Source organism: Ptychodera flava, chromosome 13, assembly GCF_041260155.1.
Source record: "Ptychodera flava strain L36383 chromosome 13, AS_Pfla_20210202, whole genome shotgun sequence".
Classification (NCBI taxonomy): Eukaryota; Metazoa; Hemichordata; class Enteropneusta; family Ptychoderidae; genus Ptychodera; species Ptychodera flava.
This window is the reverse complement of record NC_091940.1, coordinates 14,919,177-15,187,984: the sequence shown is the minus strand read 5'-3', so window position 1 is coordinate 15,187,984 and position 268,808 is coordinate 14,919,177. Positions and strand designations below refer to the sequence as shown.

Sequence of the window (268,808 nt, the reverse complement as noted above, 5' to 3'; positions counted from 1 at the left end):
AATTGCTACATCTCCAGGGCTAGGGGCTCACTCAACTGTATTTAGAGACCTAGTTGATGTTTTTGTTGAATTTGGCCCACATCATCATAAGTATATTGCAGCAGACCTCCTAGCCCAGACATTTTCTTCTCGAATTTGGATTTCTTTGTCAGGGGTGACCAATCAGCTGATTTTTAGAAATTGCAACCATACGGAGTTTTACATGTAAATACGATATTTTTACAGGTATGTTGAACATGATTAAAATTTGGAGTGGAAAATAAAAGCTTTTCACACCCCCTCCCCTAACTATCGTTACGATTTATAAAAAAGGGGGGGGCTGCTCGTTCCACTGTCCACGAAAAAAAGGTTAGGTTAATTTTTCCGGAAACCCAGCCTATGAAAGGATTAGCATACCTATAAGATACTCCAAACACACAATTGTCAGATCTGCAATAACGGGGGGGGGGGGGGGGGTTCAAAATGCAGGCGAATTGGAGTGCTATCCTGGGATACAACCCCTTTGCTGTCATCACTCAAGAGCCTGTTAAAGTTATGCAAGGTAAAGAAACTAATCGGAAAAGTAGTAATTGATGAACAATAATATATAAAGGACGTTTTGCCTTTGAAACCTGAGATACACATATTGTTTTAAATAAATGACATCATAATGTACAATTTTTCCAAACTTCATCAATTTGCTTCAGTACTAGTGTTCTTGAGGTACGTTCTAACACCAATGAAATGCTACACTGATGTGTTAATCTCGTTTATCTATTCAGCATTTGCGTGACTGTGACTGTATTATGATATTATCTCTCCTTCTCCACGATTTTCTTTTTAATTAAGGGGTATTTTACGGTCTATTTTATTCCTATATATTTCAAAAAGGTGTGTTTTTGTTGCAAAGTGCTATAAAAGGGAAATCTTGAAATTTACAGGATGATCATCATGGATACGAAGCCCTCCTGGGAGCAACTTCACCAGCTGTCATGCGTTTCGTTTTATATATACATTGACTGTCCACTGACTTTATTTGAATGTCTCCCAGTAATTCCATAGACAGTAGAAGCGAGACTACTGTCATACATATATACAAATCTATAGCTTCAGGCACAGTTAAAGCATTGACATTGACATCGACCAATAGTGGTTCGTGTCAATCTAATCAAAATCCGATGTAGAGATGGGTCTCTTTTACCGTGTTGTGGTATATTTCGGGCATACATTGAAAGAACTGCTGCGGGGAGTGCCAATGGAAGGGGTCATATTTTACAAATGAATTTGAGAGGGTCACATTTTACAATTGATGGATCGGGAAGGGGGTTACATGTCATGTAGGTTTCACCAACCTCTCCTTCCAGTAAAAAAGGTTCCCATAGGCTTCGCAGGCAGCCGTAAGTCTACTGAACGCTAACCGGTACCAGCCCACCAGTAGCGCCCCCACAAGCCTGCAGCCCTGGAAACTGTCGTTTTCGGATATGCCGAGACTGGCTGGTATGTCGTATCAAACTTGCCCATTATTTTTCTTCAATTAATGTTTCCAGCGTGCTTCAGAGTATAATATCAAAACTGTACCTAGATACATTTTCTGGGTGACAATCCGTTCTGATCTCCCATTCTCAACCATGAAGGAATTGTCGAATATACATCTCTCTTGACTCAGCGTCCCTCAAGTGTAAGCTCCTGGATGATTATATACACTCAAAGCATCCAAACAGAACTGGCAAATGCAATCTAAATTACCCACAGTGAGGATAATGAAACGTGAAAGGGGACGAAAACTTGTCATCATTTGTACCTTTCAACCCTCAATAGTCTGCAAGATGATTGCCTCACTCGACGCAATCAATCTGCAGCGTGTTCATTTTTAGCCGGATGCCGGCCAAATTGACCGGCTACTTTCGTATTTTGGCCGGCTACTTTTCAGCACTGTTTCGCTCTCTGGCCCGGAAATTCTGGTTTTGATAACAATAATTAGATTTTTTTGGTGGTCTTGCAAGCCGCAGATAATATTTCAGAAGTGCCGATGTGGCTATATGTAGTCTAGCAATTTACGCGGTGAACTTGTTGCTATCACTGTAGTACCGCGATCAGCGAACGTGTTGTACTGTACACCGTGACTGGGAATCGCTCTCGAGGTGAACCTCGCTCGCCCGATCACAGCCCGAATTATTCCGACGTTCACATCGGGTATAGCCGAAAATTGGACTAACATACAATTACGTTATGCCCGCGAATAGCCGACCATTTCCGAATGAAGCCGACTTTTGTTTCGCTCAAACGCGGAAGAGAAAGTCGACGCTTGAGAGCTTTGGTTTTCTGCGTAAGAGTAGGGCCTAGCCTGATGGGTTTGGTAGGTTTTTTGATCAAATCTAAAGCGACCACAAGTTACTGAGTCTCATTTTTCATACTTTCGAAACGCCACGTCAATCTATCCATGGTCGATCACGATGTCAAGTCAAGTCGATCGACATCGCGTTTTGTGGAGGGCCGTGTGGTTGTGTGCATCGCGGAAGAGAAAGTCGACGCTTGAAAACTTTGATTTTCTGACTTTGTCTGTTGGTTTTGGGAGGTTTAGATCAAATCTTAATAAACAAAATATTACTTGGTCTCACTTTTCGTACTTTTGAAACGCTAGTCGATCACAGTGTCAAATTTCAGGTCGACCGATATCGCGTCGTGGTGTACTGTGTTACAATTGACTACCGGTGCTTTGTACACACACGGAGTACAGGCTGGCGTTCAGTGTCGTTAGTTTGAGGTTTTATCAAACATGAACACTGAAATTTAGCTCTCTTTTTCAATTATATTCAACATCAACAAAAAAATCAATAATCAGCTCGCGGATTCGTTTTATTGTGAAATTAGTACAGTGAATTAAAATCACTGAAAATTGTGTTCCTATAATTCATTGAATTGAATAAACTCTTTGATTTTACTGTATCTTCAATCAAGTTTATTTAAATCAGTAAAACACTCTGTACAGCCAGGCAGGTCAGGATTCTAGCGGATCGTTATCTGGGTTATGAAAACCCTAGGCCCCATTCTATGATGTATTTCAAAATGTTTGTTCAAGTCATGAGCTAAACATAATTCTACACAACAGTCTGGTGAAATTTTGCTATTATCCTTGTTAACTGAATGCAGTTGACAGGCCCGAGTGATATCAAATTAATTTTTCTGACTTTTTAAAACTTTATCCCTTGAAAACATGTTGTAATTGGCAATGATAATGATTATTCTGTATTCTGAAATGGTCTTTAATACTGTACAAGAATGCATAAAATTACTCCAAAATGTCTTCAAAATTTAAAAATTTCTTGCCATTGCTCAGAAATGTCTTCAAATTTAAAAATAATCCTTAACACTCTCATGCTGAAATGGTCTTTCATACAGTACAATAATGCATGAAATTACTCCAAAATGTCTTCAAATTTTAAAAATTTCTTGCACACAGGGAGGGGACCCCTCCCTTATACCCTCCCCCCTGTGTGTATGTTGGAATAGCCTTTTATACACTGTATAAGAATGCATGAAATTGCTCAGAACTGTCTCCCCCCCCCCCCCCCGCCCGCCCAGGGAACCTGGTTGCACACAGAAGCTAACCGCCTACTTTTCTGAATTTTCCGCCTACTTCAAAAATTTTTGAGAACCCTGTAATCTTGTGAAACCTATCAGGGACATTGACATAAATTTCTGTATGTGTCACGGCTGTTGTGCTGTTTTCTTCGCTGAGAGAGGAGATCCATTCACACTTTTGAATGACCTCAACACTGTTAGAGTACAACTTCAACACTTGGGAAACAAGATGTCGTCTCCATCCACGGCCTCGATGGATACTATTGATGTAAATGTCTGGCGTACAACCCTATTGAGAAAAAACGTTTACACGTATGGTTTTGGGATTGACTTACGCTCTCTTGGGCGACATTTGGCATTGGCTACCGTTTCTGCCGTGTATTTAAAAAAAACTCTCCTTATATCGAGACTTCCTTCGATAACATATCAGGAACAAAACAAACTTGAAATTCTGAAATACCAATCATTCTGAATAGCTGCTTTTATTCTAATGTAGTGCCCTTGACATCAAAGTTTTGTTGCCTTGAAACCTCTGGACGTTTGTTGACATAAAACCTATCATGTGGATTTAGGTACCGTTTAACTTCAGATGGAATGTGCTTTTGGGACAGATATTCAGAGCCCCAAACTTTTATACTATTCTTTTGGTATACCACTTGTACCACTTGTGGGGGCTCAATTTGAAGCTTATGAAGTAAATAAAGTATATACCGGCCCAAATTTGTAAAAATCGGGAATTTTATTCCCCCCCCCCATACTATCATAGGAATGGCAGCCATTTTGAATTTCTCTAGTACAAAAATTTGCAGTGACCCCTCGATTTCTAGTCTTGATTTTGAAAGAGAGTGGTTTCCGCAAAAGGTTAAGTCTTTCATTTTCGAGGCGCGAAGTTAGTACCTTAATTCACCTTTAACCTTTTAGGGGTCTGTCTACGCCAGGACAGAAGGAGCTCCAGTTTTGATCGCGATTTGCCGATGTGAAGGGTGAAAGACCCAATAGCTGCGAATGTGTAATAACCCGATCTCAAAATATCCCCAGTTTTCCAGAGTTTTCTTTGAATAAGACCCATTAAAGATTGAAAAAGCGTATAACACTGTCGTAAGTGTCGAAAGTGGCATGTAAATTCAAACGTCTTAGATTTCCCGCCATTTTCAAAAACTGATCATGCGACGGAGAAAATAAACATTACAACAACAAAATGTTGGCCATGTTGTGTTGTGCATTCAAGTAAGCGGCATCACGCGTGTTTCTTTTATGATCACGATGTGTATGTAAAGGAAATACTGCATTTTTTGCATTTTTTGTACTTTTCCGAGGGGGCGCCATTTAATGAGTGCGACACTCGTTTATTACATTTATTTAACCTGTTATGCCTGTTAGGTAAAACGCATAGGTATGGTCCAAATCAACGAGCAGTGATACTTCTATACATATCCTTCAGTTAGCACATTTGTACGAACCAACTTTGGTTGAAAATAAAATCATGATAATAACGCATAAAATTCACAGCTATTTGGGCTTTAATTATATCCCACCTACTGAATACGGTTATCAATAGGTTCTGTAAGATAGCGGACTTCATAAAATGACTTCTGTAAGCTTCGTTGTTCCGTCATCAGAGTGAATTGCGCGTCAGAATATGCATACGATGATACAGCAGTTTTGCTCAAACCAAATGACAAAAGCCAAACGCTGCAGAGCAACGCATACATGTCCCCTGAGCTGATAAAAATGTTAGCAGGACTGACAAAAGTACTTCGTATAACGCGCTTCCGAGCGATTTCACACATCATGCTCGCATCAATATCAATGGTACTTTGTGTAAAATGTGTCGCCCCTCTCTCGGAGTTGACATCTGAATCTACGCAAACAAAGTGCACTGAAAACAACGTCTTAACAGACCTGAATCGGAATCCATGTTTTGAAAACTGAATGTGCCCCATGGGAATGTATTGTCGCTCGGAAAAAATGGATGTGAAGACATTCCGTATCACAGTAGCATAAAAGCTACCCTCGAAAATCACTGATGATACCCATGCTCATGAGTAAGGAACTTTTAAATAAATTGACTGTCTATGGTTAAGTCACAGTTAGCCTATTCTCACAGCCAAATAGAGAGCGTGCACGTGTTCAGTTGTTCGAATATCGTCCTGTAAATAAATTAGATTACTGAAATATGCAGTACTGCTTCGAGATCGAAAAGTTGAAGCACGCACGTTCTTATCTTAATCCAAACTGATTTTTGAAGCATATCTCGAAGTCAGAATAAATTATCGCGACTTTAAGAAACAGCTGAAGAAACCGATCAGTCCGGTGAATGACTGAAAATTACAATTCATGCAGGTCGTTTTTCATCACTGTTTTACTTAATTGGCAAAGAATCCTGAGTTGCCCCGACAACTACTATGTTACTTCCATTTATCAAATCAAATGCAAACAACAGTCTTGTATACGGTAGGTAGGTAGGCGTATTCATGTTCTCGCAAAAAGCCTCTAGACTGGCATTTTAAATTGAAAATCAGTATTTTTTTTTGATATACTGAATATCTCGTACACTTTGCTTTTCAGAAAAGTATTTTTTTTTGTATATACGTCATGTTACATTGAACCAATTTAATCACGTGACTATAATTACGATTACACATCGGTGTGAGGAGATGAACGAATGTTTGTCTGTTTAGTATTAGATATGGCCAATCCAATGGGACAGATGAATAGCTTTGGCTGCTGTGACGTTTCGTAGTAAAATGATTAACTTCTTCTAACGATAAGTTGTTTTATTTTCTCTATCAACTTCATTGAGCAGACCCATCGAACGCATTTCTCTAATCTTGACTAAAAATTTACAGTTTTTTTCAGGAAGCAATGGCTGGGCAATTCTTAAAGGCATGGTTCAGGCGTCAGATTGACTTGCCAGGAAATTTACTTACCAGAGTACAATTTCAATGGAAAACAAAAGGCTATGACACCTTCATAATCCTCGTACAGACTAGAACAAACTTGATCCCGGGGATCGAATCCCCTACCTTTACGAACTCAGTTTTTTCTTCGAAATATTGCCATGTTTGGAATTCTTAGTGCAACTGTGGCCAGAAGCTTACACAGTTCGGCGTGTAAACTCTTATATTACTTTGTCACATACAGTCTTATTTATTGACATTTCACATACACCACAACATGTACGAAAACTTAACGCCAGTACAGTTCGAGTAAATTATAATGCCTCTGGAGCTTACTAAAGGTACATTTGTGACCAGAAATTTCTCTACAAAGCGAATTTTAATGCCTGAAAGCCAGATTACTTAAATAGACAACCGTTATCGTTATATATAAAGTGCTAATTGACACTATGGAGCGGTCACGTAATCTGGTAACCCTGCATCAAACACTGATTGTCTGCAGGGTGAAACAAAAGACGAGTACGTTATTGGAAAGACAGGTTCATCAAGTTGATCTGACTCCGAGAAAAGTTTGTGGAGGCCGATGGCTATGTCCACTTTGCCGCACACCTTGTATTGATGTTCCCGGTAGTCTCCTCCCGCACAAGTCTAAATAAATCGTGGCGAAGTTTTTTGAACGTCGCTGTTATGTCCATTACTTTTCAGAGAATAAGTTACCGATTTGCAAGCTCAGAGCACCATACCTTTGGCGAAAATGATTAAGACTCGCGAGGCTATTTTAGTGGCAATACGTATGTCTACCTATCATCTCAGGTAACCGGTAAATGTTTTCTTCCGGCCTGAAGATCTGTTGGCATCGCTTCATGGAAAAACAGAATTACATTTAGACATGATAAGTATAAACGCAAACAAATACAGGTGAATATCGATTGTGAATTTTAAAGGTTCGCATTCAGTTTGAAGTGGGTCGAGGCGTTTTTGAACAATCATGTTTGTATAATGATATTATTTTGCCAACGTTGTCATTTATTTTAGTGTGAACAAGCACGGACCATTTTGTCTCATAAGTAATGTACCCCACTAATGTTCGCCAAATGCCGGGTGCCACTTGGATATAGTGTTTGTGAAATCATCGTTCTCTCCTCCAGTTTTGATTTATCACATTTTCTGAATGCAAGTTTTTACTTACTGGAACTTCAGTGCAGCTTTACGTTACAGAAAAAAACCCAGCAGATCACCGCAGGCATTATGGGTATACTGATTAAAAAGACGAATTATGACGACTGAAATGCAATAGCCGATTGTCCGCCGAGAGGGTCTGATTATTAATGGAAACCTGCGAAGCCGTAGTTGTTGCTAGCTAATCCCTGACTGATCTGTATATGGGTTCCCACATCAACCGTGTTACATCCGGGAAGCCTGCGCATTGCTGTCGATATTACAGAGACACACAAACCGAGCCTATACACCACTGTGTATACCCTATGGATGTGCAGTTTTGCTAATTAGCCGATGCAACTGAAAATGGTACTGCCCGGTTGATATACAATGGCAGGTGCGCGACATTTCGCTGTCGCATAAAGCTATCTAATCACTCACATACAGAAGAACTCTGCACTACACCATAAATATCATTACCAGGTTTTTTTCCCCAGAAATGTCATCACATAATACACGCCAGCGAGATTGAAATGAAAAACCCTGACATTTTGTGAAGAACCTACATTTTGTGAAGAATCTGTATCACATTTCCCGGAATATAGACAGTCAATGCCCAAGGCCAGTTTTAGAAGCAAAATGATCTATTTCTCCGACATATTACTGTCTGTGCGTCGGTAAATCCGTTAAAAAGAGATTTGTTTTAAGTATCCAGGCGCCTGTGCAGACAGAAGTAACTGAAAGTGCTCTGCACTATTCCCTCTCCAAAAACCCCCCCCCCCCCTCCTCCAATTAATTAATATCGCCTTCCATGATGAATTAGAAGCTATGGCGATATCTAAAAGCAGGACGGTTGTCTTTGTCGGACCGGAATTTGACCGATGAGAAACCCAGCATCAAAATGAATAATGAACAGTACACCCGAAGGTTATTGATTTATAATAGAACACGTTGGATATGATATACGTCGTACTATCCTATAGACATATATTATTTATCACTAACACTTAATAACATCTGATATTACAAAAAATGCATGATATATGCCTGTTTTGTGAAGACCCTAGCTCTAACAAAGGAAACGTGTTATGTTTTTAAGAACGTGATCATCGCATTGAATGTTGTTTTTGTGTGAGAAGGAAAGTAGCGCCCTCTGGGTAGTTTTTTTCTCTTATCAGTAAAGGCCTAAACATCCGACTTTAAAATATAGTATATATATAAGTGCGGCGAGGCGCATCTCGTTACTTCCGTAAGAAAGAGTGGCTTTCAAGTGCTGAATTAACCACGGTGCATTTGACAAACCACATTGCTGTAAGTATGTTTGTGTAATAAAAAAACGAAAGCTAGTAAACCCAATCCAGCAGTTATAAACTTGCGTATTTGGAACTGTATTAAGGCGATATTGTGTTATTTGATGACTGTTCTGGCGGCTCAAGAGTCGTTCTTCGTGGACCCATTGTACTATACGGGGAGAATTAATCGGAAAGATTTCCGGTGTATCAGCGATCGTTTCTTTTGAAAATTGTCATCAGTGTAAAGGTTCGCCCACGGGTAAGAAGAATTTGGTCGGCGCAAAAGTAGCGAAGGAACAGTAAAATACTCGATGGCCACATTTATGTCATATTGTTTGGAGGCAAGACCGCCTTGTGTGGGAAGTAGTACCGAATTGTTCAACTCAATCCCTGCAGGACCGTCCGTGAACAAAGTTCGCGTTCACCTGTTACTTCTACAGTCACTTCTAGTCAGAAGTGATACCCCTGCCAGTTTTCTTAACATTAAAGACCACCAAGCGTTACTTAGTTTACGTCGGGGGCTTTATACAACACTACCCTTTCTCGTTCTGGACTTCTGGGTTGGATTGTTTCTGTGCAATGGTAGCTGTGAAAATTAGCGTTCAGTATGATCCACAGGGATTCGATTGACAATTGAAACCCTTCCAAAGTTGATTTAGTATAATTATAATGTTAAAAGTTGCAAGCTAATGTCTCCAGAGATTTTGTTATGTGTTTGATCCTTCATTTTTCCACGGCCCTGTCAGATGACACACTCACATGATTAAAAAATCAAACAATACAGCCTCCCCAAGAAGCCGATCCTGTACAAAGTCACACCTTGTCTTTAGTAGTTGCCGTACACATTATAAGTACAGGTACTGTGGACATGTGCTACTACACATTTCAAACAAGAGTTAAGCAGAACTGTGAAAAAGAATTTGTAAGAATTTAATTAGTAAACAGATGCCGCACGATTACTTCGTCAATGGCGGCACTGCATCCTCACCATCATTCATATATGCAAGTTTCAAGGTGAGGTATCCAAGGGCATAACACAATGCTAGAGTCTCGACCTCATCTTCGGTTTCTCTGGACTTTGCCGGCATTCGAACTCACTGTCCTCCCGTGGTGAGAGCCCTGTACCGTACCTACCGCATCGCGGTGCCTCAGCCAACCTGAGAGCATGAACTTCAAGCAAAAGAGTGCTTCCGAGCACCAGTGTTACTGACTTGAATTTATTAAAGGGGAAGACATAGTTTACAGAGTTTATTCATGGTCTCGATTAGTTCTTCTGAACACTCAACCACGATTCGGCAAAAGAAATTATTTGTAAGAAAATGTGTCCTCATGAGAAAATGGTTTCCCTTCTTGTCGATGACATATCTATTAGTCGGAGAACCAAATTAAGTCATGGAATAATCCGCTTTTCTGGAGAAATCGATGTAACAGAATCAGTTGGCCGATTTTATGTTATAATGCAATGCTGCCAAATTTTACGATTTGAACCACTGTACCTTGCATACAGTGTTTACATTGATCTTATGGGTCCCATACGACCTTTGAGCGCAGTTCATACGACCTCCTCCCTTTAAAGTGTGGTTCGTGCAGCTGTGTTGGGTCGTCCTATGTTCGATCTGAGTGACACAGGGGCGAGAGTGTCCATTGCTATTTTAAAATGATAATTTACACAGTAACAAATCTGTCAGTGCCACGGGGAAAATAGCCCGATTTGTTCACCCATTATAGTGTTATTACGTAGACTGTGACACGCCATATCCAGGTACGTCTACTCATTGAGATCTTGTTATAGATATATTTAACATTACTTTCACGTGTTCAACGGTAATATGGATAAAATATCAACGTCGAACCTGTACACAATGGTGGAAAATTCCAATAAGCATTCCCTAACACAAATTTTCGTTGAGGGGTAGAGGGAGATTTTGTTACTTGGTAAAATGCAAGTACTCGATTCTACAATGTCGCTGAGCCTGACTATCAGGTTTTCTGGACTAGCGCCAGCAGTCTCAACAGGGGATCTCGTGTTCCGTGTACTCTTACAAGCGATGCAATCTTAGGGCAACACTAACCAGGCACCAAGTCTGTTAAAATTATGGAAATTGCAATTTTCCTCAAATAGGAAACGTATTCTATGCCAGTCGATTTGGCTGTTTTTGAAACAAGTTGCTAAATATCCTGAGTTTCTCTATGTCCAGACAAAACTAGGATCAAAGCTCATTTGTATCACAAAATGATATTGTATACTCCAAAAATAATGAAGCAGATAATAGCAAAGAATTAGTATAGATGTGGCTATTTGTAGACAGTCTTTCGCTTTAATATGTTGACCGCCAATAGCAAAACCCTATACTTTTGATGGGAGAACAGTTTTTCTCGATGTGATTATGTCCAGAGGAAGATTGGGGTAATCAAAGAACGCTTTACGGCGCATTGATACGGTGTTAAAAGTGAAAAGTAAAAACGAGACTTCCTTTAATTAATCTCGTTGGGATTTATTGAGAATTGACACATTCAGCTAACTCAGCCAGAAGGTAGGCATTTCGAAACCAGTAAAAATACACACTTGCCTTACAGGTAAGCACAGTCAGAGCTTATCAGATCCATCTACAAATGGCTGACAGCATAGGCGTATGCAAAGTGGGTAGCGAGTTAAGTGTGGATCGCTCCTGTACATGCTCATTAACGTAAGAACGTGTATTGCGGTATAGCTCCGTGCCTATCAGCTGTCGGTAACATCAAAGCAAATCAAACGGACAATGATGAAATAAAATTCCCGGGCAACAATCGCCAAGTGTGCCGATGATTATTATCATTGTCGACTCTCGGCAAGGCTAGGTTTTACCGTGCCATGGTTAAAATCAATGGCACTAATTAACATACACACTGCAGGGTTTTAGGAAAAACATCTCGAACAGAAGTTGTTGATTGAGGGGCTTCTGTGGTTGTAATGGACTGAATTCAAATTTTCGCACTGCAGTCTTGTGGACACTTGTGAAGTCTATGTTGCATGTTTTAAAATACTCCCATGCCTTTCCGCGAGCTGATTTGCATTGCAAACTCTGATTTTGTTTATAATAATATCGGTAATATCGAGAGAGAGAGAGAGAGAGAGAGAGAGAGAGAGAGAGAGAGAGAGAGAGAGAGAGATTTCCCATTGGGAGCAAAGGCTTGTCTCTTTGTATATTTCATCAGCTGTCAAGGTGGAATGATACAGTAGTTTGTGTTTGTTGGGACGGCCTGATAACTATATCAACCGGTCCTACACACAGAGAAGGTAAAATCTTGAAGTTACAACCAAGTGACCAAAGGGTACCACTGAGTCCTTGAGAAAAGTGAACATGATTTGAAAAGGACGCTGCACCATAAACGCGAATCAAAATATCGTGAGCTGATTGAATAGGCTCAACTCGAGGTACAGGTATAGATATCACAGTCTCTCCAGACCATGGGTCGCCCGATTTATCAGTGCAATGTATCCGAAAAAAAATAAGAAAAAGGGAAGAAACACGGATTCGACCACATCGTCTGTCTGGTCGTCAAAATGACAGTTTTTCATCAACTAATTTGATGACAAAATTATAAAACTGTTCCAAAAAACAGGCATACCGGTATTAGTGGCATTTTGAAGTACTTTTTACGGGCAACATCACTGAACTGAGTGTAGGGAGTGTTGTGTGTGTTTAGGCAATCTTTCAGCACTGAGGCTGGGGCCCTGACAGTTTTCGTAGTCCAAGGAATGTTTGCGCAAGGTTAGGTTAGTCAGCTGCGTAAAGTCGAACTTGCAAGCCAATAAAATGTAAGCAATGCACTACAAAGCGACATCTAGAACACCAACCGCACACCAGAGGGATCTAACTTTCTTTTGAGGGAGATGACCTTTGACTATGATAGTGAACAAGATTTTCTGTGATCCAAGGGGCAGGACAGTACAACAATACATAGGGTTGGTGTACTATCACTTGCGATGACTTCAAAAGCCATTGGATAGTAATGTGGACATTAAAAGGCCTCTCTCTGGCTATATTATTTGGTGTGTTTTTCACTATTTTTTGTTTTGTAGTCAATCTCAAGTTCTCCCTGGCCAATACACGTCCGACTATTATTAAGCCTGTCGTAGGAAATTGCAAGTTCTTATTCAACTTCTAATACACGTCGGAACACCTTTTATTAAGCTTGGAATGAAGAGTCTAAAATTAACAACCGGTATTGATTTTTTTTACATTCCAATCATAGTTTTGACTAAAATTTACTTTATAACAATTTCAATGAAGTTTATAGAATGCATTTCAACATGCTTTTGGGAGTGGGACGATTAACTGTGGTTGACATACAAAAATATAATGAAACAATCATCAAAAAGTGTTTATAAAAAGTGTTTAAAGACGAGTTTTCTTTGTATCGATATAATTACGGATGCTGGGGTGGAATGACCGATTGAGAATCTAGCAATACTCAAACTACGATTTAGAGCTGTCCATGAGCGATGGTCGTTTCATCGCAAATTGCATTACTACTCAAGTTTCTCCTTCGAGCAGGATTGGAAACTACTTCGAGCGTTATCGACCAGATTTTCAACACTACTTCGAGCGTTATCGACCAGATTTTCAACACGAGGCACGGTAAATGTGAAATGCTGAAGAACCTTGCGCGAGGCATTGCAGTGCGCGTCTTTTCATTGAATCTGTCAACAGCAGCTGATGAGCGCGTTCATGTTACGGGTGACGCAGCGTCTCTTGCGAGGATTTCGCTGTCTTCTGCCAAATCCGTGCAAGCATTACGTCACTTCCTATTCGGCGTGGACACAAAATTAGGACCACGATATTACTGATATTAAAGCTCTAACTGTCGAGGAGTGAATGAACAATGTTGAATTGCGAACATCTGATATGTTTGTCTGGTTTTTCAGCTATTTATGAATAATAGCCGGGGAATATTTTTATAGTATCTCGTATTTGGTCGGATATATGACGTCAAGTACCGCCTTCCTGGTCGACTGAATTCGACGAAGCATAAATGTCAAACGCGAAATCCGTCGTTGGGATGACGGTATAGAAGTCAACCTCCATCTACTTTTGCGATTTTGGAACTCCATTTCCTACGTAAGACGTCCCTCCCTTGTAGAAGGCCCCTGTCATTCATCGAATCTGTATACGTTGTCAACAAAGGCCGAAATCTCATACACTATGCTGTATATCGGATTACTATTCATCATAAATCATGTTTTGCGCTGGCTAGGATGCTAACTTTACGTGGAATATGAGATGATGACAGTTTGTGTGTACATTTGAAATTGAATCCTCGAGTGTCTATCGTTTTCCAATTTAGATTCGTAGTTGTAGGAGCTATTAGAAGCTCTGAGAACACAAACTTTAAGGCATCTTTATATGCGACTTATTGTTGCTGTCTTTGTAATACGACGCGTGGGATAACAATATTCTGGCTACAAATAAGATGCTTTTCTGTCAGTCAACTAGACATTTTCCTGCTTGTGACGGCTAACTCCTGCATAACGCCCTCTGTCGAGTACATCAGGCAATGAAAAGATTCATGCGTATGATTTTGATCTGAACTTATGCTACAAGTTGTCCATAAAGGCAACTGTAGATTCAGCATAGTTGTCAAGGGCAATTATAAAGTTTTCGGGATTGCGAGAATATATACGTTTCATCATTGATTGGTGAAGTGTTTTTAAACTACCTCTACGTAGTGGAAACGAAGACATACACACTCAAAAAGAGGCAATGTTTTAACCGAAAATGGCACTCGATTTTTCGTAGTTGCTATCTCCGATTGTTGCCCATGGGGCATCTCGACAACGTTTGCAACAACTTCAACGGCACGAATGCAAACGAGAACGCGATAGCGACATCTGCACTCGCTGTAATGATGACCGCAGGGAGACTCACAAAATGGCTTTGAGGTGAGAAACGAAAAATGATGTTATCGCCATTGAAATTGAGACGACGTGAGCGCGAAAATCAAAAATTTCATCTCCTTTATATTCATTTCGTATGAAAGGCCTATGAATACCATTTGCGCCCTAGCGTAATACACTCTTCTGACACTTGTCGGGGTTGTGTATTCGTGCACCTGTAGGCCTCCTTGCAAACATACTTTCAGGCGTCGAGGGAGTCGCCACTGTAGCATCGTTTAAGTAAATAAACAAACAAACAAATGCAGATTATGTCGCCAGAAATGGATCTGTTAGCATCCCCATGACATACGTGTCTTTCAAGGAAAATGCCATCCTACGCCTGGCGATTCAGCGATTTTTTTCCATCAAATTAGGAACTTTTAATGTGACAGACGATGGGATCGATAAAGACATTCAGACAGCGAATTTGTCACTGAGATGGCGACGAGCCCATCATGGCCAATTTGTCACAGTTAGAAACCTAATCGCCGCGAACCGAGGCATTATCTACGTGTTTCTACAACTTGCTGGTTCATTTTCTCAACGGCATCCTTTCCTATCCAGCAATTTAAACCCGTTTCGTTGAGTGCTGTCAAATGCCTTGCTTGTCTGACCGCGTTTAGACATGCATGTACCATTGAACTGAAGACAAACAGCGGAAACCGTGCGATTAAGGAACACTAGCCAGGAAACACACACATTTTATACCGAATAAGTGCCGTAATGAGAAACCAAAAGGTTTTCAGCTCAGCTGCATTGTGTGGTGACCGTTACTGAAACAACAGATTAGAAACGCCAGCTGCAGTTTCTGATAAGAAGTCAGGAAATGAAAATTTCGGGTTTTCCTTGAAGTGTGAACATGTAACCAAAAATTTGACACGGCCAGAAAGAAGAAAATCCCTAATGGTGAACTAAGCACAGCTGATGAAAAGCTGACAATATTATACCTTGTCATATGCATATGCATTTTGGATTTCTTCGGTTCGCTATTCAGCCCGTGTTTCCCTGGTCAGCTCACATAGTAATATGAGTGTAGCGGCAGTGTCTGCGCCGAGTAAGCTTATTTTTCAGATCATTTAATCATAAACACGCGAAGAACGATTCTGAGAGGCAGTCAGCAGGAATCCCAGGTTTAATAGCTTACTGCCCATTTCAAAGCCGATCTACGCCTCGGGAATTTATAATGATAATTCGTAATTAAATCTATAATTTGATTTTTTTTTGCGTTATAGACTTCCACTAATATATGACGCTGATTCGCCGTGAGAGCGTGTCAAAACGACGCAAATTTGATAAATACTGTTTTCAATGGAATTGCACATAATACACGCCGTGGGCAGCTTTGTTAAATCAGCAAGATGAATTTTAAAATCATTTTCAGAGATTGCATTGTGACTGTCAATTACATCGCTGTTCAGTGCTGGTTGCCGTAACGATAGGCAGTGGCTATACCCGGCAGTAAGTGACGTTTCTGCGTCACCACAATCCCACGGGTGACTTCTTGATTAAGTTCGGGAAACATCGGCAGGATTGATTCACGCGAGATCCTGAGAGATACGCACAAAAAAGCCTTGTGTCCCGCGTCAGATTTTATTGAACATTCAAAACGTCATCGACACCCGCTCTCAACGATCGTCAGAAACTTCGATGCGGCACGGAACGATCACACAAATCGGAAATAGAACACCTCCGTCAGCCGAAGAAAATGACGCCCCTTCGTGAACGCTTTATCCCAATTGGGAATGCAGAAAACGCCATGAAAACTCGTATTGATCTTATACAGAAAATGTCACGCCCATCCAAGCAACAGCTTGGTTTGATTTTGAATTCCCAGTTTCGTTGCATCAAGCATTGCAATGACGCAGGACCGTATTACCAATCAACTGTATTGTGAAAAAAGAACCAAGCTTTGGAACAGCGATCGATATGAAGTACATCAGTGAGCCAAACGATAGAAACAAACGAATAAGTGACCGATAATGAAACGTAAAATTACCGGAAGTAAAAGAATATACCCCAGAGAAACAAATAAAATCATGTTCAAAGTACGATGCCATTTTGAATAAATACTTTAAAGGGATATAGTCGTCGGAACTGCGCCTGTGCGTTTTTCTTGTTTACAGACAATCTATTTCGTGCACGATATCTAGATGCACCTCATCATCATAGCTGCAACATTTAAATTATATGATGTAAATTATGACAGACATGTTTTAACTTTCATCAATCGCCTTCGTACCTTGGATACATTGGTCGTATGGATCCCACCACACGACCTTCGAGCGCAGTTCCGACGACTGTATCCCTTTAAACTGCTGTCATTCCTTTCTTCAACCCAGCTTAATAGATGGGAGTGAAAATTTGTCGGAGTTAAAAACCTCTAGCGATGAAAACTTTGGATTTCCTTGATATTGCAACCCTTAAAAATGAGCTGGAGTTTGTCCTGTCTCTGGCCGGCAGCGTGCGTTCATCCTATATCGTTTGTGAATGGCGCTTTCCAACTCTTGGCCAGTGATTGCGATCGAAACCGTTTACTGGCCTTGAAAGAGGGTAGCAATTAGTACACAACAACAGCCCACCAACCGTTACATCAACAGATAGTGTAACATATGTCGCTCCTCATAATTCATAATCAATTTATGTTTGTCTTTTTGGAAGGAAAGCGTATTGATATTTCACATACAAGCACGACATCCTGTATGATATCCATGAAATTGTTCGCAGCTGCCTGCCCGCTGTCTTTCGCATAATGCAAAAGTTCTCGCAGGAACTTGCGATCGATAATTCTGCCAAATTATTGTTTCATTCTTGATTGGTATTCCAAGGTGTCGGTTCAATTTAATTATAACCGTCTAACCAATAACTCATTTTGAGCTAGCCCGAGGTCAATTAAAGTACAAATGACGAAAGGTAAGTATCTGGTGACACTATATGATATGATGATGGTAGTTTGAAAATATGTTAAGATATTTTCAGACTACTACCAGAATTTGTATGTGGACCAGTATATGGTCTGATATTTTGTTCTCATCGTTTGTGTTAACCGCGGCGGAGGGGGGCGTAGGTTAACGGTGGTGTCTGATTTATATTCTCATACTGAATCGTCGTCGAGAGTACGTTATGAATCCGTCAGGGCACATTTAGTTGGGTACCAAGGCATGTACGACGCTGGCGTCGCTGTGTCGCATTCGCTTATATTTGTACGACCCTCTACGGCAACTTTGGTACACACATGGTCGGTCCCTCGTTTTCTTTTTTTGCCGGATCCGAGAGGCTGGCAATGACACCTGATTCGCGAGATTGCACAAGTGGTTTCACCAACCTTGTCTATGAATGAATATAGATTTAAGGTCGACAACCTCGTATTTCAGGATTTTCGGCTTTCACCAACCTTGTCGTCTATGACTGAATGTGAAGTGTAGGTCAACAACCCAATATTTCAGGATTTTCGACTTTCACCAATTGTCGTCTATGACTGAATGTTAAGTGTAGGTCAATAACCCTATATTTCAGGATTTTCGACTTTCACCAATTGTCGTCTATGACTGAATGTGAAGTATAGGTCAATAGCCCTTTCAGTTGTCGACCGCAGTTCGTAAGAAGCCCTCTGAACGCTTACACAGAGAAAACGTCGACTACTGCATTACCACCCCCAAAAAATAACGACACATCGCTTATTCTCGGGAGTGAAAATCCGAGACGAAAGGAAGCAAAGCCGATCAAACCTATCAAAGGATTGTAATAAAAATAAATCAACAAATAAACAAACTAAACAACTCAGAAATAAAAATGGACAAACTCTAACGACATACACTACAGCAATCGCTGCAGTACAAAGGGTTCAATTTAATCTCCAGATTTCTGTAATATAATGCTGTCAGTTCGAGTTGCCAGAAAAAAACATTGTCAATCATTCCGTAATATATTCAATAATGTAACTAAATTGACTTTGCAATATGATAAATTAAATCGAGGGAAAAAACATCATTTAGGCTAACTGAGTCCGTCGCCAATTAGTTGCGCCTGGCCGTTGCTAATGCAAATACGCCACTGTGTTATATCGAAGTAATTTAGGCGGGAATATTGGCACGACATCCAGGCGTTCTAGAAGGCGAGAGTTTACACAGCCAAAAGCGCATTAGCGTTTCCACTTTGATTCCTTAAATCACCCATCATAGTAAGCATTAAAGCACGCAGCGTGAATGGGATTTAAAGTTTCAGCTAAGCGCGATTTTCAACACCGATGAACGCGGCGGTGAACAGGGTCTCATATACTGGAGATAGTACCGCGCAGTTTTCCCCCTTCGTTTAACTTCAACTGACGACGACCTCTTGTAGTGAAGGAGAACAGTCTGACATAAAAATATTACAGACACTGGCTGTACATTATATACGCAAACACTTGAATTTACAACAGCTCCTCAAGACTTCCTGCTGCTTTCCAAAACCACATTTATGAATACACGACTTTTGTTGACCGCAAGTAGTTGTAACTGTTGATGATTTTTTCGCTATGTTTGCTATTGATGTCAACTACAGTTTCTTGTTTCATTCCCGAAACCATGTTGGCAGACCTATTTACCTTGTCAACATAGCGTCTATACATGTAAAAAGCACTGTCTGTGTTTACATTTTGAATTAATTCTAGTACGAACCACAATATATCCGTCAACAATAACAATATATGCTGTTAACACATGTACAGGCTGAGTTGATGAGCTGAATGCTCTGTATTGCAACATACTGTTGGAAGTAGAATAAGAACCTGTGGATAACATTAAAAGACCTGTGAAAAATCATCAAAGTTACCTTTATTAGGGTGAACATCGTATAGGCGAGCAACCTACAACAGACACCAGTCTAGTACTATGAAGCTATCGCCTTTTACTGTAAGTTAGGTGATAAAACCACATGGAATCGACTTTAAGAGTTATATTTGTGATTCAGGTTAACTCCTTAGTGTATTTCAGACTCATAATATCGATCATCGCTTGTAATTTGGCAGTGCCATAGGTTGCAATAATTGTGTTTGCATTACTACGAGATCCCCCCTCTTGTCGTTAAAACTAAAGCGCATGCTTCCAGTTTCTGTTCAGGACAAAATTTTTACATGAATTGTGCCACTCCGCGGCTTCGCAAGAAACGGTTTCGTTCAATATGTAGACACGACACAGATAAACAGCGCGCATCATTATTTCCGTTTCCATGCCTACCGAGTATTCGTCTGACGCTTACACTGCCCAATATAGTAACAATGTCAAAAAACAAGCGTGAACGTGCGCTGGATCAAAATATATTCGATGAAAGATCGCAAATCCGAGCTCCGTTTATTTATTTTGACCGAGTTTTCATTCTTTCTTCAAATATTGATAACTGTACATGTCAACATGATGGGACTTCACAGAGAGTTTACACGGAGTGGCGTTATCTTGCCCTATAACATTTAAACACGACGCGTGTTTATCACACCATAAAGTCCCCAGACTCGATAAAGTTATTACGATTCAATCAACGGACAGGTTGCCCTAGGAATATTTTTAACAACATTAGATTATAACCTAATTACGGTGATCTCATATTTGAAATGGGACTCGCACTTCTAACACGCACTTGAAGGACGCTGTATGTTGTAGTGTAGTACCAGACTTTGCGAGGTGACCCCTGATTTTTACTCTTGATTGTGAAAGCGAATGGTTTAAAGTTTCCATGATGAAAGTTTAAGCAAACGTTTTTAAACCTTTCAATTTTGAACTACCTTTAAAAAGTATCATGCCCCTCTCTACCACTCTCCTGCTTTACTGTCCGTCCACCTGTCTGTCTGTCTGTCTGTCTGTCTGTCTTTATCTGTGTCTGTCTGTCTGTCTGTCTGTCTGTCTGTCTGTCTGTCTGTCTGTCATAATATCATAAATATTAAACTAATATATAAGCTTGAAGCAAATTCTAGAGATGGGTTTGCCACTACATTAAAGGTTTAGAGTAATAGTAAAAATAAAACACAAGGTGCCTTCTCATAGCAAAGTGCGCGAGATAAAAGAGCACAGGAGTGTATCACGTAATAGTTCCAAGCAGAAACAATAACAGTTCGCAAATTTACCGCACGTCAAATCGTGCATTCACTCACTGTTGATCTATAAATGCCGTAACGAAATCAACAGCAATATACCGCTTAGAACCATATGAACACGACGAAGCACCTTTTAATACATCTTGGCGACGAGAACAGTTGAATTATTTTCCTTAAGATGTTATATAATAAGCTATATGATGGTTTACTGCATAACGATTTTAATACGCATGCGCGAAAGAGCAATACTCGGGTGACCAATTACAATTGGGCAATTGAATAGATTACGTCATCAGCAACACGTTAAACTCCAAGAGAGTCGACTAACGTATCGTCAAACCACGTGGATTCAATCAGAGATGACCATGGGAATGTGAAAATTTTCTGGCGAAAGTCCAAAAGAAGCTTTTCACCCGGTCACGCGTGTGTAAACATTTGGATTCTTATATAAAAAGCCACATGGTTCACCCAAATATCACAACTGAGGTTTCGTTACTTCAGATTGAAGACAGAAGCAAGAGCGATTTTAAATTGTGTGGCTCTTGAACCTTGTCGCAATAATAGGAACATTCTCGCAACAAACTTGGTCTCGCGTACAGTGCATGGCATGTACTTTCTGACAGGCTTCAAAGAAACACGATACCATGGGATAATACAGGGAAGAAACAGATTTGTTCTGCCCGGCACGGAAGATTACAGAGAGAGAGAGAGAGAGAGAGAGAGAGAGAGAGAGAGAGAGAGAGAGAGAGAGAGAGAGAGAGGCACCATATGCTGACCTTACGGTGGGATCCGACGAATGACGGATTTGATCAGTATTGTTGTGGTGCCAGCTGTCAAAACAGTGCATTACCGACATAAAAACAAATTGAATCAATAATTCAAGCGAAATTGATTCTTTCCACCAGTTCCTGGGATTGTTTTTCATTATCCTCATCGGCAATGCAAATAATTCATTTTTCTGTATAGGCAGGAAGTATCAACATACAGCAAGTGTAAATCATTCGGCTAAAAGATGCATTGCCTAGTATGTTTGGTTTAGGCGCAAATATATATATATATATATATATATATATATATATATATATATATATATATATATAATATATATATATATATATACATGTATATATATATATATATATATATATATATATATATATATATATATATATATATATATATATATATATATATATATATATATATATAACACAAAATGTATACAATGTGCCCTCCGGTTATCACCATATATATATATATATATATATATATATATATATATATATATATATATATATATATATATATATATATATATATATACAAAATGTATACAATGAGAAGTGACTTAAAACCTACGCTCGTTACTAAAAGTAAATGAGAGACAACATATGAAGAAATCGTATACAGCGCCGAACAGATGTTACAGACAAATTCAATAATATCGCTCGCTCCGATATGGTCTCTGAATAAGTTCCAAAAACAATTACATTTCATAATCACCGGCAGGGTTGTGGAGAAAATGCCTTAAAAACACTCAATGTCCTCTGCCTATGCAGCCAAACACTGATTCTCTCTTGACAGACTCAATATCAAACTGTATAACTTTGTCACAAACAAACCAGTGAGCAACATGTCACGAGAATTGCAAATTGTATGCTTAGGCTGAAAATGACAGAAAAACAAAGAACAAGCAAACAAACAAAGGTTTTCTTCGCCCTCGCTTATTTCCCAAAGTTCGTCTAAAACAAACGCGTAATTACGCACAACCTCAATGATTCAGAGTGCCGTTTCCATAGAATAAATACAAGACTGTACACGTGGAGCTGCCTTCCAAACCCCAAACATGTTAAAAAGCGAGAGATGCTGTCTTGCAGTCGGTTAAAATCGTGCTGCTGTAATACAAGAAAGGTGGAGAGGGGAGAAAATCGCATCACCTTACACTCATGCAAAAGTCGAAGGCCAAAAACAAACCCTTTCATTCTGCTTCTCATGTATTTCGTATACTTGATATGTTGGCGAGTACCCTAGACAAATTCGATAATAATCACTTAGTATTGTAAATTTAACGTGAAAACACTTTCATTGATAAATGTCTTTATATAACACACATTTATTGATCGATGTTACATGATCAAGGCCCTTTCCCACTGTGTAATCAATTTTTCAGGGGTGGATATGACAACGCACGTGTGTGTCAGCTTGAAATTAATGGAGGAAATCCGTGTTATATCGGGTAAATTTCTCGTTATTTCAACGGTTCAAACCAGGCACGCTTGATCAAAAGACAGCACCAGGTTATGTTTCATAGAGTTGTGACTAGAAGACCAAAAAAAATCAATATTGAAAACCTGCCTTATTCTGTTGGTTTACTTTGAGACGGAAGCCAGTCTTGTTTTATCAAAGTATTCTATTATTTTTACTGCTGACAGTACGATGCCTCGACGGTGTTTGGAGATCGGTTTCTTTACCATGCCGCATTTCGCAATATCAGTTCAGGAAATGGCGAGATACGGCTCAGCAAATCGAATTATCCAGACAAATGCACAGTCCATAAAATCATTCGTTGCAAATCATTGCGGGATAAAGCCCGACGAGCAAGAACTCAACTTTCACAAATATAACACTGTGTTGGACACGATCATGAACAAAATTTTGTCTAAAACCTTCGGCAAATTTTTTTATTTATTCATGAAGAGTATGTTGATTAGACTTACGAGTAGTCGGAGTATTTGATGTAATATCTAAGTCATCGTCCATGACACAGTCCCCGCCGAGAATCAGCAAGTGATGAGGAAGTGAGTAAAAACTGATTGTACCAGAACATGAAAAAAGGCAGGTTTTAAAACTATTAACTTTGAAACAAAAAGCATAATTCGTGTTTAGTTTAGGACATCAAATAACAAAAGTAAGATGCATCATTACAGGGCCAAGCATTTATTAACAAAATCATGAAAGAGAAGAACTCCATGTAATATGTGTACTCAGGTTATGCGTGTGCCATTTTGCAAGATATTTGAAAGTACGTCAAGGTGCAATCAAAAGTGAGATTGAGTGTGTGTGAAGGTTACTCTGCAAGGCCTGATAAGATAACTGAACACAAACGCTCTATTTGATTGGTCGCTGAGATATTGGAGCATAGGTCAAAGGTTTACCCAAAAGTTTGAATTTGTAATCCATACTAGTGTATCAAATATTAATCATGTAGTCATAATTGTAAAATATTAATCATGTAATAATTGTAAAGCGCCTTGATCACATGTACTTGTGGATATGTGCGCTATATAAGAACCCAATATTATTATTATTATTATTATTAGTCCTTCGAAGTTAAATAGCTGCAATGAGGTATGCACATCAAAACTGAGGGTCGTGTTTTAACATGATGGATAGAATGGCAGAAGTCAATATTATTGCTTATCATACCATATCAAGGGTGTACCCTTTTTAGCGGCCGAGATACTGGAGAGTATCAGTATTAAGTATTAAGGTCACCTTAATTTGCAGAGAAATTTTGACCCGATACAATATGTTATACCAGAGTTTACATGCTTGAAGCTAATTTTTTATTCAATTAAAAATCACAAAAAACATACATTTCAGGCAATACACAAAATAGATACCTGGCAACCTTTTCAATCGTAACATTACTTCACGTGCACATGTCATGAAACTGTGTTGTCATTGTGCCAAGTTTGAAATAAATCGGTTCAGGCATGTCCGAGTAATGGCTCTACGCATGAATAAATCTGGATAAAATGGCTGCCTGGCAGCCATGTTGGATTGTGTCATGAAATATATCTACATGCACATGTCACTTATAGTGTGTTATCCTTGTGCCAAGTTTGAAATAAATCGGTCAAAGTATGTCTGATTAATTCTATGGCAATTAATTCAGGATGTAGATAAAACCTAACAAAATGGACGCCAGGTGGGCATAGCCGAACGCCATATTGTACAAGTATAACACCCTTTTGCCATTATATATTATATTTTGCTATATATACTTTTGTGAAATACGGAAGTTTATGGACAGAGCCAAAACCATAAGTCGGACAAAAATGCAACGCCCTCTGTCCGATAAAGCCACATTAAATTGTTGATGGAAATGCCTGTCTCCAGAAATTATCTTTGAAAGTTTTGTTTGGAAATTCTAAGAACGTGTTTAAAGGCGACTGAAGAAGTACCCCGTTGCACATAGATTTGTAGTAATCATATGTGGGATGTAGACGGCCACGCTGACATAAATACTGAAGCAGCGTGTAATGCTAACAACGTCAAAATTACATGTTTAACGAGACAAGCAGTAACTGTATAAATCTTTGTCGCAAATGACCTTGACATATGCGATTGTCTCTTTCAGTCTGAGATGACAAGAGCAATGAATGTAATTTGCGTCACTAGCCAAATTATCTATGATCTAGTCATTACGTTAACTTGACGCTTCATAGGGAACCAGTCCGTCGTGACGCGTTCAGTCGACGACGGAGCTTTTTTAACTGGGGTCTTGCTAAAAGAGAGAGTAGGCGACTAATTCATTTTTTGAATAGACAAAACCCGATAAGAAAGACGGAGCGATAGTTGAACACGGCCCTTTCAATTCAGAACCAGCGTTATTGCTTTGCCTTGCACGGCAGATATTTCGTACAGTACAAGATGTTTTAATAACATTTGGGGAGACCCCAGAGGTATGTTGTTCTCTTGCTTTCTGATAGGGTGTGTTGAACCCTCGCTGCCCAGAAGTCGACCTTCAATAAACGATTGGCATCTTTTGACAGAATAAATTATAAAATTACATGATGTTTCTAACTACCAACGTCTGGAAACACACGCAGAAATCCAAAGTTGTTGATATAAGAATAATACTGATAAAATAACTAAAATTCATCGCCATGATTCCAACGTTAAAACTGTCAGTCAGCTCCTTGGAAAGGCGTGTGGGACGGACGTTTACAGAAGATGGGGTTGAACTCATTATGCATCTGGGTCGGGGTCTTTATCCAGAGGTCTGCAGTTTTTCCGCAGACCTGGATTGACGGCCTCGCATGGAAATAAGGCCTGGAAGAGTAAAGGAAACACGGGCCCGTATTCTCCATTCAGACTACACTGTCACGGATATGTCTCCATAAAAAACCCATTAATTTATTCTCCGCGGTATTGTGGAGGGAATACGGAATAATGACTTCTATAATTCAATCAAAGATATTTTATTTCCAAAAAAGCGGTCGAAGAGTTCTTCGTCTGAGCACCTTAGGATAAATACTATACGATAGAGTCTGTCCAACTCATGCCTAAATGAAGTAATAGTAAGGGATTTTGACAGAGGTCGAAGAACCATTATTTTGACAAAATATAGGCGATTCATGATTTACCTCTGTTGCGCAAAAAGCATTCTCTACGGTTCTTTTTTTCACGATGGGCTAAAACAGACGGATAAATAAAATCCATCAAACTTGCCGGATATTGTTTTGCGTTCTTTTTTTTCTGAACTAGATATGGGGAAGATAATATTTCATTTTAAACATGTTTGTTGGCTGACTCGTATCACATGATGCGGCACGATTCGCATGGGAGAGTGTGTTGCTTGAGGCTGAACTGCTCTGGCGTGATATGATTACCCACGCCTTTCAGATATTACCCATCTGAAAAAAACCGGACAGCTCCCAAGAGAGGCCCTGTTAAGTAAATACGCACACATGTTCAGTAGATTTACGATGGCTATTTGGAATGATGGAGATTATTCGCCGATCCTGTTCTCTTTTACCTGTTTATTTGAGAATATTTACAGCGAATCAACACATTAAAATTGCAACGCCACCGACGCGAATGAAATATTCACGTCAGTGGAAACTCTAGCTCACGTCACTCCCATGGCACGTGCGTATGCTTTGCGCATTTCGCTTTCGGAATTAACATCGTGTTGTAAGGGCTTGTTCTAATCAGGCTATCGGAGAAATGCTCTTCCCAGTTCGGTTGACGCAACGACTGAAATGAAAGATTATTTTAGAAAATCATTGCAGATTTTAAGTAGCGGCTTCCAGCTCAAACGGCGTCATGCATTGGCTTGTCACGAGACGAAATACACAGAAACATTTTAAAGAATTAATGGCGCAATATATATCAATACTTAGCTACTGTATAAATGTCGTTCGCAATGAAATAAGTTAAAACAAGGCAGTATTGCTGAAGGCAATGAGTACTTGGGCCGTGATAGAGTAATTTTGAGGACAATATATACTACTATTCAAATATGGTCTTGAATTTCCTCCTGTCAATTAGGCATTTGATTAACTGGTAATTAAACGTTCAGCAATGTAATGACAACGGCAAAATATGTCTAGCAACTTTTGTGGAGTTTGAGGCAGGGGTTCTTTATTTATAGTGCAAATTGCTTAAACTCCTTAAATATTCAAATTACAGCAAATTTCTTTTGTTCTCGATGGTAGATGTCAAATATTTAGATGGGCATATTTAGATTTCTACCCTATAGTTATCCCTATATACCAAAAATCGGACATCCAGCTCTATTGGCTTGCTCAGAATTAGATATGCGCATAATTAATGAGGTACAATATGTGGTGTCATAAGGTGTCCCATCATACCAAATATGAAGGGTGTAGCACTTGTGGTTACTGAGTTGTGGACAAATATATCTATTTGAGGTCAAAGGTCATTGAGGTCACGTGACATTTTGTCAAAATAATTGTATTGCTAAGTTATTCCTATATACCAAAAATCAGACCTCTAGCTCTATTGGCTCGCTCGCTTGAAAACAATCTCATAAACCTGGCCATATGGGCAACTGTGTATGGGCAGCTGGATACTTGACTTCCCGGAGAAGGCGAGCTGTCACGTTCAAGCTCAGGATTATTTGTCGATCAAATTTCAGTAAATTTACCTACCTAGATGAAATTTTGTCCATAGGCTGAAATTTCGCCGAATTTTGACGAAATTGCATCTATTTTTCAGGTTCATATCCGACATTTTTGAGTGCAGACAGAAATAAGCTTTGAGGCAACATGGCTGCGACCCCATGTTGACCCCGGTATCTGCTAAAGTGCGGGTTGCGGGCTGCGGGTTTTTAGAATTATGGCTAGATTTCTAATATATGTAATATGGCGTATAGTATATAAGAAATAAACCTTTAGAATGTGTCTATTATCAATAATGATGATCAGGTCTATCGTACAGTATCCCTTTTCCTGCGAAGTCCATATTTCACCATCAGGTCAAGAGTGTTAAAATTAATGAAACACTACTATATGGTGTATTTTAACGTAATACTGTATATTTGAAGGCTGTTGAAAACATCAATGCTGTAAACTTTATTTTTTGGACTAAGGGGTGGACCATTTGATATCCTGGGGGGGGGGGGCTTGGAAGATTGGTGGAGAGCCATTATTTTTTTCCCACCTGCTTCACCATGAATTATTTTTTTTTCTACAGGGCATATGCTGGCAACTTTTTTTTTCACTTTCCTTCTTCGAGATATATTTTTTTTTACCAAATTTCGGTGCAATGTTTGTTTGCTTGGTTTTTCACACCCAGTAACAAGATGCTGTTCTATCGCACACAGACTATATTCAAGAAACTAAATAAAGATATGTAAATACATGTACATTTTTGATTCACTTTACAAAATATCAGTTTATAGATCTTATTTATACCATGGGTAACACACTGAAAATACAAATCAAACAACCTGATTACTGAGTTCTACATTAAGCATTAACAAACTTACAGTGAAAACTTTTCTGAGAACATCACTGGTGTCATCAGAAGAGATGATGGTATCCTACATATATTTGTAAAATCATGTACATTTATGGCATTTACTTGTCAGTGTTGTCCTTACATTTAAAAGGAACGGGTAATTTAAGAAAGTAGACGGGTGGAGTGCGAGGGAGCGAAGCGAGCGAGCGGTGAGTGAGCGTAGCGAACGAGGGGGGGGGAGAGTGGCAAGGCATATGCAAGGCGAAAAATGAAATTTTGGAGTGGAAATGGTTTTCTCTGGTGGCATCTGAGGTGACATTTACAGACTGAAACAGTACTTTTGTTGTGTGTTGTAGACGTGGCTCACATACAACAAAACAAACAAACATGATTTTGTTTTGTTTGTATTATTTATGACACACTTATGGTTTTATTTGCAGTGAAGATGTAACATTTAATCTTAAATCACCCGCTGTCTGCTCATTTCATTGCTCATTTCCCATTCTTCATTACCACATAGTAGTTTCCACAAACCATCAAACTCATTCCATTCTAATCAAAACACATTCGCTTTTGTTAAGAAAAACATCGGTATAAGATAATTCACTGTAACAGTGTTCGCATTTACGAAAAAAAACGCGTATATAGAAAACTCATAACAATGAAAAAATGTGTAGAGAGTCGATCCAATGCGTAATAATATTACGCATTGGATTGAGTCTCTACGCATTTTTTCATTGTTATGAGTTTTCTATACGCAAACGATAATAGTAAAATGTTTGCAGGCTGTCTCTCTTCTTGTGGTATTTTGACAAAATCCATACATTCAGATTTACACATTTCTGGAAAACACTGGTGAGCAATTTCAATTTCAGCATAGGCCTACTTCCTCTAATCAGAAGGTCATGTATACTGTACAATTGTTCATATTCAGTTATTGTTCCTCAAGCTTGAAATGGTTTATGCTTTATAAAACTCCAGAGCTACTGCTTGATTTTTATTGATGCTGCAGTGTGCATCGAACAATTGCCAAGATTTTTTTTTCCGAGTCGCAATGGTCCATAATTGTTTTTCCATCAGCCACTTAAAGCCAGATTTTTTTTTCGAGCAACTCCACCTGGCATCTTTTTTCCGCCAAATCTTCCAAGCCCCCCCCCCAGGATATCAAATGGTCACCCCTAAAGATGCTATAACAGACCAAACCAAATGGGTGAAAATACGTCATGTTTCTGATAAAAATCAAAATCTGCTAAACTAAAAGCGGCGATTCCGAGGACCAATTTATTCCGAGCTGCCTGGCCATTACAAATAATTAGGGATCTGAATCACTTTTCTTTCTTGCCATGGATGTGAGTGAGAAATATACGTAATACCAGACTGACAAAAAAAAATCGCGCCTCGGAAATGTCGCCACTTATCGCGGAATGAAAATTGTTACATTTCTAGTATCAGGCCATAGGAAGTAAATTCTTTGTAATGCATCCATTCACAATTCGGTTCTAGGGCAACTCATACAGAAAATTAAACAATGCCTAGTTAAATGCAATGCATAAGGAAAGATTTGACTTAAAAAGCGTAGAAGTGATGTGTATTGTAAATGCCGTGTATTTTTCATGAAATCTTTAAAAAAAAAGACGTACAACAAAGGACTTAGTTACTTTGCCGTTTCGGTTCAAGCGAGGTCGCGACCTCAGAGAACGACATTCTGCTAACATTTTACGCGAGAATTTCAGTGGGAAAAACACGCCGGTGCGTTGCCTTATTTTCAGGAATCGATCTAATAGGAATATTTTTGGATGAGTTTGTGTTCTGCAGCTCTCAATAATTTATCTCCTGATATCATGAACGTATGACTTGCACCTGCAGTATGATAGTCGCTCCATGCCGGTATGCCCCCTTCAAGCATTTGATCCAGCGTGACTTTGAAAGTTTCCTAGGACTATATTAAATCGTGTTCACCACAATAAAATTATTTGAAACGGCGTTGAAAACGATTTTGAAAATTGTGCTTTTATCGGCGGTTGAACTAATCTGAAGTGTGAGAAGGGCGAAAATGATATCAAAAAACACACATTTTTTCATGCCCGCAACCCGCAGCCCGCAACCCGCAACCCGCAAAATAGCGCATCCGGTTGACCCCTAGCCCTGCGTACGATGCTATGTGCTACAGCTAACACACAGCATCGTACGCAGGGCTAGCGAGAGAGTTGCCGACATCGACGGTTATTTACGAGAAGTGAATAAAAGACTGTCATTTTTGGAGCGATCGAGTAGCTGAGGTAGGCTGGGATACGACTTGGGCCCAAGAACGCTGAATTTCGGCAGTAATTTGGCTCTTTACGTGAAGTCCCAAAATGGATTTGAAGTCACCGACCCTACGTACGGGTCTTTGCAGGGCTGTGGTGAGCGGGGCGATTAGCTGTAGCGGAACACAACAGCATCGTACGCAGGGCTAGTTGACCCCAAGTGAAAATGTGTTCGCGATCAAATCTTCCTATATTTTTTTCAGAATTTTCGACAAAATCATTGCTTCTTAAATCTTTTGTAAAATATAAAATACTAAAATAAAAATGCGATGTGCCATGTCTCCAGATTTCTAAAACATCGTTCGTTGACCGTTCGACGGAATACTCATTTTGCAAACTTGTGACGCAGTTGAAATTCAATACTGACCGCCAAATAATCTTAATGAGACGAGATCATTCTAGACTCCGGTTCTAGACATCCTCCAAATTATCCAACCATTCGCGTTAGAGTTCAGCTCGCTTAGAGTATCATAACATTCTTCGGCCTTCGTTTAGATCGACCCTAATCTCTCCCATTTAGGAAATAAATACGCAAGCTACCTCGACAAAACTTCGTGCACCATCCAGGACCAAACGCACTACAAATCTGTCTTGACGTCATCATCTCCTTACATGGTAATCGGCATACCGTATTTTTTAGCAAAGGAGACACAGAATAAGTCGGAGTATTCAGTTTCAAAACGTATTACATTGTGTGATGTTGTCAAAAAAAGGTAATGTTACTGCAGTGGTATAAATTACAAAACACAAAAGTTCAAATCAGTTTATTTTGGACTGGCTTTACCCAACATTTCATATTGTTTCTTATGCCAGATTTGACCACGACTGTACTTACTGGCGACCCCTTTTACATGCAAATTTTGTGGTCAATATGGTATGTTGTCTCTTCTCCTGGAAAAAACAAACGTACGATTTCTATATGAAGGAGGCGAAATTTGCCCTCAAAACTCGAAACCACCCCTTTATGGGGTGTACCTAGCTATTTTGAACGAGCTTCTCGAATCTGCAGCTCTATTTCGAAATGATGGTCTGGTTTTCTCAGCTCAAGGATAAGTGTTCTCCATCGCTGTGGGCATTACTATTCTCAACTGGGGTACAGTTTCCAGTCGTAATGTTTTTCATTGTGTCCGGGATATAAAACCTTTCCTTTTCAAACTTTCACTGTGATTAACACTAATCCACATCTTGTCAGTGATTAAACATGTTTCAAGTTTAAATGTTAAATTCTGGTCTCGAGCCCTCCTGTTCGACCAAACTGAAATTACCCCTCCCACTTTGGCTCGTCCAGTGGGTGTAGCAAGGGTCGTGCCATCGCTTAGGAAACGGAGGGTGCATTAATTGTTGCATTTCGATGCACATTTTGATTATATTCAGAAGATTTTGTGGCAAAAACTCAGATAGAGAAGCATTTATATTCACATCTCACTTATTCATGACTGGCTGAGAGCAGCACTTTTTTAAGTTAGCATCATTACGCCATTTATTATGCCAAGAAAGATGAAGCCAAGACATTTTGCCCTCCCTGGTCTCAGCCAGAAATGGTTATACCTTACAGAGTTTTTTCCCACGGAATGAAAACAAATGTACTTGGGCTGAGGCCCAAGTACAATAAATTGAACAGAGCGGAGAGTTCGGATGAGGAATGTCTCCAGAAAGTGTTGCTTGCTTGATTCTTAGAATCCTGAAAAACATTATCAGGTAAACATCACACTATGCAGCGACGCATACCAAAATGGCATGCTGAACATACATACATTTTTTATGTTACTGCCGTTTGAACAGAACGGGCATTTGACTAAGAGTTGGCCCAGTCTTGCCTACGGTTGTATTCTGGTTGTCTTAGGGAAACTTTCGCAATGAAAAAAGTAGGAAAACCCCTTAGGTTATGTTAATTTGCAATATGGCTTGTTCGATCCCAGTATTCTTTGGTTTCGTGAGAACGTACTGCAGTTGGACAGAGTTGGACAGACACAATGTAAACTCCATCAGCCAAAGCGTTCGAGGGACTATCTGGTATTTTTGTGCCGTTTGAAAAGGACAGGTGTGTTCTCCCGTCAAGAGTCATGTCGAAATGCCAGGTTTTAAATCTTGTCAATAAAGTCTGTAAATGTGCATTGTCCAGTACTATATTGTTGACGACTGACGACAGAGTATAATGCATTCGGTTTAAGGAACACAAATTTTCAAAATGTCATTTTAAAGTTAAAGATAAGATAACGGTGTTTGGAGACTGGGTCTTGAACAGAAATCTTTCCCAAAAGAGTAATGAAAACGATAAATTCTCGAAATAACGAGTATATATATACAGCGTCTTCTGTGTTTCCACAATACGTCGCTTTTTTTAGATATTTCCCAGATGCCCAAAACAACCTTTCGAGGTCAGCAATTTCGATTAAGCAGATTGATGAAAGATACACGGATGATACGCTTATTTGTAAAATTAATGAAGTTTTACGAGGGCCTGTATGCGGATTGTAACTACAAGGTCACCTTCTGAACATTAGAAATCAGATTTTGCATAATGGGCAATAATATGGAAATAACGGGCGACGCGCTGACCATTAAGGGACCGTTTAGTTTTTACGGCCGGGGGGGGGGGGCAAAATCTTGTCGCCGGTGTTCAAAAAAATATAAACCCCCTGCATTTTTAGTGAAAAAAGATGCCCCACCTTGTCAGAAAAAAAATTTTATGACGCCCCCCCCCCCCCCCCCCGTGAAAAATAACCAAACCCATATGTCAATTTACCCGCACGGTTTGGATTTGAACTCCGGTACGCGGCGCACTTTATTCGTGTAGCAGAGATGCCAGTGCACAAAATTCTCAGCCACATCCATGCAAAAGTCTGTTAATTAGGACGACTGTAAGGCAATTTTTAACTTCATTTCCATAGACAACTTATGTCCATGGACATTGTATAAAGTAAACTTTATTGGAGTGGTTCGCCAAAGGCAGCCCTCCGGTTAAGAGGGTCATGGGCCATTACGTAAAGTCAACTTTATTCTAGTGGGCCACCAAAGGTGGCCCGCCGGTAAAGAGGGTCGATCATGGCCATTGCATAAAGTAAACTGTACTGGACAGGGCCGCTGAAGGCGTCCGGCCGTTAAGATGGTCATGGGCTATTACATAAAGTCAATTTATTGTAGTGGGCCGCCGAAGGTGGCCTGCCGGTAAAGAGGGTCGATCATGGCCGTTGTACGAAGTAAACCTAATTGGAGTGGGCTGCCAAAGGCGTCTGCCCGTTAAGAGGGTCATGGGTAATACATAAAGTCAATTTATTGTAGTGGGCCGCCGAAGGCGGCCCGCCGGTAAAGAGGGTCGATCATGGCCATGGCATAAAGTGAACTTTATTGTAGGTATTATGTTTTTGAAAATGTGGTGACCCCCCCTTTCCTACCAGTGAAAAAGCGATGACCCCCCCCCCCCTTAGCGGATTCCAAAATTAGTGTGACCCCCCCCTCCTGGATTTTGCCGCCCCCCCGGCCGTAAAACGTAACGGTCCCCAACGTTTATTTGTTGGCAAGGGCGAGAGGAAAGCCAAAAATTAACGGGCGAGGCTTGCGAGCCCGTAATTTGGCTTTCCTCGAGCCCGCGCCCACAAATAAACGTTAATGGTCAGAGCAGAGTCTGTTATTTCCATTATATTATATTATCAGCGAACCCGAGAAAACCGTCAAAATTTGCGAAAATTTCCGGAGCAAACGACAACTGGGCCCCAGAAACTGAGCAATACGCGACGCACTGTCACGCGCGCTGCAAAAATTGGCAAATCCGGAGATGTTTTCAGAAAAAAGTATCTGAACTTGACCTACCATTTTATTTAGTGATTGATTATGATTTACGTTTGAGCTGTAAAGTTACGATACTTTGAGTTGTTAATCTTATTATTCATATTCACGGGCATGTAAACAAACCATTACTGTGTATTTGTGGTCAGTCACGTGGTTCAGCTAGACAAATCAAAATGCGACGGGCAGGTCATGGTAATAGGCATTACTTGGTATTCGTCCTTTAATATGGTTGTGGACAGATAGTAAACTATCTGACACGTATGAGTCCCGGCCACGCCAGGCGTGCTAGTAAGTGTTACACTGAATTGAAGGAATGATGATGAAAGAGTGACTTCTTGCTTTTTCTCGTTTGGCTCATCGAGAGGTACTCGGGATCTTGTTCAAGGTAACGACTGTGGGAAGACTTAAACTTCGTTTCAAGTATATTTAGTCTCTATTTCGAGATAGGCAAGCTTACATATGCCTTCGCCCATGATACGACTTTTCCCGTATCTATATAGAGCGAGATCATCGACCTCGTGTCCTATTGTCGATGACATTTTTAAACTATGCCTTAAATTATAAAAGGTTTGGTTTGGTTCGGTTTGAAGCATACGATAAATATGAATTAAAGATAAAAGAATTCATTGCATCAATATGGTTCTTGAAGTGATTACATAAGCTACAATTTAAAATGTCACAATCAGTTATTCTCAACTGACACATTAGAAAACTATGAGCGTGAAATTGCTGAGTTCTGTCACAAAGTGTAGACTACCTTCATTTTTCTTAATGTAATTCAAACATATTATTTCGATCAACATTCACTGAACAAGCTCGTTAAACGTTGCAATTAATAAAGCTACTTTCCAAAACAAGATCGTAAAAATAATTAGCGTCTTCGTGGATGTCGCCGCTAATTAGGCGTGCGTCTGCATTATATGCAAATTTACTTATAATTGAGATCCTGGCGTTTTTGTTCATTGATATCGGTTTAAACAACAGGTAGATTTATGAACCTGAAACTGAGAAGGTTTGGGGGAGATGTGTTACCTCTGTGACTTAAATCGTGTTTTCATTATTACGACCGAGTTACCAAAAGGGGTGAGAATTTTTCAGAGTTATAAACATAAATGAAATTGATCAAGTGACCTTGCAAGACAACATGTCGTATTGAGACTCAGGTATGTTAATAATGTTTCATAATGTTGGCCATATTCATCTAAACTGAAGGGATATAGTACAAAGAAGGTTCACTTTTTTCAACCTCTCTACCTTTTAATAAGAGTGTTCATTACATTCTTACAACAAGTAACACTGCGCACTGCATCTTCGGCTGTCTTCCTACACCCTTAATTGATAGGACCTACATGTTATGTAGTGAAAAGCATATCATGCTACCAGTATGTATTGTCTCAGTGTCCAGTAAGAACTCACGGCTGCCTCTGTCGATGGTCTAGACGAAATCTGCGCATTACTATGTTCACTTTTTCAAATATGTCAAACAATCTAGGTTGTCTCATCCTCTTTAAATTACAGCGTGTCCTCTTTGTCATTACCTAGTTTGGACAGTTCTACATAGTGTGATTGAAGTGTATGACATCAAATCCTTTAATTTCGAAGACAGCCACTTTTTACCAAAATATTCACCAGGATTTGAAATAGCAGAGCACGATATTGATGATAGTTCTGAGATCATAAACATCATGTGACAATTAAAGTAATTCACCGCTTTATACCCATGAAGTACAATTGTTGTTTTCGATAAAAAGGTAAGCGATATCCATAAATTTACATAGGCTGTTTTATTTTCTCGTCAATTCCCTTATATTTGTATAAATATGATAGTTGAAAACCAATAGTAGCCTTCACTAATGCACATACAATTCACGTATTATCCGACTGTGATTTTTCCCTCCTTCACTACTACTATCAACCACCTAAAATATATATATAAAACTCTCCAAGTCTCATATATATATATATATATATATATATATATATATATATATATATATATATATATATATATATATATATATATACTCCCATGGTATTTTTCTCTGTTTGACGTCATCGTATACGAGTGTTTTTCGTGGAGCCGTACAACTTCGAGCCGAAGGCGAGAAGTTGTGCGGCTCTGCGAAAAACACGAGTATACGATGACGTCAAACAGAGAAAAATTCCATGGGATTATATATTTATCACATGAACAGTCTTCTTATTTTTCTTTGATGTGGATGGATCAAAATTATTGTAACAAATTGCATGATTTTTATCGCGATTTTGTGTTTTATTTACGCGGATTACTTACATTTAATGAGTAAAGCGGTCCGTCACCCAGGAGATGTGCAAATGTTTACAGGTATACTTTCATTCATAAATCCCATTAAGCTAAAACTTTGATACATGGAATGGTATCTCCACCAATCAGACATACGGATTCGGTCACGTGCGCGTGTCAATCATTGTCTCGCGCTGGAGCGATGCCAAGGCAAGTCTGCCATCGGCGGGCATAGCTTTCACCGCGCTGGCGACTGATAACGATAGTATTTTGAGTTATTTAGAATATTTAGAATTATATTTATAAAGCGAATGCAACGGCACGATCGAAACAGTAGTTATCATTCTTAGAGATGCTGTGGCTTTTAAAATATCACAAGTTTACGGCCTTGGCGAGCCCGAAAGTTTCAGATCGATGTCACACACAGTGTACCGTCCCTTGTAGTGGGCACTGCCATCACCGGTTTCCGCCGGTGGCCATCTCAGTCGTCAATGTTTTCGTCATACGGACTTTGATATTTGCTGTAACACATATATCGCCCGTAGGTACTTCCCAATTTTGTTACTTGACGGGAACTTTGTTCTGTTGTGAGTGTTGTCCGAGTCAACTTTCGAATGCATATCGGATTCTACAGCGCTGCACTGCAGAGTTTACGCTACAGGTCGACAGCTTAGGTTTGAATTGATTCCGATCGAGAAACAACGGAATAATTTGTATGATGAAGGAAATTTATCGTTGTTCATCGATACTTTTGCCTTCTATGTCGCTTTCCCGAAGTGTATACGGTAAGTTCAACTTTCGTGAGGTGTATCTTTCGCGTTTATCGCCAACCGGGATCGCCAGGTACGACGTTGCTTGGCGATCGCCAGGTATAGTATGACGCGACGACGTCCACATTGAGCCTTGCGACTGGAGCCGTCACGATCGACGGTATCCTCATTAGATTCTTTGCAATAGCTCAAGCTTTAGCGACTCGAAATTTCGTTGGGCATGCCTTCTATGTTTTCGTATCTGGATTTATCGGGTCAACTTTTTGTCAAAATGCCATGAGAGCACGGATCGATCACGACAAATCGGTCTGTGTCGCGACGTGCATGATTTATGAACGGTACCATTGCAGGAAAAAAGTTCCGGTTGATGACGTACAACAGGGGTAATATGGATTTCTTATCCGTGCTGGTGTATGTCACACAGGTGGAGATACGGGCCAGTTCATGTATAATATATATATATATATATATATATATATATATATATATATATATATATATATTATATATATATATATATATATATATTTATATATAATCCCATGGTATTTTTCTCTGTTTGACGTCATCGTATACGAGTGTTTTTCGCGGAGCCGTACAACTTCGAGCCGAAGGCGAGAAGTTGTGCGGCTCCGCGAAAAACACGAGTGTACGATGACGTCAAACAGAGAAAAATACCATGGGATTATATATTTATCACATGAACAGTCTTCTTATTTTTCTTTTGACGTAGAGGAATCAAAATTATTGTAACAAATTGCATGAATTTCGTCGCGATTTGCCTTTTATTTACGCGGATCACTTTCATTTAACGGGTAAAGCGGCCCGTCACACAGCAGATACTTTCATTCATAAATCCCATTAAGTTCAAATTTTGATACATGGAACGGTATTTCTACCAATCAGACATACGGATTCGGTCACGTGAACGTGTCAATCATTGTCTCGCGCTGTCGATACCAGGCAAGTCGTCTATCGGCGGACATGGCTTTCACCGCGCTAGCGACGGATAGCCATAGTATTTAGAATATTTACGAATAGATTTATGAAGTAAAATGCAACGACACGATCGAAACAGTAATTCTCATTCTTAGAGATGCTGTGGCTTTTGAAAAAATCACACAAGTTTTCGACTTTGGCGAGCGCGAAAGATTCAATTCGATGACACAAATAGTAGGCCACATCGCATGTTTGTTTGTGTGTGGCCGCAACGCTGCCGTCAGCGGTCTCCACCGGTGTCAACTCGGATCCCGATCTCGGTCGTCAATGTTTTCGTCTGACGGACTTTGATGTTTGCGGTGACACATATCTCTCTCGCCCGTAGATACATCCTAATTTTATTACTTGACGGAAACTCCGTTCTGATGTGTGTGTTGTCTGAGTCAACTCTCGAAATACATCGGATTCCACGGCGCTGCACTGACTAGCTTATGTCTTCGCTACAGCCTTACGCTGAGGGTTTGATTCCGAGCTACATTACGGAATTTTTTGTGTGATGAAGGACATTTATCGTTGTTAGTCGAATGACTTTATGCTTTTGCCTCCTATGTCGCTTTCCCGAAGATTATACTGTACTCATTTATTCAGTTGAACCTACGTTGAGGTGTAGATTTCAGGTTTATCGCCAACCGGGATCGCCAGGTACTATATATATATGTACGACTTCCACATTGAGCCTTTACGACTCAACTGGAGCCACAGGCGACCCAATAAGTTGTGAGTTTTTCACACTGTTTTCTCTGTCATTTTCTCTTCTTTCTTCATGCTCTGAATGATCGGAATAAATAAAATAAATGGTTTATATAACCTAACCTAGCCTCTGTGACTCTTTATTTATTTTACACTCCATTACAAGGATATATATCTCTCATACACACATGCTGTAATTAATTAGTCAACACAACTAATTATGCTAATCCGTGGACTTATCAGGGATTTTACGGGTTGGTCAACATCGCGAAAGATAGGAATGGTTACTAAAACGGCCTTTTTCATTAACATCACTATCTTTCCGATGTTGACCAACCTCTGATAAGTCCACGGATTAGCATAATTAGTTGTGTTGACTAATTAATTACAGCATGTGTGTATGAGAGATATACGTCCTTGTAATGGAGTGTAAAATGAATAAAGAGTCAAGAGGCTATAGGTTAGGCTATATAGTCATTTACTACGATCAGTCAGAGCATGAAGAAAAGGAGCTAGAGGGGCTGACAGTGACAGAGAAAACTGAGAAAAACTCAATAATAAGCTTATCAATATGTATGGGCCGCCTATGCTGGAGCCTAGCCACGACGCGACGTTACTGAGCCATTAAAAACGATCAACGGTATCCCCATTCGATTCTCAGTAATAGCTATAGTTTTTGCGGCTCGAAAGTTCGTTGGACATGCCGTCTATGTTTCCATGTGCGGATTTGTCGGGTCACCTTTTTTGTAAAATTGTCATGAGAGCACGGCATCGATCGCGACAAATCGGTCTGTGTTCGTCGCGTCTCGACGTGCAGGTAGAAAGGTACCATGCAGGAAAAAAGTTCCGGTTGATGACGTACAACAGGGGTAATATGATGACGTACAACAGGGGTAATATGGATTTCTTATCTGTGCTGGTGTACGTCACACAGGTGGAGATACGGGCCAGTTCTGTGATAAATATATATATATATATATATATATATATATATATATATATATATATATATATATATATATATATATATATATTATATATATTATATATATTATATATATATATATATATTATATATATATATATATATATATATATATATATATATATATATATATATATATATATATATATATATATATATATATGCAAAGCAATAATCGTCTCCTGCATGAAGCGGGCGTATCGCTTTTGGCAGAGCGCCCTCAAAATCGCACGATTCCCTAATATCATTCCCAGTAAAGGTTGTCTGGAAATAAGCTTAGAGGAGCTGAGTGCACTCATACACCTTTCCCCGACTCATTCATGAGTGATTTCTCCGGGGTGCAAATGCTCGAAAATGTCGTCCGCTGCGTCATAATGGTGGTCGAAGCCAAAGGCATTGAAGTGCCACTATATACGCTGACAAAAGGAAAATCTCGTGGAAAGCGTAGAGTGTCTTGTCACCGGCGACGGTGGTTCGAAGTGGCCTTTTCGTAGAAAACTCTCCAAGTCTCGGTAAATTACTTAAGTATACGGGTGACTCGGGTTCAACGAAACTTTCATCTCGCGAAAGCCACTCAGGGTGGTTTTTCTAAAATAGGCGTCTCCGTCTCCCCTGTACATTGTGCATTGAATGTGGAGCAGAGTTATATGCCAAATTTGATTACCACTCTCCGCAGCGTAAACAAGCTGAAATTTCCCTTCTGTTCATCATTTTCAAGAGCTTAATGTACGATTGAGAGCTCCATGTCGATTCCTGGTGAACTTTAATCTGGCAGGTGAAACAAAGTCGTCGACACCCCTGGCGTAAAGCACTCAAACTCCAAGAAACTATCTCCATTGCAACTTTTCAATCAGACAGCAATAAATGTCGACATCACAGCAAAGAATGTTTCCAAACGTGTACAATACTATTTCAGAACGCATTTTCGTATTCAATGAGCCATATGACTAAAAATTGTTGTCTGGGCCGTTTATTTATTTGTTTTTTTCCCAGGACACCAGGAGTACATTATTGTAATAGTACCCAACTATATATGTGTCGTTTATTCTAGTGTCTTCGACCAAGAACTACTATAGAAGTCTAGTTTAATCAAAAATTGCCTGTAATGTATATGCAAGCTGCCAGTGTTATCCCCTTGACATGTAAGTGAACAGCTTGTCTAAGCGCAAACACTTGTACACTACAATTACAACTGTAAAATAAGCGAAATGACTACCGTCAAGTTTTGGCACATAAACGCGATCGCCAAAATGGAAAGCTATAGGCCTATACCAGTTTTACGACAGCGGTGCAGACATATTTAAGGCATCGACAAGTCTCTTTAATAGCTAAAGCATAATTACATCGGCAAGCATGAAATTACATCGAATTGTAAAAACATCGCCGACCCTTTCTAATTAGGTTTCCGCCCATAAAGAACCATGTTCATTCAATTAACCGCAAACTTTCCTGCTTTTCTCGTTTATTCAGGACATATGGAAATAATAGCTTTCATCATTAAAATCCCGACCGGAACGAAAAACTCTGCACCAGGCGAAGACCACAGTAGCAGTTGCCTGAAAATTCGATCGAATCCTTTGTCCTGTTTTCTTCTATCCTAACCTTTCCTCACTTCTCTTCTTATTTTACTTTTTTTGGGAGCAGCCGGGTTATAAAAATTGTTTTGATCAGGACTATATGAATATTAGTTCAATACTACGAAAGCATAGTTACGAGAAGAAGAAAAAACTATGCAAATGAGAATATGATGCAGTTAAGACGGGTTTAAAATGGCATTCAAAGGACTCTTCTTACTACAAAATCAGTTGGAAATGGAGAATTTAGTACCCATATTTTACAAGGAGAGGTCGTCCTGTCAGCGGCTACGCGTATCGAACCAATTGAATGGTTCTGTGACTATGAACAACATATTCCAAATTCCATTGTGCACATCGAAAACTGGTGTCCGCGGCCGAATCAACTTCATATAAACGAAGGGATGCAACCAAGTTAATTTGGCACAGTCTTGCAGTGATCGGATAGCTACAAAACTGGTGAACTATGAACATGCATCAAATGGTAAATTTGCTTCACATTTGCGCAACATTCAACGCCAATTTCTGGGAAAAGGCACTGTTTTATATCACCAAAAAAGTCGCGCAGCCGCAGACGGGACGACCCTTTCCTTTAATATGCATCACGTGTCATGTGAAAGTGAATTCCATACCTAAGTAGCGCACCATTAAGATTTACGGCCACAGTTACAAAGCGTGGAAAATGAATGGCGTAACTCGTGTTTTTCTGGTTTCATTTGGCACTCAGGTTATCATATATCGCAAATAAAAATTGCAGCTAACGTGATAAAACCGAAAGGAAAAAATAAAATTATTCTATGCTCAGTACATTGATTGAAATAAAGCTTCTACTTGAACATCATAATGGCAACCAACCAACAAGCGAAATAAAAAATATAATTAACGAGTTGGGCAGCGCGGTTATTAAAGTCAATTCTGATATGCAATTACGGGTCATGTGATGCAATGTACTAATAACTCGGAAGATATCAGTCGTCTTAACGATATAAATCATTATCAAGAGAAAGAAAACAAACTTTGTTGCAAAGCTGACTTGCTGGTAGACCGCTACACGAACTGTGTGTGACGTTCCCTCCGACTCAGTATTAAGAATTGCCTTTCCATTTTATTCAGAACTCGTTTTAAAGTTCGAGGATTGATATTTTCTCAATATGGGCGAAATTCAGACCCGAGTAGCTGACGTCACTTTTTTCTAAGTTATTTACCTCTCTTAATCTTACAAACAGGCCGAAAGATGTATACTCTTCATTGCCTAGTGCGCAGATAGACAGACAGAAAGACAGACAGACAGACAGACAGACAGACGAAAGGACGTGGACAAACAATAATCCCGGGCTGACAAAGATTTTTGTCTGCCGGGCAATATACGATTACGAGTATTTCAAGTACGTAAACTATTAATTATCTTATTAATGCTGAAAGATATTGATGTTACCGGAAAGCAATATGGGTTCAAGCTCCCTAATTTTGAGTGATAATAAATTATTTTGATGTATCGTCTTGTTTGTTTGTTCTATCAATATGCTAATTTCGGCGATTTTCAATTGAGATTAATTGTCGTACACGATACTTTTCCATGACATACTGTGCAGATTGTAATACAATCCTAAGAATTTGAATTTTCCATTACCTTATATTGAACAAGTTCAGCACAGTTAAAACTGTAACTTATTTTATCGTTTCGAAGTTGATACAAAATGCAACCAGCGGTCTGGAAGGCTGTGGTATGGAGAATGTAATAATTTTCTGGGACGGTAGATCGAGGTTCCAAAACAAGTATCGGCACCCTCCAGACAGTGAACTTACTGCCAAAATTGAGCTTATAGCCTCATTAAAGTATATTCATTATAATGTCAAATGTTGGTGCTAATTTCGACCGGAAACAAAACTTTAATTAGGTTACGCTCATTTTTCCCAGAGAGTAAAACAAGCAACCGTACGTTGCATTTAATTGAGCTTTAAACTCCTCTTTTACATCGCAGGCGCAATTGTCTGTTTCAAATACAGACCATGTTCGATCATTTTTCTCTCTACTGTGTAATGAGTAAGAGATAATTAATCTCTAAGTACAAGGTCGCGTGTGTGTTACACAAAAACGAGTTTAGTTGTGCATTAAACTATTTGACATTTTTAAACATTTGTATAATAATAAACTTTCAATTTCTCTTAGGAAGGAGGGTTCAACGCAGACAAAGTGTTATTGTTGAACTTATTGTGCTGTTAATGGACAAAGTTTATTTTTCAGGAACAAGGCTGATGTCAATGAAACAACAAGCTGTCATATATCTTTTCATGTAATGAATTTCATGGCATTGCAAGTGACCAATGCAAACTTAGATGTCTAGACGACATTGCTACATGACATAGCTATGTATGTATGTATGTATGTATGTATGTATGTATGTATGTATGTATGTATGTATGTATGTATGTATGTATGTATGTATGTATGTATGTATGTATGTATGTATGTATGTATGTATTTGTTTATTTATAAATCTATCCATCTATCTATCCATCTATCTTTCTATCTACCTATCTATCTTTCTATCTATCTATCTACTATCTATCTGTCTGTCTATATATCAATCTATCTATCTATCTATCTATCGAATGCGAACACGCCCTGCTTAGTAGAGTAGATTGGCATTTGCTTAGTACGACACGTAAGGCTGGATGCGTCAGGTAGTCAATAAATCGATCGATCAATCAAGCAATCGATCAAATTTGTTACTCTGCCTAGCAAATATTACGTCACGGTATAATTTATATTTATACATAGATAAAATTAATGGGAAATGGATTTCCAAACACCGGACGACCTCACTTTGTTTTTCTCACTAGTCTCCCCGCGCAACTTTCCCACAAGAGGTTAACTGTGCTGTATATCAAATATATTACCCTGTTCTTATCTGTTTATTGTCATTTATTACCTTTCCTTACCAACGGCACCTAGTATGTAACTTACGGTTTGCATTATGAATTTTTGTATCGGTGTGCACGCCGCGACGCAATGTACATAAAAATAAAACCATATTTGTTCATTGCGATGAAGAATAATTGGATACCAAAATGTCTTTGAAATAAATTACATTGTTGGGAAGGCTACATTGTCTGCTTGAGGGGAGGTCATAGTAGCGCCATAGCAAATGAAGATTAAAGAGATATCATATTAATGAGATGTTACACAGCTATACAATGTCCATCTGCGCCATTTTTATTTATTGCGTCTTGGACCGATGATTGATCTTGATTTCTGTTTTCAACAGGAATTAATGCGTCATAAAGTTGGATCACTTTCGCCGACGCGATTTGGTGCTTGCAACATTTTATGCGAAGAAAATAACCGGCGAGAATAATTTGTTTGCACGCAAAAATCAAGCCCGACCTTTCCACATAATTCACTTGCGAGTGATGGCTAATAAAGTAGTTTGCGATTACTTGTATGGAACAGAACGTTATTGGCTCATAATTTCAACTTATAAACTTTACTGACTGCCCTCACCTTGCACATTGCTGAGCCCACAAAAGATTGTTTTTACCTGTGAAAAGTCAATGTCATAAGTTTTTGTCATTGCAGTGATCATGCCATATTGCCATTTCTATTTGTGACATCAATGAGGGACATTGTGTTTTTCCGACTTAAGACGTAACAGTCACTATAGGTACCTAATAGCGTATCAATAAAATGACACGACAGATATAGCGAAGCTTCAAAAATTGACTTTTTATTGCATGCAACTTTTGGTATTTAGTTACCATATTCTATCTTCGAATTGAGTGGTATGGATTAAGCATAGACAGTAACCATCTCTACTCTCTATGATGGAAGGCAACTCAAAACAGTGATGTGTGATAGAAATAACTTGTTAACGTTGTTGAATAATAGTTAGTGAAGCCCCTACTGTCTATGGTTTAATCAATAGTGTTTCATCTCAGTCAGGTGTATTAAGCTGTCTGTTTAAAAGTTTTGATCAATGTTAATGCGCATATAAAAATCTCGGCATATGCCTAAGCCTGGAATTACGTATCGTTACAAAATAGTTCCCCCCCCCCATTGTTCGTGATCTGCCTGCATGTCTTCCTTGCGTGTGATTGTAGCTTTCCAGAAGATGTCCCGCAAGTTTTGCTCCTTTCAAATGCTATCATAGGACTGTCTTAAGATATCAAAAACCTTGGCTTATGTTTGATCGCACCTTTTTATAATGCCAAAACATATATTTGTGATCTCGCTTTTTTTGTATAGTTAGGCGACAAAATTGACTTATTTCATGCATTTCATACTGTCGCTACATGTGTGTAAGGACGACAATGTGCTTAGGAAGTGTTGTTTGTATGACACAACCATCTCGATATAAACGTTAACTAGAACATGTTGCTATTCTTCGTGTGGTTTCCATGTCGAGTTTTCCATTCAAAACATATATCTGACTTGATATAATTACATTCGACATGAAACCTTTTGTGTGTATAGAGAAAGAATTGTCAATCAAGGAAACATATGGAGATTTCTGAAAGAAGAGTTAACTTATATCAATATGATAAGGAAAAATAAGGATATTGAAGAACTTGTGGTTTTTTTCTTGTGAGATAATACAAGTAGTAGATGACAACAGAATCTTTAAATAAGTGAAATAATAATATGTAATATGGAGAAAATTGAGTTTGAAAGGTAATTCATGTTGATGACGTATTGATGACGAATAAAACTTTTTATTTTAAAGGAAATAAAATTATATTCGACAATGTTTTCTTATTCCTCTTAAATATGACTAAAGTATAAATCTATTCAATAATACAGACTCAAATAAAAAGTAGTTTTTCCGGTACAAAATGTATTCTTTGCGGACAATTTAACATTTGAAAATGGCATCCATTTAGCGAGCGGTACTATTGTGGTAAAGATAAATGACCATATATCTTGCCTTCAGGCAAAGCAATTCTTCTCGAGGAAGGCATCTTAGGGCATCACTCATCATTATATACTGAGCTGGCAAATCATGAAGAGAATGATGAGATATGAATTTTACTTAATCTCGATAATTGAATATAAGTCATCACCATTTATAGTTAGGGTTTTTCTTTAGCCGGTGGAATTTTATTACGATTCGACACTTTCAAAATTTTAAGTTTGCGTTGTAGAGAGTAACATTTTATGACTTATTGCTCGAAGCTAATCAGCAAAACGAGCTGAAAATGCTATTTGTTGTAGCAGAAAAGTAATACAGTTGCATATATGGACATTCTCTGAGTTAAATAAGAGTTCATTTGAGGGACAGAGGCTGTAATCTGACAAAAATTGTTGTTGTTCTTCTATTATGTATGGCTCGGGAAACACATAAATTTTCTTGTTTTTATTTGTTCGCTGAAGTATGCTGAAATATAAAGAATTTGCCTTCAAAACATGACGAATTGTGTACAATATGTTAGAGTTGACGGGTGAATTATGGTCAGGACTGAAATTCAACCAATATAACGTTGGATGTGGTACACAGATAGACTGTAGAACAGGGGGCATTCAGGCACGAATTTTGGAGTAGAAGACACTGAAGTCGACAGAATGAAGGAATTTCTTCCAAAGCTAGGTTATCTCTTATCTTTATTACACAACACACACCTGCAGAGAGTGTGATGTTGTGCAGCTAACTTGCTGCGCTTAGCTGGTCCTGCTGCAGAAGAAATCGGTTTAGTATCTTTGATATCACCGTCACTTATCATAGAGTCACTTTTGGAAACCTCTGTTTAGAGTTTTTGTCCTGCAAAATGCGATAGAGAAAATATGCTGTTTCTAGTAGGCTAATATTAAATGTACACATCATGAATGGCCGGTAGGTTGGGAATGGTTACGCATATAAAATTCACATCAGGTATTTAAGTTTTAAGTTGAAGATGTCTAGTTGACTTAGCAGGTAAATTTATCTGCTATGCAGAAGAATGGTACCAGTCTGGTAGACTTCTATTGTCAGTAGTTCCTTTTTTCTCCGTGTGTCATGTTATTTTATCAATCAACTTGATCTTCCATTCATCTCATTTAAGAATCAAATTTTCCATGAACACAACACGGAAGATTCTTAACTCGGCATTTGTTATGAAAACTCAAGAAAATTATACAAAATAAGTGTACAGATCCGACACTGCCGACAAGTTGAGATAAGCGCTGGAGCATGAACACGCTAAAGTTCTAGTTAAATTTGGAAATTTTATGATAAAAAAGCCAAAAATGTGAATTAAAAACAATCCAAAAATACAAAAGGAAAAACAACGAGGACAATAGAATTATTCGATAAAAAGGCAGATTATGTGATCTGGCAGGGGTACCTTCTGCACTAGTTTTACTACAGAGATCAGAAACAGACGGATAAGAAGAGCATATGTATGTAAGCTGGTCGTCGGAACTTCTAGAAGCACGACTTCCATCGCTCGTGTGTGAAGTAAATCAGATGCCGTGAACAGTATTGGCTGTAATCACATTCCGCGAGATGAATTCAATAACCAATGCAAACACACTCACACAATTAGTCACGCCTGGATGAGTATTTGCCGGTTTTTTTCCCCTAGCTTAATATTGATTGATTAGTTTGTAATGAGCCAAACCATGGGATTTGTTATTCATGGCTGCCTCCATGTTTACCTTTGGCTAATATGAGCCTTCTGTTAGAGTCCTCTCATTCGTGACTGTTTCGCAAATGCGTCAAACACGCATCGTCGATGAAGGACTATCGGGTCAACGAGCCCGCTTACTTCACCCCCACCGACAACTCACTTCACCCACACCGACAAAGTGAAGAGGGAAGCTCGCGAAACTTTTATTTGGCAGTCGTTTTCGTGTTTCTCGAGAACTCGATCAGATCGTACAAGTGCTAGCAATTCACAATTACCAAAGTCATATTCCCGCGGTAAATCTACTCTGCTGATTGTAATAAGTCCATTCTTATAAGATAGTTCTTACAAATTGCAAGATAACTGTAAAAGATACTGTAAGATAGTTATTTTATCACCACAGAATAATTATAAGTAAAAAGTATTCTGTGAGGCAGTTATGGAGCGTAATCCATGCCAAATTAACACCTCTATTTTCTGATACACCATCATTACTTGTTGATGCCTGACCGACATTTCCTCATGGATGACCATCTTTTTTACTGAAGTCAGACAAACTTATGCCAACTTTGTTACAACGCAATACATTTCTTTTGCCGGCACAGAACGCCCTTTCTCATTGGTTGGTGTTATGCCTCATAATGAGACCTACATCATGGCATGGAACTGTTCTCTGACGGGAATGAATTAGACAATGATCTCTACAATGAGGAATAATAAGGAGTATAGTGACAATAAGGAAAGGTTGAAGACTTAACAATTAGGTGCGAGTGTTTATGGGTATTATTACGTTTGGCGTTTGTGTGGCGATCGTGTTGCTGGACTCGTCTATACATAGCCCAGCGCGACCTGCAACAGCTATATACCAGGTGTTAAAGAGTCTTACCGACCGTTTGAAGTGACAAAGACAAGTTAGAGACAACTATATCTCTTTGTGTATGAAATTGATTTCCAAAAGACCAGTTAGAGACACACATTATTGTAAATGGATTAACATTGTACCAGCGATAAATGATAATTGTGAAATGTATAATATGTCACACCTTTCTGACGAACAATGTCGTCTTTACTGTTTTCTACAAAACACATGTACATTTAATATACAACTAGTACGAGAGAGAGGCAGTTGTTCTGTATATCTGTTTTACTGAGGTTTTTTAGTCAGGCACAAAGTGAAGTCCAGACTTAAACTTTAGCTCAAATTTTCCTCAATGAAAATTTCAACCATTCTCTCACTAAATCAAGATAAAAAAGTCAGTGGTCACAGTGCAAAGTTTGGTACCAGAGAAAAAAATTACCTAACATTTAACGACATTTGAAATTATTTGAAAATGGACGCAATCCCTTAAAACAAAGTTTTCGATCTTTAGAAAACTAAGACGGTGAAAATTTTCTTATTCAATGAGCTTAAGATGAACCCCACAAGTGTTAGATAAGAAAAGAATTGTAAAAATTTGAGAGTTTGAACATCTGTCTCCTGAGGACATTCTACCTTAAGTAAACGTCAACCGATAACCTCCCTTAAAAAAGCTAGTCACCAAGAATAGAGCGGTACGTCCAGGAGAACATGTAGAAAATCCGCCAGAAAGAATGTGGATATGCATATAAAAACACGGTTTTTGGGAATTAGAAAAATGTTAACCGTGCTGAAAAAGACGGTCACGTACCAGAAAATGAAAATGCTAATCTTGCCTAGATTACACGTCTTGAATCAATTCTATAGATTTTGTGTTTTAAAATATTTCGATAACATTTACTCTTATCAATTTTCTAATCCCGCAACTTTACATAATAGGCATGTATCATTTTAGGCTGAAACAATAGGTGTACACAATTTTGAAACGGTAAACGACTGCGCATGCGTTATAGCGATTAATTTGTATCGATAGTAGCGTTTCCACTCTGAGATTTTTCCTTAATGTATTGGATTAAGACCATGAGTAAATTAAAGCCGAAATATGTTTGGAATCCGGTCGTCTAAGGAATATTGGAATTTCGCACGCGACCATTTGTATATGCATTCAGCCGGTGAATTTACCGCTAAATATTGCTCACAACGGTTTATTATCTGATTATCTCAAACCAGATTTTATCACAAAGCTAAATATTTCTTTTAAAGGCGAAATTACCTTCAACATCAGCACTTGAAAAGCGGCGCGATATGATACATATTCCAAGCTGTGCGAGGGAATAATTAAAAAAAGATATGTAGATTACTCAGAGAAATGTAACAATTATGGGACTATTGTTGTGTCAATGACCTCGACGCCGTCACGTGAACTTCAACCTATTTCAGCCGTTTTCCCTTCCGCTTATCTTGCAGTACTTGTTCCGCGTGTTCTATTTTAGGAGAAGCAATTATTGGCTCAGGAGCGATTTAAACTTCCTGACCAGGGGCGTTTAGTTCACTTAAACAACTTTCTGGATAAGCCAGTACGCCAGGTTGAGTTAATGTTTGGTATTTGCTCGTGAGTTGTATGTTGGAACTTCAAAACCAAATTAACTTATTTAATGTGTATTAAATTTATTTATTCTGTCGAATAAGTAACTTATTTTTTAATGGAGGGGTGATTCCAGGAGACATAGTAGGTTAAAAATGGGCAGTATTTGTAAAAATGATGGTAAAAAACGAATGTCAACTGCAAGAAGAACGTGAAAGAAAGAGTGTTTATCTTAGCCTTGATATGAATAATGTTGTAACGCCATACCTATTGTACGCTTGGGTATGTGGGCAATTTGACCAAAATATCAGGCTGTCATACAGTCTTGTCTAGTCTTTTCCTCTATTTCAAGAAAAATCGCCGAGTGTGTATTACGTAAACGGACCTTTTCGAGTCAAGAAAGTCACGCGTTAATATCTCAAGCTGTGTCACACGGAGAGAATGCTTACACCTTGCATAAATCATTTGAAATTTTCATGCTTAATCCATCAATACAATGAAAAAAGACTTCCTTTATCGCCCTCAAAGTTCAAAATCCCTATTATGAAACAGTACGTGGTTTAGGTAAATATTGTTCTTAGTGTCTGCGTTTTCTGCGGTTGGTGTAAAAGGCAATTTGCATGATCTGCTCAGAAGCTAATCATGATGATAATTGTCGCCAATCTGATATCTGTTTCGGTGATTTAAATCCTATGAACTGTTTGACGGTCTGTCACTCGCCGTCACTCGCAATAAGTGGAAGTGAATTATTGATGCACAACTGAAAACATTTAAGGTAGAACGCGCCTCGGGGACAGCTATTCGGACTCTCAAACTTTTTAAATTCTTTTCTGATCTACCACTTGTGGGGGTTCGTTTTAAAGCTCTTGGCGTAAGAAAACTTTTCACCTGCTTAGTTTTTCGAAAATCGAAAATTTTATTTTTTCTCCAATAGAGTTAACACAGGGATGGCGGCCATTTTGAATTTCAAATATCGGTAAATCTCGACTAATTTGTTTCTTTAGTTCCAAAATTTGCACGGTGACCCCGATTTTCATTCTTGATTTTGAAAGAGAATGGTTGAAATATTCTTTGAGGAAAGTTTGAGCAAAAGTTTCAGTCTTTCACTTTCTAGGTGCATACTACCTTAAGTTTCAAAGAACATGATAGGACTATGTTTCCAGGTAATCGCGTCTAACCATCACTCCAGTCCATCATCTGGCAAAAGACCATTGCGACCCTTTACTATATAAGTTCTTTCAATCATAGACGGCGTCGTCGCAAGTTTCTATTGGAAATACCCGACACAATCGATTTTACCGTTACTCAAGTTTAAAGGCTTTCCATGTGTGGGGACTCAATTTACAGTATCTCTCGGCGAAAATCGATACATCCTTTTAAGTTGAAGAAAGTCTAGATTTCATGACCTGGTTTCACACTATCAAGTGCCTACTCGATCGCTTTACTTACTGTTACCATTCCAGGCGCTATTGGAGGGTGGTGAAATGATCTTAGTTTTTGCTAAAGATCGTCAGGTGCCACTCAATCTCGAAACCGATGAGACGAGCATTGAAAATCTGCAATAGGTTAGCTACTGACAAATCAATTTAATTACACGTTTCAGACAACGACAGTTTGAAATTTCTCATTTTGAAAATATACACGAAACTTTCACTCCTTATTCTATTCTGCAAAGACTACCTGTAGGATAGGTAACGGTATAGCGTTTTTAGAATTAGTCTAGTATATGAAAATGCTCTAGCATTTGCCAGCCCAGCTATTGCGTGGGATGAACGTGTTGAAGTGCAAGAGATGTCCATTTCGTGTTGCTAAGTGCATGACATTAACATCAAAGTTTACGTTATCCCTCAGAAAGTTTTGTTTCTTTGATAAGCAGACCCTTATTTATTCACCAACAAAGTTTTGTGGTAAAGTGCCGACTACACTCATGGTTTCTGCATGTATTTTATCACTAAAATGGCTTTACAACTGCATTAATGGTGCGATCTGAAGGATATAATAGATAATTGAAAGTTACTAATTACATAACAAAGATTAATAAAGACGCCACAATTTGTTTGCATTAATGAAAGTCTAACCAGGTTAATTATAAATTATATGACAAGTTTCTCCTATTCATCATCGTTTTCATTTTGATCAGAAAAACAAAGGCAGCAAACAACAAAGAAAAACAAAGGCGCTAACAAAGGCAGCAATGGCCTTCACAAGACAATTTATTATGTGTAGATAGGACAAACAAATTATCAGTCAAATGGTCTTCGGTACATTTAATCAATTACAACAGCACTATTGCTTCGCATCTAGATAAGTTTGTCATAGTCCTTCATGGGCAGTTAGATCACAGGGTAATATATCTCAAGGACATTTGGACCAAGACCCGCTGGCAAACCACTGTAACTGACCAGGAAATTTATCTTATAAGAATATCATGGGAGCGTCTGGCCTTGCGGTTCCTCTACGACATTTAAGTATCAATTAATCATCTTGGCTATCAGATAGAAGAATTTATGTAATGGCTACAAAGATAATTCGCTTTGAGATTATTTGTTGTATATCACATGAATAGAACAATTTTTTTCTCAAAAGGAGTAAACACTTCTTAACTGGAGTTTAAAGAATGTAAATTTGTCATAAATAGCTTTCAGTGTGGTTAAGACTGCGATAATATACAGATTAGAAATCATGCGTTCATCGTTGAATATGAGCCTCTCGCGGCTCCTATATATCTCTGAGCTTCTACATCAATACACTGCAAAAAGACAACTCCGCTCTTCCTCAGATTCTCGACTTTTCAGTATCCCAAGAGTTTTCACAAAGACTGCAGTTGGTGAGAGATCTTTCTCTTACATTGGCCTTACATTATGGAACAAACTTCCTTCTGACCTTCGCCACTCCAACTCCGCCCTTTCCTTCCGCCGTGCCCTCAAGACTTTTCTCTTTGAACATTAGTTTAACCTTTTTCGTTCGCCCAGTCTCCAGTCCCAGTGATTCAACATTTCCTCTTACATAGTGTACTTTGTCATTTTTGCGCCTCGAGCTCTGTTCTCAGAGATTAGGCACATTACAAGTATACTTTATTACAACTATTATTATTATTATTTTTATTATTTTTTTCTCCGGTTTAGGATAATGTTCGCCGAGAAAGAGAGAATTTTGAATTAATTTTTATCCTGGAGAAACGTAGGGCTGGACAATCTTTCTGCCTGTCAGTTTATGTGATCACCTGTTCCTCCATATCAACTACGACAAGGCCATTCACCCACCCACCCATCGATAAAGCCAGTGTATCTATGCATGTATTTACTCCTACAACCACGCCTAAACCGATTGTTGAATGCGCCTGTAAAGTTGGAAGTTGCGAAGAACCGACAAGTATTTCGATTGTGTAGATGTCAGTTTCCATGGAAACTTGGTCGTGGAGTTATAGCTATTATTCTGATTTAAAAACAAGCTAATCTGTTCACCTTGCATCGAATCAATTGCCCTAACGTAAATTGCCTATGAAATTGGAGGCTTTCCAATGTAAAACACCTCGATAATTTCTCTTTCAAGTGGTAAAATTGAATACATATTTGTTACCTGTTAATCGAAAGCGTAAATTGAGAATTACATTCAGTGATTGGAAAGTGATGAAATTTGGTATAGCTCTTGTATCGCCCATGTTGCTATGGTGATTTATAAATAGCATTACCTCAAATGGGAGGAGCTGAGGGGCTTAAATTTGAAATAAATTATTTAGATTGGTATATTTCCTATATGTGAGAAACAAGATTAAACTGTGGGTCCGTGGGTTTATTAAGTGTGTGATGTATTTTTTTCTGGTTCATAGACATTTCCGAAACATTACGAAATTACGTTTGCGCGATATGCGGAGTAGAATTCCTTCAAACATGTATTTAAAAGATATTGCTCGGCACTGGATTTCACAGTATAATACATTGTAATGTAATGTAATACCTTGAAAGTTTGGCACTCACCAAACGAAAAAAGGGCCATACATGACGAGGGTTTAAAAGTTGTTTCACATGTGTACTATCATTTCCTGGAAGATAACAATATAATGCTGAGCCATAATGCAGTTTTTGTTCACAACGAATTATGAGAATGGCAGGATTATGATTATGTTCTACTCCCACAATATTTAGTTTCGTCAGAAACAGTAGGCTGATAGTTCGGATACCAGGATAAAGTCTCCGACAAAGTTTTACAGTTTTAAAGATGATCGTCAGTAACCTTGTTTTTAGTAGTATGTTCTCGTCCGCGCGAGATCAAACGATATTTATCGGAGTGTGAAACGAACAAATAATCATTCGGCTCATAGTTCGGAGTGTATTACTGACGCCAACGATTTCCAAATTCAGTAATGATAAAGGAGATTCTCGAGGTTCTATGAGCCGTGAATTTTGATGCGTTTACTGTTGTTTTTTGTTCTGCTTGTGAAATACAATTCTACTTCCACAATTATGTCGAAATGTCGATAGTTTTGTTCTGTCGACACAACCTCTATGTGTGATGCCCACAGACATGTTAATGTTGATAAGGTAATGTTAGTTCGGACCAGCATTAACTTATAAACAGAGGCATTTCCTTTTGTAAACAATATGTATAGTCTTTGCTTTGTAACACTTTGTACTTTAGCTTGAAGAGGAAGAAGGAACATTTCATTATTCTTGTAAATTTCCGGAACAAAATTGCGAACGATTATCAACGTCACAGCTATTGTCCTTTAAAGCAACCAAAAGTTCTCTCTCCTCAACGGCTGATAAAAAGTAATCGACGCGAAGAAACGTGGATCCACTTCGATAGAGTGGCAACGGGTATTGTTTAAGGCGTGAAGCGGTTACGTAACCCATCCATGTTCGCCTCGCCTCAGGTTGCTCTCGCCTCTCTTTTCCGAAGAGTGCCGACCATGAATCCTTCGGTAATTTTCGGATTTTCGCCAATTGTTAAGCGAAAGTATGTTCGGCAAAGTTTATGTTGTTGTTGTCGTGTGGTGCTGAGCAGAATTGACGTGCTGGCGTAAACGGGAGTGTTTTGAGCTTCAGGAAAATGAGTTTTACCGTTTTAAAAATTCCTCTCATATTTTTATGAATATATAATGAGTGTGTTTTGACCAAATTTGAAAGTCTTTTATCGATACTGTCTGGTTTTACTCAATGGTTTACGATCAGTCATACCCTCTTTTACACGTGCGTCAAGGAAGGACATGTTTATGAAACTGCTGGCGTGTTATGTTTTGATTGGCGTGAAGCAGTGTTTCTGGCCTGAGAGCTCACAAAGTAACTATTGTTGCTACGCGACTGGCAGTACGATGCCATCTCGTCGTATTTTTCGCATAATCTCGTGTAATTATCAACCACAAACAAAGCCTCCAAAAAGTTTAACACCTTTGGAGCTCATTTTAATATGAAAAGCCAATAGTCTACCGAGACGACCATGGAACAAAAGGCATGCAAGCGTTGCGACTCTGGCTATGTTCCTCTGTGGTTGCATGGAGGAGAAAAAAGGTCGATATGAAGTAAGATTATATTACACATATACTGAAGTCCGCGGAATTGTTTAATGTAGAATAATCTAATAGAAAAAACTCCTGAAAGGTGCGGAGTTGATGTCTTTAGATTGTCTCGTTAATAGATAGAAGGCGTAGAATCTACGCCAGTTCTTGTCTAACAAGCAAAAAGGATTTGTCTCAGCGTTTTCACGGTGTACTCATTATATGGAGTGGATGGTGGCATTTAGAAGTATTACACCGGCGTAGCTTTAGTGGCATTAGGGAAACGACATTTAGGGACGATGCTAGTGTGTTTTATCAAGCTATTATGGATTCGCCGCCTGTATTGGGCAATTCTATTTTCCTCGTTAGCAGTTAATCAACAGTGAACCGCACGTAGTTGTCAACGTGGCGCACAGATATGGCGGCTTTGCTTGCAGCGTTCAGTGACTAAGGGAAGTTTCACTCATTATGTTTGGGGGTGGAACGAAGGCAATCAGGGGTGGTCAATCTCGTAGAATGAGACCCTTCCAAGATTCCCCCTCTTAAACGGAACTCTTCCTCGCCCACAATTATAAACAGTGACTAAAATTTGACTGTTTGAAATATTACTTTGATAAATGTGCCATTTTTGATACATACATTTACATATATTCGGACTGATTTAAGTAGACAGACACCCATTTATTTTATGGAATTCTTGTCAGCAAAAAAATTGAAACATACACAACTAAAACAGTCAAACTTGCAAAATATGTATGTGATTGATCTCTGTTTTGAGTATTGTAAAACTAAGTTATAACACAATTTAGCAGGATTTACTCTTCTAGCAATACTGTTTTCAAAATGAATATCGCAGTAATTGAGTGAATAAAACGTGTACATTTTGTTAGTCAAGCAGTTGCTTTATAAGATATTATAGAAAAGTGTTGAAAATACCTGCCAGGTATATTAAGCTAATCAGCATAACTTTAACTACTTTTGAAGCTCCCCAGCTTAACATAGCAAAGTAAAAAGTGCCAGTCGTACCTGTAACATTCACATGAGATCTTTATTCGGATGTGTTTGTATATTCGGATGTGTTTGTATACGTAGCTGCACACACAATAACAAATTTTTGGAATTTTGAACCACAATGTAATGGGTTTAGTGCGGGGTGACAATTTAGATTATAAAAGTGTGAAGGCCGGGTTTCTTTGCGAATAACTGTTAGGACATCATAGCTTGAAGCTACTGAAGTTTTAACATAGTTTCTGTGAAATATGTGAAGCAGTCACAGCATCATACAAGTGAAATATTTCTAACTCTGTCTTAAAGCCCCACTTTTCAATCCCAGGTTCTCGCATTAGTGGAGTTCTCCTCCAGTCAAACGCTTGGCCAGTACGATGTTTATTTCTATAACATTGATTACACAAACTGATCTCAACCTTTTGTCACATTTGCTAATCCTGCAAACAGAGTTTATGCAAGCTTTTGATTGACGGTCGGTTCAAATCGCCAACGGTCATTGATTCCCCACCACAAACGCTCGAATTTCCAAAAAAATTGTCTTCCAGTTGCGTTAGACTTTGACTATAACCACAGAGTTTGATTGGCAGCAACTTTGCGCTGACCGCTTGGCAGTCTGTCTGTGTTTTTGCGGTCGGGGAAAACTAAAAATTGGCATTTTCTGGAGCGTGTGCCCGCGTGTTGCCTGTTTGGTGTCCACTTACACGATGAACACCGCCATACCTTGGCGTCCTTTAAAGGAGGCTCCGCCTTTAAAATTGTCTTAATTGCACAAATAGGCTTTTCATTTGTTATTTGTCATCTCTTTTGCATATCGAACACATCATATGTATCGAACTAATAAGATGTACTGTATGTACTGAAGAATATACATTGTTTCTTCTTTCATTGATTTCAATTGCCGTAGGCATTTGTCAAGTATAAAGGGCGAGACATAGCGAAAAAGGGGAAATGAATAAATTCATATAACATAAAAATCACTACCAGTCTGTAAAGTATGTCACTCTCCTTCAGCTGTCGACGATTATGTAACGACGATTCTGGATTATGTAAATATGTTTAACAATACTGTAATCAACACATTGAGACTTTGTGTTCATTCCAAAATATTACAATACATAAAATATGACCTTCTTCCGAGACAAGTTTGCAGAACATGACCGTCCCTCAGGAGTAGGTTGTGAAACCGATCTTCCCCGAAGTCCTGTCCACTCCTTCGAAATATCGGGAATGTCCCTTAACTCAAAACTCAGTGCGGCTTAACCTTAACTAGGGCCCTTGTCAGACGCAGACTTCATGCACCAGACATTATCAGCATTATTGGGGGAGATTAGTTTTTGTATAAGCTCCGTTTCAAGCCTGTCTTTCCTCGGCTCCCCGCACACGAAAGCGGACACCGTTACGGATTAGGAGTCGAGAAAGTCCACTTCGATGGATTAGCAACCCCTCCTCTGCTAATCAAAGTAAGAAGCCGATGTCAGATTCTGACTCCCACACATTAAAGATAAAAACACACGCCCAAAAGAGATCGTCATTTTCTTCATTTTCTAAATGCGTTCTCACTTCAGCCTCCTTCTTTCAGAAGATACCTTTATATTCTCAGGCGCGTTTAAGAGTCTTATCCGGAGATGCGCCATTTCCATGATGAGTTAAGAATGTCATTCCTGAGTTAAAGGTATACAACGCAGATTCCACGACGCTCTCGAATTCTGCAAGCATTGTGAAGACTTGAAGACTTGAATGGAATTATCTGATTTTACAGAAGCAGCCCCGACGCTCAAACAGCAGAAACGCAGCTGTCAAAAATCCGTCAGGCATGTCAATCGTGGGTCAATTGCTTTCAATCACTAAAAGTAGCTACCGGCAACTCTGCCGAGTAGAGCGTATCTATCTCGCATGTTATTAAAAAAGGAGAGTTTTCTGACCGCGATAAGACAAAGTGCGGGGATAGGCTGTAGGTAATTTTTTTTATTTCAGAGTTGGAACGTTGCCCCTGTGGTGTTCTCATGGCTAAAGCTAGTCTCTTTGAAATATAAGCCCAAACGATTCATTTTAGAACAATCCAACCGAGACTCTGAAAATTGCTTTCAAGGTTGGCTTGACTACCACAGTTTGTCGCTGCATTATTGCTTAAGCAGTATCCTATCAACTGACTCTTTTTCCTTGAACGCTACAGGGCTTATTGGCTATTTGCTCGCTTTCCCTATGGGCACCGCGCGTAACCGGCCAAGGGCTACACCGTCACGTCTAAACTCACATTCGATTTCAAATCACAAGAAGCGGTTCGTTTCGAGTGCAACCTAAACGAAAGGTCACCGGTCGAACTCAACAAGAACTGAAAATGAAAGGACAACAGATGTTCCTGATAACCTCGTTGCCATTTTATTCAAGTGTCATTAGTTTTTGGTTGTAGTCCGTGAAAAGTATTTCAACTCACAATATCCCGTATTCCCATAGGCCAAGTGTGTGGATGACAAGCTTTGTCATCGATTATTAGTATATTGACTTCTTGACTTTTCTAAATTATATAAGTGGAAAATACCTCCTAATGACTTACGAGATCGTTCAACAAAAGGATACGCATTATGTTTAATCGAACAAGTATACCACAATTCGAGGAATTCCACAAACTATTGTTAAATGTATCGAAAATTCCCCTTTTGTGTAGGACATGTGAGTTTCGGCATGCTTTTAACCTTTTCTTCTTCTTTCGAGGCATTAAAAAGCTTAAAGACGTTGGCACCGAGCTAAATGCATTATTCTTCGCAAAACGTGACGAGTGTCTTTGGCGAATTTTGCAAATGCTATGTGAGAAGTTTTCATGATTGTGTTGTATTTATCCAAACCAAGATAATGACATTCGAAATATACTTGGTAGCTAAAACTTCTAATGCATGGGAAACCTGTTTTTCCTCGGAATTGTATGCATATAATGTCAAAATCTGCCAGGACCATTACTGTAAAGCAGGGAGGGGGTGAAAAACCTGCAAACAGTTGTTAGGTGAACGGCCTAATGATAAAATGCACTTCGTTTGAATGGCGGCTAAAATCCAAAACTCACTGGAAAACACCTGTGCCAGATAATCCACAGAAATCGCATTAAATACAGGTATTTTTTCTCGAAACAAAAATATGTTTGCTATATCTGAGGTGAAACGTCAAACACTCCAGCTGAACCGTATACCACTGGAATCACTCGCTACACAGAGAGAGAGAGAGAGAGAGAGAGAGAGAGAGAGAGAGAGAGAGAGAGAGAGAGAGAGAGAGAGAGAGAGAGAGAGAGAGAGAGAGAGAGAGAGCGTTCGCTTCTGTACAAGTCATTCCACAATAACACTGATCTTTGAATTACCATTTTGACAGAACGAACTCATTCTGTAGACAGGTACTGATGGGTAATTTAGTCTCTGCGTTGCTAGGTCTCGTTTTACCTAAAGTAATTAAATTCGATGTTGCACTCGTTTAAAAGTTGAGTAATTTCATTGAAAGTTTTTTTACTGTTACCTTGGTGTATACGTATTTGCGTAATATGGACAGCAAACATTAATGACGCAAAGAGAGTCTATAAAATGATAGAGGGCGGACAGCATTTATATCGTAATTAAATTTTAAGGAAAAATTGGAGGAAAAAAAGACGAACATTAGCCACATCAGTGATAAATAATAAGCTTTTAATTCCCTTTCCATGAACCTTGAGAAAATTTTTGTTAATACAATTATAATTAGCGGCAACTGCAGCTTTCAAATTCCAAAGGTCTGTCAGCAGTATCTTTAATTTCCGCATGTCTCATTATTTTGTTGTACTTATACAGTGCATTTTGTTGTTCTGCTTACCAAAGGTATGTCAAAAGGCTTGGCACTGGACTTGTCAACAGCCCTGGCAACTGAAGTTAAGTTTGAAGTAGAGAACTTTTTCTCAACTATACATTACATTAAATACTGATCATAATATGATGAATTGACAAAGTTGATAATTGGTATATTATACTGTTATTCACAAAATACGGCCCTGTATGGACGAGGGCTCAGTGAGTGACGTATTGGACGAGATGAAGGCGAGTCCAAGGCTACCATGTCGTGGACTTTGGTAGCCCCAGGGAAAAGTTGGTAGTCTGTGGACGCGGGACTACCGCTAATTTCGAGCCCTGGTTCAATTCGGTTCTGCGACGACATCACCAGTAACCAACAGAAATATAACCTTGGACACTCAATGTAAATTTATATTTGAACACCAGAATCATTAGAGTTTTTAATTGGGGCGTGTGGGGTCGTTTTTTTCGATGAGCAATCTTGCACATACTTAATCGTTATTTAGAAAGTGATGTTTAGCATTTAAATTGAATATTTGCCGGTCACTCGGCAGAAAGACTGCGTGTTGACAAATTAAAAGCCAAAGAGAAGAATCGAACAGTTGGAATAGCCAGTGGCTGCTCGGTGCAGTGTTTGATTGTGTTAATAAACATGTCAATGCATGAAAGTTAGATTCTAATGTGCCGATGGGTTTTGCTTAAAGCAGAACGGTTTCCCCCGTCTATTCAATATCCAAACCCGTCTGTTCGTAGAAACTGAGACGAAAATACCGACTCGCCTTCCCAACGGAGCCGCGAATTCAGAAAGGAATCATCAGTGTAAATTTGCATATTTCATTCAACACAACCTTAAATATATGTAAGCTTCAATGGACAGTGGCTACTATACGTCCAAGAATAAAAGCAAGCCCCGCCCTTTACCGACAATACATCTTACCACAGAGTGATTTTGAAATATACCATTCGAAGATAATCATCGTGCGCCATCAACTTGGTCGTCTGCCGAGCTGAGGGCTGAATATATCGTGTAGAAGAAAAAAAGTAAATTTAAACGCGAGTGACTCAGAAGCGAATCTCAGTAATTTTTTCTTAGAGTGCGAAAATGTTTCTGCATTAAAAAGAATATTGCTTGTCAAGTGTCATATGTACCCGACACTCGTACATGCTGCCAAAAATCAAAACAACACACTTGCTGATGTATTAATATTTTGCATTCAAAGATGCAACACGCTTCCCCGTAATTAGCGTTAGCTATGATGTGAATAAAATGACAGAATAGTGTAAATGGATAGCTTTATCTGACAGCATTATATAAGTACCTTATTCAAACCACTACCGTCATCCACAGTGAGCAGATTTTCGAAGTACAAAACACTTACAGGTAGAATATTAGTGTGTCAAGGAAGTCTTTGCTGTCCAACCTTAATCGGTTATACTCAAAACCTACATTGACGTGCGCTAATATGAAACTAATGAAACAGCAAGCCATACAGCGTTTGTGAGATTGAGAAACGTACAGAACCCAACAATGCAATTTGTTCAGAAAATAAAATTGCATAAAAAGAGACGTGTAAAAATTGATTACTGTAACGGGGTGTTGGTTTTTAGATTGTATCGCCATTTTATTGTACCACCAATCCTCGTCTTACAGAGCAAATCATGTAAGTTATAAAACTATTCATTAGCCGTATTTAAATAGACCTAGACAGTAACCAATCCTCGCTGTAAAGCATAAATGGAGATCTAGCCAGTAGTTATACCATGGTAGGCAATGGATGGAGTATTAGAGAATCTTTTTTTATTTATAATGTGAATTTTACTAAATGTCTCTTCCAACATTAGGCTACACATGCCCTATGATGGGTGATCAGTGGTACGTACTGACAAATTAACCTGTGAAAATAACACTTCGAAGCTGATGATTCGGCAGATTTCGAAACTCAAGAATTGATGACGGCACAGCCAATAGCATGCACGTGATCATGGTTGGCTAAATCAACCCAAAATGTATAGGTCTGTGCCAGTTTACTAATTAACATCACTCACACGTCATCAACGTAAGATCAACCAAGCCATCTTACTTCTATTCCACACTCATTACGGCGCTCATATTGCTCTCGCATCTGACAACAGCCACGCCAAGTTCACTTGATTTATTACTTAATATACTCAACAGATTTATTCCTTGTTTTCAACATTTTAATAACAGAATAAAAAATCGATAATCCAATTACGAAAATTCAATTAACCTTTCTTACCCCTTTGTCACAAGCTCTTAACTACTACATTTTATGATACATAACTTGATAACAGGATTAGAAGAATTCATATCCCACTTTACAAATTATGGCACAACCTTGAAAAAGGAAGATTACATTTCATTTCAATTTGACACTGCAACCACAATGCTAGCTAAATGATATTATTGTGGCTATATTGGGTGTTCAGTATCCTTGAATTTGAGAGAAAATTGCGATAAAACTATCAACGGTACAAAAATTAATTCAATACGTCAAGCATATCGAGAAATAAAAATCTTCGTTATTTGGCGCGTATATAAATTCAAACATACCTGGAAGCTTGTAGTTCATATTTACGAGAGGCCAGGTCGGATCTAAATGAGTAAACAGCTATCTTGAAAGTAAAGCTTAAAACACATATTTATTTTAATATGTATGGATTGCAATTTGTGGTTGTAATCAATTTAATATATTGCGCAATTTTCGAGGCATTCATTTTTCAAAAAAACGTCATCCTTTTAGAAGATTATTCGCCAGGGAAATAAAACATAGATTGAATATGCATTGAATTTCAGGGCTCGTACTTTACCTTTATTTAACTCTTCAGATTGACGACATAAAACTTGAAGGATACACAGGTTTTGATATTAAACGTATGCTGTCACCTGTTCCGATTTTGCCACAGTTACCATGGAAAGAGAAAATCTAACCAATCACAGATTTTAAGCGGATGGCCGCTTTTTAAAAACAGCGCCCTCACATGCGCATTTTGAATACCAAGGAACGCCCCTTTTACCATATATTGGCATATTTAGATTACAAGTGACTGTATACTTTTAAGTTTAGAATACTCGTAAGTAAACTGCTTGGCTTTTTGCAGCAGAAATATTGAACTCGAATGATTTGGCAATAAGTCAAGTACGTGCAGGTTGTGAGCTGCATCTACGTTTCTCATTCACTGGCCAATGCATTACAAATTTAGATTCTCGAAAAGTGTTCAGAGGCCGTCTAAACAGATTTGTATAGGATATCAACAATCGACCTAGTGACACGAACAACAGATTTCGTGTCCAGTCAACCACTTGTTAGTTTTACGGGGACAATAAGCCTGCACTGGTGGATAAGTTGAAAAATAATTTGACTCCTACGCTCAAATTCTTATGCCAATTATAACATAAATTGACTCCTATGCTAAACTAATTGTAGATATTATCAAGTGTGTACCACAATTCATTCTTCATGACTGTTTAGCAATATTCCTCAGAGCGACCGGGTATGGAACGCGCTTGTTTCAAAGAATGTTGTACTTGCATGTGTGCATATAGTATTTAACGATGCATTCACAATCATTTTGGCATATCAAGAGAACTTGTACCGTAACTGCTTTAATCATAAAGTGCTAATAATCTATCAATAATGATGAGAAAAAACCTTTATCAGTCCTACTCTCAACGCTTGAAGAGATATTGCAAAGTGTAATAATAATACGAGTTATCACAGTTCAATGTGGTTGTATACGCGACTGCATGACAAAAAGCGCCACCACCTTGTTATGGGAGAAATGGCAAATCGATCTCCTGCATTGTTAAAACTATATACAAACTAACCACGTAAATAACCAATGGAAGTAACAGTAACAGTAATTATCAATATATATATATATATATATATATATATATATATATATATATATATATATATATATATATATATATATATATATATATACACCTATATGTATATATACACACCTTAATTTTCAAAAATACCGAATATATATATATTATATATACACCTTAATTTTCAAAAATACCGAGAATTTATATATTATTTTGTTCTATCCTGCTATGAAGATCATAAGCACTTTCATTCATCCTGTCTATTACCTGTCAAACTCAATTTATCGGGAGATTACTCGAGAAAGTCGACTTGAAGGTGAGTTTTTCCGTCAGCTTAACATCTCAAGGAATATAAATTAAATGTAAACTCAAACCCAATAGGGACGCATCAAGTTGCCGTTTTCTTGTGAATCTATGAGACGGTAATGCGTTCTTACTTCAGACAAGGGACAGTAACGCGCTCTCCAGAGTTTGTCGAATCTTTGCACGCAAGCAGACGTGTCTAAGATACATAGATTTTACTCTCAACTAATGCTTCAAAACGCTAACTTTTCAAATGTACGGCATTGGTCATTTTTTCGAAGCCTTCAAGAAAGGAGGAGAATTAATTGCCTTTACAGTTTATTACAATGACCGTTTTCCCCTACCCGTCAGCTCAGCAGGTATTAAAATCATGACGTTTACAATCATGTATTTGTACAAACTGTTTCATCTGTCGCTAAAAGCAAAGGCGCATTGCATTGTCGACGTAGTTTTTATCTTACAAAAGAACAGACCAATCAAATAAGGATGGCTACCTCAATCAACTTCCTGTTTATTTTGTACAACATGATCAAATCATTCTTGCGTTGAATACGTTGTTGCAATGGCCCTAGGATTACTTTTCACAGAAAGGAAATTCTTCTATTTCTAAAGATGGTGACAAACTCATTGGACTCAGACAGAGGCGTAAAAACTAATAATAGGGGCATTGCAATTGTATATTAAACGCTAGAACATTAGTTATTACTTTATTGCCGTAGCTTCAATGAGTATTTGTAATTTTTTTTTGCAAATTAAAATAGAAGATTTTCAATGAAACTACCGATGGAATTAGAATGCAACGGAAGAATTTGGATTTTAAAGAAAGCGACAGACGAAGTATCCGCAGCCCCGTTACAACACGGAGTTCTCGATTAATATGGTTTTGTCGTGTTTTAATGTACAGAGTACCGCTTTTCTCTCAATTACAATGCTTGAAATAAGTATGATGCTGAAGCATAGCACTGAAATAATTTATGAATTAATTTTTTTTGCTTTATGACTTTCTTTGTTCCTCTAGCACGTATGTATTATCTGCATTTGTTTTGGCATAAAAAGATATCATGTTATGACAAAAAAGGTATTTGGCAACAACATGTCCGTTCTGCTCACAGGAAACAAACACAGAAACAACCTCTCACCAACCAATCAAACAATAAAACCAACCACCAATACTAACTGCACATACTAAAAGGTGAGGTACCGTGGGGTAGTAGTTAGGGTACCGGACTCACTATCGGAGGATGGTGAGTTCGAGACCCGTTAGGTCCAAAGTATCGGACTCACTGTCAGAGAATGGTAAATTCGTGACTCAAGCACGGTGTTTTACCCCTTAGCAAGGCACTTTACCCCTCATTGCTCCTTTATGTAGTGGGGTACCTCATCCTTAGTTGGGTTCGCCTTTTGGATGAGTAATACGTATACATCAATGAATACATTTATACATACACACATCTATACATACCATGCATCTATACATATATTCATAGATAGATGAGATAGATACACACAGATACATAGTTACATAGATAGACGGACCGACAGATTGATAGATAGATAGATAGATAGATAGATAGATAGATAGATAGATAGATAGATAGATAGATAGATACATACATACATACATACATACATACATACATACATACATACATACATACATACAAACATACAAACATACATACATGAAAGTCATGTGCCTTGTTTGCTGAAATAAATAATACGAAAACTCGACTCAACGTTGAGAACGGCGGTAACTTTAGAATGTTGTGATCAAATTTGCTTACGTGAGGGAATCAACTCATTACCGTCTAAAGTGTCGACTAATGGTCTCGCTCTCTCCTGCCTTATAAATCGTTCCCAGATCACTATTGTCATCAGCTCAGATTACAAACGTCGCAAGGCCAACACATTATTGTAATTGCTTTCCGATGAGACGGAGTCGAAAGCACACCATCGATTTTCATCTAGATTTCATCAGTGTCATTAAGATGAGTGCATTGATATCACCTGATCTCAAGATAAACTTGAGCGTAATCAATTTGGCCCTCGAAATTGACATTGCCTTTTGTCACACTGAAAATAGTATTGAATCATTACTTCTGCAAGGTACAGTATCTTCATATATACATTTATGCGTCAGTGCCTTCTAAATACCACATTTAAATTGAACATTTTATTTGCCATTGGTGGAGTAAACATAGCACCACATTGTCATTCACCTCGTATACTATTTTGATTTAACCATTCAATGTTTTCATTTAGCGAATTTTCGGGTCCATTTACACGGTTGACGAGTTTGCCAATATCCACCGAAGGGACATCTTCATTTAATAAGAGGCCGTCAGTAGCGCAGCCCGCGCTTTTCTTCAAAGATATCGATCGCAGCGACTCATTTAACCTCTTCCATTCTGAGAAAGTTGAAATTATGAATCGAAATCGACGCGGGGATACAGGTAAGTTGAACCGCATCAACCTCGTATTGCTGTCTCCAACACACTTGTGAGCTTTAGCCCTCGGGGTATTAGGACGTGTATCTCAGCCAAAGGGTGATGTAATACGCACACATGATGTCTTTATGAAGCATGATTGCGTACAAGTTTGCAAGGACATTTTAGTTGCATCAACGTCGACAAAAACACGAGTTAGTTGAATTACTGTCAGCTGATCGGGTACTATTAAACACTGCCTTACTTATTCAGTCTTTTGTACTATTAATCATCGAATGGAGTCAAACTCTGAAGGGTCATTTCAGATAATTGAAAATCGATGAATTAGTATATTATATATATATATATATATATATATATATATATATATATATATATATATATATTATATATTATATATATATATATATATATATATATATATATATATATATATATATATATATATATATATATATATATATATATATATATATATATATATACATCTGTCCTCTTGGGAAATTACAGTGCTCGATGGTAAAGTAGAGTGTCATAAATAATAACACAAATTACTTCAAGTACAAGGTAATAATATCTGTTTCTTAAGTTTCATGCATCATGCAATCTGTAGACATATGAAGTGAAAGGAGTTTTAGCCCCATACTCTCGTTTATATATATATATATATATATATATATATATATATATATATATATATATATATATATATATATATATATATATATATATATATATATATATATATATATATAGATGGACAGAGAAACAGAGACAGAGACAGAGAGGATGAGAAGAAAGGAGAAATGATAATACTATGGATACAAGCCATTGAAATTATGATTGTCTGTCTGGAACATTTTTTGGAACATTTAAGAGCGTCCGGACAGACATCAGGTTATTCATGCATTGCGCATTCATTCTAGTGAATCAATTCTCACCGGTAAAGGTAGAATTTATAAGTGAAAACTTCTGCTTTAACATCTGAATATAGAGAAGTTGTTATAGATGTTCGTCAATTGAGGTGCCTGTGGAAGCTTCAAGAGGAGAGACAAACTATTGAGTTCAGAAAGTCAAAACGGTCGCTAGACCATGTGTTAACTCAGCGGGAATACTATAAAATTTCGAGTTTTAAAGAAAAGGAGAGTGTTGATGTTTCTTTTACTCCATACATTTAAGTTTTATAATGGGTCAACTAAAATAGCATGACAGCAAGTATTGTGAAAATTCAGTGCCGAAAATTCTGTCTCCGAAATGCATTCTACCCGAAACTTTTGCGACCGACAACAAGCAAGGGACAATAAATGTTATTGCCGTTTCCTTAACAAATGTCGAAGCTGGGTGAGAATATAGCGATTAATATGACTCAGTCGATCTGGAAACTCAAAGCTGTTGATTACCGCCACAACAACTTAAAGAATATAGATTCTTGACGTGTGTGTAAGTCGCCCGACCTGAGCACTTGTTCGACACTTTATGGCGCTAGAAAGCATATTAATGGCATTATGGAGACAGCATGAGGTAGCTCATTGTGTTTGATGCTATGGACCGTTGAGAGGGATAAAATAGCCTGGATGTGACATGAATTTTTCATAGTGGTAATTATTAGCGGTAATCTCTAACATACAAATGTTGCATTACTTAGCAAAAGAGGGGTACTTTTCACGAAATTAATATTCCTTATAGTATTGATGGTAATGGATGACTATATCTAGCTCACTAAGTGACAAATATACTCACATTGACGATTACTATGGTATTAATTGATCAAATGTAATGTCTATTATACGGTCTATGATAACAAACTCATGTCTCTGCAAGATAGATTTCAATGACCGTGCGGGCTTCGCAGGAGGTAAGGTTATTTGAGGTGCTGTTGATGTCCGGCTCAACACATTCTACTGCACGCCGTAACGCCTGACGTATCCAGCCGACCGTTTATTAAATAAACAGTAACTGCGTTCATGGGAGCCATGTTAAACAGTTGGCTGGAGCCATAGAAAAATGCCCACCTTGTAAAGGTGAAGAAAATTCGTTTCGAATAAAGGATCACGTTGTTCACAGTGTGATTTAATTAGTTCATAATAAGACTATAATTAGATTTTCGTATTAAGATTATGGTCTTTCATGTTTGCAGGTGAAGATAAGGGTTCCAGAAACTGTATCATAATTTGAAATTTCACTAATAAGATATGTAATCAATCCTTGGTTTGCTAGCATACTTAAACATACAATATACATAAACCTAGTCAAAAACAGGTTAGGAAATTGTTTGCAGTGGTTTTTTTACTTTGCCGATACAAATAGGTTACAGCTAATATTAGGTAATTGTGTCAAAATTTTCATAGGCTTATCATAAAAACTCTAATTCTTTAAGTTTAACCGAACTAAGTGCGGTTCACAGGAAGCAGATTGATTTATGTTCGAATGCATTGTTGGTCGTTGTTTATATAAAGAATGCGCCAAACCGACATTCTATTAAATATGAATTGAGGCCATTTCTAGCTGGTTAGAAATCATACCGCAGAAATTTCACTGTCGGCATATACTTTCATTCAAATAGGATTTCTGGGCGAAACATTACTCATTTGAAGTGCCGACAACGCTCGAGAGCAATTTTATTGTTTGGTGTAAGATGTATCGATCAATTATTTTTCAATCGTGCTAGATTGATTTTGACAGCTGGAGTCTGAAGTATTTGCATTTTGATGTGGACACTCGCTAAAACAGTCTTCAGATCATGAGCTTAGCGGAGGCAATTTAGAAATATCGACGTCATTTGCGTGACAAAATATATCTATATATAGTAAAATGGACTTTGATTGCCTCTTTAAATGTCCATTGGTGATGGTGAAATTTTGCCAGACGTACACTGAAAGAAGTGATTCATGTTGAAACTGAAGAAAGCGTGAAACAACTTGAATAAAACCCGTGTGTAGATGCAGTTTTATACGTGTCCAGTGAATGTCCTTTTTGCGTTACTTTACACTGTGATTAAGGTGCAGTGAACTTGTAGAGGCAAAATAAAGTTTATCGTTTCGGTAAGAAAAATATCGACTTGATAGAAAATATTGCTGGTACGCCAACGCTGGCTTATCACGTGACCAGATTTGAAAAACACGTCAACACGGATAAAGTGCGCATGCTTTGCTATCTTTGCCTCGACAACACCGGAGATTTTATTTTGTTTGTCGTGGATTGGGTATTCAGCTCGCAAGATCCTCGACTGAAAACGTGCCAGTATAAATGAAGGCAACATGAGCTTTAAAAGTGCACTGTGCCAAGTCATTTTGTAGATTGATTTTGTCCGTCTACCTGTCTACTCAAGACACGAGCTGATGTCAATCAGTATCGAGCGCAAGCTGTCACAGTCTTTGCGTCGCACAGATTAAGTATGAGGCTGAATGGGTTCGTCAATCATTTGTGACAAGTGTAATAAGGGAGGAGGTAGTGCCTTTATTGTCTCCGACATTTAGATGACGTTTTATGTGACCAACAATCAATCAGTAGGCGAGGTTTGGCAAACACTATTGTTTAACTGTTAAGGCAGCATAACCCACACTGCGTCGTTCTTAGGAATTCCCTGAAATAAGCAAAATAAGTGTAGTAGTATATACATACGCACACAGTGACACAAACACACGTATATTGCTTTAGTTATCATATATATACAATATCATTGTATTTCATTATAATAATAACATACAATGACATATATAATGATATACATACATACATACATACATACATACATACATACATACATACATACATACATACATACATACATACATACATACAATCCAACAATATTTGATTCAAAGAGTAGCATTCGCTTCTGAGTAATGTTATCGGGCGAACATACACATAAACACGGTGGCGTCAACTTGGAACAGGAAGACCTTGTTCGTGAGTTTTAAAGCGACTTCCGGATTAAGAAAGCAAGGTTATAATTCGCTAATACTTTTTTCATCCGAGAAACTAAAGACTTGGGTATTTATTGATTCATGGAAAGCTGGAATCTGAAAATACGTCAGGAAGGCTTATCTGGCTTCCACTTCGTTAAGAAAACTTTCTTCTTACCCGTTCAGAAGAGGAATCGGCTTTACATGGCAGGCCCTGACAAATCCTGCTTATTTGGCAAATGTCAAACTATCAAGCTTATTGCTATGTGTAGAAGACGGTACTCCGCACGGAAATGACCCTTTTTCGATGTTCCTTCGATATACTAATCGAATATAAAGTAGAAGAACTCCCCTTTGAATGTTATATTTATCTCTTGCAGAAGAACCGTTTTCGTGATTTTCCTAAAAAGAACAACATGCGCAAGGGGAATAACAAGAAAATGATTTGCTTGTTAGAGTCATGAAGTCTTCTCTGTGTTTTTGGTACTTCCCATAGCTTGCAACGGCGCCTTTGACTCCTTAGGATAATACGTTGCCAGGAGATGGCTCCCGTTGTTATTGATGCGTAAAAAGCACGATTCCATTAGAATTCTTATCTTGTGATCTAACAAGTCACCCGCCTCTGCAATAATCTCCTTGGGTGCCGGGATATTAATCTTTTCCCGATCTCCAAGCACCTGTTAGGTGCCCTCAGCAGGTCTGCAAATCGAAATTAAATTGAGTTTTCCCGTGGCGTCGGTTAGAATCTTCGCTCTGTCCTCATGTTAAAAATACACACTTGTAAGAAATCGTGGAGTCAGAAACGCCTCCGGCAGACTTCCAAAGCCTCGAAAGTTGTCTGATCTGTATAAAAATTGAGTCGCAGGTCGCGCATGTCAAAAACTTGAGTGATAAAAAAATTAACATTACGGCGTTAAGGATTTTTCTGTTTACACGACAAAACACGCATCGGTGATTTCTTTGGCCATTGCTGAAGCGTGAAAGATAGTGTTCCGTTCGACAAGAGAGACAAATCAAAAGAAGATTTTCTTTTGAAATTCACGTCAACACTTTAAATTATGAAGAGGTCGAGAAAGCAAAAGGTCAACTGCTTAAAAAACGTTTTTACTACCAAGAACACACCATAAAAACCCATAAATTATGAAAATTATAATATCCTCGGCCGGTACGTACCCACTTAATGCGATGTGATCGTACAAATACTCTTTGTAGTTAAATGCAACAACTATCAATACATGGCCAGACAATGACAAGGCAAACGGATATTTTGAAATTCAAATGCTTTCGAAATTCAGCCGCTTATCTATCAAAAATCAGATCGATAGACAGGCAGATAGATAGATATATATATATAAGATAGATAGATAGATAGATAGATAGATAGATAGATAGATAGATAGGTATATATCAACGTATGACTACCCATTTTTTGTTATAAATGTAGTTTTCTAATATTCCTTTTTGAACATATTGATAGTGTTGGCAAAATAATGTATAAGTGCAAGATAATTTGACTACTCATTATTTCCCTTTGGGAGTTTAGATAGGCGTTGTTCGACCTAAATACAAAGTGAAGACTTTTATACAAGATTATATGCAGTTTGACCATAAAAAACCGTTCCTGCGGTTGATGGAAAACTTAGTATATACCCTATGGAATTAACAAAGTACCCTGAGCTCTCTACAGAAATAGCTGAGCGAATTACTTTCTGTTGGCTAAATGTTATGTATGTCTAGGTTGGGGCTAAGTTCTGCTGCACCTTGTTAACTTTCATAAAGCACGGTAAATATTAGAATGATACACACTATAGCCTCTGATGGTAACTCTTGTACTTAGTGTAAAATGAAATAATGGACGCATAATCCTCAGATAAATGAAACACAGGGCTTGCTTCATTATGAATAAAAACTTAAATGTAGGTTGACACTGTTTATGAATTCGAAAATTGTACTGAGAAATTATATCAAGAGATAACTCACCGATTATCTAGAAGATCTTTTTGAATTAGAATTAGAATTAGAATTAGAATAACTTTATTGTCCAAAAATTGGAAGATCGTCTTTCTATCACTCGCAGTAAAATACATACAATAAAATGAAATACAAAAAGTTAAATGGCACACATAGAAACACAATTACAAAGACACTGCTGATCAACAGCACATGAAAGTTATTTGAACAAAAAGTGGTTAAAACTACAAATAGAGTTCAACTCATTCTGTGTTGTTTAAAATAGATATTGCTGACAGTATGAAACAATGTCTGTAAAAAATTCTCCAAACTCTAGGCACTCGATATCTGCGCCAGACGGAAGTTTCTGAAACAATCTGTAAAGTGGATGTGTGCTATCATTAAGAATTGAACGTGTTTTTCTGTTCATGGAATCGTGATATTAAACTGATAAGGGAATTTGCTGTGTTCCAATAATTTTGCTTGCCGTATTGATTACACTACTAAGTTTAAGCTTATTTCTCATGGTGAGATTTCCATACCACGTTACGATGTTAAAGCTTATCACACTTTCTGTTAGACTTCTATAAACTCGTTCAAGTATACATTGACTGACATTGAGCTTTTCAGCTTCCTTTGAGAACTAGTCTTTGCTGTGATTTTTGTAAATAATATCGGTGTTTTCCGGTGGTTTTCCTGGTGTTTTCCTGGAATGCCGGTGCCAAGATATTTAAACAAACTCACCATCTCAACCTCCTCATCATCAATTACAATTTCTTTAGGTGTTTGTCTTTCTCGCCTATTATCACATACCAATTCTTTTGTTTTTCCAACATTGAGTTTGAGAAAGCTTTGTTTGAACCAGGCATTGAGTCGATCAATCTGAACAAAATATTGAGACAGGGTGAACTCGTCTTATAAGCAACCAACAAGAGCCATGTCATCTGCATATCTTATCAAAGTTTACTTTAAACACCTGTACACTATGAACATATTTTTTGAAAGGATTTTTTCGGAGTTTGGGTAGTTTAATAACGTAAAGTTATAGTAACCTTTTCAATCCTATACCAAGGGTGTGGTGCTCTGGTATTTGATTCTTCCAAAGTAACGATTGATCGTAAGAAGAGATGGAAAAACGTTCTTCAACGATAGTGCCAAGACGTTTAGACTCGAACTTTCCACCAATCATATCAATTGCTCCTGTATGGATATAGTAACTGGTACTGGAATAAGAACGTAGTTGTTGTTGTTGTTGTTGTTGTTGTTGTTGTTTCTTTATTACTCCTCAATAAAAGAAAAGTTACAACACAATTAAATCGATAAAGTTATATAACTAAAGACGACAGCTCTGGATAAATTAGCTGACTTTGCCCTACAGGTTAAGGTTGAACATTAGTCTTGGAGAATACTAAAGATATTGACCATGAATGTCAATATTTACTTGAAGCATCTAGCCTTTCCTGTGAAATCACCCAATAAAGAGTCTATCAGTAGGTTATCACTACCCTCCCAGTCTATATTGCTTATTTTGCTGGGATACTGAGATATGTATGGCTGCTGTAGAATCGTTACAGAGACACCTGGTGTTTTTTTGTGAGGTTAGGCACCAGATGTATTCATTTAAATCATAGGTCTTTTAGATTACTCATGCAAACATACAAAAGGGCCCAGTTAACCCCAGTCCAGTTGTCGCCGAGGCAGATACATGCCATTGAAACCTCGCTCAGTAATTATCGCTAGACTGATTATATTCCCTCCGGTCATGTAATTCTGGTTGAGGACATGGGCAAATGTCAAATGACTTCTTCTAAATGAAATCGTAATCTACGTGCAGATAATGCTTTATTGTCCACTCGCTGATTACATCTGATCAAATTAACTTATCAATCACTTGCTACACTCGACGCCAAACACAATGTACTTCGGCCAAGAATTTGCATTGAGAATAAGCCATTGCTTTGATTACTCGTAAACAGCGCACAATTTTAAATGTTACCGCTGATATTGGCACCCCTGTTGTTATTGAAACCATCATTCTTCTCTCCTCAGTCGACTGTAAAGAGAGGATATGAAAAGGTCTACACAACTACACGTGATTGCCAAGTGAAGTTAGAAAGACAGACTCTGCGGGATTAGCAGTGAACTGCATCTTAGGCGCCTTCGAAATTACTTTGTAGAAACTCGAGCTGATATGAAAAGCTAGAACTTGAATTGGAGGTAAACGTAAAGCTCCTCAAGTTCAAATAATAATGGCCGAAAAGTTTCTATTAGCTCTCAATCTACATTTCAATGACGTGTTCAGAAAGTACAATCTATGCACTGTCTTGTTATTTTAATAAACGGAAAGTGACTTTCCGAGGGCTCTAGGCGTAATTGTCGCTCTCTTTCATTACCCCGATCCACGCTGAAAGTTGCTTCGAAGTGATCTCAAATGATGTAAAAATGCTTAAAAATGAACCGTGAATTTACAGACAACTAGTTCAAACTAAATTCATATTGGACAGTTTTAAACCTATACATTTTATCTACTATAATTGCTGTACAATCACCCTTAATCATACTCAGGAGGTTCACTTTTTCCCCCGGCAGGCGACAACCATCCAATGTGACTTCAGATTTGTTTGCCTTTTTAAAGCTGCATTTTCCTGGCAGTCCGCAGAGATACGGGGGACGGGAAATAATCTATCAAAGTCTTCGGAGTATGTATATCTGAACAGTCGCTGTATAACATTTCAAAAACATCACACCTTGATTCATCATGTTATTTCTGAAATCGATGTTCACCTCGTCACAGTATAATCTGCCTCGTCTGTCTGCTTACAAAGTAAGCTTAATCCTTTACTTTAAGGATACCGTTTCATAAAATCCCTCTGTCTTGTTTCCCGTAGGCTTCACGCTGCTTTGCAGCTGGCTAGCCTGTCACGTGCAAAACTTTTCAAAGATCTAGATGTACTTCTCTTGTTCGCGTTAAAGGATCCAAAAAGTGCCAGATGAAAGAATGAGTGACTCATCTGAATTTCCATTGAGTCACCATGTGTACTTTCCAGAAGCTCAAGAAACATATTGTGAACATTCAAATGAAAAGACGAAATGATTCCTCCCTTTGATCGCGACGGATAAGAAGACGAATTCATCTGGATTGACGTTTTGGTGCTTAGATTTCTTCTATGGACAACAAAAGCTAGTTCCAAATCTAACATGGAAATGCCTTCAAAAGACACATTCAGCTTGAGGCAGTATCTGCCTTGCTGTTGTATTGTATTTGCAGCCATGTGCGGGGAGATTTAAAAATCCGGCTGTCCGACGTCACACAATCCCCTGCAAGCCTATACCGTTATACCAACATCGTTTTAAAACCCAGCTTTTTCATTTCGACTTTGGGATTTTCCTAAAAAAACTAAATGAATCCGATCTTATTCCAGACTTTAAAATGAACGTAAATATCATGTTCATGTAATGGAGCCAGATCTCTTTATTGGACAGTAATCGCATAAGTGGTTTTCAAAATTGCCCTAATTGTCGTCTGTATGGTAGGGATATTGCGTGTCATGTAAAGTTGATGACAGTGAGCTTTGCATGATTTCTTTACAAGAAAGATGGGGCATTCTTTGAACCGATAAAGAAGTACACAAGCATGGGCTTTCGCTATTGCGAGTCGCAGTCTGGACTTGGTGTCTGCATGGCATTCGTGTGTCATTCGCGAACATATCTGTGATGAGGCATAGATCGTAAAAGGTAACTTAATTCACGAAAAAACCCACCCTAGTGGTACCCTAATGGGCTTGTCTCATCTCACTTTAGCGTACACTGTTCCTCTCTCCTGCTGTCAAAGACTGGAATAATGCCAGGGTCAGGTGAAGCAAAAATGTCTTGATTTCATCACCAAAATGAGGTTAATTCAGGGTCAAGCGTTTATTAACCTTTGTGAGGTACATTATCTCTCACGGCGTAAGATTTAGGGTTTCATCCTTTTCTGTCAAGCAGACCTCAATCGCAAGGTGTTATCAGGCACGTTCATCACATGAATTCATCTCGATGAGGCAAGACATGTCCAACTCACCGGAGATGCGCACCTGTGTATTGAGACTGGCTTAAGCTATGTATCGTAAGGTAGAGTCGACACGGCCAGTACACATGCAGTTACATCCTTCGAGCCTTATGCACCTATCCGACTAGTTGGTTGCGGGGAAATGTTCAAAACCCATAGTTTTTCAATCCTAAAACCGAGTACAGTTAATTTTTTACTGATTCCGTAGGTTTGAAAATTGTTTACATTTTCAACTTAGCTTATATGAAGACAGTGTGCAAGACGTGTTCTAAACAAGGTTTGCCAAGATGACATGATATCTAATTATAGCCTGGTAGCTTGTTCTAGCCATCTGTCTGTAGTTCAAATATATCATGGACATTTCTGCGGTCTTTAGGTAGATTCATGTTTGACAGAACATCAGGTACATTAATAAATTCATTCCAGACCTCAAACATTAAAAGCTTTGAGCAGTTTAGACAGTCTGTCAGAGCTCTCGTGACGTGACTAATGTTTGTCATGTGCTCGAAGACACTCACCTACCATTACCTGAGTCGCGATTTCATTTGACGATTCGGGAACAACCCGACGAGTCTCAGGCGAACTGCGAGAAGCAATTCTGTCGTACACGTGCACCGAGCAAATGAAATCACCAACAACTTTATACCTTGTTCGTTATATTTGCAAAACTCATACGAACGATGCGAGTTATGGGTACGATACAGAAAATGCTTGCGCAACGCATGTTGACTATTAAACTTCCACATTTCATTGACGTTTCCCCACGATACTTACACTGTTCATTAGCTTGCGCATGCTGTTACTGTTGGACCGCGCCCACATCGTACAATCCTCTGAAGGCTGTATCCGCAGCATAGCGTTGTCGCCCGCATGTCTGTTCATATCCAAAGAATTATGGCTATTGAGCCATTGCCATAAATATGCAACAGTCGATTAATTTCACCGAAATACTTTAAATGGCACGTCATTATCTTTTGCAAGACCCGTAAGCTATAAAGTGAGATTTTCTGTATATTCGTCCGAAATAATCTTTAGGATCTCAACTTGATGAAATATTGCTGTGTTTCTAAGTCATTCACACAGGTTTATGACACTACATACCGGGGACGCAATGAATAATTTCCTGGGCATCGTTCCAAGCATTGCAGCCTACCCTAGGAAATAGATTTTCACCTCACGATCAAAGGCGCGATTGATTGGGTTGTCGAGGTGGGTAATCCTCGTTAAACGCTATACACTCGGGTATTCGGCTCAGTGATCTATAATTTACACTTCTGCCACACTAAGTGACAGCCTTTTGTCACCTGTCTAAACCGTCTTTTAACCGCCATCTCATTTCTCGCGGATTCAACAATGAAGGAGGTGCACTGTAAAGTAAATTGGCTGAGACTCAACCCTCGTTCACACTCAATCATCCACGCGCATTTTAGACAGACCACACAAAAGGAATACAGTAGGACATGGAGACAAGTCTGTAATATAAATGGCTTTCCGATTGGCTTTGCAATCGGAACAACATGCGAGAACAAAACCAGATGGCGAAGGAAATCGGCTGAAGTGTTAAACCTTCGGGCCGGCTGACAGAAAGTGGCATATTTAGAGCAAACCAATGATAAAATCGTACAGGTACGAGTTAATCTTGATTCAGTCAATGTTTTGTGTAGATTACAATCTCAAATGAAGAGTTTTGTTTCTGACAGTCAAGAAAACATTGCTTCTGATTATAGAAGTGTCAACCTTTCTCCCGAGCACTCAAAGCAATCACTTCGCAGACTTGTGATACCTGACCTGCCATCGACCACAAACAAACAAACAAACAATCAACCAAGCAAGAAAAACAAACAAACAAACAAGTAATAAATAAAGAAGGAAATAAATAAATAAACAAATAAATTAATTAATCAATATATAAATAAACATAAAGTGACAACTTGTTATCTCAAACCACGACAGAACTTTATTGACCAAACTTGAGCTACATATAACTACATCTACATCTTTCCTAGGTAATCATTACATTTGTGATTAATAATAAATGACCATATTTGATCGGCGTGTTTTCAAAAAATGCGCTGATACGTGTGAATGAAATACGAGGACTTCTATTAATCACAATGGGTAAAACACATCTGTGGTTATACGAGACTGTGTATCAATACAGCTTACTATCATTGGATGTTGTGTGTACATGGGCATGTTCAGCGATCAAAGTCAATGATTTGTCGTCACGCAGTATTGTCTTCGTCTGATAGTCAGAGCAGAGTAACTGTCTTCATTTCATGAACTTAGAGAAGCGTGAATTCCAAATGGAATGTTCGGAGTCTTTTTTCCGAAGAAAAAGGGTCCATTAATGTGCAAATACACTCTATCATTGAAGAGTGAATATTATTTATATGGATTTATATTCTGTTAAGTTAATTCCTATGCAATAATGTCTACCTGTGCACCATGCCATGGGAACTGATGGACAGGCATTGCAACGCGATAGGGTTTGCATTTTGTATGTAGTCAGTGTGATGAATATCTCCGAGAGAAATTTTGCGAACAGAGGTCGGCCGAAATATCATCCCTTTCGAATTTTTGAGCTTTTCACTTACTTTAAATGGGCAGGTTGCCTAGTAGATATACCACACAATGTCTGACAAATATATTTGAATGGTAGTACAATGCATATAGGGTATTTGTACAGCGTGTTCTCGATCTCTCGAAGTGAGAAATAATGGTTTGAAAGTTCTAATCTACAGATTCAACAGCTATATATATTATCACTACAGTAATATTTCAATAGGTAAGCTGCGTGTGCTTGTGATTCAACTAAACCTACGGTGATATTAAAAAGTTTCTTGTGAAATTCTCATTTTAAAAAGTTTTTTACTTTGAAATCGTAAAATTCGATAATGCATTTTTTGTTTAACTCTTGACTACATACGGAAAAAAACGAACGATTATCCACCGACGTTTCTGGAAATTGAGAAATTCAAGGAAATACCAGTTCAAAAAATCTGGAGAAAAACCGTTAGAGGAAAAAGTGTTTCTTATTTACAGAAGTTTATCCGACATTCAAAGAATTGACATAAAAGTGAGCAGTTCCTAATGTACTACTGGGTTCAATGTTTGGCGTATATAAACATGCATGATGAGTAGTTGTAGTAACGGAGTCTAGCCAAGCAAATACAAAGCAACTGAAGTTCATTTTCCGCGATTGCCACTAAAACGTGGTGACACATTGAGCAGTAAATATTTACACGGCCGCCAACGTTGCGTACACACTGTTAGTAGAGCTCCCTAAGATATTGTTTTCACATTGGGAACTTCATAAACTCAGCATTTCGAAGAAAAGTATTATAACGGAAGTCTTTTGTAGCAAATTTTGATTGTAACTCACAACTGCACTCCACCCGATTACAATGTGTCGGTTGGTTTATAGGTTACTCTGGATTAAGCTTTTCGCTACTGACGGAATACAATGACCAGATTCAATGCGCAAATTCTGTTTCCTTTACAGTAGCAAAATTGCTCTGGTGGAAATATTTACTTTTGAAGCATTTTCGAGATTTAGGTCGACAGACCACACCGCAGAGACGCACGGGGCCCCTTCTCCCGCTTTTCAATAATGTTACATGCTCCTACATCTGCGCTGTTAGAGTTCATCTCAGGGTCGCCTGGCACATCATACAACGGACGCATTTTGATATTTGAGAGTCAATTAAAATCACCATGGATACAGCAGGGACACACACATCAATGATAGACACTGATTACAATCTGTCGTTGTCAGCTGGTGACGATAAGCTTCCTGGTGATGTACCGTGTACCTATATTTCATGTATTCGCAGAAATTTCTCCGAACTGTTATGATGTAGACAGCTGTGTGCTAGGCTGTCTTGTTCGGCTGATACCTTAAACAGAGTCGTTAAAATATTCGCGGAAGGGAAGAATTAATAGTCACATTTCCGTCGCTGAAGTAGTGTTTCCACAAACCAATTATTTTCCTGTTTATCACGTCAAACCACAACTTTTTTGCCCGGTCTGCATCCACTATTCAAACCACACGTTCGAATCCGGCAGGTAGTAGGCAAAGTAAGCGATCACAAATAGCACAAACGTCACCGGGAACCCCCAGCGGGCAGTTCTATCGATATCCCGAGCCAAGCGTCGGCAGTAGGGTTCCTCTTGAGCCACCTCCTGCTCCGGTTGGACCTTGACTTCCACTCCGCGGATTCCGCGACTATAGTTGTCGCCATCGTGGTCGACGTGATGGGTCAAATCGTACATGCGGCTCTTCGATGAATCGCTGTTTCTTCTCTCTCGAAAGCTATCGAATGCAGTCCCTTGGTTCCGGGATCGAGATGGGCTCGACTTAGGCTTGCGTTCGCTGTCGACGCAGTGGCAACATATTTTAGATATTTTGATATCCTGGAATCAAATATAAAGGCATGATTGTTATATATCATAATCTTCCAAATTGGCGTAAAAGTCAATTTTTCATGCTCTCAATACATCGGCGTCCCCGTACTTGATAAATCTCGCCGCTCCTCCGAAGGGACCCGGATTCTACACCATGTCGTAATTCGCTTGGACACTATACATGAGTAATACTCTTGAACTGACGACAACTGATAATATAGAACTTGAACTTGTTTATTGAAGACGGGACCATGGCTACGCCTCATGGTCGAGCCACAGATACATCAGAGTATCCCTCAAATGGGAGAGTGGGTCCCTGAGTCAGTCTGTGAGTGTGACTGACTCTGGCTGACTCTGCCTGAGTGAGTGTGGCCGACTTTGCATGAGTTAGTCTGTCCTGTGGGTTAGTGTGTCCATTTATACAGTATTGTGGCTACGTCGGATGCCGACGCCATAAATCACACAATTAATATGACAATACTTTGATTTTCACCGACATCATCAGAAGAAATACAAAAGCACAACTTATCACTTGCCTGTGAGTGGTACGCTACAATTCTGTTGTTTCAAATCCACGCACGAAGAACTTAAAACGTTGCAACGATACAATACGAATATGGAGGTAGTGTGCAGAATACCTCTGTGAGAATGATACGTTACTGCAGCGGGTGAATTTTAATTGTGTAAACGAGATAGACCATGTTGTTGATTCAGTGCTGGTATTTTGTGGCGCCCGTATTGTTACAGTCCAAATCAAGTCAAAGGATGTGTATGTATCAAGAGCGTAAAATTTCGCTTTTTGCGCCAATTTGGAAGGTTATGATCAATATATTGTCACGTGTGACAAAACATTGCCTCGTGTTTATCAAAAGAACATTGCCGCCGTTAAAATTGAAATACTAAACAAAAATGATTCGAGAAAATTAGAGTAAAAAATGTACAATAATGAAGTAACGACGGAGTTGGCAATGGTTATTACATCTACCACCCCCCCCCCCAATTAGGCAAAATGACTTTACCCAGGACTAGCATTGATTTGTTATTCGAAACATTGTGTATTGTGTTTTATACTTCGTTTTTATACACTCTTTGGTAGAAGAAAGAATGTGCGCTTATTTCAAGAAGAAAGTGGAAGTTTAAAAATATCACAGGTATTGTTCTTTTCAGAAAGGGGACGTTTTTGCCAAAGCTGGTTGACTTCCAAACAAAATAGTCACCAGCTGTCTTCAAACACGAACGGTTAGAATAGCTACATTCATATACTGACTGACAGCAAACCTTACAAGGGATTGACCACAATGAACCACACTGCGATATTCGACATCAGCTCATAGGGTGCATGCATCGATTTATTGATATTGAAAAAGACCCCGATACAAGTCCAATGCGAACCACAACGGACATTTCTAGAAAAGCTGTCTGTTCTCCTTCCTGCGTCCGCAAATTACAAAACCGGAAAGCTCGTATCCCGATAAATGTTATTGCAAATAGAATATGTGAAACAACATAGTCTACTGTTTGAGATCAAACTCACGCTCACGAGTTGCCGAACTTTTATGAGAACATTCATTACACCGCAGCTATGACTGGGCCAATTTCAATGGCTGTAAAATCGACGAGCTAACTCCTAACACGTGCCTTCTCGGACATACGTATTTTATTCCCGTTGATGTGGCATCTGAAATTACATCAGATTGTAGTGCAGGTTTTAATCGAAATTGCTTTTCTCTCTTTAACCGGCTAGTCGTAAATTCCCGAATCCAAACCAATTTGGGGATTTGGGGCCTATTTTGCCGATGTTTGTGGACAGTGAAATGTTTTTATCGATCAGTTAAGGACCCATTTTAGGGAGGCGTGGTGTTACCGGCACATCATGGGCCAATGATTCTCAGATAGCCGAGAAATGCTTGTTTATCTTGCCGAGCAAAAGGGCAAGTGTGGAATCAATTAGTGGACACTGCAGTCGTACAAGAAATCTGATATTAGGAGGACATGAATCTCAAAGGCTGATACCAATTCCCATTAGGTGAAGACACCTTCTATCGCCATCTTGATATTTTGTCATTAAAACGGCAAGATCGGCTTTCGTTAAGAAATTTCCTCTGTCTAGGCAAGTGGCCATCGATTACTTTTTTTTCTCGATGGCCAGGTTAAAATCGAATATAAGACAAACTTTTTCAAGTTGACCAATAGAAATCGTTGTTTATCTCTATGCAATGTACAATCTCCTGCGGTGTAAACGAGAGCTTCTGAAAACTATGGATTGAAAGCTCATCTCAGATTGCACAGAAGTTTCCTAATCTTTGACGCCTATCTTTTTGTTCAGATTTATTCAGATATCTAGGATTTTTTCTGTATTTCGTACATGATTGTACCTTTCTCATTTGTGAACAATTTTGCACGAGATGCAATTCGTCGACACGTTGTCGAAACAATGTGGTAAAGTCTGAAATTAAAATATCACTCTGTAGCGATATTCTTAACAGTTTGTGACGTCTTCTGGTTATTTATGACAGACCAACTAAGGAGTTATCGGACACCCTACATGAATGTGCAGTATCCACAGTATTAAAGAACACACACCTGATTTGCTTATTATTTTGACTTAGGTTACAAGAGAAGAGGAAATATCCCTTCCGATTACTGTATCTGCAAGTGGGTCTCTTCTTCTTGTGATACACCCAACACTTTACCCTAACTTCTCAGGACATTTGTCTAACATCTTACCTTAAAAGTGGACAGCTTGTTTCTATTTTCCGGCAGGTCCTTGGACCAAAGGTAGTTGACGATAGCATACTCGAACGATATTCCCACTATGAAGGAAAGCGTCGCAGCAAACCATATGTCAATCGCCTACAGACAAAAAAAAAACATGAACAGATAGGGTTATTACGTATGTTTGACAAATAAATCGATTCCATTTTGGGCAGTACGTACGGAAAGTAAAAGTCGTTTGAATTTTGCTCTTATTCAACGTGGCGATACGCAATCGCGCTATTTGGCAATTTTCACTTATTTCGCAAATATTGTTGAGTCTTTCACAAAAGCCTAATCTGATCACAATGTGGCATGCGCCTGTTGATGACAACGTGACCTATCGTCAAAAACTGTAGTTTTTAAATGTGATTAGCTAGAAAGACGTGAGACAGTTATTGCTTTTTTGTTTCGTTTCTGAATTATCACACCGTCATGTTCATCGCGATTTACATCTTTAGTCACGATTGACTTGGTTTTAGCTAGATGAAGGCCAAAGGCAGAAGTCAAATAAAGATTACAATAGACATTTATACTGATAGATCATGGGGACGCATCATTATTTCCAACACTGCAGTCCATATGGACACCAAGAGACGCATACCAACTCAAACACCGAAGCGCGAGCGAGGAGCAAAGAAAACGAACTTAAGACCGTGGTCGGCAGGCGATGTCTTGCATGTGGTAAGCACTACCTCGTTGTGGAACGAATCACTGCGAACGGAGAATATGATACAAGAACCGTAGTCTGATGTGACTGGATAAGATGGCTCGCATGATTCCGTTGAAGCCGACTTATTAACTTACGATGGAGGTCCCCTGTCCTGAGAGAAAGGGAGAGTTTTGAGCCAAAAAATCATATTAAATGAAGGTATCAATGAACAAAAAATCTATTTGTTTTGTTGATATGTCTCTACCAGACGAGGTATTGAAGCTATGGCACAGAGAACTCAGTCTCCTATGTTTTCTAGCAGTTTTTTATTTGAAATAAAGCAATAAATGGAATGTAAAACGAAAGACAGACCATCAAGCACACTCTGCTCGAAGTAACACTCTGGCCGGACATTCAAATACAACTTCCTCAGACTCACTTGTAGATGGGTAAGTTCGGACACTGCATACGTCATACAATGTCAGACAGTCTCATGTTTAAATGATAAACTGTAAGATTCTGCACAGAGCACCAGGAGTGAACTGCCGTGCTCCCTATCATTGCCTCAGTAACATGACCAGTAATCTATTATATCTAAAGTAGGATCTTTTTTTTTTTCCTTTAGTTTTATCTTATCGTATAAACTCCTAGAGTTACCGTCATTGCGAAAACGAAAAATAATTAAGTGCATAAAAATAATGATCCTTTTTATCATAAAATAATTATTTAATTATTAATTGTAAGCAAAGTCTGTCGACTATAATTGGTCCTCGTGTTTTTCATTTCCAATATTTATGCTGTATTCCAAATTGAAGAGCAATTATCGTACGAAAGTAATTGGCGTTTATTGAGGACACCATCAATATTGACAAAGTTGTATATAATCAGGATAACATGCTATTTCAAATTCGGCAGTGAAACGTCAAATCATGCAATTTATGGCAAAAACAACTCCAGTTAAAGTATAACTATTGGTTTATATGATTCTACAACCTTACTACTATCAAAAATATATATTCAACTCAGGTTACTTGTCTAAAAACACCCTGTGTTGTAAGACATTCCGTCAAAAACTGACAAAACAACCTCAGCTGTGAGCAAAGTCAATGGCTTCATTCTTGCTTGCTGCCTGGCAAAGGTGACGACAGTAAGGGGAGGATAGAATTGTTGCAAGTGTTATTAGACCACCGCACAAAGTTATGTCGATAGTGAATCGTTCAGTGGACTAGCGGCCTATACGCAGGAAGCTTAGCCGTATTTTTTTAATGAAAACAACAATAATAGAATCGCTGCATAGCACTTCAAAGATTAACTCCAAGAAACCCGACTGGAAAGGAGAAAATTGGCAGTTTTCTCTGACACAGATTAGTCTGATGGTGTGTCATCCCCTGCAAAAGTGAGCTATTCCCATGTATGCAGTCCGATATGTAACGTATTGCAGACTACTGATTCACAGTATAATGAACTTTGCACTTAGAAAATGCACATATTTGTAATTTTCCCATTTCAAATGATACGGTAGTGAAATTATGGCAACATTAATGAGGGTTCCCTTCAGAGGTTAAAATAATGTTGAATGCCTAAGCTCTAAGACAAGTGATACCTGCGGAAGTTACGTTTTCACCAAAACTGAAAAATTAGTCTCCAAGCTATGCATGCACATGAAAATTTCATCACCATTTAAACAAACTGAATGAGCTTATCTCTGTAAACTTGCAAATTAAACTTGATAGAGATAAGAGAAACGGGTTTAGAGAAACACTTTTGAAGAAGCAAAAAGCGAGGGAAAAAGTCTGCCAAAAATTAAAATATCTCAATTTTTTCCAATTTATTCATAACTTAATAACATCTACAAAAAGCGAAACATTAAATTTCAAAACTGTTTTAAGCGAGAAGACAACTATATAATGAAACTATGTAAAAACTTGTCCCACTTTGTATTTCAAAATTCATAAACTTTTGAATAAAACTGAATGACGTCTTCCTAGGACTAACAAACAAAGATTGAATGTGAAAGGATAAACGTTTTCAGAGGGAAAAAGGACCCCCAAAAGACAAAGAAATCCTTCAAATGCAAAATTGCAGATATCAAATGTGCATACCATATATCAAAGCTGACTTGCCAAATTTTTTACAGAAATTAACAATATGGCCAGTTTAGAAATACACTATTGCGTATTCCATCACAATTTACACAAATAGGATTTTAGTCATATCTGGAAACATGTATACCAAATATGAAAGCAATTCGACTGTCCGTTTCAAAGAAGAAGCTTTGAATGCAAAGGTCGACGGACGAAGTAGGAGAACGATGTCTTGTGTTTTGAAAACAATTTATGAAACATCATGGCCCATTTCGCGCAAACGGTATAGGTAATAGACAGCTGATGTGATGGAATAGTCTTATAAAATGAAATTCAAGACAAAAAGTACGATATGAATCTTCATCTAGGCAAAGCTTGTCTGATGTTTTTGAAATAGTTGGAACCCTTGTGAACAACCAAACTTCGAACTTCCGTATTGTATAGTCTCACAACCGAACTTCCAGGGGAACACTACACACGCATATGTTCATACTTCAACATAGCCTATCTTTCACATCATGCATCTTTACTTTATTGGGCGAACTGAGCATTAGAAAAATCTTGAGGGTGTCCAGCTGTGTTTCAATTCAACGGAGAGCCCCTCTCTGACCTTTCAAACATCTACGAAGCGTTTCTGCTTTTCAATTACACCGATAGGTATCGGAGAAAACACAGCGTGTAATAGAAGCTATTGATTCCCAGTGGTCTATCACAGTGAGCGGTGGCCTGGCATGGGACCTCGTCAGACAGATACTGCCTTCGAATTTGGAAACGTTTTAAAAATCTTTAGAGATTTGGTGATACACGTATAGTCTCTTATCTGTAAAGGCTACGCATAAAATACATGTCAGTGGTGCACTGTCTCGTGGGAAAAGTCGCTCGGTTGTGGTTTTAAGAGGAGTTTCACGAAATCCAACCGAATGATGCAATCTCGAGACATGCAAAGGAAAACTTTAGTCGGAAAAGCTTTTACTACGATCACGGAATTGTCTTGTCGCCGATTAAAACAGTGGCACACTACAATCCCTTTCAGTGCTAACATCTTCAGGATAGGCTTACATGTTTAAAATGTCCAGCTATAGTCAGGTGGACTTTTCACTTAGTAAACAGATTTCTCTTCCACGTTGTTTCCCATGATTTCTCCAAAGAAGAATGGAGGCATTATGGTACATATACAATATGGCACAAATTTAACCCCGGACATCGCTATCTTGCACTGCCGTGTCGGTAAACAAGCTGTTCAAGTAAATTATTGACGATGCAATTAATATTGTAATGACAAATAGACAGCTTCGGAAATTTAGAAGTTCAGAAAATGCTATAGGAACCGATTTGGGAAAAATACTTTGTTCTAGTGATGTCCAATTATATATTGAAGCTACTACAGTTGAAATTTTTCTATTGTCGGACTGGCCTTCTATTATCCACCTTGCTGAAAGTAAACTATTTTATTGATTAATACTAAAGGTCGTTGGCTAGTATAACCTGGATTCATAAACGATACTGGGTCCTACAAGGTTATCACAGTTAAAGAAAAGTCACTGGCGAAGTCGTACAACTCTAGGTTTACTATATATAGAGGAAGATCGCTCTGGCGCTTTAGAATAGTCAGACATAGATACTAGCAACACTAGTCAGACATAGATAAATAGATAGACACTATAGCACCACTAGTCAGAGTTAGAATAAGAGAGACTTCACTACCTTTATATAAGCCACCTTTGGCAATCCATCGAAATTGCCCACGCTTGTAGTGGTCATAGTCAAGACGGTCGTGGTACACAAAGTCACCCTGGCCGGTGTCGAAGTGATATCGATCCAGAAACTCATCCAGGATAGGACCACGATCAGAATACTCGGTAGATAAGTCTGGAGTAAGTAGAATCCTAACCCTCTCGTCAATACAAAGGTCATACCTATGCACGACACATTCCCTGTAGAGAATAAATAAATAATAAATAAATAAATAATAAATAATATATATATATATATATATATATATATATATATATATATATATATATATATATATATATATATATATATATATATATATACACCTTAAATACTCGCTAACGCGATGATACTTGTTGCGGAAACAACAGCAATAGTTCAATTCATGTGCAAGAGCAAAAAAACGTTCAAACTTTTTGTAATGCTGCCGCTTAATACTTCAAATAAGAGCGCTGTGTTTACAAGAAATAATCCGTCTTGAAGAATTACCAGAACGTCGTAACCTGTGTAGCATTGGGCCTATTTTAGACTTGGAACACTAAATACTCTCTAATGAGTTAATTGGATTTGTAAATACTAAATAGCATTAGCGGTATAAAACCGGTCCCTTGGCTTTTCTTGATCCGTAGCCCACTCTGGTGTATAACCTTTTCGGCCAGATGAATCGACCAATGTTGACCAAGTACATTCTACCATCCGCTCTCGACAGTGGTTCAGTGACATGAACCACTAAGACATGATACTTTCCAGCTAACATTTATGTCTAACTTCGGCTGTATAAACTTTATAAAATTTTTAAATGTTTCCGAAGCCTTCAGGGTAATTCGACCCTAGAAATCACATTTTAGCTACCTCTGACGTTACTGCGCAGACACGGCTGATCGGATGCATCAGACGCATACGGCACCGTTGCCTCCGCGTAGACATTGATGACACGCAACCATTTTCCACTTAACGTTTTCCTTACCAATTGAACAGAAAATGTTTTCAGTTTCTCTCACTTACGGGAGAGGCGATATCATTGAAGAGTACGAACAACTGTACGCAGCTTACCCGTTTCATACATATCGTGAGTACAGTTGAGGGTTGATATTGGTGAGATGCCAAACAGGGGTAAACGTACACCTTGTTTTGTGATGACAGGTTTCGATTCCCGCCACTGTAACAGTAAGTTTTCACTACTGTAGGTATCTAAAGAAAAGGAAAAAAAAACTACACTTCATGTTGGCACAAAAAAGCAAAAGGGGAAGATTTTGTGTATGATGCAGTGCACGAAAGAAAATATACATTGAATTTAACCCTTTCTTAACACCGTGATATATTAAATTTTCGAAACTGAGAAACTTCGGCAAAAATAGAGTTGCTCAGTGGATAATTGGAAATTTATGTTCTATCATGAGACTTGAATGAAGTTGTCGATTTTGAACATGATAACAAATATATATGAAGAATAAAAAGTTGTAAATTTCTTACAGCTCTCAATATCGAGTCCACACTCTTGCTGATCCATGGGAAAGCGACGAAAGTCCATATAGCAGGATAAAATCAGCGTTAATCTGAAAAAAAAAGGAAATTCTCACCATTATGTTGATGGACAAACAACTATTACTTTTCAGCTGATTAACCTTTCAAGCATCCACACGCATTGACAGGACAATTGTACAGTTGTAATGTGTTTGTGTTTTCGCCAAATTATTTGGCGGAAGGAAACAATCGTGACTGGATATTTTACCTGTTGACAATGCAACGAGAAATATAATGCTACCGATACAATCTGTGCCGGGTTCTCAATACACTTATGTGGTGAACATAACGTTCCGTGCAATGCAAAAGTACGGCGCACCTAAGTGACTATATCACTGACAATGATTTAGGCCTAGATGATATTTCAAATCCGGCAATTAAGAGCAGATCAGTGTCCAACGAGACAAGTGACATTCTGATATTCAATATCGCAATATACAGCAAATCATGTCAGCTTTATCTCCATGCAGAAATTCGGCTTGTACTTTCAGAGATGTTGTTCTATATGCACGTGTTCTGCATGGAAGCGTATAGTATATACATTTGCCGGATCGGGAAAGTTAAGTCTCAGAGATTTGTCTTCCTTTCCAGATAAGAGATAACCGAACAATTTTTTAGTGAGAAATGCGCAAAAATGTTACTTATTTGGGTCCCCTCCTTTTTTCATCAAGTACAGCGGCCTCACTAGCGCGGACCTCTGGCAAATTTAAAGCTGTGTACACAACTAAACGGTTACTGGTAAATTATGCAAAAACGATTTTAATCGATTTTTTGTATATTATATTCCCCAAGCAAAGACTTTCAGCCGTTCCGTATGAATCTAATAATGCATGATGTTTTGCCTTCCGCAGGTGTGTTTGAACACGTTGTGGCGTTGTCGCAAAGAGATCATGACCGCAGAGGATGTCATCTCACATGATAAGTAGCTGTTCAAATAGTGCAGTCACCCTGCCGTCGCTAGGTTTCAAGAGTCATTAGGCCATATAATCCATATCAAAACAGTCACTCATACTTCTAATAACTATCTGTCAAGGTTTTATCCATACTGATGTAACGAACACACCCCAAGTTTTGCTGATTCCATAGATCACGAAGGTCTTTGCCAGTGACACTAGGCCCTATTCCCCTGCACAGATAAATTAATCGCTCAAAGTTTTTTTTTCGATAGAAAAATAACCAATATGATTTTGCTAAATACTCACACCTGTAATTTTTGCTTCGCAGTAAAACTGTGTCACCAGAAAGATTACTCTTCTTACTCTTTCCTCACCGCGCTTTATTTTTTATTTTTTCATTAATAATCTTTGTATATAACGGAATACACAAACTAGCATTAAACACTACTGCCACGATCTAGCATCGGTGTACGCTGATTACATCGTACAACACTTAAGATTATCTAGCACGGCAATTTTTTGTTGCCTAACGCTCTGCTTATGAGGTATGTAAATTCCATGTCATACACAGGCGTCCATTGACATTCCTCTGACGTTCGAACTGTCACCAACAGTTTCTTTTCATGATATCTAAAACCACAACTCACGAGCTGGCCATCTACATTGATTACTATTGTTCAGAACACATTCAAAGAACTATATGGGTTATTAGAGAAATTACCACATATTACAACGACGCCGCTACGCCAAAGCAAATATGAATAAATTATGCCGGTATCAAATCGGGAGAACTGTCTTCTTGTACTTGACAACTGTATGCTTCAGGGTCCGTATGATTGATCACCGAGTTCTGCTGAAGCAAAACTAATGCCATTTTTCGTGTTTACTGTTTGCCTTTATCCAACCACTGTCAACCAATTAAAGGTCATGTTCCCCCCTCGCTTTCCCTCTCCTCTTGACAATCTAACCTGAACAAAATCCCAGGGGTGGATAATTTTATTCATATGATCTTGAAGACAGTTGCGCGTGTACATTACAAGATGAGTTCTATCTTCATCTCTTCGAGTCCTTTGAGGCAGATGATTCTTAATCATTGGTCTAGGTGAAATTCTTCCAAATATGCGAAGGTGCATAATGTTTGAATGCGAAAATAGCCTCATACTGCCTCATCTGGTTCATAATGATTATTATAACACGCCACATGCTCATTCCGTGTCGCGATTGGCCAGAATACGTCACGTGACGACAAAATACATACGTCTTGTCCCCATCGGATCGACAAAAGTGACGTTAGAAGATATTTTTTGAAAAGCTATTTCCCTAAGGTCATAGTTTTGACCAAATCTTGAAAAGTGCCCGGTCACGTGACCGTAGTGTCGTCTGCAGCTTTGCAACAATGGCGGGTGACTAGAAGGTGATGTGCGTCCGGGATAGGTGACGACACATTCTCTAAAACAGATTTTCCAACATTTTCCAACATTCCAACAGTGTAGGAACTTAAACAGCTCATCGACGGAAAAGATTAAAGTGCAACTAAGGATGTCGCTAGGTATATGTTTAGAATATTTTTTGAAAGAAAGTGGTACCACGTACAACTGAAACCGCTTTGGAAACATCGCCCAGTAAACTTTTCACAATAGATTGTTGCGGTACAAAATATCGAAACACATTAAAAACTATATATAACTAATGCAATATATGTGTGTGGCACTGTGTGGGTATGTATATACTAGTATACTTGGTGGGTATGTATCTACTTGTATACTTGATATTGATATATATATATATATATATATATATATATATATATATATATATATATATATATATAAGAAGTTACAAAAGTAAGGAATTTTATCTCATGCAAACGTTCATACAGCGCCACCTGTGGCAGGGGTCAAGAGGTCATCGTGTAGGTTTGTCCCATCCTCTTTTGCCCTGAGACTGTCCTCAAGGCAAGACTGCCATTTCGGCAGCTGGACCTCATCTGAACTTTAACAACGGTAACGGTATTTATGTATTCATTTCTTCACAAGAAACCTGGCCCCTACCCTTGTTCTACTTTTGGGGCATTCTTTCATACGCCGTCAAGGAAAATATACGCGCCGGAACTCACTCGTTCTTTTTAGCACACGTGTGTAAACACGTGGGCTATTGTCATAGCGATGTCTTTCTGTCTGTCCGTGTGTGTGTGTTTGTGTTAGTGTGTGTGTGTGTGTGTGTGTGTGTGTCTGTCTGTCTGTCTGTTTACACGATAACTCAAAAACGCCTGAACGGATTCAAGTCAAATTTGGTACACAGGTACCGAGTGCTACTTGCAAGAACTGATTAGATTTTGGTTAGTGTGGCTTGCATATTAATGAAGTTATGCAATATCGTTTTTTTTCCACACAATGGTTTCCCTATGGAGACGGTAATGACAGTGTAGACATATATCAAGAAATACTGCACAAAATTTCATGAAACTTTTCACAGATGACAATCTAAGAACATTATGATGATACTGTGAGTGTCATGTCAATTATCTTCTCATTTGCATATTTAATGAACTTTTGTTATTAGTGAGATAACTCTGAAATTCCTGCACCAAACTTGATGATACTTGCAACAAATATTGATCTGATATATATCTAATTATACCTCGAAGCATTAGACAGTGTTAAGTTAATAAATAGCTCATTTGCATATTTTATGAAGGTTTGTAATTAGTCATATAACTCCTTTATAACTTCACCAAATGTGATGAAATCTGCTGCAGATACTGATCCGACTGATATCTAACTGTAGTGTAAAGCATTTAGTAGTGTTAAATTAATTAAGGGTTTATTTACATATTTAATGAACTTTGTAATTAGGTATATAACTCTGAAATTACGGCACCCAAGTCAGTGAAATTGGGTACAGATATTGTTTTGATAAATATCTAACTGTACTGAGAATCATTTGGCAGTGTCAAGTTAACAAATAGGTCATTTGCATATTTTATGATGTTTAGTAATTAGTGATATAACTCCAAAATAACTGCACCAAATGTGAGGAAATCTGCTGCAGATACTGATCCGACAGATATCTAATTGTGGTGTAGAGCATTTAGTTGTGTGAAGTTAATTAAGGGTTAATTTGCATATTTAATGAACTTTATAATTAGTGATATTACTCCAAAATTAAAGCATTAAATTTGATGAAACTTGCTACAGATGTTGATCTGATAAATATCCAATTGCACTGAAAGCATTGAGCAGTGTCAAGTTAATAATTAGCTCATTTGCATATTCCATGAAGTCTTATAATTAGTCATATAACTACGAAATAACTGCATCAAATGTGATGAAACTGCTGCACATACTGCTACGACAGATATCTAACTGTGTTGTAAAGCATTTAGTAGTATAAAGTTAATTAAGGGTTCATTTGCATATTTAATAAACTTTGTAATTAGGTATATAACTCTGAAATTTCGGCACTAAAATTCTAAAATTACAGCATTAAATTAAATAAAACACGCTACAAATGTTGATATGATGGATATCTAATTGGCCCATAAAGCATTGAGCAGTGTCAAGTTAATTGACAGGTCATTCGCATATTAAATAAAGTTTTGTAATTAGTGATTAAACTCTGAGAGTACTGTGCGAAGTTTTAAAAAAACCTGCTACATATAGTGATAACATATATCTCATTGTTCTGTGAAGCGTACTACTAGTAATGAACCTGTTGTAAAACACGTGAGCATATTCAGTTCATATCTGGTTTCTGTTTTGTCCGAAGCGTGTTTGTGAGGGGTTTCAGCGGAGGTAACTTTCTCTGAAGACATCGTATGTGAGAGAATTATCGCCAGATGTTGTATTTTCGTCATCGGTACAACGATCTCTGCAGTGTGCATGATTCACCCGAGGCTTTTGCTCAGAGGTTTATTTTATTCATCGGCATTTCAACGTTCGAGTATTACCATTAGTTGTAAGCTAAGTTTTGCATCGTGCCCGGTGTACAGAAAACATCCGGGACAAACTTGAGCGAGGCTTTGGCGGGAAATCCCTTTGTGTTTTTCTGGTCACATGTCGGGTTATGGCGGTCATCGCTACAAGTATTCGACAAGGACGGGGTACACTTTACTTTAGTATCATCTAAACACTTTACTTTAGTATCATCTCTAGTATACTTTATATATATATATATATATATATATATATATATATATATATATATTATATACTTATATTTGTCTCGTATATCGTTGTATGTATCTTTGTCTGCATGTCCCTACTAACATGTGCCTTTATTCGTATATTTAACGATTCGAATTTAAAGCTAACTTTGAAATGTCATGGGGAGGTAAGCAACCTAGTTTTGCCCACATTTAATGACTAGCCATTGAAAACCTCGCAGCCTACGAGGTAGATAACGTTACCATCGGAGTCATTAAGGTATTTTCTTCGGTGGGTGACCGATGCCTTCGTAATGAAAGGGGGGTAATTGCTGAATTAACGTCATATTCTTGGCTGAACATCGATTAGGACGACAAAATTGAGGGACGGCTGCTGCGAATTGCAGTCACACACAGAGCGTCCTCACGGATACCTTGAGGGGGAAAATTACGTGTTTGTGCACCGACTTCAAAGGAAATTGAATTTCCTGCCGGGCGACAGCATTTCATAAGTTTTGTTCTAAGTCAGGAGATGGTGACACAAATTTGGAGGTCATCGGCAGTCAGTCGTTACACCTTGCGACAAAGCTGTGACTGAGACTGCAACATCACGTAGTCGAACGTCATGAATGTCTGTCGTCCTTACACCTCATAGCGCCGAACTACAACAGGCTTTTTACGGCAGGATTTAAACTTTATAATGGCACTCGCTGTGACACTCCCTTGTAAAATAAGACGGCATACTTTCTTGGCTTGACGCAAAAGTCAAATTTTGCCTATAAAATGACGTTATGAAACTTAGCCTGGCTGGTTGAAAGAGGAGTTTTCAAGAAGTGCGTTCAACCTTCTGCGCATCATTGATAATCAAATCAAATACTATGAAACGTGTTACAAATTCACTTGAGTTGTAGAAGGGTTCGTCTATATTAGAGAGAGATAGCATTTATAGGTGTGACTTCCATAAATGCAGTTAACGGTCGAGCCTAGATTCGTGTTTGTTGTTCATATAGCTTGCATCCGTAATCTGTGCTAGCTGTTATGTTCACATAAACCTAGAATCACGGTATATCCCTTCCAGTAACTCATTACGAGGTTTTTATGTTTCCATATCCATGCTTTCATTTTATGCCTGTTCTTTTGCCGTTCCCCTGTGGCGTTTACTTCTAATAATTAAGCTTATCAACCTCAATAAATACAGCAAGAGAGAGAGAGAGAGGGGCGGTATACCTCGAACCCGTGGCGATTTTATGTGTTCGGTTACCGATCATTGGTATCAATATTGCCCTGAAAATGCATAATGATACCATGCAATGATGTCTCACGACTATACATGTCTGACCCTGGAGGAACGAGAATGAATTTAAAGAAAAGAAAATCAGACCAGAGGCGGGTTGGATTTGGTATGTAAAATTATAAAAACGAACGTGACAAACTTATGTCATCTTTACAGGGTGAACCTTTCCTGATTTCATTTGCTGCGTGCACGAGAGCACATTTGTTGAACGCGCAAGCTACTAGTCTGTAGAGGTAGGTTGTCTAAATTTTATCCAGTATCATCGTGACTGACATAAATGCGACGTATTTGAAAATAAAAACGCAATTTGAGTGCTGAAGCAACTGAATATTTGCGTGCTCATCGTTCTGTGCCTGTTGAAATATTAGAGAACCCCGTCACCGACTAACTTCAGCCAACACAAGGCTGATATCACGCCAGGGCTTACACTCGCGTACGGCTGTAGTTGGTCGATATCATTAATGTATGATGCTCAAAAGACACGGTGTATCATCGGGTATCACGAAAAGAACTAAACAAACATTTATCACTTGAGAGCAAATCGCAAATCTGTGCGGAATTATTAAATTGCAGCATTAAGCTCAAGCAGACATGCGTGTACAAGGCTACCGTAAGTGAAGCATAAGTTTGTAGAAACGAGAACAATACAGGGAAGGTTGACGTTTTCGTTACGTGCACCATGCCCAGTAAATATGATCATGGAAAGTGTTTGGGAAACTTTCTTCATTTTTTCATGAAACTTCATTTTAGTTTAGCCTAGGGCAGTACATTCCCTTGGGGGTATTTGTTCTGTATTTAGCTCTCAGAGTACATTGATAAAAATCACATTATATATAGCAGAAACAATCACAATGTATGTTTTGTGCTTGTATTTTCTTCTTCTTTGCATTTGGGGGATATAATATCGTTGTAAGTGAAGCATGGCAAACGGCTATGTCGGCACGACAATGAACCACTTACAAGCTAAAATTTCTCTGCGTAAACTATTTTCTTCCTCACTTATCCAGAGATAAGAGAAAACTCTATTTCGCGATTCTCCTTTCCTTTTGCATTTTTGAAAATTTGCTCTCGGCACTTTGACCTTTGCGTGTGTATCGCAGATTGCATTTTTTTCTCCGTATGTGAACTGAGTCATTGCCGCTGGCATGCATTCACTAAAAGCCCTAGGGCAATTTGTTCGCAGTAACAAACATAACTATTTCACTGTATGCGAGTAGAATGCACTATCATTGCCATAGGATATATATTCAAAGCACTCGTTAACAGTTCCACTTGTAAAACATCCGCCCTGTCTACCTCTAAAGACGCTTCAACAACGCCCTGACGTGATAGAAACTCAATCGAGACAGTCTTCTCGAGACAGTCTTTTCAGGCATATTAGTTGAAGGCTAAGCTCACCCACTGCCATCGTACGATTACGTTCAAACTCCTGATTTATACATTTTCAATTTAGCTCCCACATTCAGTGGTAACCGACTTACCACTTTCTAATTTTGATTGAAGGGATAAAGTCTTCGGAACTGGGCTGAAAGGTCGTATGGGACCCATACGACCAATGTGAATATTGTATCTAAGGTAAGACGGTGATTGATGAAAGTTAAAAAATGTCTGTCACAATCTACATAATATTATTTAAATGCTGTAGCTATGATGATGAGGTGCATCTAGATATTGTGCACAAAATACATTGTTGCAAACAAGAAACTTGCACAGGCGCAGTTCTGACGACTGTGCCCCTTTAAATGTTGTATGTTCAAAGTTATGTCTACTGAGGTATAATAAGTTGAACAAACTTAAAACTTTGAAAGGACTCCCCCACTGTGATATGAATAGTTCCCTCTCCTGCTCCGCCAGTTGTATTCCACATCACACTTCCCGTCAAAAATATTACACCCATCAGTCTCTCCCACTCCTCCTCTTTGGACTTTGTTTGCCTATGCGCTCGCGAAAGCTCCATGGAACTAACAGAATCCTACTTCCTGTCCACCTACTGTGCATTTCCCAAGTTTTCAACCTAACAAGGGCAAAACTTTCTTATCCAATAGCGTTAAAAAGTCACCCTCGACTGCTCCAACCAATTATACGGGAACAAAGGTGCGGCCCGCCCATCAAAAAACCACATGCGGACACTGTTTCGCGCCAAAAGCACAGTCGGCTAACCGTTTCCGTTCGTGTATTTCAGATAATCTACTGTTAGATACTTACTTCATACTGAGGGTGATCTCGCCATCTGGAGTAATATGAATGTATTTGTTTTCGACGGTGACATCATGGAAGTTGCCTTCTTTCACGTTCGTGAAGTACAAATCAGGAACCCAGATGTCGTTGACTATCGACCTATCACCAATGAAACCTACGGTACCGTCAAAAATGCTTTCGTTGTACATCATCCGGGGTTCTTTCCACTTTTCTGTAAATATCATCGTCATACCATATTCCTACAGAAGAAAGAGAGAAAAAAGGTCCTTTTTAATAAAATTTATTAACGTTTCGATCGCATTCAAACTTACACCCATCAGTTCACCCATCGAAGACATCACAGTCAGCACTCGGCTAAATCAGAGTATGATTCGATTAATTTTTCTGAATGTGACCCCTCTACTCACTGTACGGTTCGTGTAATTTCCAGTTTTTGAGTTGAAGGCTTTCATTTTTCCATTCACGTAATATTTGACTAAAATGAGACTGTTTCAACATGCTGATTACAGGTTAAGAATGAATATTGTTTTCCGTGTGTGTGTATACTTTCTTTATTGCTTTGTGCATAAACGTCGATGATTTTGCGCAGTGTTGCGGCACTACACATTATAAATACGCATATATATGGAGTCTATTCGCTGGATCTAATATAGGTATTTCATTGTACTGACATAGCTCTCCTACAGCCAGTATATGATGTGGCTCAAGTAATCTAATATCGACTTGAGCATGTCATCATAAAGAAGTTTTAGACTTAGCATGCATTCCATCCTTCATATAAGATCATTTCGTCGTTTTAGCAAGAAATCTTCACTCGTGCACACACTAGTCTGTGGCAAACAGCCCATTAAAATGTAAAACTCTGTATGATAAATTATAAATAAGCAAGCATGATACATCATAAATAAGCAATTATTATATCTTGTAACATATTGCGTAGTCATAAATCTAACCATGCCGATGAATATTTTAATAACACGATTGGAACTAATTTGGGATAATCGGATGGTGAAGTAATGTCGATTTCATATGTAAATGTGATATATATATATATATATATATATATATAATATATATATATAATATATATATATATATATATATATATATTCGTCTGATGATCGCTACAGAGAGCACATGTAGTGTGAAACTCTGAGTATTGCCTAAGTCCTGTGTTCTACTTATATATATATATATATATATATATATATATATATATATATATATATATATATATATATATATATATATCTCGAAGTATAATACATATATAAGACTGTCGAACTAAGAATCCTTTCACTTCTTCTGTCTGATGATTGCAGGATGCATGAAACTTAAATAACAGATATCATTACTCTGTACTTGAAGTATTTAAGTATTTTTGTGTTATTATATATGGAGAGAGAGAGAGAGAGAGAGAGAGAGAGAGAGAGAGAGAGAGAGAGAGAGAGATTGTTTCAGATGGCAAATGTCCAAATCGGTTTCGATGCACATCTTATTCTATCCTACATTTAATGTATAGTCATACAATCAGGATATTTAAAAGACTTGTACACAACTGTTTATCCTTAAGCGATTGTCATCTTGCGGTTGTAGAGAGAAGTCCTTAACCTTTTTGACAGGAAAGCGGACAGGATAAGTGACTCTATTAAGTTAAATCACATAGCTTTTTGACATTTGGCAGTCCATACAGCCGTCACCTGCTGTCATTTTGTTCATCTTGTCACTCAAGGCGTGGCATTTATTACAGTGGTTCGATTTGACGTCACTATGCGAAACAGCATCTCTGTTCCATATACAGCCGAATCAATTACAGAGATCGATACACGCTACATTGTTACCCGTTGGCGAAGCTTAAAATGTCTATGAAATTTGTATTAGTTAACATTTATAAAGCATGACCGAAATGTCATGTTAAGCAACATTGCGCATTAGATACCCTCAGGCAAAACAATGCATTGCCATAACCTGAGGAAGATTATCCTTCACGTGACTTTGGATGCAGTACTTATGACCTGGTTAAAATTTCTACCGTTATTTTTCATTTTCAAATTCTCATTTTACAAACCTGATGTTTGTTAACATTCAAATAATAGCTACAGAGTTAAAGATCTTATGAAACGTCCATAAATTGTACCAGTTGATAACTCGATTTCACTGACATCATCATTATAAATCAGGGACACCATGCTGTCCAGTATGTCTCTGCGGCGGCGATAATCGTGCTTAATTGTCTGATAAACATTGCGCGACTCGTATAAGGCAAAAATAACAAGGTTTTATTCTAACGAAAAATCCATGCACGTGCGTTGCTGCAAGGGAGGGCGGAGGACAGCCCGTTAACTATATAGTGTAAGCGAGTGTGTGCCGGTAGACTCTCTCTCCAAACATCATTGCGTAATGTTAAGGCAGGCAGCAGATTATACAGTTTGGAAAGGTTATAGTTAGTGTGCCTGTTCAACACGTTGGAGGCTGTACCTATCTTTTACTCCGTCCTTCTGTCTATGAAGTCCGGGTGTTCATACATGATCCTGAACTTATTCACAGGATTAAAACGATTTAGGTTGTATGCGCCTCGAGGGTGGAAGACTTAAACTTGTGCCAAAAATGTCCTCATTGAAATCTTTAATCACTGTCTTACCCAATCGAGAATAAAATCAGTGATTTCCGCGCAAAGTTTGGGACTACAGAAACAAATTACCTAACATTTATCGATAAATGGCCGCCATACCTTCACTAACTGTAAAGGGGAAAATTTGATTTTCGAAAAAACTTAATGATTTTTTCTTATGCCAACAGCTTTAAAATGATTCCCAACAAGTGATAGATCAGAAAAGAATTGTAAAATTTGTCCCCGAGGAGCCTTCTATATGTATCTTCAATGTGGATACATTCTCCGTTCGAATGAGTGCAATGTTTCCTGCACCTCCTTGCTTAGTTAGAACATCACCACCAATGAGCATTGTCTTCTACACAGTGTAGACGCAAACGAAAGCTAGCCGTGCTTGATAGTCACTCTTGTGAAATAACATTTTATGCTACCGTATGAGGCCTCTCGATGTAAGTTAGCTCGACAAACATCGACATTGGCAGATTTGACCAACCTTGATTCAATCTTGGACTTGCCTCAAAGGCGCGTTTCAATTATGCGAAAGTTGATTACAAGCTGATGGTCAAGTTATGAAGTTAATTTATATAGATGATCAAATTTAAGGAAGTTATTTTACAAAGAACAATTTCTGATTGAGCGTATCAGTCTGGAACGATTCATTATCCTTAGTTCAATATTGGAATGCGGTTTTTGTCTTTCCATGAGCACGATTGAAGTACTTCACAGCAAACATTTACAACCGCATTATCGAAACAGGACAGCATCCTTTGGTTTTCATTAAGAGCTAAACGAGAAAGGACGTGTGAAATCCCATTTGGGGATTACTGAGGGCAATGGACTCCAATTCACGAGTAATAACACATAACAAGAACGTCAAAAATAGCATCGTACTTACGAACGATTTCCGTCATGACTAAATCAGTTAGCGTAACGACATTATGTGAGAGACTATTAACGCTATTACCTACTAAATTAGAACCTGCACAATATTCAACCCGCTTCTTTCTCGACATGGTGTCAATTATGGTCTTACGTTAACTTTTAAAATTGGTTCTTAACAAACCACACATTATGGACAAGTTTTAAGACTTTGCTGTAATTTTTGAGATTTCGGTAAATTGTGCTGTCGCACGCGATAGGTAATTGATTAGTCTTGGGGTCAATCTATAGCCAACCACTCTCAGTTGTTGTTCTTGTTAAATAAAAATCAATGAATAAGGGTAGAAAACGCTATTAACCTTGTTTTTATTCGCGTACCGAATTTAGACCCTAGGTGTCGGTCGGAATTGCAATAATTCTGGTACTCATAGCAAGAGGAACGCTTTCCGAGACTTTACAAATCCACGCGGGGTTTCTTTCTGAAGTGTGCGAGACAGCACGAACACGGGCGTTCGCATAACAATTCGATTTAAATTAATTCAGTGTTCCATCAATGTTATCAAGCATGGAACGTGCAGCATGTTTACGCGCATGCGCCCGGAGGTTAACCCCAAGAGCTCTTCTTAAATGATACGATGTAAAATAGCACTGTCAGGCTATGTCCAAGCAGAATATGGCTATTAAAGGTGGCAGTTTCAGAACGTTGTTTCTGTTTTGGTATTGAAAGGAAAGTGAAAAACAGGTAATAACTTCCACCTTCTCCATTTCGTCCTCATTGGGAAGCAACACTTTTTGACAACACATTATTCATCTATACGAGATGCATAAATATTCAAGAATATATTGCGAGATGTGGGTGATCGAACAAAGTACGGCGAGCATTAATGATCATTACGTTCATGGTGGCAAATTTTTGCCGGACTCGCCCGGTACATCTTTATAGTCACTGAATCCAAAAGAACAAAGAAGACGAATCGATCACTGACTCAGGAGTAATTCTAGAAGGGAGGGCTTATGAAAACTCAGGCATGTGTTTCAATTATTCAAGACCGAGTGATTGGATTGAAACTTTACAGCCAAATCGTTTCGTATACTGTCTTAATTATTGATTCATTTTGAAAAAAATATAAACATGGATAATACGCAGGCTCAAGACTGCCGTCGTATAGAATTTCCGTGAGATTCTGCATACGTCTAATATACATTTCAACACAACAAAAGGAGACAGTTAAAATTGATTTAATTATTTACACCGGGGAAATTTTGATAGAAATCAATAAATTAGAACAGTATTCCTTATTTTTCTTTCGCTAAATTGAAATTTCAAGTAGGTTTAAGGCCCACTTCTAACTGGTTTTCGCTAGTGTGTTTCCAATGTTTTGCATATTGACATTTCTGCGAAAACCATTACTGCTCAACGGTAACCTATGTTGACACTTCACTTACTTCTAACAGGCTGAAGCGAGTATTGATCGTGATCAAATACGCATGCATAGTTTATTATATGAATCTAGTGTCGAGACACTGCAAATAGGCAAACACGCTGCAAAATCAACGTGGGCTTATATGATTTGGCACGACTATCGACTGGAAGGATAAACGAACAGCGTGTTTGCGAGGGGGGGGGGTGTAATTCTGATATTGTATCAGCGGGATCCCTCTCAAGTGCATGCTTGTGAACGTGGGTACAGAAACTTGATGTATGCGAAGTATCGTTAAATTGGACCTTTTTAACGCGCACCTTATTTAGCCAATATATTATGGGATGACAGACCTCATTTAGTTATCCTTCAACTGCACTCGAACATATGCTGTACTTGACTTCACTCCAGGGTAATGTATGGCTAGATCATGGCGTCCCATTTCAATTAGTCAGCGTCTTTTCAACCGCAGATTTAATGACCGAGAAAACGTTGATTTTATCGCCTACAGTTATCACACGTTCAAGTTAGACTAGGGTGATTGACCTGAGTAAGAGTTGCCGCTGTATTTTCTCCGAGATGATAATACAACCGATGATTTTGTGAATTAACTGTGAGGCAAGCCATGTTTATTTGTGTAGTCAATTTGATTACCTCACACGTCTGTAAAGATGACCCTTTCTCCATCAAAACTTCAGAGTCATTTGTTTGTAGTTTTGAGTTCACGATGTTGAAAGGTTCATGTTAAATGCATTGGGTTCATTGAATTACCTCTAAAATGTTCCTAGCTCATTGCCACTCTTATAACAGTAATTAAATAGAGAAGATCAGCCTTATTTGATAATTATCGCCAGTGAAAGCAATAAAAAATTATATGCATGTAGAATAACCAAACTCTTCGAAAACCACTGTAACGAAAAATGCATGCAAAACATTTAGCAGACTAACTTTAAAGGTATACTGTCACCTGTTCCAATTTAGCCACAGTCACTATTGAAAGAGAAAATCTAACCAATCACAATTGGGTGGCCGCTTTTTAAAAACAGCGCCCTCGCATGGGCATTTTGAATACAAAGGAACGCCCCTTTTGACCATATATGGGCATATTTAGATTACAGGTGACTGTATACCTTTAATGGTCTCTGGTACATATCTTTATATCCTCATCAGCACTCACACATCTTTGCAACGTCACAGAAATATAGCTATTACCTTAAGATGTGTTTCTCTCACAAAAATAATCCAATGTCTGCGACATAACACCCTACGAGCGTGTAGGCAACATAATGATGTAACAGAGATCATAAGGTAGTACTTAAAGTATATTCAAACATACTACACAGGTAGAAAACCTACTCCTGTTATTAGGCATAGAGTAATCAATTCTGCCTTGCCCTTCCAAAATTATTCATGTGTCTGCCATACTGACCTGACGAATCAAGCATGTAACATAACGTTAATCTAGTTTAGCAACTGAACAAATAAGAAAACATCTCTGCGTTATCTCTTGACACAGCTCTGTTGAGTTAATCACTTCTCCCCGGGGTGTCATTCCACAGACATATCGATAGTGATTACTTAGGAGGTGATGTAACAAACACTGTATCTTTCCACTCCATGAAACACCTGCAACATCGGCAACGTATCAATAATGTATCAGCGGCATCTGTCTGCCAGCTTCGAGGACAGTGCATAATCTAGTAAGAGATTGGATTACTCAGATCGGATTCACCGTTTCCCCAAGGAATCCTCCGGGTATTTTCTAATGCTAAATGTATATGCACAATCTCCGAGGGGGACAGAGGTTCGATCTTTCCCTGAAATGAACACTAGACGTAACATGGCGCTGTCATATCCCTTCCGAGTTGACTTACGATGGTGATGATGATGATGATGATGATGATGATGATGATGATGATGACGATGATGATGATGTTTATGGCAAGGCCTAGATTTGTTTGCTCCAAGTATTCCTAAGAAGTTGTCCACGATGACCTAGAACTTCATAATGAAACATAACTCAACTTCAACCATATACGACTTATCCTTTATATTCTACACAAGTCCTGTAACGATGCCAAAAGTTTGCTTTATGGTTCTGCCCTGAGTACAGGTACCATACTTGAGTGCTTCTGAATTTAGACAAACAAGTGCATGTTTCAAAAATACATTAAAGGGCGTCATTCAAGTATAGCGATGGACAAATTAGGAAGAGCAGCTAGACTCTGTAACAATATGGATTGTACAGGTGTTCCGACAATGGTAAGCTAATTCTGCCCCACATGTGGTACCTGCCATATATCATTCTTTAAGTCAAAATAGTAATTTTTACTTTCTCACCAAGGAGACGCCCTTCACCTATAGCTCATTGCAATTATCACTATCAGTTTTCATATACTAAAACAACAACATTTTACAATTATAAAGAAGAAGTAAAGTCATTCATAGCTGTAAGGTAATCTTGTTAAAACGTATGTGCAAAAAAACTTTACCCTAAGAGAAAAGACATCGAAAATAGTCCTAAACCAACCATCTTTGTAACTGACCTCAATGATATACAGCAAACAACACAGGTACATGATGATACGAACGTTAAACAATGCATTTTTTATTGAGAAGATATCCATACAAATTTTTTAAAAGATATATAACATAGCACGTTAATTCCTTGATTAGAGTATCATAGCTTCTCTTGTGATGAACACAGTATGGATTGCATTTCAGTAATATGCATTATTGATGTTCTAAATCAGCCCGAAAGTTTGAAATATCAATGGGAAGTATATGAATTAAATTGTCTGGAAACTATATAAACTATATGGTCAATTAAACTGAATTATACAAATTAATCAGTTGTATGCTTGCATAGTACTTTTCATTCTTTACGCCCTGTTAGTATACAATCGTTATCCGATATTAATTTCAAATCTTTTATAACATTTCACGTTTCAAGTATAACATTACTTTAAACGACAACATTACCTACAAATTTTTTACAATTATTCCCTGATGAATGTATTTAACCTTGAGTATACATTTTCTTTCAAATATTGATGGGTAATATAGAGATTAAATTGTCTGGAAATTATTCCAACTATCTAAACAATTAAGGTTCAAAGACAAGAAATTGACCTTTTAAGCTAACAATTCTCTAGCGGTTAATAAGCTTAGAACCCCCGTAAATTATATATTTTCGGAAAGCCTAGATATAGAGCAACACTTTTGTTACCATAGTGTCACCATTGTTAACATAACTATCACGTGACAGGTAATTTGCATAACCTTTCAAAAATCGGTTTTCCCTATGTTTTGTTTCGATGCTTTGAGATATGTAGCTGAAATTTTTGTGAGTGCAAGCTGTTTCAATGATCTTCCAAATTGTGTCTCAGAATATTTTTAAACTTTTTAAAACAATTTTTATGCCAGAAAAACTTCCAGAGGGGTGAATTTAACCCTAGTTGATTTCTTTAAAATTGTGCTAAAATAAAAACTAAGCAAGACAAAAAAAATCTGAGACACACTTTTGAAGAGCATTGTAACAGCTTGCATTCAAGCAAGTTTTAGTCAGATATTTTGAAGTATTGAGACAAAACATAGGGAAAACCTATTCTTGAAAGGTTATGCAAATTACCTGTCACGTGATAGTTATGTAAACAATGGTGACACTGTGATTACCAAAATGTTTCCCTATATCTAGGCTTTCAGAAAATGTATAATTTACGGGGATTCTGAGCTTCTTAACCACCAGAGAATTATTAGATTAAAGAGGTCAATTTCTTCTCTAGGAACCCTAAACTGAATTATACAAATTATCAGTTGTATGGTCACACAGTGCTTTCTATTGTATACTCCCTGTTAGTATACAATCATTACGATGGGTTGAAATACAGAGAAAAGTATTAATCATGTGAATATTTTCGTTTTTGGAAAACGTACATTTTAGTTATAAAAATGAACACGTTTCTATAGTATCATACTGTAAATAACTAAACCAGGCGGTGTTCCTTTATATATCTACTCATTTTACTATCGATATGAGTAGGCATAATGTGAGAAATTAAAGAAAACTTTTTATGGTCGTCATATTCGATTTATGCTAATGAGGAATCGTTCAGTGCATGGTAATATATATTGAACAGTATTGGTCGAACAAAATCCAATATTTATTACAACTATTTTATATAACATTTCAAGTTTCAAGTATTGCATTCAATAAAATAACAGCATTTCTCATCCACATATATGTCTTGATGAATGTAGATTGTATTTAACTTTGAGTGTACCTTTTCTTTCAAATATTAATATGCTGTTCAGGGATTAAATTGTCTGTAAATTATATAAACCATCTAGTCAATTAAACTGGTTATACAAATTAATCAGCTGTTCAGTTGCACATTTCTTTTCATACTACATGTATACGCCTTGTTGGTATACAACAATTACAATGGGTTAAAATACACAGAAAAGTCTTGATCATTTCAATTTCTTTGTTGTTGGGGAGAACGTACATCCTAGTTTTGAAAATGAACATGTTTCTATGGTATAATACTAAAGTACAAAAAATAACTAAACAAGTGGTGTCCCTGATATAACCATTTATTATACTAATAATATCATTAGGCATAATCAGTTATTTGAAAAATTTAAGGCAACTATTCTCATGGTCATCATATTGCATTATGCTAATGAGGAATGCATACTGGTGCCATAAAAGCCGAGCTCATAATGAGCTCAATATTTGATTGAAGGGGAGCAGAAATTAACACAAGTATTATATTAAGCCATTTTGTTTTGATTATGCTAAATGTACTTTGCGAGACTTGATTATTCTCATTTTATCTTGCGAACCCTTGATTGTGACTATACTACTCACCTTGGCTTGAAATAATTCTTATCAGATTATTGTTGTACATGTGAGAGTACATAATTCATGACACCAAATTTACCTTTAATTACCATACTCATCTGAAGTACATCGTATTGGTACTGATTTCTACCATAAGGTGAATATGGCCAAATTTTCGTCAGGGTCGCCAAAATTATCTGCATGATACCAGGCATCAACCCTACCAATTGACATATTGTTAGCTCGAGCCGGAACAAATAATTTCCTGTTTGAGCACGGTCAATAATCTTATCAAAGGTGAAATGCTGCACATGTGTTAGAGCTGGTAAAAGTTAGTATGGAAGGAAGTGAGCGGTTTCACTCGGTCTTTTTCAATGTTGATTTAATGGGTTTTTACAAGATACCGTTCGTTCTGACAGATGTTTCCTCATTGTATAATGTTGATTTTGCGCCAATCATCGATGCAGAAACAACAACAGCGCTAATTAATATCAATGATATTGGCTCAACTATATGTACTTAACTAGCTGTTCCAATTATAAAGATATACCAAGCTGATAAGGCCCTAAAGTAGTGATTGCTTTCAACTGTTCTCCTGAATTTATGCTCAGAGAGGTATAATTTCCAAAAAAGGGGGTTTGATGCGTATGTTCAGAAGTTTCGAGCAGAATCAGGGAAGGACTCCGTAACACTGAACAGTCGCATACTTCTAAACCTTTGATTTACCACATCCCATAAAGTCCATGAATCTCAGGTGTGTTTCAAAGTGTGCAATTGCTAAAATTCTCATTCGCATCGAAAATGGCTTGTTCGTTTTGTGTCCTTATCGATAACGCAGCCATTTTACATTTATATAGAGATTTGACTATAAATTCTGTGCCCGAATCGTCTGGCAGAAGATGCGAAAATGTGACAGTTTCAAAAAACAATGATGACATAGTGAAATAAAATTTACAGTAAAATCTGCACCCATTTCCCTGAACAGCTGAAAACATGGAAGGAGCAGATTACTATCAAGTGAATACGTTGAGTCGCAACACAGATACATAATAAAACAATATCTCCGACTCCAGAGAAACACAGCATGCAGACGACTTCTTTCAAACGCTTATCGGGTATCTGGTGCGTTAAAGGATGATATCATGTCTGCACTAATAGCGGCACAATAAAATTCAAATTGTCAGATAGGGAAAGGGTCATGGCCGTATTCACTGTCAAGAGAGAGTCGTAAAGCCCCGAAACTGGATCGAAGCTTTCACAGACATGTCTTAATCGTTAGAGCACATAACATTGACAGATACACATCAACGCGCGATGGCTGGCTGGGAGAAAGAGAGGGCGGACAGGCGTCAACGGTGATAATACTGACTTAATGGAGAGTGTCCCGTATAGTATTTATCACTAATTTGATAACATTTTGATCTTTTATGGCCTTTGTCTAACCAGAATTGTGTAGTTGTCACGAATGACTCTGACAGACAAATCCACTGAACTCCTTTAGGCATTTAACGAAAGTCAAAGCAGCCTCCAAAGGACATGACTAGATTAATGAAAGCTGTTCCATGCAGTTTGTGAGCCTCGCCTATTAAAATGATCTATCGCCGGCAGGATATCTCCTTCAATGCACAAAAGATGCTTGTGTGCTGACGAAACGTAAATCCTGTTTGAGATACGGACAGGTTTTCATGCCAACGGAAAAACCGTCATGACATACAAGTCCAACAACGATGTCAAAAAGTTGAGCGAGTTTTGAAGATACGGTCAAGATATATCTGGAAATTTCTGCGAAGATAAGGGACTTTTATAAAAAGCCACGACAAACAGAACACGACGCTTCATTCACAGAGTACCTTGACCTGAGATCTCTTTTGAATTGTTATCAATGAGCACGACTCTGCAAATCACTTTAAGAATTAAAATATTCATGTAGCAGTCATGCATTGTCTCAACTTCATATACAATACCGAGATTACATAGTCGTCTTCCACAGTAAAATATTATGGACAATAGCCGATATCACTTCACATGCGCAGCACATTATGTCCCCAGCGCTACCGAGTGATAAATACACGGGACGGCTCATCAACATTCTGCACTCTCATAAGACAAGCCTGGCTAAATCCTCAAGTCCATTAGTCATTTCTCAACATCACTGTTTATCAAATTTATTATAGTCGCGTGAGGTCAAAATTTGTTGGCCGGGATGATTGTTTTAAACGAAAGGCAATGCCCTTACTATGGAACTTTACTTGGCGAATGAGTGAAAAAATCAAATGCATTAGGAAATATGGCTTTCTCATAACTTAAGATTTGATTTATCTAATTCCATTTTCAAGAAAAATTATTTCATCAATCCGTCTTACGTTATGATGTAAACATCATGAGCACATTACTGTGTTTGACTATAATTACGATAAATAACGAGACGCCTGAGTTACTTTTACCAAATATCCACTATTCTTGTCAAAATCGTTTTTATTTGAGTTGTATATGTATAGGTTATCGCACGAGTAACGGTGCGTTTACGGTTGTTATCACAACACTTTTGGTCATCAGTTTGTAAAAGTCACGAGGCCGCAGGCCAAGTGACTTTTACAAACTGATGACCAAAAGTGTTGTGATAACAACCGTAAACCCACCGTTACGAGTTGTGATAACCGACTTATACCACGACAAACACACAAATTTGGCCAGAATTGCGATGGTTGCCTTTGCCATCATTTCGAATGTCACTTGAATGACGACCGTTCATTTACATGTGAATTAGAACCAAGTACTAAAGAGAGCATCTGTGAGGAAGGAAACTGTTTTCTGATTGGCTCTTTTATACAGGCTCCCTTCTTTTTTTCTAATCGCCCCTTGCAAGCCAGGTGGTGCTGAATGGGCTATTATTTTCTGATTGGCTTCATACCCTTAGAGATTAATGTGATTGGCTGAAATCAATTAATTGTTCATGACGTTCTCACCACGTGCACTGCCCTCGCTAAAGTTCTCAGTTTCTGCTCGGCTCCTGGAGAGCAGACATGGACGCTGCTCAATATTCTGATATTTTCGACTATGACAGCGATATTGAACGTTTTGTGTCACAATATGATAAAGTAGATACCAACGAGGAAATAGCGGAGGAGGAAGCATTCACCTTGACCAAAACACAAGAGCAATTAAATTTTGCAGTTTTAGTCGGCGCGGAAAGTGTCGCTAAAATTCAACGTTTACGTGTGCCGCAGAACACGAGGAGAACGATTAATTGGGGTGTTAGTTACAGTCTGCGATACCTGCGGATGAGGAATGAACGTATCAGTAAATCAGGCTGTGGAAGTAGTGAAGTATTTACATTTGTGCCTGCATTATCGTACGATATCGAAGCGAGGGAACTCAATTCTGGCTTTGTCGTTTCGTTGTTGAAGTTCGTCGAGCGGATGGGACAGAAAATCCATCGCAAAGTTTGAGAGATTTGTGTCGTAGCATTCTGCGGTATTTGTAGAGTGTCGTCGGCGAGACCTGAATTTTATGAACACCAATACGCACATTTTTCAGGATTTCCACCATACAATTGACCGAATTCTGAAAAACATTGATAGACGTGGTATCGGGGTCGACAAAAACAAGCACCGCCGTACACATGAGATGGAGAATGTAAGTTGTGGGAGAAAGTTTTCTCAGTCAATTCTGCCAAGTTGCGCTGTGTATTTCTATGTGTTTAAAGGAATCTGCAGGTTGTATTCTGATTCGCATTGAACACGGTCCAAAAAAAGATGAATATCCATTTTTAGACAGTGTATGTCAATTATATGCCTTTCAAAAATTATGTGACTTTTTTGTGTTCATTGTATATGCGTATGAATGGTTGGAATTCTGAATTTTCAGGTGGTTCCTACTTGTATGCAGATTTTGTTATTAGCCACCCTTTCTTTCATATGTTGATAAGTTATCACCACTCTTTTTTTGATATGTTAATTATGTCCATTCATAAAAGTGTGGTGATATCTTATCAACAAATGAAAAAGTGTGGCTGATAATATAATCTGCATAAATACAATGGAAAACGTGTGAGTTTATGAGAATAAATGCACTGCAAGAACAATAGGTCACATGTCCTAGAGTGGTATAATATGAATTAATATATTCTTCTTTACAAGCTATACCATCGCTATTGGGTTAAACCGTCTGTTCGCTACTGATACTGTCCATGTGCGATTTCACTGCCTGTGTTCAAGAAGTCATTAACTTTGACGCCCACTTTGCTTCTCTTATGTTTTTTGTCAAAAAGTCTTACACCTGTTACCTTTCACTTATTACCTTTTGTCTGGTGACCAGTAAGATATAAGAACTCATGAACAAAATTCGTCCAAAGATAATGATTTCGATATAGAAATGTGAGACCGCCTGATCACGCGCGATACAGGGGATATGTATAGGGATGATATGGCGAGTTTACATTTCGCAGTGTGCATATATATATATATATATATATATATATATATATATATATATATATATATATATATATATATATATATATATTATGTGCATAATAATAATATTTAATTCTTAAAAAACGCTCTCCACAAACGTTTCAGTGCGCTGATTCTAAAAAAAACCCAGCTAAAAACTCAAAAAACTACAATTACGAGTGAAACTTAGTAAAAAGGTGGATCTTCAAACAACGTTTAAAAGAAGTTACATTTCTGACACAACGAATTTCTGAAGGCAGTGCATTCCACAGCAAAGGAGCACATACCGAAATGCTCTCTGACTGTAGGACATATTAAAATAGCCGAGAGGAGGAGTTACACACAATTTCTCAGAAGATCGCAGATTTCTTGTCGGTACATACAGATCAATTAAATCGGTCAGATAAAGCGATGCATAACCTCTCTCTCTCTCTCTCTCTCTCTCTCTCTCTCTCTCTCTCTCTCTCTCTCTCTCTCTCTCTCTCTCTCTCTATATATATATATATATATATACACACATATATTATATATGAGGTATATTTCAGTATATCAGGAAAGAAGGGGCAACACCCTGGGTGATATGATGAGTTTACATTTAGTTGGTGCTGGCAGTATGTAACACCATTGCATAAACGACTATACGGTGTTTCTTAATTTAAATAACCTGAAAATCAAATCCGGGGAAAATATGACAAAATAAGTTAGCTTGCTTTTCATATTTTACTATGTCTATTACATTTGAGCGAAATATCATCATTAAGTGTCAATCGTACCACCTTTTACAATGTACGCAGTATCCTTAAGAAACTCAATAGTATATTCAAATAGTATATTCGAGGAATTCTAATCATATTACTGTACGATCTTTCATAGCTAACACTTCAAACTGTGTCGTTCGCTAAGAATCGTTCTTAGCAAACTTGTTATCCGTAACACCCCATGAGTACGTTTCCGTCCTTGAAATTCCATCAGTTCTCCGTTACACCCTGCAAAACGTGCCTTTGCATTCTTTTACGCAGCCTCTACCTCAGAGAACATGCCCTTCCTTTGAAGGGAAGCGGTACACAAGATTACACATCTCAACGTTTGGGTTTCATCAGCGTAATTGTAACTTGAAAATCCCAAAACTCCTTTAAAACCATCGCAGAGGCGAAGTTGATATCTTGTCTTTTCAAACGATGCGCCCGCAAGTAAACAATTAGTCTTTAATGGGTATACGTAGCGGAGAAGCCACTCTATATTCCCGTTTACCCTCGCCTGACTAGCGTTTACGTTCTCAACGGAATGCAACAGAAGTGTTTTAAAACAAGTCACCCTGGGGAAATCCTACTTTTGTGGTTTGATTACATTAATACTGCAAATGTTATTTTGCAAATATTGCGGTGACAATAAACTACTTGACGAGATAAGGCCATAGAGACTGAAAATATTGTTGCATGGGTTTTCTCGTAGGAGAATAGAATCAGTAAATAGTTTTATTTTTAGTTTGTGTAAAATTAATTTAAACACCTTGTCTCTCCAAGCATATGTTGTAGGAGGCAAAATTACACTTAATATTATTATTTTGGATAAAACATATTCCTCTTAGGAATGAAACAACAAGAGTACTAGCATTAGTTTAGCATCATCCGAGTGGAATAATATTTGTGGTGATATTGCTGGATTTTTGACTCGCAAAAAATCACAATCAACACAACGTAGAAAGCAATCCAAAGAATGACTCCGCAAGTGACACTGGGCTTCTAGAAATATACATGAAGAGGGAGTGAAGACACTTGCTTCAAAATTCCATCGGGAAACGTTCAGATTCATTAGCCTGTTAATAAATTGTGAAAAGCCTTGCAGCTTTAGCACCGTTAGTTAATCTTCCACTGGTTTGAAACACTAATCGCAAAAAGTATGCATAGCACCATATGACGAGACATTGAATGGCTGTCATCTTTCTGACGAAGCGGCTTTCCCTGAGGCAGAATCTACACCTTCTATGGAACAGGTCATCGAGTCAGAATCGTTGTATTATCTATGATCCAAGATGTTTGTGTTTAGCTTGTGTACATCGAATCTCAACGTCCATAGACGCAGTCACGAAACAGGCCCCACGTGCGCTTCCCTGACGCTAATTTGGCCTACCATTCCACGCAAATTATCAATGAGGATCTTTTATCGCTTTATCTGATCGTTTTGCCTGAATGAACGGTCTCGCATTTACGATAAAAGGCGCTTTTCTGAGCGTTGACAAAAAACCTCAGTCTCCTGGATCCAGCGTGACGTAATTTTAGGAGACGTGGGCGTTATATGGTCTTGATTTGGCAAGGAAGGAAATCTACAGTTCAGAGTTTTACGAAAAAAAAGTTTAATTTTCTGCAACGTTTCTCTCCGCCTATCTCTCTCTTTAAACTACTCTGTTGATTTTTATTGAGGTTTTATCTCCAAGAATTTTGATTTACGGTTTCATTGTCACATCAGAAGAAAACTTTACGTCGCATCATTAGCCGTAAAAAGTGTCGAGTGTATTTTCTGTCGAAGGGAAACTTTTTTGGTCAAAGCGCACTTCGTTCCATACATACTCAAACTAGTAGACTTTTATTGGTCATCGACTCCTTTACTGCGTTACTTATACGGGAGCCATCAAGTTAGTATTATTTACATTAAATGTGGAAATATGATTACAAAAGCTGACAAGCAGTGTAATACTTATGTCAAATGTCAATTTTGCTTATCTTTTTTTGCCGCATTAATGGCACTGCATGTGAAAGCTTTTAGACGTTTGAGAATATAGGTTACGTATCGTTTATAGCCATCAAATAAATGGCTTTGCTGTCCCTTTGGATATGAAATAATAGCGAGGTATGTGTCTCCTCAGAAAGGCATTAGATTAAATACGGAGTGACACAAATTGACCTTGTTCTGCACGTACGGGAATACAATTACCTCTGAGTCACATTTCAGTTTAAATTTCTTTCTGTCTCGAATGTGGCATGGGTTCCTGTTAGGAGAACTTGAAACACGATGTTATTTCCAGGTGTAGGTAGGGGACACTGTTCATCTGCCAGTGAGATCATGAAATTGATGTAGAGAAAACCCACGAATATCCACACATATTTGCAGAATAAATAATAGCACCATAGTGTGAAAGCAAATAAATAGCTCACGCTGGGTCGATAACTAATTCGGTAGTTGAAAAATGTAGCGCATGATATACGCAAAGCCAAACAACTTCAATACTAGATAACCAGTAGTCAACGTCCCTATTTGCCCTATGCCTATCTGTCGAACACTATCCGTTCTATTTGGGTCTTTGCTTCTCTGGACAACGAACAGTTTAATGCCGGACGCCATAACTTCTCGTCATCGTAATGTATATACAAGAGAAAAAACGGACAGTTTTAGCATTGGAGTCTCAATTGCCTTGTGCGTTTCCCCCTTGTGTATGCATAACGCATTGAAATTTTCATTTGGTTAAGCAACATCTCAATGGCAAAGCAGCGATACAGATTCATGTGTGAACCAAATCAATATTCACGACCATTCTTGACTCCCTTGTGCCGTATAGCTCGCAAGTGAAACGCGTACTTAATCAAATTGGGCAGCATTAACGTTAGGAGAGGATGGCATCTGGTATCGAATTCAATTAATTGGGTTACAACATTTTCAATTTATACATTCAGAACTCACTTTATTGGCAAGGATTATCACATCTTATCAATGCCCGTAAGAACCATTAACAGTGCGCAAATATGCAAAAAAAGCGATAATATTTATATTCATTCTTGCCTGTCAAGTCGGTAGAGCCTGATTTAACAATCTAAGATCATAAATTGAATACTCGATGAGGCTCGTGTCCCATTATCTATTCAGGACAAGTTTTTCAATAAAGGGAGTGAATCTGTCAAACTCGATTTGAAGTCGTCATGGACAAGTTCTTTTTTTTTTTCCGGTATTCGTGTCACAGCAACAGAGTCGTAAAATCTTACTGAATGCACTGAAAACGTTGATTGCACTTCCTTTTCACACTATACGCGATTATTGGAACTGTGAATCAAGGCATTGTTGGCATTTTACCAATATCATGAAAGGTAGTGACAAAACCCATTCAATAATGAAGTGTACAAATCTTGGTTAAACGTAAATGTAAATGTTAGGGTTCGAGAACAAATTATATCAGAGACGTTTTATTGCGTCAATGTCCTCCATTATTGAATGATATCAAAAAATAAATTCAACTATATCCTCGCAATATACGAACTGCCCTTCATCTCTTAATGTCCTGGGCAAAACTACAAGCGACAGTAAGGTGTTGGAGAGACAATTATATTGAAAGTCATTAATCTGAAACTACTCTCTCACATTCCGACCTTTATTCGCCATACCTTCAGCGTCCACAACGACGTGATTGCAACAGCCAAAACATTTAATCCATGTAAAGAATAATGAAAGATGTAAACATGGAAATCAGCCTTTTTGGATTCTTCTAGTGAAATTTGGCGCACCGAAGCACTGTGAGAAATGGATGGTCATGACGTAGCATGAAATTTACATGGCATTCGTGAAATAGACTGTTACATCAATTAAATTCAAAGTGTTATACCATAGAAAAAGATAGACTGTCTATGTTACTCTGTGGTTATACATTTCTGGTTTTAGCCCCACTGAAGGAAACGTTCAGGAAAATGTCCCGAGAGCAATCAACTGACAAGTATGCGGGAGGGAGGGCAATTGACATGCAGTAGTCCTCGTCAAGAAAGTTTGATAACCCAGTCACGTCTGTGAGTATATCAACTGCATCTATCTCTCTATCTATCAACTTTATGGTACTTTTAATATAAGGGGATCGTTGCAGCAGTACATGTTTTAAGCTCGCAATCAAAAGAAGCGACAATTTTTAACGGATCCGCTTGTCAATCAAGAATAAAAGTTTAGGAGTAACACAGGTCTCTAAAATGTTAATGTGGAAATTAGAAATCAATGTACCGAATGCGAATTGTAAACTTAGTACAATTAATTTGCCAAGGTATTTCGCTGTGGGTCAAAAAAGAGCGTTGTGTCGTTTCCACGTTCTTTGCAATTGTCCGCTTTGTAGTCTCATTTTAAAAACTATCGCAGGTCTACGAAGGAGGAAAGTTCGGGTCACCACACAGGCGCTGTGTCTTTTCAAGTCCGCTACAGAGAATATTCGTAACGTATAACAGCATGTATATAATTGTACTTCAACTCAAAGCTTCGCCGCCACCGTGATGTCTCTGCTGAAGTCAAGATGAAATTTCGATTCTGTAATGAGGCAAGCGGGGTCAAGTATGTGCATGGCACCCGGTGCCTACCTTTGTGCACGGCTTTGTTAATCTTGCCAGTATTATACGGTTGAGAGCGCCGATCTGAACAAATGAAATACTCTTCTGGAATTACTACATGTGGTATATATTGGCGCAAGGGTTATTAGTCCTGCTAACTGGTATAGTGATTAAGATTTCTCCGTTGAAAAATGGGCCACACATTCAAAGGTGTGTAACCTTTATACAGAATGTTTATAAACCGTGCTGTGAAGGAATTTGAGGTATAAAGGATTCCCTGCCGTGGCTTGCTTTTGTCGTCGACCACAAATTAAGCAAATGGGGAAATGAACACCTGTCAGTCAGTGGATACACTCTTTATGAGATTGTCAGTCAGGTTGAATAAGTAAACCACACGATGCCGAATATTGTAACTCGAGGCAAGACACGCCGCAGAAAATACATCAACTTGGGTAATGATTTGATACAGAGGCACGTTTCACAGGTACTGTGTATTTGACATGAAAATGGAGTTTCATTGCTCTTTTCTCAATTTCACGAACTCTTGATCGGAGCAAAGTTTTGTGTATCCGCCTCGCCATAGTATGAAGTCGGAACTTATTTTATTCAGACACGAAAACGTAATTTGGTGGTAGGATCGTTTTGCCAACCTGCTTTTCGAAGTAACGTACTTTGGGTGACAACCATGAGAAAGCCTGAAGTTATCTTAAACCAGCATATTTTACTGTACCCCGCCTTCTTGTTATGTTGAGAAATTTCAAGAACACTACAAACAATGCGGACACAAGATTCTCCATGCCAAGATGACTCACCACAAACAACACTGGCTTTACAAACTAAGCCAATAGAAGGTTACAATCGATACCAAATCCGTGAAATCCAGTTTAAAATTCTTCATAACATTCTGCCTACCAATAGTGTTCTGTTAAAAATGAAACCACCAAGGGTTCCATCAAATTAATGTACTTCTTGTAAAAGAAGTTAAACATTATCACATATTTTCTATGACTGTGAATTTACAATGGAGTTCTGGGATGGTATTCTGATATTATGGGGTAGTAAAGTTGGTCTTAATGTTTTTCCTAGTGCAAGACAAATACTAATTGGAGATAAGAACCTCCCCACATTGGTTAATTTTCTAATTTTGATTGCCAAACGTCATATTTATCTGGCAAAGCTTGAAAATCAGAAACCAAATCATCTGATTTTCAAAAGATTACTACAAAAGATACAGAACGTAGAATATTGCATAGTAGTTGGAAAATCTCATATGCACATAGTCTCTGAGACTTCTTGACTGACATTTATTGATATCATTACATTGTAGTTTTTGTAATAAACATGTATGTACCCTCCCACTATTGAGATTGTAGGCCTAAACTATTTTGATCATCATAAACTCTATAAAAAAATTGTTAAAAAACACTATGCCGATGATAATGGTGATAATAATGGTGACGACGTCGACGACATAGTCGAAGGCGACACCATCGACGACGACAGCGGGAAGTAAAATGCAATGCTGACGATAGTTTGTGTGTGTTGTCTTTGTGTCTGCACATGCGTATATCTTTATGTCAACGTGTCTCTACTGTGACAGCTGCCTGTCTGTGTCTCTGTCGATGACCCCACCTATATCATTCCGCTGTCCCTACCTCACAAGGGTTTTTTCCTCTTTCCTTCTGCACTTTTTACACCCGGGTACCCCCTTCTGTGTCTATAGTCTTTTAGATCTTACGGCCGCTGTTAAAAGCCCAAAACACCGAATGATGGCATACGTGTCCACTGAAGCGTGTAACAAACCAATAATGAAGAGAGAAGCTTTTAACCAGATTTGAAAGCCGCCGACGCGACACGATGAAAATCCCAACGGTACTTTCGCATGATCACAGTGTCCATCGTAACCGTATTTGATTCCATTCATGGCACATAGGGCAGTTCAGATATATGTGACAAAATAGAATCCCCAGTAGCGTTTCCTTGATTAATTTTGTATGTCTCGAACGAAGAGGCATTCAATAACCTTCCTTGCCATTTCGAACGTGCTTCAACAGTGTAGACTGTCGTTCATTCCATTTCAGTGCAATGCGAATAACGCAATAAATCATATAATAGTGGCAACGTACACGCGTTACTGTTTGTGTAGTGCACGATGCAATAGTCATGAAAAAATTCGTTTTGCCCCTAAAAGCCGAAAAACATATTGGAGACGTTTAAAATGTCCAGGTTTTTTATCATTCATGCAGTTTATCTTATTGCATATGACGCAGCAATAAAATTGTGACTCAAAATCTCTGAAGACGAGTTATACATAGGCGTGTGACTTCAAGATTCGTTTTTGTCGACGGAATTTTCAAATGAATGAAACAACGTGCGCTGACTTACTAGTCTTGTGAAATAATTTTTTTAAGGAAAAAAGTATCGAGAAAGAGTAATGGACGGGTATGAGTAGATTATGATCTCCGGTATTTTTTGTAAGTGTTTCCGACAAGAGGTTTCTGCGCGCGCACGCTAAAAGTTTCAAGTGTTAAAGTAGTTCACGCCTCGTAACCTCCCATAGAGATACTATGACCCTTACCCTTTCAAAGTAAAGAATAAAATCAGGGGTCACGGTGCAAAAATAAGAACTAGGGAAACAAATTAACCAATATTCACTTACACTTGAAATTCAAACTGACCGTCATAGTTGTGGTAACTCCATGGGAATTTTTTTTTTATATTTTTAAAAAAATAAACCCACGGAAACTATATTTACTGCATACGCTTCACAATAAACTCCTACAAGGGGTAGACCAACAACGTGTTGTAAGAGTTTGAGACTCCGAATATCTGTCCCCAGAGGCGCATTCTACCTTATGATGCTCCGTCATATTACAATACTCACTGAAAAAAACACACAGCTCATGCATGTAAATCAATATTTATAAGGCTATATTTCCATAGAAATTACGCATGGGAATGCATGTATGAAAATTAATCATGCAGTGAAGGTGTTAAGTAAACCAAGTGAATAAATGACGCATTTTCTGTAGACGTAAAGATAACTCGTGTTAGACGAGTTTGTAGATCCCCGAAAAAATTATTTCCATATGTCAAGCAAGACTCGTGGAAAACGATGGATCATCCATCTCCTCGTATAGTCGACAGCGTGTCCTTTACTGGTTTGCGTGATCTACAGTGGCATTGTTTTGATGAACGTATGTGTATAGAGAGTGTTTGTTCCTGAAAACAGTCGACGTGCCTGTTCTCGACAAGATGACACGCAGTGGAAAATAGATTGAGTTTGCTCAAGTAGCGTGACTCCCTTTATCACGGTTGTCCTCGATCACATCACGAGCGCATCACGTGAGCAACCTTCAATGTTACTGAGATCATCCTCGTTATGGGTTTCAGATATTTATAGGACACTTAACGGCACTTCATTTCTGTTTTGACATTGCACTTGACCCACATGTAAGTCAATTGACAGCACAAACTGATATTTCATCACGAAGTATAGCTGGTTTTATTAAGGTAATATGGGCCTCGCAGACTGAGAGACTTAAACTTTTGCTCAAACTTTCCTCAGTGAAACTTTCAGCCATACTCTAACCAAATCAAGAATAAAAAGCAGGGGTCATCATGCAAATTTTGGTACTAGAGAGACAAATTACCTAAGATTTCCTGATATTTGAAATTCATAATGGCCGCTATCCCTGTGTTAACTCTATTATGTTGAAAAATAAAATTTTTAATTTTCGAAAAACTAAGGCGGTGAAAACTTTTCTTTCCTCAAGGGCTTTAAAATGAGCCCCCACAAGTGGTATGTCAGGATAAAATTAATAAAATAGAAAGCCCGAATTTCTGTCCCCGAGGCGTTTTCTACCGTAAACCAAGTTTGAAGAGAATATACACAGCGCACATGAGTAACATAGAACATCGTCAAGCAAATGTAGAACTTCAAACAAACCGGTGTGGTTTGTCGATGATAGCACAAGATGTCAATGATAAGACACGTGCATGACCAGGAAGACCCTGTAAACAACTTATTACCCTGCAGAGAATGGAGATCATCAGAAACTCCTAAAATATAAATTCGTCTTTGAGACCGAGAAGATTGTTTCGGGGATTCAAACAATACAGCAACGGCGTCCCAGCTCCTGCAGCCACACGGACACGCGTAGCACCCCGGTTAGCGATGGTTACGTTGGCACTGCTCATAGTCATCAAGAAGTTAAGTTTCTAAGGTATTACATATCATGATCGGAAAGCGAAGTTGGTGCAACGACTTGCAAGGGTAAATCCGCTGGCCGGCACTTCACTATGATAGATTGATTTGACCAACCAAAGATTGCCGCTGATCAGTGTCAAAACACAAATGAGATTAAAGAAGGGACGTATAATTTATGGTTACTTTTACAACTTTTGATTAATACCCTGACATCGGTATTTCTGGAGAATACAAGAAAAATCCGTAAAAATGAATGTATGGTATTGCTTCAAGACTTGTGTATGACGGGCAGGGTCGTCTACAGTACCGTAAACCACAGTGACTGTAAACGTCTTAATGTTTTCTCTGCGCAATGTTCGTAGTGTTATTTTTCGAATCGTACTGTTAATATTAACGGTCGGTTGAATTAAATTCTACCTAGTCATAGAAATTCGAGACGGCTCGTTCTTAAAATTGTTGCTTTTTTACAATATGTCCCGTAATAAATTTGTAATGAAGGAGTACGTAGGTTACACGATAAAAATGCAGCATTTATACTATTCATTTGTATACATCGGTATATCTCTCAATCAAACTCTGTCTGACTCGCTTTATTTTTTTCTCTAATTAACTTATTCCTCTCTGAATTCTATTGCTGAGGCAATAAGTTGCAGTCATTGGCCCTGTACTACAATTTTGCCATCAGATTGCATCAGATCTGTTCTTAAAAGCGGTGAAAACAAGCTCACGTCCTTTTTTGCGGAAAAAGAAATTTCCCTGTGAAATTCTTCGTTATGAACTTGCAACTTGAAACTACCCGTGCCTCATTTGCATGGCTATCTAATAATGAAAGCATCTAGAAATTGTAGTGCCATTCAGAATTCTTTGTTTGAAAGTTAAACTCTGGCGATTTAGAATATTTTGTTGTCCATCAACTAACAATTATCATGAGATATTTACGTCCAGAAAAAATTAAATGCTTTCAAATCTTCAGCCAAAATCCCAGACTGACTGTTCCAATACTATAGACATACACGTTTAGCCGACTCATTATGGCTTGCTTGCATGTTTCCAGTGATTTTTTCACCCACTCGTTGAACAGTTTGGCTGTGGTCTACAATGCAACAAGATGAATGACTAATAGTGAACGTTTTAATAACAAAACGAACGTGCGAAAATCGCAAAGCATTCACATTATTCAACGCTTTGTTGTCGAGGCTTTATGTACACGCGACGACTCTAGCTATTAGGCAAAGGGGTGCCGTTACAATCGTAACGCTCTTTTACTCTCCTTGATTTGTTGCCTGACATATTGTAATCGTTGGAAAACAAATCAACCCATCAGTGACCCTGCCCCAATTTCTTTGATGCAATGTCGCTAGAAATTTAGACATTTTAACTTTGCACACGAGCGTAAATATGTTAGTCATAGGGATTGCCCATTTGCTCTCGTTCACAGTTTAAAATCACAGTGAAGTTTGTAAATCGTTTGTTCATCGTGTGTTAAAAAAATCTGAAATGGTTAGGGCAGTCTACATTTTGCTTTTATTCTCCTTTCCCGTCAATGCATCTCCAAGGAAACAAACTTAGAAGTTCCCTTTGTTTCTATGCTACCCATTGGTTATATCATATCAAAAAGTTTTTTAGGACTATGTTTGTTTATCGGCCAGTTCCAGATTAGAAAAGGAACGGGGTTGTTGTATTGTATCAGATTACAAACCAAATCGATTCTATTCCATTAATCCCTCTGTTGATAATACATTTTGTTTATAGTTTTAAATTTGTATATAATTATGTTTTTTCCAGATGCTTTAAGCCGAGTTTTTTTTCTTCGGAGTGAAAGTTGTAGCAAATACTGCATCCGAGCCACTGCCGGACAAAATAAAAGTTTCACACTGGTCTTCTTCGAAATGTGCATTTTTTTCTGTCTATGTAGTGACGTCATAATATAGAGTTGAAGCCACTTTGATACCCAAGCACAACTTGAAGATCACCGTTAAAAGAAGAGTACGCTTGAGTCATAACTTTTACAAAGACATTCGTTATTTTGATTTCTTTGATTATGAAGGTATTTGCTACTCTCAACTAGACATCTACTTGAAAACATCTTCAAAGACCATACGTTTTAGTGGCACACATAATTTCTGGGTGCTCGGACTTTTCTCATGGACGGATTTATGTGTCGATATCGCTGACTGTCACGTCACGACGCATTTAATTACCCTCCCTTAAAGACGACGTTTTGACCGTAGGCACCACGATATATGGAGAGAATGGATTGCAGCACTTGTGAGCAGCTCATCATCTTGTTGCAAAAATTCAAGGACGATCGGTAAGTTGGGCAGTGTATAAATCTTAATCCAGAGGGACGTAGTTATAATGTGTGGATTTGCTAATATGTGCGCATGTCACACATGAACGGGTTTCCAATGATTGTATGTCGGTTCTTTTATTTTGTACAGCGCTAGTCAAAATTGACTTTAATATCTTTCCGTCTGCCGCGAGACTCACTCCTTTCGCTCTGTTGCAGTTCATTAGTCCTTAAAAATGACCGTTTTCTGAAATGAGGGTGCCTTAACAAGGCCATGTGTATGGCTGTGGTGTATTCGAAGGTCATTGCCACACAATGAACACGTTGCGTCACAATCTAAAATGTCACAGATTCACAAGAGTCACTAGTTTCAGTCGACATTTGACACAAGCGAACAGCGGTGGAATTTCAAGTAACGGGGAATCGATTGGTACTTTTAAGAACGAGCGGAAAGTAGTCTATCGGTTTGGCCCATTTAACAAGCCTAGCTCTCCAAGTCTCTCAAAGGAGTCTGAAGGGAGTTCGACAGCCTTGGGTTACATCGGATTGTAATAAGTGAGTAATTTATAGTCTTCGGTGCACTCCAAGTCATGGTCACGTATATGTGGATATTTTTTCCATTTATCTTTTCAAGTTTTAAGTGCGAAGCACTAAATCCTGTTCTCCACAGCACAGCTCGACATCACTTTTATCACTAATTTCATTCAGGTTGCCATTGTAAATTATCGTATGACCGTAATTTATAGCAAATACTGTCATAGTGAAACTAATGTCTCAACGGCGCCTCCGATTCAACTTTGATATTAAATTATAGAAACCTATTATTAATTCGAAAATTCATATTTTTTCTACATATCTTTGTGACAGTGTCTGTTTCCCATTTTGGTGCAGCCCTCATTCAGAAATCTGAGTGGTGAAAAATCTATCACTTAACTCTCAAAACTCAGATTCTATCTCAAAATGTATTATATGACGTGATTAGCATGTTCTTTTCAATCATTCATTTTGTCGATGATACACGGAAATTCTTAAAGTGCATCGCTTTTCAAAATCTTGATTGTAGTTATATATCTGAAATTTTGATGGTATTATTATGTTTCATGTCGTAACAACGACAAACATTCCGGGGGAAATGGGACACTGATTCACCATCAAAATTACCTGCTTCTGAGAAATGTACGATTATATCATTTTAGTTTCAAAGAAACTCGATGACGTCAACGTCTGACAAATATGTCAACCAATGTACATTTCCAAATTCTTCTAGCATCCTGCAGAATAATTTCTCCTTCGGCGAATATCTATCTACCCATCTATCTATCTATCTATCTATCCATCCATCTATCTATCTATCTATCTATCTATCTATCTATCTATCTATCTATCTATCTATCTATCTATCTATCTATCTATCTATCTGTCTATATAATAATCTCTCTATATACATACATACATATATACATACATATATCTGGAAAAAAAAAAAAAAAAAAATAAATATATATATATATATATATATATATATATATATATATATATATATATATATATATATATATATATATTACATCCCGCTGGGAGTAAATACAGAGTTGAAGAATAATTTCTGTATCTGTCTGAAATCATGAGGGACAAATAGAATATCCGTAGCTTTGGTGATATTTTCATCATGAATTTTTTGGAAAAAGGCGTATTTTCATCTTGTTTTTCTTAACGTACGGTGAAATAAAAGGTGTTGGCTTTACCATCGCGGCGCTCCGTGTGCACTGTGTTTTGTCATTGTCGACGTTATGAATTCGAGTTCGGACGAAATCCAATCGCCGAGATTTACATCAGTCATCGTTCACATAAGGCTCTTTTGACAAGTTGAACGCGAGGCACTAAGGCATAATTTTGAGGTAAAGTACAAAAAAATGACATGCAGAACAAAAATGCTGCAAACCTTCAGGTATAGGCAATCGAGCATATAGCTATGGCTATGTAACAACAAAACATGCATAATTGTTATTGCATAATTTTCAGGCTGCGCAATCGAGTATCCAAAAACTACGACACTATCACGAAACGTGCAGCACTCTTCAAATTTGCTGAAAGTCTATTTTTCATATTCCCTGAGACGCAATTGACGTTCGGCCTAACGCACTAGAGCCCGTGAACTTGATGATGAATGTAGTCTGGCTTTACAAAACACTCAAGGCAGTTTATACACCCAAGGCTGAAACCTATGTCAAGGGAGTCTTCTTTCGAAGTCTCCATAACTACTAATCTAATAGGCATTATGTCACGATCGATGACCTATGACCCACGCACTCGTCTGTCATGTTCAGCAGGAAACACTGTGCATTATTTCATTGTATGCATTTATGCATAGGTATACCTATCAACCTATTGCCTGACCGATTCACTCACTCACTCACTCACTCACTCACTCACTCACCTACCTCCTACTCGCTAAGTCATTTACTTACCGTAACTCACTGGGTGCCTGCCTGACTGACTTACTGACTGACTGACTTACCGTCTGACTGATATACTCACTGGTCGAGTGACTTCGCACTGACTGACTAAACAGAGAACTTATTTGCCTACTTAATCACTCACTGAATTTACTTACAGGGACCGTCTCAGATTGTCGCATAAGTTCAAAAAGCGAAATTCATTCGTTTACAGGGGGAGGGGGTTTGATCTCCATCTAATTAGTGAACTACACCTTCGCACATTTATTTTGTGATCACAAGTTCTTCGTGTGTAAAAATAAACAAAAACTGCACCTGAGCCAACAAATTCTACAGTAACTGTTTCCAGCCTATTCGTGTCCCAAACACAATTTATCGACAATAATATTGTATCCAAAACCTTTAATTTATCAAATTATAAAGATAAAAAGTGTCATTCTTTAAATGTGCTATAAGCAACTGCCTGCTCTAATCACACCTGGTCATTTCACTCTCACTGTGCTGAGCAAACAACACTGAATACTGCAGTCTTCACGAGACGCATAATTCTCAGCGAAAATGTCGGTAAAAAGCACCCCAAGGACGGGGAAGGGGGTTAGATCTAAACGAATCAAACTCGTTTCTTCAACATATGCAACTTTATGCGACAATCTGAGTCGATCCTTTAGCTGTAATTTCTCACACACACAAAACTTAGTTGAAGAAGTTCTGCATTGTTTTCCAAAACTTTTCTATCACTTGGTAAAAATTACCAATGTCATTAGATGTAAACCCATAGACTTGGTTCAAGTCTGTGATTTGTGAATGTTTTTAAGTGGGGTGAACGCGATGATTTGTGTTGTGCTTTCATGTGAAACGCGTGAGTGGGGTGAACGCAATGAGTGTGGTGAACGCTATAAAGTGGAGTTTCTCTCGGTGAATCCGGCAGAAAGTAACTCACTAATGCGCAGACTCAAAGGTAACGCGTTCAATCGCTATGAAAATCTGACCTGGGCTGCAGAATTCCAAATAGGTTTTGTATCAAATACGAGAGACAGAAGAGAAACTATTACAAATGATTTTTATTTTTTTTAAATTCACCGACTTGAACCAAGTGCAATGTCAACCTTTAAACTATGGAATTGAAGAGCGTCTTTTCTGTGTTGCATGCACTGCGGTAGATATATACGTCTTCAGAAGTAAAGATATGTTTTCGTATGTGAACTGTGATATATTGTAAACAAAACCAAAATGAAATCCCCATACACGACAATTATCGTTTGCAGTGCCAACTCTGTTACTTTTACTTATTGACGTCGGCAGAAACAACAAACCTGTACTTCTTCAATATGCTTGCGACAGAAAATAAACGCGCAATTGTCAAATTCTTCAAACTCACTTTGACGGGTATTTTAGGTGACGTCATCGTAATGCAAAGCTTAAACAGCGAAGGTGTAATACAGAATTGGGACTGTTTTATGTTGAAGAGTAAAAGTGTCTGCCTTTCACGTACATCGATAAAATTCAAGCCCTGATCAGGATTGCAGGCTGATATTGTTACAATTTTAATTTCGCTGGACACATGTGCATTTCCCAAAGTTTTAAAATTATCTGACATTGTCTGACATTAAAACACAAAGTTGGCGAGGGAACTATGGTGAATCACCGATATGACCCTTACCTGGGATTTTTGTTCCAGTGTGAAGATTCATTCTTTCGGAGAGTGAACAAGTCTTTCTGGAGATTTAGAACCATCATGGCCTACACCATGTACACGTCAATGAAATGTCAGGTTCACTGAAATGGCTAGGCCCCTCTAGTAACACGACAACATCGGAAAGGACTTATTCATTTCAACAGTTAAGTCCTTTGCATGCAACTCCACCCCGAGGCCAGCTCCCCTTGCATCTCCGTTGCCCTAGCAATCAAAACGACGTTGCGACCCGGAAAGTTGCCTCAAGCATGATCCTTTAATGTCAAGCACCCTTTCATGTTGCATGGTCAGGTCTACCAGAATGGAGTCTCCGGTTGTTTGACAGGTCACACATCGGCTGCTATCATCCATTTCACCTTTATTATATTCGGGTTAGAATAGGTAAGAATCAGTGCGTGAACGAATAATTGTTTGGTGCAAAATCGCCTCCGGTTGGACACGTACGGAGGCCAGTCATTTTTCTCCATCTCACATCACTTCATCAACATTTGAAGACCTTTCCATCTTCACAGACAGCCATGTCAGCCAGAGGCGCGGGATTTCACCCCGAGCGTGATATCCATGGCGATGTACACGACACGTTTACTAACGCGAATCAATGTGAACTCGCTTGTACAAAAATCAATTTAACGGTTTGCCTGGTCTGACAATTCTTACATCGTTGACAGGATTTCTACTTGCATCGCTGCTAATTCAAAAGAGAGCGAATTTCAAAGCAATGATACACTTAGCCTCTCATGTTTCGCAGAACAATTTGAAAGAGATGCCTTTTTCATACACGCTAAATTTCACACTTGTTTGCCTGAAAATGTTACTGATTTGAAGGACCATATTCGATGTGACAATGCTACTGGTTCTGCAGTGGATATACAGAGCGTGTCAGAGAAGGGTAAAAATGTACAGAAAAAGAGAGCGGCTACTGGGCAAATTTACTTTGATGTTTTCACATCTGTGATTTCCGTCTGACTTGATTCGTAAGTATGTAAAAAAAACGCAGGCTATCTGCCTAGCAATGAAGCATCAGTTCCCAGGTGGAATGGTTGCCTCCTCCCGCTCAAAAGAATTATACATTCCAACTGTCTTTAAATAGTTATCTTCTACACATGGCAGAGTACTTGTCCTGCACTTCGAAGTTCTTACCCAGGGCAACTCACGGTCATAAATCCACTCATCGTGATACCGCTGTACGCGTAGTCTCTGGTTTTGACGTTACTAAGACGTCTCGGAGGTGAGGCTTTCCTGAACGCCAGAAGCAGAAGTAATGAGAACACATTGACCTATATAGCTCCATCTACTTCTGCCAGATGGGCAAACAAAGACAGAAGATGGATCGCCTGACTGCACTTCGTGAAGCTTTTAACACATACCATATTTATGATTTATGATTTTCCATACATACATACATACATACATACATACATACATACATACATACATACATACATACATACATACATACATACATACATACATACATACATAACCACATACATACATACGGAACGCACATACACAAGCGAATCCCCTGTTTCGTTTGTAAATGTGCAATCCGTATAAATCGTGTTTCTTCGTAAGCATGGACATCGAAATCAATCACGTTTACAAACAGATTCGCTTTGAGGCTGTTTTTGTAATATTGTTCTTTGGTCAGCAAAGAGATAAGTGAGTCAGTAATTTTCCATGTACCCTTTTCCTAGCTGGCAGCATAATCTGTCCACCTTGGGCAAAGAAATGCACCCGTTTCACTTACTGTAATAACAGGATAACACCCACCCGGAGAGAAAATGCATTATTGAGAAGCTAACCTGAATCGCCAATCAGTTGCTTTCAGTAACAGTAGCGTCACTTATAAATCAGTCGAAAGTTGAGAGTGATCGCATGACAGTTTGGGAAATCAAGTTTTTCACTGCGGAACTTAGGTCCTTATCAAAATTTGATTCACATAAGTGACGCAGATAAAATCAACTCTTGAGCGGCAGACAGTGGACTAACTAGCTATATTGACGAAAGACGAGGAGGCACGCAAATCTGTTTTTTATAGTTGGATGGCTGGAGTCAAATACAGGGGTAACCTTCTCACAGATTTTGCAGGTTTAAGTGATCATCCGATGACAGCTGTTGATTGTTTTAACCCTGGCTCCAACTCTTCACTGTCGCGGTCACGTTGACTAAAAACAACTTTACTCACTTTTGTCTCACAGGGATTGCCTGTGACACTTAGAAATCCTTCCAGATTATGAATATTAAAATACGATGAATTCTTTAGAGGAACATTTCCTTGATTGAATCTCCTCGCCTGAGTAAAAGAAATGGCCACGGCCCATCGAGCACCATTATACTGATGAAAATTTCATAATTTGTTTAATCAAACTTCAAGATTTCGCTTTCTGCAGTGTACTTTTAATATTAGCATAAATGCAAATATACGTTATTTGCATTCCACTTTCGGAGAAAAATACGAGATGCGAAAAGAAACCGAATAGGGCTCTATTCGCTTACTCACTCCTGGGAATACAAAACTTTGTCAAATGAGGAAAACGGCTACGGTTTGCTGTTGCTGCTGGGTTGATTTCCGCTTCTAACATACATTCTGAAGTACTTGTACAATATATACTCTTATGAATTTTGCAAAACTTTGAACGCCTTTAATTTTTTCCTCGATTAAAACTACAGGGAAAGATAAGCAAACTAATCGATAACAGTCCGAGATTAAAGATGAAACACTCAAGAACACTATCTGAGATTTACTGCAAAATTTGACTGAGATAAAATGTATGTTTTAACCGTCGCTGGGCGCCAAGGTTTCGACGCCGTCTGATTCCAATATTAGTATGCGCGCAATCTCAGAATTTCTAAACAGAAAAACGAAGATTTATGGTGGCTGAGACGAAAACGTCAACTGTGACTAGCCCGCAGTGACTGCCTCCAATTTATATTCAGAACGAGTAGGGCAAATTTAATTTTGCGCGGTCAATTACTGTTGCTAACATACACACGGTCGTGAGTGTATGGTTTGGTTCATATAGGTTTACGCTCCCGTGCTATCGCATCGATATTTAATAATCGAAATCTTGTAGGCTATTTCTTTCCCATCTAGAATGGCGATTGAATTACAAATTACTCCATTCGACAGAGCACTTGGAAGTGTCCACTCTCACAGCAAATCCATGGTACACTGAAGTGCATTTTAACGATGTGTGTGGTTTAGTTCGCTTGGATGATACAAGTTCTCCTACTTGCCGGCCCAACTGGTTATAAAGTTTTGCTCGGTTCTACTTTCACCGCCAGAAATCATCTTGGGTGAACAAAAGTGCCTCCCACCGTACAACCGGCAGATTAGGACATGCAACCCTGCTGATTGGAACTATTAGGGGGAACCATTTGATTACGGGGGTGGTGGAGGGTTTTTACGAAAAAATGTCAGCGGTTGGAGGATAAAAAATAATTTGATCCTGTAATGGCTTGAGAAAAATAATTCCAACAGATTTGCGTTGCTTTTGAATAAGTGAAGAAAAGAATTTGATGAAGGATAGACAATAGAATGCAAAAAAATGCTGTCACATCGGCTGGAAAAACGGTTCTGCCCTTAGGTCTACTTTTGTCGCAGTGATTGTACAAACGATATTTTCTCTCGTATGCCGATTGGTCTCAACAATGACTTTTGGCAAATGCCATGTCACATCTTTATGGGTATTGGTTTAATTCATCTCAAGGTATTTCCTCCAAGTTGCCAAATGGCTGAACCTACGAAATATTGTTATACTTTAACGATTGTCGTCGGCTCCTGAAAATTTCAAATTCTTAAACTTTGCTGTTCAGTTGCTCTATTCATATCCCATCTTTGGAGTCATTACGGCCATCACCAAGAATATTTGCCCTCCCGTGCTAAATGCACACAAAGCGAAGGGTCCTTGGTTTTTTGAAATTCAATTTAAAAGGCATTCCATTTAAAAGTGCTGTACGCCAGCGCACAAATTTCAAACGACACCATTAGTGCATGAAAATTACACTGAATTTAGTACCTAGGAATATGTACATCAGAATAACTGTGTATGTATATCTGTCCCATTTCTTTCCATAGCTCTATATGCAGACCTATGACGTATTTTTCTCAGTATCAACGTACACTTATCACCCTACATACATAGATGCTCAAATAGAAAGATATATAGATACGTATACGCTAAGAGGATATGGGTACACGTGAATACATACATACATACATACATACATACATACATACATACATACATACATACATACATACATACATACATACATACACATTTACATACACACAAACTTACACACATATATTTAAATACACACTATTGCTTATTTGTGCATGCACAGCATAGAGACGAAAGCGCACGTAAAAATGGTCGTACATTTGAGCACAATCCCGATTTAATTAGAGGCGAGCAGTAGTTGCAGCCCGGAGTTGCAGTCAGTGAAACTTGCATGAAAGCAGACTCACGAGAATCGAAAGGCAGCTACATGTGATCAGATCCGTGAATTTCGAACTTCTCGGGGCGAAGGAAATATACTGAAATCAATTGCCTGTCTTTTTGAAATTACTAGGCGAGTACAGACTCAGTTGATGATAGGGAAAACGTGCACTGATACACGTGTGCAGGGTAGTATATGAGAGGGAATATATTATAGGACTATATGCCTTTACCATACTTTTCAAATGAAGAATTCAAATTATTTTGAACCAATAGAAGGTTAGTCTATAACAATTCTAACAAATACATTTTCCTTATGTTGCCCACCACCACAAATAAGGTCAATAATGTTCGATGTACATTTCAAATGTTGTTACCATTTTCATTAGGATGTCATAAGATGTCGGTATTGATGTAAACTTATTGTGTGTGTTTGAACAGACTTTTTGACCTCAGGTCACATTGGAGACATGCTCTGTCATTAGAACTTGTAATTTGATGTGGTTTTGCTTTAATAGGAAATCCGACGAAAAGCAGCATTGTCTCGACATTAACAATATGGTAACAGCACCGCTGAAATGAGATACGATTTGGCAAATGCTTAATGCAAAGCAGGACATGTATATACGATGCTATCTCCACATTTCATCAATCGATGGCGCATTCCTGGCGCTGAACATGCAGGTAGTGCCCACAGATAGATACATGCGTGTGTGTGTAGTGGAATTTATGTGTCAAAATATAGAAAAACGGCCTGTAGTACACTGTTAGCTTGTGATTAAAAACTAACTCGGACAAAAACTATGAACAATGATATTCTGGTGACGGTACGTCCAGTGTGTAATCTAATAGATGGTTTGATTTGATACTTTGTGAATCGCAAAAATATTTATTTTCAAGACATTTTCATTAGCCGATAAGAATATTTTTAAACATGTTCTACATGACAAAGTTGGTTAACTATACCGTTTATAGACCTTGATGGATGTTTGAATATATAGTATGCTCAGTTAACAAAGACATGTTTACCTGTAAGCGCCTTTTGCAGTAAGTTTAAATGCGTTTTCCGCTTATTGCTTTTAATATTTCTATAGTTGTCGGTAAAAAGAACATGAAAGCTTCGCTTAAATAGCACACGCATGGCACACTTTGAACACATACCCTTAGAAGCATCACTTCCTCAGACTCGTCGCAAGGCCATTCCAAGGAGCGGCGCTGGCGATTATCTCCATGGCAACCCGATGATTATATCGCCGGTGATAAAAATTGATCCTCTGACATTTCAGAAGTGTCATTCGTTTTTCTTCTTTAGATGTAAATATGGCAAAAAAAAGCCCAACAGTTTCTGATTCCATTACAGGAGGGGACACAAGACGGAGAAAATTTTGTGAATGTGATAACACCGACAAGGGTAGGTATGTCGTGTTTGACGGCAAGGGTATTAACCATCGCCTCAATTACACGCTTGGGCGCATGCTTACGAGAGGTAGACACACGTACTTTTACCCTATGGAACTAAAAAAGGCAATGATACAAGTAAGAGAGTCGTTTTTCATCAGCCATTAAAATTTGCCCAACGCCAAATATAGTGGATTTTATGTGTCTGAGTCATTTAGGGACCCGAGTGCGTAATAATGTGCACATGTCTATATAATATAGTTAATAGAAATATGCGCTGAAGGGAATAGAGTAAAGATGAAACAGCACAGGCTAGAATTCATTGCATGGATATCCCGCCTGGAATGTGACATCCGTCTGCCGCATGAGAATACAAATAAACGGGATTATGGCCAGTATATATGTCCTGCGCGTAAAGAAATGTTGAGCGATCAGATCATTTCGATCTTGTAATCATAGACGTAAGGCATTCTTCTATTGTGAGTCCCTGAGGTGGCAAACTGCTTCACAGGGGGAAAAAACGTCTGAACCCGTACAATATTGAGATGTTGCTCGGTCTCCAGGTTTGTATGATCCACCTATCAGCCACAGCACAGTTCGCTTGTGTGTCTTTCTGATGGCAAGCAGCTGCTTGTGGCGACGATGACCGAGGTGTTGCGACTCTGCATCGAGCTGCAATTCAACCGTCCCGTGTGAAAAATTGCAAACCACGCCACCCAGCGAGTTTTGAAGTTGACCTCGTACAAAATAAGAGCTTTGCATGACAATGCCTGTGCATTGTCAGAGTATCATTTCTATTTGTAACAAGGAAGGCAATCACTAGAATCCAAGTTGGCCAACGGCACTAACAAAAAAACGGCTTTACTATCAGAGTAAAACAGCTGTGCCTTTTGTACAGAAATACAACCATTCTGCTGAGCTTTACACAGACATCGTATTTTGAAAATGCTATATACGCATCCCTTAGCGGAAAAATTCAACATTTTCCTTACACAATTGAATATTACTGAATTCCAACCGTGATGACAAATACTTTTCTTTCTGAGTAGAGAGCCACGCCGAATCAAATTGAAAGTGATGACCGTTTTAAGCAAATTTGAATGAAGTCTCTCCTAAATAAATCATTTCAGCTACAAAGCAGGGTTTAGTATAAGATCAATGAATGTTTAGCTCGATACTTTATTTGTTTTACAACCTTACGACTCATGTAAATTCCTGTCTCTGTAGCTAGGCTGACAACTACGACTCCGTAGAGATATATACGGGCATTGCAGTTGAGCGTTCCACCTTTGCAGCGCCTAAATTATTCAAAACGGTTTGCTCGCTCGTAAGACCCTGTGGTGGTTCAGCTTCATTCAATAATGCGTAAAGTAATTTCAGAATCACTTGTATTCCGCGATGTGCGTATAGTGTAATATCCCTCCGCGAATCGGCTGTAAATCTTCCTGCCAGAGTGCGTGTTCACAAGCGTTGTTTCATTAAGGGATTACGCTAAGACAATATTACCTTTGCTCGCAGCCATAACAACTATTCGATCGAACGCATTCAAGTTGGCTTTTTTTTTGCTTCGTCCCCCAAGGCGAGCTTAGCAGGGGCACCAGTTCGCTCAGAAAGTATGACCTATGGGATCAACACAGACAAAGAAAGCGCGGCAGATTTCCCACTAAGACTCAATTCACCGTATTACTCCGCCTCCTCGGATCCTAAAGGGCAGCAAAAAATCATTTAGTTGCGAATAAATGTAGATCTTCTGGCAGCGATCGGTAATTGCATACCTTGATGTCTTCATGGTGAGCGATTTGGTGTATTATGCACAACAATTAGTCCATCTGTGTCGACCGCGGGAATCCCATCACCCAGGACTAGGCGTTAGGCACAGAGCAAATACCTTCAACGGTAGGAATCGTCTCAGAGAGAGGGAAAGTTTATCAGGCGAATCGCAAACGAGATGAGATATACGATAAAATCACTGATTACGATGATGTAATCTCGATTACACTGAAGGTCAGAAGTTAGTCAAATATTACCATTTCACAGTTTGCTGTGAAATATCACACGGCGCCCGAGTTCTTGTGTGGACCAAACAAACTTTTGCGATCACCCCAAGTATAAATGTATTTAAAAGCTACTGGCAGGAAGTCACCGCTAGGGCAAGGAAAGATATGGTTTGCAAATCGAAGTTTAATTAAAATGTTAGCTGCCTTAACATTAAGTGCATTCGGGAATGCAAACACTTTACCTCCTAATATATTCTATCAGATCGGATACGCTGCGGCAAATTCGAAAAGCCTCGTTGTTTGCATGTTTGTTTCCGAATATTGTCAAAATGAAGTAATTTGGAAACATATATGCTTCGTCTGATCATCTACACGTACTCATTATGAAGAATAATATATGAATAATAATTTGAAAATTCTTTCGAGGCTTAAGGTTTGTTTCCGAGTAATCCAAGAGATTACAAAATTGATAGGGCATAAATCACGGAGCGGAAATGCTTTCTTTACAGCTATATGTTGGCATTTGAAAGAAAGTTTACAGGTGGCTTTATGCCTCGAGCCTTATCAAATAACAAGGAAACTGTCAGAAACATGCGTGCAACATTTGCAAATGAGGCCTGTTTGCGCAGCATGGACGCAACGCGGCTAACAGGTAGAAAACCCGCACTAAAATTTATTCATAGTAATACGACCTGTAATTTTAACGCTTGAGTGCGCATGGCGTGACCGTCCTATTGCTGTTCCGACCACAAAGAGTTCAAGAGAACTTAACGGGGGTAGGGGGGCATTTTACAAGATTAATATACGATAGGAAAGGTCTTTGATAAGGTCAGTAAATTAATAGATAAGTTGAAAAAAGCTTTTAGCAAGCTAGCAGGCTGCCAGACTTATAACGTAAAAACTGATTTACATAGTTCTAGCTAACCATAAAGGACTAGAATCCTACTTGTTTGCAACAGTAAATGCTCTCGTTCATATTTCTCAAAAATTAAATGTCCTTTCATATGGTCATTTAATGTTTGCCAAGGGCAAGAGTTCACCACCGTTTTAAGTGTGCAGAAATACGCCCACAATGAGACTACCAAACTTTCTGACAACAGGAAAAATATCTTGTCATAATAATCGTTATCTGGTTTATTGCGCTATCATATTTCTGGTACCTTAATATACAATTTCTTTCAGTATCTATTTCTGCCTAACATATCTAATATATCTATCTTGTAAAATTAGAAAAACATTAGTAATATTCAAGTATAGATTTATAAATTGAAGACGTTAGCCTAAGTACAGCGTTTGCATTGTGATATCTGCTTTCAAAATACTTAGATTGGACTACCAAGTTACTTATAATAAGCTAAGAATATCATGAACAGGACAAATTTCAGGTTTCAATTTCTGTGTAAAAAGGTATTCCAGAATAACGTAGCGCCAGTTCTGTGGCGATTTTAGTATGTTTACAGCCACGATGTGCATTTTTTGCGTCAGAGCGAGTTTATCTGTGATAGTTGAATGACAGGTGGGAATAATATTAATTCAAATAAGTTAATCTCCACTCTATCAACTGTAATCTATAGCGTAGATTACAGTTGTTGTCCTTACAGTGCTGGCGGACCGTGAAAACTCGTGCTTTTGTCACACTCCATTCTCTGATCTAGCGAAAATACGTCACCAGTAAATTGAACCTTGATACAGCTTTTAAATTCGCTTTTCAAATTATTTTCGTCGACTTATCAAACCTGCCTACACAGGAATGGGTTACACTCGGCATCACCAAAGATAGTGATTAAAATAGACACTCTCAGTCCTAAAACTATAAATAACATCCCTTCTTTAGGAAGCTTCGCGTTTCCAGTGTCTATTGACTAAACAAGCAACTTGCACATGCATTACATGCATATGTGAATGTTTGCGGTCAGAGTAAATTTGCATAAATCCAAATATGGTAAAATGTGTGGCCATATATGGTAAAAGATTTGTACGACCATATAAGGTAAAAGAGATGTATATGTGTGACCATATATGGTAAAGAGGTGGAATAATGGTAGCACTGGTACTCTCAGTAGCGGCAAACCTTTTTTTGCCCAGCTTCACAATTGAAAAGTCATTGACCTGCCACATTCACGCCATGAACAGATGACCGAACTCAATACATCTTATTGGTGCTAATGGAACTTACCATCGTAGCCTCTCTGACCGAATCAAGACTGTTGATGAACATGCTGCAGGTGACCAAGACAGCTGAACCTGCAATGTCAGAGCAAAATAAAGAAAAAATGTCAGCTGGCGTTCACAAACGCGAAAATTAAATATACTTCGAATCATTGCCAATGGGAAACTAATAATTTTTACTGTTTCGCTGATAGCCGAAATGTACCTGCATGCCCATGAATGTATAAACATAGCACCAACATTTCTTGCTATCCACCAATGTTTGTGCATATAAATGCAATAGTTTACTTTTGTGCATGTTTTTTGATTTGTTAAGAAACTGACATGGGCAGCACACCCTATACCCTCTATCTATCTATATATATACTCATGATAAAAAGAGTTCAAGGTTACGGCACTGTACATCTCTTGTCAGTCGTGCCGGATTGCGTCACTCCTCGTTCTACGTGTCCTATACAAAGGTCACTCGACTGACGTATTTGGAAAGATCCATCGAATCAATTTAGCGCTGAGATTTGCGTTACGACATTAAGCGCTGCGTTCATCATCGGTGGCCGTTTCTACGTTATTTTTATCGGGGGACCGAATTGCTTTTCATCGATTTTGTAAAGCCACGCTGCCGAGTCGTTCGCCTAAACAGTGTAGCACGTATCAAGCAAGAACGCGTTCGAAGACAAAAATCAAGAGGAGACAGACGTCGACGAAAAATTATTAGTCCAGGCTGGTCAAAGGGAGAACATACGAGCCAACCAACCAACCAAGATGGTTGGCGGTGTCTCCCAGAAAATGCTAGAAATTGATTATTTAATTGAAATAAAAGTATCACATATTTGGCTGTAAGGCCTTTCTACTCCAGCACACATTCTAAAGCTAGTAAATTTAGCTTAAGGTAGTACGCACCTTGAAAGTGAAAGACTAAAACTTTTGTTCAAACTTTACTCCGTGACACTTGTAACCATACTCTTACCAAACCAAAAATAAAGTCAGGGGTTATTGTGCAAATATTTTGAACTAGACAATCAGATTACCTTAACTTTTACCGATATTTGAAATTGCCACACTCACTGTGTTAACTCTGTGAAAATAAAATTAAGATTTCAAAAACCAAGAAGCGAGATATTTTTTGTCTGACCCCAAGAGCTTTAAAGTGAGTCCCCACAAGTGGTAGATCAGAAAAGTGTTGGAAAATTTTGATAGTCTGAATATCTGTCCCCAAGGCGCATTCTACCTGAAGGGATAAACTGAAGTAAGCGGTCTCTGCAGTATGGAATTCAAATGTGCTCAACGATGGCTAGGCGTTACAATGGAAGACGAATAATGCATAGATTTAATTTCGTTTTCTATCAGAATATCGGAACAAAATGTTTAACAATATCTGGAATCGGATTCAGCCCCTGAATCAGACCTTCACGTTCCTTCGTGAGTAGTATCCATAGCAAGGTGTATTCCGTCGAGAGAGTGGCCCCTGTTTGTCTTCAAATCATTACGGCCGACAGGCACTATTCTTGAAGACTGTTGAAATAGTTCACGCAAACCTCTGACTCAGATAAGTAATGGTTTATTTCACTGAGACTTTGTTCTTATCCACTTTGATATTAATAAACGGATGGCTAGGTATTTCATCGATCTCTTGCCGGTGAATGTGTATTTTACTTAAACTATAAATACGCCCGCAGAGAAATGTTGACGGCCATTCATCATCATATTATTCCCAGTCATAACATGATGATTTTTCATTGCTGTCGAGCTCCCCGGTTGGATCATTATTAACCAAACTGAATAAGCGTTAAATAACAGGCTCTGACTAAAACGAAGAAACTGTAAATAGCTCAATATGCTAGATTTAGGCTTACGTATCGCGTAAAGCATGCTTTTCTCGGAGACATTTCATATTCTTAGCGTTCGGAAATATGCAAAACCCTGTCACTGTTTCTATTTATTTTTTTAAATTAATTTAACCGGTTACTTTTTGCAAGAACGATAGTACCAGGCCAGATTTGGGGAGAACACATATCGAACGGGTCGACAAGGTCAAACACGTTCGGGAATCTTACGTCACCTGTCTGCTTTTGCGGTGATACTCAAAATCCAACACTACAAGACCGATGAATATGTCTTGACATTTGCCTATAGAGTAGACACAGAAGTGTGGTAGTGACTCATAAATCAAGTAGTTAACACAGTCCAAGGCAACTATATATTTTTTTCAATCCAGAAAATGTAGGCTTGTCATTCGTGTACATTGAACTTACTACATGGCGAAGATTAATCGCAGATAAAAAATATAAGACTTAATTAACCTCTTCGCTTAATTATAAGAGCCTTCAAATAAATTGCCCCACCCATCCCCACTGACGGGACAGTATCAAATTTAAAGCTATGTTATTGATTTTTAATTGTCGGACGAAAGATACTCATATATACAAACAGCATAGCTGATTATTTACTATGAATCTCATGATAACATAATGAGATTGTGTTCGAGGCAGACAGAGTGACACTCCTGTCTAAAACTTTCCTCTCGTAACCTGTAACTTTCTGCGAATAAACATCGGGTGCAAGTGTTAAGTTCGAACTGAACACTGGAATGGTTACATGGATACAGGTACTGGGACCAAACGAGATTTTGTCAAGATCGTGACTTAAGAGTAATGTGTGAACCAGCATCACGGAAGCAGAACTAAACCGAGACGATGAATGACGCCTGATCGCCTTCGTCATAAACGAGTTGCATGTAATAGCAGTGAGCCGAACGGTCAGTGTTTAAGTTTTGTTTACGGCGAACAGTTACCCTGTGAACCGGAGACGGATTTAACGGCGTTAGTTTTTCAGATGAAGTTCTCATATACGTGAATCAATCGCTTCAAATTTACGTTGCGCCACTGACTTTGTAAATCCGTTTTATGGGATTTTGTACATAATTTACGGCACTGAAGAAAGCAGTGGCTTTATGTCTACCAGTCCCATTGAAGCCATTGTTAGCCGCACATTCTCAGTCGTGCCTTCGTCAATTTGTCTTCACATAGCAGACCGTTCACATTTGAGTATTGGGGCGAGGAATCAGATGATTCGGTGCTTGATAATAAATGTATGGTGATCAAAGATTACCAGAAAAGCGCCCTGGGCTCCAGAAATAACTAAATAGCCTTAATTATCATAGAGTGCCTTTTAAGTCACGAATCGGTGCCCAACTGTACAATTATACGACATGTTCACACCGTCCATGGCTTCTCGTCTTGATATATCGGAGTTGCTCTGACGGATCGCTCATTTTTGTCGTCTGTCAGTAGCTTGTATTTTTTTTCTCAGTCGTAGAATTTCACGGATCTTCATCAAGTAGAAGAGTTTTTAATATTTTTTCCCTACCGTGTTGGGTAATCACAGTCAAGGGAACGGAATAAACGGTACATCATGCAATCAACCCTAGTAGATTTTCCCCTTGATTGTGAAAACTCGCTCTCTTCCCCCCTTCCCCTGTTGCAGAATGTATGCTCTTGCTACAATCACGCAATTGTCTTTAATTGGGGCAATTTTGCGCATTCTATCGGTTCCTCGTCTTATTATCTGTAATGCGCCGAGTGGATTGAAGTTCGGTACTCAGGGTTTAGGCGAATAAACTGTATAGAACCAGGTTTAAACATCAAGCCCACAGAATGTGGTTTTGATCAGGTGTTTTATTGTAAATTTTGTGAATTTCCCAGAGTGAAAGAGGATTACTAGATATAGAACGGAGCTCTGAAAATGATTAACTGATCCGACATTTGGCGGAAATGGATTGAAATCGTTGACAGGCCAACTTCAATAGCCATGGGTCCGTAGTGGAAATCACAACTCGTCTCCCACAGGATACTAAATCCGGAAACTGTCTGGATTTGTTTTTCTTCGTAGATGGGCTTACTCCATATTTAATGAGCCATTGTGCACGAGTATTTCATTGGTTGAAGTAATATTTACAAATGTGAATACACTGCGTCAGCATGGATCTAAAAATCTCAGCACTCGAACTTTGAAACGTTTTAGGTGAGTGACTTGGTAATGCAAATGAGGTTTTGACAAGGAAAATTAAATTTGTGATGTTTGATGAATGAGTTCAGTAAAATCAACATAGCTAAGTATAAGCACACATTTACGTTGTTTGTTAATATATTTGGCACGCTATTTGATAGGCATTCATGTCCGCCGTTGGCCAGCAAACACAGTGTTCGCTATCTGACACTCGGACAAGACACACAAGTTGAACGGAGAGTTTCAAAATGGTCTATGGGAATTATATCGCGTTGTGTCAACGAACAAAAAGCAGCCAAAATATTGAAGGCGACAGCCACTAACCCTTGAAAACAAAGCACTTTTGCAGGTCTTTTTGCACTTACGCGTGACAAGTGGTGGAAAATGGCCATGCGTCAGTGACGAAGCATGCTCTCAACTGAAAAATCAAGCTTTCAAGTGATAGAAAGTCGGTGGTAAAATTACAAACCGAACCTGTAGAAGTATGAGTCTATCAGAATAATTTAGATTCCATACGTATCCAAATCGACGTGACGTATGTTGAAATGTTCCTCTCTGTGTAGCACTTTTTGAATATTAATTCACTTTCATCAGATATCCATCAGACATCCTGCGTAGATCAGGGGACTGCAAGCTTACCATTTGCGCATGCGCGTTCACAGCTCCTTAGCAATATTCCCCAGACACTTCAACTAGTGAAACAACTATGCTCTGTCACAACTTTTTACGTTATTGTTCAGCGATGTTGATTTATTCATGGATAAAATTTTCATATTGTTCAGTGCGGTACCTGATACTCAGGTGTAAGATGATATTCTATGTTTACGTTCCCATTTATTTAAAATGTGATACTCTGCTTTTTCCCGGCGGGTTTAATGTTTATCTCAACAACAATATCCAGGATATCGTTTGATCATATCACATCATAAAAAATCAATATTAATAGAGTGTATACACGTGAATAATCCAATAGAGAATATATGCATTATGTAGTTATGTTTATTTCAATAACAACGATAACATCATCATATTTTTCTAGAACGGGATTGCTTTCAATTAAAAAAAATAAGTTCTCATGAAAGCATGAATATGCACGAACAATCATGGTCCAAATCGCTGATAGGAATATTAAGGATTCTGGCAATAGAATACAATAGACGAAAATTACAACATCTGTCGTGTTAGCGGAGAAACATTGATGTTGGGTTCATTTCTTCAAGAATCAAAGACAAAGTCGGAATTTTCCATTAGCGCTCGGCTATGTATGGAAATCCATGACCCATGCAGATGTTTCCCGTCAAACGCCTCCCCGACAGCACCCATGGGTGTGTCATCGAACGGGAAATTCATAGCAGCCGTAAAGTATAATAGCTAGTCTGAAAAACAGCTACGGTTTTTAACGTTCTGCCGTGTGCTATACGGTCTTAAGTTAAAATGCACCTCGAGCGCAGATCTTCGAAGTCACAACTTTTTATAATACCATGCTGATTAAATGTTTGGATAGACTGACTTGGAGCCTGCACAGTAAATGAATTTTTCACCATTTTCTTTCTGTGAATATCAAAAATTCGATTTTTCCGTATGGCTTCAACATAGCGTATAGCAGCCATTTTAAATTTCAAATTAATATCGGTAAATTTTAGGCATTGTTTCTTTAATCCCAAACTTGCACGGTGACGCTTGCATTTACTCTTGATCATACGGAAGAGAACGATTTGAAGTTTCCTCGAAGCAAAATTTTGAAAGAAATTCCTTTTCTTGAGGCGCTTATTACCTTTACTGAGCAATATGACCAGGCATGAAGTGCCTTAGCCCACGTATCTTTGTTATCGATACAATGTAATGTTGGGAGAAAATACCCTTTCTCGACATCAACCAATCTGGTTTCAAAACAAAATTGATGAGTATGTCACCCGTATACACATATATCTTACAATTGCTCTTCCACTGTGTGTTTATATTTCACACTAAAACAGGCCAAATAGAGCTTAAAAGAAAAAAAACAAGTCCTATATAGAAACATGGATGGGTGACTTCACCCTTTTAATATTGCTCCATATCATTAATGAGAGACATGTAACGGACGAGGAAACAAATTAATCATATTTTTGTAAAGAGTGCCTCGGCGCATCTGCCTCAAACTAATCGAAGCTGAGTACACTTAATTGACAATGGATAGATTGAAGTAATTTTACACCTAAAATAATATTATTGTCATTTCTTCTCCAAACAAAAAAAATATATTTGAAGGTCAAATTCGAAAGAAGAATTATTAATTTTTCGACGATATCAGCCAACAAAGTGCATAAAAACATCCTAATCGCTTTGACAATACAACTGGCCAAATTGCGTGCTTCTTTTCAAATAAAGACACAAAGACATTTCGATTTAAAAATTTGGTGTGACAAAACGAAACATCGTAGCGTTGGCAACCGATTGTTTTTTCGCTTTTCGCGCGATCATGTCTCAACTGCGAGGTGAAATTACTATCAATTTTATATTACGTTGGGTGTCGGCATTGTCTGCAGGGATCTTGAACACGCAAAGGTCAATGTTCCCCGGTACTCAAGAATGCTTGCTCGGTGCCGTTGCGTCCATCGTATGTATAGATCCACACCTGGGACGTTTCGAGTTCACAGCTATATATCTATAGACAGAGCACACGGTGAAAAAATCATGCACTTGGGGTTATCGCTATAACGGAGCGAAGACACTGAGTGATGCGCTAAAGCAAGTCATTCGATCATTTTATCAAGGAATGTGAACTACTACGCTCACCTCCATCTTCTCTTGTTGCTGAAAGTTACAGTCTAAAGAAATATGACTATAGTTTGATAGGCAGCCTGAATAATATTTGCCTGTTCTCTTCATGCCGTCGAATCATAAGGTTAGCCTTCCCGCAGTCGCTAGGCTTGTCTCGTCAGAGAAGTTACATGTAAGGCGTTCACCAGTCCACCATTTAGCCTGGCTTAATTTCATTCATTCAGTTTATTCTGTTTTGATATTTATATGTCCATAGACTTGGAGTAAGTCTATGGTAAGGAGGACATTTAAATGCTGTTTAGATAATTATGAGGAGATATTAAACTTAGAAAATAATACGATTCTTTTCCATTCGACACTATCCCATCTAAAAGAAGCAATGGCGGTTAATCTTAATATATAGTCGGCACACATATTTCAATGTTTTTGGTCACACAGAACAATAAAACCAGCTCACATTGTCAAATTAGAAAAATTATCAATTGAATTCAGATCGTACAAAGGTTTGATGAGCTGACAATGAACAGCTTTAGGTGGGCACGTTCGGATTATTTGCTCATGTTCCTGTGTTTATCTCGCGCTAGACAGTCCGTTTTCTTTTCTTTAAAGATGGCATTCTATTATTTCGATAAATCCTGCGTCCATTATCAGGTCATGTTTGGTATTTGAGAAGTCAACATTCGGCTTCAGCGAAACGGCCAAGAGATCTCTTAGCCGTGGTAAGAAATAGCTGTTGCACAACCGCTTTCTGAAGTATTCAGGGTTTAGGAGAAGCCGCCATATAGATATGGCAACTTTATCTAAAACTGGACAAAGTTGAGTCTATTAAGAGCTACTTCCTTTGAAGTCAAACCGCCATACTGCCCATCTGGAAATTCCCTCAAGGAGAGGTGAGTCTGTACTCTGACAACAGACTTAGTTCTATGAAGACGTCACTCTTATGCTGCAATGGATCTAAAAATCTAACTAGACTCACAATGATAACAACCTTAAGTGTTGCTTCTCTGTTTGTCATCCGCCCCTCAGGTTCCCCCTCCCCCGACACATCACACCGAATGTGTGCATGATGGCGAAGCTCCGGTGGGAAGGCCAGTACTTGATGTATTAGCCGCAAAGGAGAGCGTGCTCCATATCATCAGGACCCGTTCACCGGATGAAAATTACCGGATGTTTCTTGATAAAATGCGAATAAATGGATAATTTCAACCGGGTCTGTGACCGCGGTTAGTGTTAGCTTTCGGGCCCCGGCAAACATTATTGCAACCTACATTTGAACGGGCTGGAGATAAAATGCAATCAGACGCCGAGGGCCAGGTTACAATATCTTTGCTTAGATTTCGCAGGCAAGAAAATTAATGAAATAATAAACAGACAAACGAACAAACATTAAGAAAGATAAATAAATAAAACAAAAATAAATAAATAAATAAATAAATAAATAAACAAACAAACAAAAAACAAACACATCTAATAATTATACATACATACATACATACATACATACATACATACATACATGCATGCATGCATGCATGCATGCCTGCCTGCCTGCCTGCCTGCCTGCCTGCCTGCCTGCCTGCCTACCTACCTACCTACCTACCTACCTACCTACCTACCTACCTACCTACCTACCTACCTACCTACCTACCTACCTACCTACCTACCTACCTACCTACCTACCTACCTACCTACCTACCTACATACATACATACATACATACATACATACATACATACATACATACATACATACATACATACATACATACATACATACATACATACATACATACATACATACATACATACATACATACATACATACATACTATAAGTATATCTTTGCGTTGAGTAATCGTCCTTTAGGAAGAGATTAATCGATCTGGCTTCCACGTCACATAGAACATGGTAAGTCAAAATGAATCCAATCAGAATACCCTGAGAAAATTCAGGAATAGATCCTTTTAAATGCAACTTGAAGGAAATGGATTCATTTTTGAATCGAGATTACTTTCACAACGTTAACTCGGAGAGCCCTTCAAATGCATGACGTTGTCTGGGTTGAAAGGTGTTATCGATGCTGTGTGTAGCCCTGTACTGATAATGATTTGACATTACATGTATGCACGGAGACGTTGCTACTGGTGATTAAATCAGTGCATGATCATTATGTTCAGCTCCATCGGAAGCGAGCTCGGCTATTATCGGAAACGACCGTAGCATTACATGCCTGTTAATTTGAGCCGTGCTTAATATCGCAGTTAATGCATCAAAATTCTTTCAACACAACAGTGAATGTTTAAAGGTTGAATTCGCTTCGAGGACTGATATTCAGACCCTCGTACTTTTATAATACCATTTCGGTTTACCACTTGAAGCTCATGGACTTAATTAAATTTTGATTTTCCCCAAGAAGTTAACACTGGGGTGGCAGCCATTTTGAATTTCGGGTGTCGGTAAAATCGGTTATTTGTTGCTCTCGTGTCAAAATTTTGAGCGGCAACCCCCGATTTTTATTCTTGATGCCGAAAGGGCACGATTTAATGTCGGAAAATTTGAGCGAAAGTGTAAGTCTTTCAATTTTTAGGCGCGTACTTCCTTAGCGACAAAGCAACCAATGTTTCACTGGTGGACATATTCCCAACCTTCAATTGTTCACAGTCCATGGTCTATACTGCTTGTCGGAATCATTTTGAGCCCGTGAAGTAAATAAAGTTTAAACTGTCTTCATTTTTGGGGGAGGGGGTGGGATGAAAACTGAAATGTAATAATGACAGTGGTTGTAATGTGTTCGTTTAGCTCTGCTGTGCTTATTAGCTGCACATGTGAGCTGTTGTTTGCTCCCAGGGAGTTGAGTGGTATCATATCAGGTCCAGTGACCAGGGGTAATAATAATTGTAAAGCGCCTTGAGCACATGTACTTGTGGATATGTGCGCTATATGAGAATCCATTATTATTATTATTAAATTTATTTTTCGACCAAAGGTCGAAGTACTGCGCAGCCATTTGAATTTCAACATTCAAAATTACAGGTAGTTTGTTTTTTCAGTCTAATAACCATGATACCCCTGATATTTATTCTTCGTTTTGAAAGAGAATGGTATTATATAGTTTCACTGCGGAAAGTGTTAGCAAAAATATTAAACAGAATACATTTAGCAAGGTTGTAGCCAAAGCTTCAAACTTGCTGTTCGGAGGTGCGTGTTATCGAAGCTTGTAAAGTCAGAATTGAAAGCGTTGTTTATGTCGTAAATTTTACCTCAGTTTGTTGATGTTTGCAACAGTTGATACTACACTGCTTAAAGGTATACTGTCACCTGTTCCAATTTTGCCACAGTTACCATGGAAAGAGAAAATCTAACCAATCACAGATTTTAAGCGGGTGGCCGCTTTTTAAAAACAGCGCCCTCACATGGGCATTTTGAATACCAAGGAACGCCCCTTTGACCATATATGGGCATATTTAGATTACAGGTGACGGTATACCTTTAAACCGAAAAGTTATCCAGCTCTATGAAAATTATGCTACAAGGAGGTACATTGAACAGTGTTAATGGATTCGCAATATTAAAACCTAAATGTCTACATTCGTAGAGCTTCTAAGTTTCTTCACGTCACTTCATAATTTCTTGAGTACACTTGAAACTTTCACTTCAGATAGCGTTTCACTTTGTGTAGATCCTATGCGTAGTCAACGGAAACGAGGTCACGAAAATGATTTTGTTTTTTGCACTCGGTACTTTGTGTATAATGTAAAAAATGTGCAAATCTGATGATGCAAAATTAAAATGATGTTAAATTGTTTCATGTTAGCTAAACGTGTATAATGTATGTATACTATCATTTCGACTCGGTCCATCGTGGTTCTAGATCTATCTGTGCGGCATAAACTCTTCTTTAGTGTTTGGTGAACGTAATGATATGCATATGTACCAAACGTGCACAAAGTTGACGACCTGACATCATGGCGCCCAGACGACAAAATACCAACAGAAACCCGAGCGGATGTGGGCGCTAATTGGGTTCTGAAACTGACATTTGCTTCAAGCTACGTCATTTTGCATCATGGAAAAAACTCATTGATGTACGCGTTATGGTGCATCTCCAAGCACGTCCCTTTACCCAACCAATTATTTTTACAATAAGAATAATGCTTCTTTTTTTTCGATTCCCCTTTCCTCAGCATCTTATTATACTCCTTCGAATGAATAGTCGAAATCGAAGATCTAACATGTCCGCACTGATCGGCGAACGAGTTTATTGTAATGAGCTCGCAAGAAAGTACGTTTGATCCGCGTTCCGTATAGAAGAGAATGTGTGTGAATTATGTTATCGGTGAAAAGGGGGAACGGTCGTCTCAATCATTCGCTAATAACTCTGACAAGAAAAGATGAAGAACTTCTCTCAGAGTTCACTATCTTCCGAGATTGAACAGATTATGCGACTCAGAAAGGTATCCCTCATGTTCAGAACCGACTGATGTTTATTGCGCGCAATCAATCAATATATTTATGCTCGCCCTAAAACCAAGCCATCACGGAAAGGAGGCAGATAATACCAAATTTTGATAAGTGTTTGGATAGAGTTGCCGTTCTGGTCAGGAAGCTGAATGACATAGCGGCGAGGCGACGCCAACGTCCGTTGGACGCCCCTGTTTTTTGCCGTGGAGTCAAATGAATGGCTTGTTCAGTTGATATCCAAACGCGGCCATTCACCTCCCTAAAACTACTTATCACATCAGCACATTTTGGTCTTCCAGGGTGTGAAACCATACTACTTAAATGAGTGAATTTTCAATTCCCTTCTGAACAAGATCTTTTTGCTCAACAGAGATGCAGCCACAAAAAGTGCGGTCAAGTCCTCATATCCGCTGGCTTTATGAACCACAACAGACAGCAAAGAAGAACACGCATGCGCTACAGAGTAAAGGCAATGCTTGTCAAAGAATATTCTTTTTTTCACCCCTCCAGCCTGCCATTATCGAGAAAGGGCCAGAGGGTATTGATCTTAAAAGAATTCGAATAACAAACAGCTTCGAATAAATTTGGCATCAATTTAATCTGAGATTGTCCTTGCATTAACATGGCCACGTGTCTATGTATTCAGTGAGGTGGGTACACAGCTAAAAGTCTGCAGTGATGTAGCATAACTGGCCAGTAACTGCAGTGCAGCACTTCTGTTACATTGCAGTTATGTCAGTCGTGTTGCAGGCATGATCCTGCAGTACTGCTACAGGCATGCTGGAACATTTGTGCAGCACACATGTAACACTCCTAGTACATGCAGTGCACCATACCTGAAACATTGCTGTTACAGCAATGTTTCATGACAGCCCCAGCATGTGTGGTGCAGTCCAGAAAGGACATTGATGTTACACGAGTGTACCTTTTATGAAACATCCATGTTGCAGCATTGTACCATGACATTCCCAGCATGCATGTTGCAGCCCTGTCGGACATTGATGTTACACGAGTGTACCTTTTATGAAACATTGCTGTTGCAGCATTGTACCATGAGAATCCCAGCACGGATGTTCTAGCCCTACAAGGGCATTCATGTGACGTGATGAGTGTGAGTCCAACAAAGATGTTCTTTTGTTATTGATGTGTTGGAAAAATACATGTAGCACTATTTCCCAGTGGTTCCATTCAAGGCTTTTTGGAACAAGTTCTTTTTTTAAACTTGAATAATACACTGTATTTAAATTACTTCTGAATGTATTTTTGCTGCATTTGAATAAAATGACTGGCCACTAGACCTGAATGTATTGAGAATCATATTTTATTACCTCAATTCTTAAAAAATGTACAATTGAAATAGGACAGCATGAATAACAACAGCTTAACAATGAACAAAGAATAACAATGTAAAAATTTCGCAAAATCAAATACGGCTATAAAAGGTGATAATGACTATCATGACTATGACAATATGACTAAAGGTGATATGAGTAAAATCTTAGACTAATCTTCTTCTGGAGAATACTATTCTAAAAATAAGACTATTCTAAAGATTAAATTGGTATTATTGGTGGTAAAATTTCAGTTCAATCTATGTGTTGGTTCTTAGAGAAGATTGTTAATGATTAAATTGCGATTTTCACTAAATCCAATATGGCGGCCAAACCATGAGACTGATGAAATAGCCTTTTACAAACTTAACCATGAGACTGATGAAATAGCCTTTTACAAACTTGAAAATGCTAACACTAAGGATGACACAAGTAAAATTTCAGGCAAATCAGTGTTTTTGTTCAGTGGAGAAAAAGATTTTTAAAGATTAAGTTGCGATTTACACAAAATCCAATATGGCGGCCAAACCACGTGACCGATTGAAATGCATTTCCCAAAATTGAAAGAGCTAATACTAAAGGATGATACAAGTGAAATTTCACTTCAATTGACGGATTGGTTCCAGAGAAGACAATTTTAAAGATTGAAATGGTATTTTTTAAAAATCCGATGTGGCGGCCAAGGTCATGTGACAGCATGAGATTTTATTTTTACATTCTCAATACCTTCGCTAGTGCATGATGTATTAAAAAATTCGAATTGAATAGACCCGCTGGTCTTCAGGAAATCCAATATGGCAACCAGGTAACCTGACTAATTGAAATTTGAAGGGTTAGGTGTATGAGATCTACATTATGGACCTATTAGCCCTGCAATTTTGAGAAGTTAATGGTGAGCAGTTAACTAGAGTTCTAGGACGACAAAATAGTTATGGAAGAGGAAGAAGAAGAATATTGAATCCAGCTGGTAAGTTTGGGCCTCTAAAGAATTAATCAAACAAACACACTAGGGATCTAGCCCATAAGCTTGGGCCTCTAACAATGAAACTATTCGTAGGTTGAATACACCTCGTCGTCTTCATTTTTAACACATTCATATGACAGTTTCCTGCCTGATGCATTGAACCAGTCTTGATTAAGTCGTATATCATTATATTGCCATGCCTGTCCATTGCATTTGAATCGGTTGAGCCGAACCATGTGACCTACCTCAAATACACAATAAGAGATTGTTTATTTGCCCGTGAATATGAATAATATCATAGACATCATAACTTTTCAGCTAAAATGTACTTGTGGGCTAAGTTTAGACAACTTTTTTATAAAAAATATCAGGATTTGCAAAACTTTTAAACACACACACTACTCACTGACAAGTTCTAGGGGTCTGTGGGGAATTTTCATAAATTTTGATGTTTTTTGAGGTTGTTGATGATATATTGGAAATAACAGACTTCGTGCTGACCATTAATGTTTATTTATGGGCATGGGCAAGAGGAAAACCAACGTTAACGGGCTTGGCAAGCCACTCCTGATAATTTTTGGCTTTTCTCTCGCCCTTGCCCATAAATAAATATTAATTGTCAGCGTGTCGCCCATTATTTCTATAATATATGTTTGACTCTACAAAACTCATGTCACCTTTTATTATTAAATGCAAAATCATAGATGTTGTGGCGATGCTGTACAAAGACTGAACAACAGACCAGAGGTTCAAAGATTTTTGTATGGTAATAAAGACGACAGAAAACAAAGAAGAGGAGCGTTGAGAAAGGTCTCTTGAGTATACATAATTATACATCTATTTAAACGAATCTCATTCATCACAAGGCTAGAAAAAATCCTGTCTAACTGGTGTGACCAATTTTTAGGCAACCTAAATTTATGTGTGTATACGTATGTGCTTTTGGCAAAATTGACATTGTAACTAACACTTTGAGCACAAAAGTTAGTTTTTGTCACCTTTATATAATGTGCCCCAGTCAGATTTTATCACATTGTTGCAAAAAATTTGGTGAAAAACTGTAGCCAATGACATGTGATGTCCATTTGATCCAAAATTATAAAAAAAAAGAAAATTTCATAAAAATTGCTTAATGTTGTGCTGAAATTTTGGTTTGAAAAATTACAGCTTTCAAAGGGTTAATAGACAGTAATAGAAAACAACAATGCTATCAAAAAATTATAAATCATTATTAGACATGTCTTTTTGAACATAATTGTTTTGTGTTCAAGAAAAGTATGTGCAAATATTAAATTAAAAAGTTCATAGTTTAGATAGTCCTAATGTTAAACTTTAAGACAGGAAATATAAGCATATAAGCAGTTGATTTTCATATATGTTAAGTGTATATTGTTGATGATATTTGTGTTAAAGTGACATTGTCATAGGTAATTGTTAAAATGTTAAAATATGACTAATGTTGATCTTGAAAACATGATAAATTTGATATCACTCTAAAGTATTTTCCTTTTTAAAATTGTTTCACAAAAGTCATTATTATATAAAATGTATCAATACCTGTATTCATATTAACTCACCTAAAATCATGACAATTGTCAGCTCATAAAAACAATTCGATAAGATATGATGTATCAAATTTAAAATTGAGTGCTATTTATTTCGCAGCTCAAGGGTTACATCAAAATGGTGAATGAAGGAGATAATACAATCAAGGATAATTTGAGCAGGTAACTCCTCAATTTTGCTGTCATCATAAATTCTTAAGTACTGACAATAAAAGAGACTTGGAAACAGTACAATCTATAATACTTACAATACAATTTAGCTTGTAATATGTAATGATATTGAGAATACCACTTTAGAGTATAAATGATATTGTTACCTACATTAATATTGAATATGAAAAATTGTGGATACATGCAGCTCCAGACATTATACATAAGACATGAATGACTGTCCGTGCCAGATAAATTGACATCATAATAGTTTTGACATTGTAGTCTCTGTTTAGGCTGCATTCAAAAAAATGGCTAGGAGAGAGGGGCTTGGTAAATAAGGATGAATTTTTTTTTTCAGAATCCACCTTGTATGCCCTCAAAAGGTTTTCAAGTCACGCCCGTCTATATCGTCAATATTTTTCAAGTCTCCCATTATCACATAGCTATATATTTATTTTGGCAGTTCTGTTCGCATATGTTTCACTCTACTTATATTAGCAGTCTAAAGAGTCATATAATTTTCACTCTTCTGTGTGCATATTTAGTACTGACAGATTTGTTTTTGTCCTCGATTTTAGATTTCTCTCAGATAGTAATATTAAGAGATCAGCAAATGAAGACATCACTGAGTATAAAGCAGTTCAAGCAGAGAATGGCATAGTGAACTGTGGGTCCTTCATGAGTTACACAAGTTCATCTGGGAAAGTATGTTGTTATGCAATAAGTGGTAGAGAAAACTATCATGAACTCCAAGTTCAATTTTTGCCTCCCATTTGCCATACATAAATATGGCAACTGGAAGGTTATATGGTTGCAAAAAGTAAAAAATCCCCAACCTCTGCATGTGTGAAACTGATTTCGGTATTGTGATGACATAATGGTTTAGATATGCTGTCATTAAAAATGAACCTGTCAGTCTTATAATTAGGCAAATTAGGTTGTAAAAACCAAAATGGAGCATTTCATATTGCTGGGGTATAAGATTGATTTGCACTTGCAGTGGAATTTTATTCGTAATCATTCTGTAGGAATGTGATGTCATGTGTGTACAAATATTGTCAATTTCTTTTGTTAAATTTTAATCAATCCATCATCCAATGGGTGTCAGCCTAATTACAGAATGAGGTAACCAAACCAAATCAATGAGTTTGAGACCTGGTTGAAGACCTGACAGTTCCAGAGTAACAGATTCACTGTCAGAGGATGGTGAGTTTGAGACTCTAGCACAGTGTTGTGCCCGTTCTGCCCTTGAGCAAAGCAGTTTACTCCTAAGTACTCATTTGAGGTACCTTACCCTGCATTTTGGCTAAACCGTAGATGATGGACTGATTAAATTTAAGGAAAAAATTAATACTATTTCTGTAAAAGGGGAGCACAGCATCACTTGCACTATTTTTTGATACTTTTGTTTTTTTATAACAAGAGAGATACTCAAATAAGATTACTATTGACACAACCAATAATATTAATCATTCATATCATCCACCATACACTTTAAAATTTATTGAAACTGTTCAAAGCAAACGCCTGGGCAAGATTTTTAGAAATGCTACTCGGTCGAAAGACAAGGGAAATCTTCTCACACCTAAATATACCACTAATATAGGACAGCGTTCAGTGAAATACTGTTTATCTGACAGGTTTCTTCTCTCTCATGTATATTTTCTACCACAATGTTTTGTAAATTTATTTCAAATATCGAGGATAGGTCACAATGTTCAACATGGCGCCCTACATGTATGGCAAAATGATAGATTCAGCGATTGTGAATGGTTGGGGGCTGGACTCGATTAGTATGATACTTTTTTCTAGTCACTACCCAATTTACTAATCCTTAATGTGTCTGTATTTTTCTTTTTCTTTTCTGTTCTATTGAGAATAAAATATCCTTATCCTTAAATGCATCATTCTATAATCTTGTGCAATTTTCTTCTGAGTTTCTATGAAAGTTGTGTGAATAATTACTTTTGATATTTATAAAAAGTCAGATGTTTAATCAAATTATTCTTAATGGTTTCTTACAGTCGTATGGACAGCTAGTGACGTGTGCCAGTATCATCACTGCTTCTGGGGATAAACTGGATGTCTGCTGTGTCAATGTAGTCAAACCATGCCAACCAGCTAGATACGACCGCTTTAATTGTAAAATTTTCAGCCTCACAGAAACCATTGATATATTTCCTGCACACAACATTGACAGATTAGTTTCATTTATTCATTGTTGTGAATATACAACATGTCGTACAATTCAAAACGATAAATTTGTCCATGAAAAGCAATACAGGTATTTCAGATTGAATAGGTTTTACCTTGGCTAGTCCATGTGTTACAACAAAATATTCAAGGAAATTGTCGACTTGATATTGAATCAAATCATTTCGGAAATGGGAATCTAATCTGTATACATGTATGCAACACTTACCTGTAGCTAGTGTAATGAGAATGATTCGTGCAATAAAGGATGATAATTGTTGCAATGATAATGTGTTTGTAGATTTTGTTGTATTTCTTGTTCAGCATCACAATATTTACCAGGATTTATAAAAATAAGACCACTCTATTTTGAAAATCGCATCAAATTATTATGATGAAGAGTTTACGTTCAGAAATATTGCTATCACAATCACTTTTCAAAGGGCTTTTAGTATCGCATGGTATATGCCTAGTAAAGGTGTGTGTTACACAAATGCTGGCACAGGGATGTAGCATGAATGCACCAACAGTGCTGTTGCATCCATGTAACACCTTGGCTGTGACATGACTGCTGCTACTGGGCTGTTACATCTATGTGCCAGCATTGCTGTTACACAGCTGCTACATCACAGTTACATACCAGACACAGCTGTTGTGGTACATGAGCGCGGTTACTTTACAGTTACAGTGATATGCAGCATGTATGTACCTGTAATGCTGCAATAGTGTTACATGGCTGTCAAACTTTGGTTGTGTAGTCTCCAAGATATCTCATTCAGTGCATGGGTTCAAAGTTTCCCTTCACATTATAATTTGAAAGTGTCCGTGCAATCAAGAACAAAGACAATGCAGTCAGACATCCTCTGTGGCAGATATGAAAGAAAGTAGCGACAAACCTTGCAAGGATTTATGTGATCCCATGGACGGGCCTCGGGATTCAAAAACATCGAAGATCAATCCGAAGAGAACGTTAATCAAAAAATGTTTCTATTCAATGAATTGAAACTTTAAATCAAACTACTTCAAAATTGTCCCCCTAGCACTGGTTTCCTGGCTTGCCTGAATTTCAATTTCCTATAGTTTAAGTCTGTTTCCGTCAGGTTGATTGCATGTGTGCTTTGTCCGTCACTGTGTTTCGCCATCTGAAGCCTGTATAGGTGTGTGGTTCAGTATACGTTTTCAAATGCATGAGGATGTAGTCAGCAATTGGTAGAGCGTATACATGTATCCGTGGGTTATGTGAGGACGTGTCTGAGTAACTGGGCAGCGAAAGAAGAAAATAAAGAAACGCTGAGTGGAGACAAGTAAACGTAAAGACTAATAGCCATTAAATCATTTATGCTCTTTCAAGAAGGAAAATTAAAAGATAGTACACAATATTAACATCCATGGGCATTCTGTCTTTCTCGTGAATTTTTTTCAACAGTATTCTTTGTTTACTTTCTGGCAGCGGACATTTTAACAGTTTTCTTCCGGACATCACGTTCAGTGGATCGCTGCTGCAGGAAAGGACATAGATTGCCAATTTAGGATGCGTGACGTCTTCACGAATTTCTTGCACTCGTCTTCCAGAGTCATACAAAGCATTCGATGGTTATTACATTGTTCGAGAGCAGTTTGTCAATGGCCAAGACGAACGCAGGAGCTTTTGATATAGGTGCCCGATTAATCAAACCGCTGGCGCCGTGTCTATTTGCTGAGATCATGAGACGTCAGGAATGCCAGTGTTGACAAAGAATTAATCACATTTCTAGTATTCGTAATAAGAATAATGCTAATAATCAGCTACCTATAATAAAGTATAGTATAGGAAATTGCAACATTTAGAACAAAGAACACTGTGTGTATTTTACATAAAGCTGATACCAGTTACAAGAATGTCCCTTCCACCCCCTCCGCCCCCCTCTCTCTATACATAACAAGCACTACATCAACCAATCCATCAATCCATCCACCGATCCGCTCATCCATCCATCCATCCATCCATCCATCTATCCATCCATCCATCCACCCATCCATATACAAGCACATGTACATGAATCTTTCACTCAATAGATTTGACGCATTAAGTATCCACACAATACTTTATACTTTCATCACACAATAGATTTTGATCCAATGTCTGGTGAGATGAATGATCTATTTATCAAGCACTTGTTCAGCGCGTGAGGCTCGTTTTCCAGAGTGTTCATCTGTGCAGGGATACCTCAAGCGTTGCGTGTTTGCATAGAATATTAATCATACTAATTGAGCCGTGCCTCTTCAGTTTCGAAACACATGATATGTCAAGCAAAACCTTTGAGAAAACACAACTGAAAGTTTCATCGTGTCTTTGTATCGAGAGGTTGTTGCGAATAAGTTTGTGTTGCAATGGAGAGGACAAGAGTAAAACACACACTCAAGCGCGCATGCACGAGCACACTTGCTCAAACATTTGCGCACACAGAAAAACAACGCAAGCATAATTCTTGGTGTTGACTTAGCTATGACACATTAGATACTTGTCTATTTCGGTAGCAAAACCTTAATGACTTTTGTTCTTATGCTTAATACTAAAGATAATGATGCTGATAAGGACAACTCATCGTCGATGACATAGTCCCTCCAGTCGTACCGTATGTTTTGGAATCTTGAAGTCTGCCCAACTCATTGCACGTGGAATATCATGCATATAACACATGCATGTACATTACAGTGTATGTGCATTGCTTTAGAGAAATCATGGTATGCTCTTTAAACCTTGGACGTGAAAAGGGCCGACGGGCACTCGACTCTCATGTTGGCCTTTCTGCCTCATAACCTTGTTTGGTATCGCATAATTGGTGGAAACACTGATCATAACAGTACTATGATAGAATCGACGTTGATCAACACTATATGTACATTATTTCAAGCAAACGTTGTCATATATGGTGTGTTTCGTATCGCCATGGTGAACCTTGAAAGTGTAAGCGCACCTTGACTCAGCTTTGATGACACCGTGACAGTGTTTACTCCGTGGCTGTTCTTATAGTTATTTGGACGAAGAGGGCTGTAATGTAATCTTACCAAAGTACAGAACGTCTGTGCATATGAAATATGGAGAATCACTGTACGTTTGGCGGCCATATTTTATCGTATTACAAAACAATAACGTCTACATCCTCGATTGAAATTTCCGTGACTGTGACATTTATGCCTGACGTATATGTTTCTTGAAATGAAAAAGGTTCGCGAATAAGTGATCATGTGGCGACCGTATTGGATCATACCGCGAAACAACTCGTCATGCATATTACCTTTGTGATTAGTTCAGTGTTTTGAAGAAATCACTTCGTGAAATTTAATAAGGCCAAAGTAATTAAATTCTTAGTTTTGCGTCCACTCAAAATGAGAAAAGGTACGCGTCTAAGCGGCTGACAAACACACACAAATAAAATAACACAACGTAATTTGATTGCAGCAAACAAACGAAAAATTGTAACAAAATTTTTAGTTGAGAAAAGCTAAGCGGGTATGTCCTAAAATTTCCTATTCAAATACACTCTGTGTGTTTTTCATGAAAACCTTAAAAACCTAAGCGGGTGGGGACGCAAAACAAAGAATTTAATTATTTTGGCCTAATGGCAGGGCCTGCGACGAAAAGATAACAGTCTCAAACAAAATCGACTAACCTTACGACTAAGTCCGCAGTAAAAATATTATTTTCGTAATCGAACTAAACATTATTCCATGAAAGTTTGCCTTCCTTTTAACATTACTTTTGCATTTTCGAAGTTTATATACGTATGAGTCCATGGACTCAGATTTGATGAAATGAATTGCATTCTACGTTTCTGTATGAATTCGCAATCACTTATACTTGCCGTGAAATTTACTGTATTAGTTGCGGTCAAGATATGTTCCACACCCGTTCGAATTCTAAGACTTAAGTGACCCCCTGTTGTCCTATAAGTGTTAAAAAAGGAAAGAAAAAAAGAAAATAGTGACATTCATGACGGGTCATGACATAGCTGGCACTCACTTGACCCCCACTGATGTGAGATCGTCTATTGGAAAGCGGGACAGATCATGGGCAATATTTTGTGATCATCCAGGGACATTTAATTGATCATTTCACTTGCTCTGTGTATTAATCTGGGACATTCATTATTTACAAATGCAAAAAAAAATCCAATAAAATAAATAAATAAATAAAAATCCAATAATAACAATATGCAAAAGCTCGTCTAAATGCTTGTTGGTTGAAAAAATGACGATAACGGTATAACACACCCAAGCACGATAAGTTGTTGACCACAAGTGATAAGACATTTCGTAGGGCTAATAATGACAACGTTGTGGGAAAAAAAATTCGAATTCTAGAACTTGTACATTATTTACTCAAATGTGTATGAAGGTACGCTATTGCCGGAATAGAAATTAGTTTTGATAATCTTTCATTATATGAAACATTGTCAAACCCAAATATTCTGCACTTTTCATAGCTGTAGATTTCAAGTCTATAATCAATAACACTGAATGGCGTAAATACGATGCTAACAGTTCAAAACCAACAATTGTATGGAAATATATGTTCATGTTCAAGCATGCAAGTTACACCCATCAAACATCTATATGTATTTTTGGTTGTATAGCGGTTGAAACAGTGCAACAACACTGCATGCCAACGATGCAGTGCAGCCAGCGTAATATAACATTTTGGTGTGGATGAAAGTAAAGTGAATTATGCAGACGCTCTGTAATTGCAAAGGTTCCGCAGATCAAACTTTAGCTTCATCCTTTCCGGCGACGCGACCGTGAAAATCAATCTACATTTGATGAGATCTTGAGAAATAACCACGAAATGACAACGCCACTACACAGATATACACACGCGAAGATTTTTTTCTCCGAGGGACACACAGACAGACACGCGGACGGTACCCGACGGCTCTTGTCAAAAACGAATTCTATTATTGCAATGGATTGTTCGCTTGCAGCCGTACCTTTCAAAAACAGTCTTCTCTTACATTACACCTGTAATTCCCCCTGGGATCTAATCAGCATGGCCTGATCATGACAAAGCTGGCGTCCTAAATTTTTCAAGAGATGCAAACCTCCTGCCCCTCAGTTTCACCAGAACCTGGAATCACCAACGGACTAGGCCTATACATACAATGTACTTTCCATCTTAAAAATAATTGAACGACTATGGTTCTGACTTCAAGTACATTCAATGGGAATTCTAAGATGTATTGCCAAGGATATGGCACCGGCCACATCGGGAGAACACAAGCCTTGTGCGCGACACTATTCGCCCTCACGTACAGTCCCTTAACAAAAAGGACGGACTGTGCCGCGAGTAAGTGCAAAAAATCTCCCCGTCACGGTTTCCTGTTTTGTATTATTTGTATGCAGTTTCCAACTCTCCTACGATTGCCTCCAGCTATATATGTCCTTGTCACATAGAGTGTTTTGTGGCATGAGTTTTGCAATTACCTTCTCACGAGTTCACTTCAAATATATGTCGTGATAGTGCGCATCATTTTTTCCCCTCTTGTGAAACTCGTCTGTCTGGCGAAAACAGAAGCTGCCATTCTGTGTGCTGAGCGAGAATCTATAACTCGTGAATGAACCGGAAAAAGACTCAAAGTGATATTTCTCAATGCTTGTAAAGTACGATGCTATCACTGAGAGTCCAAAATGAAAGGAAAAAATGTGGCCGGCGACTTCTTCATATATTACCATAAGTTGTCCGTGTATACATATTTGTTGCTGTGTAAGTGCGTCCAGTCTTGAAACAGCCCGGACAATATTGAACCCACATCCGATCGCAAACGGAACGCTCCGTTGCGCAGGAGGTCAGCGCTAATGCAATCCGTCAAAGTGACATTCCGGGCTCCTTGATACAACAATGCACAACACATAATTTATGTCACTGATTGATGAGTTAATACACTCGTAAACTGAAGGCGGTGCGACATACATGTATGCGACGAGTGTTATCTGTTTGTTACCTCGATTATGCTGTTTTAGGCTCTTACAAAAAATGTGGAAACTGTCAATGCCTTTGTTCTGTGATCTGAAATTTTTGCTGTCGTAAAATCCGAAGTCTCTTAGGCGCCTTTCGAGTAAAACCTTATCCAATTAGCCTGTACAATGATATACATGTATTCTACGTGTAACACTTATTCATGTATTATAAACAAATTGCATGTTTTTAAGTGATTTTGAGAAAAGGGTAAAAGATATTTGCAAGCAACAATGGCGGGGAAACATTATGAAAATAAATAAAATGCGTACATATATTGAGTTTAAGAGCGCCTTTGAACCAGAGAAATACATTTCTTTAAATATTAATTTTAAAATCCGCCAAACAATAGCATGCTTCCGTTGTTCATGCCTTCCTTTAAATATAGAAAAAGGTAGACATGTAGGTTTAGTTTCAGCTGAAAGATTTTGTGAAATGTGTAATTCTAACAAAGTCGAAGATGAGTTTCATTTTTTGTTGGAATGTCCCACTTATCATAATATCAGATCATTGTATTTACCTGAAGATATCTGTATTCATCCAAATATATGTAAGTTTCAGCGTTTATTACGTTCTACCGATGAACGGGTATTGCGTAAGCTTGGTATTTTTCTGTTTAAAGCTTTTCAGTTGCGAAAAGACATACTTTGTAGCTTAAATGTAGACAATCCTTGATATAGAAATTGTTAATTACGGATTGGTTTATTTTTGTATTGTAAATTTGAAAGTTTTAATTTATTTGCATTTTTGACGTGTAACTCCTCTGCAGATGGGCCGGAGGCGTTGAAATGCAATAAACAAACCATTAAACAAATTGCATTTGCTGCAGACGACGACTATTTATCAAAGTCTCTTTCCTCATCTCAGTGTTTTTTATGCGTGTATATATATATATATATATATATATATATATATATATATATATATATATATGTATGTATATAAAACAATATCTGTTACCTTAAGCTTCATGCATTCTACAATCTTCTTATATATATCTATACATAATATATTATATATATATATATATATATATATATATATATATATATAATATATATATATATAAGAAGATTGTAGAATGCATGCCAGTGAAACTTAAGTAACAGATATTGTTACTGTGTCCTTGAAGTAATATATATATATATATATATATATATATATATATATATATATATATATATATATATATATATATTATACACATAAAGGTTTGAAATATATATATATATATTATACTGTACACAAAAAATTTTGAAAATAAATTTATTCTTATTTAGACTTAAAAACGTATAAACTTTTTGAGGCTCTGTAGGATCAACGATATCATTATACATTAAACACGCTCTTTGTTACACCTTTAAACAATCCATCGTTTGATTTCCATTTGAATACTGAAAAGAGGTAATTTTAAGCAAATCAGAGATAATATGAGGCGTAGCTCTTATTACGTAGCTCTGAAGTAGAAGGGTGTGGGAATTTTTTACTTCGATATGTGCTTATCGTACTCAAGGTTTGAATGGTACAATCGTAATCATGGGATCGGCATTTCACGAAAAGACATATTTTTCCCTGTGATGTCTAGCCCCTGCGATGGTTGCGACGTGTCGACCAATCGAGCGTTATCGTAGCCATTGTATCTTGATGCAATGAATTTCCGTGACCGTTACCGCGCAACCATGGGGCAAATAAAAACATAGCCGGGGCAGATGGACGTTGCGTCCATCGTTTGACATTAAAATTTGAGCTGTTTAATGCACACCGTTGGGCAAACACAAATTTCGGGAAAGCGGTAGCATTTTCTACTGTACTAAAAATCAAATGGAAGATTACAAATGTATCATAGACTTTTTCCAGTTTGATGTTCTTTTATTATGCTCAATATAATTATGATCGTCCTTCTGCACCAAATTATATATGATATGAAAGAGGAGCTATACCATGCATAGTAATAACAGTGTCTCACGCGACTTTCTTTGAACCACATTACTGGAGGAAATTACGAATGAAGTGCGAACCAACATTGACACGTGTTTCCCTTAGCGACCTTTTGAGATTGATAATTCGGGGAAAAAACACACTTTTGTACCATTTGCAAAAGACACTATCATCACATCTACAATAGTTACTTAGCGTATAAGCTTCACAACATAGTATTTCGGTGCATACAGGTTTCCCTGTCTCTCTCACTGCTTCTCTGTAGTTTCCCTCAGCTGCATCTGTGATGTTACAATTTATGTATCTGTAATGTACATTGACGGCCATATATTTGGTTGGCACCCCGATCCCCCGAAATAATTGACAGAATTATCATGTTACATTTTTTGTGCGTACACATTTAAAAAACGAGGACAATAACACCACTTGACCTAAGCCCCATCCTCAAATCGTCGAACTAATGCTGAAAATCGGAGCTATTGGGCCTTAAAACGTTTGCTTTTATTGCGGCATTTGAAATCCAATGAGGAACGTCCATTTAGCGGTTTCTAAGGGCCGAATGGACCATTATGCAAACATTACTGAGAGATGTACAATATTTGTGTAAGGGAAAGCTCCACAGAATCAGTGCTGTCGAACCTACACCGTACCTCTAAACCAACATTAGGAATTGGTCTCACAACACCGATACGAAAGCAAATATTCCCTGTCGAATTACTGAGATACCCAACGGAAAATTGTAAGAAAGGGAAAGTTGCATTAAAGTCTAACGATTTTGCCAGTTTATCTGCCTTCCTGTCTGTCTTTATGTCGGTCTGACTGTGAATGAATTCCCTGGCGCTTCTTAATGTTGCAGATAACGCTAAAACATCTCATATGACACTGACACGACCATTTAGGCGATTGTCTGCCTTAACACGGAGAACGTGCACTAATGAAGGCCAAGTCTATTACACCGCACACTATAACGATTGCATCAATGAAAATATTGCACTGGAATATACTATACGCAGAGCGCTCGCTGTCTCCAACCCACATGTGTGAAGCATTACTATTTCATGACATGAATCGTTACCGACTAGATTGTCACGCGTTGTCTTTTGCTGTTGTCATGGTAACAAGCCTGAAAACACCCCTGGTAACAATTTCTCGGACAAAGAAACAGCATCACTTATTAGTATTGCCTTTTTTAAACAGTTATCCGAACAATCATTATGCATAGCCACGCCAACAATTCCCTTTTAAGGTCATCCCTTCCCCCTCCCCCGGCTGCAAGATTTCTGCCTTTTAATCGCCATGGTCAGTTGTTCTGAGTTGATTTTGCCAAGCATTAGTGTAGAAGTCACTCACAGTGAATGTATATACTGCACATCATTCATAGCTTAGCCTTTAAAAACAGACACTGAAATGGCCGTGTTCCTGAGCAAGCGTAGACAGCAGGATTATCGATTATGGTGATTTAGGCATTCTGTAATGTGTACTCTTAAGGCTGTTATTGCCTCAACGTAAACCGCGCTTCTCACGATGTCTTTGTCTTCTTCAAACAAACTAGGACACCCACATGCATCACGCAGATTCATAACAGAGATATTTTTTTCAGTCGTTCGTCGAGTGACGGGTCAATGCCCAGTGATAAAAAGAGCGTATACACCGACTGTTTCCGCAACGATTCCGTAATTAAAACGCGTGTTTGATATAGGAAAGGAAGAGTGCTGCGACTGCATGATTAATTATGATGTAGCGTGCTTTGTTCTACATTAAGGTACTATGCGCCTCGAAAGTAACAAACTTAAACTTTTACTCTAACTTTCCTTAAGGAATCTTTCAACCTTTCTCTTTCAAAATAAAGAATAATCAGGGGTCACCGTTCAAATTTTCATACAAGAGAAACGAATTACCAAAGATTTACCGATTTCAAAAATTCAAAATGGCCGCCATCCCTGTATTAACTCTATTGAGGAGTAATGAAATTTTCGAATTTCGAAAACCTAAGCAAGTGAACAGTTTTCTTACACCAAGAACTTTAAAATGAACCCCCACAAGTGGTATATCAGAAAAGAACTTTAAATGTTTGAGAGTCAGACTATCCGTCCACGAGGCACGTTCTACCTTAATAGCTAGGACGAAACATTATCGTCCAGTGGCAGCTGCCTGGCAAGTTCTTTACCTATAGTTCTTTACCTTTCGGTCGCCTCCCTCGGCGAGTCGGAGTGAAAAAATCATTACCAATGGATTTAAGAAAATATACTCAAAATATACTCAGGGCAAACTTTGGTGTCTCATTGTAGACGCGACGGTCTCCAACGGACAGCGTAAATATGAAGAGACTTCTACGATTTTGACAAATCAGCTCTGAGCAATGTCGCATTATTTTCACTCTATCAAGCTATGATGTGCAACGCTGAAACACAGTAAATGTGTCACTATATCGTCACTCTAATGTTTTCTTCGGACGTCCTGCAATAGAAAGCAAGTATAGGTACACGATTTATGACGACTCTGACGGAATAGGCGATCAATATGAAAAACGGGGGAATGAGACGAGTGATACCGATTAACTTTCATAGCTTCTGGGCACAAAAGACGACAGGGAGATACAGTGGCGTTTTTAAACAGTCGACGACATTTTGACGATATAAATTACCAGCGTTGATGGGATGACCGAAGATAAATACTGGCGGATTTTCTTAGGAAGTAAATCTAAACTACGACAGAGGCAAAGAGCTGAGAAATAATCGCAGTGTCGTCTGGGCGATTAAGCTGCGTCTCTTGGGATATCCTTGTGGTTTTTGCTGTACCTGCTAGAAAAAATTCCGAACAATAATTTTGTTTGGCGTGCCGAACGTGAACCAAATTAGAAAGCGCCAAAGTAGCATTTCGCTAGCTGCATATACAGCTGCCAACAGAATGTGGGACGCTTACTGTTTGAATTACCTTGTTGTAACAACTCAGTAAACATCAGTTTAGACGAACCTGACGTTGCCAGTATATTTATCAGCTTCGAATCTTTTATGCAACTTTGTACATTACTGGCACTGCCGGACGTCGAGCAGCGAAAGAAGGCCTTGCTACTTTTCCAATAATCAAAGCTGTTAATGATAAAACGTTCTCATGAAAGTTACCATCAAATTGTCAAACGGGATAATACCTTCCATGTTCATTTTCGATAATCCGCCTTGAGCGACTTTAAAGGGAAACAGTCGTCGGAACTGCGCCTGTGCGAGTTTTTTGTCCAAAAAGTGCATTTCGTGCACGATCTCAAGACGCACCTCATCATCATAGCTTCAACATTTAAATTATACGATGTAGATTATGATAGACATATTGTAACTTTCATTAATCACCATCGTACCTTGGATACAGTGTTTACGTTGGTCGTATGGGTCCCATACGACCTTTGAGCGCATGCAGTTCCGACTACACTGTATCTCTTTAACGTAGACAAAAAGTTTGCCAGACATGATCATAACGACTTAAAAATCCCCATGCGGTGTATCTATAGCTTAGACTGAAACTGAATGCAGTCATGCTATCGTTAATGTTACGCTATAACGAACGCGAACCGATCTGACATCTTCATCCGGTGTTATAGTCAATATCTTGCCGAGTTTATTAGACTATGATGCAAGAAATGCATACTCCATTTAAGTAGCGGCCAGTATCTTCAATCAGAGCACAATAATTTGGTTCATTTTGAAAAAAGAAAAACATCATATTTTGAGTTTGGGGTTCATCAAGCATTTGAGTTCGCAAAGTAAATGTTCCAGAAACCCATTTTTTTCGAAGAGCAATTATCGTGGATTTATAAGATGAACGGTACTTAGGTATACGTAAGCTCCACTCACATCACAGCAAATATACGGATCGGGCAGGATTTGTCGTTTGTCTGTGGGACAACTGTGCGTTAGACATCCTCTCGTAAATTTACTTCCCAAGGTCGGTCACGAATGTAATTTTGAACGCTGAGAGTTCGTGCTTTGTCACGCAATTAAATGATTGCCATCGAAACCCGTGACGAGTCGTCCCGGTGTTCGATTCTTCTGCACCGGGCTATAAATCCAGAGAATAAATCTAGAATATCCATAGATCTAAAAAGAGCAAAGCGTTCATTTGCCAATACAGAGGAGGCATTCGTCAAATGCCATTAACTAGGGGGTCTAGGTGATATTTTAAGGTCAGTGTTCGGACTCCCTAGGTAAAACTCGCTTTATAGTCTGGGCTCTTCTTCACTCTGCTGAGTTAAAACAAAACAAAACAAAACAAAACACCCCCTATAAAACAACATTGACACTGTTTAGGGTCTATGCTTGAAGTTCCTGCCTGATATTTGACATGACCAGTGCGAGTGTCATGTTCATGATGTTTGTAAAACACACTCCATTTCTTGGAACTCAGATCTTCCACGACGTTCTTGCGTACATTATTAAACTATAACAATCCACAAGAAAGCTGGTTCGCTTGTCAGGTCTATGTGCATTTGATGCTTCTATTTTCTTACTTAGAAAGTTTCATTTTAACAGACAGAGAGCTTGCGAACATATCCAACTAAATATATTCCTCTCACTATATTTAAACACTGAACAATAAATGTTGAGCTGCAGATCTCTTTTTCTGCTCAAACCAGTGCTTCGCTTTTAATTGGACCTGTACAGTGTCATTTCATATATTTCGGAACCGACTATAAAAACAGGAGACCGAAGACCAGTTAAGTTTCCGGCGGGAGGGAAGGTTTGAAAGGATTAGCTCAACGCCATGAATAAAATAACAGCCTACCATCAGTGAGCATAAATCTGTCTCTTGTTCAATCTGCCGCGCTGAAATGCTCTAGATTGTCGTGAATGGGAATCCGCTGATGGGAACAACCTGTTAATTGTCCATTAGACCGCAAACACACGATTATCCACACTCTTCAGGTCAGTCGTATTGCCAGACATTCTCTCTCGTGCTTCGATTATTCAATTATTGTCACCAGCCATTGACAGCGTCGAAGTCAACGAAACAAGCTGTATCTTTCGCCGTTTGATAACGATACGTCTATCGCTTGTCTTTACATCATATCATATGTACGCATAACGCGCTATCATTCATTTCGAGATGGAGAGGGTGATGGCTAACCATACATGCATACACTGATAATAGATACCTGCAAAGATACACGTGTACATGCATATATGCATTGACGCATAAGTAAAAACGCCAGAGACATACTTATACTTACATACATACGTACGTACGGATATATACGTACACATAGATAGATAGATAGATAGATAGATAGATAGATAGATAGATAGATAGATAGATAGATAGATAGATAGATAGATACATACATACACACATACACACATACACACATACATACATACATACATACATACATACATACATACATACATACATACATACATACATACATACATACATACATACATAATGAAATGGTGGAAAACTCAGCTGATTTGTGTTATAGGCCTACTGTCAGACTTTTCAAACTCATGGTCGAGAAATTTCATGATGTGTCTACCTATGGATGTAAAAAATTACATCCATGGTCTACCGTAAGTACAAACGTTTTGCATATGCAATTAAGGACGAAATCAATTATATAATGCGTCTAGACAAGCAGAACCGCTTGGGGGAGAGAGAGGGGGGAGAGAGAGAGAAAGAGAGGGGGAGAGAGGGGGAGAGATCGTTGTAGGTTGTGTTTACAACGAGCTTCCCGATTTACCAAATAGAGCTATTATTCAACCAGCGTTGTAGCTCCTAGATTGAAGGATATAAACCGTCTCCCGATCACCAACGACCACCTGAGAAGGGTCGGCCTCTCTTTTAGAATGCCGAAGCCGTCGGTGAACTCTTTTATCGAGTGTAGCTTTGTGTTTATCAGCGCAACGGTATCCTACCGTGAATTTCAACCTCGTTGTCGGTATATCGGGTCCGTTATCCGGGATCCGTTATCGAAACGCTATAGAATAACCCATGATTTAGGGGAACATCCTTGCTCTCATTCTCTTCTGTGTCTCCTTGTCGTTAAAATTTCTTAGGCAAATATAACTAAGCTTTTTAGCTGACTTCATGTAGAAGATGAATCGAATGCAAAAAGTTTTAGAAATGAAATTGCAGCTCGTACTTAAAAAATGGCCTCAGTGCGCTTGCACGATTCTTTGCATATGCCGTTGTTTTGTTGTATAGTTTTGTGGCCTGCCTGCATGTCTATAATTGTTACACTATATTCGTATCTGAGTCATGCACAGGCGCTTCAAATAGATCAAGAAGAACAGAGCAATTTCCATGTAAACGGTATAGCCTTTGCCACAAACGAGCACAGTGAAGCCGTGTTCGCGTCACCGGACCATTCTCATTGCAAGAGCCGAATGTGCGACACAGGTGGGTTATAGATTTGGCGCGGATTAGTAAGGAAATTCCCATATATCCCTCCTCGTCATCACTTTCCTTGTGAAGAGGTCCGAACTGAAATTGGAAAGAAAGGGCTCTGTATATACTGAAATTAGACAGTTGCGAGAGTAAATCGAAGTTTGCTTTTAATAGAGGCGTCGCTCAGACAGCATGCTTAACAAACACGGTCTGCGAAAAAAATTACCGGCTGTATACATACAAATAAAATTACAAGATCATATTCTCAAATTATTCAACGGAAACACGAGACGGTATGGGCATACTACAAAATACATGATCAAATTACCTCATTAAGTCTACCCGACAAAAGCATGTGACAGTATGCCATGGCTGAAAATGGCAGGAAATGTTCATTCTCAATAGGTTGGCACCGGCTTGACTTGCGTGTATGGCAATGATACCGTACATTCTGGTCGTTTACGTACGGCGTATATACATACCATGTGTATTTACTCAAAAACTCATCGCCAACATCAGTGCTTGTATCGACAGACGCAGAGGGTCTTGACGCCTACTTGCCGATCAATAAAACTCCTTACTATATTACAGCAATTTGTGAGTGATGTTAAAACGGGCGCTCATAACATAATTCTATAGAGATACTTGGTTATAATCATTTTAGCTGCGAGCGCGAGACGCTCTTTTTTCATACGCGTTATCGATTAAATTGGATAATTAATTTTCATTTCGCGACAGCATTATTATGATCATACAAAGCCACTGGCCGTTTATAATAAAATAAATATTCGATGTTTTGAGAGAGCGTTTTAAATTTCAGAGAATGTAGGGAAAATATAACATATTCGTGTAGCAATCCTTGATTCACAGAGTAAAAATGAATACCCGACTAGCAGCCAGTAATTCACTTTGACTCTGTGCTGTCAAAGTGACTCGAAATATGCACCGGCACATTACCGCAGACTCTGAAGCACTTTCAATGGCGAGTGTCGACGATGCGTTCATTTAGTCCTTACCCCTAAATCTCCATCAACACACGGGCCATGATAGTACCCTCTCATTAAAAGCTGAGTGCCTGATGTATTGCGCGTTTCACTCAAAGACGTTCCGTACATTACTTGTTCACCTATGTCCGCGTCTGTTTTTTGCATCTGCACTCGATAATGCTATTCCTCAACCCTGTCCATTCCCTTTAAAGGAGACTTTTTCACACTGGCCGTTTATCGGGAGGTCGAAAGGTAGGCAATAAATTTTCCTCGTCCTACTTTGCCTAGATATTCGAGTGGCAAACGTGTTTTACCGTGTGTAATTGTTAAAATAATTTCATTTCATTGACATTATGAATATTAGTTTGAAAAAATTCAGCTTCTTCGTGCAAGGCGCTGAGTTATGGCATACAAACAGTCTCGCAGAACTCTGATGTTAGTCAGTCAGTCACCGCGGGTATTTGCCGGGACGAATTTTGCCTTTCTGCGCGCATATTTACTTCTTTCGACCAGTAATTTCACACTTTTAATCATCATATTCTTGTCACGAAACGCCATTTTCGACAGCCGTAAAAACGAAAATATCATCTAATATTATCGGACAAATATTCAATTTTGCGTATTCATCTCGGTTTTTACTCTGACGTCATTAAGGAGCAGGACCTATTGTACTCACCGTTGATATGCGGGCGAACACGCTTATCGTACCGTGCCAGCAGCTCGTTCAAAATGGATGTCTTCTTTTTCTCAAGATCTAACTCCGCGGATGTGAGCTCACCCCAAAAACTGAAAGCGAAAACAATATCAATGCAGTGTAAGCTTCAAATAATGACTGTATTTTGTATTTTACTCTACAGGGACAGGTTACAAGTGATCTAGAGTGTGCTTTACGTGCAAAATATCTCTTAAAGGTAAAATACGCCTCTTAGTTTGTCAAGAATCGAAATTTTTCCCCTTAGAGTTAGCATAGGGATGGGGGCCACTTTGAATTTCAAATATTAGTAAATGTCAAGTATTTCGTTAACACGATTGGAACTAATTTGGGATAATTGGATGGTGAAGTAATGCCGATTTAATCTACAAATATAATCTCGTCTGCTTTTCTTTTTACATTATTACACACTTGTTTTTATGAGTAATTTGCAATATTGAAACATTCAGCTATACGGCACCTAACATGTTTGAGAAATTTGAAAAATATGAAAATCCAATCATCCTAAATTAGTTCTAATCGTGTTCGTTTCTTTTGTTCCAAAGTTTGTACGTAGGTAAGAGAATGGTTGAAATTTTCATTTAGTAAAGTTGGAGCAAAAGTTTGTTTTTCATTTTCGAGGCGCTTCAACTTAAAGCTTGTGTACGCTTATCAACGCAGCGAAACATGTTCAGGGAATCAAAACTTCTTCATCAAACCAGTCCGGAAAAACACTAGCTGTTTCGGATTGCTTTCAACATTATGAATAGGCAGGGTATTTGGTATCACGTTTTTATTCGCCTTGAACAAAACATTTTTGAACACTTGGTTTTTTTCGATGGGTATTTGTTGGGGATAACGTTGAGATGTGTCGATGAATAGGTATTAATCACCAAAGGCTCGGCAACACGTGTAATGCCAGGATCGTGCATTCGCGTTTAGATTTAATCATCCTTGGACAGGATAAACTATAAATAGTTATTGTTCTCGCGGCTTTAAAGTGGACCTGCATATTTTTACATTCGTATAGCGACCAGCACCTGTCGTGGTTATGCATGTGTAAATTACGTTTTGGCGAAACACAGCTCATATTATGGCATGTATAACTCATTTGCTTTGAATAGGCACGGATAGGGCGACGATGTGACGTCATTTTGGCAGGGACACAAAACTAAACTTCCAATGTTTACGATTCAATAAATTGCCACTGAAACGTGCGAAGGTTTTTTTTCCGCTCATTGGTATTATTAGATGGGTTTCTATGAGTACGTGACTGAGAAACAATGCTCGGCCAAACACGCTTGAGATCATCAACCCTTAAGAAAAGTGAAAACAGAGATGGCAGTTAACGGAAGAAAAGAAGTAAAAGCAAAGAACCTAGACGTGACGATTAGGCAATTTGTCGAAACTGTACGAATCATCCGTGTGATTCGGAATATGTGTTATCCTTGGTTTCCTATGAGGACATTCTGGTGATCGTTGTCAAATCTCCAGTATTCTTTACTGAATGGATTCAAAATTAAACACGTCTAGATCTAGTTTAATATTTTTTTAAAACCAATAAAATAATTGTATTCATTTGGTGTAAGGAAATTTGTTTCAAAATATCTTAACAATGTCTTAAATAATTTCAAATCGAACCGAAAATGTAGAAACTTGTAAATGCAGACGAGTTCTCCGATCTGGTTCTTTTGCAAAAGAATGATATCAGTGACACAAGATGTTCGAAGTGCTGAAATATTTCTACTGTAAATTAAAAAAAAAAAGCAAAAACAATCAAAACAAAATAAAACCAAAAATCGACACAAAAAGATGTATTCGTACTCACCAAACCAGAAAAGATATCAACAGGAGCCACATTCCAGGGGAGGACCGCCGAATCCACATATTGTCACTGCTTGACTACTGTAAAGACACTGCCGTCCAGGTATGGTAAAACCACGACTTTTATATATACCCGTGTGCTGCGCTTGAACACCGAGAACAGAATGAGCGCAGCGCCCGCCGGTAACCGGTGTCTACGGATGGCAAAGCGTCAGTGTGTAGTGTGACGTCGATTGCGAGTTGGGGGTTACAGGCAAATTATGAGGGCGCTGTTACAAATTTCTCGAACAGGCCAACCTCCCAGTCAGTGGCAAATATTGACCACGACATGGTTTTGCATCGTTGGCTTTGTTATTGACAATTGGTCCGAGCACAATCTACTGACACTTCGCTTAGATGAAAACGTCAACAGATGCAACATCGTAGGTAAAATTTTTCCTTATGCTAAGATACTTATGTATGAATCTATGCATACATATATATATATATATATATATATATATATATATATATATATATATATGTGTGTGTGTGTGTGTGTGTGTGTGTGTGTGTGTGTATGTGACGATTCATAAGTTAATATGAAGTCACACGTACTTTTTCGCATTTGCTTTCAGATAAAAATAGATGAAAAAAGCCCACTTGTTGTCTACATCAGTTAACTCGCATTTGATCACTTGATTTTTATGTCATATTTGATATCAGATAAAACGTGAACCGATTCCCCTCGGGACATTGGTAAAATTTCACCCTGTGATCCCGCCACAGTTTTGACATTGATAGACACGTGGCTGTAGAATAGATCTCGTAACTCAGCACCATATTTCATTCCACACGTCGAGTTTGTTGGCGAGAGCCTTTTGTCCATAAAATGGCGAACTGGGAAAAATGCATGAATAAAGAAAAGATATGCCATACATACCATAACTAGTTTACTTACAAATATGACCATGAAATCGATATTTGCTGTCGATGATTAAATGATTCCAAACCTAAAGGACATGAATTAATGAATAAACTTGGGAATACCTGTCAATTTAGTTTTTACGTGTTTTTTTTTTTAATTTCGGTCGTACACACAGTAATCGCCGGGATGATCAGAAGCCATGGCAATCTGATCTAGCTGAGTCCGCGGTCTCAATGGCTAACGTTTGAAATCAAAAGAGACAGAATCTTTACACAGCTTTTTTGTGGACGTCAGCGTATGCTTTCTCGCAGGGCCTTCTGGTCCATTTTGTAGATATCACTTTAAAGTTAAAATTTCAGAAAACTTTGAATTATATCTGTGCCACATTATTTAATGTGAAAGTCACGTCCTTCCCTTCGGGATTTCATGACGATTACTTGGAGTTTGTTTGTTCAGACGCGCTATCTTTCCCTGCCCATAGCGAGGAACTTGCAGCATAGTTGACTGATTTCATGCGTTCTCTATACTGCTGCATTGTGTCTCAAGCTCCCAGGTTGCTGTTGCTTTCGCAGAGTCGGTGACCGCTGTAGTAGTCTGATAGCAAAGTTGTGGCCAAACTCATGATTGCCGACATTGTTAGATGAAAATGAGTGATGGATGCACTCTCTTCCAGACCGTATGACTGAGATACTGTGCCTGTAATATCGTTTTTTCGAACAATTTACCCGCAAATCTATTTGTAGTTTCACTCACCGAGCAAAACCCACAGTGCAGTCATACACTTTAAGTGAAGTGTCCAGTAACATGAATCACGTTTATCGCCCACGCTCCAAACATGCATCATTTCGTTTGAAAGTCTCTCTTTTCTGACTGTCCACCTTCCACAGGTCCCATGCACCCTTGCTTGATGTAAAGGACTGAATACAGTCTTGTTCGCACGCACAAATGTCGGGTAGGATCCGCCTCAGCCTAAAAGTATACTCTTTTGGTTGGTTTGGCATAAACATAACATAAATGACCGGCTGTGGTCGAGCATGTGTGTGTTTTGTGATTTTGCCAGTAGAGTGGACACTTTGAATTCATTTTGATATAAAGCGGTCTTAGCGACTGCAATATGTCTACCTGTATTTTGCTTGGTATTCAATAGAGCCCATGAAACCTACCCTGTACATGTGGATAAAGATTGGTCCCACTAATTATCCTTCTCGTCGTGTTCCCCGCCCAATTATACTCATTTTGTTCAAGATAAGATAACTTCTTTTCATACTTGACTGAATTTTATGCATCATTATCCTCCTTTCGTCATTGTTCGTCGGCGGAATCACGGATAAGTAGAGCAAAAACTCAACATTGACGGCTTCCGCGCCGAGCATAAAAATAGGAAACCGTAGCTTTGTCACCGATATTCAACCGAGTCGCCACCCATACTATATGCAAATTTAACGAACTTTACAATTAAAGACAAATCAGTGCCCCTGAACTGAGGGTTTAGTTTCGTGTGATAAATGCTGATATTAAAGCTCGTTGGGATAACCCCTTCTCTTGCAGCTGGGCACAAGGGATCTCACCTCCATCCCCGCCGAGCGAGGTTTTCAGTCGCGCAATCGAGCGTGCGCGCGACCTCAGGCTGTATGTGCGCGACGATTTTGCGCAGCGCAGATTACACGCACCTGTTTGAGTGCACGCACCATATACGTGGAAACAGAACCAGCAAGCAATTACCACACGTGGGCTTGTCTAAAGACATCTCTGCAATTAAAAAGTGGCAGCCCAGTAAACTCGAAAAAGACCGATGGAAAACAAATATTCTGCTGCTGGATAGAAATGCTGTGTCGATAGTCCAAACTTCTACCGGCGCAGGCGTCGCGTTTGATGAAAGTTTGCGAGCGAGAATTGCGCGGTAAATAATTCCAGTGTGCAGCTCTATACAAAACCTTTATTGTATGTCACGCTCTGTAGCCTCAAGAAGGGCGCGTTTATATGTGGAAGAACGAATCAAACCCTTCGAAAATGCGAGTGCCATCTCAAGACGATGATAACTCACTCTTCCAGCTTTCTCGTTTGAGGTCGAAGTCATAATTCAGATTGCTTTGGTAGATTAATAATTAAGATAACGAGTCTGTCTAATTGACTGGCCTCGCCCCGCGCTCCGCTGAGGGAAATCTATATGAATCAAGACCGAACCTCGTTTTGGAGATAGCGTTGCGCTTCGACGCCTGGCATACAGCGTTATACACTGCAAATCTTGATCTCAGACGCAGATATTGCTTCTATGGTAATCACTCCAGATTGCACAAGCGATGCGTTGCTCAATATTAGACGTAAATCTGCCAACAGAAAAGCAGTTGCTTTGGAAACATCGGTACAATTCCAAAGCGCCCCCGATGACTAATTCATATTGCGAGTATTGCATACAATCGACAAAAATCGAGGATGCAGTCCCTATACCATCAAATCATCTTCGTCTTGTGTAACCTGTCAGGATTGAAGACGCAATCAATCAAAGTCACGTCTTTGTGATGCATGGCATTGTAATTGTCATGCGGACATAAATATTACATCACAACATTCTCTCTGATAGAAATACGACATGAATACTCATTCAATTGCTTAAGGCTTCTGTGTCTATATCATCCCCAATATACGTGGTATGCATTATTTACATGCAGGACTTTCAGATTTGAAAATTGAAAAATTTCGCCGTGAGTAATGATGGCTATATGTATTTTTGCCATTGTCTTTACTGTATATATATGATATAACAACAAGTGATCGATGCGCGATACATTTAGGTGCATCAAAACTGACAACCATTTTTGACGAACACTCAAGGCAGAGGTCATTATAATTCCCTACTTCTCGCAGTTCACAATAACACATCGAATACTGTTTTTTTCTTCAGCAGGCTGAACGTGACCAATTCTGACAAGATCTCACTCTCTCTCTTTGGTGCTTCTTAACGAGTGTTTTGACCGGCGCCAACGAAATTGCGGTGTTTTCCACCTGGCGACTTTTTCTTACGTGCGGACGCAAGCTCAGTTGACGGTGACACGTGCACACCCTACCGCATACACTGATCTTGAAAGACGTTGCGATACCGAGCACGGAGTTCAGGCACACTTCCCGTCCATTTTGCCGAGCAGTATATCTGTTTTTAATATAGGCCTATTATCTGAGTATTAACTTAATCCAAAACGAAATCTTTTCCGTCAAATTATTTCGCCATTGAATTCAATGCCACGGTCACTAATACTACCCATACAGGAAAAATAAGGCAAAAAAGTTTCAGGAAAATCGCATCAGTATAGTAAGCAGGCTTAGTCTATTACGGCTTTCGCGTTTGAAACGGGAACGTCTCGGCAAGAATGAAAGAAACCCATCAAATCAATCCTGTTGCTATTGGATACTGATGTAAACACGTCCAAAGGCCAAAGCTTGCTTGCCTATCAGCGATAAATCTACAATTGTTGGTTTCATGAGCATTGATATGACTCATACCTTGATAATAGCAAAGCCTGAGATAGATTATGCCGAGGAAATGTTTTTCACTGACTGTGAATCCGAGTAGGAATGAATACAGCTAGGCTGAAAAGTACATTGCATGCCAAAATAAATTAGACTCAAATTAAAAGTGTGACATGGGATTATTACGTGAGATCATACGCTTATAGACCAAGTACAATTTCGTGAAGGCGCAATGAACTTGTGAACGCATTTATTCAAACTTAGGAATTCATTACTTCCCATAAAAACCACAAAAAACAAAAAAGAAAAAAAACCCAACCAAACAAATCAAAGCAAACCAAGCGGCTCAATCCAGTCAGATCTGTAAGACGAACACAAGAATTTGTTTACTGTTTTATCTACTTAACCTCTTTACATCTTTGAAAGGGTAGGGGTCATCGGAACTGCGTCTATGCGACTTTATTGTTTACAGCAACGTATTTCATGCACGACATCTAGAATAATGCATGACGTAAACATGTAATATTTCACACTAAGCCTATTGCGTGTGTAAGTGTATATATATATATATATATATATATATATATATATATATATATATATATATATATATATATATCAGAATCAGACACACATACACAAGTATACAGATGTCCTCGTGGGAAATTGCAGTACTCGATGTCAAAAGCAGTGTCTCAAGTACAAAGTGACATTACCATATATGTTATTGAGGTTTCATGCACCTTACACGTTAGACAGATCCGTCTGAAAATTGCAAGATGCATAAAAATGAAGTAACAGAATTATTACCTTTTAATTGAAATAACTACTGTTTATGATATAATATATATATATATATATATATATATATATATATATATATATATATATATATATATATATATATATATATATATGTATATGAAATATAGTGGTGAATGAAAAGTGACCCATGCGGGACTCGAACCCACACCCCCGTAGACATTACGGATGCTCTACAACTGAGCTAATGGATCAGTCGGTCCAATGTGGCGGTCCTGACTCTTAGATGGGCTTTTCATTCGTTGTGCGTTGATGGTGAGTAAGGCGGCTAAACTCATCACCTAACCTTTCAACCTAAGGATCCCGCGGGATTCTACAGGGCCTCGCACACAAGTCACCAACTTAGGAATCAGTTATTGGTAATGAGGATCAATCTTATGAATGATGCAAAGCCAGAGAAGGGTATATATGTATATATATATATATATATATATATATATATATATATATATATATATATATATATATATATATATATATATATATATATATATATATATATATATATATATATATATATATATACAACATACACATATGAGATGGTGCTACTGATCTTGCATACCATTTGTACAAACCTTACTTATATTCTACCTGCAGTGGTTATCTTTCAATGAGAGTTTAGTTACATTCCCGTGTTCGTCCAAGAGGTCAGTTTAAATGTTAAAATTGCTGTGCTTGGGCGAAAAATTGTCAGCCGAAATCGTTCATAATCGTCAATTTAGAGCACACAGAGCGAAGTTTGAACTCGATCAAGGAAGCCTTATGAAATTCATCCCGTGTTCCGTTCGTCTCACTATACTCGTTATTACAGACAATTGTCTCCAACTCGTAGTATATCGAACGCACCCAACTGTAATTCCGGCGCTTAATCAAATCAATTCCCCGCGCGGATTAGCGTCATCTCAGACATTATACGTGTGACTACGTTTGTGGCCTGCTTGGAAAGTATATTCCTTAAGCTTGGTCATTGCCTTTATGTTTATTCCTAAAGTAGAGGCCATGTTTAGTATGCTCGGGAAAGGCGGTTTAACCGTGAAGCGAGCTATTCCTCATGGTAATCACTTTGGCAGTTCCACGATGGAAGTTTTGGCCTAGGGTTACAAGCTTTTCAACTGCCACGGTAAGTGTGCACTGGTAATGATGGCATAATGCATCGCTCTAACCTTCATGGGAGAAGACATTTACATTCTGGCACCAAATTTAACATGTAGCGACCATTTCACTTTTTCGCCGAATATTTTCGGGATGTATAAAATTTTATGGATGAATGGATTAAGTTGCTATTACAACTGACATAACATTGAAGACAGTGGAATCGCAATATATTTTTATTGGTTTCAAAGAGTCTGCAAAAACTGGAGACTTTTAGCACCTGGTAAAAACATTCAAGCGATAGAAATGGTAGTAATGCTGGACCGAAGGTATCACTTTATACTTTTACAGCTATTTATTCCAAGTGCGCTTTGTTTAACATGCACATGTCAAATACTAAACTTCAGGCCCCCGGGTTTTCCATCCCCGTTTAAATGTCTAAAGTGCACAATTTCTTGAATTATACCTGACGACTCAGCGCACTTTCCTAATACAGCATTGCACTCGAAAACCACCGCCATGAAGTGTGTCGCTTGGAGGCGCTGTGCGACCTCCCTATATAAGTATAGTATGTAGTAATAACGTCTTTGAAGAGTAGGTGTGGATATTCGAGTTGAAAGAATATGAGCAATGATGTTTTAGCGCCTGAATCCTGGTCCGAAGCAAGATTTTTTAATAGTAAATTTCAGTTACTTGACCAGACCCCATGGTTTCCGAGCAAAATTAACACAATATTGTTCTGTTTTATCTCAAATTAATGTCGACCAATTCACTCTCAAGGAAACGACATACCCTGAGACTCTCAGAAGTATGTGCTACAAGTTAAAAGAGGTGAACACATTGACCCATCCGGACAATCAGGAACGAGACTTAGGGTGGTTATAGGCTTGTTTCTGAATATACACCATACTGCTAGAAATACCGACAAATTTTGTCAGTGCCGATGATTGACTTTTGTTTAGCTCGTAGGCTAAGCTAAAAGGTCTTTCCTTGTGTTCACCGTAACATTTGCAGTAGGCTATTAAGTTATGCTCGTCGTTGATGCATGAGTAATATTCAAAAAATATTTTGCAGACAAATATTTATCTGTATATTGATGAGAAAACAATGGCTTAATTTGCGGACAGACCTATTGAGTTCATTGTATCTGTACAACTCATTACGCATAAATGCAACTGGACTTAAGGTAAGTTTGACGGGCATACGGTATCAACATTGTTAGGGAGCCTTCAGTAAGTGACAGATGGGGTGGGCTGGGGCATTGGGAGAAGGGTCACTTTTTATAAACCTATGTTGTGGGGAGGGTCACTTTTAACAGAAGCTGATTTTACGGCCACACCTTCCATTGTCCATGTGATATTTCCTCAATAGGAAATCACAAACTAAATACATTGATTCATTATCGACAAGCTTCACAAGCAAAGAAGATGCAGCCTACATTAAACACCTGGAACAGTTAAACTGATGAAAAACAAGGGATAAAATCATATGTGACAGGTGGCAAAGTGTGAGCTTATACCAATTATCAAACGTCTATATATGCATAGATATTGTTAGTTGGAAAAATTGTTCATAGTTTTCTCAAGGACCACCATGTATAGTGAATCAACATTTCGGCGAAATTCCACACACACTGGCACATTTTACTTCCCACTTCAAGCAAAGTACATTTACACATATTATCAAACATATATTAATTTGCAGACATACCTTGTAGTGTGGGGGAAAATTGCCAATAGTTTGCCTAATAAACTCCCATGTATTGTGATTTGATATTTTTGGGTGAAGCCCTATATCAGCCATATCTTGTCTTCTTTTAGTTGCGCATAATTTGGTGACCCTCCCGAAAATGTAGGATCCTTCAAAAATGCTTGCTTGATAAATTACGATCCTCCCTCCCAAAACGCCAGTCCTCCCCCTGTAATTTCTGTCCCGAACTTTAACAGTTAAACAAATTGTTATGTAAATTAGCTGATGCTGGTTCAGTTATTCCTGGGGAGAATATTGCAGTGATTGAGGGAGGTGTCGCCAACTGGTAAATTTCATCAATTTCGCAAAATCATCACAAAACATGTTTTGAAGGCTGATATACCAATTTTGCTTAGTTTTGACCCTAACATAAAATTTGGAGGGGAAAGTAAAACTGTTCCTAACTGCCCTGCCACTGACATATACGGAAATTATCCCTGACACTAATGTCTACTGCCCTCCAGTGTCTATGGTCTGCCCGCTCCCCACTCCCCACAACAATTCATATTCCCCACTACTGATATTCCCCATTGCCAACTAGATATATATACATGTTCCCTTGGAACATTGCTCCCCTCTATCAACCACAGCATTCCCCTCCCTCTACGTATTTTTCGGTACCCACTGAAAATGAAATTTCTTCTCCTCCCACAAGAAAATTTCGATTTTTTCTCCCTGCCCGCTGAAAAACTGCACACGAACACCTTTTTGCACAAACAGCTTCGTTGCGCGGCACCTGTTGGGGAGGGGGGAGGGTCAAGTTGAAGAATGTCGAAAAGGTGGGGGCGGTCACACTTTAGAGAAGGGGTTAAGGTCAATTTTACAGTACACGTGCGCACGAAATTCCCCGGCCCATCCCCTGTGTAATTACTGAAGGCTCCCATGTGTGACTCAGCCTACGAGCACTTTTCAAGTCAACAAAAAAAGTTTGTCCACTTGTGAATGGATAGAAGTGTAGTGCTATTGCGCATGCGCCAACTCTTACGCAATAGAATGATGGTCCTGCATCAGCTGTTCGGCGCTTCCGATTCAAGGCATGCATATGACAAGCGGGCGCGGGCCTGTCATAATCGCCGCTTCTGAAGTCAGTGTATGATTCTCCAGCTTGAAGACGAACCGGACGCTTGAAGGAAATCATGAGAGTGCTAATAGGTATAACCATAATTACGTGTGATTTATTATAATCAGGTCATGAAAGGAATTAGAAAACTATCATGTATATGAGTGATTGTGATCACGACCATGAGCACCGCACCGGGCAGCACACAGTTTCCATGCTTTGCTGCAGTTCCGTAGCCCCAAACTTTCCCCTGCGATTTACTGTCGCGAGCAAAGGTGGGCCAGTACATTTGTGCCACAAGAGGAATCGTCGGGGAAAGTTGTAGGTTAGGGAACTGCAGCAACATCCTATGCGAAACGTGTAACCAACCAGGTAAAGTCCCGCAATCACTGTGAACCAGGCTATCGTATTGGTTTCGAGGTGTTGCCTGGTGTTTTCTTGTTTTGCCGTCCGACCCACAACCCCGGGCAAGATCGCAGACCATTTTACTGCCGCTGTCGTAATACTACAGTCTATCGTATCATGGAGGTCACAACCAAGAGACGTACCTCCATTCTTGTATTTACCACCGTCCCTCCACAAAAGGACCGTTTATTTACACATCTCTGTGGATACTGCCCTTTGTGCCGACTCACATAATCAATCGTACCACGGTGGAGGGAACGTAATACGTAGAGTCGTCTCCACATATACATGTATTACAATCGACTCGGATAGTTACGCCAATATGCCATGAGATGAATGCGTGTTCACTTTCTCACAAGATTTTGCAAAGGAATGTATTTATTTAGGGTACCGTCTCGAAAGGAGTACTGTTCTTAATAATAACAGCCAAAGGTCAGCTGAAAGGTGTATCAAGGGCCGAAAGTGTGTTTACTGTTCACCGTTAATTTTAAATCTCATCAATTTGTGTTTTGTAATTTACGGTTTCGTTGGGAAAATGGTGAAAATGTAAATATTGTTAATTGAACAGGGAATACTTGCCCTTTAACCCACGCAGAATAGGTTCTGCATGTTCAGTCAGTAAAAATCATCATTTTTCTTTCCAGAGGCCTTCTGATGTTTTCTCTTTGTGAAAATGCAACATATCGGGACATGTTTAATGCCTCATTGGTTTTACATGTAACCTACTTGGCCTGATTGTGACCTATGAACTTGGCAGGTTAAGGTGCCTTAAAAACTTTTGAGTAGAAATGTGACCAAAAGAACTTGAAATCATCATATGGTAATACAAAAATAATTAGCCAAAGTTTGTGAATGATGGAAATTTTCTTCCACTGCATATTTATATGATTTTTATCTAGTATTGATTTTCAGTTTACAAGGTAGCAGAGCTGAACTGATTGACTTGTGTACACTGTAAATGATGATACACTTCTGTTGGCCACAGTGCTGGCAAGTATGGATTAGATTAGCACTGAATGACAAAGTTTAAGTTTAAAAGATAACTTAATTCTTTTTAAGAGTAAGAAGACAGGATCCATAGCATGCATCATTTTATCATCATAGTACATGCACGTTTGACAGTGGAAGCTAGGTTGGGAGAATGAAACTGCAGATATTGCAAAGGGACATTAAATGTTACATCACAGACAGTAGAGGAGGAAGCCCCCTCTACCGTTTGTAGTTTACATGGTGCAATTTTGCACAGATATAATTTGTATGTTCACCAATCATCATATAATACTGGTGTTTTGACACTCCATACAAATTTATGGGTAAACATTGTGTGATTTGACTGTCTTTGCAGAATCCAATGAAGTGTTTGATGATTGTATATGGTTGGTTTGATATTCCCACATAATCTTCTATCATTTCATTCCTGTTACTATACAGGTGGTGGTAGCGGATTTATTGGATCAGCTGTAAGTAGGCTACTACGCAGCAAAGGCCATGATGTCCTGGTTGTTTCAAGAACGACTGGTCAGGGCAAAATAACCTGGGTGAGTCATTACACATGTATAAATTATTTTGTCACATTCATGCTGTTAGAACTATACATTCTGTATCTGTAGGTATGGTACTTGCATTAATCTTGATCTCTGCACATTAATGTCAGTCCATCCCTGTCAATTATAATATACAATGCATCTGACATCTTGTTATTCTTGAGCATAAGGACATGACAAGATATCTGTGTTTTGAGAAGGAGTTGAACTTCAACAGATCAAAGGAACAGGCCACTAACATCGTATCTGTTTTCGATTATGACAAATAGTGGAACGGAAGAACATCGTTGATAACATCATCATTTTCTAGTGCTGAGTTTTGCCGCTTTGTCAGGTTCGAAAGTGTCACTGTGCACGGTATAAACTACCAGAACTTGTCATGTTCATACACTACTCTATTCACCCTCAGCAAGTGAACTTTTATCATGCAATGCACTGTCATGGTTACCTCATCATTTCTGTTGATTAAACTTTCTGGTCACATAAATCCACAGTGGCAGGAATTGATGCAATGTTCTTTGTGACAACTACACAAACCATTGGATATACAGGTTATCAACTATAAAGGAATCAAATCCACAGTCTATTATTGCATCAGACACTGACTCCGTGATACACCACAGAGGTTTTCTCTTTGTGTTCTTGATAATTGAGATTATCATATTTGGAAATTGAAAAGCTCTTTCCGCGGGGTCTATCGGAAGCTTAGGCTTAGCAATGTATTGATGCCATTTGGAAACCACTGATGCATTATTGAATACAAATAGCCTTGACATATCTCATCTCACAGATACATGTATGTATAAACCCAAAGTTCAACAAGAGTGAAAATTTTCGGGTGTCATGTGGCCAAATGAAATTGTCACTAAGTCTCCATTTCTACCAGAGGACTCCGGATCACTTCTTCTTCTAAGGTTACAGAATAAGCTTTCATTTTAGCCACAAATTATCATCATGCAGACATTGTTTGAATACTGGGGTACATCATTTCTCAAAAAACCTACTAAGTAGGGTGCTTATTGTTTGTGGTTAGCAAAGCATGTAGATTTCCTTTGAAACATCCAATCATAGTTACTGTACTTTGTATTGGCATGAATATGTGCAGTTTGTTTCCTTTGAATTATCCAATCATAGTTACTGTACTTTGTATCGGCATGAATATGTGCAGTTGGTTTCTATTTTTCTTAAAGCTGTTCTTAGTCTACAGATCCACTTGAAACTTAAAACATTCACAAATTTGCCATCTCCACCACAAAGCAATTATCACTTTGCAGTACATTCACAATGTCTGAAAAGAATGAGTAGCATCATAAAACTATGTTCTCAGAATAACTGAAAATGCTCTCCAATTTTCTGTAAATCGATCATTTGCTGTATGTCATGCAGGAATATCCATGTACTGAAAATGTGCTGCATTTTGGAAGGCTATATCTGATTGGTAAACTACTAATATTTACAGCAACTTAAGGAGTCTGAAACCAGGACTATTCTGTACCTCATTGGCTGTTTGGAAATAATTCGATGAGAACAATGAATTTCAGCCAGCCATTTGACTAAAAGCATCCGAGATGCTGCACACATTAGCCCTCCATATATGTCCAAATCATGATGAATTATGGGAAATCTCCTGAACTATAATCTCTTTCTTGTCAAATACTCAAACCAACAAGATCTCTTTTACCTAACAAATCTCATGAGAGCATTTGATACACTGTGATACAGTACAGAAAATCTGTGGGCCGTCATACCTAAACTGCCTTTAACAGTATGGAACTGATGAAATTCACCGCTGTTTGCATGTCTCCCAACATTAAAACAGTGATGAATGCATTCAAACGGGGACACTTGATGAGCCATGTATAATTGACGGCTTGTCCCCCTTACAACAAAACTTACATGTAGTGCATGCCCCTCATTTTCAGTAGAGTATTTGAGACCCACTAGCACACGCAAGGAAGAGGGAATGAAGAGACTAAGACATTTTGGTCCAGATATTTTAAAGAATGTTTGATATCTTTACAGTTACTTTTAAATACGGTTTAAAGACAAATTGAATGAGTGTTTGATTGATTTTTCTGATGCTAGGATAAACTCTTACTCTGTCACATTTTCCATAGTAACATTACATTGTAAGATTTCTGCATTTTCCATCAATTTTGACATTACTGTAACTTCAATTGATTTTGCCCTGTGCTTGGAATATGTAAGATTTCCTCGGTTCAAGTTTTCTTTTTCTGTTAATTATATGTTCAATTTCAATTGTCCAGTTTGTTGTGATTTTTATATTGTTTCACCATCGTGCAGAAGTCGGTCAGTGTTACTAGGCACCAAAGAAACAAGCAGACAAATAACAAACTAATCGAAGGATATGTTTGATGCAATCTCTGTACCAACTAATAGGTTTCTGTTACTTCAAGTAACCAAGCATGCTGCCTTGACCTTCAAATTTGTGAAATTTTGTTCAAGACTTTCTTTATGACAATTTATCTAATGATTGGCTACTATGGTGTCTTCATTTCATTTTGAGATTGACGAGGCGGATTAACTGGCTATGAGTCTGACTGTAGCTACTTCTCATACATTACAAGCTGTCCCCTTCATTTTCTTAACAGGCTGAATTGAAGGACAGGGGTCTCCCAGAATGCTCTGCTGTCGTCAGTCTATCGGGAGAAAATGTGTTGAACCCACTGAAGAGGTGAGATTGGAAATTTGCAAGTTATTTGTGCGTGAGTTTTTTAATATTTTGGAGTGTACTTTTGACAGGTTTTCTGTGTAGCTTTTAAGTGAATTTGCAAATGTTCCATATTGGAGTGTGCATTATGAAATTGCAGGATTAGGCTGTATTTATGGTGAGATGATATGAAATTGTCAAGTCTGTCATTTTTGAATGGCTGTTTTATCAATAGAAATCATTTGCTTGGTTCTTTTAATGTACAATTTACATCGGTTTAGCCGAACGGAGTCCATTCAGTGCTGAGGGATTTGCGACCTGCTCGTGAAGTGGAGCTGTTTGGCTATTAGACCATTTTTTACACACATTGTGCAGTGCATGTGCGTCTCAGCTGCGTCAATCTGACAAGTCGCTGTCAGCTGCTGGAGACATTGGCCATGTATGCCGGGGATGTTTCCTGGTGTACGATCTAAAATCTAAAATCTACCCATACATGTATGTACTCCTACATGTTTGGGTAAGTCTGATCAAATTGTTTGAAGTTCACATACTTCAAATCCCTCAAGTTCAGCAAGGTCAGTCGAGCACATTCACCCATCAGCGCGAAACCATAAGCTATCAATGATGTTACATCTCCAGTAATGCTTGCCTTTTAAGTTGTTGCATTATTCTGAAATGCAAGTTTGTCAGTGTAGAGGTAATCTGGGATTTTAAAGGACAAAGTCCTCTGTGTGCATTTTTCATTACCGCAGATCCTTTCAGGATTTTTCTTCTGATAAATAAGTTAATTAATTCATGTCACCTTCTGCAAACTGTGACAAACAAGTACGGTAGAATGTCGTCGCCTTTGTAGAACCTGTAAATTCTGTGATTTTGTAATTTCTCTCAGGCACTGGTAATCAGGTAATTTTGTATGTGACCACGTCAATCAGACCCACAATAACAATCAACATATCTATCTATCAAAGGCTTCATCTCTTCCTCTTAAAATCTTTATCTTGGCAATCACCTTTACTATTCCATATTATTGTTTGTTTGTTTCTGTGTTATGAAACGACCTGATACTGTCATTAACTTTCTATTTAAGCAAAATGAGTCATGATGCATTGTTTGTTTGCACTGTTTATTGCTGAGAGGAAAATAAATAAATAACTCATGCATACATTATGCATATACATACATCCATACATGTACATACACTATACATCAGGAATTTAATCACGCCTCATTCTTCATCACGCATTCTCCGTTCATCTGATCAATTTCTTCTGCACACACCTAGATGGAAGATGACTTCTTATGGTCGCCGCTCCTTTTCTTCAGCAGCTCCAGTTCTTGGAATTCTCTACCCATTGACATTAAAACCTCCGCTAACATTAACATTTTCAAAAGACGCTTAAAAAGTTACATGTTTCAGAGAGCCTTTTATGAACTCTTAGCGCCACTGAGCATTGGTATTTACCTTTGGATATTTGGCGCTTTATAAATTTGTTAGATAGATAGATAGATAGATACATACATACATGTATATACATAGATACATACATAGGTACATTATACATATGTATATACAAACATACATAGATACATACATACATAGGTACGTAGATACATACATACGTACTTACATACATACATAATACATACATACATACATACATACATACATACATACATACACACATACATACATACATACATACATACATACATACATACATACATACATACATACATACATACACATTATGTTTCCTTCAGTGTTGCTCAGAATAATGGCATTTTTTTATTTTCGCCTACTTGCTTTGGCCTAATCTAACAGGAAAAAATAAGTAATTAAAAATCAACCATTTCCTGAGATAGTTTTTAAAATATGAAAATGTTGGGTTCGGGGAGTTAAATAATGTAAAACTGCATTTTCCTTGCCTTATAAATGTAGGCACTAGGTCATTGATTGTAGCAGCTGCATGCACTAATTACTTAGCCAGAAGTTCAAGTACATGAATGTTACATTCACCCTGTCAATTGCCCTGACATAAAAAGATTGATTTGACTTACAAGTCTTTCAAACCAGTGCATATCGATCATACACAGATAGTGTTGACAATTTGAATACTTGGTATTTCAACACAGTGTAGTCCAGTGCACCAGCAGATGCCACCATATAACTGGTAACTACAAAAGAAGTAGTTAAAAAACATTGTTTTAATGTTATCAACTGGCCCTTTACTTACATGTACAAGTAATATCAGTGTTAAAATACATTGAGATGTAGCTGTATTGTCTTATCAATACAAATCAGACATGAACTGAAATGTTAAATTTTGCTTTTGAACTTTAACCCTTGTCCTACCAGGCTTGAATGTCTGCCAAGTTGGTAAAAAGTTCAGCCAAAATCTACATTTATTTTCACCTGGTTGGTATTTAAATCAGGAAAAAAATCTGTTTTCAAGGGCCTTCCAATTGTCAAGCCTTTGTTAAAATGCAACATATGGGCGATGTTATAGCAACATGACCTTGTGAAATGTGACCCTGACAGGATAAGGGTTTACATTGTTGTATCAAGACTGTCTCAGCCAGTAAGTCAGTGAATGCTGTAAATGAGCAAGGTGGTGAGAGAGAGTGAATGAATAAATGAATAGATGAAAGAGGTACAATATTGCTGTGGGACGTAGTCTCAGCAAGGTTCAAGTGCGCTATCAAGATAGCACCTAATGTTGGTGTTTGTTTCTTTGCAAAAGATGGACAGACAGCTTCAAGACAGAAGTACAGAACAGCAGGATTGAAACAACCAGAGCACTGGCAGATGCCATCAACAAAACTCAAGAGAAACCAAAAGTCTTTGTCACCATGTCTGGAGTAGGTGAGTATAGACCAGGGAGTACGTACGAACTTTGCGAGTCAATAGTTTTTCCAAACTGTTAAGCAGTTAATAGTTTCAGAAACTGTTGACTGGTAACTTACTCCTATTGCATGTGCATTTGTATCAGCGTCAAAATGGTGCATACCATGTGACTGTAAGTCGGCGAATCACAAGAGAGAGTTTGGACAAGGTGTGCTACAATTCAAAATACATCCCGACTGGGTGACTGGCTTTGTTGATTGCTGTTTAGAGCAAGTCTGAACCTATGATCCCTCGCTGTACCGGTACAAACATGGTTTCCCTGTGAATGCGTCTCTGCAGTAGTGAGTACTAGCGTCGAAGCACAATTGATAAGCATTCACGCATCCACAACTGGAGATAAAAAGCGAAGCCTTTGACAGAGTCTCATGTGTCAAAACTAGTTTATCTTCTGCTTTTACATTGCACCAGTGAGTGTGAAATCGTTGAATCTAACCAAGTAACAAAGTTTGACTTGATACACGTAAATCATCAGTTTGGTTTTCAGGGCAATTCCATCGCACATACACGTGATCATCAGATACAGTACCTGTACTGCAGCAATAAATATTAATTTGTCTGATCCTATAAATGAATGAAATCGTCGGACATAATACACCGGATAGTTAGACTATTTATTTCTGTTGCACTCAATTATTTTGTGGCCATGCCCCATGTGTGTTATAAGTGCCAAATAACATTGTACCTGTACTTTGACTCAACATATAAGATCAGTCTCAGTGCATGGGATCATTATATTTTCTGTTAAACGGTGAGAAAAACATCAAACTGTGGTATATTAAGCAAATTGTCCTACCGACTATTCTAAAAATTGGATGTTTTAATCCCCTTTTGATGAAACAACAGCATTGGCAAGCACAAGTTGTGAAACCATTGAGATATTTCGATCCTGCTTCTTACGCATCAACTTTGCCCGGCTTTCCAACTCTCTGTGTGCAGGTATATTATCAGGTTTTCATGTTGCATTTTCAAATCTCCTTAAAGAACAGGGCTCCATATGTCCTTGATAGTGAATGTATGCTTGATCTTCATCCACAATGTACGTCTTGTTAAGCTAAGCCCCGAAGTTTTTTAAGCAGCATCAATCCCGATGTAATTCTGTACACTGCAGGGTTCTACAAGCCCAGCCTAGAGGCAGAGTACACAGAAGACAGCCCCGGAGGGGATGCGGATTTCTTTGCTAAACTGTGCCAGCAATGGGAAGACGCCGGTCGACAGGCCAAGGATGTCAGACATGTCATTGTCAGAACAGGTTAGATACATGTACAGTGTTCTTATAATCTTACTTTCGTTACTTTGTCATGGAAAATATCTTTCTCTGAATAGTGCCGGTGTATTTGTCAGCATTTGCACTCTCATTTTCATTCATATAAAACCCCCTTCTGTCAATGGTTTGATCCGTCTCTGTTGTGTTCAATGGTGTATGTGGACCTGTACACAAGGAAATGGGGAGAAAAGATTATTATTATATAATACATTGTCATTTAACACATTCACGTAAGTCTTTTGCGAAAAGTAACATTCAGTGAATCTTTACTTAAGTTTTGAATGTCAAGGGATGAGAGTTAGGATCATTGTTTAAGATTTGTTTCAGCGTTTTCAACAAACTTTTGACATTTGAAATTCTGATTTATTGTCACTTTCTAGTTAGTCCTCAAGAGAAAAAGATGAATTTTTCATTGTAGTGAAAAATGAGTCAGTGAACACTAATCATCGGGTTAAATTGAAAAATATTTTGAAAAATGTCATTTTTATGAAAAATTTGTCCACTGTGGCACACACGTGAACAATATAATATATTGTGTTACTATTTAAAAAACCTAGGCAATTAATCACCAATTAGCAAGATATTACGAGAATGTTTGCAGATCTATGCATTTTAGAACTTGTACAAAAAATTGTTTGTGGTTTATACATGTACAGGTTGTTCACAAGGAAATATGTCTACTTCATGAACATGTACCATGTATACAGCTACAAATAGGATGTGTCTCAAGTCAGACGACTTCAATCCAGAAATCAGATATGCCAACTTGATCCATTCACTAAATATCTTTAACCTTGGCCAATGAACCAGTGTAGCTGTTGTAAGTGTTCCTTGAGTGATCAATTTGGAGACTGCCAGTTTCCGGAATTATTGGATGGAAACCTTCAATAATTGTTCTACTTCGATGTGGTATTAAAAAGAAAACACGATACCATGCAGGGATATCACCTAGCAGTAGAATTGATTTAGTCAAAATTGGATTACTGAAAGCTCATGCAGGTGTCAAAAATGAGTTATCACTCGGGTTACTGTAAGAAATTTTTTTTTTGTGAATGGATTCACTGATGACAAATGGTTTCTATTTCGTAGCTGTAACATTATGCCATTCTGTGTTAGCAGGAATCAAAGCAACTTCGCTCAAACACAGATAAATCTATTTCACATCAGTATTATGCTGGTAGAGTTTGAAACTCAAAAAAGGTGTCTAAAGGTGACTTGATTCACACACAGACACATACACATACATACACACACACATACACACACACATACATATACATATATATATATATTTATATCCCTGCATTTAAACTAAACCTCTTCTGGTCATTTTGCTCTGTTTGTGGGAGATAAATAATCACCAAAACAATGATGAGATGGAGTGAAAGGCCAAGTATCCTTGACGTTTTAATGAAATGTGAAAAATGGGAAAGTTTGAAAAATTCCTTGCCAGTTTCCTGGAATTTAGAGAAAACTACAGAACAACCCCAAACAAAGGAGGTCACAGGTCAAATGTCAACTAATGAGGAAAAAATTTACACAACAGTAAAACACTGGAGAAAAGGCACATATTAATCTACCACAAAGGTGTGGGCCTCAAAAACGCCAACACCAACCTATGACTAGCAATGGAGGTTGGTGGCGTGGAGGCCGGAGGATAAAATTGTTGGAAAAACCAAACTGCCAGCTGCTTGTTTGGCGGTGTGATCGAAAAGAGGCAGGGCAATGTTGTGACCCCCTCTAAAGCACTAATGATGGAACTCTATTTGCTGTAGAGGGCAGTCTACCCTTGAAGATATGAAAACTCCAACTGCATGTCTATAAATCTGATTATCTGTCTATAATCGTGGTTTTATATATATATATATATATATATATATATATATATATATATATATATATATATATATATATATATATATATATATATATATATATATATATATATATATATACACACACACATATATGGAAGTATACAGATGTCCTCATGGGAAATTACAGTGCTCGATGCTAAAGCAGAGTGTTATAAATAACAATACATAATTACTTCAAGTACAAAGTAATGATATCTGTTACTTAAGTTTCATGCATCCTGCAATCATCTGTCTGATGATCGCAGGATGCATAATTAACAGATATCATTCCTTTGTATTTGAAGTAATTTTGTGTTGTTATTTATATATATACATATATATATATATATATATATATATATATATATATATATATATATATATATATATATATGTGTACATGTATGTATTTGTATAAACACATACATTTTTGTATACATGTACGTGTATGTTTATAGAGCAGAGATATTTAGAATAACTTCAAGCATAAGGTAACTACGTCCTTAACTTAAGCTTCATGCATTTCAGCATACTTGTTCTTCTGTACACACAGGAGGGACTCACATTGAATGTCTGATGATTGTAGGAATGCATTGAACTTGAGCTACAGTCACTCATTACTTTATACGGGCTGAGTGTGTGAAAAAGAATTTCATCTGGACATAGAAACTAGAAACTAGAAACTATAAGTCCACATTCTGGTGAATTACCAGGATTATTAAGGAACACAGAAAAACCATACAGAGTTTCTCGCCCGAAGATATCATTCGGCAAGAAAATGCCAGGAAATGTCATTATTTGAGTATCTTTGTGTACTATCCTAGGCTGCCGCATGTTCCGACATTTCAGTGTTTCGATGACTGCTGGTATATTTATGAGGAAAATGAGATTGGTGAACCGATTTCAAATCAGATCTTCTCATCAAACCAAATCAAATAATTTGTTATTTTTTCCTAGCTATTGATTAATTAACAATCTGTGTGCTGCATTGAAATCGTTTTCCCTCCCTGCACTTATCATGTTAATTCAGATTTCCAGTAAGTCCCGGTAGATGGAAAGACAAGTGAAATATTTGAAGGATTGCTCCCAGGTGACCCACAAAATATAATTGTCAACAAGCATTCATCTCAGCCACTGGGAGACCCAGGTTCCTGAAAAATTAATTCTTTGTGCCGTAAAATATCTGTTAGAGATAAAAATTGTACGATGGAGACTTTGATTGGCAGAGCGGCTTCTCTTGAAGTTTGCTGTGTTTGATTGATGAATCTGCAGAATTATCAAATTGGACCGATGAAAAGCAATCCCAGCATTCTATCTTGCTGTACATTTCTCCTGAAATACACATTTTTTATGGAAGCTTACCTGTATCTTACCATTATCAAACAAGTTTGGCCTTAGGATTGGATCTTTTTTTTATCAAAACTAAATTTTGCCAGAATTTCGTCAGAGAAAGTAATTAAACCTTAACCAATCAGTGTCACGGCTTTGCTTTCTCGGGGACCTGACATTTTCCGTAACCTTCCTTCCATATTTCTTTTGACATCCGCAAAATGTCATGTTCGCCAACATGGATCTTTCGCCAAAAGTTATTTGTGTTTTGTAATTATGCGTTATATGAAAGTCATCTTTTGGGGACAATCAATTATGCTCTTTACGCAAAACCAAAATTAGTTTTAGAAGAATATTTGACATAAATATGCCATGAGTTATGTAGTTAGGTTAAAACTATATTCATTTTGTGTTTCTTAAACAGCGCAGGCTGTAATTGAAGGAATCCAACATGGTTTTCAAACTTTCCAACCAGAGACCTTTTGTAAATCCAGCAATACAAGTCATATAAATACTGAAATTAGGATTTTACTGTAAGAAAATCATTGTGCTTAGTATTATGCATTAACCCTTTGGGTGTTTGAGATTTCCCTCCAAAATATCAGAGTGACATTTTACCAATTTTTGTGAATTTTTCTGTAATTTTTTTGAATAGTTTTAGACCAAATGGACATGACTTTTCATTTACTACAATTTTTAGTCCCCATGGACGGTGTCCGTGGGGACTTTTAGGTTTGGTTATGTCCGTGCGTGCGTGCGTGTGTTCACGCAGATATCTCAGAGATGCCTTGAGCAATTTCATTCAAACTTCATACAAGGATTACTTCATACGTCACACATATGCACTTCGATTTGTTTTTTGATATGATCCAATATGGCTGCATGGCGGCCATTTTGTTACGATTCTTTCATGTACTGAGCCATAACTCAGGCACATCACAAATGATTTTATTCAAAGTTGGTACAAGGACATTGACCTACCGGTATATCATACATATGCACGTCAATTTGTTTCACGATGTGATCCAATATGGCCGCACGGCAGCCATTTTGTTACGATTTTTTCATGTACTGAGCCATGACTCGGGCACTTCTCAACCGATTTTATTCAAAGTTTGTACAAGGACATTGACCTATGTCATGCATATCCAAATTGATTCGTTTCATGATACGATCCAATATGGCCGCACGGCAGCCATTTTGTTATGATTTTTAGCTCCCATAGCCATATGTATATATGGCAATGGAAGCTATTCTTATAGGCTAGGGAAATGTCTGTATGTATGTATGTCTGTATGTCTGTATGTCTGTACGTCTGTATGTCTGTATGTCTGTATGTCTGTATGTCTGTCCGTCAACATCAAAAACTCCAAAACCGCTGTACATTTCATCTTGATATTTGGTGTGTACATGGATGATGGGCTGTAGATGAGATTTTGTTCAAATGAAGTTGTCATTGCCAAAAATATGCAAATTAAGTGAAAAAATGTAAAAACAGTCAAAATTGAAAAAACTCAATAACCACTGAGCAGATTACATGAAAAATTAGCATGTAAGTACTTTGGGCTGACATGAAATGATTGTGCACATCTTGGGTCAGTATCTTGGACTTGCTATTTTTCATGAATTTTTTTGTAATTTTCTCCCATTTTTGGTCAAAAAATCTCCTGCTCTGAAACCACAAGTCCGATTGATTTGAAACTTGGTATGGAAGTGCATAGGAGTGACCTTTCCCAAATTTGGGCAAATCGTGGTGAAATTTGCATATTTTTAGTTTACACGTCCATAGACTCCCATGTATAAGGCCACGAAAAATCAAAATTAGTTTCTCATCGTATTCATATTGCAAAAGGATGCAGTGACACAATTTTTAGTCCCCACGGATGAAGTCCAGTGAGCTTATAGATTGGGTCATGTCCGTCTGTTCGTCCATCCGTGAGTCCATCCGTTCACGCAGATATCTCGGATATTTTGACAAAATGTCATGTGACCTTGATGACCTTTGATCTCAAATATACATATTTGTCCATAACTCAGTAACCACAAGTGCTACCACCCTTCATATATGGTATGATGGGACAGCTTATGACGCCTCATACTGTACCTCATTAATTATGCACATATCTAATTTTGAGCGAGCCAATAGAGCAGAGGTCTGATTTTTGGTATATAGGGATAACTTAGCAAAACAATTTTTTTGACAAAATGTCACGTGACCTCGGTGACCTTTGACCTCAAATATACATATTTGTCCATAACTCAGTAACCACAAGTGCTACAGCCTTCATGTATGGTATGATGGACACCTTATGACGCCACATATTGTATCTCATTAATTATGCGCATAGCTAATTTTGAGCGAGCCAATAGAGCTAGAGGTCTGATTTTTGGTATATAGGGATAATTTAGCAGTACAATTTTTTTGACAAAATGTCACGTGACCTCGGTGACCTTTGCCCTCAAATATACATATTTGTCCATAACTCAGTAACCACAAGTGCTACAGCCTTCATGTATGGTATGATGGGACACCTTATGACGCCACATATTGTACCTCATTAATTATGCACATATCTAATTTTGAGCGAGCCAATAGAGCTAGAGGTCTGATTTTGGTATATAGGGATAACTTAGCAGTACAAGTTTTTTGACAAAATGTCACGTGACCTCGGTGACCTTTGACCTCAAATATACATATTTGTCCATAACTCAGTAACCACAAGTGCTACAGCCTTCATGTATGGTATGATGGGACACCTTATGACGCCACATATTGTACCTCATTAATTATGCGCATATCTAATTTTGAGCGAGCCAATAGAGCTAGAGGTCTGATTTTTGGTATATAGGGATAACTTAGCAATACAATTTTTTTGACAAAATGTCAGGTGACCTCAGTGACCTTTGACCTCAAATATACATATTTGTCCATAACTCAGTAACCACAAGTGCTACAGCCTTCATGTATGGTATGATGGGACACCTTATGACGCCACATATTGTACCTCATTAATTATGCACATATCTAATTTTGAGCGAGCCAATAGAGCTAGAGGTCTGATTTTTGGTATATAGGATAACTTAGCAATACAATTTTTTTTGACAAAATGTCACGTGACCTCGGTGACCTTTGACCTCAAATATACATATTTGTCCATAACTCAGTAACCACAAGTGCTACACCCTTCATGTATGGTATGATGGGACAGCTTATGACGCCACATATTGTACCTCATTAATTATGCACATATCTAATTTTGAGCGAGCCAATAGAGCTAGAGGTCTGATTTTTGGTATATAGGGATAACTTAGCAAAATGTCACGTGACCTCGGTGACCTTTGACCTCAAATATACATATTTGTCCATAACTCAGTAACCACAAGTGCTACACCCTTCATGTTTGGTATGATTGGACACCTTATGACGCCACATATTGTACCTTAATAATTATGCGCATATCTCATTCTGAGCGAGCCAATAGAGCTGGATGTCTGATTTTTGGTATATAGGGATAACTATAGGAGAGAAATTTTTTGACCAAATGTCATGTGACCTCGATGACCTTTTACCTAAAATATATGTTTATGTCAATAAATAAGTAACCACAAGTGCTATGTCCTTTGTATTTAGTAGGATGGGAGACCTTATGACAACACACGCTTTACCTCATTAATTATGTACACATCTAATTCTGGGCAAGCGAATAGAGCTAGAGATCTGATTTTTTGGCATATAGGGATTAATTAGCAATATAATTTTTTTTTCAAAATGTCATGTGACCTCGATGACCTTTGACCTTGATTATACATATATATGCATATTTCAGTAACCAAAGTTCTATACCCTCCAATTTTGATAGGATATTAGACCTTAAGATGTCACATCTTGTACCTCATTTATAATGCGCATATGTATTTCTTGGCTGGCCAATACTGCTAGAGGTCTGATCTTTTTTCCCGATTTAGAACCATAACTTAGACATGCCTCATGTGTTTCAAATTGGGAACAACGACATAGACCTATGTGCCCATAGATCTCAACATATACACTCCAGTGATACTTCTTAATGACCACATTTTCCTGCCCCATCAAGACTAATACTCCTATTACAAGTGGGGACTATGTCATTGTAAATGACTTGTTGAGTTAATGGTTGTATCACAGTATTCGATATATCTAATTCTGTATTTTTTCCATTTTATATTCTGAATAATTACATTAAACATATTTCACTGTCTCCAGTACATTTCATTTAAGTATTTTCACTTCATGCACTTTATCCCTTTCACACATGTTCAAATATCTGACCAGAGAACAAACACTAAATAGTCCAGGATGGGAGCTACAGTGTCATTGACGCTATTTTTTATGTACAGAGCCATAACTCAGGCACATCTCAACCGATTTTATTCAAAGTTGGTACAAAAACATTGACCTGTATCATACATATGCACGTCATAGTGTTGTAAATAATGCATCAAACTTTATGAAATATGGTACCAATGATAATCTGTCAAGTGATAGAATTGTATAATGATTAATTTACTACTAATTGATTCATTTTAATGACTTTTTGTAATTAGTATGGTGGCTTATATTGGTTTTATTTTTTCACCACCATGGAACTCATTTTTGGCCATTAAGCCCCATCTGTATCGCAGTACTCTTTCCTCTTAGAGGACTTGTAATTAAAGTACAAGTGGGGACTGTGTCATTGTCAATGACTTGTTGAAAATAAATTTTTGGGAAAAATCTGAAAAAATTGTCTAGATCTGGAAAAACTTGCTTGCATTATATTCTATGAAGGCAACAAAAATTGATTTTTGCACGCAAAGGATTATATTAAAAATATAAGAACATATGCAGTGGAGCGTCCACTGACATAAGAATTACTTACTATATCTATTCTGTTCGACAATTTGTCTGTTTGACAAATCTTTGATTATACAGATATTCTATTTTTTTAAAACCTTTATTTTTGAGTCATTAATCAAGATGACACTACTGAGTCCCAAGCGGACTCAGTAGTGCTATCAATAATCGAGGTAGCCATGCATTTTTGCATGAAGGCAAGTGATTATTTTGTTTTTAGACATATTGATACGTCTTCCATTGTTTAATTCTTGTGTTACTTGCTCCCTAATACAATGCAAGATGAAACGACAAAGAAACAAAAATTATAAAGAAAGTGAAAAAGACAGTAACTTTTGAACTAGGAAATATACAGTTTACTAGTCACCAGCCTGATTAATTCAGTAATTTACAATAGTACTGAGGTTATCTCAAAGTGAATTTTTTTAAATTTTCGATTTAATTTTTCATATTTTGGCTCACTTTGGAAATGAACACTGTAATTGGTGTGTGATATTTGTATATTTCCTGTTTGGCAGATGAATTAAACTTCCTCAGTCTGACATTGTCATCAGAAATATTGCAGAGGAAATCCTCATTCTGTTTTTTTGAAGTTGGATTAATCGTTAGATCCTGTGGAAAGTGCCATAGGGGCTTGCCCTATGTCAGGGCGCCAGCTGCAAAATGATTAAAACAAAGACATTTGATTCTGAACCATTTCCCGTTTCCATCCTGATGCAAAGCATTATGAGTTCTCGGAGTGCATGAACAGCCTCATTTTGATGTTTGAAACGGTAGCTTTAGTGTAGCCCCCAGTTATGCCAGCTGCACAGGAGTGTCAATATCACATTGAATGGACAATTACTGTATTTTGTTTCGTCGAATCCTTTGATCCTACAGCTAGAAATCTGTATTTTTCAAAAATTGATATGCCGGCGCATGTGATATGAATGTTTAAGTGCATGTGATAGGAATGATAATTAGGAATTAGGTGCATGTAATAGGAGTGTTGATGCTGAACCGAAAAACAAAGTGTCCGAGTGTTTTCTTTCAAAATATCATGCTGGTGTTGATGACGTTTACTGCTTTTAAGTGTACGGCCAGTTCCCAAGCAAACTGGCCAACCTCCAGTCAGCATTCATGATCTTAAAGCTACCGTATATCTAATAGTTTCATCGCAGAACACGTCACTTAAAAACCAGCTGTGCATACCCTTATATCTGTACAGACTGAAAACATGTTGGTACATTATATGTGCTGCTCTATAGGGTTTGGAATTCCCTGCCATATGGCATTTGACAAGCATTCATTGTGAAGAGTTTTAAGCATAAATTAAAAACAAAGGTTAACCAAGGCACGTAGTGTACATGTACACTGACTTTTCTGTACCTCTAAAAAGAAGATTGCACATTAATAGTAATCTCAGTTCATTGATAATTGATAATTTTTTTGACTGATTTGTTGATATTTTAAATAGCAAATCCTGACGTGTTTGTGACAAATCTGTTAATAACATCGCCTCTTTGCAAAGACTGAGTGCATATTTTTTCTCTTTTAAACCCTCATCTTGTCAAGTTCATATTTCACCATCTGGTCAAGTTGGTTAAAAAAAAGTCAAGTACAACACGTTCCATACGGTGCACTTTAACAAAAAATTTGCAAATTTCAAGGCACCTGAAAACATAGCTACTGTAAACATGATTTTGACATGTACAGTCTAAAAGCTGCTATAATAAAGCAAGCCAAGTGGGTGAAAATACACATGATTTTGGCTCAATACCACGCTTTATTGACTTTATAGATTGGGAAGTGATATTGTCTGGCAGGAGAAGCTTAAAAAAAGTAAAATGAAAAAAAAAACATGAAAAATTAATGTTTACCGTATCTCTTTGCTAACAACTCTGGAAGTCAAATCAGAGAAAAATCAGCTTTAAAATCCAGTCAGTTTACTGTCATGAGACACCTGAGGTAAGGCCATTATATTTGGATATGTAACTGCCATCTTCAAAGTTCACACTGCTGTGAAAGGAAAATCCCTTGGTAATTACAGTCACTGTGCTGTACCTTGTGGGGTGTATGGATTTGCTCACATCTGCCTGCCCATTGCTGGTACTAGGACTTGTAATGAAATATCATAACCTTCATGAAATGCCAGCTATTAGTTGGAACAAACTCAGAGCTGCTACCGTATTCAGTAATGATCTGACTAAATCCGTGAGATTGTACGAGATGATATTCCCATTCACCATCACAGCTGGATAACGGATAAAGTTGGGTGTTCCATGGCAATTTTTAAACAACTCTGAACTTTCAGATCCAGCTGTACTAGCTTTTTCTTCCTAGAGGAAGTGCAGTTTGATTTATACAGGTACACTCAAACTTGATTTCAGGTGCCTAAGTACAAAACAACCCTGAGATATTACAAAGATACCTACGTTTGATTTTGCCATAAGATTTATTGTAATTGGTATGCTCATGTCTTCAGGAATGACTGATTGTAAAATGGCACGCCTCTGATACTGACGGCACAGAAATTGCTTGACACTTTACTCGCTTTAATGAAGTATTTGTACATCACTGTAGGACATTGCTAATACATAACTCATCCGCCTTTCATTTTGCAGAGAAGGTGTAAACAGGGCCGATAATTGACAGAGAAGGTCTTTTAATATCTGATGGTCATCCTGTTCCATTACTTGTACGACATTCTTAATAGTGATGAAATGCTAAACATTGTCTGCCTATCAGCATATCTTAACACCAGTGAAATACAAGTGAAGGACAATTAATTTTTACAGTCTTTTCTCATGTTTATAAAATTCCTACCGGCTTGTTGAAAAGGATGTTGTTAATTGGCTCTCACGACAGCTGTTTTTGAGAAACTCAAAATTGAAATTCAATGTGAAGTTCCTAATTTGAAAAACACAGTGTCCTTCAGACTTCAATTAAGATAAGGAAACTTTTCCTCATTACTGGGTAATTTATGACCCGTCTGTCCGACAACAGCCTCTAAAGGTGAAAAAACTTGCGCATTCGTGAAGCTTTTAGTCGTACGTTATGGATTTCTGGATTGAAAGCCTTTTCAAGGATGGCAATCAAGCAGATTGCACAATTAAGTTGGATGCTAAATGCGATAAACATGACCATGAAGATAATACCTGTAATGTGTTGTTTATTTCACTTTCCAGCTGCAACATTTCGATTGATATTCTGCGGTGTAATTGCTCCTCCGTATAGGTGTCACAGGCACTGTCGACGGGGCCTTATATTTACCAATGTGACTCCTTCGCGACCTTGATGTCAATCTTGGTGTCTCAGTTTTTTGCAAATTAAGTGTTGCATGTCTGTCAAGGTAAATGTGTATCAAAAGTAATTGTAATGTGCCACTTGGCAATCTGACTGACAGACATAAAGATGATTACACCCTTATTGCCATGTGAGGGCTCTCTGCTGAACATGTTGGACAAGCTGTCAGCAATTTCTCTACGCAATGGGTTAAAGCCCAAATCCATGTGTGCCTGTACAGACATGCATTTTGCGTGTAAACCCCATTGTTCCATGCTTTACATCATTGAATAAATCATCCAAGATAATGCTAGGACAATTTTAACTGAGACTTTTTTCCAAATTTTTTTGCTCTAGACGTTTTTTTTCAAATTCCAAAGGTGGTAATTGATTGGATGTTCAATTCCCCCAATTTAATTTATTCATTTATGCAAAGTTACCACCAATGAGCATTGTTTGAGTTTGCAAATCAACTGATAATGACATCTCATTGACCTAGGTTGTTTGTGTCAAAAAGTTGTTGTTTTCTAGTTTATTGATAATTTTATCTAGTCTGGGCGTTCTCCTTTCTTGTGTACATGTACAAGCTCTTTATGATTACCTACGATTGCAATACTGATTGCCTCGTTTATTGTATCGCATATGTGACAATTCCAAGTGTACAAGATTGAATTACATGATCTCATTTTGGTGTTGACAGGTGTCGTTCTCGGTAAGGACGGCGGGGCAATGCAGCAGATGATATGGCCATTCTGGTTTGGAGTCGGCGGAAAAATAGGTTCGGGACGACAGTATTTCCCGTGGATCCATATCAGCGACATTGCGGGAATCTTCGTTCATGCCCTTGAATCTGAGGATGTAGTTGGAGTTCTCAACGGAGTCGCTCCAGGAACGGTCACCAATAGTGGCTTCACCAAGGCACTAGGCTCTGCCTTATGGAGACCGACTGTATTCCCCTTGCCAGGGTTTGTTGTCAATACCATGTTTGGCTCTGAAAGAGGGGTGATGCTCCTCGATGGACAGAAGGTCATTCCAAAAAGAACCCTTGAGAGTGGATACCAGTTTGAGTATCCAGACATTGATGCAGCAATGAAAAACATTGTTGGTTGAAAGCAGGTAGCTCATACAGGTAGACACACATACATTTGGGAAGTACCAAAATGATTTGGCAAACTTGACCAAAGTTAAGGTAGTATGCGCCTCAAAAGTAAAATACTTAAACTTTCGCTCAAATATTCCTCGAGGAATCTTTCTACCATTTACTTCCAAAATCAAGAATAAAAATCATCAGGGGTCACCATGCAAATTTTGGTACTAGAGAAACAAATTACCCAAGATTTACCGATATTAGAAATTCAAAATGGCCGTCATCCCTGTGTTAACTCTATGGTGAAATATAAAATTTTGGATTTTCAAAAAAACTAAGACAGTGAAAGTTTTTCATATCAAGAGCTTCAAAATGAACTCCCACAAGTGGTAGTCGGAAAAGGATTGTAAAAGTTTTGGATTTCAAATACCTCTCACTGAGGCGCATTCTACAGTTGATATCAGATTCAAATGTTCGTGAAAGTGAACAACTGAGAAAATCTGTTGGGTGTTATATAAGGAGGGAAAGCAAACTTGATGCAGTGAGCATAAAAAAAGATTATTATTTTTTTCAGTCAAGATTCTTTCATGCTATGACAAGACATTAAAATTAAACGCAACACTTTTCAATGCAATAGACACAGCCAAATAGTCAAACTTGAGAGAATATTTCCGAACCAAAGTGATATTGCCCTGTGAAATGAGTCTTGAAATCATCTGCAGTAATTTCTGTACAATGTCCGTAAATATTGCATTTGCATACTTGTGCTATTTGCCAATAGGAGCTACACATTTCTGTCACCTGACTTCTATCACCTGTCACAAGTTATGACAGATATGCTAATAATCTTATTAATACTGCACCCTCATTGAATATTTGATTAGCATGTGCGGGAGAGGATTCAATTTGACTGCATATCTACTTGAAATGGATGTATTCTGATGCAAAGGAAAGAGATTCTCTTAAGAAATCTTCTCAAAGAAATTGAAAAGTTTACAATACTAAGCTGTACAAAGACATGAAGGCACGTATTGTTCCTATTGCTTGAAGATTTTAAGATACAAAAACTGTCAGTGGAAGCTTAAAAAAAATGATGAAAATCATTTGTGTGAGGATTAGCTGATATTCAGTACAGTAAACTAGTTGTCTTGAAGAATCTAAGATGATTCCTTGTCCAATTGTAAGGAGCTGAGTGCTGAATTAACAACTGTTATGCGTTCAATCAGATCTTACCAAAGTATTCAATATAGTGAATGCACATCCATAGGAAATGTTTTGTTCTCTGGTGTTCTGATTAGCTCTAGCTGTAGTTTAATTCCTGCATAAACTGGATTTACTGGCATGCACTGATTACCATATGTCACTCTGAATAATCAGAGTCTGTGTGGGTGGAGTGGCAAGTGAGTGACTGAGTTCTGAGCTCCTGTTCATCTTTTCCTTTGAAAGACCAGTAACTTAAGGATAGAATATGCTTCAGGGACAGATTTGGATGCTCAAATTTTACTACTACTTTCCTAGTCTGCCTCTTGTGGGGGCTCATTTTAAAGCTCTTGGAGTCGGAAAAAAATTGACTGTCTTAGTTTTGTGAAAATCGCAAATTTTATTTTTCTCCATGGTTTTAACACAGGGATGGCAGCTATTTTGAATTTCAAATACCGCTAAATCTTGGGTTTTCTCTAATACTAAAATTTGCACGGTGACCCCTTATGTTTATTCGATTTTGAAAGGGAATGGTTGAAAGTTGCATTGAGGAAAGTTTGAGCAAAAATTTCTTTCACTTATGAGGCTACATACTACCTTAAAAGTGTCTAAACTAAGGTTTCAGGTGGGGAAAACAAACCTACATCTGTACACTACATTTTTAGTCAGGGTCTGAGGAATCAAAGATTGGAATTTTTGTGAATAAAAATGAACAAAATCAACTGGAAGATGTAATGTTTGAACGTTTTGTGTTTTGTCTGTTTTACAATTATTGATAGTAAAAATGTGCGTATTTTCATACTGTGTGTTTTATAAATCTTTCGATATGATGATGTTGAGAAAAACGGAATTATTGTGGTTTAAAAGAAAATAAATCAGTGGCCGAGGTCTTCGGAAATAGTCTTAATGGGAGACAAACGGCTCGGCGAAGATTAAGTTCATGAACGCAAATCGGCCTATCGAAACAAGTGTCTCAATCGTAACGACGGGTGCCGGGGATCAGAGAGGTTCTGATTTAAACCCAAAATACACATAATTTGTGTATTTTCATCATTGTTACTTACTGTTTCTTATGACTGTTATTTATCGTATATGTAGTCATATCATGGTGTTAGGACAACCATGGCATGTAGTTTCAAATGTGTTTACGAGCTGAGCATCCAGTAAATTCATAGTGGGTTGTTTACATCGATCCGTCCCCCAGGGTCGGGATAAATGTGTCGTTGTCTCAGCACAGGTTTCTTCTTGCTATTGTTTATTTTATTTTACTACGTATGTATTGCCAGTAAAGATTTATACTGCCAACATTTGATGTCTTGGTCTTATGTTAGCACTTGTTTTGTAACGATTTGTTTATCTCCTTCGCCGTGTCACGTATTTGTCCTTTGACAATCTTACGCGACCTGTTGTCACTGTGTTGAATAATAGACCCTATTAGGGTCTATGGTTGCGTCTATTATCTGATTTGATTTGATTGCCTAATGTGCCAAAGCATGCAAGGATAAATTACGAATCTGTGGACGTTGACCTGATTATCACCCGATTAACTTTAACAAAGTCAACAACAAACGAGCCAGCAAGGTTTAACAGAAGTTTCTGTTATACCGTGCTGGCGCAGTTCATATAAACTGCAGATTTCATAATGATTAGTAGTTTGCAAATATCAGGATATCTCTGATATTCATCCATGATATATTAAAGTTCAGCTCCCAAAGGACGCGCCGAAAATATCGAACATCAAGATATCTCTAATATATTATGACATTGTCTGATATATTAAAGTCACGCGCCCAAAGGGCGCGCTGAAAAATATATATCTGATATATTAAAGTTACGAACCCGGAGGGTGCCCCGAACGTGCACCTGAATGATGAAATTCGTGGCTGGTACGATGTATTTAAAGCAAGTATGAGCCCGTTTTGAAATTAAAAAACACCCTGACCCCTCTATTTGGCATTTTAAAAACAGGGTGACCCAATGAATCCACCGGCCCCCGGGTCGAAGAAACCGGCCAGTCCCTTAGATATATAATCACCAGACTTTCATTTTATTGGTCTTTCACTTTTTACTTTAGAATTGGAGATCGTCCATCAAAGCTCACGAAACCATATTTTTTGAAGACCTTTGACTCATAACACAGTATGTGACGCGTTTATCAGGCAAGATAAACACCCCATGATTAAACCACACAAATAGAAAAGCACCGATATGACTACAAAACCTCTTGATTAGCCATATTCCTGGCATAATAATTGTAAGCCCCTCCCCCCAGTCACCTATCACAAATTCATGAAAACGTACAAGGAGCACCGTGTTTTGTACCCGCCGACTCGCGTACTATTTCAGACGTGCTTGCGCCGAATGAGCAAACATGAGTGCCAAACCCCCGGGGGTGGGGAGAGAGACGTTTTTCAATGACCCTCAAATGTGATTAGGAACGTTGATACAGTAATGACTAGTCAGACATTGTTTACTTTTTTATAGCACTGAGATCGAAATGATGATACAAAAAGGGACCTAGTTATGTCCAATCAAGGGAAATCACACAATCTTCTTGACAACCAGATCAAATGAAACGATAACTGTAGCACAGATAAGTTATTACGCTACCAAAACATGCCTTGAATATTTCATCGGTTTTGTAGGATTTATTCTTTACGGTGGATGTTTTCTGTGAGGTTTATGCGCTCTGAACAGCCGAGATCGCTTTTGATGTAAGTTTTTTTATCAGTTCTTGAAGCAAAATCATTTTTCTGTCCGAGAGTTGATGGTATCAACCTGGTCTATCTTTTGCACACTTCTCAAGGCAAAAATTCACTACTGATTCCCTATATATATGCCACATGTTTGCCTATGAATGGGTACCGCTGTTGAAATAGCCGCAGCATATGCTGGCCTAGACACATCGATATACTTAAGCAACATCCTGCGACGGCACACCCAAACATTTTGACCATGTATGCGATAGCAAATGCAAATATGGAGTGAACTAGTCAAATTATTGAGTGGTGTGTCCGTTGCTGAGGTGGTGTTTTGCTATTTCATGTATAACAGTTTATTCAAAAATTGATAATTTTCTTGCTGAGAGCTCGCGCGTGTTCCAACTCTGCTATATAGCGAGTGTAATACTCTTACTCGTCACTCTAGACCAAACAGATCGCTTTACGTGCACAGTATACCGGCATAATATAACTATCAATTTTTCTTTCTCTGTAAAATTTTATGTTCTCATGTACGGTTTATTCACAGGTATATCGGATAAAGTTAAGTATCTAATGAACCACGTGAAAAACGATTTACATATTACTCATACATTTTCAGTTCGCATAAGGAAACGCATAAGGTAACGTTCAGTAAACAGCGGAGTGACTCGGACAATACATATTTTCCGGACCAGTTCCTAATGTGTAATATAAATGACGATTTTAGGAGTGTGATTATCATATGATGTCCCTCGTAACCAATAGCATCATCTACTCTTATTTCCAAACAGCATTATCGGCATTAACACAATATTAAATGTGTTTCGCGTCGTTGCATGGTTTCTTTGCGATACGTAAAATTTCACTAGCATCAGTCGATTTCGATTTTATACAGGTTGATTCAAGGCATACCCTTTGGTGTGAGAGTGATGCACTCACTGTTCAGAATAAAATCCCTTTCGTTTTTATTCGTCCAAATAAGGTGGCAGCTGTCATAATAAGCAAAAACGATTGTCACAGTCGTCAAATTACAAAATTTAGTCCAGAAACCGTACATTCTGTGAGAGACTTTTTAATTGATGTGTTGATAACATGTACGATGAGAGAGTAACATCTCTGTTTATCAGGAATTCGAAAATCTATTTTGATACATCGAAATAAATGCACACGGTTGATGTTTTGACTTAGATATACATGTAATTTTTAAATCCGTTAGATAAGGCAGAAAAATAATAGGCTTGTTTCTGGTCATTGACATGTGACAAAAATGATGCGATGAGGCGACGCAATTTTTTTCCCAATTTTTTATTTGTGGTGGAATTTGATACATTTTCCCCTTTTTTCTACAGGGGCAAATGAAAATCAGGAAAAAAGTTGACGCGCACACTTTGAAGTGATGCGGGCGGTGACCAGAAACAAATCAATTTTCTTTTGGCTTAAATTAGATTTCACTTAATGATGTAGATTTTGGCATCAGTTTCCCTGATTGTCAGAAATCGTTTTCTGATTATGAGTGACAATTTGATGCCATTCTTAGTTGTATGTCCAACTTTATCACAATCACTGTTACAATGAAACAGCAATTACAACCTTTTTGAACTGCTTTCATTTCATTTCATTTTCAGTTTGATTCGATGGCCTCTGATGTCCCATTCAGTGGGCTGCCTCGCACTGACAAATAGCATGTTTCCTAAAATATTACTGTAACATGAGTCAGTATTGTCCGAAGATGGTTCTGTTCTATTTTAAGAGTGGCCTGTTTTCAAAATTTTATCGGAGCGAAACGTACAAGTACTTATGAATATATTTGTCATAGTTTCGTTGATACTTACTGATTACACAGCCATATAGAAGAGGTTTACAAATTTAAAGTTAGTGTTACAACTCTCCTTCTCAGATAGTTAACCCATTCTGTCAGTGTTCACCATGGTAAATTATATTTTAATATATTGAAAATGAAAATCTTCAAAAGGTTTGATATGCATATGAACACAGCAGTTGCACATGTTGCTTTTCATCGGGCATTGCATGCTGTGTGACCCTGGTCTTTTTTTGCTCTACATAATATGTTTTGATTATAAGCATGCTTCCCTGTCATTCACCGTGCAGTGACCCCTGAATTTTAATGAAAAAACGGCTGAAAGTTTCCTCGTGAAAGAATTAAGCAAAATAGTTTAACACGTTCTCTTTCAAGGTGCAATATGAACTAAGTAAATACTTGCACCAAAAACTTTCTTCCCTTTTCATCGTTCCCAAAAAGTCTCATTAAGGAAAGTTAATATTTAACTGAGTTGGACAATTTTTGGCATTAACCTGGGATTAATAGTGATTTTTCTTCTTCGAAATTAATAGACTCTGCTGTATGTTCTGCTTTCGCAAGAAGTCTCCCCGGTAAAAAGCCGCTCTGTTTAACGAACCAGATTTCAACTCAGGCTGTAGGCCTTGATCTTGTGATCTTGTTGCCAACAACTATTGAATAATCAGTCCATTCTTCTGTTCGTCTGCGAGGGTGTGAATATCCATCTGCACTTTAATATATTATATATATATATATATATATATATATATATACACACACACACACACAACACGGAGAATCGGCACATATGTCTATTAACTATGACGAATACAAAAGTGTTTTCAGGCGTACATGACGTCACTGTTCAATCGTTGATATGCGAAAATGAATATTTGTCAGAAATGTTCGGGCAGAGTTTCGAAAATTATGTTCACATGAATGGTGAAATTACCAGAATATGACTCCTAAATTCAGCAGTTTTTACATTCTTTATCGGATGTGATTAAACAAAATGATACTGAATATCCAGTAACTGTTATGCTATTTATTACGCTAAAAGCTGACTTTTTGCATGGTTTGTTTGTTTACAAATACAGCACGCACTGTTGTAGGTGGATCCCGCTTCATTGACTTTTGTACAGAATAAAACCATGTTTTATTGGTTTTGCGTAATGGGCGTACTTATCTCTTAATTTTGTCATTGTCATAGTTCCATACAGATCGTAAAAAAGGATAACTCCCTCCCCCGAAACTGTATATTGTAACTCATTCTCCCAGATTTCCACCAACCACCTTTCATTAATTAAAAAAAAAAGAAAACTCCCATAGTCGACAAAAGCCAATGGAGCGAGCCGCTGTATTCAGTAATACAGCTGCCAGCACAGTTAAATTGACATAGGGTATTAGAGAGCAGAATCAACGATGAGAGTTAGTTTCTTAAATAATATTTTATTTGCATTTCCTTCCAAGATATCGTATTTAATTTATCTTTTTTTGGTCACACCCGCTTTGAATTCTAACGACACGCCCAGTGAAGCATTCATCTGTGCATCGGCCAGTGATCAGCAAATAGTAATTTTGGCAGTAGATCAGTGACACATTTCCTCGCTGGAAACCGGTGTAAGAACATGATTTTCACCATAAAATAATTTTATTTGAGCTCGTTTTGTTATCACAAGTTGATATCACAAAAAATAAACGTAAATTTGATTTGCCTTAAAATTGGCATGCTAAATATGTACAGCAGAATGTAAATTGCGTTCAACATGAAGAGTTCGGCAGCTTTTTTTACTAACTTCACTCTACAATTGTCTCCAGTGACGAATCCAACGTTTACCATATTCTCAAGCATTCATATGGCATGGTCGCAATTTCAGTTTGTTTTGATAAGAAACGAGAAAAAAATATCGCGTTCGTCATTGTTCATGTTATTTTTACGAAGATCAGCATGTTTTCGGAATCACTGCTCAAAAAATTGAGCGTTTTTTTTGAACTGTGCGAATGTTTTGTTTGGTATAAACTTGTTTACATCTCACTGAACTGACTCATCGAACATATTTAGGTAACTACTGAATTATTTTCTTGTTTTTTCACGAATAAATGAACGAAGATAAAATTTGTCTCTGTTTTATTGTCGTTCATGTTTAAAGCTCGTATTGCTTACCTTGACAAACAACAACAATAAATAAATTTACTCGTCGATTTTATGTGCCATTGACAACCATGTAACCACGAGTTCCCCTTGGAATTATTGCATACTTAGTTGCAATGTGACACTAATTGTTCAAGTTCAATGCCACAAGTAGAATTCCTTTAACTAAAAGAGATAATTTCCTGAGCGTAAAGCGACGACAGCAAAATGAATATCAGCCAAAGTAGGACGAAGAGTATCCCAGATATGACTTTTGGAATCGTCGGTCCACCCAGCTCTGCTTGACCACACACCGTCAGCGCTCGTCGTATTTTCAGGAGAGTGACGCTGATGAGGGCGAGAACGCAGTAAACCGGTATATTGAAGGCCAGTGTGTGAGTTTGAATTTCGAAGAGCTGGTCCTATGAAAGACAACATGAATAACTATAAATATGGAAACATTATAGCAGAATATATACCTTTTGACACTTTAAAGGATTCATTCCAAAACGAAAGTGATACATCATATTTTTTCATTATTGAGAAGAGATAGACGCTCTTATTTAAAAAGCAAAGGTTCAATGTGGCTATTGCCTTTGCCTCGTGTCAGGTGGTACGTCATCGTTTGTCTGTCTGTCTATCTGACTGTCTGTCTGTCTGTCTGTCTGTCTCTGTCTTTCTGACTCTGTCTCTGTCTATCTATCTCTGTCTCTCTGTCCCTGTCTCTGTCTGTCTGTCTCTGTCTCTGCCTGTCTGCCTGTCTGTCTGTCTGTCTGTCTGTCTGTCTGTCTGTCTGTCTGTCTGTGTCTATCTCTGCCTCTGCCTCTCTGTCTGTCTGTCTGTCTGTCTGTCTGTCTGTCTGTCTCTCACCTTTGTTGTCCAGTAGCTAGCAGCAAGCACCCATGGAAGACCAAGTCCCAAATAAACCATAACGGCACTGTTGCCAATAGCAACACCGACAGATGTATCGGCGTATTTGTCCGAGCTAGCGGACATCCTGGTGGCTATGAGATCGGGCAAACTTGTACCCAGCGAGACGAATGTCGACGTGAAGATGACCGCAATGACAGACTGCTGCAAGCCGACAAGACATCCAAAGGTGTTCGCCATGTCCACCATGACGGCGACTACAAAACCTTCCAAGCACAGACCGATAATGAGTGTGATAACTCCCCGACTGTTGAGGAAATTGGGCGGAGGAACACAGGCAGTAACGACCTGCAAGAAAGATAATCCACGTTACCTCTTTATTTATTTACTGTCCCAGGGATTTTCCTCTTTTCATTTTTGTCATTTTTCTTGTGTTTGTAAAAGGGGATGTACCTGTATAGTATTTTTTTATTTCTGGTCAACAAAAGGCATAAACTTTCTTATTCTCCTCCTATGATCTATGACAAATTACCTCGTCAACACACCTCGCTGTGTACTGCGATACAATGCGTTGACAACTGAAATTCTAGTCCAGGAATTTCGGTTGTCAACAGTGTAGTACGTTCGACATCACAAACAAGCAGACAGGCTAGTACCGTATCGACAAGTTCAACTCTGGGACTTTCGACATAATGTCGTGTGGTAGAACAACTGAGTGTATTTTACAGACATAACGAAAATAGTAAAATAAATCAAAAGTAACATGAAATACTGTTAGAGAATTTATGTCATACTTGAAGTCATGTTTCAGGTTGTATGCATATTTTCATCCACCTCATTATCTCATCGATTTGTGAAACTTGAGAAAAATTTAAATTCACTGTCCTTGAACCTCGAAACTAAAAGACTGAAACATTTTCTCAAACTTTCCCTGAAGGAAATCTGGCAACCATACTTTTACCAAATCAGTTCTAAAAATCAGGGGTCATAGTGCAAAATTGGGAAATAGGGAAAAATTTATACTTAAAGTTTGCCGATATTTGAAATTGAAAATGGCCACCATCGCTGTGGTTACTCTGTGGAGCACATTTGAATTTTCGATTTTCACAAAGCTTAGACGGTGAAACTTCTACATACTTCAAGAGCTTCAAAATGAGCCTCTAACCAGAAAAAAAAGTATTGTAAAAATTTGAGAGTGCAATTATCTGTCCCGAGGCGTATTCTCTCATCGGTCATGAGGCGCATTCTGTCTCGGGAGAGATAATTTTTTACTCTGAATAAGATTCTTTGCAGATTTTCAAAGTTTGAGTAAAAATATCACCGATAGTTGTCATACACTATATTTTCCTGAAAAAACCCGAAAGTTCCTGAAACCTCGATGGAAACGCAACCGAAAGTAAAGATGATTCAAACAAGCAAGGTGTGATGACATTATGGTTCAACGGTTAGCTTAACGCTTCGCAGCGGTCAATGTCACCGACTCACCTTCCAGAAGAACGAAACGAAATGCGCAAAGTAGTCGAACGGAGTCGCGTTGGCAGTATCGCCACCGTTGACAGACATCGCTTCCTTGAACTGCTGTGCCCATGACGAAGTGCCAAGTTTAAGCCGATCGATATTGACCCGTGTAAGTAAGACAACCTTGTCCACCAGATTTTTATACTCTGCGGAGAAAAAACACACAAAAGGAAAAAAGTTGACCGATGAAATGCAGGAAGATATTGAATATCTGTTCTGTGGTTTATTCTTGGGTATTTCGTACTGACTGTCTTTGAATTCAATCCTCGTGAGAGGGCGTTGCCTATATACTTATTTTTGACTGTAACTACTGGCCCTGTAGTACAATAGCTAGAAGCGTTGCCTGTCAAAGCGGAGATGTTGCAGGCCTGAAAAAAGTGATTCTCCGCCACTCACCGTCATCGTTCATGATTGTCACCGAAGCCTTGGAGACGCCACCAACACAAGCGCCCCCTTGCGCTGTCGAAAGCTTCACTGCGAAGAACTCGTTCAATTCGTACTTCTGGTCATCATAGATCACTATCCCGAGAGATTTTTCAGTTTCGCCGTCTTCAAACACTATTTCACCTTCTTTGGATTCGTAGTCTTTCCCGCCAATTGCTGTTTTGTCGACTGTCTTCCAGGTGACAGATATTCTTCCGCGCGAACCGTGCTTTCTAACGACGCAGAGCTCTGCCGTGCCAACACTTTCTTCGAAAAAGTAGACCGACTGGGAAAACTCCAAAACACCGGGATCTGAAAGTGTACACAATAAAACTGACGTCAGCAATTATCAAGATGTTAACAGAAAGGTGCTGCAACTTTTCAAAGGAGGCTTTTTTGTTCATTTAAGCAATGTTTGTGAGGGGGGAAGGGGGGATGAGTAGCTGTGACGTTTGATAAGATTGTCATAACTTTTTTGTCACTTTGTTCTAGAAGGGTACTTTTTTCTCTTTTTCTCTCTTTGTTATAATGAAATCCAGTGTTAACTTTTTCAAGGCAATGCACAAATTTCGATATATGAGAACATTATTATTGGCAAATGATTTCCACTTTGGATAAAAACACTACCTGGCAGTCAATAATAGCGTTGGACACTATGCACAGGACGTGTTAAAATAAAATGATGGATACTGGCTATTTCAACATGATTCGAACGTAGAACGAGAAAGTAAATTTGATAACAACAAAAAAATTACGGGGGATAAAATGATTCGAAATTTACAACTGATAGCGTTGTAAGACCGTGACGTAAATCCGCGAAAGAGTTGTAGATGTCTGTCGTGTGTCCATTCGGCTTTATCGTTCGTAAATCTTTGTCGTACGATTGCTCTCTGTGTGTATGTGTGTGTGTGTGAGAGAGAGAGAGAGAGAGAGAGAGAGAGAGAGAGAGAGAGAGAGAGAGAGAGAGAGAGAGAGAGAGAGAGAGAGAGAGAGAGAGAGAGAGAGAGAGTTACAGTTGTGAGCTATGACCAACTTGAGGTGTTGCGATAGCTTGTTAAAGAGTTAACTGAAAGTACCCCAAGGAAAATAACATTTCTTACGATCGTCATCAATAATAGTAACAGCTGCTAAGTCGTTATTTCCTATCAGAACGGGGTCGTCTGGATGGTTAGGACTGAGTTGTACGTAAAATGTTTCTTTTTCTTCCCATTGTTTATTGTCAAGGATATCAATGTCCAACTTAATATCGCATTCTCCCGGTCTGAACACCAACACGCCATTCCCTCTTGTGAAGTCAGAACCAGACTTTGCCGTGCCGTCGATGGTTTTATACCTGTGGGCAGAGAGTATGGAAGAAAATGAAGTCGTGAAAATTTTTGATAGACACCAACTCAATCCATTTTGTCTAATTCGCTGTAAGTTTCTGTGACCCATCTTGCAAGGGTATTGTAACGTATTGAAAGGCTTTTCGGTCACCTAGAGACTTTCTGTAACTTTTGTCTTTTTTCATCTTCCGAATGCAACCATATAAGCAATACTTTGCCAGTCACTGTACTGTTGCTCGCCAAAAAAACGTTTCGGCCAATTCGCATTTGTAGATTTTTGAAAATCTTTGGTTAGTATATTACAATGTACAGAATAATCTCTGTTCTCCTTGAACTCGATTGTGCGCGCGTCATTTAACTTATTCTTATTCGAGAAAACACCTCTCCCTACGTGACCTCTTTCCCTCCCCCTGCTCTCTCTCTCTCTCTCTCTCTCTCTCTCTCTCTCTCTCCCCCCCTCTCTCTATCTCTCTCTCTCTCGCCAATACACTAACTGGCGGTGGCCTTACTCGTTCTTGTAGCACTGCAGTTGAACGTAGAAGTACAATGTAGTAAAAATGTTTGAAGAAGACACTTTATCACAAACAAGGTCCCAAACAAAATGTTGCAAAGCAAAGCAAAGCAAAACAAAAACAAAACAAAAACACCAGTTACCTGAATAATACTTGACGCTGAGTGTTTCCGGATCGGACAATTTTTAACGATACTCGTTCATCCTTTTCAAGTACCGAATAACTTTTAGAAGAAAACTCAACCACAGATTTAAAGACAGCAGGTTTATCTTGTAAAGCACCGGCCGTAATGGTATCAAATATCTGAAATAAGAGACAGGAAGGCAATTGAACATCATTGAGAAAGTATTTTTGTCTTTTATGTTTTTTTCCTAATATATACCGCTCAAAAATGTTGCAATTGCAATACTAACTCCAATTTTGCGTGACAAATTTCAGACTTTCCTTGTGCACCTATATATTTGATGCATCGTTTCTTGTACAGCCTGTCTTTAAAATTGTAGCTCTACGTTTATCGTTGATCTCTTAAAGGGACATAGTCGTCGAAACTGCGCTCAAAGCTCGTATGGGACCCATACAACCAATGTAAACACTGTATCCAAGGTACGTTAGCGACTGATGAGAGTAAAACACGTCTGTCACAATCTACATCGTATAATTTAAATGTTGCAGCTATGATGATGAGGTGCATCTAGATACCGTGGACGAAATACACTGTTTGCAAACAAGCAACTCGCACAGGCGCAGTTCCGACGACTGTTTCCCTCTAAACTTATCGAGTATAGGGCGTGTATCCGCGTGCCGTCCTTCAACGTGACCCACATCCATAGACCGTATAGACTGTTTGATCACACTTACAGCTAGGTTGATACACAGACGTTGACTGTACACTTTATCCGATAAAATCCCTTCATCGGAACTAACATAATATTTTGCCAATTAAGAATATTTTTGAAACAACGTTTTTCTCTGAGCCCGGTCTTAAACTGCCCCTACCTTTTCCTTCTTTGGAAGCGGATTCACCTTTGGAACGAGTCTCTGCCCGCCACTGGCATTCCTGGTCGCACTCACACGATACCAAGCTGCGGAACGAGGTATATCCTTCTGTGCCTCCAGCGTGGCGTATGCGGCGATTTCCTCGGCCGTGAGTCGCTGTTTTGGGTTTGCACCCAGCCCCTTCATGATTCTGATGATGTTTGCAGCATTGACGTCGGCAGTCGCTGTTTTAATGTAATCTTTCCCTAGGTCATGAAAAAACATAAATAAAGGAAGGGTTATGGATAAAGGTAGGGGCACTGGATTTCAGGATGGCTGGCTAAAATCGAAAACCACCCGTACAAAGGCTGTGTATAATTCTATGAGTCTCAGTGTATGGCCCGGGCTGAAGCTTTGGTGAAAGTCTGCAATAATTGCACTGATTATAATACTTTATTTTGCGTTTGCCGTTTCAGTTTCTTGTCGGATGATTTGCGTAAACGAAAATGTGAAAAGTCGCTGTGCCGCACTAACTCCTGCCTAAAATTTAAAACAAATGTTCAAATAAAATACACCCTGGATTTTTTTACAAAATATAGTCAAACCAGGATATGTCGCATATGAAACGACTACGCATTTTGCAACTAGGTCTTCGCCGGCTTTCATGGTAAAGTCCTCCAGCAAGGCGGCATATTTTTTGTTTGTGCCAGACATATATTCAAGACTTGGGCGCGCTCATAATACCCAAGAATTAGTGAGCACACGATCACAAGTCAAAACTCAAAGAAAAACGACAATCCTTATTGGCATAATGGCGTCTGTATTTCCGCCACCAGCACCTGCTCAGCTTGACATGGCACTTATGACGACATACAGTGTATGTGCATTATTTGAATTGAAAGGAGAGAGACTGACTTAGATTACCAACAGAACGGAACTAGCCCTTGTCTTAAATCCAGCTTTCGATACATGTCAGCACAGGTTCCTTCAGCCCTGGGCACTGATCGTAGACGATCAGGTACCAGTCTGGAGCCCTGACGTCACCTTTTTAACGTTTAAAAACCCTTTAGCTGCAACTGTCTGCATTATTTTCAATTTTTTTTTATACTTCAAAACAAAATTTTCTTCATCGAAATGTACTTAATAAATAACGAATGTACAGGCAGTTTTAAGATTGAGCACAGGGTGAAATTGTCTGTGAACATTTGAATAAGATGAATTATAAACAGGAGCCTTTAATATAGTAAAGGAAACCTATGCACAAAACGGTAGACATATGGTGCATATACATGTACGCATTTGAATGAATGTTTCTAGAGACAGAAGATGCGAGACTGCGGTCGATGTTATACATGGCATCGGACATCTCCATTTCTTTCATTCAAGTTGTACTCAATGTTTCCTTCGTTAAATAAAAGACCTGTTTTTAAAATGGCAAGAAATTTAGACATAAAGGACTATCAAACTTTTACAATTCTTTTCTGATCTACTACTTGTAGGGGCTCATTTTAAAACTCTCGAGTGTAATAAAAAAATTTCACCGTCTTAGTTTTTCGAAAAATCGAAAAGTGCATTTTTCTCCCTAGAGTTAACACAGGGATGGCGGCCATTTTGAATTTCAAATATCGTTAAATCTTGAGTTATTAGTTTCTGTAGGACCAAAATTTGCAAGGTGACCCCAGATTTTTATTCTTGATTTTGAAAGATAATGGTTGAAAGGTTCCTTGGGGAAAGGCTTTTACTTTCGAGGCGCATATACTATCTTAAGTGAAAATTGTTAAACGCGCCCATTCTGTCAGAATTGAGTATTCTTGTTAGGCCCAAAAAATAAATTGTGCCGTTCCGATAACATGGTTTTCAAAAATAGGGTAGGTAGGTCAGCAGGGATATTATTCCAAAATATTTTTATTGTTAAGTATGCATTTTTCAGGGGTTCAGGGTGATCAAAAACTGGCCACATTTCCAGAAAAACGTATCATACATATAAAAGGAATAAAAACATAAAAGACATCCTCGTACAAGCAAAAATCAAATGCCAGGTAATGAATGCGTGATTTTATGGGGGTTTTCTTTCTTAAATTACTTCTATGTTTACGTCTAGCTTTAAAAAGTTTAAGGTCGGCAGGTAAAAAATAGGGTAGGTCGGGTTATCGGAACAGCACAATTTTTTTTCTTCCCGGCCTTACATCTAAAGAGTCGTTTTATTAGTAGGATTCAAAGAATATCTGAGAGAATTTCAAGATTGCAAATCACAAATAGATGCAACACATTGACCTCTAAATGAGACAAATCGTTACATAAATGTACATTCAAACAATATTTTGTGAAATTATGAGAGTGCTCTTCTTGACAACGTTTAGCGTAGTTCTATACATGTAGTATAACTGACAGAGACAAAAGACAAGTTTACGTTACCAAATAATCACTATGTGCGTTTGGCAAAGTCTAAACTGAGTAAAGACACTTAATGCTCTAATGTCTGAATTCCGTTTCATCCAACCTACCCGCCTTAAAAAGTTTCCCAATCGTGGTTATTTTCTTTCGTTGAGACCAAGAATCGATGACGTACACCAGGATGACGAGAACTGGATACAGAGCCAATGTCAAGCACGCCTCCCAGAGTTCAATTTTCTTCGGTGATATAATTTCCAGAATGAGAAATATCCAAAGGTAGGCGAACAACGAAAACACCAAGACAACTATGAAATAGGGTTTGGCCTTCTTGATGTAGCGAGTTTTTCCGGACGGCGTCGCCATTATACTCACACCGGTTACAAAGAGCAAACTGAAGGCGGAAGAGCCGACAATTGTTGCCACCCCGAGCTCTCCTGTATAAAACTCACTCCCTATAATTTCCATGGTGGCGAGGAGAATCTTCGGTGTGCAAGTCCCGAATGCTATGAGAGTTAAATTAGCAACAGCCAAGTTCCACCGACGGACAGAGATCTCTTCTAGACACTCCGGGTTGTCCGGGTCACTTATTACGCGTTTAGTTTTTGTCAGGCTTGTGAGTACTTCAATGGCAGTCAGCGGCGCGGTGACGGTCACGGCTTCGGCCACAAGAAACCAGAGCAAGCCGAGAGAGTAGAGGGTGATCCTGAACGACACCGGCCATGTTGATTCGTCGACGAGTGGCAGCACCCAGCCATCTCGCACGCAGGTGCCCATTCCTGCACCAGTGAAATGCTAAGCTGAACTTGGAAATCGGTCAGATGCTGGGCTTTCCTTTCACTGCATCCGTGTCGCAACGCACTTATATATACCCAGTCAGTATGCAGTCACACTTATACGAGACACGTAAGCTTCATTCTTGCCAAGGGGCATTTCTATACCATAGACGTAGCCAGAGGTTAAAGGCGGCAGTGTTTCAGGTCGGTCGCACAATCCTACCTTCACTTTCGGCATTTGATCGCGTCGTCAGGCTATGCCCGTGAACTTGTTCTCTCCTGACGTTGAGGACTTGGACGTAAGCCTTTAAGAATCGGAAAGATCATACAGCTACCGGTACCGAATTATTCCTCGATAACAAACACGCTTTCTTCCATTGTGATATCAGTGACCTTCGTTCGAAGCGGATTTTAAGGTCGTTCCCATGACGATGTCAATGCAGTACAAAACAAATAACTGCCGACTTCCTTACGTAACTCCCAAAACGTCCTTTACACGGTGGACAATTAAACCGATGAATTGTGTAAATTCGCCGCAGGTCGTTACTTTCAACTTTTTCTTCTGTCATGAGCTGAAGGCGAATGTGAAGGTTAGACGTGTCATTCAAGGTTATCTCGAGTCAAAATCTCTCTAGCTGAAAGGGAATAAATCTCCTTTATCTGGACTCGGAAGTCGGATGTCATCTTACAACTTGTATTTCGGACCACGTCTATTCGCACGATCTAGTTCGGTGACTGTTTATCACAGTACACATACAGACGACTGCTCCGCTCGAAAGTTCACTGGGGAGTCGAGTTTGCAAAGCAGACCCAAACATCGACAATGCCGTTGCTGGCCGTTGTCAGCCAATTGTTGACAAAGCCCCATCCACTTTCACCTGACCAAGACGTTGAAACAACATACCTCCCTTGGTCTCTCAAATACCCTTTCGACAGATTATTAGAGATTATCAAGTAAATTTCACATGCCTTTTCAGGAACAGGCTTAGATGACGTAGAGTCACAAGGTACCGGTTTTAAAAGGGCGTTTGTTGTCCTTCTATCAAAAGTGACGATATTAACCTCTCCTGTGCGGTTTGGCGATCGATACTGACATGCATTTTAAGTAAATAGCAGTCCTTCTACAAAAGCATGCGTGACCGATCGATCGATCAATGGATGATTTAAGAACAAGGACCAACCATATTGTCCGTCACGATATAAAAGTATGGCCACGCGTTTTAATGTTGAGTGTTGCGAACTCGCAATGCCCATCCCTGTAGCTTTCATCTAAAAATATGAAGAAAAGAAGCTCGGAGCCATAAATTGATGCACTTGGACCCGAAGCAAATTAACGCATTTTTGTATTATGATATAATTCATTCCTGGCCGATTCACTATGTTTTGCGCCAACACCATTACCACAATGAGGATTGCTGTTTGTGGACGGTTCATTGAACTTCCTTATGGTAACAAAAAGGGTTTTCAAAAGTGGAATTCCAAACAGACGCAAACATTACTGAGCCGGTAAGAGTATTATGCATCGAGCGCCACAGTATTTGGCCTGCAGCCATCTTTTCCTACCATTCTGAATGGCCTGAGCGTAGCTAGCACGCCATAGGATAAGGTCGCTATTTCGGTATCGCCTCTTCCTTTGTTACCGTCACCGTGATTGCTCTGCTTAAGCAAGGTCACAAAATGCCCGCGGGTTTTGAAAGATACTCGACACCTCAGAAGTCTGCGCAGAGATCTTTGAAAATAAACATTATTTTGAAATAAAAACCCTCCCCGTTTTGATGCTTACGAATGTTAGAAACTCCATCATGGAGTTGGCACATACAATGACGTCATTCTAAACTCCATAAATGCTATTGGAGTGAGGCAGAAGTCTCAGAGAAAAACGACGTCACTCCAGTCATAGACATTAGAGGGGGAGGACTTTCTCATCAACTCAGTGTTATCGGGTTAACAACGTTAAAGCTTGAACCAGATATGCCCCTGGTTATTCGGACTTATTTTCCAGTACAAATTTTTCACACCAGCTCCGGAGCATTATTTTATTTTCAATTAGCTTCCTCATAGCTGATGAAATGAGCACATGTCTGTTGACGTCAATCCCGTAAAGGTGGACAATAAAGAACTGAGGACCAGTGGTATAATATTTCCGTCTCAAATTTCAAAAAGCAATAGGGTAAGATGTGAGCGTTCGAAGTTCAGTGAACCAATTGACATTAAGCTCTTAGGTGCAGAGAAAGGTGATCAACAGGTCGTAAGGGAATCTCGGTCATGTCAATGGGGTTACTTCCCATGATTAAACGTTGATTATCCCTGTCAGTCACAGTAGAACCGTTTTCGAGCTGATTGCTCACATATGCTCCGAAACATTTGAAAAAACCTCTGATCTCAGTAGGTTAAGGGGGCGGTCGTCGGCGGGAACTCTGCAGTCAATGGTTGCCAGGGACCCTTACGACCGATGTAAACACTATCTAGGGTACGTCGGCCATTGATGAAAGTTAGAACATGTTTGTTGACAATGAATATCGTAAACTTTAAATATTGCAGCTATGTTGACTTGATGCATCGAGATATCATGCATGAAATACATTGTTTGTAAACCAGAAAGCCTTACAGTCCAGTTCGACGACTGCCTTTCTTTAACACAAGGAGATAACAAAACATAACGGACGCACAATGCATAATTTGAACAAGACTGAACGGAAGCCGTGCCATTAATCTGCAGGTGAATATTTTTTGGCCAGGTATTAATTTTATTCGCGATGCACTAAAATACTAAATAAGCGAGTCACGCTATTTTTTGCCCTGAATGCTAATTTTATTTCCGGGCAACCAGCAGACGACTGTACAACATTTAGGAAGCAATCGACAGTCTAATTAGTAATGAGGGCCTGTAATTCAGCATTATTGTTTGCGCTTTGTCAGAGCTCCGATACAGAAACAGTATGCTGGTTGGTATTCAAGATAAATCTGTCTTATTCCAGAATAATAGTATAAGAGGCTAATTCTGAAATACATCAAATCACTTGTCTCGTTTTACAATCACAAATTATGGTAAAAGCACAGAGCAACTATCTTTTGAAATAACGTTAGCTATTTTTTCAGCTTGTGCGAATAGTGCTCATCTTATTCCCAACACGACAAAGCGCAGTTAAACGTTCACAATACTGCAATACTAACCTGCCCAGATATTGGTGAATCGACACCAAAGCTCAACTGGACCTCTTTTACGAGACTATTCGTATTTTTTTTTGTTTTATGATTCAAACAAATTGCGTTACTCGGGTTTAGGCATTGCTGATGGACCTATGCATGTTGCAAAATACTAAGATGGCAAGAAATGCAGTATCGATTTTTATTTCTAAAGCGATGGCAAATGTGTTCCCATCAAGAGGTTGAGCAATACATGAAATGATGGCTGGTTGGATCTGCATATCATTAACTTACCTTGCATAAAGGAATATCATTTATATTCTTGCCCTCCATTGGCTCGTGGAGATGGCGCAAAAATAATATAATTGTAAAACGAGTAGAAAGTTTGAAGGGTCTATAAGATGCATTTCAATAATTAGCCAAGTGTTAAAGTCAGCATTTCGTTGTTGCCACAGTAGCAGTACTCAAGTTCTCTGCCAAATCGAAGAAGAAGTGGAAAAGTGAACACTGTGACGCCACAAAATTTTGATTTGGCTGTAATGGTAAGAACGTTAATTAAAATTAGACTTTTTTGTTATTATAATTATGGTAAACATGATATAAAACCAATGTTTGAAGTAAAATCGAAGACGGGTTTTCTCTTGAAAATAACAGTGTCAGCATATTTGAAAACCGGTTTCCTTGTAACCAACAGAGTATAGCTGGCCTCCCCACATAGACATAAAGAAGCAGCGCAGGACAAGAATCGAAACATGTGAATACCGTGATATGATCTTGCTATACTGCGTGAAGTTTCTGGCAAGGTCGAGTGCCTGTTGGGGACAGATATTCGGACTTTTGAACCCCTCTGTAATACCATTTTGGTCTACCACTTGTGGGGCTCATTTCTAAGGTCATGGGGTAAATATTTTTTCACCGACTCATTTTTTCAAATCTTTAAAATTGTATTTTACCCATAGAGTTAACATATGCAGGGAAGATGGTCATTTTGAATTTCAAGTGTTGGTAATTATTTAGTCATTTGTTTCTCCAGTGCCAAATTTTGCACGGAGAACTCTAATTTTTATCACTGATTTAAAGGAATCGTGGTTTAAAGTTACTATAAGGAAAGATTGAGAAAAAGTATAAGGCGTTTATTTTCTACATATTTAATTACCGTAAATCATGAAAGTAGCTTATGCCAAATTCGAAGATCATACGACTCTATAATAAATTTTGAAAAAAATTAATTGTTGGATATCCATCCAAAATGGTAAAAATGCATGTATTCCATGGCACATTTACGTTGAAAAATGCTCGCGGAAACGTAATGGGCGTGTGCATAATTAGTATTCGTACTCTTGCGAACGCCGCTGCGCAAGCACTGGTGTTAGATAAATCGAATGTTTGTACTATTTTGATATGATCCTGCCTCAATTATGATATGTGACGGTATCTCGTTAATAATAATGCGACATTAATAATAACAACAATTACATACCTAAATGAAATTGATTTAAGGCCATGCTACCGGACTTTGTCAATCGCGTTTCAAAAGAAAAATGAAATATGTCTAATTATCTCCACTGAAATACGTCTAATTATTTTCAAAGTATCATACACATGGATGTATGGGTCATTGGATGGATATTAGCGACCGTGTTTAGTTTCCCTGGAATGACAGCAGTGGCGACGACTGGAGAGAAGAATACCGTAATTTGCCGTGTCGTGCCATATCACACAGATCACATATACAACGGGCATTTGACTATCTGGTATGTCATCTTCATTCATTTTCTTCGAAAAGCTTCATCAATAACTGTTACTGCCTTAGAGGGCGTTCTCTGCTTCGTTTCAAGATGCCCTATAATGGGGATGCTAAAATAGACTGTCTTAGGTCCATGAAAATGTACCCGATGGATGTCGCCTTGTGATAAACCGCATGACGATGCCCCTCTATGCGCGAAATGTCATGTCTTGAGAATATACCGACGTAGCAGAGCACTTGCTTAAAAGCTACACGATGCAACTTTGAAAAGCATAGTCTCAGACTGGTCCCTATCTACTCAGAATACACAATAAAGTAAACCCAGTTTTGACAACATATTGTGACAGGTCTTGTATATAGTTTTGTTTTGCGTTTGTTTTTAAAATCATGTTTCAGTCAAATCTCATCATGATAATCCTTTTGATGTTGTGGTGCCAGTGGCTAACTGTATTATGTATATTTGGGAAATGACAGGGAATATGTCGAACAAAAACATGCGTCATGATGACCAAGTAAAAACCGACCTGTTGTAGTTACAGATACAATCGAAATAAAAAACTGCAATTTTCGAAATTACACATGCTCGTATGTATCCATTATTTTTTTTTTTGTGAATTCCAATCGGACACCTCGGTATTATGGAGTATCTTTTTTCGAATAGTCAGCGACAAGATGGAAGATCTTGAGATGGACACATCTGGTGACCAACGTCGGACTGCGACTGGCTCGTCCACTGAATCAAGGCATGTAGAAATACAGGTCAGTGTGAGAGTGATGATGGTAGCTCCTGCAGTAGTTTTCAGTACCCTCAGCAGACTATGCCCCTTTAATCAAACGAAACAAAAGCTAATCCTTTGACTGCTGTAATTTTTCCCACCAAAATTTTAGTGCAACATTTTACCATTTTTTATAAATTTGTCGGTCTTTTTGTGATAATTTTGGACCAAATAGACATTACATTTTAATGGCTAGATTTTTTGTCAAAAGTTTGGCAGAATATGAAAAAATGAGTTGGTTATATTTTATGAAAGTGACTGAAATTAATTAAATTATGAAAGTGACTGAAATTTGTGCTCGAAGGGTTAATCAACTAAATAAGTTTGCATTGAGAAGTAGCCGATAAAATGATAGCAGTGGACTATGATCATTTTATCGAAAACCGTTTTATTAATCGAAGATTGAATACATCTAGTTCATTCAATACCTTTGGCAGAAGTTGCTTGACATTTGAACATCTCACTCTCAGGTTTTCAATGAATATCAATGAATGTTCAGCATTGCAAGGCACCGTTCTGCTTTGTAACCCACGTCAATTTCATGTTCACGCCTTCTTATTAGTCCGAGGAAAAAAGGAACTTTCCCATCGTGCATATGGCGGACGGGCGTCAAAACCTGGACAGCGCTTCCATTGCCATGGAACCGGAGACAGATAAGTCTGTTAAGGAAAATGATGCGCGTGAAGATATTCTCAATCATCATGACGTGTACGCTGACGAAGACATGGAGAATTGCTGTACAAAGTTAAGTCTCTCTCACTAATGTTATTCTCAATGTCATACACTCATTCCTGTTTAGAGACAATGTCACCTGAACACTTTTAATGTATGTGTGTATGTATGTATGTATGTATGTATGTATGTATGTATGTATGTATGTATGTATGTATGTATGTATGTATGTATGTATGTATGTATGTATGTATGTATGTATGTATGTATGTATGTATGTATGTATGTATGTATGTATGTATGTATGTATGTATGTATGTATGTATGTATGTATGTATGTATTATGTAAGTCTAATATATTATAAAACATATATTATATTTACAGGTAATCGAAAGAATACAGTGTTATGTAGGTCATTTACCCCACACTCATCATGACCAGAGTTCAATTAGTCTAGAACATTCTCAAGGTCACTGCCCTTATGACCTCACAACCTTGAATTCAATAGTCATGTTTGGAATGTTCTGGAAAGTTGATTAGTTGTGTAAGAGAGATAATTTTAGAACAGTAATTAGCATGTCAATAAAAGTTCTAGATTGTTCTTATATGCCTTTATAAAAGGGACGTGCACAGCTTCCAGTCAGACTTTTGGGATCGTGTCTCTTGTGTGTTACTAAACTCCAGCAGTAGTCATTCTCAAGACTTTTCAAGACCTTCACTGCCAACGCTGGATTTATACTGTGGACTTTGTGCAGCTGCAAGCCTGCAAGGACTGTTCATTCATCCAACTGACTGTTACAACTCTGAGACTGGAGCTTTGCCGTCCCAGCTGAGATAAGTAGTCTGTACACTTTTAAAGCTTGTACTCTGTCCCTAACTTAGCAATTAGTTTTGTTTTCGTAATAAATTTTGTTTAAACGGTAACTGCTGAGTTCACCCTTTTGTTCGTTTTCTCTGCACGTAACAAATTGGGGGCTCGTCCGGGAGACGAATATTTTGAGCCGTTTGACAACATTTTGACAGCCTTTTCAAAACTACTGTATACTGTGAACTCAGCGAAATTCAATCATGGCGGAATTCAAGCCAGACGAATTTATGGATGACCTTGATCGGGACACATTTAATTCCCTCAGAAAAGACAACCTCATAGCACTGGCAAATTTCCTTAAAGTAGATGTCAAAAGATCTATGCGCAAGCGAGAAATACAGTTCAAGATTGCAAAACATTTAGTTAATTCTGGCCATTTTGAGGAGTCTGCCTTAAAAGATTATGAGCCTGAGTCTCCTCTGAACTCAGAAAATTAGAATTAGAATTGCAGACAAATTTGGAGATTAGAAACTAGAATTACAAATGGAAGAAAGACAGAAAGAAAAAGAATTACAAATGGAAAAAGAGAGACAGGCATTAGAAAAAGAAAAAATACGAATGCAGTTAGAAATGGAAGAAAGACAGAAAGAAAAAGAAAGGCAGGAAAGATTAGAAATGGAAGAAAGACAGAGAGAAAAAGAATTGCGATTAGAAGAACAGCGATTACAGGTAGAAATAAAACGTTTAGAGCTTGGACAGTCAGGAAAATTCTTCCCTTCAGACAAGTTTGACATCACTAAGCATTTCAGGTTAGTTCCCCCTTTCCAAGAAAAGGATGTTGATAAATATTTCCTTCATTTTGAGAAAATTGCTCAGAGTCTGATTGGCCTAAGGAGTCCTGGTCTATGCTTTTGCAGAGTGCTTTGGTGGGTAAAGCCAGAGAAATTTACATTCAGTTGTCAGTAGAGCAGGCTTCGGATTATGATTCTGTGAAGGAATTAATTCTCAAGGGCTATGAGTTGGTGCCTGAAGCTTACCGTCAGAAATTTAGGGATTGTGAGAAGGTGAAGGATCAAACTTATGTTGAATTTGCTCGAACAAAAGAACAACTGTTTGATCGTTGGTGTTCTTCTGAAAAGGTCAGTCAGAATTATGACAAATTACGACAACTTGTTTTGATTGAGGAATTTAAAAGGTGCATCCGGAGTGACATCAAGACGTTTATCAATGAACAAAAGGCAGATACATTGGAGGTTGCTGCACGTTTGGCCGATGATATTCATTGACCCACAAATCTTCATTTCTCAGCAAACCATCCCAGTCCTTTCATACAGAAACAATGCAGGTAAATTTAACTCCTCCTTTTCATCCAAGAATTTCTCAAAGGAGAGTAGGAAATCAAATGACAGCAGTTCACACAATTCAAGTAACACTTCCACATCATCAGATCCCAAGTCTCAATCTCCTTCTGACAGACAGTTCGGTACACTTTCTTGTAAGTATTGTAAGAAAGACGGCCATTTAATGTCAGAGTGTTTCAAATTGAAAAGAAAACGTGAAGGTCAAAGTGGTCAAAGTGGATCTAAGCCCACCGGCTTTATTTCTTCATCAACTCAATTAGAGTCTAATAATGTGTGTAACACATTTTCTGAGGTTAAAGCCCTCTCATCCCCAATTAATGAGGTCAAGGTCAATTCTTCTCAAGATAGCATTATGGGTATTTTCGAACCATTTATTCATGATGGTTTTATATCACTTTCTAGTGATTTCTCTTCCGCTACCCCTGTCAAAATTTTAAGAGATACCGGGGCTTCCCAGTCTCTTTTGTTGGCAGATACCCTGCCGTTTTCTGAAAAGTCATTTTCAGGTTCTAAAGTTCTTATTAAGGGGGTAGATTGCAATGACTTTATTCCTGTTCCTCTCCATAATGTCTATTTGTCTTCGGACTTTGTTTCTGGACCTGTGACTTTAGGTATTAGGCCTTTTTTGCCTTTTGAAGGGATTCACCTTCTTCTTGGAAACGACCTTGCTGGGGACAAGGTCATTACTAATCCACTTGTGACTGATAATCCTAGTTTAGATCAGGATCCAGAGCCAATTGAACAAGAGATACCCGATCTATTCCTTCATGTGCCATTACTCGAGCCATGTCAAAGAAAACTTCCGAGAATCAAAATACTCTCAAAAATAATGTCACAGATGTTGACTTAAATGACACCTTTCTCAGTCAGGGTGTTTGACACGGATCATTCCGTTATCCCTCGTGGATTTGAAACTTCCAGTAAAACTTCTGCTGACCAAAGTCAGACATTTTCTAGATCAAATCTCATTGCAGAACAACACAAAGACCCAGATATTTTGTCTTTGTTGACAGGGTAGATGATGAAGGTAAAACTTCAGATAGCTCTGTTTCTTATTATACAAAATCTGGTATTCTCATGCGTAAATGGAGACCTCCAGATGTTTTGGTTGATGACGATTGGGCTATAAAACATCAAATTGTGGTTCCAAAGCCCTACCGTGCTGAAATATTGGGCCTGGCCCATGAAACCCCCTGGGCTGGTCACTTAGGAGTCAGGAAAACTTATCATAAAATTCTCAGTCACTTTTATTGGCCTAATCTCAGGCAGGATGTAGCACATTTCTGTAAAACTTGTCACACATGTCAAATGGTAGGAAAGCCAAATCAGACCATTCCAAAGGCCCCTTTACAGCCAATTCCTGCATTTCAAGAACCATTTAGTAGGATTCTAATAGACTGTGTTGGGCCCCTACCAAAAACAAGATCAGGAAATGAGTACATGCTGACAATAATGTGTACATCAACTCGGTTCCCGAAGCCATACCACTGAGAAATATAAAGACAAAGACTATAGTGAGAGCTTTAGTCAATTTTTCACTTTATTTGGCCTCCCTAAATGTGTCCAGTCCGATCAAGGCTCCAACTTTATGTCTGGTATTTTTCAACAAGTAATGGATCAGCTAGGCATTAAACAGTATAGGTCATCCGCCTATCATCCAGAAAGTCAGGGTGCTCTTGAGCGATTTCATCAAACCTTGAAAACATGATTAGGACCTACTGTTTTGACACAGAGAAGCAGTGGGATGAAGGAATTCATTTTTTGCTCTTTGCTGTTAGAGAGTCAATTCAGGAGTCTCTTGGTTTTAGCCCATTGAGCTTGTATTTGGACATACAGTCCGTGGCCCACTTAAGCTCGTTAAAGAGAAATTCCTATCAGACGATGATGATTGTCTGAATATTTTGCAATATGTGTCAGATTTTCGTACAAACTCTCTAAAGCATGTGAATTAGCCAGAGAAAATCTTGAGTCATCTCAGCAGTCAATGAAAACCAAATATGATAAAAACACCTCAAAACGGAAGTTTGAACCAGGTCAAAAAGTTCTTGTTCTACTTCCAATTCCTGGCAAACCACTCCATGCTCGTTACTTTGGGCCATACCTAATTGATAAGAAATTGAGTGATTTAAATTACATCATAATAACACCTGACAGGCGAAAACAAAAACAGCTATGTCACATAAATATGCTTAAGCCATATTTGGATAGGGATAATCCTACTAAAACAAAGCCTGTCAGTACAGTCAGTTCTGGCCATTATGAAGATAGTGATACTGAAACTGACTTGAGTGAAAATACTCTAAACTCAAAGCTGGGCTCGGTCAAGCTTCAGAACTCAGAAATCCTGGAGAAGCTGGAGTCTACAAAGTTGGCACACCTCCAGCCAGAACAACAACAACAGGTGAAAGAACTGCTCCACGAATATAAACACCTGTTTCAAGATGTTCCAACGAGGACAAACGTCATCTATCACGACGTTGATGTTGGGGACAGTAAGCCTGTAAAACAACATCCATACAGACTGAATCCAACAAAAGCGAATATCTCCAGGAAGAAGTCAAATACCTGCTGGACAATGACTTTATTGAACCCAGTAAAAGTAACTGGAGTTCGCCGTGCATACTTGTTCCCAAATCAGATCACAGTTATCGTATGTGCACGGACTTTAGGAAGGTCAACACTTTAACAAAGACAGACACTTTCCCAATCCCGAGGATTGATGACTGCATCGACCGAGTGGGAAAAGCCAAGTATGTGACGAAATTTGACCTACTGAAGGGATTTTGGCAAGTCCCTCTGACGGATCGTGCTCGTGAAATATCCGCCTTTGTTACACCAGACGGATTGTTCCAGTACAAGGTGATGCCATTCGGAATGAAGAACTCTCCGGCAACGTTCCAACGGATGATCAACGACGTCATATCCGGGCTAGACGGGTGTGCAGCTTACGTTGACGACGTCATCCTGTATAGTGACACCTGGGAGGAACACATCAAGCTCATGCGGAAGTTCTTTGAGAGACTGAGTAAAGCAATGTTGACTGTCAACCTTGCCAAATCTGAGTTTGGTTGGGCGAGGGTGACTTACCTCGGACATACTGTAGGACAGGGTGAGGTAAAACCTGTTGATGCCAAAATCAGTGCCATTTCAAGTTTTCCCATACCAAACTGCAAACGACAACTGATGCGCTTTCTTGGTATGGCTGGTTACTACAGAAAATTCTGTCCAAATTTCTCCACAATTACTGAGCCTTTGACTAACTTACTTAAAAAGAAAGTAAAGTTTGTTTGGTCAGAGCAATGCCAACAGGCATTTGACACACTTAAAGCCATACTGCAAAGTGCCCCAGTGTTGTCTGCACCAGATTTCACTTTGCCATTCAAATTAGCTGTGGATGCTAGTGATACGGCTGCTGGTGCTGTTTATTGCAAGAGGATAGTCATGGTGTAGATCATCCTGTTTGCTATTTTTCACGCAAATTTAACAATCCCAGAGAAACTACTCTACAATTGAAAAAGAGTGTTTATCTTTGATATTAGCTTTACAGCATTTTGAAGTTTATGTTACTTCTTCAAATCAGCCAATAGTGGTTTATATTGATCACAACCCTCTTGTTTTTCTGCAGAAATTTAAAGGCAAAAATCAGAGATTGCTAAGATGGAGTTTAATGTTACAGGAGTTTAATCTTGACATTAGACATATCAAAGGCAGAGACAATTTAATTGCAGACTGTCTCTCTCGTATTTAGAGTTTATTGTTGTTCACTTTCAAGAATTTTATTGTTGTTCACTTTCAAGAAATTTTACTTTAGAGTAAAACAAAATTTGAGTACTTAAATCCTTTTCAAGATTACATTTGTAAAAGAAAGATTTTTCTTTGAAAAATTTTCTTTTTTGAAGAGGGGGTGTGTTATGTAGGTCATTTACCCCACACTCATCATGACCTGAGTTCAATTAGTCTAGAACATTCTCAAGGTCACTGCCCTTAATGACCTCACAACCTTGAATTCAATTAGTCATGTTTGGAATGTTCTGGAAGTTGATTAGTTGTGTAAGAGAGATAATTTAGAACAGTAATTAGCATGTCAATAAAGTTCTAGATTGTTCTTATATGCCTTTATAAAAGGGACGTGCACAGCTTCCAGTCAGACTTTTGGGATCGTGTCTCTTGTGTGTTACTAAACTCCAGCAGTAGTCATTCTCAAGACTTTTCAAGACCTTCACTGCCAACGCTGGATTTATACTGTGGACTTTGTGCAGCTGCAAGCCTGCAAGGACTGTTCATTCATCCACTGACTGTTACAACTCTGAGACTGGAGCTTTGCCGTCCCAGCTGAGATAAGTAGTCTGTACACTTTTAAAGCTTGTACTCTGTCCCTAACTTAGCAATTAGTTTTGTTTTCGTAATAAATTTTGTTTAAACGGAAACTGCTGAGTTCACCCTTTTGTTCGTTTTCTCTGCACGTAACATACAGTCGGCTATACAACGATTTAAACAAAGACATTCAAAGAAATTGACACGAAGTCTGTATTTTGCTTTACTGGTCCTTTACGTCGTTTACTTTGGATACGCGGTCTATTATGACTTCAATGGAGCTTTGGCACTTATCAGTATGACGGCTTTTGCAACGTTCTGCGCTACCTACACTGTGGTTAGAAACCGGTTCGGAGACATTGTCAACGAGGCCATCTGCGAACCCACAGTTCGGTTCGTTAACAGAAACTGGGGTCCAATTAAGTGGTAAGTACTCTGTAAAAGTACGGATTTGGGGACTGAGTCATTACTGTCAATCAGTGACCATCAACAACGCACCAATCATAATGTGTAGGTATTAAGTTAATAAACAACAGCAAATTAGTAGACCGCGTTATCAGATGTAGATTAATAACAAAGTTCACAGAGATGTGGCAATAACGTATTTGTCTCATATAACTTACAATCCATTTTTTTACATTTCACTGTTCAAAGGTTATGTGGAATATTAATGTTGGCTATCACAATCACCTGGTTGGTCTTGGATACTGCTCGTAACGCTAAAAAGTTGGTGTCTGTTGCCGGATTCCTCGTCATTGTTCTTTTCTGTTTCGTGTTTTCGAAACACCCTTCCAAGGTAATTTGCAAATTTGATAATGCTGATTGAAACAGAACTAACGCTCAGTGTCTGACTCATTCATTTATTATCCGTGCTGTCCAAAATGTTCTTAAGTATAATATGGTTCGAATGCCAAATTGTTAAAAAGAGAAGTATCATTTAGTTCGTTTGTACTCAGACTGCCAAGTCCAATTTCCTTATGAATGAGCGTTTCTGTATTTTGTTATTTCACTGGCACGATTTAACAAAAATTCTAGTTTAACATTGGGATAAAATTCCTATTTGAAATTGTGTAATGCTATATTATCTTGAATTTATTAGTAACCAATGGGACTCCGTAAGTCCGTCAACACAGATATCTTTGATATACCCGGCATAATTTCTTTCAAACTCGGCATATATATATATATATATATATATATATATATATATATATATATATATATATATATATATATATATATATATATATATATATATATATATATATATATATGTTTGTCAGTTTGTTTTTCGATACGATCCAATATCGCAGCCAGGCGGCCATTTTGTTCCCATTTTAAAGCCATTACTCAGATACGCCTTTACAGGCACAAAGACAATACACTATTTTGACTGCCTTATTCATATTGAATTAGTCCATGGTGCGATCCAATATGACTGCTGGGTTGCCATGTTGTTCTGATTTTTTACATTTATTGAGCCGTTAAACAAACATTTCATGACTGCTTTCCTTCAATGCTACGACAATTACAACGCACATGGCATTTCTAGGGGGACCTATAGAAAAGACCCAGCAATCGTTATTTAGTGCGTGCATCCATCCACCCAGACATCTCAGACATGCTTCGGTCAATTTCTTTCAAATTTTCACAAGGATAAATACTGTGTCATACATATTCATGTCAATTTGTTGTTTGATACGTTTCAATATGGCTGTAAGATTAAGATGGGCCATTTTGTTTCATATTTCTCGTGATTTGTAATGCCATCACTCAGACGTGCCTTGACTGATTTATTTCAAACTTGGCACAAAGCAAATACATTTTTACTCAAATGCGTTCATAGATTTCATAACAAGATCCAATATCCCCGCCGTTCGGCCGTTGTCTTTTGATTTTCACATGTATTGAACCATTACAAACTCATGACTTTTTTCTTTCAAATTTACCACAATGGCAACACACCATGACATACATGTGCACGTCTAATGCTTTAAAATTTTAAGCAATATGATCCAATATGGTTGTTAGGCAGTCATTTTGTTCTAATTTTGCTAGGTTGAAAGCCATTACTCACACGTGTCTGGATAATTTCATTCAAACTCGACACAAGGACAACACATTATGACTTCTATGGCATTTGCATGTCAATATTTCTTCGCGATATTATCTAAGGCACGTATGGCTGCTAAATGGCCGTTTTCTTCGGACTTTTTCATTCCCACTCACATAACATACAGCCACATTTATTAAACAACTATTACAGAAATTTACCAATACTGATTCCAATTATATTTGCTACATCAAGAGTGCATATACGTTATTACCAGGTTAATACTTTCTCAACCATTTCCGGAAATGCTTTCGTCATTTTCACTTCACCATGATTACTGTAAATGTTCTCCAAATTTATCAACGAAACGGGGACTATGTCATTTACAGTTAAATGTTTTCCAATGTGTAACACCTTTTAGCTTTCTTGAACTGCCTAGTATTTTGATATCCAAGTGTACATTGTACGGGTTTTTGAGGGAGTCCTACTCCATCTGTTACCCCGATGGCAGAAGGACATCATTTTTCAGTTTCTAACTTTCGCCTTTTTGTCTGAATCTCCAATGCTGTTTCCTCTCAACTATGGTTCTTTTCTGTACATTGACAAATTCATCTTTCTTCTCCGCAGGTTAGGTGGAGGCCTGTCGTCTTTGGACTCATACTTCAAGTCTGCATGGCCATGTTGGTCCTTCGAACCAGGTTCGGATTTTCAGCATTTCTGTTCATTGGGAATCAGATGGTCACCTTTCTGAAGTATTCTGAGGCCGGCCCTGAATTTTTGTTCGGGGAGACCTTTCATCACCATTACTTCGCCTTCACGGTGAGTCGTCGTTGTCTCTATAGGCATCTGCGCATAAGCAACGGTCAACCCTCAGTAAAGAGCTGTTCACAGTTGACGTCATCGTTTTCTCATTATTAAGCAAAAATAAATATTTGCCGCATTTTTAGAAAACTACGAATGCAAGAAAGACGAAAACACATCTTAGTAGGCGACTACTGGTGTAACAATGATACTAAAAGACTATATTCACGACTCAGAGTACAAGCTGGAAAAACGCATGCAACATTGATAAAATTTGTCCGCATTTCAAGCAGCAGTGCATGTTCGATGTCGCATGCGTACAGCTATACTCAGTAAAAAAAACTGTAACCGTGAACAGCGCTATTGTGTCATGCAAGAAAGGTGTTCCGGTCCTTTTCTCAACGCGCTCATCATAAATTAGATGCCACAAAATAATGTATAAGCCCTGAAAAAGTTGCCCTCTAGATCTACCTACGACTATTATTGTACCCAAAATAAACGGTAGGTAAGCGGTAGGCCGTGGTGCGTAAGGGGTATAGGCCTAAGCGATGTGTTTCTGGTAACGTACGGCCATGAAAGATGATGGACGGGTGCTATACCCCTATAGGCCAGGGTATAGGTGTTTTATAACACGTCAATCGCTAAATGTATGAATGCATGTTTTACTTTATAGTTTTTAATCTGTTTTTATATTATTAACTGCAATATTCCATGGAGACAAGGTTACAGTAGTACCTATTTCTTCACAAAAATATCCTAAGCGTACCTAACAAACATCCTTGGTTGCACTTGAACCTAGACGTATTGTTTGAAATTAGACAAAATACACTATATACTAAGCTGTATGACAAAAGAGACGATTTCAATTTTGAAATCATAAACTTCCCTTTTTGTCGAGCAATATACCATCATCTCCAGCTTATGGTGTGTATATTTCACAACTCCTTAGATACAGTAGAGCATGCAATTCATATGAAGACTTTCTAGTTAGACACAACCTATTAGCTCAAAAGTTAGTGAGGCAAGGATTCTCAGAAAGTAGATTAGTGAAATCATTTAAGATGTTCTACGGTAGATACGGAGATGTCGTATCAAATATGGCCTGTCTGTTACTCAAATGATGAGTGACAGAATACCAAATTTTGACTCACAAAAGTAATTTGGTGAATTCACTAAATAACAATGGATTTGTCGCTTTGGGTCAATCTTGACGGGTGCGGCTAGCTGGCAGGGTACGCTTACCCATTCCGGACACCTGGTACCACCACTATTTTGTGGTTCAAGATGACCCCATTACCTTTGTCATTCTCAATATGTTCCTTGGACCTGGTAACTTTCTTAGTTACCTTGAATGATAACGATTATTGTACCTGATTTGATGTCTATTGAATCTTTGTCGTCGATGAGCTGTTCAAGTTCCTACGCTGTTGGAATGGAAAATCTTACTGTTTTAGAGAAAGGCTTGTCGCTCTTCCCGAGCGCTCGTCACGTCCCGGTCACCCGCCATTGGTTTCAAAGTTGCAGACGATACCACGCGTATGGTCACGTTACCGGGCACTTTTTCAAATTTGCCAAAGACTATTTCGCTAGTCTTTCCAAAGTACTTTCTGACGTCACTTTTGTCGATTCAATGGGAACTAGACAATTTTTTTCTCCCGTCACGTTAAGTATTTTGGCGAATCGCAACACAGAATGAGCTATATATATATATATATATATATATATATATATATATATATATATATATTATATATATATATATATATATATATATATATATATATATATATATATATATATATAAATATATTGACTTGCCTTGAAATATATAAGTAGACCTATCGCTTCACATTTCGTCAATTAAAACCAGATTGTATTGAATGCCTTGTATGGATGATCCATTAATCGCCTTCTTGTGAAAATTTGAACGTTTTTCATCGTGCTGTTTGTGGCCGTTCAGACATGGCTGGCATGGCAAATACCTACATGCAATTTTGAAGCACTTACTATCGAAGATCCAAATTACTGCGTGCAGACGAGCGTTGCTATACGCATTTCGATTGTCCCCAGCGTGATTATTTGAGAAACTGTATTCCCAGCCTAGTTTCGTTCACGGCTTGCAATTTTCTTCCACCAGGTTCTTCCTGTCGTCATCTTTATGGGTTGTGTGACGTCAATATTGTATCATTATGGCATCATGCAGTTGGTCCTCGGCAAGATGGCGTGGTTTCTGTCGGTAACCATGCAAACGTCTGCGTGCGAATCCTTTGCCGCCGCAGCCTCCATTTTCCTCAGTGTGGTAAGTTTTCATCCTGATCACGCGACCACATCGGGCAGCAATTAAACAACCATGGTGCCGGCTTTGGATGTGTCACATTACATAAAATCGAAACAGTCGTTGAAAACAAGTTTCATAGGGTGAAAGCAAGTACTTTCAAACAAACTGAAAATTTTATCATAAAGAACGCGGAAGTCAAGTCTGCAACAACATCAGTTTTTCATAGAAAAAACAAATAAACCGATTTGTCCCCTGCATTGCTGAAAACTCGGGTAGCATGGCCTAATGTTAAACAAAGACGTTCAACTGTTCCAGTAAGATCCAGTCGTTGATCGCGAGAGCTTCAAAAGTGATCTAAGTATATTCTGTGTATTCATATTTCAACGCATATATTCTTATATGCATAATCATGTATTATTGTTTCAGCCTGAGAGTGCGCTCTTCATCGCTCCTTACATCGAGAGCATGACCGTGTCTGAACTGCATGCTGTGGCTACAACCGGTTACGCTGGCATCAGTGGCGGTATAATGGCAGCGTCAATAAGAATAGGTATCGACCCTTCCTACCTGATCACAGCATGTGCCATGTCGGCGCCAGCGGCGCTCGCCGTCTCGAAGATCCTATACCCAGAAACTGAAAAGACCCAGTCGGATTATGATACTTCTGCAAAAGTTAATCCAAAGTAAGTATGCAACGGCGTTCAGAGAACATAATTACAAAAATATGACACTGCCTTTAATCGGAAAATCAAGGTTGCTAACGATAGATACATACTGTACATATTTATTCTTAGTAACAAATCTTGGTTTTAGTCCGAGTAGCAGTACAATATTTGCGCAATAGCGGTCACAAAAGCGAATGGTTGGTTAATTAACATGCCTATAAACGATTTTTGATCATGACCTACCTAATCTACATATTATTGTTCTTCTTTATTATTAGTTTCAATTCTCGGATTTAGCTATCGCGCACTTTACTCTTGCAGGAGATATCACAACGTAATTAATGCCATAGCTGCAGGGGGGTTGTCTGCCGTGCCTACAGTTGTTAATTTGCTAATGAGCTTTATCGCAGCACTTGGGATTATGGAGTCCATCAACGCGATCCTGTCTTGGGTCGGCGGGATGGTTGGTTATCCTTCCTTGAACTTTGGGGTAAGTCGCGGATGAATGAGAGAGAGAGAGAGAGAGAGAGAGAGAGAGAGAGAGAGAGAGAGAGAGAGAGAGAGAGAGGAGAGAGAGAGAGAGGGGGGGGGGGAGAGAGATGATAATTTTCATCGCCATAAACAGTTAGTCATGACTGTTTCAGTTTATTATGTTATAGTATCACCATAAATTAGGACAATTTATCATCTGCAAACGCTGTAAACTTAAACGCTGGCTAAGGCCCCAGCCAGCTACAACTGTTTTGCATTAGGAATAGACAACTCATGTCTTTGAAGTAGTGGCAAAACGTCTACCACAAAGTTAATTTTTAAAGGATTTGAACACGCAAGCGACTGCTACATGGAATTTAATACCACGTCGTATCTCTTTCAAAATCTACGACAACCCTCTGCGTTGCCTGCATATAACTCTGTCGGTTGGAATTTTATCAACCCGACAGTCGATCAGCGCTTGGTTCTTCATGCCGATGACATACTTGATGGGCGTCGAGTGGGACGACTGTTTTCTTGCCGCCGAGATGATAGGTGTCAAGATTGTGACAAATACGCTGATCGGATTCAAGAATTTGTTGGTTTTGGCTGACAATCGCAAACTTGGCGTAGGACCGTCACTCTCTGTAAGTACAGGGGATGCCAAATTCATTTTGCCATGCCAACGGCGTACGATATCAAAAATCGTCTTGTTCTGAAAACATACGTGCTCATGTAAATTATTTTATTCCAAAAGGTTGGATTTAAAATTATTCATCCTATTTAAGTCCAGTGTGCTACTAAACGTTGAAGGAAAATACGCTCACGGTCGTTCATAATGTAACTCCAGGTGTAAGCTTTCAGAATCAAACATTTTCCATGAATAAGATGACCTTAAAGGGACAAAGTCGGCCATTTTTCATGATTTTTTGTTTGATGCAAGATACTACTTGTATTGTTTGACATGTTGAAAGATACTGAATGAATGGGTGACTATGCATATATTTGACCCCGGTTTTAGACACGATACATGAAACGATTACGAAAATGAATGACCATTAATTGATTTTCGCCATAGTTTCATTTAATTGTCATTTAATTTTTCTAAAACCGGGGTCGAATATATGCATAGTCACCCATTCATTCAGTATCTTTCAACATGTCAAACAATATAAGTAGCATCTTGCATCAAACAAAAATTCATTAAAAGTGGCCGATTTTTTCCCTTTAATCAATACAATATTTCCTTTTACTACCTGTTTTCTCAGCGTCGCTCTGAACTGATAACAACTTATGCTATGTGTGGGTTTTCAAATGTCGTCAGTATTGGCACAACATTGGGCACGCTGTCTTCGTTGGCACCTAGTAGGGCAGAAGAACTGTCTTCCATAGCTATTAGGGCTTTAATCGCTGGAAACGCTGCCAACTTTATGACAGCGTGTATTGCAGGTGAGTGGCAGCAAATGCAAGAAAATTTTTTAAAATCGAATATGCGTGTAGTGACCCAGCGTTAAAATTGCGTGTACCATAAAGGTCCCTTACTGGGTTTCCAAGCTAGGAAAAAATATATCGAATATATATGAATGTCGGGATCGATTTGAAGAGCAGATTTTTAAATGTTTATGAATTTTGCAGAATTTCAGTTTCCCGGTCGAAAAATTCGTACATTTTCCTTTTGTTGGTTCATGACGATAGTGTTGATTGTCGACTCGTAATAACAATAAGAGAAACAAGGAAAAATGACATGAACACGGACAACAGCGGCAAGAACCGATGAACAGTGCAGAAAATAACTACAAAAAGAAATAATAACAATGATAAAAACAATAGCAATGGTGATGATGATAAAGATGATATAATTGTTGCTGCTTTTGGGTTATTGTAATTTTCTTTACAATACTTTTCTGGTCGCTTATGGACACCTAAGTGTAGCCATATAGTTGCTATCATAAATCTGTTTATACATCATTGTGTTCCTGCATTACATATGTACATCTCTGACAGTTTTCCACCATTCATCCTCTGACAGGAATGCACAACTACAGTTTCTGAAATAATGATTTTCTTTGCAACTGTCAATTATTAGTCAGAGGAGATGATCGAGTGAGATAATATGTTTATTTACAGCGAATATCTGTTAAGGTAGAACGCGCCTCGGGGTCGGATATTCGGGCTTTCAAACTTTATCAATTCTATACCACTTATTGGGGTTCATTTTAAAGCTCTTGGTGAAAGAAAACTTTTCACCGGCTTAGTTTTTCCAAACTCGAATTTTTTCCCCCATAGAGTTAACACAGGGGCGGTGGCCACTTTGAATTTCAAATACCGGTCAATGTCAAGTAATTTGTTTCTCTAATACCAAAATTTTCACAGTGACTCCCTATTTTTATTCTTGATTTTGAAAGAGAATGGTTGAAACATATCTTGATGAAAGTTTGAGCAAAAGTTTAAATCTTTCACTTTCGAGGCGCATACTACCTTAATCTGGTTGTTTGTACCTGCAATGATTAGGCTATACGGTCAATCATTTGAAGCAATTCTTGGCACATGGAAGTTAGTATGTCAAAAGACTCGTACAACTTTATTCCAACTTACACAGGAAAGTATAAAAGAGTTTAATTTATAGTATTGAATCAAAATTACGTATTGACTGAGACAATTATCACAAAGGCTCAAACAAACACAGAGTAAGGCTATGTACCATTAACTATTGCAGTGAAGGGGCCAAGAAACCTTAAGTGTTCATTGCACTCTAACCGCAGTTTGAATAATCCCGAACATGGTTCAAGTTTTAGATAATGATTATTGCAGACTATTTTCCAATTTTTGCTTATCGTCTTTGCCAATGCAGGTATCCTCTACGACGATGACATCGATGGCTTAATGAGCAACTTTGATGCCATGCTGAACGCAACCAACAGTTCCATCCCAACGAACTCCTCGTTTGGCGATTTACTCAGTTGGAACACGACCGATGCACTGTAACTTTTCATACCTATATACTTGTGCACTTGTACCTGGATAGTCTTTATTGAAGTTAAAAGACCATCCATGCATGGGCATAGTGGTGCTCTTATTTATGTCACCTATTATGTTTGTTGATACTTTGCAGTACCTAATTTTGGAGTACAGGTTGTATTTAGTCATTCACAACAGTTTTCCCTAATTATCCCGTTGTTATTTAAAGGCGATTTTTAAAAAGTACCAGATATTTTAATGCAAGATTGTTATAGCAAATACTGCTAATCACAACTCGTTAATCATATGTAGCTATTGTTTTCCATCGTACCTCCTACACAGGCATAGCAAAATATATAAAAAATAAATGCTAAAACCAGCTTTGCATGACAGCACCAAGTTTATTGTCAAAGAGATTATATTCATTCAGCTGTTCCTTGTAAATTGAGTCAATAGAGGCACGCACAAAAATATAAGCGGAAATGCCCTTGTAAGACTGTAGAAATAAGGATCTGAAATCAGAAACTGAACCTGATTTGACTTGCTCCTTGTAAGACTTACAAGGGAAAGTCAATTTCAACAATGAACTCTTACTTCGGAAAAACAAATTGAAAATCACCATTATGTCAAGCGTGTAGTACTTCGTCTTTCTTTTAAAACATTGTCAATTGACAGAGCTTATTGTTACAGTGATCAAGGCGTGACACTAGACACAAAGTTAACTTTTACAACCTGTGTTGTATCCATTATTACTGATGCTTGAAGACTATACTTGGCATTCTAAAAGGTCTTGGAAAAGGTTGTTGTCAGTTCACGCCATAGCAGGCATAACACCTTCTCATTCGGGTAAAACGTTGTTTATCTGACATTTCACAAACTAGAAGATGTACAGCGTAATTTTTTGAAATCTTTGTGTTATGTTGTAAAAGTGAGATTTGATGATTAATCATATAATTATCTGTGTATTGAATTTTATTACCAATGCTGTCTAGAGCTGCACATATTTATTTTGACCTTGTTTTTCTTGATTGCCAACCGTTTTCCAATTAAACGTCCCGGACGGTCAACTAGAAAGAAAAAAAAATCATGGAGTGTAGTGACCGATAATTAACCTTTTAATCGCATTCCAAAGCAATATTATATATTAAATGTCTGCCAATTTTAATGTTTCTGCTTCGAGTTAAAAAAAGAAAAGTTCAAAGTTTTTTTGAGTTTATGTTTTCTGCTGGCCGTGTGTCGTTTGATAATATGACAATAATCACAAAACGCAGAATTTTAAAATCGAATGGCGCCAGATAAAAGCTGGTATTAACTTTATAATAATTACCCTCACGAAAAAGGAAACGCACATGCCACCGAAAAATGAACTAAACTCATAGAACACACACTTCTTAAGTAATCTGGCAGCGAGCAGGACTCAATACAATACGTCACGGTTATCTGAGCTTTAATCATACATACCTGACAGGTGTTGTCAATGGAATCAGATACTGCTAATGTTCGACAACATACACGGAACATTTCTACAAATTACATGTCACCTTGAAACCAGGGTTGATGAAATATTGTACTCTTTAGTAATTAGTATCATATGATCGACTTCTAGGTTGACAGGTGTGAAGAGGTTTCACAGAGTCGGCTGTTCACGACGCGCCACTCACGGCGACACTTGAAAATGTACTCTGTACGTACATGTACACTTTCTACACCTCACAAGCATACAGGCAACCGTGGTGCAGCTGTTGTTCTAACCCAGGACCAAATGCCTCATTAGTCACGAAAAAACTAGAAATAATGTCAAGTGCATGGTTATGAACATTGCTGATAAAATAATATTTCTATCATTTTTGTATACATACATATAAGTACTAAACCGCACCGGAATCCTGAATAACGTTAGGATTGTATATCAATTCAGACGGTTATAGCTCAGACCTTCAAAAATATGGTATATGGAGTTGTATCATTGCACAGTACTAAGAGGATAAAGTAGTGCCTTGACAGGCTCTTTAAGCTGTAAATACTAGGAAGGGGGCCAACTTTGTAGCATTGAAGCAGTGCTCAGGTCTGTAAGCGAGTTATGTATCCTTCACCGCTGCTTCTTCATTTCCAAAATTTCTACCCGACTTGGGCAGATCGATAGGTAACGCATCAAGACGACCTTGTTCTATACACACGAGCGTGCGAGTTGTAAAGCCTAGGCCATCGAGAAGTGATGCATGATTGAGAGTTCGGGTCATTCTCAACCCTGTCATGAACCGCCAATTATACATTTTGCATATCAGTTTAATGAATATGGCATCTCACTTGTTCATTACCTGCACTGTCAATACGTCAGCATATATATCAATGGACGCTAATGAACTCTCTAATTTTGTGAATAAGTGAAAAAACAATTCCATTACGTCTTTTACTTTACTGTCTCTGTGTTGAGCAAAGGATCGGGGATCGTAATGTTTTCAGGAACTGAAGCTAACACACCAAATTGTACGTTGTAAGTACGATTTCAATTTTTTATTGTAAACAGCATCGGTGAAGACTTAACTTCTCAATCTCCAACTCTAAGCGCTCCTCTAGTCCTGGCAGTGTACAACTTAAATAGTTTCCAAATCGAAATATTAAAATGAATGAATGGCTTAGGACCCGACTTTATAAACACTGATACGTCAGAAATTGTGAAAAGAGAGAAAATATTGTCAAAACTATTGAAGCTTGAGTCAACGTCATCCTCCAATCATTTCTAATAACTTAAGCATCCGTTAAAACGATACATCACTCAACGCAGGACAGATGGTTACTACAAAATTAAAAGTGTCTTACACTTACAGGCTTAGCGAATTACAGGAAGCTACGTCTATATGCAATAGCCAAGTGGAATTGGTCCGACGCATTGTAGTCTTGGAAGTTACTATCTGCACTTGATTACCACAGGGTCAAAGTTAAACACCTGTAAACATGGACACAGATAAGGAAAGCGTCACAATACTATCTCAAAAGTATGTTTGGCGGCAATATTAACGCATAAACAATTCGTTCTATTTACGGAAAGTTTCGATGAAACTAGCGATAGATGGAAGATACAAAGACATAACTGTAATGAACAACATTCTGTGGGTCAAAGTTAGCTGATGTTGGGATTTAAAGGTATTCTCATTGATGCAACGGTGATCACTCAAATGGAACTGATTGCACATTTGGGCCAACTGAAAGATATTTGAGCTTCGTTTCAAATGATTGATAATTTGCATAATTATTCAAAATACTTTTTAAAAGTGTGCATTGTATCTAAGGCGTGGCTTAATAAAGTGTGATGATCTATGCTAGTAGTGTTGATCAGAACGAGACAGGGGTATATTGTGAGAGAATAAATTGTAAATTTAAAGGGAAAAGACGTACACTACTGCTACTAAAAACACGTGGGCACTGACAGTTTACATCTGGCTCATTTAAATTACTAATTGCATTATCAGGTAATCCTGAAGGGATCGCTACTTCACGGTATGGATGGATGTTTATGCATTGTTACTATACATGTACAATAATTGGAGCACTGTCTTCTGTAGCATCGAGAAGCACGAAGGACGTTTCGTCTCGAGTTGATTCCATCACAAGAAACGGGCTGAATTTTATGATGGCATGCATTGCACTCTCGTGGAAAGAACAAAAGATAATACTTCGGGGTTTTTTGTGAAGAAAAGTCGCCGAGGTCTTTCATTACTCTCATTTGATTAAAGGGGTATGGTTCGAATATTTGAACAACAGTTACAGCGACAGCACAGCGGTAACAGTAATAAAAACAATAATCCGATTTCTTCATGGATTTAGCATACCTCATATAGTCGACTAATCAATTCTATTTTTACACCACGCATTTGTCATGCTTGTCAATCTGTGTCACAGTTCATCATGATAGGCAGCTTTTGTCAAGAATCATGTGTCGTCTCGATTAGGCCTGTTATCACGGCGGAACGAACCTGACTAGTCACAAGTGATATCAGGGCATTCTCGCCACCTACTTGTCGTCAACGATCGCTCATCCATAGCTACTATCTGATACGGATGGCATAGGCAACTCCAGGCATGAAAAACAAGGTACAAGAAATATAATCTACTACCAATGGAGGCACCCTGAAGGTTACCGGCAAACAAGTTTATAGACGACTTTAGGAATATTAAACTTAGGTGTTTTTGCTACGTATATACCTGTCATATACTGATCATAAAGGGTACTTTTCTTTAGTATGAACGAACACCACAAGAGTTTAATCGTGCATGCAGATTGTTAGTATGTTTATGTTTTGGTCACCATGGCATGTGCATTCAGTTCTCGTGCACATGGCATTTTCAAATTTCAATTTTGGAATGAGTAAGACCAAATTGCACCTTAAGCTAATTCAGCCATGAAACAATGGCATACGATACTTGTAAGATTTTGAAGTCGTCGCAGTGCATTCTGTTAAGTTTGTATTTATATTTATGATTCATGTAATAATGTTAATTGTGATGAACTGGGTGAATGTATCATGAACTGCATTACCTAAAACTCATGTGTTGTGATTTATTCTGGTACAGAATTGTCTTCAAATATATGATCAGAGACGTCGTTAGCCAATGTAGTTACAAAGGGCACCCGATACAGTCTGAGCACACGTGTTCTCTAATAGGCGGACGTACAAAAGCAACGTGCCTGAGCCGATCTTTTCACGGACTGTCGGGCCTATGATTCGGTCAATTACGGGCTTCTTGTCTTGAAAGTGTGACACGTCATTAGTTTCCTCAAGAAAGAAGTCGTTAAAAACAATTGTCAAGTACTTGTAATGATATCATTCCAGATCTTCTGTATCAATACACAGAACGCGCCTCGGGCACAGATATTCAGACTTTCTGACTTTCACAATTCTTTTCTGATATACCACTTGTGGGGGTTAGTTTTAAAGTTCTTGGTTTGAGAAAACTTTTCTTTGGCTTAGTTTTTCAAAATTCGAAAATTTCATTATTCTCTATAGAGTTAACACAGAGATGGCGGCCATTTTGAATTTTAAATATTGGTAGAGCTTGGATTACTTGTTTCTCTAGTACTTAAATTTGCACGGTGACCCCCGATTTTATTCTTGATTTTGAAAGACAATGGTTGAAAGATTCCTTAACGAAAGTTTAGTCTTTCACTTTCAAGGCGCATACTGCCTTAAGTTGGGTATATGATTTACCGATCACATGTTTTGATTCGAAACGTCTCATATATTCTGATGCAGCTGCAATTTTAAAACAAGAGAGACCAAGTTAAGTCCTGCAGGTTCAGGTCAATTTTCTCACAATGACATGTTGTATCACTTGTAGAGTGGAATATATATTTATACCATAAGGTTTTCAGCATATAATTCAAAAAACGAAGAAAAAGAAAATAATATAATGTTGATTTAATTATTGCCCAGGTGCTTTCATTTTTATGTCACAAGAGTAGCAAATTTACGACATCAGCGTGGTACTTTTCTCACACATTTCATATTTTACGTCAAAGATCTGCACTGGATATAAACATTTTAGTAAAATTAGCTCCCGTAAACGATGATACCATATTTAAAAAGTGTACATTACCCTGAATGTTACTTGGAGCTCTTTTTTTTATACACTAATGTCATGAGGCCATCCCTTGCCGAATTTAGGTAATGATTTATTGAATGTATCCGCAGTACAATTTGCATACGTGTTATGCTTTGAAAATTATATCTCTTATGACCAAATCGGATTGAACGTAATATTCCTTATTGACTTTGTGCATTTGGAAAGATTTAATACGCCTGAACAACGTCGCATTTACATCGACCATGTATTCGCTACATCGATAACTTGTTTAATGCACATGCGGGTTCCACGTGCCTTATTCACTTTGTTTGTAAATGCGGCAGGTAGACGTTTAAAAAACATACCCTTACTTAAATAATAAATATTTTTTAATTGATTAACAGGACTTACGAAATGATTCATAGACATATTATGAGACCGCTCTTCATTGCAATCAGCGTCAGTGTCGCTAGTACTTGGTTTTTTTTATCTTTTTCCTTTTACGTTTGTCCTTCATCGCCCCTGTGACGATAACTCTGATGTGCTAGACGGAAGAATCATGGATGGTTACGCAAGGACGATTTTGTCAATTGCAGTCTTCTTGAGGATGTGCTGTCACTTTGATTTTGGCGTACACAGATCATACAACTAGCAAGAAGGCCATCTGCAGTGGAGTCGTTGATTCCTTCTCAAGTGCTGTCATTGTCAAACCAACACAGATGTTGTGGACCTGATCCTTCCACGACTAGTTGCCAATAGAGGTTTTCATTCAGATAAAAAGCGTGCGAAACCTCATTCGAGATCGAGGAAGAAAGGTAAGAGAGGAGGTGTCCGTTAAAGACTTAAAAGGCAACTTCAGAGACTCTAAAGGCAGGGACTAAGTCGCATCCCTCTCCCCACAATTGTTTTGGCAAACGTCCAGTCATAACTGCAAATATAGATGAACTAACTGCAAGAAAAAGTGCGGTTGCGACTGGAGTATAGCGATGTTTTTTTATTGGAATTCACAGAAACAAAGCTTGATGACAATTTAGCCAACTCTTAGCTCTTGATAAATGGTTTCAGACACCCGAGCTCGTGAGAGGGAAGTGAGCGGCGAGGTGCGTGGGTGATAGTGTCTGTCAGCGATCACTAACTCGCTGATAAACTAAATTCATCCCATAGTGTCCATTATTTTCTAATGAGCTGCGAAACACCAGAGATAAAGTGTTCAAAACTGAAGTGTATTCATCGACAAGGAGATTATTCTTAAATCTTAAAGAGGCCCCATAATATCAGAATATTAAGATTTTGGGAGGGGGGGTGGTCACTATGAAATTGTGAAAATTTTTTTTTTTACCATTGTAAATTTCTAAAATTTTTTTTTTCCAATTGAGATTAGCTGTGCTTATTTTTTTTTTCAGAGTAAATTTTCAGATTTATAATTTTTTTTTAGTTCGTCGCTGTCTGAGGATAAAGAGGGCAAAGATGTGGTGCAAAGCACCACAAGCGGCCGCGCAAGCGGTCAGGGGGGGGGGGGGTCAGGAGGGGGGGGTTTCCCCCTGCCGTTGGAGTTTTTGAAAAATAGAGATTGAAATGGTGTTATTTGGTGGCACTTGGGGAGTATTTTTGCGGGGGGAGGTCAGGAGGGGGGTGTCCCCCCTCCTGCCGTTGGAGTTTTTGAAAAATAGAGATTAAAATGGTGTTATTTGGTGGCACTTGGGGAGTATTTTTGCGGGGGGGGGGGAGGTCAGGAGGGCCGTTGGAGTTTTTGAAAAATAGAGATGAAAATGGTGTTATTTGGTGGCACTTTGGGAGCATATTTTTTCAGATTACACATCTTCCTCTGAAACATGGTCTTCTTGCTCCTCTGTAGCTTCCTATAGTTTTGAATATTGACTATTTTGGTTTCCTGGCTTCCCTTTCTACTGCGTGGTGAAATGCCTACATTCACCCCACCAAATATCATGCATATCTCATGATTTACAATTGATTTTGACAAGCTGAGAAGCTGTTTGCAAAATATAGTGAAATTTGCATATTTGTGTTTTTAGAGCAATTGTTGCCCTTTTTTGATCAAAACATCTATTTCTCTGTAGCAGCATGTCAAAACTGATTGGATGTTTATAGATGTGGTGAAATTTCAATATTTGTCTTTTTAGGGCAATTTATGCCATTCATGGTCAAAAAATTTGTATTTTCTGAAAGGGCTGGTCCAATTTCTTGGGAATTTGTTACATAAGTCCCTTAAGATTTGTTTTTATCATGCTCTTTTTTGTGGTGGAAAAATTCTTCAGATAATTGTCATTTAGCATTTTGCTACACACAAACGATTATTCATGCAGATTTATTCAGTATTTGCTATCGAGAAACTTTCAAAGTTTAACCCTTTTGTGTGTTTTTGTGTTGGGATTTGTTGGATAGATGGCATTCTACGTAGTGTATTGTTGAATGTTAAAAAATGTGTTGCTGTTGTTTTTAAGGCTGTTTTTTGAGAAAAAAAATTGAAAATGCCTCTTTAAAAGCAAAATAATACATAATGACTTGATATGTTGTTTTATCATTATTGACGTATTTCTACTTGTTCACCCATTCTTGCATTCATCATTGCAATAAAATGCTGTGAAAAAAATGAACCTGATGTGGCCTGCATCTGTTTACCTTGATCTTAAAAGGCAAATATAACTTTCTGTCTTGACAACCATACTATAGTTTCAATGTTTTACCTAGTGTACCTGTTTGGTTTGTACGCAGGAAACAAGTAGAAAACAGGCTCTATAATTTTATAATTTTCAAGTGATCAGAATACAAAAGTCCTGAAAAGATAAGATAATCACAACTTCCAGTATAAGGGATACAGTCACTCTAAATGTATAAATTAAAATTAAAAATGTGCCTGGAGGATCTACTAAAAATACAGAAAGTTGCTTCCTGTCGGTAAAATCTAAAAAAAATTCAAGATTTTAAAGAGTTTTGCAGATTTTTTTTACGCATTTGTCTTCGTATTTATTTTTTTTTTATTTTGCAAACTAGTTTGAAGATTTTTTTTCCCTAACTTTCTGCTCTGAAATTTTTTTTTCTGTTTTTGACCACCCCCCTCCCAAGGTCTAATGGTCCGTCCCTAAGCAAGTTTGACGCAAAAATCATTTCTATCTCGTATTCCAAGTTTCAGCATTCTTTACATCATGAATTCGCTTTGCCCCATCTCGTCGTCGTTTCAGAGTACCGTTCTTAAAACCAACAGAGCTATCAGACGATTGGTCAGATTCTGCTAGAATTTTAAATTTTCGATTGCCGCCATTTTTCAGTTTGTTTGAAGATTGCAGGAGGCACGAAACTTAAGTAACATATATTACATATATTTGTACTTGAAGTAATTTGTGTTATAACGCTCTGCTTTTATCATCGAGCACTGTAATTTCCCACGAGGATAAAACCAAAATCGCCAATGAAATATAGTAACGGAACGGCTAAAAATCACAATGGAAATGCAACTAAATATCAAAATATAAGTTAAAGCTTGGGGAATTGTCAATTATACAATTTTGATAACTTAAACATGATTTAATGAGCCTCCTCGGTTGCCGTACTTGAGATATCAAAGTCACGCCAGACTTATTGAAGTATCAAAGCGCCATTAGACTCAGTCTCGTTCCATTGATTTCACATTTCACAGCACGAATAGTTATGCGTTCCGGAAGGAGCACACGTGTTTCTTATGACAAGTTCACGTGAGGAAAAAGTCAGTATGACTTCAGTGAACATTATAGGAAGAATAGCAATGTATGTTTTCTTGCGACCCAAGTTCTCCATGTCATGCAATGGACGTCGAAGTGCAGGTTCTCAAACAAGTTCAACACTTACTAATTGTCCGTCAAAGATGTTCTTCATTTTGCAAAGTGATGAACCATGTTATCTGTAAGTCACAAAGGATGCTGTACAGTAACAGAGCAATTCAGTGAAATTGGTAACACCGTTTCATATATTTGAAGGCGGCGATGTTACTATAGACATAAAACCTCTTCGAGCCTAATGAAAGTCAGTGTCATTTGCCAAAATGTTGGCAATTTGCACGGCATATATAGTTCAGAAGTGGCACGATATCACGGCTGAAAATTACCTGTCGAATGTAGAGAAAACATATTTAAACTTTGTAATACATAAAACCATATAATGAAACTATCGTTGATTTGTTATCGGGTACCGTTGTTTGTTGAAATTGTGCAATACTGTCCGTTGTCTAGGTTAGAACGGTGTCATCCATTCACTGTTTTTCGCCGTTAAGTTGACACCATTTAAAGTGACAATAGCTTACACTAAGCAGTCGGTATAACGTTCATATGACTTCTACAACTTTTAAAGTTTTGAATGAAAATATCGTATCAAGACATTGCTCGTTTGAAAATTTACTGTAATTTAACACGTGTACCAGCTTCGTGAGGCTGAGTGGTCACTTCACCTAACAATAGAAAAAAAATTGACTATAATGTGGGCGTAGTGACGTGCACGTGTCGCCGTATTTTCTATTCGTGTCTATGCTGTAGGAGCTATAACTCTTACTTTTTTAGTGGATTTCGTTTGCTTTGTATAGTCATTCTTGCTTTGGTGTTAGTCATCATCTATTGTGCACTTATGTTGTCATTGACTTAAATTACACCGGGGAAAATCGGTCATTCACAATGATGACAAAAGGCCAGTGGAGCTTCATCGGACTCACATTTAAATTTGACATTTCAATCAATCTTGGCAGGCTTGTAGGAAAATAATACAGGGCAAGACAACACGACAGAGCACAACATATCACACCACATCACATCACATGACGCGCGTCACACAACCTAAATCAGCCATTGCTATCTCCAGTTACCGTGAAACAACCGTACTGTTTACACGGTCTAACATTATAAATTAATTTAAAATATTTTGGTAATGTGTAGTGACTATTATGAATGTCTTAAATATCGCGTCTAACGTTCATCTTAACATTCATTGCCTTCAGAATTTTTGTTTAGGTGCACGTTCAGAAAAAACAAAATTTTTGCTGAACGATGTCACGTGATATGCATTCATAGACACTGACGAAGACTTGTTGTAATTGGTATATTTTACTGGTCAATGCAATCTTTGCGCAACTACTGGTACAAAAATTCAGAATCTTCTCATGCAATCAAGGGCTGTATAAATGCGCCCTTTTCTATACAAAATTACACGCGCTCCTTCCTTGAAATAACAAAACTGATCTTCTACAACTCCCTTTGCATGTTCTTGGACCAAACTCTTCGTAGACAAAAAAACTACTGCATTGGTCAGTGTAGTGGCCAGCGATTGTTTCATCTATGTGAATTACAAAAAATAAGTTGCCCTTGCTGGCTGTCTTTACCACAGTAAGAAAATAGTCTGTGGCAGAGCGAAAGGGTCAGTGTGAGTTGCACTTCGACCAAATAGAAAAAAGTGTATACCTGGACCTAGCTTTTGACAGATCAGACTTTTAGCTGGGTTTGGTTAGTTTCCGCCGATATGTATTATACCAACTTAGATTTCAGCAGTGGTTACTGTAAATGAGACCATTACCCCATGCCTTCCGTGATTAGCTCATTTACTAGATACGATTGAGAGACAAGGCAGCCGCACTGACATATGCGTCGTACATATTCTAGAATCATATGTCATTTACTTGTTATGCAACAGGATTTTTAATATTCATACACGTGACTGTGAGACAAGATCGCGTGTCGTCACATGCATAGGTGCGTGTCGAAAAAGCATGATTTTTCCATGTTTATTTTACAATTCGCAATTCCATTCAGATCGCATGCGCATGCAACCATGGAGCCACCCTCAATTTGCCTTATAAGGGTGATACCAACCGAGGTGCTGTCAATAATCTCGCCGGCCGATCTTGCTTGCAAGTCTTTTAAGTCAGGTCAGAAGTAGCCAAGTCCGAACCTAGCAGGCCAAGCCTATACTTAGATTTCCAAGGCACTTCTGGGATGGGTCAATTACTGTTTGTCGGAACCAAAGAACCAAAGAAGATGGTGTACTGGTGTACATGTTGTTGGGGTTTGTAATGTTCGGACAAGAGACTCGCAAATAACGAATTGGTGTGGGCAGATTTCGTGTCTCACTCATCTTGTGTGAAAAAAGGACAAGGAAAAGGTAATGTAACTTTTTTCAATGAATCATGATATTTGAACGTTTCATGTAATCACGCAAGATCGTAAACAAAGTCGTTCACAATTACGTCTCGTTCTGAATTCTGCACTGACTGTGTTGATGGAGGATAGAAGATAGAATACATAAACTTGTATTCAGGCAATGTTTTCCTACTTAAGAGAATGAAAACGGGCGGAGGATCACCTTAATGTAATATTTTTATGTGCCGACATTGCTTATTGATAAAAGATGGCAAATTGCAACTCTCTGTACTTTTAGGGAAAACGATTACACCCCCGTGTCCAATTTTCCGATTTTGAGTTGATCGCTCAGGATATCAATGGCCCCATAATAACTTAACACTCCTTTTAAGCAACAGTCAAAACGGAGTTTACCGTAATATGATGCACAGATTTATCTTTGTTTAAGAATTTCTGCCTCGAACCCATCGCAATGCAGGTGAAATCATCTCTGTTGTCACTACGATCATCATGACAGCTTTTGCACAGTGTGTATTCACCATAGAAATTACTTATCTCTCAACAGCGACAATGACCGAGAAGTACTCTGAAGACTCTGCAAGACCGACGTATATGATGTTTCGTCTTGACAGTGATGGGAAAGAAACCACTCAAGATGCCACCGCGGTGATATTGACTGTCGCACAGCCCGTAATACTAGCAGTCTACATCGTGGTTGCTCTCACTTGCAATGGCTTTGTGTGTTTTTGTGTTTCAAAATTTTCCGAGCTACGTCAAAGTCATTTTCTGTCCATTGCTAATTTGGCTCTGGTTGACCTTCTTATAGCTAGTTTATGTTTGCCTTTGTCTCTGGTGACAGCAATACGTGGTCAATGGATCTTCGGCGATGCCTTGTGCGAATTCAGTGCTTGGCTAAACTGTACGCTGTTCACGGAAAACCTGGCAATGCTCCTGCTGATCGCGTTTGATCGCTACGCTGCCATCTCCAGACCTCTCCGGCACTATATCCATCGAAAGATCAACAGGAAACGTAGAAGACTGCTCCTCGCTGGCTCATGGATAGTATCAGCGGGGGTCGGGCTAGTGGGAATATTACATGATGCCACTGAACATATTCCATTTGATCCGCAGAGACTAATGTGCCGACACGCTATACTTCACAAAACTCTGCATTGGTCCCTTGTATGTGTTATCATACTGATGGCCCTAGTTTTCATGCTATACTTTTATGGCAGTGTGATGTATTTTGCTTCAAGGCGAAGTCACCTCACAAGGGAATGTAAACCGGCCTTACATAGGGCGACGGGAAGGCACAAAGCGGCCATTCTCACCAATTCTTCAGCCGCCCTTTTAAACTTCCTTGTAACATGGATACCGTATGTTTCATATCTTTTGTGGGTTTGCAATCCGTCTAACCAAGCAGTCGCTGCAACAACGTTGCTGTTCTACAGTAGCTGCTGTCTGAATCCAATCTTCTATTGTCTCCTCGGTTCAAGACTACGGAAACTCGTGCGTCGTCGTTATTTTAAGTTTTGTGTGCATGTAGGTAATTTCTCCAAGGTTGAACACTCTAAAACTAGAATCCAATTTACATCCCACTATGATAAATACCAGGTCTCAAATGTGTAACCACGCGCACGTTACCGATTCGAGAGATAAGGCTTGTAGAATAGGTATGGCTAACGTTCGAGTTTCTACAGTTGCTGAGAAGGTTTCGCACTATAAAGCATTTTTACTAGTAGCGTGACCGATAAGGTCTAAGGTTAAGGCTACCTGCTGAACTTGGGGTGAATGAGACGATTTTACAATATTCACACGGTATTTCGAAATTTCCGTTAATCTGAAACCTTATTCACCCGAGGAGGCTATGAATTGGTCAACAAAATGTTTTGTATGTAATATTTACAGGAAATTTGTTGATTTAGCCTGATTTGGTTTTTTGTGTTACTTTTTAAGTATCTCCATTCTGTTCTGATATTGTGTTAAAGTTCAAAAAATATACATCACTACCTATATTTCTTTGATCAAAATGGAGCTTTCCATACTTTTGAAGTATTATTAGATATAGTGTTAGGTTCAGGCTGTAAAATTATGCTTAACTGTCGGGGGAAGGTGTCAAGGACAACCTTAAACTTGAGGTTATGGTATAACAGTTGCCATTTTGAAAATTGTAGAACGTAACACTTTACACTTTTCCTTTCTTGAAAGCATATTTGGTCAAGGTGTTTTCAGTTAAGGTGATGATGTTTTAGGGCATAGATATATCAAGCCAGGCTCTGCAGTGCGTAGTTAATGAGCCGGTGCTGAAAAAATCAGTCGGAGGTGTTTATACACATATACTATTCTAAGATTCTTTGAACAAAGTTCAGTTGAAAAAGTGACAGCTGATCTTGACTGTTTTTTCCTAGAATTTGGAAATCATCAACCGTCCAGTAGACTTAACTTTCTCCACCTGCTAAACTTGCCGCTGGCGCTTTCCCTTCCTATATCAATTCCTAATTATTCCCAGCTCATTCTTGTGCCTTCCCCGTTGACGATCATCTCTTGGCGCTACCATGATGCCAAAAGTACTGTTCAATGACAACTACTCTTCCCTGGAAGTTGTTAATGGATCTAAGAATTTGAAATTCTGACATTTGTCTCCACTGTTATCTGACATTTTGTGTGAGGACTTACATTAGAAGAATTGCACATTATGTAGAATTATGCTTATGCTATAATTTTTTTTCTCTATACATTTAAACAAATCGTATATGTGTAATTGCATGGTTCTTTGTGATGAATGTCTAATCATTTTCTCTGATTGTTTCGAAAAGAGTGCCAATGTTTTGTAATTTCTGTTTGTAATTGCTGTTTGTCAAACTGAAAAAATGGAAATAAAAAGAACAAAGAGAAAAGAACTGACGTTTCTAGTTTTAATTTTTTTCTGGAAAACCGTATAGGTAATAAGTAAACTTCTACTAACTATTCTGTATCTGAACGATGTAATAGCTTCATCGCATGGTGGCTGTTGCTTTGTCAAGCAAGTCTGGTTTTGTTTTGTTTTACCTGGGCTTGCCTTTCGAAATCATAAAACAATATAGTAACAGTATGGTATTACTGAGCATCAAGACATTGTCAACTCACACAAATCAGTATAGCTCATCGCAAATACGTTGTGTTCGTTTCTGCCATAAGTCACCTGCAGCTCAAAGTGGCCAATGCAACAAGTTCGTAATTTGCATCAATGGCAGTGCACTGTGATTTATATATACACATAGAATCATTTCATGCTACGATCCAGTATGACTGCCAGGTGGCCATTTTGTTCCGATTTTTATGTGTCGCAAACCATTACACAGACATGCAATTACTATTATTTCCTTTGTCATTAGGACTTCACAGATGCATGCAAACTTTCTTAGTGGTTCAATCTAATTAATGTGGTTGACAAGTGGCCATTTGTTCTGACTCTTCCACACCTTGTACCTTTCATATATTGCACATACACATCAATACATGACCAGCACTTTTCAGTCATTTCTCGGATTTGCTTTTACCTTTTTCACTTCAAAATGATTCCCATCAATGGTTTCAAAATTTATCAGCCCAGCGGGGACTATGTCATTTAAAATGACCTATTTAACATAAAAAAAAAAATTGTACAAGCCTTATATATGAACCGTGTCTGTGTGAAACCTCAGACAAGAAGCTCAATAATGCATCGTAATAAGAGGGACAATCAGCATACGTTGTATGAAGAAAACGATCAAGAAATTTGTGTGAAGTTCTTGGCGTTATGCAATCGTGGACAACGAGTGCCAGGAAGTCGTTGTCATGGTGCTGTCAGTCATCTCTATTCTCGCGAAGTTGTCGATAACAATATTACATCATTGAAATGACAAAGAATACGATTAAACACTACATCCATCAGGTCCAACAGATATCGTAACACACTGGTGGTAGGTTAGCGCTTGTTCCACTAGTACCACAACCTTCGCTCCTCCGACATGTGGCAACTTTGTAATTGCATAAAATGCGAACACATGGGGGGGGGGGGGAAATAACTGCGTAGATGTAATGCGAAAGTAGTATTAGTGTTTGGGCGAATGTCACCTTACATGTAAATAGACCAATTTACAGTGTTGTATCGCTAGTAAACAATACAAATATGCGAAACCGATGTATACATTTGATTTTATTAGCTTCTACTAGTAGTAAAGTAAACGTGGGCAACTGGGATGAAGTAAGAATTTTTACACCCATTTTATTCATTTATCTACATGAAGCGAAGGAAAAATTAACCATCCTGTAACTAAAGTATAACCCTGACCTATATACGAACTCACGCACGCGCAGCAGTGCATTGTCCTGAACTAAGCGGGAAATTCCCTGCTGAGTCACACACAACATGTTTATACACGTTCCGAAGGTGTACGGGAAATCCGTGTGAGTCATCACCATCAAACTAGCCTATATAAAGGAGCCCGTTGTCAGTCCGGCCGGCCGGTCGCGGAGTCCAGCTGATGTTGAACACGAAGTTCCTATCGGGGCGAACTTGTTCACCTGATAGATAAAATTTTAGTAATTTCCTCTGAACTTAAAATGTGACGGAAGACCATTACTTCAAATAATATGAGACGTTTCAGATGAATGGTACTGATATCTAAAGTGTTCACTCTTTTATCTCTACGTACAAATGTAGTTCCTAAGTCGTTCTCTATTCTATTCCCACCAACAAAACATTCAATACTCATTTCCCCTCCCCGATCTTTATCGATACTTATGATAATATCACAAGTTGTTCTGTTATCTGTTTTCATAGCATAATATCCAACCAATCGTCAAATTCATCTCCCGTAGCTAACTTTACACATCTAATGAGAACTGTACCATGTTGAAGTATTTTCATATTATCAGTCATCTGTTGATTTACAGTCTGTAAAGTTAATTCAGCTGCCTCATCACCAACACTTTTAAGACCCAGTTTCTTTAAAGTTGTGTCCCAAAATAATCTAACTGGATCTCCGCTAGCTGTATACGAGCAATAGACCCCCTCCCCTCGTTTATCCACCTTCTTAGTGTATTATCTGCCTTCATTATTGTATTAAGAGGACTAATTTTAAGATGAATTGGTATACCAAGAAGTGCAATGTATGGATTCGTAGGAGTAAGCCAACTACGAAAATCTAACAATTTATATTTGTTTACATTGCTATCAAAATAAATCACATTCGGAGTTCCTGGTGGTTCAGCAACACCTCCTGCAATTTCACTATCCAATATATCTAAGATGTTACGCGGCACATTATAAGGCATGAATTTCTGACTATCCCCATCCCACGTCAGAGCAAAAGGAGTTGGATCGTTTGAAGCCTTTGTGGCGTCAATTACAGTTTCATCAATGTCTTTAAGTTCGGAAAATTCTACAGCATGTTCGTGGGGTGGCGCCGCGGCATTGGCTAAAACGAAATATTTTTCGCGGTCTTTATAACGAAGGACGTAATCCTTATTATGATTAGCAGCCATCTTAGTATTATTGTTAACTTTAACATCACTCAGATCTTCAAGCTCAAGATTTTGCATACGAATTGTACCTAGACCGAAGCCACTTGGATCAGACATACTCCGTAGGGACCTATATACAGTGAAAATTAAAATAATACCTTGTAATATACAATACACAGTCATGGCTTCAGCTATAGGAATGACAGTTCTCGGTGCTGTATTAAATGCAACGGCATTCACAGGAGGAAATATTATCGGGCAAAAGCTTTCGGGAATGGTGACGCTCTTATTGAAGAGAAAGTTCGACATGATAAAGCATTAGAAAAATTTGAACATGATCGCAACGTCTGGTCAGAAAAAAGATTACTACAGGCTGACTGGGAAAGAGAAAATCAAGCAAAGGATGCGCATGCTGCGGCAGAATTAAGAGATACAGATGCAGAAATCCTGGAAGAAGCAGAAGCGGTGCAAAGCAACTCTACGTCAGGCGAAGCAGTTCAATTCTCAGATTATTATCAACCCAGTCCTGAGCAAAAGAAATATGAGATGATCTATATTGCTGGAGGATTGGTCGTGGGATGGTTTATCTTCCGATAGGGTTACACCGGTAGGGGGCTCCTTCGGAACGCTTCAGAACGACTACAGCAATTCAATACAAAAGCTAATTGGCCAGTTATTGAAATCGATCATGTTCCCATCCTGATCTGTTATCCAGATACGCATTGAATTCATGTAATCTCCCCTTTTCTCAATGGCATAGAAATTGCTCCGTTTTTAAAATCGTAAGTAACCTTTTCACTTATTTCTCTCGTATCCCGGATGGGAAGTATTTGTAAACAGTTCGATACTTTCCCCTGTATGTATCCTCCGGAGGCACCCGAACCAAATGAAACATAATTTCCAGTAACATCGACTACATCTGAATGAACTATATATTTAGTGACTGTTAAGAAATCCACTTTCTTCGGACTCATAGTACTTTTTATAACTGGGTTGTCCTCAGGTTTATCTGAAAAGCCGACGACGTTGGCGAAGCTACCTGTGGCATTGAAATAGACTTTAATATCTTTAGCCAAAGTTAGATAAACATGGTTTGTCGGCAGATGTTTTTCAAAATTAATTTTTGCTTCAACCCGATTGCTTTGTTTAACGTATCGATATTGTAGTTACCTGGACGTATTGATTTAGTCTTCTTCGGTTGGTCACCTTCTTGATATTTTATTACATTATTCGTCGATGTTATGTTATGCCATGAATTATATAGTCCACACTCTAGCAGTCTTATCTTCGTAAACTGTGTCGTGTCAATACAAGGGTAAAAATTAACAGTAACAGGTTCACCTGTTTGACTTTCAATCCAAATGATCATCGTTGTACGTTGTATATATTACTAAGTATAAGTGTTCGATGAATATTATTATTATTCCGAAGGTGCCCATTACGAAGTATAAGGTTCTGCAGGAATAATATTTTTCTGTTCAAGGAGATCTTTGGTTGCTACCGCGGCAGCAGTCGCACCGCCTAATTTTGCCAATCGAGTCAAATTTGGACGACTTGGATCGCCAACCTCTATTTTCAGAAATTTGCTGGAGATCATAAGATATCCCATCGCAAGTCCTGCGATTACAATACCATCGTACATTGTGTTTACAACTGTTTTAGTATCCATGATTGCTGACTAGTTATATAAATAGAAAAATAAAAATAAAAAATATGGGGAGTTAATCCATCTCATACAATGTAGAGGAGCTGGGTCCCCCCTCTCCCTCCCTCCCCTCGGAACCCTGTCGGAACTGTTCCAGATGGAGCTGCTACGTGCTCTGTTTTTTTCGCTTTCTGTGGAGGATCTTTCCGGACGGAACAGGGGGTATGCCGAGCACGCCCCCAATATAGCCCTAATGCAGTCAATGAAACTCCCACAATTCCTAAAACAAGATAACATTTATTATACCAGCGTGAATTATTATCACACTGTTCTTTCATTGTAGGCGGTAGGCTTATACAGTTTGTCGCTACCGCATCGATCCCCTCCCCTCCCTCCCCCTCCATTGCTTTTAGTTTCTTCTCCTTGTTTTTCCTGTTCCATTCCGCTAATTTCTTGCCCGCAGCAACTCTCCCTGGATGCTTCGGCGGTAACGTCACTTTCTCTATGTTGCGCTGTGGCGTAGGGAAGATCGTCCCTGACGGAGTCGTTTGCGGTGTGGGCTCCGTCGGCGGGGCTTCTGACGGAGTCCCTGGCGGAAGCGTTTGCTGAGTCGGCGAAGTTGAATCCATTTATTTCAGGTACTATATTAAACCCGATTTTTTTAAAATTTAAATGTTTACCCGTAATTAAACCGGTGGAAATTAGAGCAATCAGGGGCCCCCACGTGTAAGCTATCCGTCCTGATAATCGTTTTATTTCACTGTTTAGAATAAAATCCTTTTTAAGATCAGTGGCATAGTTATCTCGATCATCGATTGGAACTACCTGACTGATTGCGCGGGCTCCTAGATCTATGAAACTTTGAGTGATGGTATCACTTATAAGAGAACTGTATTTCGCTTCATAGACTTTAAAGGCTCGTGTTATGAATTCATCTTTCCACGTTTCCACTTCTCTAACTGTAAACTCCTTACCAAAAAATAACTTACTTTGACCACTTGCGATGACACAGAGTATTTTTTCACGTTTTGTCTCTATTATGGATTGATTATTGTCCGAAGGCACCGAAGGCGCCGAAGCCCCTTCGGAACCGTTCCGGTAGGGCGCTGCCATATTTGCCGCTGCTGATGACTTTATTAAATTCTCCATTGTTTGCAGTATGTTATCTATTCTTACTAAAAAATAAAAAATTCGTTTAAACCTGAATCCGAAATAAAGTATTAACATAGTCTGGAATGTTAGTACCCCTAACGTTCCGACAGGGATTCCGGGAAAATTCTCCTCCATTTAAATCTATATGTATATAGAAACACGAATAATGAGTACAGACTTATTCCCAGTTGCTTTTCAATTGAATAAGACGAGCGTACCGACAGTACAGCATGCTGATACCCCCCTTCCAAACCGAATGGGGGGTAAAACCTATTCTCATGGACTTAGAAATATATGTAACGCCGACAGATAAATTTACTTTCCATCCACGGGATATATTTAAAGATAACGTAATCACTCATCGATCAGCTAAAGAAAGTAATGTCTGGCTGGGCGGCCCAAACATGAAATACTGGGACCAGCAATTAAATTTCGCCGTATGGTGCAGCACTACTGGTTGTGGTATATCATTCGCCCATCTCTTCGATAAGAAATTTCCTCCGCAAATACGATCATTCTGCCGTTTCCATGTATATTTTACAATACGTAGGATCCTTCACGAAATGGGCGTTGCACTTCCAGACGACCCCTCCCACCTTCAAAGCGGGCGACAATCCATACAATCTCGTCCAATATGAACTTCTCTGTACAGAATTTGGAAATATAAGCCCAACGAAGTCCGACTTTCGATATCGAAAAGGTCAAAATAAAGGTCTTGGTTATGGATATGAATATTACACTAATCGTGGCCCTGTTCGACAGCCAAAAGCGATATACAACGGTCGGGACTTTTTCCTCTCCGCCGACGGAGGTGTTTTCTATACACATACAATTTTTGGAAAGAAAAAACACGTACTGTCCGACAAAGAACGACCGCACTACTATTTCTTCCGAAATGATGGATCGGAGGGACAATATAATAGTTTCATTCCTCTGACAGGAGACTCGGGACTAACAAAGGCCGGTCTCGCTCGCCTCAATGAAAGCCTTGAAGCCTACGTATATTGCATACTCGGCGCACAAGCTAATATTCGCAGTACCATAGTAGGCGATACTGGCAGCGCAGAGCAAGTCCGAAAAGAATTCGGCGTTCTCCTCGAAGATGAATTCGTAATACCGACAAAGTAAATCAGTTATAGGCGATATCAAGACACAATAATGAATACTGGTGTCAAACTTGATATGGCAGTTTCGCCCAATTTACTTCTCTTACCGTCTGAGATGGTCATTCTTTCGGGCCCGGCGATCTCAGGTTATAATAATGAATTGCAATACGCAACTGAATCTATGTCCTTCGGGGTGAACGGTGATATAAACACGGAAGTTCGAGAAAGTGCTGTACATGAGATGGAGGGGAGGGATCCTGTGAAGTGGCAGGACGAGCCCGGAGAGTCACCTCACAATGACACGACTCGGGGGCCTCCCCTCCCCTCCCCGGAACGGGCAGCATCTGCAACACTCGACGCAGACCCTATTCACGAATACGGCAAAATTGGTTTGTTATCTTTAGCAATATTCATTACTATTGTAGGTACTGGAATACTCTAACTCGAGCCAGTAACTTAAAAGAACTAGAAGAGATTCATTAATGTACAGTATATAGATCCGATCCGATGGCAATGTTCGCAACCCCACCATTCAACATGATTGTAACTGGACCGACATATTCTGGCAAAACAGAATTTATGTTGGACCTCCTCACCGGTCCGTACTTAAGGAAATTCGAATATGTGATATTCATTTGCCCAACATTCATGAATAATAAAGCGTATAATAGAAGATTCATTTTCACCGATGATAATGTGTTTATATTTCCAGTCGGACTCGATGCAGTGGATGATACATTAACCTACATACATAAAGAATGGGCTGGAACGAACACTTTAATAATCCTCGATGACTGCGCCTCGTCCAAAGATATGAAGAAGGGCAGTAACTTTTAGTCCAACTTGGGTTCAGCGCAAGACATGACGGATTATCTGTCTGGGTTCTGACTCAACAATATACTAGTATTAGTAAACCATTTAGGGAAAACATACAGATGTTAGTACTATTTTACACACCGAGCAAAACAGACAACAAAACTATTATAAAAGAATATGGAATGGAGGTGTCAGAACGGGAAGCCGTGGGCCTAATCAAGCAATTGAAAAGTAGGCCATTCAGTAAACTAGTATTTCGTTTACGGAATCCGTACGACATAAAATTATTCGTATAATATAGCAATTATGGAAGCTGAAGCCGAAGGCTACTTAGAGAATTATATTACAACCCGAAAACTGGTTTTGGAGGTGTACAAAAATTGTATGACGCAGCACGGGCCAGCGGACTGAAAGTGACCAAGAAAGAGGTGCAGGAGTGGTTAAAAACTCAGCTAACTTATAATCTACATAAACCGGTACCTCATTCTCATGCTACGGGCGGCCGTCGCGTTTTTGTAACATCGATAGACTCTCAATGGCAGGCTGACCTCGTGGAATTCCCTCCCCCGTTCGCAAAAGAGAACCGTAACATTCGGTACATGCTAACAGTAATCGATGTGCTCAGTAAATACGCATGGGCTAGGCCGATACAGTCAAAAACGGCAGATGATACGTTGCAGGCACTACAAGACGTGATTAAGAAATCCGGGAGAAGGCCCGACAAACTTCAGACAGATGAGGGGCGGGAATTTACTAACCGAAAAATGCAGGGGTGGCTCCAGGAGTCAGGCATTCATTGGTTTCACACCTACAGTGACAAAAAAGCTAGCGTCGTTGAACGTTTTAATCGGACCCTCAAGACGATGATGTGGAAATACTTTACATACAGACAGACACGTTCCTGGCTCCCCATTCTACCACAACTTCTCGAGAATTACAATAACACCGTTCACGGAAGTATCAAAATGAAACCCAGGGACGTAACAGAGGAGAACGATTGGCAGGCATTTTATACACTATTCGGTCCTGAGTTGGCAGCCGGGGGAGTTGACCCTGAATTCAAGCCGGGAGAACGGGTCCGAATTACAAAATACAAGACCACTTTTAAGAAAGGATATTTACCAAATTGGACAGAGGAGATTTTCGTAGTTTCAAAAGTTGTGTACGCAGCTGGCTTGGGAACGCCACCAGTTTACAAAATAAAAGATCTGAATGGAGAGGAAATACTCGGCACTTTCTATTCTGATGAACTTCAGAGCGCCCGGGGAGCCGACGAGCTGTACAGAGTAGAACGAATTTGAAGACGAAAAAAATTAGAGGAAAGAAATATTATCTGATAAAATGGAAAGGTTATCCAGAAAGTTTCAATAGTTGGGAGCCGGAGGAAAATGTTATTAGAACTTCGTAAGTTCCTGTCCATGGTACTATGTAAGTACTTCGTAAGTTCCTGTCCATGGTACTTGTCAAGTACTAGTAAGTACTAACGTAAGTATTTACGAAAGTTATTCAATAAGTACCATGGAAAAAGTCTTAATTTCTTGAAAGCCGAAAGTGTCAGTTTACCACCCCACTTCCACCCCCCACCTGGCCAAGTATTTATCATGTACTGTCGTAAGTAATGTTCACTTACTGCATCTTTTTCGGCGTATGTGGATGAGGTGGGGGCCCCTCAGTTCCTGAACATATTAAGTTTGCAAGATCTTCAAAACGACTTCTCATGTTACCACAGTCCGTTCTTTCGAGTCCCCCTTTTTCAGCTTTATATATAAGTTCTGGTTGAAGTATAATGTACACAACTGACATGAGCCATAGACAAGTAACTTCAAAGTCCGGTGTTACAGAACCGTAGGGTTTCATAATGTCAAGTGCTCGTAGGTCAAACGAAGCATTATAAGCACACACAGATTCACAAGCGTTAAGAAGTTTGTGTAGGTTCTTTAGTGAGACTCGAGGTTGTTCTAGTTGTTCTTGACCAGGTGGGAAGTACGCTTTTTCAAGTTCCTCCTCCTTGAAACCGTCTATTAAAAATCCCTGGCTGCCGCTATCGCGTGAGCTGCCCCATGCAATTCCAAAGTCAAAAGCTCGTGGATATTCTACTGGTCCGACTGTCTCGGTATCAATTGTTGGATTAAGTATATTCTTGAGAACGAGGGGGGTAAGAGCGTTCGAATTACCACCAAACATGGAAGTCTGTAGTCGTGGCAAATTTCTAAGAAAGTCTGTTTGAACTTATTGTGAATCTCTTCTAGTTCTTCTAAGGCGGCTATTTCGTACGACCTGGCTCGAGTCAACACATTCCGCCTGCAATAATCCCAAGGCATATCTTTGAATATGATAATGAAACTGGGTAAATGGTCAAATGCTCTAGAAACAATCTTTTTTTCTTCCGTTGCCACGCCCCGATTCGAGAAAAAGTCAGATGTTGAATTATGGAAGAGTCACAAATAATGTATTGTTCTGAAGGGAGGGAAACCCCCCTCCTCCTCCTCCCAGCCTGACATTGTAAACTAAGCGTATGTTCTATAAACTGGTTCTGAAAATCGGCAATCGAAACGTGGGTGACACGCCCATTATAAAAGTCGGCAATGTTGCTGGAAAAACTAGTGTCAAATTCTGGTACGTGATACGGATCCAAATTTACTGCATCGTAACTCTTACCACTTCCAGTTGGTCCATTTATGAATATGTATGACATTTTGGGATACTATATCATAGAAATTTTTTTTAATTTTTTTTATTAAGATATATACGATAAGACAATGACAATCCTTTCTATTTCAGATGCAATAAAATACTTGAAACCGGAGAAAACATCAAAATTGATGATGGAGGCAAATTAGTATTTGGTGAATATGTAGATCCTTTCATATACGTAGACAGTGAGCTAGAAGTAGTTTTCAACATCGGACCTAAATATGGTTCGGGAGGTGATCCAGCTACATGTGATGGGGTGTGTGTCCGTTGGCAACCGAGTCTTCAAAAGTTTACTGATTTAATAATATTCCGTACCCTAGGTGAAAGTTTCGATGCA

The 268,808-nt window shown here is 38.4% G+C and overlaps 4 protein-coding genes and 1 long non-coding RNA gene across 5 annotated transcripts; 3 read left to right on the top strand and 2 right to left on the bottom strand.

Moving 5' to 3' along the window:
• Nucleotides 1-79,775: 79,775 nt before the first annotated feature.
• LOC139147550 (glycine receptor subunit alpha-4-like) lies at nucleotides 79,776-175,152 on the bottom strand. The gene is made up of 9 exons (XM_070718676.1): nucleotides 174,932-175,152; nucleotides 173,089-173,198; nucleotides 139,695-139,762; nucleotides 99,534-99,766; nucleotides 90,944-91,026; nucleotides 90,524-90,661; nucleotides 89,441-89,670; nucleotides 84,974-85,099; nucleotides 79,776-82,255 (listed from the first exon to the last, which is right to left on the bottom strand). Exons 1-9 carry the CDS (start codon nucleotides 174,988-174,990, stop codon nucleotides 81,878-81,880), a joined length of 1,425 nt encoding a protein of 474 aa, XP_070574777.1. The 5' UTR covers nucleotides 174,991-175,152; the 3' UTR covers nucleotides 79,776-81,877.
• LOC139148689 (uncharacterized) lies at nucleotides 153,930-157,411 on the top strand. The gene is made up of 4 exons (XR_011555968.1): nucleotides 153,930-154,020; nucleotides 154,876-154,937; nucleotides 155,507-155,633; nucleotides 156,953-157,411. It is a non-coding gene; the product is annotated as an uncharacterized lncRNA (long non-coding RNA).
• Nucleotides 175,153-183,965: 8,813 nt separating the features above from the next.
• Nucleotides 183,966-207,728, top strand: LOC139147548 (epimerase family protein SDR39U1-like). Its single transcript, XM_070718675.1, has 6 exons — nucleotides 183,966-184,117; nucleotides 185,862-185,968; nucleotides 188,587-188,669; nucleotides 191,387-191,508; nucleotides 192,659-192,799; nucleotides 204,837-207,728. Exons 1-6 carry the CDS (start codon nucleotides 184,102-184,104, stop codon nucleotides 205,244-205,246), a joined length of 879 nt encoding a protein of 292 aa, XP_070574776.1. The 5' UTR covers nucleotides 183,966-184,101; the 3' UTR covers nucleotides 205,247-207,728.
• A 4,624-nt stretch (nucleotides 207,729-212,352) lies between these two features.
• LOC139147547 (sodium/calcium exchanger 2-like) lies at nucleotides 212,353-222,887 on the bottom strand. Its single transcript, XM_070718674.1, has 8 exons — nucleotides 221,182-222,887; nucleotides 218,699-218,943; nucleotides 217,845-218,005; nucleotides 216,966-217,198; nucleotides 215,839-216,177; nucleotides 215,410-215,588; nucleotides 213,925-214,272; nucleotides 212,353-213,476 (listed from the first exon to the last, which is right to left on the bottom strand). The coding sequence occupies exons 1-8, from the start codon at nucleotides 221,843-221,845 to the stop codon at nucleotides 213,237-213,239; spliced, it is 2,409 nt and encodes an 802-aa protein (XP_070574775.1). The 5' UTR covers nucleotides 221,846-222,887; the 3' UTR covers nucleotides 212,353-213,236.
• A 17,359-nt stretch (nucleotides 222,888-240,246) lies between these two features.
• Nucleotides 240,247-244,763, top strand: LOC139148688 (solute carrier family 28 member 3-like). Its single transcript, XM_070720175.1, has 5 exons — nucleotides 240,247-240,485; nucleotides 240,789-240,957; nucleotides 241,409-241,585; nucleotides 242,207-242,387; nucleotides 243,790-244,763. The coding sequence occupies exons 1-5, from the start codon at nucleotides 240,268-240,270 to the stop codon at nucleotides 243,921-243,923; spliced, it is 879 nt and encodes a 292-aa protein (XP_070576276.1). The 5' UTR covers nucleotides 240,247-240,267; the 3' UTR covers nucleotides 243,924-244,763.
• The last annotated feature ends 24,045 nt before the right edge of the window (nucleotides 244,764-268,808 follow it).

What these genes read in the sequence shown, in the direction of transcription:
- LOC139147548 (XM_070718675.1), top strand. An exon ending in GTCAGGGCAAAATAACCTGG is followed by an intron (nt 185,969 to 188,586) that starts GTGAGTCATTAC and finishes TTTTCTTAACAG; the next exon opens with GCTGAATTGAAGGACAGGGG. An exon ending in ACATGTCATTGTCAGAACAG is followed by an intron (nt 192,800 to 204,836) that starts GTTAGATACATG and finishes TGGTGTTGACAG; the next exon opens with GTGTCGTTCTCGGTAAGGAC.
- LOC139148688 (XM_070720175.1), top strand. Translation starts at nt 240,268, where the DNA reads ATGACCGTGTCTGAACTGCATGCTGTGGCTACAACCGGTTACGCTGGC. An exon ending in TCTGCAAAAGTTAATCCAAA is followed by an intron (nt 240,486 to 240,788) that starts GTAAGTATGCAA and finishes TTACTCTTGCAG; the next exon opens with GAGATATCACAACGTAATTA. An exon ending in ATCCTTCCTTGAACTTTGGG is followed by an intron (nt 240,958 to 241,408) that starts GTAAGTCGCGGA and finishes TCAACCCGACAG; the next exon opens with TCGATCAGCGCTTGGTTCTT.
- LOC139147550 (XM_070718676.1), bottom strand. Translation starts at nt 174,990, where the DNA reads ATGTGGATTCGGCGGTCCTCCCCTGGAATGTGGCTCCTGTTGATATCT. An exon ending in CGGTCAGAGAGGCTACGATG is followed by an intron (nt 99,767 to 139,694) that starts GTAAGTTCCATT and finishes TTTCTTCTGTAG; the next exon opens with GAATATGGTATGACGATGAT. An exon ending in GAGATCACCCTCAGTATGAA is followed by an intron (nt 91,027 to 99,533) that starts GTAAGTATCTAA and finishes TTTTTTTTTCAG; the next exon opens with ATTAACGCTGATTTTATCCT.
- LOC139147547 (XM_070718674.1), bottom strand. Translation starts at nt 221,845, where the DNA reads ATGGGCACCTGCGTGCGAGATGGCTGGGTGCTGCCACTCGTCGACGAA. An exon ending in CAGCGTCAAGTATTATTCAG is followed by an intron (nt 217,199 to 217,844) that starts GTAACTGGTGTT and finishes CTCTGCCCACAG; the next exon opens with GTATAAAACCATCGACGGCA. An exon ending in GACAATCATGAACGATGACG is followed by an intron (nt 215,589 to 215,838) that starts GTGAGTGGCGGA and finishes TTTTCTCCGCAG; the next exon opens with AGTATAAAAATCTGGTGGAC.